Source organism: Hevea brasiliensis, chromosome 17, assembly GCF_030052815.1.
Source record: "Hevea brasiliensis isolate MT/VB/25A 57/8 chromosome 17, ASM3005281v1, whole genome shotgun sequence".
NCBI lineage: Eukaryota > Viridiplantae > Streptophyta > Magnoliopsida > Malpighiales > Euphorbiaceae > Hevea > Hevea brasiliensis.
Window position 1 is genome coordinate 3,632,045 of NC_079509.1, and position 241,557 is coordinate 3,873,601.

The 241,557-nt window shown below is 32.8% G+C and overlaps 30 protein-coding genes, 2 long non-coding RNA genes and 3 pseudogenes across 40 annotated transcripts; 13 read left to right on the plus strand and 22 right to left on the minus strand.

Moving 5' to 3' along the window:
* Positions 1-11,608: 11,608 nt before the first annotated feature.
* Positions 11,609-18,543, plus strand: LOC110658214 (uncharacterized). The gene is made up of 17 exons (XM_021815730.2): positions 11,609-11,830; positions 11,929-12,193; positions 13,171-13,292; positions 13,390-13,478; positions 13,554-13,589; positions 13,852-13,945; positions 14,215-14,257; positions 14,388-14,488; positions 14,793-14,857; positions 15,122-15,618; positions 15,729-15,816; positions 15,920-16,060; positions 16,147-16,715; positions 17,144-17,279; positions 17,381-17,449; positions 17,545-17,676; positions 17,918-18,543. Exons 2-17 carry the CDS (start codon positions 11,976-11,978, stop codon positions 18,029-18,031), a joined length of 2,514 nt encoding a protein of 837 aa, XP_021671422.2. The 5' UTR covers positions 11,609-11,830; positions 11,929-11,975; the 3' UTR covers positions 18,032-18,543.
* A 719-nt stretch (positions 18,544-19,262) lies between these two features.
* On the plus strand, positions 19,263-21,766 carry LOC110658213 (F-box protein At5g52880). Its single transcript, XM_021815728.2, has 6 exons — positions 19,263-19,509; positions 19,841-19,995; positions 20,093-20,186; positions 20,393-20,580; positions 21,001-21,146; positions 21,314-21,766. The coding sequence occupies exons 1-6, from the start codon at positions 19,325-19,327 to the stop codon at positions 21,443-21,445; spliced, it is 900 nt and encodes a 299-aa protein (XP_021671420.2). The 5' UTR covers positions 19,263-19,324; the 3' UTR covers positions 21,446-21,766.
* An 836-nt stretch (positions 21,767-22,602) lies between these two features.
* Positions 22,603-27,591, minus strand: LOC110658212 (reticulon-like protein B3). The gene is given in 8 exon segments (XM_058140178.1): positions 22,603-22,812; positions 25,242-25,330; positions 25,433-25,502; positions 25,785-25,926; positions 26,005-26,185; positions 27,097-27,305; positions 27,307-27,518; positions 27,520-27,591. Coding segments are annotated over 8 exon segments (1,059 nt in total). The 3' UTR covers positions 22,603-22,728.
* LOC131175557 (uncharacterized) lies at positions 23,003-24,756 on the minus strand. Its single transcript, XR_009145740.1, has 3 exons — positions 24,615-24,756; positions 23,836-23,892; positions 23,003-23,260 (listed from the first exon to the last, which is right to left on the minus strand). It is a non-coding gene; the product is annotated as an uncharacterized LOC131175557 (long non-coding RNA).
* Positions 27,592-32,353: 4,762 nt separating the features above from the next.
* Positions 32,354-34,455, plus strand: LOC110658211 (probable membrane-associated kinase regulator 2). The gene is made up of 2 exons (XM_058139862.1): positions 32,354-33,867; positions 34,021-34,455. Exons 1-2 carry the CDS (start codon positions 32,853-32,855, stop codon positions 34,113-34,115), a joined length of 1,110 nt encoding a protein of 369 aa, XP_057995845.1. The 5' UTR covers positions 32,354-32,852; the 3' UTR covers positions 34,116-34,455.
* Positions 34,456-41,327: 6,872 nt separating this feature from the next.
* On the minus strand, positions 41,328-42,155 carry LOC110658144 (uncharacterized). The gene has a single exon (XM_021815628.2). It carries the CDS (start codon positions 41,975-41,977, stop codon positions 41,441-41,443), a length of 537 nt encoding a protein of 178 aa, XP_021671320.2. The 5' UTR covers positions 41,978-42,155; the 3' UTR covers positions 41,328-41,440.
* A 2,091-nt stretch (positions 42,156-44,246) lies between these two features.
* On the plus strand, positions 44,247-46,168 carry LOC110658209 (ABC transporter G family member 4). Its single transcript, XM_021815724.2, has one exon. The coding sequence runs from the start codon at positions 44,307-44,309 to the stop codon at positions 46,128-46,130; it is 1,824 nt and encodes a 607-aa protein (XP_021671416.2). The 5' UTR covers positions 44,247-44,306; the 3' UTR covers positions 46,131-46,168.
* Positions 46,169-59,240: 13,072 nt separating this feature from the next.
* On the minus strand, positions 59,241-61,937 carry LOC131175368 (anthocyanidin 5,3-O-glucosyltransferase-like; annotated as a pseudogene).
* Positions 61,938-62,001: 64 nt separating this feature from the next.
* LOC110658208 (UDP-glycosyltransferase 88A1) lies at positions 62,002-63,752 on the minus strand. Its single transcript, XM_058139349.1, has one exon. It carries the CDS (start codon positions 63,651-63,653, stop codon positions 62,247-62,249), a length of 1,407 nt encoding a protein of 468 aa, XP_057995332.1. The 5' UTR covers positions 63,654-63,752; the 3' UTR covers positions 62,002-62,246.
* A 539-nt stretch (positions 63,753-64,291) lies between these two features.
* Positions 64,292-68,982, minus strand: LOC110658206 (uncharacterized). The gene is made up of 7 exons (XM_058139350.1): positions 68,741-68,982; positions 68,384-68,453; positions 67,428-67,518; positions 66,789-67,068; positions 66,351-66,459; positions 65,826-65,945; positions 64,292-64,675 (listed from the first exon to the last, which is right to left on the minus strand). Exons 2-7 carry the CDS (start codon positions 68,407-68,409, stop codon positions 64,624-64,626), a joined length of 678 nt encoding a protein of 225 aa, XP_057995333.1. The 5' UTR covers positions 68,410-68,453; positions 68,741-68,982; the 3' UTR covers positions 64,292-64,623.
* An 11,879-nt stretch (positions 68,983-80,861) lies between these two features.
* LOC110658204 (UDP-glycosyltransferase 88A1) lies at positions 80,862-82,436 on the minus strand. Its single transcript, XM_058139388.1, has one exon. It carries the CDS (start codon positions 82,421-82,423, stop codon positions 81,014-81,016), a length of 1,410 nt encoding a protein of 469 aa, XP_057995371.1. The 5' UTR covers positions 82,424-82,436; the 3' UTR covers positions 80,862-81,013.
* Positions 82,437-82,905: 469 nt separating this feature from the next.
* On the minus strand, positions 82,906-87,634 carry LOC131169097 (uncharacterized). Of its 2 annotated transcripts, XM_058139389.1 has the most exons (6): positions 87,334-87,634; positions 86,968-87,037; positions 86,031-86,117; positions 85,382-85,671; positions 84,953-85,067; positions 84,290-84,548 (listed from the first exon to the last, which is right to left on the minus strand). In XM_058139389.1, exons 4-6 carry the CDS (start codon positions 85,618-85,620, stop codon positions 84,426-84,428), a joined length of 477 nt encoding a protein of 158 aa, XP_057995372.1. In that variant the 5' UTR covers positions 85,621-85,671; positions 86,031-86,117; positions 86,968-87,037; positions 87,334-87,634; the 3' UTR covers positions 84,290-84,425. The 2 variants fall into 2 exon arrangements, 1 of the variants encoding a protein (XP_057995372.1); XR_009145496.1 differs by having other exon boundaries at positions 82,906-84,548; positions 85,337-85,671; positions 86,968-87,634.
* A 4,987-nt stretch (positions 87,635-92,621) lies between these two features.
* Positions 92,622-94,092, minus strand: LOC110658205 (UDP-glycosyltransferase 88B1-like; annotated as a pseudogene).
* A 159-nt stretch (positions 94,093-94,251) lies between these two features.
* LOC131175450 (UDP-glycosyltransferase 88A1-like) lies at positions 94,252-95,985 on the minus strand. The gene has a single exon (XM_058139814.1). It carries the CDS (start codon positions 95,896-95,898, stop codon positions 94,489-94,491), a length of 1,410 nt encoding a protein of 469 aa, XP_057995797.1. The 5' UTR covers positions 95,899-95,985; the 3' UTR covers positions 94,252-94,488.
* A 511-nt stretch (positions 95,986-96,496) lies between these two features.
* On the minus strand, positions 96,497-101,240 carry LOC110658207 (uncharacterized). Of its 2 annotated transcripts, none has more exons than XR_009145660.1 (6): positions 100,965-101,240; positions 99,658-99,748; positions 98,966-99,300; positions 98,582-98,696; positions 98,061-98,179; positions 96,497-96,915 (listed from the first exon to the last, which is right to left on the minus strand). XR_009145660.1 is itself a non-coding variant. In XM_058139816.1 (6 exons), the coding sequence occupies exons 3-6, from the start codon at positions 99,175-99,177 to the stop codon at positions 96,864-96,866; spliced, it is 453 nt and encodes a 150-aa protein (XP_057995799.1). In that variant the 5' UTR covers positions 99,178-99,300; positions 99,658-99,748; positions 100,965-101,232; the 3' UTR covers positions 96,497-96,863. The 2 variants fall into 2 exon arrangements, 1 of the variants encoding a protein (XP_057995799.1); XM_058139816.1 differs by having other exon boundaries at positions 99,011-99,300; positions 100,965-101,232.
* A 2,951-nt stretch (positions 101,241-104,191) lies between these two features.
* On the minus strand, positions 104,192-107,094 carry LOC110658203 (probable NADH dehydrogenase [ubiquinone] 1 alpha subcomplex subunit 5, mitochondrial). Its single transcript, XM_021815718.2, has 2 exons — positions 106,383-107,094; positions 104,192-104,617 (listed from the first exon to the last, which is right to left on the minus strand). The coding sequence occupies exons 1-2, from the start codon at positions 106,693-106,695 to the stop codon at positions 104,445-104,447; spliced, it is 486 nt and encodes a 161-aa protein (XP_021671410.2). The 5' UTR covers positions 106,696-107,094; the 3' UTR covers positions 104,192-104,444.
* A 3,786-nt stretch (positions 107,095-110,880) lies between these two features.
* LOC110658136 (probable WRKY transcription factor 27) lies at positions 110,881-112,903 on the minus strand. Its single transcript, XM_058139458.1, has 3 exons — positions 112,013-112,903; positions 111,823-111,936; positions 110,881-111,723 (listed from the first exon to the last, which is right to left on the minus strand). The coding sequence occupies exons 1-3, from the start codon at positions 112,666-112,668 to the stop codon at positions 111,213-111,215; spliced, it is 1,281 nt and encodes a 426-aa protein (XP_057995441.1). The 5' UTR covers positions 112,669-112,903; the 3' UTR covers positions 110,881-111,212.
* Positions 112,904-118,176: 5,273 nt separating this feature from the next.
* Positions 118,177-128,578, minus strand: LOC110658201 (uncharacterized; annotated as a pseudogene).
* An 8,583-nt stretch (positions 128,579-137,161) lies between these two features.
* On the plus strand, positions 137,162-142,238 carry LOC110658199 (dnaJ protein ERDJ2A). Its single transcript, XM_021815715.2, has 11 exons — positions 137,162-137,327; positions 137,910-138,104; positions 138,227-138,322; positions 138,506-138,626; positions 138,754-138,860; positions 138,967-139,184; positions 139,860-140,037; positions 140,140-140,259; positions 140,543-140,629; positions 140,790-140,900; positions 141,257-142,238. Exons 2-11 carry the CDS (start codon positions 137,919-137,921, stop codon positions 142,085-142,087), a joined length of 2,055 nt encoding a protein of 684 aa, XP_021671407.2. The 5' UTR covers positions 137,162-137,327; positions 137,910-137,918; the 3' UTR covers positions 142,088-142,238.
* A 552-nt stretch (positions 142,239-142,790) lies between these two features.
* Positions 142,791-145,603, minus strand: LOC110658200 (pentatricopeptide repeat-containing protein At4g21190). Of its 2 annotated transcripts, XM_021815716.2 has the most exons (6): positions 145,446-145,603; positions 145,166-145,250; positions 144,922-145,020; positions 144,551-144,694; positions 144,226-144,438; positions 142,791-143,398 (listed from the first exon to the last, which is right to left on the minus strand). In XM_021815716.2, the coding sequence occupies exons 2-6, from the start codon at positions 145,247-145,249 to the stop codon at positions 143,087-143,089; spliced, it is 852 nt and encodes a 283-aa protein (XP_021671408.2). In that variant the 5' UTR covers position 145,250; positions 145,446-145,603; the 3' UTR covers positions 142,791-143,086. The 2 variants fall into 2 exon arrangements, with proteins under 2 accessions (XP_021671408.2, XP_057995443.1); XM_058139460.1 differs by having other exon boundaries at positions 145,166-145,579.
* Positions 145,604-146,152: 549 nt separating this feature from the next.
* Positions 146,153-150,593, plus strand: LOC110658197 (uncharacterized protein At3g49140). 2 transcript variants are annotated; one of them, XM_021815713.2, is made up of 11 exons: positions 146,154-146,416; positions 146,597-146,687; positions 146,953-147,175; positions 147,328-147,430; positions 147,541-147,608; positions 147,948-148,109; positions 148,205-148,330; positions 148,579-148,917; positions 149,629-149,781; positions 150,138-150,233; positions 150,345-150,593. In XM_021815713.2, the coding sequence occupies exons 1-11, from the start codon at positions 146,341-146,343 to the stop codon at positions 150,447-150,449; spliced, it is 1,542 nt and encodes a 513-aa protein (XP_021671405.2). In that variant the 5' UTR covers positions 146,154-146,340; the 3' UTR covers positions 150,450-150,593. The 2 variants fall into 2 exon arrangements, with proteins under 2 accessions (XP_057995440.1, XP_021671405.2); XM_058139457.1 differs by lacking the exons at positions 147,328-147,430; positions 147,541-147,608 and having other exon boundaries at positions 146,153-146,416.
* A 200-nt stretch (positions 150,594-150,793) lies between these two features.
* On the minus strand, positions 150,794-152,069 carry LOC110658198 (protein SAR DEFICIENT 4). The gene has a single exon (XM_021815714.2). The coding sequence runs from the start codon at positions 151,955-151,957 to the stop codon at positions 150,944-150,946; it is 1,014 nt and encodes a 337-aa protein (XP_021671406.2). The 5' UTR covers positions 151,958-152,069; the 3' UTR covers positions 150,794-150,943.
* Positions 152,070-154,390: 2,321 nt separating this feature from the next.
* LOC110658195 (DUF21 domain-containing protein At5g52790-like) lies at positions 154,391-159,015 on the plus strand. Its single transcript, XM_058139456.1, has 13 exons — positions 154,391-154,861; positions 154,971-155,047; positions 155,130-155,213; positions 155,331-155,444; positions 155,541-155,627; positions 155,741-155,880; positions 155,965-156,052; positions 156,373-156,446; positions 156,551-156,732; positions 156,812-157,074; positions 157,554-157,600; positions 157,706-157,901; positions 158,750-159,015. Exons 1-13 carry the CDS (start codon positions 154,681-154,683, stop codon positions 158,765-158,767), a joined length of 1,551 nt encoding a protein of 516 aa, XP_057995439.1. The 5' UTR covers positions 154,391-154,680; the 3' UTR covers positions 158,768-159,015.
* A 1,300-nt stretch (positions 159,016-160,315) lies between these two features.
* On the minus strand, positions 160,316-165,418 carry LOC110658192 (origin of replication complex subunit 5). Its single transcript, XM_021815707.2, has 6 exons — positions 165,168-165,418; positions 163,761-164,623; positions 163,258-163,668; positions 162,781-163,093; positions 162,477-162,583; positions 160,316-160,683 (listed from the first exon to the last, which is right to left on the minus strand). Exons 2-5 carry the CDS (start codon positions 164,591-164,593, stop codon positions 162,533-162,535), a joined length of 1,608 nt encoding a protein of 535 aa, XP_021671399.2. The 5' UTR covers positions 164,594-164,623; positions 165,168-165,418; the 3' UTR covers positions 160,316-160,683; positions 162,477-162,532.
* On the plus strand, positions 160,509-161,218 carry LOC110658193 (uncharacterized protein PAM68-like). The gene has a single exon (XM_021815708.2). It carries the CDS (start codon positions 160,509-160,511, stop codon positions 161,052-161,054), a length of 546 nt encoding a protein of 181 aa, XP_021671400.2. The 3' UTR covers positions 161,055-161,218.
* Positions 165,419-168,244: 2,826 nt separating the features above from the next.
* On the plus strand, positions 168,245-170,454 carry LOC110658143 (probable polygalacturonase). The gene is made up of 6 exons (XM_021815627.2): positions 168,245-168,305; positions 168,612-168,953; positions 169,053-169,173; positions 169,272-169,446; positions 169,534-169,604; positions 169,691-170,454. The coding sequence occupies exons 1-6, from the start codon at positions 168,273-168,275 to the stop codon at positions 170,389-170,391; spliced, it is 1,443 nt and encodes a 480-aa protein (XP_021671319.1). The 5' UTR covers positions 168,245-168,272; the 3' UTR covers positions 170,392-170,454.
* A 925-nt stretch (positions 170,455-171,379) lies between these two features.
* LOC110658141 ((S)-8-oxocitronellyl enol synthase CYC2-like) lies at positions 171,380-172,673 on the minus strand. Its single transcript, XM_021815626.2, has 2 exons — positions 172,635-172,673; positions 171,380-172,519 (listed from the first exon to the last, which is right to left on the minus strand). Exons 1-2 carry the CDS (start codon positions 172,671-172,673, stop codon positions 171,380-171,382), a joined length of 1,179 nt encoding a protein of 392 aa, XP_021671318.2.
* Positions 172,674-177,412: 4,739 nt separating this feature from the next.
* On the minus strand, positions 177,413-178,691 carry LOC110658190 (heavy metal-associated isoprenylated plant protein 39). The gene is made up of 3 exons (XM_021815706.2): positions 178,466-178,691; positions 178,170-178,245; positions 177,413-177,969 (listed from the first exon to the last, which is right to left on the minus strand). The coding sequence occupies exons 1-3, from the start codon at positions 178,469-178,471 to the stop codon at positions 177,647-177,649; spliced, it is 405 nt and encodes a 134-aa protein (XP_021671398.1). The 5' UTR covers positions 178,472-178,691; the 3' UTR covers positions 177,413-177,646.
* A 1,073-nt stretch (positions 178,692-179,764) lies between these two features.
* Positions 179,765-180,706, minus strand: LOC110658191 (uncharacterized). The gene is made up of 3 exons (XR_009145512.1): positions 180,570-180,706; positions 180,283-180,358; positions 179,765-180,181 (listed from the first exon to the last, which is right to left on the minus strand). It is a non-coding gene; the product is annotated as an uncharacterized LOC110658191 (long non-coding RNA).
* Positions 180,707-183,794: 3,088 nt separating this feature from the next.
* On the plus strand, positions 183,795-192,089 carry LOC110658189 (protein REVEILLE 6). 2 transcript variants are annotated; one of them, XM_058139459.1, is made up of 8 exons: positions 183,795-184,098; positions 184,990-185,047; positions 185,534-185,624; positions 185,717-185,890; positions 185,992-186,090; positions 190,577-190,686; positions 190,839-190,898; positions 191,501-192,089. In XM_058139459.1, exons 1-8 carry the CDS (start codon positions 183,890-183,892, stop codon positions 191,621-191,623), a joined length of 924 nt encoding a protein of 307 aa, XP_057995442.1. In that variant the 5' UTR covers positions 183,795-183,889; the 3' UTR covers positions 191,624-192,089. The 2 variants fall into 2 exon arrangements, with proteins under 2 accessions (XP_057995442.1, XP_021671397.2); XM_021815705.2 differs by having other exon boundaries at positions 183,798-184,098; positions 185,501-185,624.
* A 2,353-nt stretch (positions 192,090-194,442) lies between these two features.
* Positions 194,443-197,489, plus strand: LOC110658187 (40S ribosomal protein S10-1). Its single transcript, XM_021815704.2, has 5 exons — positions 194,443-194,558; positions 194,660-194,708; positions 195,952-196,231; positions 196,341-196,470; positions 197,223-197,489. Exons 1-5 carry the CDS (start codon positions 194,556-194,558, stop codon positions 197,301-197,303), a joined length of 543 nt encoding a protein of 180 aa, XP_021671396.1. The 5' UTR covers positions 194,443-194,555; the 3' UTR covers positions 197,304-197,489.
* A 1,030-nt stretch (positions 197,490-198,519) lies between these two features.
* Positions 198,520-201,369, minus strand: LOC110658188 (uncharacterized). Its single transcript, XM_058139461.1, has 5 exons — positions 201,343-201,369; positions 201,017-201,158; positions 200,618-200,927; positions 200,019-200,112; positions 198,520-199,701 (listed from the first exon to the last, which is right to left on the minus strand). Exons 2-5 carry the CDS (start codon positions 201,156-201,158, stop codon positions 199,663-199,665), a joined length of 585 nt encoding a protein of 194 aa, XP_057995444.1. The 5' UTR covers positions 201,343-201,369; the 3' UTR covers positions 198,520-199,662.
* Positions 201,370-206,653: 5,284 nt separating this feature from the next.
* Positions 206,654-209,116, plus strand: LOC110658186 (40S ribosomal protein S10-1-like). Its single transcript, XM_021815702.2, has 5 exons — positions 206,654-206,785; positions 206,887-206,935; positions 207,605-207,884; positions 207,987-208,116; positions 208,864-209,116. Exons 3-5 carry the CDS (start codon positions 207,688-207,690, stop codon positions 208,942-208,944), a joined length of 408 nt encoding a protein of 135 aa, XP_021671394.2. The 5' UTR covers positions 206,654-206,785; positions 206,887-206,935; positions 207,605-207,687; the 3' UTR covers positions 208,945-209,116.
* A 798-nt stretch (positions 209,117-209,914) lies between these two features.
* Positions 209,915-213,150, minus strand: LOC110658185 (heat shock protein 83). The gene is made up of 4 exons (XM_058140283.1): positions 212,820-213,150; positions 212,558-212,699; positions 211,782-212,062; positions 209,915-211,683 (listed from the first exon to the last, which is right to left on the minus strand). Exons 1-4 carry the CDS (start codon positions 212,955-212,957, stop codon positions 210,133-210,135), a joined length of 2,112 nt encoding a protein of 703 aa, XP_057996266.1. The 5' UTR covers positions 212,958-213,150; the 3' UTR covers positions 209,915-210,132.
* Positions 213,151-230,715: 17,565 nt separating this feature from the next.
* LOC110658184 (glutaminyl-peptide cyclotransferase) lies at positions 230,716-235,713 on the plus strand. 4 transcript variants are annotated; one of them, XM_021815699.2, is made up of 11 exons: positions 230,716-231,152; positions 231,418-231,474; positions 231,633-231,668; positions 232,003-232,067; positions 232,929-232,992; positions 233,457-233,574; positions 233,913-234,010; positions 234,551-234,621; positions 234,761-234,788; positions 235,002-235,056; positions 235,469-235,713. In XM_021815699.2, exons 1-11 carry the CDS (start codon positions 230,883-230,885, stop codon positions 235,570-235,572), a joined length of 966 nt encoding a protein of 321 aa, XP_021671391.2. In that variant the 5' UTR covers positions 230,716-230,882; the 3' UTR covers positions 235,573-235,713. The 4 variants fall into 4 exon arrangements, with proteins under 4 accessions (XP_021671391.2, XP_057995394.1, XP_057995395.1 ...); XM_058139410.1 differs by having other exon boundaries at positions 230,717-231,152; positions 235,265-235,713; XM_058139411.1 differs by lacking the exon at positions 235,002-235,056 and having other exon boundaries at positions 235,265-235,713.
* Positions 235,714-241,557: the final 5,844 nt, after the last annotated feature.

Below are 241,557 nucleotides of genomic sequence, written 5' to 3' on the forward strand. Positions count from 1 at the left end.
AAATCATATATTAAATTAAAATCTATTCTATTGATAATTAAATCTAACCAAATTTGACACGCTAAATTATGTTAAGAGAATAAAATTAAGGTTTATAATTATTTATTATTTCAATAATAGTATATAAATTTCAATTAACTCATATTTTTATAAATTTTTATATTTAATGACTATAAATTATTACCAAAAATCAATACACATAATATTAGATAATTGTAAAAATAGAAAATTTTAATAATATTTTATAAATAAAATATATGTTTAACTTTCTTTTTACTTGATTTCTACACTTCATAGATTTAAAAACAATTTCAATACTATTTAACTAAGACTCATTGATATTACATGTTTCGTCCATGATTTTAATAAACTTAAACGTGTATGTTGTTGATATTTCATTTCCTTCCTCAAATAAATTTCTTATAAAAAATTTATTGAATTTAAAAATGACAAAAAAAAAATTAGAAAAAAAAATGATGTAAATGTTGAGAAAAGGCAAATAAATGAGTTGAGATATATATAATTCACGCAATAAAAATTTATAACATTACTAAAAATACCTACTTTAAAAAAAGAGAGTCATTTAGTGACTTCAAAAGTGGGCAACATAGAAGCCAAATTGACTTCACATGACCTCAAAGAGAGAGATGGTGTGGGAATGAGAAAGTACAAAAATGAAGAGAAAAAAAAAGAATGTATAAGAAATTACCTAAATGTGATAATAATGAGGCATATGAGCAGTACAAGATAGCAAAGAAATAAGCAAAAAGGATAGAGAGAGAAAGAAGAGAACACACATTTTTTTTTTTTTTTTGAGAAGCTTATGATAGTATTCCAGAGAGAGGTCTTATGAAAATGTGTAGAACAAAAGAGGGTATCTATTAGGTACATACAAGTATTGAAAGATATGTATGAAGGGAGTTTTGTGAAACATATACAAGAGAGTATTAGTATTCCTGCATGCATGATGTGGATGATATGTGTTTGATAGATGAGAGAGAAGGAGAGGAGATAGGGAGCTAGACTTTTGGAGAAGTACTCTAGAGTCAAAGGGTTTTAAGTTAAGGTAGGAGTAGTTTGAATGATGTGGTACTATCCCCAGTAAAATCTTTAAAAAATATCTAGGCTCCTTCAAGTGGATGGGGGGGGGAGGGAGGATGTTAGTCATAGGATTAAGGATGATGGTTGAAGTGGAGGGCGTGCACGGTTTTTTATGTGATCGTAAGATTCCCAATAAATTAAAAGGAAATGCTAAAGAGAGAGAAGAGAGAGATGATGAGTGTGGGTGTGTGACTAGACTAGACTAGATAAAGTCCAGTAAGAGAGAGAGAAAAGTAGAGAAAGTGCCAATTGAAGATAAGTTGAGAGAAAGGAGATTGAGGTGGTTTTGGGATAAAGGTTTAGTTGAGTTGAGTTGTGTATTCTCAGCAAAATGTTTTTTTATTTCATATTTTTTACTTTTATCATTTAAATTTTTATTAAAAGTAAAAATAATAAAGGGGAAAACTTCTTAATAATTAAGGAGGAAATTTTATTTTTTAAAATATTTTTTTGTGGCTTCACCACTGGCGCCTTGGCGCCCCATACCTATATCTATAGTGTGAATTCTCTGAAGTTCATGAAGATCTCGCTGCCCTTGAGAATAGCTAACAGAAAGAAGAAATCATGAAGAGTTTACCTTGGCGAACACTGAAAGCTTTTTCAGAGTTTGTGGGACTGTAAGTCTTCTTCTCTTCGACGGAGAGTGTATTTTCACATTGCATCTCCATGAGGTTCCCTCATGCTGTATTTTTCAATGGTGTTTCAGTTGCTTTGCTTACACAAACAGATCTATAAATGTAAAGATTTAATTAGCTGCTTCTTTTTAGCAAGTCTTCTTCACTGCGGTAAGAGTTGCCGGCTTAGAAGGACCAACTACCTTAGGCCAGATATAGAAATGGGGTCCCTTTACTCTTGAAGAAGAGAAACTTGTCATTCAGCTTCATGGTATTCTTGGAAACTAATAAGAGGTTTCTGTAAGATAAGAGTATAATTCGTGATCTTGTTGGATTATAGTCTCTTAATTGATTAATTAATTTTGCTTTTATATTAAGCATCATGGTACATTAATTAATTGTTCAAGGTATGGAATGCACGATATTAAGTTGTGGCATTTTGTGCTGCCCCTTTTCTAATCCTATGAATATTGCTCCAACAACACAAGTGGAATCTTACAATGGTAGGTCATTATCAGTCACTGTGATTTGTTTACTGCATTTGGTTTTGTGCTACTCTCTAATTGTTTGCTATCGATAATGGCGAACTACTTAGCAGGCTGCACAATGTTTATTAGTCATACCGTCGAACACTTTGTTTGCCATTACAATTGGCAAACAGGGGTTGAAAACCCTGATCCGAAAATTAAGTTTTTCCTTAACCTAATTTTACAAAAATTTTTTTCTTAATAGTATGATTTGAAAAATTTCTCCCATAAAAGCACCAGCATCCCCTGCTACTCGCCATTTGAAGATATGGAGTGCAAGAGCTGCAAATGTTATGCTGAAAATGTGAATGTTGAGTCTGACTTATCAAGCTCTATTGAGTTAGAAGATTTTTTTAGACTCAACACTACAACTTTTGTTGGATTTTCCCCATTAAAAATGGGATTTCCTCTGTGTCTTTAGGAGAGCATCCTGGAAGAAGGACATGATAGCCCTAATCCAATTTCTATGCCTGTGATTGTAGCAGCCATACAGTCACTATATCATACATTATAAGGGAAAAAATGACAAGAAAGAAAATACACTGATGGTCTGTTTCGAATTACTATAAGAATTATTATTGAAAAAATTATTTTTTTAAATATATTAATTAAATATATTAAAAATTAAATTTATATATTTTAATCGTAATTACAGTAAAATAATTAAAAAAAATTAACATAATTTAAAATAATTTTTTTCAAAATAAGATTTTTTTTTAAACCTTAAACTCAATGTTAAACAATGGCTTATGATAGTATAAAATGAATTTTCAAAAATAATAGCCTATTTAGTATTTGCCCCAAAAAAATATCCGTTACTTGTATAAAAAATAGTCAAAAAAATCTCAAATTTTATTAATTTTTATAATTGCATCTTAAATTGTTTTTTTTTAAACTTGCACCCTAAGTTAACAGTGCAATTACAGCCTGTCGTCAGGTATTTCATTAATTACTTAATAGAACTACATATTACCTCCTATTTATTTCAAATTAAGCCCTAATTAAATCTAATTAAGGGTTTTTTTTTATCCTTTTTTAGAACATATCTTTTTCAAAACATTTTTATTTTTTTAATCATTAATTATAATAAAATTTATACATAATCATTATAATTAATAATTTAAGTAAAATTATCATAATTTTTCTCATGAAGCATGCAAAGCACAGAGGTCAAGGGAAGAAAATTAACTTCTAAAGGGGTGCATTCCGTTCAAACTGAATCGAACAGAATCAAATCGAATTAAATCATAAAAATTGAATTATATATTTTAGAAATCGAACCAAATCAAAATGGATAAAAAATCAAATCCAACCGAACCACTCTATTTCAGTTCGGTTCAAATTGATCGATTTTGATTTTTTATCATTTTTTAATTTAGACTTAATTTTCAAGTTATTTAGTCTGATTTTGACTTTGATTTGAACCTAATAACTATTAATCAATGAAATTGAACAATTTATATATATAAAATTATATATAATTCATAAATTATCCATAAAAATAAATCAATTCAAAAATCAATAAACTATTTGATTTTGGTTCGGTTTAATCTATTTTTTTCTATTTAAAACCGAACCGAACTGAAATAATAGAAAATTTTATAATATAAAATTAAACCGAACCAAATTATCTTAAAAATCGAACTAAATTATCGAATTAAGACGATTCAGTTCGGTTTATTCCGTTGAAACCGAATAATGCTCACCCCCAACTACTAGAGTTGTAGAAAACTGAAGAATTAATCAAGTAAACAATTAAATATATCTTATTAATTAGGATTTTACTTAATGACATATTAGGATTTTACTTAATTAAGTAATCTGCATAATTATGCATGCAAATGTCTGGATTAATTAATGAAAAAGAAAGCATGAGAACCAAAAATAATAAATTAACTATTCATAGCCTTATCATTTATCAAACATGAAATCTCCACACGCTTTCTTTTCTTTGGGCAGATGAACATGTCTTCTTGACGCTATTTTAGGATTTATGAGAATGTTGCTTAATTATTGTGAAAAATAATTTTCTTAATTATTTTAATTAAAAATATTAAAAATGAATTTACAATTACGTTTAATATTTTCTAATTATAATAATTTTAAAATAATTAAAAAACTTTTGTAAACTGTTTTCTTAATAACATTTTTTTGAAGTATACATATATATATATATATATGTCTTGAAAATAGGGGTGGCATGGCTAATTGCGTCAGGGCAATAATGCTGTGGGTTTGGACTATGGACTGGAATTGGGCCAACAATGATACTGTTCACGCACTTATTATTTGTCCAGTGGCTACTTCTTGCTGGAGAGAACTTGGCACTGGAGTGGATCAAAACCATACCTGTCTTTTTAAAGATTGGATTATGCATTTATTTCAGACTAAAAGTTTTGATTTTAATTGCAAAATGGCAGCTATGGTCTAGAGTTTATGTTATAGCAGAAACAAGCTAATTTGGAATCACAAGCCTATATAGAGTCAGGAAGTATACTTTTGGAGAAACTCAATTCTTTAAGACTGGAATAACGCCAGAACACAGTATCAGCCCTCTGAAACTTTCATATTAGCAAGTGGGAGAAGCTCTCAATGGGTTCCCCCTCCTAGCAGTTATTTAAAATGCAATGTGGATAGTGCCATTTTTCAAGATCAAGCTAAAGTGGGATTCGGGTTCGTGGTTCGTGACTGCCAAGGCCATTTTATCGAAGCAGGGCCAGGTTGGAAGAAGGGTCTTTCTCCTCCTAAGGTGGTAGAAGCTTTTGGGCTTAGATCAATGTTGTCTTGGTTAAGCAGCAAGCACTTTTCATAATATTCAAGTGGAAGTAGATTCTAAAGAGCTGGTGTAGGGTATCTTTTATTGGAAAGAAAATTACTCGAATCGGGATCTTTTAGTTCGAGATTACAAGTAGATCATTCAGTAAGGAATCGATGTCTCTATAAATTGGGTCTCACGGCAGGCCAATCTTGCAGCTCATAAGCTAACTAGATCTTCTATTCATTTTGATCATATGGTTGTATGGGTAAAACTGTTTGAAGCTCTGCACCCTTGGCTAACTTTTGTTTTACAGTAATGAAATTCAGCTTATTTTTCAAAAATAAAAAATAAAAAAATAAAAAAAATTTCCTGATTCCCACCTTAAGCATCCATTTGGTGTCACTTCAATTTCAAGTTTTGACTCAAACCCACAAAGCCCGAAACTCCCTACCCACAAATGGGCTTATATTTTCTCTCCGACACATCGATGAACCATTTTGGCCCAATAAGTTCATCTGTTCGTGCCATCTCCCCATCTATGGGCCGCCCTCTTCTTGTGCTTCATCTTACAAACCTGGCTATTATTATTACACTCTGCAATTTTTAGGTTCTCTTAATTATATATAAATAAATAAAAGAAAAAAAATACTATGCGATCTCAATCATCCTTTTAATTCGTGTCTTTATAGAATTGACATTAACAAGACAAATCTATTATTAAAAATTTGAAAATTCTGTCAGATGTTTTTCAATAATTTTCATTTAGTAATGATGAAAATCCAACAGCAAATAAAGCATTGAATAATCCCATGGAAAAGGGCTTTGTTGAAAGAACCTTAATTAATAATGGTTACTTAATGTGCCTCTCTGAAAGCACAAGAGGACAACTTGGGTTGTTTAATTATGAGACAATTGGTTATGGGAAGGCTGCAGCACACGTATAAACAGATGGTGGATTTGAATAATTGGTGTTTGCATTGCAAGGTGTCTGCTCTTAGATGGAATGGGTTTTATCATGAATTGTGGAATAAAGAATAATGATATGCATAATTATAGAATATCTTACTATTACCATTAATTATATTGATAGAGACTTCTCTTTAGTCTTTTTACAGCCGCTGGATGCACACCCTTATCCTCCAATGCCTTCATGCACAGTTGCACACAAACAAACAAAGAAATTCACTGCCACTATTGCACTCTCAGCTGCATATGTATATATATATATAGTAAAAAAAAAGGGGGTGGAGTGAAGGCATTTTGATTGGAGAGAAATGAGTCTCATGTAGCTTTAGACTTTAGAGCTTTTCTTGGTCATCAATTTTGATAAAAATGATGAATAGAAAAAGTGGGTTTGGGTATGAGGGGGCTTTAAGGCTTTTAGGCCACACTGTTTTTTGTAAAGTGAAAATGATATCTTTCATTTTGACCAACTATTTGTGCAAGTAAAGCACCATGGCCACTGGCAACCAAAAAGCAAGTCGGCAAGACCTGGTTTGGCTTTTAGCGAGTCAGCAACTTGATTCTACAGCCTGTGGGTCGGATCATTTTCTTATTGGCTGCCTTTATTTATTTATTTATTTATTTCACATATACAACGCACGATTGCACTTGGGAAATAATGAGTTTGGTTTGGAAAATGAAATTTTTGAGAAAAAAAAAATGGAAAATTTGGGTAATGTGTTTCCCTATTTGTAGATCGACTGAAAAGCTGAGGATGCAGACCAAAAGCACTAATTGAAGAAAGTTGGTGTGATTTTGGCATCCATTGTTGAAGGCGGTCACAGCTCCAGACAAAATGATACGAACAATTAATGGAACTTTCACCTCATTTATAATTACATCACATGACCCAAATATCACAATGCCAAATTCTGCATTCTCTTACTCTTATCACTTGCATTTATGTGATTTTAAGTGATGATATGCAACTAGAAGTTGACACAGAAAAAAAAATAATAATAAAAGTAATGAATGAATCAGTTTAGTAGAATAACATCAACCCATTGAAGCTTTTAATAATTTAATCATTTTTTAGTCTACATCAAATGCTTCACCGGTGACCACCACCGATATGCAGGTATGGTCTTTTAGGGCTTGTTCATTTATTAATTAATTAATTTAATTGAGTGGAGAAGTCCTCATCGTCCTTGATACTTGGAAAATGACATTTTAATAAATTACCAAATGCTTTTCTTGTAAAAGAAGGGAAAGGGAGGGATCACAACGAAGGGCTAAGAAATGGCTGTGAAATGGTATTGGGTGTTGGTAGGGGATCTTGGTTTATGTCTATATCTCAAAGATTCAAAGTTTCTGGAAATGGAAAGTGTACCTACTAGTCAAAGACTCATTGGTAATTTAGTTGGCTTTTTAACCAAGTTTTTAACTTTTTTGCAACTATATTTACTTAGCCAAAACCAAACATGAAAGCTTGTTCCTTTGCTTTTCTTCACCTTTTCTAGGCTTTGTGACATTTGAACCATTAGTTATCTAATCTTAATAATAATAAAAGAATTTCTCCCTCATATAATTCATCACAATTATTGGGAAAAATTTGGAAAATTGAATGGCAAGACAAGACAAGTGATGAAGCAAATAAAGTATGGTCTGGTGACAACAGAGAAGAACACTGGTTCGTTGGATTCTTTCTGTTTATATTATTATATTATTTTCGCTCAACACTCTGTTTTGTTTGGTGGGTGAGTGGGGGATCTATTACCTGTGCAATTCCCCTGTACAACGATGGGAGATTTGTTGGGTCCATTATAAACAATGAAACGCAAATTACATTGAAAGTTGTGGTTGTGGCTTTTAGAATAGACGGCCTTCTATTGATTTACCAAAAGTTTATTGAAAACTTGAGCAGCGAGAGCTCTTATCAAGTTATCTAATAAGAGAGAGAATTTGTTGGGTAAAAATTTTTGTCACAAACAGAAAAGAAATATATATAGCGAGATTCCTTTGGGCATCCACGCATCTACCCTTGTGTTTGAGGCTCTTTTCCACCTCAGCAGCACATGCTTTGGCCTCGATATCTGTGGCTTACACGCAATGCCACTCCACTTTTAACTGCTTTTTGCTCAATCTTTTACCCACCATATCAAAAGCTTCTTTCTTAGCTCAAATGAAACGTATTCATACATAAAACCTTCGACACAAAGAAAATAAATTCACTTACTCCTAGAAATGAAAGATGGATCTTTCTTTTGTCCCTAATCATGCATGTCCATTTAATGGGTAAAATAATGCTTGGCCTACTTTAATTATTAGGGTATATTCTTGACTTATATTCCCTCCTTAACTGCATATTGCTGTAATTGATCTTTATCTGCTACTACCACGCGTGCCCCCAGTTAATAAATTTCAATCTGCAATATATGTATATATAAATATAAAAGGAGAGTGGCACTGGCAAATTAATAATGTGAAAAGGGTTGCAGGCAGCAGAGATAAGATTATTCAACTATTATTGTTATTATTATTGCAGCAAACTAGAAAATATATAGAATGAAACGTAAAAAGTTTGTGGATGGGCGATGGGGTCGCCATTGTTTTGTCTGATTGGACTTTTAAGTAGAGCTTTGGGGTAGGGATAGCCGCCTCTTCTATTCTTATGAATCAATGCATGTGGTGTTGAGTGCATATTGGCGTGGAAGACTCTCTTTACTTTTGACCTGTCCTTTGTCCAGCCACTGCCCTGTTTAATTTCCATTTGATTTCCTGTCATAATCAGTAATTTTAATTTGAAATTATAAATATTTTTAATTGAATTGCATATTAATTTAGAGATGGTTCAATATCAATTATTTTAATTAAATTTTCGATTTAGTTCAAACACAATTTCAATTCTAGTCTTGATTCCATTTTAATTTTGATGCAATTTTTTTTTTTTAAAGTTGGCTAAATTATTAGTTTGATGAACTTGCCTTCATAAGACATCAAACTCTAAATCAAAATGGATTAACAGTTTAAAGGCTTGAAAATTATTGACTGTTCCAATTTCATATATGATCCAGATGATTTCTGGCCTTGTCCTTGTGCTGCCCTGTAAATCAATGACCAAAACAGAAAAGAGAACTTATATTATATCAATTACTAATTAGGAGTTTATTTTATATTTAATTTGACCTTTCTAAGTCCCCCATATAACCCCTTTTCCAAGGGATGGATAATTAGGCACGTTTAGTTAAACCTTGTGTTCACTAACACTCTGTTTTAAAAATTTTTTAGGAGGAAAGGAAAATAAAAAATAAAAAATATTTTTCTTTTATTATTTTCTTTGTTTTTGTTTGGACAGAAAGGGAGAAAAATAAAGAGAGTAAATAAAAGTATAGTAAAATTATAATTTTATTCTATGTATTTTTCAAAAAAAAAAAAGAAAAGAGTAATTTTATATTTTTAACATATAATAAGTATACTTTTCTCCCTCACTTTTGTTATTTTCTCTCTAATTTTGAGAGAAAATATTGGAGGAAAATAAGATTTATTTTCTCTCCCTCCCTTATTTTCCCTTTCTCATCCAAATAAAAAAAAAATGTCTTTTCAAAGTTATTTTTCCCTATTTATTTTCCTTCCTCCCCTTTTCTACCCATCCAAACATAATGTAAAAGTTTCAAAATTTATGATGGATTTTATACTAAGTTTTTATGTGGACTAACTATAGATTTACAAGTTCACTCATTGGAGGGATCCATAAAACTTATATATTGACTAAACTATAATCGATGAATATCTTATCAGTTATTAGTTATATTTTTAAAAATTTACTAAACACTTTAATTTACTAATTTGAATATCTATATGTTATCATCTATATCTAAAAAGTGAACTAAATGCCCACTAAATAAATCTCTTTATTAGATTTTTCTTTTCTTAATTATGAGCCAAACCAAATGCTTCAAGAGTAATTAAGTAGTTATTAATTATGCATTCATGGGGTTAATGTTAAAGTTAATTCTAATATGCTAAAATACTATTATTATAATTTAATTAACATATTTAATTTTCTAATCTTTAAGTATGATTGAGTAAATAATTTATTTTTTTTAAATTTTTATAAATAAAAACATATTGAATTAAAGTATTTTTAAATATTTATTTTAAAATTTATGGGTTATGCAATTTAAAATTAAAAAAAAAATAATTCTCATTGTGTAATTTATTAATTACTCAATTCATTGTACATCTATTAAATAGAAAAGCTAGGATTGAACAAAAGGGCATTTATCACGTTGTTTCAAAATCAATCGAAATCAAACCAGTAGGTTCACATCAAAATTTTATTTATTTATTTTCAATTACATTTTTTAACCAGAACATCCCTATTCTCTTAAAAATTGCTTGTGATTTGGACCACCATAGACATCAAACTTAAGTCGGTCAACCCCTTCGAGATATATATAACACAAAATTTACATATTCAACGATAAAATCATTCACAAATAAAATATGAAAAATTTCGTTAAAATGAAAGATTAAATTATATATTTAAAATTAAAAAAATTATAAAAAAATAATTGCCTAAAGAGTTTGATAAAGTATTGAGAATTAAAAAAATTGTATATATAAAATTTGATATTTATATAAATGAATTAAGAGTAGGTAAAATATTTATAGAATATTTATTTTTTTTATTTAAATTATTAATTTAATTTAATTCGAAACTATTGGTTTAATTCGATTAAAATCTATTGTTCATAATTCATAAAAAATATCAATCTAAACCAAATGGTAAAAAAGCAACTTCAGTTTAATTCTAAATTAATTTTTATTTTAATCAGTTTTAATTTAATTTTAACCGTTTAGTTCTGATTTGAAGTTGAACAATGATCACTAAAATAAGAAATGTGACTCATAAAGTTATTAATTAGCAAGAGAGTGATAAATATAATTTATTATAAAAGAGAAGCAAAGAAATTAATAAAGCTGCGAAGTCATGGTAGAAAGTAGGCATTAATATTATTATATAATAAAAGCAAAAAAAAAAAAAAAAAAAGAGGGCTAAAACAAGAGGACGAAGAAACCCCACGAGACGGAAGAGCAGGGAAAATAAAAGAGGTGAAGATGCCGACCAAGAAAATAATTAAGAGAAAAAGGGAAAGGGAGAAAGAAAGAAAGAAAACCAAGATTAGGCAGAAAAGCAAAATGAAAAATTCAGTTTTTAATGCGGATCATTTTTTTTTAGTGAAAGAAGTAAGTCAAATAATAATGAAAATATATTGATGTAAAAAGAGGGAAAAATTGTAATTTTTAGAATATTTGGTTAAAATTGATTTTTGAGCAGTAAATTCGATGCTCTAATTGTGAAATTTTCTAGACAATAAGGTAAAAAGTTTTTTTTTTTTAATTAATTTTATTATCAAACAGTCCTAATTCACTTAGACTTCTAACAGCAATAAAAATTAGATTAAGAGTTTATTGTATTTTAATTTATCTAAATTTTTTATTTAATTTTATATTTCGGTTTAAGAATTTAAAAATACTATAAATACTGCAAAAAAAAATTTCTTTTTTTTTTTTTTTTTTACCATTATGTATTTCTATTTGCGCTGCTTTATGCTGAGTCAGTTTTTCCAGGCATGCTATAAGTAGTCGCAGAGGGCCAAACGATCTACACATAGCTCACAAGTCCTACCTGTCAAAAAGCATATGCACCAAACTTCTATTCTTACACCCATTTTATGCACATTTCCATATTTTTCTTGACCCCTCGATATTTGATTGGATTCTTTAAATTCTTGAATCACTTGATCCGTCTTTCGTTTTGCAAATCCTTCATAACCTTTGAATCTTGGGCTTGGCTCCTTTTTTTTTTTTTTTTAACTTAACAAGTAGGTTTACTAGTTTTGTGTGTGCTTAAAATTTTTCTTGATCATGCTTTCTGGTACAAACTTGAGGTTTTACTTATGGTTGTTCTTGACTTGACTAGGAAAAACAAATAGACACTCAAAGAGGAGAAGCAGAGAACAAAAACAGATGGAACATAAGCATTTCTTGTTGTCTGCGTTGAGTGTAGGAGTAGGAGTTGGGGTTGGGTTGGGATTGGCATCTGGGCAGAGCATGAGTAGATGGGTTGGTGGAAATGGTTCTCCAGATGATGTCTCAGCTGAGCAGATTGAGCAGGAGTTGATCAGACAGGTGCTTGATGGTAGAAACAGCAAGGTCACCTTTGATGAGTTTCCTTATTACCTCTGGTAAATCTGCAATTCCTCTTTGGTTAAAAAATCATCTATTACTTGATTGTGGTGTTTCTTTTTCTTTTTTTTTTCTTTTTTGGGTTATGTTCGTCTTAGAATTTAGAAGATCTTGAGATACACAGTTGTATTGTCATGTTATTCTCTGTTAACACATGAAGTTTTGGTATATTGCAATCACCTGCCAAATGCTCTGCCTTGGTTGTATTCTCTGCACATACTCATAATACTCCCGTCTCCTTTTTACCCCTTCCCTCAAACAGTTTGCTGTTTGGGTTTCAATTAAATTGGGGTTTCTCATATTTGTAGATTCTTCTTCCCTACATATAATATAATAAACATATGCACGATCTCTGCTTCTTATTTATCGAATTTTGTTTCCCTCTTTCTGTTTAGATTACCCTTTATTAGTTCAGTCTGTAAACAGGAACTTTACTCTACCATAGATGTCAGGCTGAGAAGTCAAGAATTTCTAATAATATATAATATTTATATTTTATGCTTGAAATTCAATAATGCTTTACTACAGCATGCCAACAACTTATTTAATATTCTAAGAACCTAACCTACCACCTTTTTTTTTAATTCCCCTTCCTTTAATTTATGATTTTTCAAGATTTTTGCTTCTTCTGTGATGTTATTTGGTATTTTCCGTTCTTGGTTATAATTGGATATCAATCTTCTTTGTGAATTACCCAACTCACTTGTAAAAGAAATTTTAGTCATTTTTATAGTTTGAATTATCTTATTTATCAGGAAAAAAAAATTTTTTTTGGTTGAACAGTTTGTACCTTTCCTGAATTGTTGGGGATGATGAAAGTTGAGTCTTGATTTATGCAAAATCAGTAATTTTAACCTTGCTATGAACCCTTACATGACATTGTTTTGAATAATGCCCACAAGTTACATACTATACTGCAGTTTTTCAGTTAATTTTCAATTTTTGATGTTCTGGTTCTGATCATGGGCAAGTGCAGTGATGTAACTCGAGTTTCATTGACGAGTGCTGCATATATCCATTTAAAGCACGCAGACATTTCCAAGCACACCCGGAATCTCTCACCTGCTAGTAGGGCTATTTTGCTTTCAGGACCTGCTGGTATGCAAGCGGAAATATGCCTTGTAATTTTTCATTCGAGTATTATCTTTCAAAGTTGATTTGTCACTTAATCTCTTTGCGATTTTATCTTCTGAAGAACTTTACCAGCAGATGCTCGCCAAGGCTTTAGCACATTACTTTGAATCGAAGTTGCTATTATTGGATGTTACTGACTTTTCCATAAAGGTGAGTGTGCAATATCTTCAAATATTCACTTGCCTTTGAGTTTTACTTACATTTTTAATGTTTTTCTTGCTACAGTTACAGAGCAAATATGGATTCGCTAAAAAAGAATCTGTAAGCATTCTCTGTCTTTTGCTGATAAGTGAGCATGTTTTAGCAGTTGTTAGTTGATTGTGAAATTTAGCATTTTCTTTTCATACTGAAAGTGAATCAGACCATGTAGTCCCATTGGATGCTGTGCATTCTAAATGTTTTTTTTTTCTACAATTAATCTGGATTTTGCCATTGGCCACATTTATCCTCAGTTTGAGAGGAACCAACAGTTTATAACTTCAAGTGGATTTCAATATTCTGATTTAGTTGCTTCTCCTTACAGTCTTTCAAGAGATCCATATCAGAGGCCACATTGGAACGAATGTCCAGTTTGTTTGGTTCTTTCTCAATCATTTCTCCAAGAGAAGAAGTAAAAGGTACAAAAGAACTTAAGTTCTATTATTCAAAGAAGTCGTACAGCCTTCTCAATGAATGCCTTTTGATGTTGTTCTGAATCTTATTCTGCTCTAGAGCCTGTTGAGATCTTTACATCCTCGGGATCGTGATCTATTTTAAGTCTTCTGTTATGCTAAAAAAATCATGTTAGTTTATAATTTTATTCTGTCTGTTCAGTTGTATTTGTTCATTCTGTTCACATCCACTAATTTTCTTGACAGTAACCCCCTAATCAAGAATTTTCTTGCAGGCACATTACGATGTCAAAGCAGTAATTTGGATATTAAATCAAGGTACCACCTAAACCTTTAAGTACTATCCCTACAGTAACGACATAAGGCTTGGCTGAGTATACTATAGTTGTGGGATTAATGTCATTAGATGTTGTTTAATAGTTCTGAACCTGTTCCTTTATAATTGCAGAAACATGGACGGTATGAATAATCATGCCAAACTTCCCAGAAATGCCTCTGCTGCCTCTGACATGAGTAGCATTGCCTCCCAATCTGCTTCCACAAATCCAGGTTACACATCCAAATGCATATTGTTTTGTATAATATGAAACCTTGGAATAACCTGATATATAAATACATCTAATGTCAGTGTGTGTCCACGAGTTAGTAATTTTATTTTATTTTATTGAAGACAGATTAGTTGTAAGTTGATTAGCACTTGATGACTTCCATGTTTGTCACATAATTAGTCTTCTGGGGTGTAATCAGAGGGACAGTAATATAGGAATGAAGCCTTTCATGTCATCTCTATCACTGCCTAATAATTTGCAGATAGTAGTAAATTGACCACTGAAGAGGATTCTTTTGTTTTCAGCTTCTCTCAAGCGAGCAAGTGGCTGGTGTTTTGATGAGAAACTCTTTCTGCAATCACTTTACAAGGTAATATCATCGGCATTAAGTTGCTTGTTTTAAAACTCAGTTTCTCATTATATTCAAGATCCCTTTGATAACTTTTATTAAATGGTGCTGTTCCAAGTTTTAAGCTTAGATTTTTACTTTTCCTCTTTTGATAACATGTACACTATACAGTGCTTAATCCTAGCTAGGTGGCAGTTTCTTCTGTTTATAAATTAATAGATAACTAGCGTCTAGCTTATTGGAGTTTCCTTATCATTAAGAGTTAGGATTTCTTTGTTCATACAGGTATTGATTTCAATATCAGAAAGAAGTTCTGTCATTTTATATCTTAGGGACGTTGAGAAGGTTCTTCTCCAATCAGAAAGGATGTACAACTTGTTCAGTAAATTCTTGAAGAAACTTTCGGGTTCAATTTTGATACTTGGTTCCCATATGGTGGAACAAGAAGATGATTGCAGAGAAGTAGATGAAAGACTCACCATGGTATTCCCATACAATATTGAGATCAAACCACCAGAAGATGAGACTCATCTTGTCAGCTGGAAAGCACAGCTGGAAGAAGACATGAAGATGATTCAGTTTCAAGATAACAAAAATCACATTGTTGAGGTACTTACAGCAAATGATATTGAATGTGATGATTTGGGTTCAATTTGTCACGCAGACACAATGGTTCTTAGCAATTACATAGAAGAAATTGTCGTATCAGCAATTTCATATCATCTGATGAATAATAAGGACCCAGAATACCGAAATGGAAAGCTTGTTATATCATCTAAGAGGTAGATGCCAAACATTTTGGTCCATGATCTAATTATTAGCTCTTTAATATATATATGTGTGTGTGTGTGTGTGTGTAAATATTTTAATTACTATTCCATCTCTTGACCAGCTTGTCCCACGGATTGAGTATATTCCAAGAAGGTAAAAGTGGTGGGAAAGATACTCTAAAACTGGAAACAAATGGTGAAGTTGGCAAGGTTTGTCCTATGCTATGATCCTTTTTTTAATGGTTTGAGCATAATAGAATTTGGTTGATGGCATTGATATTTCTAATCACATTCCCTTTTTCATCAATTGTAGGAAACTGAAGGGGAAGAGGCTGTTGGTGCAAAGACTGAATCAAAGTCTGAAACCCCAGCAACTGAAAATAAGGGTGAAATAGAGAAATCTGCTTCTGGAGTGAAGAAGGATGGGGAGAATCCACCTCCAGCTAAAGCCCCTGTAAGTCAAAGTCATATAGTTTAAAAAATGGAGGTCAATATGATTTTTAGTTGTCTTGCTAATAGCCTTATTGCTGCTTCTGACAGGAAGTTCCTCCTGACAATGAATTCGAGAAACGAATCAGGCCAGAGGTTATCCCTGCAAGCGAGATTGGAGTGACATTTGCAGATATTGGTGCCTTGGATGAAATTAAAGAATCACTTCAGGAGCTCGTCATGCTCCCTCTTCGAAGACCAGACCTCTTCAAAGGTGGGCTTCTTAAGCCTTGCAGAGGCATATTACTATTTGGGCCTCCAGGCACAGGAAAAACAATGCTAGCCAAGGCCATAGCAAATGAAGCTGGAGCAAGTTTCATTAATGTCTCAATGTCCACCATCACTTCAAAATGGTTTGGTGAAGATGAAAAGAATGTCCGAGCACTGTTTTCACTTGCTGCAAAGGTCTCCCCAACTATCATATTTGTTGATGAGGTTGATAGCATGCTTGGGCAGCGGACCAGAGTTGGTGAGCATGAGGCCATGCGGAAGATAAAAAATGAGTTCATGACACATTGGGATGGACTACTGACAAAACCTGGTGAGCGAATTCTTGTCCTTGCTGCTACCAACAGGCCATTTGACCTTGATGAAGCAATTATTAGGCGGTTTGAGCGCAGGTAAATATCTTCCTTTCTTTTTATCCTTGATCAGTATGTCTTGTCCTTTGGAAGAAGCCCTTTTTTTATCAGTATTGTATCTACATTTCTTAATGCAAGACTGTTGCTTAGGAATGCCTTAAGCATAACATAATGCCCCAAGTAAAGCACATCCTTTCATCTTCTGTCTTGACATCTTTGTGACAGTCTCATGAGCTTTAAAATGTTTCCTCTTCAACATGATTAGCTGCTGCTCTCTGGACTAATATGCTTGACCCTGTTTCCTAATGCAATTTTTTATGAATTAGTGTTAAGCTAGTCACAAGTCTTAAATGGTCTGAAATATGAAGACGAGCCTATTCAAGGAATTTACTATTTACCATACTTAAAAGTATTGCAGAAACTAATTCATGCTTGCTAATTACCTCAACTCCTTTTTTGTCAAGCAGAATTATGGTTGGTCTTCCATCCATTGATAGCAGAGAAATGATTTTGAGAACTCTTCTAGCAAAAGAGAAAACTGAGGATCTGGACTTCAAGGAGCTTGCAACCATGACAGAAGGATATAGTGGAAGTGATCTTAAGGTTTGTCCATTTGTTTCATGTTTCCCCACATATTCAGAATATTCATTTATCAAATCCTTAATTATTTGTAATCAGCTCATCACTTTACTACTGGTAAACAGAACTTGTGTGTGACAGCAGCTTATCGACCTGTTAGAGAGTTAATACAGCAGGAAAGATTGAAAGATAAAGTAATCTTCTCCCTTCTTGAATATTCCTTTTTGTATTGTCTTATTGACTAAATAATATTTTTATTTCTTTTGTTTCTTCAATGATCTCTCTTCAGGAAATAAAGCAGAAAGCTGAAGAAGGCACAAGCTCAGACGATGCTTCAGGTACAAAAGAAGAAGACAAAGAGGAAAGAGTAATTACTCTGAGGCCTTTAAACATGGAAGATATGAGGCAGGCTAAGAATCAGGTAATCTTTCTTGCAAATTCAAGTCTTTCGTTGTCAATAAACTCCAAATGTCATCATATGCATAAACGTGCTAATAGCTTTCTTGTGTCTGAAACCTCTCATCTCTAACTTCTGATTTTAGATGCCAATAGCTGGCACTAGATTTCACTCAAGATCCTCCAAATGGTATCACACTAGTTTCAGTTTCTGGAAGAGGTATTCCAGATATAGAACGTTTCTTAAAATGAATGCTGCGATGCAGGTTGCTGCAAGTTTCGCAGCTGAAGGATCAATAATGAGCGAGCTAAAGCAATGGAATGAATTGTATGGAGAAGGAGGTTCAAGGAAGAAGCAACAATTGACTTACTTCCTCTAGATTGTAGAAAGCTATCATTTTAGAGGCAACTCAGTAATAGAAAGGAGATCAAAGTTCAAGGAAAGCCAGCGCGCCGCAAGTGAAACCAGAAATGTGATTGTTCCAGGCATACAACTGTGCAGCAGTGAATAGAAAGCTGCAACACCAGTCAACAGAGTGAAATTCTAGCAACTCCAGCAGAGCTTGTGTCAGGGTGCTGTGTATTTTCTAAAATCATTGTCTGAAATTTGTGCTCCATGCAAACAAGAGAGGGTTCTATTGTTTGTTTAGGCCATCCTAAGAACATTGGAAACCACATTTGGTATTGTAATTATGTTGTGGAACTTGGAAATGCATACGGATTTGTGGAATTTAGGAGGAACCCTTTTATATTGGGTTTATATTTGCACCCTATAAACTATATTATCGTACAGTAGCATTTGTACATTGGTCTTGTATAAACTAGTATACTTCTTCATACTCTTGTAGAATTTAAATTACATGTGTGATTGAAGATTTGAGATTCAAATTAATTCATCAGCTACAATCAAAACACTAACTGCAGAACTTACATTATCGACTGCTAATTCCGGCTTCCCATTGTGAATTTCCTTCTACTAGGAATATTTACTCTTCATACTTGAAAAAAATTTTGAACGTAATTATTCTGTGGAAAATGAAATGCAACCTTTTTGAGAAAATTAAGGGTTTTATTATCATTATTGTTAAGGATAATTTACTATTTAGTCCTTAGATTTTATCATTATTAAATTTGGATCCTTGTATTTTAGAAATTAAATTATTTAATCTCCTAATTTTACTTCAGTCACACATTTAGGTCTTTTCCTCCATTTTGTCATTAGTATTTTAAGATAAATTATTATTTAATCTTTGAATATTACAATTATTTATACTTTCATCACTCAATTTTTAATTAGTTAAAATTTCATACCTGAATTTTTTCTATTAATCTCTCATCTCTTTGTATCTCTCTCTCTTGAGATAAATAAAAAGATAAAACTAAGGAATAAAATTATAAATAATTATAAATTAAAGGATAAAAATATAAATAATTTCACTATCTACGGATTAGTGAGACAGATAGAATGACCTAAATTTGTGACAGAAGCAAAAGCGAAAATAATAATTTAATTTTAGAAATAGAGAGAATCTAATGAGAAATTTAGGGACTAAATAGTACATTTTGCATGTTTTTATTTTATCCGCTAGGAATAGGATAGCTATTTAAGGCTCGTTTGATCAAGCTGTGAATTTATTGGGTGCCCCTTCTCCTTTTTTCATTGCTGTTCCAATATGTCAAATCCAATTGAAAGATATCAAAAGCTAGCGTTTAAGCACGCTTTCTCAAGAATTCACCATTACCCAGTAGCCTGCAAAGATCTAAGCTTGATTCTCAGAGAAGCTTATCACAAACTCCCCAAGAATCTTCAATCCGTCGTCTTCCAAGACACCCTCTCGGCCTTTCGGCTTCTTCCTGAGTAAGTCTGTATATCATGTGATTTACTTGTTATCTTCATCGCTTTCTTTGTTATTTTTCTGTACCCAATTCGTAATCAAGATGAATTCATTGAATACGACACCCGATTGTCTCTATCAAGTAATTGAATTTACGCTTCGAATTTGAATCCGAGTTCAATGATTTAGATATTGGAAATGATTTTCTTTTCCAGAAATTAATGGGATGCATTTTTTTTTAGCATTAATTGAGTGAAAATAATTGCCCATTTCACTCGTTTCGGTAAATTTAACTGGATGAAGCTTTTTTTCTTTAGGTTTATGTTCTAATTAAAGGCCTTTTTTTCCCTTTAGAATGCAGTCACGCAGCGCTGTCTCAGCAGCCCATCTTCTATTTCAGAGCGCAGAGGCTGTATTGCCCAAACAAAGGAAAAATTTGGCTGTTAAAGAATTTAAACATGCAAAGGTTGCTCATAAGAGGCGCTGTAAAGCTCATTCGGAGGAAGAAGGTAAAGATTAAGGTAGAAAACTTTTGTAATATTTTGATGAATCTCTGATTTCCCACATCCGCCATGATTGTTTTCCTTTCATACTTAATACTTTCAGCTTCAGATGCGGCCGAATTGCCACAAGATGTTCTAGTACACATCTTCAGCTTCCTGGACATCCAGTCTTTAGTTTCTGTTGGGCTAGTCTGCTGGTAATCGTTATTTCCTTGAATTCTAGCAACAATTTTTCTACCTGCTCCAGTGCAGCAAACAAATTAGAATAAAATCAAGAAGTCTATTGATTTCCTCTTTATTTACAAGTTACAGCTATAAGAATGTCAATGTCCCTATGCATTAAGTGTATAATGTACTTTGATTGCTCTGAGTATATGATGTTTTCTGGTTGCCTTATGTAAAGGTCATGGAATTTCGCAGCTAGTAATAACCAGCTGTGGCAATTGCACTATGCTATTTTTTTCGGTAGCAAGCATGACTCTTCACAGCAGAATGGCAGGCAGGGTGAAAATAAGGAGTTCACTTCACAGGACATCTCAAATGCTAGAACCAATATTAATTGGAGAGAGGCCTTTAAAAGAACATATAATGGTATGCTGCTCAGACATCTTGTATATCTAGGTGGCTAGGTTGCATTTGTATTTGACAACATGCTACTCTATATAAATGTGAGTAAATCAACTTGCCTGCAAAACTGCCTACGGAAAGAGGCAATACCTGCATTGTTAGCAATAACTCGAGTATGGCTTTGGTTTTGATAAAAATCTCTCATCACGGAAAGTTTTCTTTTTCTGCAATTCTGTTATGTGCATTAATTTTTATGTTGCATATGATGTGCAAATAGAGGTTTTCATCAACATCAAACTAGATGTGTCTCTCAGAACCTCTGCTCCGTTACTTTCTCTGGGGGATGTATGTGCTTAATAAAAAAGTACTGAATCATATTTTTATTTTTGTCAGTTGCCTCATACAACTTGTTTTATTATTTTGTTTATATTGTCTTGATTTCAGGCAAATCATCAAAGAGGTTAGCATCTGATAGGGGATATTGTAGTCAATGTGAAACAATAGTTTGGCTAGATAACATGAAATGCTGTAATGGAGACTGTGGACTGAAGTCTGGAAATTGGCAAATCATGCATGTATCATCTCACGAGGTATCCCATGCTGATGCTTGTTTTCTTCAGATTCTGTCTTTTAGATGTTTTTCCTTTCAATAAAAGATTAATACACTCATTATAATGCATTGCCAAATGTTGTTTTGTTGTATTTTCTGAAACCTGATTGCCGCATTCTTGTAATTTCATGTGTTCAATTGTCTCAGGTTGTTGAATATCTATTATATGGTTCATCATCAATAATATCTTCTTCAGAAAGTGACAGTGACTCAGACGAGGAGTTGATTACCAGATTATGGGCCTACCCCAGGGACATTGGTAGATACCAGTACAAGTGAAAAAAAAAAAAAAAAAGGGCCCCTCTTTTCAGTTGGGATCTTTCATATATTTGATGTCTTAAAATTGATGGAGGTGTCATGTGTGGTATTGATTAATTTTTACTAGTTCTTCAGTAGAGTCTGGAAATATGTTGCGTTCAGAACAGGAATAGGATGTTGTTTCGTTGTGCTACAGAGTTACTATGGTGGTTGAAGCTTGCTTGTCAGCATGCTTAAGTTCACCTACATTGATAATATTATATTAAATCCCCACATTACGTTAGGTGATTTGAACCCTCAAAGCTCCAATCTCGATGAATGAAGTTCTGAGTTAAACGAAAACATTGGCGGTTTGATTCTTGCGTGTTGCTTGATACCTTTTTAAATCGAAGGAGATTTATATTTAAGAAATCATTGCCCAGAGTAGTGCAATGTTTTTATTTGGTGTTAATAGGACAATTAATAGCTGATCAGTCTCGATTCTCCAATGGGAAAACGCTAATCCCACACGGCCGATCACAATTGATTAAAAAGGACCTGATTTCAATGGCCGGCGATCCAAATTCCACAAGCACCTCTCTGAAATTCTCCACTCACCCCATGGTTGCACAAATTCTTCGTTGTTACTTTTATAATTTGTCCTCGATTAAGGGAGTGTTAATCTAGTTTTTTGGCTTCATCTTGGAATTGTAATGTGTGCTGTGATTGTAAATTGAGCATGTATTCTTCTTACAATGAATATGTTTTTCATTATCCACTATAGTCGTAAAATCATTTATTTAATTTCTTATAATTAAAAAAATTATGATAATATTTATAATTTAAGAAATACTAATAAACTATAAAAACCCAAGCCATTTTTTCATTCCTTATCATAATTATAAAATTATTTTACTTAATTCCTTATAATAAAGAAAATTTATGACAATAATTATAATTTAATTAAAACTAGAAAAATTAAGAGTTATAATTATAAGTTATATAAATCAATATCACACATCCCTCATGTAAATAAAAAATATAATATCAGATAAGATTAATATCAATGAGATAATTTTCATCCTATAAAAATTCATTTATGTACATTTCTTTTTTATATTCATTTTTATTTTTTTATTTATATTTTTCAATTTTTTTATAGATATTTTTTAAAACATCTTAAATAAATTAAACATAAATAAAAAATTTAAATTTTTATATATTCATTTAATTAAATAATATATCAATAATAATTATATGGCGTGGGCAAAAATCTAATTTAACAGAATTACCGAGTAGCCTAGCTAACACAAAAACGGACGTCTTTAATCCTCCTTCTTTTCCTTCAATAGCCCTTTGGGAATGTTACTCAAAACCTTGGCATCAAACACCGTATACTGCTTCTTGATCTCTGTCACGACCCAACCTATGGGCCGGACTGGCACTAGGACCTGGGCCAGCTTAAAGCCCCCGAGGCCCGTAGTAAGCCTAACTATTCCTCAAATCCATAACCAGGCCCACAATTTAGGCCCAATATGCACATAAAATAATTTAAATTAAACTGTTAAAATTATATTTCGGGCCAACTTAGCCCATAAATTATCAAAAATAAAAATTAGGGGAGCCCAGCTCAACCATGTTACCTCATTTATAACCATTTAAAACTCATATAATTTTTCTTTTCATTTATTAATACAAAAACTTGAATTCATACAGTCCCCGACAGGCTTAATGCTACTACTAGCACATGCGGAGTCCTAAATTACAAATTTAGAGAATAATAATACAATTAAATAATCGACGTTAAACCTGCGAGGAAGAAAACAGGTTGCTCTGTAAAATAACTCCTCCTGTGGCCTGGAAAAATATTGAACAGGAGTGAGCGTTCAACTCAGAGAGTAAAATATCAATTTTAACCATAATCTCTATAACTATCTAAAACTAATGCACCATGTAGAGTGAAATGCAACACCAGCAATAATTTCACATCATAACATCAAAAAGGTAATTTGGAGCACTCACGCACCCAGTAATATCAATCATAATATATGGGAGCTGATCCCTATCTGACTCTCTTAAATCCAACTTTGGTGCGTGAAGAACTCAAGCCGGACTTTCGCTTAATAAACCAAATCGAGGGTCCCAGCGAAGAACTCAAGCCGTGACTACCCCCCGAAGGATCGGGTCCCAGCGAAGAACTTAAGCCGTGACTACCCGTCCTATCCATAGTCCACACCACATCACACGCACGCCAACGCACGCACACTGCTCCAAATTACCACAACAACATCCATGGCACTTTAACAGTTATGAATGCAACATAAATCGTGCCTAGAGTTTAACTACATAAATATATGCATATAAGTGATGCATGGGCATGCTTGAACATATAATAATATCGAAATTACAATTAAAATTAATATTTTACTCACAGTACACCGATGACTATTGTGGCTGCTGGATGCAGGAAAATAGCTGACCTCGATCACCTAATAATTAAATTATAAATTTATTAGTACTAAGTTAAGACAAAACTCTAAAGAGGCAATAGACAGACTAATTCATGCCGGAAATCCGGCAGAATTTCCCCTATACCTAGGACCTACCCAACACTTCTAAATTTTTAATTTCCACAATCACATCTCATCAATATCACATGGCCCCTCTTGGGCCCTCCAAATCAGACAATACTCAAAATCTTAAAAATTACGTTTTAGTCCCTATAATTGACATTTTTCAAAAATCCACTCAAACAAGCTCTAAAAATTCTAAAATTTTGCCCCGCGGTCCTTAATAATATTATAAGGCTATTGCAAAATGAATTGTAATTTTCTAATCACCCATGAATATTTTATTCAAGAATTTTACTCAATTTCCTAAGTTTTTAACAACTAACATATCCTTAATTCAACCCAATTTAATATTCACATATTTAAACCTCCATCCTCAAGCTTCAACCAATCATATAAAATTTAAACATCTTAATTTCAAATAATCTTATATGCCCATATGCTAAAAATCTAACTAAAATCCATCCATATTTCTCAAAAATATTCTATAATCACTCAAAAATTCAACTAACACCATAGAATATCTCCAAATAATTTTACTTTCATCATATATTTTTCTTAGAATTTTTCTCTAATTTTTCCTGTTTAAGAAACACTGTATTTATGCTCCACAGACAGCAAAATAATGTAAATAGTCTTACCCGAAGTTTATCTGTGTCTCAAAAATTCCAAAAATTTACGAGGAAGCCTCTGGAAGTTGAATCATCTCCATAGCCCACCGAAGCCACCGCCGGAACCACCGCGCACGGTGGCCGGCCGCCGGCGAAATTTGCCGGATCTGATCATACCACCGTGTTCCTCTCCTCTTCCTCAATCCATATGTGGTCTTGGATCGTCGATCCAACAGTCGGATTGTCATAGATCTGACGAAAAAGCTTGAAAAACCCGAAACTTCTCTCCTCCATATCTCACTCATCCGACCTCCATTTGCTTCAAAATTGATATCAAAAGAAAGCTCTCGGAACAAGCTTTCCAACGCCACCGGAATCGCCTCGATCGAACGTCGGATGAAGCCGGAATCGCGCCGGAAAGCCACTAACTACTGTGTGCGCGTTTTCTCTCTTTTCTCCCTCTCTTGCCGCCGTTTCTGGTGGTCTGGCCGTCGCAGGAGGGTCGCCGGCCGAGTGGGGAACTGCTTGGGACGTTGCCGGCCGGTCGCCGGAGAAAGAAAGAAGAAGAAGAGAGGGAAGGAGAGGGAAAGAAGAGAAATGGGGGGGGGGGGGAGAAGAGTCCTCCCGATTTTTTTTTTTTTTCCTCTGGGTTGTTACAATCTCAATCCATGCCTTCTCAGAAAATGAATCAACCTGGTCCTAATATTTCTCATACAATGCCGGCACAGAGTGCAGCACAACAGAGGCTGTTAAAAAGAAATATAAAGATGTCAAAAAGTAGCAACTAGCAAGTTCTTACGTCTAAATTTTTTAATTAATAATATAATTTTCCCCACATAATTCCATACCTATGGAGAACAAGGACAAGAAGTTGCACCAACTCCCAACAATCGAAAGAACCCACAAGCCAGCAATTACCTGACAAGTGACCACCATAAAAGCAATACCTCATAATTAGCAGCAAACATTTCTCAGCACACACTAAGATGTGCAAATACGACTATATGATCCATTTACAAAATCTGTAAATTGGTACACCAATCTGGCAAAATACTATTAACAGAAACTACTTGGAACGCATGCAAATGTTTAATGAAAGTACAATATCTGGCAAGTAACATATACGAACCCAATCTCCAACAAAGAAATGCCCCATTAGAAGGCGAAACCACATAACAAAAATGCAAGCAATCAACTTACTGTAAGGAACTTCTTCACATCTCTCCCGGATGCAATATCACGTAAGACAGCCAATGCTCTATTAATTTCAATTCTCAATGCAGAGGCAACTTCAAGGACGCATTTTTCAGGAAGCACAATTTCAGCGATTTCAGGTGGGGACCTAATTGAAGAACACAATAAAGTCAGGATCAGAAAAAATCACATTGCTGAAAAAAAAAAAAAAAAAAAAAAACCTTACTTGTTAATAAAGGTGGATGCATTAGACCACAGAAAAAGGATACCAAGAGAGAATATTGATATATGACAAAGTAGGGCGACTAAGTGATATTCAAGCAATTCAAAGAGAACCCAGACTATGGTTGTCCCACTGAGAATACCTGAAGAAATTTTCTTGTTCCTCCACAGAAGTACATCAGCAGCTATACCAAAAAAAAAAGTGATGAATAAGTGAAAGGTATACAGAGAAACAATTTAGATCATTAAATATCAATTTTTGCTGCCCTTTCCAATCAAAGATCAATACTACATAGCTAAGTTGCATGCCAAAAGCTATGCTGTTACAGTTATAAAATAACTTCTGTATTTCTCTAAGAATTAAGATCAGGGCAGAAATCAAGGGTTATTGTGTAAGATATAAATTACAAAAAGATCTTTAATGCTACATCCGATGGAATGATTTTGGACGAGGGATAATGATATAATTTTAAATTAAATTGATTGAATGAAAGTTAGCACATTTGTTAATAATTAAATTATGAAAATTATTAGATTCACGAATGTGTTTGAGAATTTATTTATATTGTATTAAAAATACATTGTCATATGTCATTCAATCTATACTCAAATAAAGCTTTTATCAATCACAGGAAATCTATGTATGAAATTGAAAAAATCATGATTTCAAATCTCTCCCTCCAAATGACCAATCTAGGATTGATCATTAAAGCCATCAGCATGATGTCGCAAACTAACAAATCATCACACAGTACTGATGACAAAACAATCACATGGCAAATGTAATTCCAATTCCAAATTACCTAATTGAATAAATGAACGAACCCAGTTCTACTCAAATGGACGTTCAAAACTTGGCGCTACTACACGCTTTAGCTTAAACAATTACGTAACCATTAAGAAAACAAAGCAGTAGCTACACTTTAAAAAAGAACAAAATAAAAGAGAATACCAGAGGCATATACAAAAAAGATTCCTTATTCTACATTCGCTCATCAATCAAACAGTCACAAAAGAAATAAATAAATTAATTAAAAAACACAGTCGCAAGTGTTTACAAAGAGAACGAGATAGCTAGAGAGAAGAGGAACGGTACGTTTTCCACAGCCCAAGACTCTGTGGACGGGTTTCTCTCTTCCAAAGAGACGAAATATCTTCGTTTTGACGGCATCGAACTTGTCATCATCGGAATCAGAGGAAGAGGAAGAAGAATCGTGACCGTGGATCTTCTCGGCAATCCTGTCCATCAGCGATTCAACTGCTGATTCGGGCTCCGCTGCATGGTCCGCTATATATATTCGCCGCGAAAAAAGAAGAGAAATTTGTGTGCCTATTGGATAGAGAAAGCTTTGCTGCGAGTGCCGAGCAATGCGAGGGGAATTCAATTTTAATGTTTTCTACTATACGAGGCTTTGACGAAGAGAGAGCACGAATGGCAATGGTACCTTCGCGAAATGAAATCTGAGCCGTTGAGAGCTTTACTGCTTGAGCCTTCTGGATATGTAAATAACGGAAAACAGAGGAAAGTGGCGGGTGTCTGGGGAACATCGCGAAAGAATATATACCCACCGACTGTCATGGCTGTGACCATCCCTTGCTAATGAAAGTTTAGGAACAAATATAAATGAGATTTAATTACACTGTAATATATAAAATTTAAAATTTAAAATTTAAACATCAATTGAAACTATATTAATAGAAAACTTTAAAATAAATAAATGCAAAAATTTATAATCTTCGTTTTATTATTTTATTAATTTTTAATCAAATTATAAGTTGAATTGATGTCCAGTGTGTTAAAATTATTTATTTAGGCTTTATTTATTTTATAAAAAATATTATATATAAAAAATATTTTTCATATTATTTAGTTATAATATTAAATTAATAATATATATTTAATTTATATATACACTTATATATATATATATATGAGTGTGATTTATTTTAATAAAATTATTAAATTTTAAAAAATAAAAAATAATTTTTTTAAAAAAATAAAAAAAATATTTTTCTTAATAATTAAATTTTTTTTTAACAAAAAAATATTTTTTTGTTAATAACTTTTTTAATACCTTAAATATTAAAAATATAAAAAAATATTTTTTAAAAAATATTTTTTATAAAATAATTGAAGTCTTTAATCATATTAGGAAAAGCACTCGGAATATTTAAAAGAAAATGAGAAATTTGGCTGTGATTTCTGTTTCATCCGCAAGCTGTCCCTCTAAAATGAAACCAGGATGGATCGTACTTTCCACTTGTCGAGAACAAACGGACGTTAAATTTTGATGGCGGACGTTTACTTGGTGCACGTAGCGATCTCGTTGCATGCAGCTGTGTTGTAAACATTTGCCAACGTGGCAGCAACCGAGTGGTGGAAAGGTTTTGACTTTAGAAGGATTGCACTATAAGCTGACACCCGGTCAATTAATGAGGTAAACTAGTTGGCCAACAACCGACTTGGCAAAAAAGAATTTTTACGGTGCCTAAAACGATCTTGATGTTAATAATAATAATTATTATTATTATTATTATTATATTTTTCAAAAAAAAAAAATCGTTGTTATTATTATATTCTAAATATTTTGGCCGAGGCGATTGGGCGAGTTTAGTTTAGGGATGTTTTGGGCCTGAGAGTGTTCGGCCATTTGTGAGAAGGAAGCCTTGTGATTTTCCACATTCAAATAAACAATTAAATTAATATAAGTAATTAGGAATTTGAGGGTATGGGATTTGGTGATGGCTGTTTAAGAGAGTAAAAACTTTAAATTTTTAATAGAGCAAAATAATAATATCATTAATGAATATAATACTGGAATCTTGCATTGAAGTATTAATGGGAGATAAATAAATAATGAAAAAAAAAACCATAATAGTTTAAGTTGCAATGTTCATAGATGTTTCTAGTGTAGCATTTGTTGTTTAATGTTTTATGAAGTGCTGCAAAATAGTCAATAAAATTTAATGTTAATTTTAATGTATATATATTTAAATTCAATAATGTCATTTTTAGCTCAAATTTAACATGGCCCTCATATCATATTAGTACTATATATGAAAAGTCAGGATATGTATTGAAGCAATATTTAAAATTATTTGATTTTAAGTTTGAATATCAATATAACTAATTATATATTAAAAAAACAAATAGAACATATCATTTATGTTTTAGTTATTATTATGGATTATAACGGTTAGAGTACTCTCACAAAAATTACCCATTGAAATTAAATCTAATTAATATTCTCAAAACTCGAATTCATTTTAAACCCGTTTAAAATTTATTATTAACTACTCAAATTCGTCTCAAATTAAATTAGTATTACTCGAAAAAAATACCGAATTTATTTAATTTTATATATTTTAATTAATAATTTACATAAAAATTAATTTTTTATTAATAATTTATATTTTAAAATTTTAATAATTTCATAAAATATTTAAATTTTATTTTATTTAAAATAAAAAAATATAAATATTTATAAATATTATCATAAAAAATATATATTTTTTATTTAATTAATTATTTATATAAACGAATTTGAGTAACAGATACTTAATATATAAAATTCAAATTCGATCTAAATTCGTTATGAGTATTATTTCAAAATTTGAATTCGTCTCAAACTCGAATTCGTTTCAAATTTAAATATATACAATCTAAAAACATCCTATTAAAATTTAGTCAAATTAAGTATCGTAAAATTTCTACCTGTTGCAATTCCTAGTTATTATATTTTACTAACCAATGGGCAATAGCCTACTTGGCTACTTCCATTCCTAAATGGTTGATTAATCTGTCCCTAAAACCTAAACTAGTGTAAGTTAAAATCTTTCTTAATCGTTAGTATGTTCCTACTGAACACAAAGACCCCACACAAATTGACAGAATTCTTTTGAGGAATAATAATTTGACAAAAACCCATCAAACCCTAACAAAAGTAGAAAAGGTCACATTATGCTATCGAGTAGAAAAGAATTTTACATGGGAACTATAGTATCATACACATAAATTAAACACAAAAAATGAAAAGATGAATGAAGATAGGCAACACCCTTTTCTCATGTAAAGAGAAAGCAAAAACAAAAGGAATACCAAAACAAAGTTATGATTTAGGGTGCAGAATCTTACGAGTTATGACCTGCTATGATGCCCACGATCACGTTATTTATTTGTTTTCGACACCAGAAAGAATGAACATGTTTTGAGTCAGCTCAATCAAAGACGTGCATACCACAAACAATGACATCACTGGAATTAATTGCTCAGGAATTATTTTTTATTATTCTGTGATTGTGAAATCCGAATTAACGACACTGTCCTCTTATTTCCTGTGGATCACGTTACATGTCCTGTTTTTATGGAAGTTGTGATGGCAATCAAAGTTTCCTGACATTGCAAAAAGTATCATGCAGAATTCACTGGGTGCAGGTAGTAATGACATATAGTTATCTATTGCGTACCCGGAATAGTTTGTGCCCTGTGGCAGAGATGCATATATGTGGGTGTGGCTCTAGAGCCTGAATAAGCAACTGGGCATTATGCTTGCCTATGAGTTCTTCCAAGGTTTTTAGACATGGATTTCATCTCTTTCTATTGGGCTATCTTTCTTTCTCTGCAGAATATAACAATTTTCCCAAAAAACGAGTGGTAAAGATCACCAAGGCAATGTTTACAAGTCAAAACTTTTATTTTGGCAAAGATTTGGTCCTCTCTAAGGCTATGGTCAAAAAAACTGCAGGGTTTAAAGGGTTTGGACTCTGGACTCCCTTTAAAGCTTGGGGTCCAAAAGCATGACATGCGCGCCCCAAGCTGCACCAATGGCTTTGCCTTGTAAAAGAACCCAATTTCAGACTCAGCAGGAGCTGATCTTTTGAGACCTCTCTGGAAAAGTTAAAGTTCCATCTCTCTCCGTGCACCAATGTAATGTTACTAGTGTGTAACATGACGTTACCTTTCCTATTTCTGTATGGAGTCTTTTCTTTTTGGCCTTTTCTCTTTCATTTTGCTTTCTCTTCTCTTTTTGGAAGTTTCCCATCACCCTCCTCATTACTTTCCAACCCATAAGCCTATAGAGATGCCCTTTCAATTTCACTTTAAAGCTCTGGACATAGGATTTTCAAGTTAATTTTGAAATCCAACAGCCTTCCTCTTAACAAACCACTTGATTTAAATAAATTGATTATTCAATTTGAAGGCAATTACTCGCTTATACATACTAAATTATTATAAAAATTATTATTATTCTTTAAAATTTAATGAAAGTTTGATAATTTGAAAATTAATTGTGAATTACACAGCAAAAAATTTGATCTCATCTCTATAAATTTTAAGTGGAGAATCTTAAACCGAAATTTTCTCATTTCCTTTACTTGGTCTACTTATAATTTGGTCTATAAATTTTAATTTATATTATACTTTAATCTCTAAATTTTAAAAAATTAATTATTTAATCCTTAAATTTTACATTATATTATGCCTTAACCCTTAAATTTTAAGAAATAAATTATTTAGTACCATTAAATTTAATATATATAATAATTTTGCCCTTATAATTTTAATATTTATAATAATTTCATTCATTGATAGAAAAATTAAGTTATTCTATATATTAAAATTATAAGAATTAAAATATAATATAATTTAAAATTTAGAAATTAAATAATTAATTTTTAAATAAAGTGTAACACAATATAAAATTCAGAAATTAAATTGTAAATTTCTCTTTATACTTTAAGTATAATTAAACTTTAATATCATAAAATTTCTCTTTATACTTTAAGTATTTTAAATAGCCTTATGTGTGCAATAATGTTTTTAATCAGGTTTGAATTGGACAATTTGTTTATTGGAATTATTAGAACATTAATTTAAGCTTAATCTTTGATTAGATTATTCATGTCTCCACGCTTAAATATAAACAAGTCAATCATTTTATGAAAAACAAAAGGGAGAGAGAATTGAAAAATTATAGAATATATTCAAAATATATGAAATAATGCATTGCAGAAGAACTTTTTATAGTAAATACTATATAAATTTAAGAGATAATAATTTCATATCAAAAGTCGCGTGAAAAATAATTTAAGATACATAAAATTTGTTTAATATTTTGGTTAAAATTATCATTAAGAAAATATATTTTTAAAAAGGTTAATTAAATAATACGAAAATTTAATTTAAATTAAAATTAATATATTATAATTATAAAAAAATATTAAAATAATTAGATAATTTTTTCATATATATATATTTTTAAAATTTTTCATCTCCCATGCTAGAAGGCGCTGCTACTTGTTGCAGCCGCAGGTGGTACTGCGCGTGGGGCTAATAAATTGTCAACTTCAAAAAGCTTTGTACTGTAAGGCTGTAACTGTGAATTCTGAAACTCTGACCTGGTAGTCCACAGCTGCTAATCTGTCTCTGTATTCGTGGTTGCTTTGTACTCTCAACCCCTCATAGAGCATGGCTTCCTCCATGGGTAGTCTGCTTATACTCGCTCTACTATGCTCAGACTGCCAAGCCTGCAAAACATTTGGGTACAAATAGAAAAGCAGACCTCTCTCTCTCTCTCTCTCTCTCTCTCTCTCTCTCTCTCCATTGCAAAAGCAGAAAAAAGCTTGCTTTACTCTCTCTGCTTACTTTCAAACGCCATTTTCAATGCTGCAACATTCACAATCACAAGCCTAATACGAAGTGCAAAAGCTGTATCTATCTCGTACACTCCACACGTTCCGTCTTTCTCTTTGCACCCACTATAAAAACCCTCCTTTCAAAGTCCTAAACAAGTCACTCACTCATTCACTTCCATTTCTCTCAAAGCCTCCTCTCTCTCTTTCTTTTTCGCCATGGAAGTTCTGTACTTCCTCAAGTTCTGGAGACCCATCACCACCCACAACAAAGATCATCGGCCCTCTAATGGAAATAGTGACACCACCGAGATTGCAACAACTGTGGTCGACACAGATGATGAGTTCAATGAAGATCAGGAAGACTCCTTCTTTGAATTGGAGCTTACTGTGCCTGATTTTGACAACAATAAATGCAAAAACAAAAATAGCATCCCACTAGACAACGATAGTAACACTTTTGACTCTAAGCAAGAAATTCTCCACAACTCGGCCAACAAAGCCGGCAATATCGAGCACAAATTTCCACCACCAACTGTTTCTCTGTCTCCTACTGATCTCCTCTCTAAAAGAAAGATCCTTCCTATTGAGCCCATCTCAAAACCTCAGTCTCCCATCTCCCCCCTCAAATCAGCTCCAAGATTTCGAGTCCTTATGTTCAAGAAATCAAAGTCAGTGGCAGAGCATGAAGCAGGAAAAACGGGGGAAGCAGAGTTGAAGGGCGTCTTTGTCGACACCCCAAAGAACCAAAAGCAAGAAAACAAGCTTGTCGCTGTTAAATTCAAGGTAAATGAAGCTGCAAACGTTCCTATGTTCACAAGGGAAAACAGTTCGAGAAAACAGATCTCGGACGATTCATTCTCTGTTGATTCGTCAAAGAGATTCTCTAAGGAAGTGATACAAAAGTACTTGAAGCTAATCAAGCCTTACATCAAAGTTTCCAAAAGGCAAAGCGACAAGCCGAAATTCTCAGGGGAGTTACAAGTGCCATCGCCGTCATCTTCTCCGGCGACGTTGCCTTCTGGTTCGCCGAAGAAGGAGAAACAGGGGAGTATTCCAGCAGGGATTCGAGTGGTCTGTAAGCATCTGGGAAAGAGCAAATCCGCATCGGCGGCGACCACGGTTCTCCCGTCAACGGTAACTAGGAGAGATGATTCGCTGCTTCTGCAGCATGACGGTATCCAAAGCGCCATCCTGCATTGCAAGAAATCTTTCAACTCTTCTAGTTCTAGAGGTACACTTGTTTGTACAAGTTTTCTTATCACTTGCATTTTTTAACTGAAACTTGAGCAATTTCATTGCCAAGGAAGGCCATAAAAAAAAACAATCTATGGGCTTAATTGTACATGAAAGTTCTAATCTTTTCTCAACTTGGAATTTGTTTCAGATTCTTCTCTCTTGTCGCAATTTGCTGGCGATCCTTTGCATGATAATTCTATGGCTTCACAGAGGATGTCCCATGAAGAGAAGGGAATCAATTAGCACTTTCAAGCTCTATTTCTCATGTCCCAGGGGAGAAAAAAGCGGGAAATATTCTGTTTTATGAAATTGAAAAGCAATACAAAGAAAAGAAATTGAATAGGGGACTCTGTTTTTGTTTTGTTGTAAAGGAAAGAGAAAATGGTTTAAAAAAAAAAAGAACAGAAAGAATCAAATGTGCTAGGCAGGGTAGATTAGGTTGTTTGATCCATAGCCATGGACATGATGGTAAGGACAAATGGACTCCCCGGTTGTTGTCTGTAAAGTTGATGGGTCATTATGAGAAACTTGAAAGGAAGTCTGATAATGGATTATTGGGATCTTTTCTCTTTTTGCATCAAAATACTATTCTTTGTGTGGTCTTGTGTTCCTGCAGTTTGACATCATGTTTCTTAGGTAAGTGGATTGAATTGTTCTTAATAAAGATTTGATTATTTCTTCATTTGAAAGCTGAAATGAAAATTACTTGACAAAATCAAGAGTGCTTATTCAAAATATGAAGACTGGTGTGTGATACAATTATTTATTTTTTTCTTATCTTTTGAGAGCCATGTGATACAATTATTAAAACTTGGAACGTGGAGAATTTTCTTCAAGTGAAATAGTTGTTGGTTATGATGATTATCTGCCAAAATGAAAATGCTTTTGAACTTGGAGGTCTCCAAACCAGAACAAGCCCATTGAGTAGATGGAATTTAAGTATGGGAAATTGGTAATGATGCGAAAGATTCTCCCAGCTTGTTGATTTCACAAGTACAATCAAACAAAGAGGGACCAAATCAAGGGAAATTACTGTATAGTCTCGGTGCATCAGGTCATGCATAATTTGGTGCATAGATCAAATAAATAATTACACGTTTAATTATAAAAAAATGGGTTAAAAATTTATAAAAAAATAAAATGATTTTTTATTAAATAATATATAATACATGCATTATATTATCTTTGATTAAGTATATCACATCAGCTGATGACATGATACACCAAACTATTTTTATAATTTTCCCAAATCAACTAGTTTAAGGTATCTAATAATTTCATCAAGGCAGCATCTATGCTCTTATAAAAGCACTGTGGAAAAGTAAGAAAGCATTTTATATTTTTTCTCCGAAAGATAAAAAGCAAATCTATGCCATGATATTGGTGCTTTGTAGCAGAGGCTCTCTGGAGGCCCCTTGGCCCTGGGCAGTGGGCACTAGTCAGCAATCCCATCAGATGACAATAAAAATACTTGATTCAAATTGTCTTGCATTGTGGCCTGCAAACGTAACATTAAAATGGTAGAGAATTGAGATTATATAGCAGATTTTTTTTTTATTAGGCTTCGATTAAAGTCTAAATAAATTTAAAATTTTAGAGATGATTCCAATATAATTGAAGTCAATACTATCCTTCCCTAGATTCTAAGCTTATTTGAAACATACTTTTTCTTCACAATAATAAGGCAAGGATTAGAGTTGTATTAGATCTGCTTCTCCAGTCTCTCCTCACCTTTATATATATTTTCATATGGGATGTTGGATGTCTCTTGAAGTATGTGATCTGTAATGTTTTGTGTAGTAATGAATTATTGTAGCCATTTGACGAAAAAAAAAACTACTAATTATTAAAACAACTTGAAAGGGATTGGATAGCTTGACAAAGAACTTCTGAGCAAAGAACTAGACATGAAAGGTATTTTAAATTGATGGGTTGTCTTTGACACTGGACAATATCATGCAACGTGTTGTGAAAACAACCAAAATAACCATCGTCAATGACAATTGCCCTTGCCATGTGCAAAAAGACAGAAGATAGATAAGCCCAAAATTCTATGGCATGAATTTTGAACAGTGCAAATTCAAAGGAGAAAGCAACGTAAATAATGGGCAATTGATGCTGTGGAGTGCCAAGAAAATTTCGAAGGAAAACAGAGGGAAAAATGAAATGGTTGTTTTGGGTGATGATAATAAATGAGATGACGACCAATGGGTCCAAGACCCTGCAATATGCACTGCAAGAGCAACCAGATTGCCAAAGCACCATCATAATGACAAGAAATGCCAAATGACCAGAAGACATAAACCCCACATCCCATTTCAACCTTTCAACCCGCACCAGCAAACACTATGGCCCCTCCTCATCACTGGCTCATGGGTTTAATCTTAAACTCGCAATCCGATTTCAAAATTGAAAGAGATATTTTATGGTTTGGTCCTGGGCTGGCCAGGTATGCTCTGAAGAAACCAAACCAACTAGCTAGCATTCCAAGAAGCACATAATACAAAGAAAATCATCGGTACTGCAACATGGACCCTCATAATTGGGTGGCAAACAAATGCTACTTTTCAGATGAACATGGGGCAGGAAATAATGTAACATATACTTGTTCCTAAGACGTAGCTTACTGCTTCCAAGTCAAATAACAATGGGTTAATTTACAACTCTTTTTCTTCAAGACAAGGATGCAACCATGTTTACACATGGTCCATTGCACTAGACCATTGGAGATGCTAAGTCTTGATTACAAGTGTCCAGGTTATGTATTGAATTACGTTGCACCATTATACAATATTCCAACAAAAGACCTGGCAATTCGGCACTGTATCTTCATCCAGTGATTGGAGATTTGCTTTGTTTCCTTTGGAAAACAAAAAGAAAAAGCCCTTGTGTTCTTAATGTAACCTTCGAATGAAAGATGATGTAGATAACTAGTTATATACTACATTAACATGTGAGCCCATCTTCCAACATTAGCTTTCTGCTTAGGGACATGATGGATAGTCCTTGGGAGTTAGGAACATAATTATCGATAATACAGTCGCTTTAGTTAATTGGATTTAAACTGGTTTGCTTTTATATTTATTAAGGTAAATAAAATGTATTATCAAAATTCATATTTAATTCTAACTTGATTTAATAATTAAAATCGTATCACTCATTTAATAGAGATACATTATAAAATAATCACATATAATATACATTACTTTTTATTGATAAATATACCTTATAAGGGATATTTTTTAGAATATGTTAAGAAATATGCTCATATCACTCCTCTCTATAAATAGAGCTAGGTAAGAATAAAAATGAGTTACTCTTTCATATCTTCTCTCTCTCTTTCCTTTCAAACTCTTCTCTATCTACTCTATCTGTACTATACTACTACCTCTTTTAACTTGAGCATCTTTTATTTGCTTTTATATTTATTAAGGTAAATAAAATTTATTATCATAATTCATATTTAAATATAACTTGACTTGATTTAATAATTAAAGTCATATCATTTATTTAATATTAATGCACCATAAAATAATAACATATAATACAAGTTACTTTTTATTGAGAAATATAACTTATAAGGAATATTCTCTAGAATATATTAAGAAATATGCTCCCATCACTCTCCACGTAAATAGGACAGGTAAAAATAAAAAAGAGTTCCTCTATCGAATCTTTTATCTCTCCTTTCTTTCAAACTCTTCTCTTTTCTTTATTTACTGTATCTCTACTATACTATTACTTCTTCTAACTTGAGTGTCTTTTGTTTATTTTTATATTTATTAAAGTAAATAAAATTTATAATCAAAATTCATATTTAAATATAACTTGACTTAATTTAATAATTAAAATCATATCACTCATTTAATAGTAATATACTAGAAAATAATTACATGTAATATATACTACTTTTTATTAAAAAATATATATTATAAAAATATTTTCTAAAATATATTAAAAAATGTGCTCCTATCACTCCTCCCTGTAAATAGATTTATAGAGCCATGTAACGATGAAAAAGGGTTCCTCTCTCAAATCTTCTCTCTCTCCTTCCTTTCAACCTCTTCTCTCTTCTCTATCTAGTATATCTTTATCATGCTACTACCTCCTATAACTCGAGTGACTTTTGTTTACAGATCATTTATAGCTGAGATGATAAAAGTAAGACTACTAATTTTAGACTTCATCAAATATAGTCAGCGTTCTCCCAATTATCTAAAAATTTTCATATTTAAACTCATAATTCAGTTCAATACCAAAATTAACTGAAATTATGTGATATTTCAATGAATTAACATTTCATTTTTTTAAATAATTCATTTATTTATTTCATAAACAGATTTATCTATTATTTCATTGATTATAATCCAACCGTCATTATTATTTATAATTTTTTTTTAATTTTGATGGATATGATTTACTGTAATTAAATAAATGAAATCAATTTAGTAATGATATAGAAAAAAAACTTGCAAATATTTCCTTATTACAATGAAAAGAATTTTGCTATTTTAATCATCAAAAGTTGACTTATTTTGACGTAATTGAGTGGATAATTCTATAAATATATGCATGAGTTCTAAAGTATTCGTTGAAATTCGATCATAGCACATCAAATAAAATAATATATAACAAACTATAAAATCATTTCCACTCTTTAAAAAACTTTTTTATATGTAAATTAAATAGGTGAAGGTTTATATTTAGCACTGCTAAATGAGTATATACACGTAAATTTGAAATATAATTTAAATTTTGAGCCGTACATGCATAGCGCCACATTTATCTTGCTTATATTAAATTTATATTTTTTAGATGTAAATCAAATCAATAAATTATAAAATTTTATATTTTTTATATTAACTTTTCCTCTTTATGTGATAATTTTTAAAAAACAAAAGAGTGAGGAATCTCACGTATGATTTTATTTAATTTTAAAAAATACATATACTATTATATTTTGCCTTTTCTAATATTAGAATTGTATTTTAACTAATTTTTAATGTTAGTAGACCATTATTATTTAATTTTATTTTTTTAAAAAAAGAGACTGTTAATTCCTAAGCTATACAACATAACTAAGTAATCCTGCGAATTTTAATATAAAATAATAAATAACAGAAATCCGAATAGATTTAAAAATGGAGTTATTGATTCCTAATTCAATACATATATATATATATATAGTATGAAAGTATTTAAAAAAAAAATATTATGTGACATTTTTTTTATAAAATTTATCATGTGTCATATTTCAAAAATAACTCTTTTTTATATTAATTATTATTTATTTTTTTATTTATTTTAATTATTATTATTATTTATAATACTATTTTAATATTTATGGTTTAAATTATTATTTTATTTATAATTTAATTTTTAAATATTAAAATATTTTATAATTAAATATAATATTTAAAAATTATTTATATTATTTTTTTTATAAATTTATTTATATAAAAATATTATTTATCATATTCACGCTTCATAATAATAATAATAATAATAATAATAATAATAATAATAGTTTTAAATAAAAAATATTTTAAAAGATACCAACAACAATAATAATAGTAATAAAAGATCACTAATTATCATTAATTTAATTAAAATTAGTCATTAATTTATGATATATTAATAAACTATTATATAATTTAATCAATATTAGATTATTTCATATCTTTAATAAATATTTTTATTATATTATTATATTTTTTATCATGAAATCTTTGTTAAAAAATTCTAAAGACAAAAAGTATAGTCTACTTAAAAAGTTATAAAAATAAAATATAAAAATTTAATTTATTTATAATTAGCGTATATTATTTTTTATGTTAATAATTTAATATTCTTTTTATTTCACTTTCCTAATATTAATTGATACTTATTATTATTATTATTATAGCTAATTTATGGTAATTAAATTGAAATGGTCAAACAAATAAAAAATATTTATTATTATAAAAATTAAATTTAATGTTTTTGCTATTGTTTTTTAATTAAATAATATTTAATTATAAAATTAAATTTTTATTTAAATTATTTTCATTTATTTGTCTATATATAGTTTATCATATGAGATATTTGATGCACATCAAGCATTTTTTTCTCACTATGTATTTTTTTTTCATCTAAGTACTCTCAAATTTTTTTCGATTTACTCTATTTTTTTATTATTTCTTTTAAAAGTTAATAATTATTATTCTAAAAATTTATTTATTTATTTAAATATATTTAATTAATATTTATTTAATTACTAATTCTTTTATAAAGTTTCTTATTTAATATTTCTTAAACTTTTTAATATTTTATTTCATTATAATTATATATCAAATACAATTATAATTAATATTTTAATTATTCATATTTTATTATTATTAATTTTCAACAGAATTATTTTTAAATTTTAATTAAATATCTAAATTTTAAAGATAAATTGTAAATGTGATTAAATAAAAAAATTCAGCTACAAGTAAAGATGATTAAAAAAATTAAAGTTACAGTATCAAAATTAGGAGATTTGTCTTTTAATATATTTAATTCATTATTAGTAATTTAATAAAATTTTTATTATATTAATAACAAAAAATATTATATATATATATATTAATATTATTTTCTTATTAATCTAATATATTTTTTTATAATTTATAAAAAAATAAATATTGATTTACATAAATTATGAGATAAAATATCAAAATTTCATGAAATTTAAATTATTTTTAAATAAAGTAATTTTATTATATTTTAAATAAAATAGTCATATAAATTTCTATTAATATATGTATAAAAAGAAATAAATAGGTATTTTAAATTAATTAAAAATTTATTATTATAATAAGTAAAAATTTATTTAAATTAAATTAAATAAAATAAAAAATTTAATTTAATAATAATAATAAATTATCTATAATATAATTAAAAATTAATTTAAAAAATAAAATTGATAAATTATCCATAGACAACATAGTTATTATGCTAGTTTAATAACGATAGTAATAATAACCAGAGATTAACATGTAATGGGCCTGTGCACAGACAATAATGGGCCAATATATGACGGGCCTATCAGCTCATTTCCTGTTTTCTCAAAAAAATTCAGAACAAAGCAAAATTCTTAAACACATTGTCCAGTACTAAATAGGATTTGACTTGCCTGTTTAATTTACTGTCAATAAATAATTAATAAATATGAGTGAGCATGTGATAATTGGAGGAAGCTTATTGTTTTTCTATTTATCCATTGATTTAATGTAATACTGTCAGTCCAAACAACTCAAATCCTAGAGCAAAATTAAGCACTTCCTAAGTATAACATTGCGATGCAACAAAGTTATTTGCAAAAATTATTTCAATATAAATATCACATAAAATACAAAGAATAGGCGTATTGGAGACTATATATGTTGCCCCATTTGTTGCACAAAAAAAAAAAAAAAAAAAAAAAAATCTTGCCTAGCAAATGTAAGCAGGTCACTTGCAGACGATGTCCTGAAGGGTTCTTGTTTGGATATCAACGTTCATTGTGCAATTCATTTGGGCACATTTCTTCTTCTTGATCAGTTTCATCAAGTGAAACTGGAAGAGCTAGTAAGTGGCACCTTCCCTGAACTGATGTCTCCACCTAGCTGCTCAAAACTTTCATCAGCCATACTATCCGTCTTCAACAACAACTTGGCATCGAATTTTCTAGTGGTTCTAGCCCTGGTTCGTGCCTTATCAACACTGACCATGCCAACAGCTGTGCCTCTATATTCAAATGTGACAGTGCTCATTTCATAATTAAAGTGGCCAAAGTCAGTGTTCTTGACCCCAAACTGAGTGTTCATCGTCAGGTTGAAGGAAGGAGCTGCATCCGATTCCATGCCAATTTGAAAGGTATCATTATCAAATGAGCCAGAACGTACGCTAAATTTAGGACTCTTGAATCGCAAAACTGTTAGTACAAATACCAAAATTACAACAGTTTGGAAGATAGTAAAAGCCACAAAAAATGCTATGCATTTCATGCGCTTCTTTTTCCTTAGCGCTCTCGAATTTTCGGTGACTAAACTTGACTCTTCGTTGGCTGCCATGGGATAGGGTGATTCCTCCTTCTCTGCCATTTTCTCTCTGGTTAAAGAGTCTTTAATTTCCAAGTCTTGGGGTTTTCACAAAGAGAAAAATGTGGTGATGCAAAAGGGGATCTACTGAGCAGCTATTTATGGATGAACGTCTACATGTTTACGTCACAATAAGAAAAATTGCGAGACTATATGTCGGGACATAGAATATCGCTTTCCTTTAAAGAGTACAAAGGAAGGGCATTTTCTCTTTTTTTTCTTTTTGGTTTTGTATGGTTATATATATCAGTCATCAGACGCGTTTGGTTACTTAATTTGATATTTGACTGAGAAAAATCAAGTTTTAATATGATTGTTGCAGTAGAACCTTCTTTTGTGGGATGATCCCATCACAAAACTATGTGATGCAACGAAATTAACAGACCAATTGCGTTGCAGAGTGAGGCTTGTAAACTTATTATAGTCTGCCTTCGGTATTACCTTGTTGAAAACTTGAAGTTTACTTTGTATCGTCCCTCCCATTTAATTCATATAGAATTAGCATTTGAATTATATCTAATCAAACTTCTAAATTATGGAATAACTCTGCATAAAATTATAAGTTTCGGCTCCTCTCTTTTGTTCTAAATCCCATTTATTGTTTGGCCATTTCCTTTGTGTCTACTGCTGATAATGACAACTTGACTATTTCCTTGTGTATACAACACATTTACTTTAGGCTAGTAAAGTCTATGTCATTGTATGATGCTATATGAGTGTATATGGTTAAATTGACTAGTTGTACTTTGTAGAATTTTTATTTAGTACAATCGTTGTATATATAACGATTTAATTATAATATTTGATTATGATAGGATTTATATGTGATCCATCACAATTAATAATTATAATAAAATTATTATATATACATCAGTTTTATTGTATAATTTTTTCTATAGTAGGATTATGGTGGAAAATGGATTAGTGGATTAGGTATAAGCCTTTTCGCAGCCACTCTTGATTTACAGCAACGAGCACATCTTTCTTGTAAGGTGGCTGCAACTTGCATATTGGAAATGGCCTATTGGGTTACCGTTTCTGGTCGCCTTAAGAATGACTAATTATTTCTATATCTATATATATATATATATTTTTTTTTTTTTTTTCCGCTTAAAAATTATACTAAATTTGAAGTTATTGGTGAGGCGAGAAAGAGCATCTTGGGTAGGTCCGCATCATGCTTTGTATCTCATCACAAGGCGGCGGTTATCCATCTAACAAAGGGAAGGTCCTTTCAAATTTTAATTATAAGATTTGTGTTGCAAAGTATGTGGGCCGAGGGATCACGGATTGAAAGCTATTTAATGCAATTCTCGTCGTCAAGTGTAGGGTAGGGCCACTGGCTGCCACCTGGTGCTTCCTTCAACGGCATGATGACGAGAGACAATTCAACACTGAACTCGTGAACCTACAAACAAATTAACCCACCCCCCTTTTCTGTGCAAGTAAGTTTTACTCTACTCATTCTCTCTTAATTTTTTAGATATTATTTTATTTTTATTTTTTAATTTTAATTAATTATAGTAAATTAAATCATTTGCATTTCAAAAAAAATCTTCTCTTACTTACAATCCACCACTGACATTTTTGTCATATTATTATCTTTTTTTTTCGGTGGACTCATATTATTATCTTTATAAAAGGCTGCAATTATTATTATTATTATTATTATTATTATTTGAGGTTCACCTCATTGATACGCCTTTCATCTATCTGATCAATTTTGATGTAACAGCCACTATCCGGTCTAAACTATGGGCATCTTAACGTTTCCATTGTCCCAGTTTCAATCTCTCTCCTAAACCCAAGATTTCATGTTTCCAGATCTGTCCGCGTTCGATCGCTGCTTTCCTTCTTTCTTACTATTTGGACATGCATTTGACTCGCCTTTTGACTCGGTTTTGCACATTATGATTTTTCTTCTCTACTTTGAGATAGAATTTTTTTTTTATTTGATAGAAATTTGACAAATTGAAAAATAATTAATAAGTTATAAAATAAAAAAGTAATTAATTTTCCTATTTATCACTATAATTATAATAAATCTCACAATTAATGGATTTTTTATTTTATTAAATTGATGTGGGTTTATTTTATTTATATTTTAATTATGTAAAAAAAATTAACGTAAATTTTCTAATTTAATACAACTGCTTGGGGGCAGGCCCAACTTTTTAATTCTCATATCTTCTTATCTACCACCACCTCAATTATACGTACTCAAAAACTCAATCTGTCAACCTCAATCTACTGTCCATATATATATATATATATATATCTTTCTTAAAGCCAAAAATATATCCTCTCATCTTCTCTGTCCTTCTGCTCCTCCATGGAACTCCAATCACCATCTTCATCACCACCGCCGCCGCTTCCGCCACCTGCCTCACTCAAGACTTATAAATTAACAGCCTCATCAATCTGCTATGTTAAATGTACTACCATAACTAATAGCATTGTACCATTCTTCCTCTTCAAACCCTGCACGACAGCCCCACCAACTTATATTCTCCAGGATGTGTCTTTCACAGCCTCTCCATCTCAAATCCTTGCCATTGTTGGCCCCAGTGGAGCTGGAAAATCCTCTCTCCTCGATATTTTAGCAGCTCGCACTTCCCCAACAACTGGTACTCTCCTCCTCAACTCCTCCCCTATCAACCCTTCCTCGTTTCGGAAGCTCTCAGCTTATGTCCCTCAGCACGATGCATGCCTTCCCTTGCTCACTGTATCTGAAACTTTTATCTTCGCTGCTCGACTCCTCCACCCAAAATCATCCGAAATAGCTAATATTGTGGACTCTCTTCTCAATGAGCTCAGCCTAACACACTTGGCTGACGCCCGGTTAGCTCATGGGTTATCAGGCGGCGAACGTAGACGTGTTTCAATAGGGCTGAGCCTCCTCCATGACCCTGCAGTTTTACTTCTCGATGAACCCACTTCGGGCCTTGATAGTAAATCAGCCCTTAATGTAATGCAAACCCTTAAGTCCATTGCTACTTCACGTCATCGCACAGTGATTTTGTCCATTCATCAACCAAGCTTCAAGATCCTTTCTACCATTGATAAATTACTTTTGTTATGTAAAGGAACTGTTGTTCACCATGGAACGCTTTCTTCCCTGGAATGTTTCTTGCTCTCTAACGGCTTTACTGTCCCTCCCCAGCTCAATGCCCTTGAATATGCAATGGAAATTTTAAATGAGATCCAGGATAGTAAAGCCTGTACACCACCATCCCTTCCAGCTGCATCCCCAGATAACAATGCCACAAGTCCTGATTCTGACAACAAAGCAAGACATATCAGTTATAGGAGCTCGAGACTCCATGAAATCCTTGTTCTTTATAATAGGTTTTGGATGATTATTTACAGAACAAGACAGCTTTTATTTACAAATACATCAGAAGCTCTTATTGTGGGTCTTGTTTTGGGAACCATCTACATCAACATTGGATTCGACAAGCAAGGTATCGAAAAGAGGTTTGGTCTCTTTGCCTTCACTCTCACATTTCTTCTCTCTTCCACTACTGAAACACTCCCAATCTTCATCAATGAAAGGCCAATTATACTAAGAGAAACTTCAAGCGGGGTTTATAGACTCTCATCTTATCTAGTAGCAAACACTCTTGTCTTCTTGCCATACTTGCTTGCAATCGCTATCATATACTCGGTCTCAGTTTATTTCTTAGTGGGTCTTTGCGCTTCCTGGCAAGCTCTTGCTTACTTTGTTTTGGTCATATGGGTCATCGTCTTGATGGCAAATTCATTTGTTATGTTCTTGAGCTCTCTTGCTCCAAATTATATAGCTGGAAGCTCGCTAGTGACGATACTTCTAGGCGCTTTCTTTCTCTTCTCCGGCTATTTCATTTCACAAGATAGCATGCCCAAGTACTGGCTCTTCATGCATTTTTTGTCCATGTACAAGTATGCTCTTGATGCTCTTCTCATCAATGAGTATTCTTGCCTTGTAAATAAGTGTTTTCTGTGGTATGAAGAGACAAATACGTGTATGGTGACCGGAGGTGATGTGTTGCAGAAGAGAGGGCTCCATGAGAGGCATAGGTGGAGTAACATCTACATTTTGATTGGATTCTTCGTCTTCTACCGTGTGCTTTGTTTGCTAGTCTTGATCAGAAGGGTTTCAAGATCCAAAAAATAAAAGAAAATTTGAATGTATAATGAATGCAATTTCGTCTATATGTTTTTTTTTTTTAAATAATGATTATATGTTCTTTTTTTGGTTCTTCGATTCTGTTTGTTGCAAATCGAAGCTCCTCTAATAGTTTCTTGTGCTTTATTAGTCTATTAAAAAATCGAAATAAAAACTCTTTTTTTAGAAAAGAAATAAAAGCAATTTAATTAGTTCAAGAATTCCCGTACTTTTTTTTTGTCCTCTCTTAAAATGAATAATTGCATGGACATGGCTACTTAATCATCTGTTGCCTTAGAATCTCACCAATATCATTATTTTTTTTGTATTAATAAACTTTTATTAATTATTTGAGATTTTTTTTTCAAATTAATTATATTATTTAAAAATTTTTTATTTAAATTTAATTTATTATAAATTTAAAATATAAATATATAAAATATATATATTTAACTGATAAATTTTACATATATTTTATATTTTAAATTTATAGTAAATTAAATATAAATTAAAAAATTTCATATTATTTCATGATAATTATTAGTCTTCCAAATGCCAATAAAGCCTTGTTTTAGTAGTAAAATTGAAACTCTAGATTGAATTAAGAGGTTTCATATTGAATTCTCATATTTATTAAATAATTAATTATATATATTAATTAGTCATTTATTATAATTTATATAAATGTATATATATTTGACATGGTAGTTATTTCTTGATAATTACGAATAATCTAAAAAAAAATAAATAATTGATGATATATATTTTCTTGTTAATTAGATCTCATGGAAACTATAATTAAATGGAAAATGGATCTAATTACTGATGTATATTGCTTAGTTTATTCAATTGATAATAAATATGTTCAAGCTGTTGTATTAATCTTTTCATATTAATTAATTAGTCACATGCAGAGAATTGAATGGATTGACATGCAACAGCTGGTGATCGGATATGAACACGAGGATCATATATTGGAATATAACAAAACTACTCTCCCAAAGAATATTATTATTATTATTATTATTATTATTATTATTATTATTATTAATAAGGTTACGTATAAGATATGAATACATTAGATTTGTAATTGTAATGAGTTGATTTGCATTAGCTAGATCGGACGTAATTATAAAATTATTAAGTCCAGATATATTCTGAGAAATAAAATATAATTGACGACATATATAAAAATAATTTTTATAATTATTAAATTAAATATTTATATTAAAATTTATATAAAATTAATTAAAATGAGTATAATGAATATATAAATTTAATTATAATTTTTAATTTTAAAATTATTACATTCATCCTCGCATTAAACCGAGCTAATAAAATAGTAGCGATATTCGATGTAGTTTTTGGAGAGGGGAGGGGTGTCTGTCTAAACCTTGTTTGGAGGAAAAGTCCAAGGCTGTCTTTGTCCGATTATTTCATTATCTATGCGTTTGTTCGCCATTGTCTCTCAGTGAACGTTCACGGGTCTTCTTTGCTTTCTGTCTTCTTGTCCCACGTGAAATTATCCTTGGCTTCTCTATTGTGCTCTCACGCGTACACACACACCACGAAGAACTACCAATTAAATTTACAGATAAATTATTATTTTATTAGTAAAATTTATCATTTTAGACACTTTTAATTTAGAAAATTTTTATTTTTATTAATTTACTAATAATTATTGATATTAATACGGTTTTATTATATCAATCAATGTTTTAAAAATATATTAAAATAATCATATTTTAAAAATATAAAAATAAAATTTATTTTTTTATGAGTAATAAAGTATATATACTGACTATATTTAATAATTTAGTGCGCATATATTGACAGTTTTTAATAATTTATTTTCAATTTTGAATATTTATAAATTGAATTAGAAATAAAATATTAAACCAATTTTCTTTAAAAAAATTAAATAATATTTTTATAAAAAATTGCATTAATATTTAATTTTTTTATGAAATTAATTGTAATTTATAAATATTTAAGTCATTATTAAAATTATAAACTTTCAAATTACAAAAAAAACCACATTCATTAATAAAGTATTCAAATAACGAAAGTGGGTTCAATGGGCAATTATGGAATTTAGATTGTGTTGACCCTGTATAGCTCAAAATGAGTATTGATTTTGATGATAACAAAACTCAAACAGAATCTATCTAATCCAACTTTAAAGTGATGTGTAGATTCCTTTTCTTATTCATAAAGAATTTTTAAAGTTGCATCGAAGGAGGAAGAATACTCAAAGGCATCTCAAGACAAATCCAAAATGAGAAAAGAACAAGATTATGAAAGCCAAGACTCAAAGTGAAGGTATGAAAGTCATAGAGTTAGAGATTAAGTCTTAGGTCTTATGTGAAAAGAATATATGAGAATTTAGTCGAATGGAGCTCAAAAATAAAACTTTATTTTCTTATTACTTTTTCTCATCATGACCTTGGATACTGCTATTGGAACTTATTTTTCTTTTAAGGTTTAAATCTTTGTTTTTAAATATTACAAGTTGAGTCATGCAGCTGTTAACTTAGTTTGCTAACTGCCAATGTGTTTGCTAAAACATTAGTTTACTAACTAGTTTACTGCTATTGCCAAAATTTCATTAATTTGCTAAATGATCAGAGCTGCTCAACTTCGCACAACAAGACAAAATAACGGTCATTTTGTCTTGAGCAGCGTGTATAACGTTTCAAAAAGATTTCAAAAGGTCTAAAATGATTTGGGACTATAAATACACCTTCATTACTTCATTTTATTTTTGATGAAAGCTTACATTTGAACTCCAACTTTGATTTTTCATTTATTGCTTTCATTCAAAAGCTTTAAAGTCTTTGAGCTACCATTGGCAAATCAACTCATCTCTTCTTTATAGTTTGATTTGTATTGAGTAAGAGTGAGTGTTAAAACATTAAGTTGCATTTAAGAGAGGTTGCACAAGCACCTATTGAAGCTTGAGAGAGAGTAAGTGCTTGTGATAACACTTATCAAAGGTTCAAGCTGCCTTGGTAAAAGTTTGGTGTTGAAAAAGTGTAAAGGGCTTTTGGTCTCTTGCCTTTAAAAGAGCAAATAGTGGAGAGAAGACTCAAAGAGGGTTCTTTGAGAGAGTGGATGTAAGCTAGTTAAGCCGAACCACTATAAAAATCATTGTGTTTGATCTCTCTAACCTTAACCTCTTTACTTTTGTGCAATTTAATTTTTACACATGACCTTGAATGTTGATTGAATATATTGAGTTCGTATATTTGAGAATTTATGAGTATGATGAGAAATTAGTTGAAAGTCTTGTGATGCATGTTTTGGTAGCTATAAATATTGATTAAAGCTTGACTTGCGACTTAGGGACACTTTATTGAAATATATATCACTGTCATTATATATTAAGAAGCACCTAGTTGAACAAAGTCACAATTTTTCATTAGGCTATAAGCAAGGGCCGAAAAATTATTAAAGTCCAATTCACCCCCCCTCTTGGACTATTTTGGGACAATAAATTGGTATCAGAGCCTGGTTCTCTCTTGCTTAGGGTGTAACAACCTTAGAGTGATCCATAATGGCTGGTTCATCTAGCAATACTGCCGGTATACCCACACCATTAGCTGAAGGCTACTCAATCACTAGACCACCACTCTTCAATGGCACTAATTATTCATTTTGGAAAGTAAGAATGAGAAATTTCATACAATCTGTAGATATTGATGCATGGAGAATTATTAAAAATGGTCCACATGTTTCTCAAAAGAATGGTCCAGGAACTACAAAAGTTCCAAAACATGAAGATGAATATGATGACAATGATTGGAAGAAAATTTCTATAAATGCTAAAGCTATTAATATTTTGCATTGCTTACTTGACCTCAATGAATACAATCGTGTTTCAGGATATCAATCTGCTAAGGAAATTTGGGATAAGCTTGAAGTCACTTATGAAGGAACTGATGTCGTCAAAGAGTCCAAAGCAAACCTTCTTATTTGAGATTATGACCTATTTGAAATGAAGCCAGGAGAATCAATTGCGGATATGAGTACAAGGTTTACTGATCTTGTAAATCTTCTAAAAGCACTTGGTAAAAAATTTGAGGAAGCCGAGCTTGTGAAGAAAATTCTTAGATCACTTCCAAAATCTTGGGAAGCAAAGACAACAGTTATCAAAGATACCAAGGATTTTAAAACATTCACTTATGATGAACTCATTGGATCTCTCATTGCACATGAGATGGTATATAAGAAAGATGAAGTTGAAAATGAGCAGAAAAAGAAGAAAAGTATTGCTCTTAAGTCAAGCAAAGATGAAGATAAGAAGAAAGGAATTGCATTCAAAGTTGACTCAAGTGACAACTCAAGTGCTTCAAGTGATGATGATGAAATGGCTATGCTTGCAAGAAAATTCAAAAGAGCTTTCAAGAAGGGAGGAAGCAAATACAAGAAATTCTTGAAAAAGTATACTCCCAAGGATAAACATTTCAGGGATTCAAAAGAAGAAATTGTATGTTATGAGTATCACAAACCTGGACATATCAAGCCCAAATGCCCATTACTCAAAAAGAAGAAAGGAAAAGAAGATAGGAGCAAGAAAGCTATGAAAGTAGTATGGAGCAACAGTGAAGAATCTTCAAATGATGAATCAAGTGACAAAGAGACTGCTCTTCTTTGTATGATGGCACTTGAAGAGAAAGTTGAGAGTTCACAAAAGGAAGAAGAAAGTGACAATGAGGTAAACTCTTATGAATCTTCTAATGTAGAAGAACTTGAGCTTGCATTTGCTAAAGTATATGATGAGTATAAAAATCACAAGAGAAAGTGCACTAAAATGAATTTAGAGATTGAATCATTGAGATCACAAAATATTGCAATGTCCAATGTGTATAAAGAAAATGAATTTTACAAAGGACAAATTACCTTGTTTAAAGAACTAGATTTAGAGTTGCAAATCTCAAAAGAAACTTGTGAAATGCTCATTGAGAAAAATAAAGTTCTTGAAGCTAAAGTAGAGTCTTTGACAAATGATTTGGCAAAATTTACAAAAAGGAAAAGAAACTCTAGATGTACTTCTTGGAAACCAAAGAATTTCAAATGAAAAGTATGGAATTGGTTTTGATGGTTTCATGAACTATGGTAAATATAAGAATCATTTCATTAAAGCATCTACATCCTTCTTGCCTAATGTTACATGTTATTATTGCAATAAAAGAGGTCATATGATTAGTTCTTGTGCACTTAGGAAAGGTCTTCTTAAGGTAAAGAAGGTATGGGTGCCAAAGGAAACCTTACCTAAGGTCACTAACCCCCAAGGACCCAAAGTTGCTTGGGTACCTAAAGCTTAATGATTAAATTTCAGGTGTGTTTCAAAGGGATGAAGGAAAGTGAAAAATGGTATATAGATAGTGGTTGTTCAAAGCACATGACGGGAGAAAATGATAAGTTTTTAAAAATCACAATGAAAGATGGAGGACATGTAAAATTTGGAGATAAAAGGAAAGGAAAAATAATTGAAAATGGCACAATTGGTACCAAACCTTGTATTGAAGATGTGTTGCTTGTTGAAGGATTGAAATACAACTTGCTAAGTGTAAGCCAACTTTGTGATAAAGGCTTTGAGGTAAAGTTCACTTCTTCTCTATGTAGAATCAATAACTTAGATAATGACACATTGTTCATTGCCAATAGATCCAATATTACTTGTTTGACATGAATAATTTTGAAACTAATCATGGTATATGTCTAGTATCTTTTGATAACTCTAGTTATTTGTGACATAGAAGACTGGGTCATGCAAGCATGCATACACTCTCAAAATTGTCTAAGAAAGAACTTGTTAATGGTCTTCCTAAGATTAACTATGAAAATGAATTTCAATATAGAGCATGTGCACTAGGAAAGCATACTAGAGCATCTTTTAAATCTAAAAATATTATGTCTACCACTAGGCCATTAGAATTGCTTCATCTTGATTTATTTGGACCCGTAACTCCTACTAGTCTTGGTGGGAAGTCATATGCTTTAGTTATTATTGATGACTATTCAAGATATACATAGACATCTTTCCTTGCTCACAAGGATGAGACTTTTGAAAAATTCACCTCTTTTAGTAAAATGGTTCAAAATGAAAAGGGTTTTTGCATCACATCTATAAGAAGTGACCATGGAACTGAATTTGAAAATCATTTATTTGAGAAATATTGTGATAAATATGGAATCAACCATAATTTTTCAACTCCTAGAACACCACAACAAAATGGGGTAGTAGAAAGGAAAAATAGGACTCTGCAAGAAATGACTAGAACTATGTTGAGTGAAAATAATTTGCCAAAGTACTTTTGGACTGAAGCTGTAAATACATCTTACTATGTGTTGAATAGAGTTGTGATTAGACCAATTTTGAAAAAGACCCCTATGAGCTGTGGAAAGGAAGAAAACCAAATATCTCATATTTCAAAGTATTTGGTTGTAAGTGCTATATTTTAAATAACAAGAAGGATAACTTAAAGAAATTTGATGCTAAATCCGATGAAGGAATCTTTCTTGGGTATTCAACAAAGAGTAAAGCCTATAGAGTGTTCAATAGAAGAACTTTAGTTATTGAGGAAACTATTCATATTTTTTTTTGATGAGACTAACCCTTCTATCAGAAGGAAAAATGTTTTTGATGATAATAATGAGCAGGTTTTTGAAAAAGAAAATATAATATCAAGTCAAGAAACGGAACAAATTGATGACAAAGATGAAGAAACTCAAGGAGAAACCACAATAGATGTCCATAATGCCAATGAAGATCAAATCAATGAAGAAATGCCAAATTTGGAAGAATTACAAGTAAATGAGCTCCAACATGAAGATTTACCTAAAGAATGGAGATTCCATAGAAAGCATCCCCAAGAAGACATTATTGATGATCCATCTCAGAGGATGATGACTAGAGCACAATTGAGAAGATATTTTGGTAATGTTGCTTTTGTTTCACAAATTGAACCTAAATATTTTGAAGATGCTCAAAATGATGAAAGTTGGATTCTTGCCATGCAAGAAGAACTAAATCAATTTGAGAGAAATAAAGTTTGGAATTTAGTGCCTAAACCAAAAGATCATTCAATTATTGGTACTAAATGGGTTTTTAGAAACAAAATGGATGAAAAAGGCAATGTTGTTAGAAACAAAGCCAGACTAGTGGCTCAAGGCTACAACCAAGAGGAAGGGATTGATTTTGATGAAACCTTTGCTCCGGTTGCTAGAATTGAAGCTATTAGAATATTGTGTGCCTTTGCATGTTACAAGGACTTTATGCTTTATCAAATGGATGTCAAGAGTGCATTTTTAAATGGTTTTATTGATGAGAAAGTGTATGTTGCACAACCTCCAGGCTTTGAAAATCATGAGCATCCAAATCATGTTTATAAACTTACTAAAGCTTTATATGGTTTAAAGCAAGCTCCTAGAGCATGGTATGAAAGGCTTAGTAAATTTCTTTTACAAAATGATTTCCAAAGAGGCAAAGTGGACACAACACTTTTTGTTAAGAAGCATCATAATGATATGCTCATTGTGCAAATTTATGTTGATGATATAATTTTTGGTGCTACTAAAGAATCTCTTTGCAAGAAATTTTCTAAGATTATTCAGAATGAATTTGAAATGAGCATGATGGGTGAGCTCACATTCTTCCTTGGACTTCAAATTAAGCAAATGAAAGATGGCATCTTCATAAATCAATCAAAGTACATCAAGGATATGCTAAAGAAATTTAAAATGGAAGATTTGAAGAGCATGGGCACTCCTATGAGTTTAACAATTAAAATGGACAATGATGAAAAAGGTAAAGAAGTGGATACCAAGCTTTATAGAGGTATGCTTGGCTGTCCAAAAGAATCCCATCTAAGTGCAGTTAAAAAGATCTTTAGATATCTCATTGGCACATACTCAATTGGTTTATGGTATCCTAAATGTGAATCATTTAATCTTGTTGGTTATAGTGATTCTGATTTTGCTGAAAGTAGATTGGATAGAAAAAGTACTTCAGGTACTTGTCAATTTCTTGGTCTTGCACTAGTTTCTTGGCACAGTAAGAAACAAACTTCAGTAGCTTTATCTACAGCTGAGGCAGAATATATAGCTGCTGGTAGTTGTGTTGCTCAAATTTTATGGATGAAACAACAATTGGAAGATTTAGGTTTAAAATATAATCTTGTTCCAATTAGATGTGACAACACAAGTGCCATAAACTTGATCAAAAATCCAATCCAACATTCAAGAACAAAACATATTGAGATCAGACATCATTTTATTAGAGATCATGTTCAAAATGGAAATATCAAAATAGAATTTGTTGTCTTTGAAGATCAACTTGCTGATATTTTTACAAAATCACTTAATGAGGAAACCTTTTGTAAAATTAGAAGGGAAATTGGTATGTGTGAACCACTAGCTTGAAATTTAAGTCATAGTAATATATCTGCATATTATCCAATGTGTGAGTGAATTGCAGTGATATAAGTTTGCTGAGAAAACTCTAAAGAACATTAGCTAACTTGTTTGCATACTCGAGAAATTAGTTTACTAAGTTGTATGCTAATGTTGCGTGACTAAAATTAGTTTGCTATATCGTGTACTGTTCAAATTTCAAACCAAAAAGTGATTGTGCTTGAAACTCTCTGCTTGTCCAGCAATGCACTTACCTATTCACATTTGGTATCACATTCTCAGAGCTGTGTCAGACATGTAGAAATATATATATGTGCATATAACGATAGATAGATATATTTGAAATTAAAAAAAAAAGTCCAAATAAAGTACACTAGAATAGAAAAGCGCGAGACTCAAGAAAACTTAAATCCTCTGCCACACGAAACCGTCACCCTCTCTCTCCTCTGCATTGGTTTAAAATTTTTTTTTTTGGCAAAACAAACCCATTCTCATCAGACCGCTCATCTCTCTTCTCTTCTTCATTCATCACTTACAAAAAGCCATTTTTAGATTTCACCATTTTTTCTTCATTTCCCATCGATGGCTCGCACTAAACGCAAAATCCCTGCTGATACTGCTGGTTCGTCATCCTCCTCGGCATCTGACGATATCCCTGTTGCCGCATTACGAAAGAAATTAAAAGAAAAGAAGAACTCACCTGAACCTGAATCAACTAGTGCATCCTCCGACCCATCCAAGATTGTTGAACCCACTGTATCGACACCAGAAAAGAAAAAGAGGAGAAAAATGCGTGGGATTGATACCCAACGCAAAAAGGGTGCTGCCCAATCTTCGGGTTCAGTGGATAAAGCGCTGCTTGATTGTAAATTCATCAAATGGGATTACTTTGGTCAGGTAAATTTTCAATTCAAAGAACTTTTTGAGTTTCAAGAATGGATGACTGTTTGTGAGTGTACCAATGCGTATTACCCTAGACTTGTTCAAGACTTTTATAGAACTTTAAGAACAGTTGATGATGAAGACAAATTCGAAGTTATTTTGAATGATAGTGCATATGTTGTTTCTGTTGAGATAATTGCTAAAGCTTTGAACTTGCCTAATGATGGAAATAAAATCTCCACTCATAGAGATGTTGCTAGGGTTCCAGGCTTTAATTTGGCTGAGTTTGAAAATGAAGTCTTCCCTGCCAACACTGCCAGAAATGAAAAGTCCACTAGCACAAAAGCTTTTCAACATATTAAAATCATTCACAGTATGGTGAACTACATTTTCTGTCCTAAGTCTGGCAGCTATGGTTATTTGAGTTACCTGGACATGTGTATCATGTGGCACATTGTTAACAAAGTAAGGATGAATTTGGCTTATTTGATTTTCAAGAACATGTGAAATGCTTATGGGATTGGAAAATTGCCTTATGCACATCTCTTGACTGCTGTGTTTAAAAAGCTAAATGTAAATGTCTCTAAGGAAAGTTCTAGGACTGATTTGATTGTGCTTAGAGAAATTCACTCTGACACTGATGGAAGAAAGAAAATGTTTGAAAAAGGTGGTTCTTCCTCAGCTAAGATTGGTTCAGATTCTACAAATGAGTTTATGAGTGAGCTTCAAGGGCTAAAAACTGCTATTAATGATCAATTTAGTTCAACCCATCAGTCCATTGAACTTCTGAGAAAATTTGTGGATGTGGTTGACTACAAGGTGAGTCACTTGCTTACTCAAAATGAGGAATTAAAGAAGCTAATTGTGGTTCTTCAGCAGGCCAAGGAAACTGGTTTCCCAACCAAAGTTGAGGCTACTACTCAAGTCTCTGCTTATAGTCCTGATAGGAGTGAAAGTAATAAGGTTGGTGAGTTTCCAGTTGCTGTGGCACATGAAAGTGAACAAGTGGTTGAATCTGAACTTGAACCTGCAGCTGAAGCTCCTGTTAAACATGCTAGTGAACAGGTTATTGAACCTGAAGTTGGTCCTACAACTGATGTCCCTATTGAGCATGGTAGTGAAAAGATTGTAAAACCCAAAAGTGAGCCACCTGTTGAACCTCCAAGTGCACCACCTGTTGAACCTGCAGCTGCCCCTACGCAGCAGAAGGAAGCCTCTCTAAAGGATTACCAAGAGAGTGCTTCATCTCAACTATCTGCAGCTGCTACCCCTGCAACCAAGAAAGGTAGAAAAAGATCTAAGTCGACTGTGTCAAATCCATACCAGTCCCTAGCTGCTGCTCTTCAACCACCATCTGATGAAGATGAGCCTAAGAAGCATGACCAGTTGGCTGACCAAAGTTCTCAACCACCTACTGCTAAACCCACTAGGAAGAAGATGGTGCCTTCCAAAGCCACTCGCAAGAGCAAAAGACTTAAATGATTAGCATCTAATCTGAATTTTTAGTTCCCTATTTGCATTTTTAGTTTACTAGTCTGTTTGCTACTATTGTTGACTGCCTTTTTAGTTTGCTACTGTTTAGCTTACTGCGTTTAACTTTGAGCTAACTTGATTCTTTTTGGGTTAATATCTCCTGTTTCCTTTTTGGATGATGACAAAAGGGGGAGAATAGGATGGATATGTGTTTACACTTTGACAAATGGAAGCATGTTTATGTGCATATTTTTTTGAGAATATTGTGAATATCTTGTGAACATGCCTTATAGCATAAACTCAGGGGGAGCTTTTGTATAGCTGAAAATTGTCTTAGAAATTATGTGCATATATTTAGGGGGAGCATTGTTCTGCATACTAACTTGCTTGGATATACATAATCTTACGCTCATTTTTATGATTATTGATTGATGATTCAATTGAGTTTTTTCATCATCAAAAAGGGGGAGATTGTTGACCCTGTATAGCTCAAAATGAGCATTGATTTTGATGATAACAAAACTCAAACAGAATCTATCTAATCCAACTTTAAAGTGATGTGTAGATTCCTTTTCTTATTCATAAAGAATTTTTGAAGTTGCATCTAAGGAGGAAGAATACTCAAAGGCATCTCAAGACAAGTCCAAAATGAGAAACGAACAAGATTATGAAAGCCAAGACTCAAAGTAAAGGTATGAAAGTCATAGAGTTAGAGATTGAGTCTTAGGTCTTATGTGAAAAGAATAGATGATAATTTAGTCGAATGGAGCTCAAAAATGAAACTTTATTTTCTGATTACTTTTTCTCATCATGATCTTGGATACTGCTATTGGAACTTATTTTTCTTTTAAGGTCTAAATCTTTATTTTTAAATATTACAAGTTGAGTCATGCAGCTGTTGACTTAATTTGCTAACTGCTTTACTAAAATATTAGTTTGCTAATGTATTTGCTAAAATATTAGTTTACTAACTAGTTTACTGCTGTTGCCAAAATTTCATTAGTTTGCTAAATGATCAGAGCTGCTCAACTTCGCACAATAAGACAAAATAATGGCCATTTTGTCTTGAGCAGTGTGTATAACATTCCAAAAAGGTTTCAAACGGTCTAAAATAATTTGGAACTATAAATACACCTTCATTACTTCATTTTATTTTTTATGAAAGCTTACATTTGAACTCCAACTTTAATTTTTCATTTATTGCTTTCATTCAAGAGCTTTAAAGTCTTTGAGCTACCATTGGCAAATCAACTCATCTCTTCTTTATAGTTTGATTTGTATTGAGTAAGAGTGAGTGTTAAAACATTAAGTTGCATTTAAGAGAGGTTGTACAAGCACCTATTGAAGCTTGAGAGAGAGTAAGTGCTTGTGATAGTACTTGTCAAAGGTTCAAGCTGCCTTGGTAAAAGTTTGGTGTTGAAAAAGTGCAAAGGGCTTTTGATCTCTTGCCTTTAAAAGAGCAAATAGTGGAGAGAAGACTCAAAGAGGGTTCTTTGAGAGAGTGGATGTAGGTTAGTTAAACCGAACCATTATAAAAATCATTGTGTTTGATCTCTCTAATATTAACCTCTTTACTTTTGTGCAATTTAATTTTTACACATGACCTTGAATGTTGATTGAATATATTGAGTTGGTATATTTGAGAATTTATGAGTATGATGAGAAATTAGTTGAAAGTCTTGTGATGCATGTTTTGGTAGCTATAAATATTAATTAAAGCTTGACTTGCAACTTAGGGACATTTTATTGAAATATATATCACTGTCATTATATATTAAGAAGCATCTAGTTAAATAAAGTCACAATTTTTCATTACGTTACAAGCAAGGGCCGAAAAATTATTAAAGTCCAATTTACCCTCCTCTTGGACTATTTTGGGACAACAAATTGAGTGCGACAAATTAGTGTTGGGTATACCAAACCCACACAATTTCTTAGGCTACTAAAAAACTGGAATAAAGTAATCAATAATTAAATTTATTAATAAATTTTAATTTAATAATATTAAAATCAATTTCAGAGTTATAAATAAAAACATTAAATTAAAATCTCAATTAAAACTAAATAAATTAAAAAAAAATTAAACTTTGAATCAAAATTTTATGATTTTGATCAGTGGTAAGAACATTTTTTTTTTTTTTTTTATGTTCACCCATTCAGTTGATGGAAAGAAACATCAAAATAAGACTGCTTGGAATAGACAAATTCTCAAGGACAATTTTGAAGATAATGAAATCTCCAACTTTCTTTCCATCCCAGTGTATTTGTTTCGGCAACAAGACAAATTAGTTTGGCACTATGATCGTTTTGGGCCTTATTCGGTTAAGTCTGGATACTGTATTGCACGAAAAATTCATCATGATAAGCTAGAGAACAAGAGAGGAGCTCCAAGTCCAAATGCCCATATTCATAATGTTGCTTTCTGGAAAAAAAATATATATATATATGAAGATTACCGATTCCAAGTAAATTATCTATATTTTTATAGAGTATTCTTTCGGAGAATATCCCAACTCGAGAACTTACTCAACAAAGAATTCCTCATGTTGACAGCTCTTGTAAGTTCTGTGGGCAAATAGAATCAACCCACCATGTTTTCTTTGGGTATCCAAAAGCTGCATCCGTCTGGATCCATTCTCCCCTGCGTCTTCGGTCAACTTTTATTCAGGGTAGCTCAATGGCCGATTGCTGGACTCGCCTTGAAGCTGATCTCTCAAATCATGCCCAAGGAAGAGAATTTCTGGTGCAAGTGTGTTTATCATGTGGCAGATTTGGAAGTGTCGAAATGAGTTGTTTCAATAATCAAAACAGAAGCTTCCAAGATGTTTTGAATATGGCAGACAAGCATTTCAATGAATTTAACAATTCTTCAGAGCACATTTTACATCACCCCAGTAGCACAACACCAGTGTGAGGACTCCTCCTGATGGAGTTATAAAAATTAATTTTGATGCAGGGGTAGATGCAAAGGCAAGGCAAGCCTCAATAGCAGCATTATGTCTAAATCACATTGGCAAAATTCTTGGTTGGAAAGCCAAAATTGTTACGAGGAATCTATTCTCCTTTGGTGTTGGAAGCATTAGCATGTAGAGAAGCTATTCTGTTAGCTAAATCAAATGGCTTCAACAATATCATTCTTGAAGCAGATTCAGATATTGTTATCAAGTCCTTCATGGAGGTCCTTGTCCCTAAGAAATTCATGGTACCGGTAACGATATCAAACGATTAGCAGATCGTTTCTCCCCTGTTAGTTTTTCTTTTGTCAAAAGGTTATGTAATATGGCTACTCATGGAATTACCTCTAATATGCTGCACAATCTCTCTTTTAAATACAATCCGTGACCCAATTTTCACATGTACTCTTCACTTTACCTACTTAATGTTAAATGAATTTTCTTCTTTCAAAAAAATAGATATATATATTTTGAATATTATTGATAAGAAATTTAAATAAAATTGAAAATAAGAAAAAAAATAAAAATTTAAGGCACGCTTAAATGAGTGAGCCAACTACACCAAGGCAGCGAGAGAAGGCCCACCCTCTTTTGATTGCGGCCCTTGCATTATCTGTCATCTTCATCACCCTCTCTCTAGTCTTCTTCCGTTCCTCGCAGAACATCAACTCAGTCACTCACTCCTTCAACTCGGCTGAACTCACATGTCCTTCTCTCGACTCGGCCAAGGGCAGACCGACCATTTCTTTAACCAGAAAAGCTCTATTCAGTTTTTGTTCGGCATACAGTGGCCAAGCCAGCACGGGCACTCCAGCACAAATGGCCTCTAGGATCGAATTCCACCCGCAATGAGTTACAAACCCGCCAATGAGTCATGACTCAGTAATTCAACCTGTGGCGCCCATGACTTTACAACGATCCCCCTATCTTTGGTCCTCTCCAAGAACCCTTCCGGCAGGAATGAATCCAAACTTGGCTCACCTGTTTGTAGGGAGCGCTGGGTCTGGCCATTCGGTGGCGTTTGTGGTGGCCGCACCACCCATAATAATCGAGCACCGTTTGTTTCCAACCCACTGGCCATTTCTTTCAACTGCTTGGCGCAGAATTTTCCCATGCTACCAAAACTCAAAAACACGACATTTCGACTTGGTTGCAGGTCCAGCCAACTAAGGCAAAATTGTTTATCTTCAACACCTTCACTTCCGTTGTTGCTCCGTGTCAGTGGCCCTAGGCACTATACAGGAGGCAAGGGCTCGCCTTGTGTGCATTGATTATCTAGTATTGCTTTGAGAGCCCTTTGCTCCAGGGATTCAAAAGTGTTGATGATGAGTCCTGCAGATTTTGGCATCTGGATGGCAGTATCTTTGAAATATTGATAAACTTTGCTATTTCGATCGAGCATGAGCATTGGCATGTTATAAGCTGGTAAGGATGGGAGCCCAGGGACATCAATAAGCAAATCAAGATCTTTCAAACTCTTTGTAGTGGTGTTATGAATGGTAGGCAAGTAAAGAAAAGCAGCAAGGCCACTGGCAGAACTGGGGAGGAAATAGTAGGTGGGGATGTTAAGGCTAGTGGAGACTTCAAAAGCGGCATTACAAAAGAAATCAAGAACAAAAGCTTTGATGAGCTTGGACTTTGAGAGGGAAAGTAGGGCTTGGTGCAGATTAGGATTACTGATGCGAGTGAACTCGAAGGTTAGGGAAGGGATGTCTAGGGAAGAGTCCAGAGGGAGCGAGATGGAGGGAAGATGGAGGAAGGTGATGGAAGGGTTGGCGGTGGAGACTGTATCTATGAACGGAGCAGTAGGGACAGCTAAAAATGGTGGGATGGAGATTACAATGGTGACAGAGAAGCAAGGGTGATTAGCCAGTATGAGTTTAGCCAATTCTATCATGGGAACTATATGGCCCCTTCCTGCTGATGGGTACAGAACTACAGTGTCTTCCATATTGTAAATCAATTTACACTCGATAAGAGAAGGAGATGATTGAAATAGAATTCCTTTGAGAAAGCCTTATAGCTGGTAGTTGAGTTTCACTCTAAGTTCCACCACTTGGTCGTTTTGAATTATTGGTGAGGGAGTCAATCATAGAGAGACTTTCAAATAAATTAATATTTAATAATCAAAACTTATAGTATTGATTTTGAGCTACAAATATCAGGTCATTTTCATACAGATACTGTAGCCATACATACAAATAGAACTAGTCAACTTTTAAAGTGCGATGCCCACATAGAGGAAGGATGAAAAGAACCTCTCCCTAGCTGGATGAGTTTTCTCTTCGTATTTTATTTATTACCCGCAAAAACACATCATCCAAGCAAGTAACATTTAAAAAAAAAAAAAAAAAATCAATTATGTACACAGTAAAGCGGAGCAGACGCACTTAACTCATTAACGTTTCCATGACTCCACCAGTGTGGACAATGCAACACGAGATGAACCACCCTCACTCACTGCTGCCCTGGCTCCGTTTTTCATGGCAATGGTTCGCTCCCTAGCTGAATTACCTGCCTCCGAGTCCATCAATTCACTGACTCGCTTCTCCACCTCTCTTGCAGTTACAAACCCGTTCTCTGATTCCTTCATTGACAAAGCAATTTTAATTTCCTCCACCAGCAACACCCTATTGAACCTTTGCTCTGCATACAGTGGCCATGCCACCATTGGCACTCCTGCACACACCGCCTCAAGCACTGAGTTCCACCCACAGTGAGTCACAAACCCCCCCACCGAGTTGTGATTCAATATTGCTACCTGTGGAGCCCATGACTTCACCACAAATCCTCTCTCCCTGGTACGATCCAAGAAACCATCAGGGAGCAATGATTCCAAATCTGGATCTGCCTCGGGTGAGATGGCTAAGCTGTGGTTATTAGATGGCGGATTACGCACCACCCACAAGAAACTCTGTCCACTTCTCTCCAACCCAATAGCTATTTCTCTTAATTGTTCCTTTGAGAACAACCCCAAGCTACCAAAACACAAAAAAACAACACTTCGACTTGGTTGAGAATCAAGCCAGGTTAAACACTCTGGCACACCATCATTTCTATTCTTGGTCACTATTAAGGGTCCGATACAGTAAACAAATGGTGTGGTACTATTGGGCACACATGATCCATCCGATATTGCCTTTACAGCTCTGACCTCAAGCAATTCAAAGGTGTTTACGATAATTCCCGCAGATTTGGGAAGGCAGGTAGTGAACTCTAAAAGGTATTCATAGGCCTTATCGTAGCGATCAAGCATTGGCTTTGGCATGTCAGTGGACAGTACTGGTGGAGCACCCGGAGCATGGAGAAAAGTGTCAAGATCTTTGAAACTTTTGGTAGTGTTGTCATGAATGGTCGGAAGATAAAGGAAAAGAGCAAGACACGCAGCACCGGAAGTAAAGAAGAAATAACCAGGGATGTTGAGTTCAGAGGCAACAGAGAGAGAAGCAGCACAGAAGAAATCCATAATTACGGCGTTAATGGAGTGGCTTTTGGAGATGGACAGAAGGGCTTGGCGGACATGAGGCTTGCTGAGCCGGAGGACCTCAAAGGTGAGCGTTTCATGATGAGTGATTGTCGTGGGAGGGAGGGTGATGGTGGGAAGATGGTGGAAGTAGATTGAAGGAATGGTGGCAGCCACTTCAGCAATATAAGGGGCAGTGGAGCCTGCACTGTAAGGTGCAGCGGTAATGAAGATGTGAATGGAAAGGGAAGGTCGGTAGGAGAGTATAAGCTTGCCTAACTCTACCATAGATATCAAGTGGCCGATAGCCGGTGATGGGTAGAGAACTACAACCTCATCCATGGCTATTGGTTGTGTTTCCTCAGTCTCTGCGAGAATGTGGGAGGGGCAGAGAGAGAGAGAGAGAGAGAGAGAGAGACTTTGAGAGGGTATGGGGTAAAGTGAAATTATGGGGAAAATGGCTAATGATGCTGGAGAATGCGTGATGATCCAACCAAAATTTATAATGATTTGCTCAGCGAACGCTGTCAAACATAGTTTTGTTTTCTGTCTTGTATTCTTCTCCATTTGTACTTGCTTAAATCACGACGTAGGCTTGCTTTAAAAGAAAAAAAAGGTTTTGCACTACGTTCAAAAAAAAAAGAATAAACCAACCACACTAAGGGCTAATCTTCCAGCAAAAAATAATAACAATGGCTAATTTTACAATAGAGTCCCATGTAGCTCTGAGAGAGACAGAATATTATTTTATGTGCTTGCAACACAAGGAAATTCAGGTCAATAATGACTCCTTTGTTATTATATTTCTACTTTGTAAATTATTTTATGCTATTATCAAAGCGAGGAAAGGAAACAAAATCTGCTTAAATTACAAAAGGCAATATAAATTTTTTTTTTTGGTATTACTTTCTTAAAAAGTAAAAAATTTGTGCAAAATATAATAATTGAAAAAAAAAAATTGGAGCCTCTGTATCTTATGGGGAGTTATAAGAAGAATGACTATAATGCGAACTCCATCATTTTTAGATACACAATCTTGTTTTCTTACAGAAATGGGATTTCTTAAATCCTAATGATGGAATATACAATAGAACCATACGTCTTCGAGTCCTCAAAAGAAAAGGATAGGCTGGCACAGCATATTGTTAAGTAGATCCATCGTTGCACAGAGGAAAAGGATTGACTATTGCAATTCCATAACATTTCAAAATTGTATCCGCGAAGTATGCAAGTCCACTGACCTTCAGGGTCAAATTTTCAGGCTTCGTTTGAGTGTATAGCCAGATTACAGCAACTGAATTCTACTCGCGAACTAGGCTATGCTCCTTATATATTGATCAAGAGAGGTATTGAACAACTCACACCTACACAAAGCAAATATAAGTGCATCCGGTAAAAAATTAGCTTACAGCTTGGGAATCTTAAACAAAGCCAGTGTCTGATGTAAGTAACAGCTTAATAAAAGATCAAAAGGAACTACAAGAAAAACAATTCCAATAAAATTTTCCCTATTCTACCATCTTACCACTTGAACAAGTGGCCAAGGGAACCCAGTCAAATTCCTTCTAAAGTATATGCATCTAATAAAGATGCATAACATCCAGCAGTAATACAATTTACAAACAATGGTTTTCACTTCACTTCAGATCCAACAAGCACTGGGAAAGAGAAAAGAAGCAAGGAAAGGCCCAAAAACTCACCCCACATGACGTTATTTACTAGCGACTACAACTAAATCTTATACATCAACATAAAGTCATAAACTACATGAACCAACCTTGAAATCATAAGATTCAGCATATTTTACCAGATCACATCCTACTCTTTGTCAAGCCCAGTTTTGTTTCTCAAGCCAGGAACAAATTTTTGCTGATTTCTTTATTATTTGATTAACAGAGTTGTAGTCAGATTCTGAGATTCACATTTTAAAAACTCATTATTCTGAGAAAATGACTAGTGTAGTTGATCCAGTATCATTAAATAGGGTGTACAAATAAATTATCATGGCACAAGCCATCAATGCCTGGTTAAACACCTCAACTCCTCAAGAGAACTAAAAGATTATTTAAGTCAACAGTTAATCTTGATATTAAGTAACAAAACATAGAAGCATCCAAATTTAGATCAATAACGTGTCTTTTCATAATTCACTTAACTGAACAAATCATAAGGTGTGCCTACATTGGTAGCCAGCAGGAGTGTTCATAAATTATTTCAGCACCAGCTTGAGCTTGAGCTTGAATAAAATATTCAAACCAAGCCCATGAAGATTGGTTTGAGAATAATCCAATCAGACTGAACCAAGGTTCGCAATAACGAAATCAAATTTAAAGTTATTTTTTCAGGTTTTTGGAGGAAAAGATCCATTCACAGGTTTTAGGATATAAAGACATTTTATAGTTACTGAGTTTAAGCCCCACCACAATGAGGTCTTAAGAGAAAAAAATACTAACATTTCTGCATGAAGTGGCTTCTATTATTTAGTTCAAAATGATAAAAAAATACATTTGTTACCTGATAGGAGTTCCAGGAGTATAGAGGGGGTTTTTGACAACATATTCAACATACAAGTTGTGAATGTACTTTGGGGATTCACGTAGATCACCGGTCCAGGGATGAGTAACCAAAATAATCAGCACACATGTTAAATAAACATATAAAACAACTCCACATAAAGCAATATATAGAGGCAAACTCACAATCAAATAGCAAATATATACAGAAAAGTTGCCCTCTACTGGTAGTAATTTGAAAATTTATAAGCACAAACTCAAGTATGCTTCAACAGTATTAGTTCTTGTACTATCAAACTGAAGGCCATTTTTCACCAAGTACTATAATGCTTGGCCATATGAATAAGGTCAAAAGAAGAGTATGCAACAAGGAGTCAAAGCCTCAAAAGGGATAAAACTGATAACAACCTTAAAAACTATGTGGTCATAATCCTTGATTTGTCCATTCTATATGACTCAGATCTGTATGCTCATTGCACTTCATGATTTCATTAACAACAAAGCATATCAAGAACACAAGCTAACGTTTATCCCACAAGGACTTTCCATGAAACTAAGTTTGTAAGTATTTGTACGAAAGCTGTGGAATGAACAACCTTGGCCAGGCAACTGAGGCATTCCAAGGTTTCCTTTCTCTGCAATGCACCCAAACAAGAACTCCAGATAAGTAAATTAAGACAAAATAAATGGTTCAAATAGCAGACCTAACTTGTGCACTACTGCCACTATGAAATGTCCCTAGCACAAAACTTGTTAATGGTTATAAGTCAATCTCAAATGTAGCAATTTGTTTCTTCAATCAAAATTAGGAAATTTAATCAGTAACCTAATTAGCAACGGAGCGCCAAGATCAGATACAATTAACATTCAATGACTCCAAAATCAAGCAGCAACCAAATCTACACAGACCTCCAAAAAAGAAAGCATCCAAGATATGAAATATGGTTGGATTACAAATAGAAACTAAGCCTCGTGGGATCCATCCTGGCAGTTAGCGACTTGAGAGAAAAAAGAAGACCAAACATAAGCTCATGGTCCTGCTGCGCATTGAGGGTATGAAGTGGGCGAATCCACTCCCTGTAAAGCAAGCACACCCCATTCCTATTGAACACATACATCATATGCGCATTGTTCCCTGACGCTGTTGGTGCTGGTGGCGATGGACTGATATCTGATCCTCCAAAAAATTGCATACTTTTATCTTCCCAGATGAAATAGACTTCAAAAAATGTATAGCCCAATCCCTAGACAATCAAAATTAGGATGAGAATCTAATCATTCATATAAGTACATATTAAATCTTAAATTCGATTGATTAAGACTAAAATCTGACTATAATTCAGTTCATAAAGGAGATGGAAATTACAGAGACCTGATACTAGAGTTGTGAGAGTTATATGATTAGAGATTACATCATAATGATCTGTTTGATTGGGAAAACGAAGGAAATGACAACCAAATCAAAGGCTTTGAGTCATCTAAATTTTCCGTTTTTTAAGATTTTGGCGGGTAAGGTTTAAGGAATTTCCTCAATTGAGATTTGTTGGTGGCAAAACTGAGGTTCGTAAACAAGAAAGAAAGCGTAGAGGATAGAAAGACATACCTGTGCGCCGGGGTAGCCACTAGCCAGGCGAGTGAGGAAGAGAGCACAAGCATAGAAGACGAAAGGAAAGGGAACGGAGCTGGCCCAAGTTCTGCATGAGAATAATGTAATACATGCATCAGCTAATACAAATATACAATTGAAACTAGAACTAAAATTAGAACTTGAAGTTATGAAGATATGCTAACAAAAACTCCAGGGCTCATTTATGAAACTCAGCTACCTAATCAACAAGATTTAGCATTTCATGCATGTTATACATCCAATCTAAAAAAATTTACAAGACGTCATTAAGGCAATTATTGGAGAAATGATAAAAGAAACTATGGCACTGAAGATATCAAAAGTGTGATAGGGATGGGCCTGGTGCACGTCACTATTGTTGTCATAGTGACCATATGATTAAGTTATATAGATTGTTGTGTTGACAGTGGTTGCCAGATTGATGCAAGGCCAATGGTAGAGGAGTGAAAATTGCATCAAAGTGGAGGTCATGATGGATAGAAAGGTGAAAATGAAATTTCTTATAGATGAGTATATACTATATAGGAAGAACCAGAAAAATTCTCAAAATATCCACTCTTGCAGCAAAGAATAACTCTCGTAACCCATTCATTCGTCATCATTGAACTAAAAGTAACAGAACCCTAATGCTGGAAAATAATAATAATAATAATAATAATAATAATAATAATCATTGAATAGAATTTGGGAGAGTGATACTGCAAACTGCACAAGGCACAACTTCGATTTATTTCAGAAATCATCAACCATGCAGTAGTTTAATTACGCAACCATACATCCCTAATAATTTAAACCAATTTAAAACAGAAATTGCATTCTACTCGCATATACAGTCAAGGGATTTTCCATTTATTTAATGAAAAATCTAAACAAACGTATTCTCTCTTAGAAAAACAAGAAACCAAATCTAATCAGTAGTCAAATGTACTAACCCTTTGCGTAAGTAAGCTTTAGCCATCGAAGGATCCCACTCAATTGCTCTGTTTGCATCAGCAACGGCCTCTAAATATCATAGGAAGAAATTAGACATCCTTTTTTCTTATCCGATCAGAACAATACAATAGCATAAGTTTTTCTATGCACAATTACAAAAACTGACTACATCCAATGTGAATTTCAAATGAAACAAGAATTGAAAATTGTCCCAAACAACGCCTAAGTACTCTTGAAGGATATCAATTTGACAAGTATCACAGTTAAGCAATTGAGTTCAATGCCAAAGTTTTCAAATCACCAAGAAAACAGTTGAATATAGTAACAAACACGAGGAAAAACAATAAAAAAAATACCGGTTAGATTGTTCAGTTTGATATTGGCCTGAGCACGATCAGCGTAGAGCCGGCGTTGCTGGGGTTAAGGGCGATGGCCTGCGTTAAGAGGTTGGCCGCCAGCTCGAAGTGATCGTCGACGAAAGCCTCCTTGGCCTTCATTCCGACATCGGACACCATTGGAGATACAGAGAAGGGAACAACTCTATAAACAAGAGAAGCTGTCGATAGTATAATCTGCGAGACAACGGGTAGTCTGTGCTGTGCCCCTTGCAGAAGGGATGTTTGGGTTGGCTTATGACCAGTTAAACCTGTAAACAGTCACAAGTGTTTAGTTTATAATTTAAAAGAATTACTTAAAATAAGTTAAAATATAACTTTTTTTTATAACTATACTTTTCTGGCATAAATTATCATAAATAGTTTCACAATCTAGAATACTTCATAATAAAAACATGGCTTATCCAGATCTCAAGTTATTTATATGAGATATAAATAAGATGAAATTGTGAGTCTCATGCCATAAAACAAACATGATAGACACTTAAACATGATAAGTAGGCCGAACCAGTGACACTTATGACAAGCACATAGAGTTTACTCTTGTCAATATATTATCAAAAATCATATAAGTGCATATAATCTTTAGACTTGAGATAGCACAATTATCTTGTATATAGGTGGTTTGAGTTTGATATTGCTTTCATACTTGTACTGTGTATGATATATGGGCATGTGTTGGCTCCTATTAGTTATATATGGAGGTAGGTGTTGATCAAGATGGAATCTGTTCCTCTAAGTAAATAGGAATAAAATCCTATATTCATTTAATTGTTCTTGATGTTTCAAGTTCCTGGTCAGGACAGATTGATTTAGTTAGAAAAGAGTTTCTGATGAGAAAATCTTTTAATCAAGAACTGGAATTAAAAGAGAACATAATATTCATAGCAAATGGAGTTTGACATAAACCATGACTCCAGCTTGAATTGAAATTTTGTAACAGAGAGATTCTAGTGCATGTTAACATATGATTATAGGTTCATTTAAGGTAAACCTTATTACTAATTGGGTGGCCATGGCATGCTATGCTAGGTGTTAACGATGGTCTATGAGGTGCATAAAATGATTTAGAGGAATTATTTATGGTAAGAAAGAGTTCTGATGATATTAAGAGTTGATATCATGTCTCATTGCCAATCAGTGATGAGTCTAGTGAGTCACACACATACATAAGTAATTATCAAATTAAATATGATTTAATTAATTAATTAAAGAGTTTAATTGATTAATTAAATACGTTTAGTTTGCAATTAGATTGCAAAATCTCTAGTATGGCTTGAAACTAAATCTAGATTATTTGATGTATAGTATAAGTTAAATTTATATTTAAAGTGTTTAAGTATGAATTTAATTAATGAGAAATTAATTAATAGAGATTAATTAATTAAATTATATTTGATATAAATTGATTAGAAGAAGAAAAATAATTATTTTGGGTTGAGAACTCAAAATTGAGACACATGAGCATTTTGGTCATTTCACAGAGTGACATGTGTCACCATCATAAGCTTGTCAAATGTCTTTTAATCATGTAAGATGATTAAAATTAAGATTAAATATAGGTTTGACACTTGGCACAATGTAATTGGGTCAATTAAACCTAGAACCAATTATATAAGTGTTGTTATGAAAAGAAAAAAAAAACAACTAGCAGCTGATATCCTTGGTGCCGCCACCCAAGAAGCTCTCCCTTCTCTTCTTCTTTATCTCTCACCTATTCCAAGAGATTAACAAACAATCTCTTGAATTAAAAATACTATAAATTGTTTCTAGTGTCTTATTTACATCTTTAATATCTTAAAAGGTAAAACTTAATTTTTCTAATTAATAGAAAAAGCTTTAGAAGCTGTTCAAGGGCTGCCATGGGTGAACTTGGTGTGAACAAGCTAGAGGGACAACATCTGGTGTCGTAAAGAAGCATTTCAAAAGTGTCAAACACACTGCAGTGCATTAAGAGGTTAGTGCACTTGTTCTTGATTTAATCTAGGGTTCTAAAATTAATCTGATTAATTCTAAAATCTTAAGTGGCAAATACAGATCTAAAAACATATTAAAAGAGTTTTAATATGTTATTTATCATTAAAAACAAATCTTGCATGATGCATGTGACCCTAGGTAAAAAATTTTGAATTCAATGGTATAAACTTGTGTTTTTCATGCTTCCGCTCCTTCGAAAGCCTCTCTTGGAATGACCTTGCAATCTTTGCATAGAGCTCTATTTGTCTTACTAGTTAAGAGGAAGTCGATTGGGCTTCTATGTTGCCCACTTTTGAAAGTCACTAAATGTGACTCTATTTTTATAAAATAGGTATTTGCTAGTATTAGGTCGTATGCCATAACAAAATCCATGATGCTTTTTCCCTCCTAATTTCGAGTGCCAAAACCAAAACCTCTATGAACATTCTCATAACCTTATCTATCACTTCCTACATGTCCATTCAAATCTCCACCAATGAAAACATTCTCTTCATTCGATATGCTTTGCATTAAATCATCTATATCTTCTCAAAACTTTTGTTTACTCTCACTGTCTAGTCCTATTTATGGGGCATAAGCACTAACTATATTTATTATTTCTCCTTCTAGTACTAGCTTTACTAATATAATTCTATTTCCTACCCTTTTCACAGCTATTATTGCGTCTTTCAATGTCTTGTATATGATTATGCCCATTCCATTCTTGTTTCTCTCCTTTCCGGTAGACCACAGTTTGTACCCTGAATTACCCACTTCCTTACTTTTCTCTCCTACCCATTTAGTCTCCTGAATGCAAGTAATATTCACCCTTCTCCTTTCCAAGGTATCCACAAGCTACATTAATTTTCCTGTAAGTGATCCAACATTCCAAGTACCAACCCTGATCCTCCTCCTATCCTGCTCCTTTCTAATTGGTCTCCTTCTATGATATTTTCTATTATTTTCTATGTCTATTTTGTGTTCTATTCCACCATCTGTTTTACTATCTGTTCTATGGACTAACTTCTTTATCCACACTCGTCCATGATGTAGGAACCGTTGCTCACTTAACACCACACCCGGGCGCTGGCATGGCGCATCGCTTTCGGTGAATGCCCTATACCCTTGCATATTTCTCACTACACCCGAGCTCCGATGTAGCGCGTCGTTAGTAGAGGATGCCCCAACGTTTATAACGCTGGTTGTCACCTACAGCAACCCTCCACCTTTATCCGGGCTTGGGACCGGCTAGACGCAAACTACTTAGGTGGAGTTCACATATACCGACTGTATTTTTAATAATTTAGTGCACATATATAGACAGTTTTTAATAATTTATTTCCAATTTTGAATATTTATAAATTGAATTGGAAATAAAATATTAAACCAATTTTCTGAAAAAAAAAATAAATAATATTTTTATAAAAAATTGCATTAATATTAATTTTTTTTAGGAAATTAATTATAATTTATAAATATTTAAGTCATTATTAAAATTATAAACTTTCAAATTACAAAAAAAAACCACATTCATTAATAAAGTATTCAAATAACGAAAGTAGGTTCAATGGGCAATTATGGAATTTAGATTGAGTGCGATAAATTAGTGTTGGGTATACCAAGATAAGCCGGGAGCCCTTACCACACATATAATGAACTCATGCTATGCCTCTTCCCTCTCCATAGGTACTCTCTGGCTGTGCCCTTTTGTTCATTACACATGTGATAACGGGACCGTCGCACCTTAATGTCAAAACAAAGATATTTCTGATACACAGGATCCTCTTAAAGAGGCAAGTGTAGAGCATACGTATCTCTGATTATAAGAGTATGATACACATTCAAAGGTTTTCGGAGAGAAGGAGAAGAGTTTAGAAAGCCATAGAAGAGAACTTCAGAGGATATTATTAAAAGGGAACTAAGTCTGATTACAACTGAAGAGAGCAACTCCTTATATAGGCGAGGAGGCTTTTGACATTACTGAGCAACGGTTAGAAAGCGCTCTGAAACACTCTTAAAGCAACATAAATAAAGACAAACACACATTATTACATTATTGACAAACTTTTGCTTTTATCAAGGAGTGGTGGGCCAGTTGAGGTGTCAAAGTCGAGTCATCAGTCGATTCCAAAAAGTCCTTTGGCCTTGTTGGTGAGCAGGAGATGGTGGGTCCGCTTCTGAATGGCATCTCGTGACTCTGTGTCCATTGGATCTGAGAATCTTGCCACATGGGATGGGTCAGTCAATAGGCTCATCGGTGAGGATCGGATGGGACCGAGTGATGTACAACTCACATGGGAGGCACTAGACAAAAGTAACTATTGATTTCACAAAGGTACTCGGCTAGTTGTCTTCTCAAGGGTCCCATGGCATCTTTGTCAATAATTGATCCTTCGTAGGTCCTCTATTCGTATTGATGTGCAGGTCGGAGGAGTCCATCGGGCCTTCTAGAGAAAGGCACGTGAAAAATGAACAAGGTCACGATGTTGAAATTTGAGTAGCGATGGGCCTATCTTCTATTCCATGGGTGTCTATGATGCGCTTGTTTGTAGCGCCATCTTTGAAATGGGCTTGAACCATTCTAGAAATGCAGACGGGAGAGTCACATTAGTATTGTTCATAACATGCGTCTGAGGCCATGAGGAATTCAGTCTGTGGAATAGAGTGTAACCATGCACGGAGGAGCCATAGTTCTTCTAGGATGAGTTCTGCCGGGTTGGATACTAAAGCGGTGAGAAAGGGTTATCGGGGATAAAGGCAGTCGAGGAGGAGTAATCCCCTTAGGGTGTTTCTTGCACTCGGGTAGTGAAATAGATGATCCCTTGCGAACTTAGCCATTTTGAGATAAATTTGGTTTGGTGAACATCCGGGAAAAGCATGCAGAGTAGGAACCAGAAGCGTGCATTGGAGCTGGAGTATGTGGAGGATGAGGATGATGCCATGAGGATCAAGGGAGTGAAGAGGAAGCTTGGATTAGGTGAAGGATTTTTGGTCTGGATAGGAGGTCAGGAACCAAGTTGTGCTTCCCTTTGATATGCTGGACTGTGAATTTATACTTGGCGAACCAGTCCTTAAGCCTCAGTAATTGTGGTTCGGGAAGAGACTTGTTTTGAAGTCTAGAACCTTTGGGAAGGATGAGTATCCATGACCACGATGAAGTGGTGGCCAATCGATGAAATTCGAATCTCTTTATCCCATTTTGTGACCAATATCTCTTTATAGGTGAATGATAATGTTTTTGAGGTTAGGAACTCTCCACTAGCATGTCATGAGATATGCTTTTCTCCTTGAATTTCTTCGATGAGGCTGCACTTGATGGGTGTCACTAGCATCGATCTGAAGGATCACGGCATCCAATCTTTGGGAATCTTTAGTGGTGGCGGGTTTAAGGCCACTTCTTTTAATTTTTATTGCACATGTCATTCTTCCCTCCATGGTGGGGATCCTTTTTAAGCATCTTTGTGGTGGCAAGTGTGGCGGCCACATGCGGGATAAACTTCTGATGTAATTGATAATACCAAGGCTGTTGTATTTGTTTCTTGTCAAGTCCTTATCGAAACTTGATAATTCTTACGCAATGTGAGGTCGGTTGGTATTTTCCATCCTTGAATTTCATTCCAAGGAAGTCGATGTCGATTTGGGCGATGAGCTCTTCTTTTACGATAGCATAATTCCATAGGAATCCACGATTGTTGGAATGTGGAGGAGTGTCCTATGGGCGTAACATCTTTGGAGAAGAGAAGGATATCGTCTATGTAGATAAAACCTTTGTGTAGTATGGGCTCAAATATCCTTGTCATGGCCTTTTGGAAAAGCGATGGGGCCGTCTTAAGGCGAATGGAAGGACGTCCATTGGTATTGGGCCGTAGGAATGCGATGCGATCTTGGGCCTATCGGAGGGTTAATACCCAATTGCCAAAAACCGACTTTGAGATCAAACTTTGAGAAGATATGGGCTTCATGCAGTTGAGTGAACAAGGCCTCAGGCTTTGGTAACGGGAATTTGTCATCTTGAAGGAAGTGGTTGAGGGGCTTGTAGTCAATGACAAGCCGTTTCTTTCCTCTTAATCGCTCAGATCTTTTTTCAACATAAAAGGCCTGGCAGGCCCACTGAGAAGATGTGGGTTCTATGAGACCTTCTTTGGAGGAGTGTTTGCACTCTTCTTGGGCTAGAGCCAAGTCTGTAGGGTTCATCCCCGGGTGTGATGCCTTTGTCGGATTGATATCTTCATTAAGCTTGAACGGAAGATTGACAAAGAAATCCGGATTCTGCCACAGGGGGTGGTGATGATGAAAATGTGCATGGGAATCAGCACAGGACCGCAAGAGCAGCTCCTTGTGTTCTTGGAACTCAGCTGAGGCATCGGCCAGAGAATATAACCTTGGGGCCAGTAAATGGTGAAAGCTCCTCTTATATTTCAATCTGTGGGAGGATCTTCAAATGCTTACTTTGTTGGTACAAGTCAAAGCCTATCAATAGATCCTTGTCGGGAAGATCAGGCAGATGACCCTAGTCCAAAGGATACAAGTGGGGAAGAAGCTGGATTCCAATTGGGTGCTTAGTGATAAGGCTAGTTTTGAAAACGTTTCCATCTGCTGACCTTAAAGTATTCTTCATGAGGACCCGGATTACGAGGGTAAGATGGTGGGTTCATCATGCTTTTGTGAGCCAGGTATCCAGAAGCCAATGACACTAATGGGCGTTCATACTTACTTGGAAGAATATGGATCGGGACTAAAGGAATTGGAATAGTGTCGGGCCATAGGTGGATTGGGAGGATTGGATATGTTGGGCGGGTAAGGCGGGTAATGGGCTTGATTATGCGAGCTGGATTCTTACGAAGTGAATGAGTAATCTTCTTACGATCCGATGTCTACTCAAGGGCAAAGAGCGTATCCTCATCGGGCTCATCTGTTGAGAGAACAGGATTCAACATCATCATGTTCGAGGATATGTGAGAAGCTGCTTTGTATGTGTTGTAATAGCTTAAGCGCCTTATTAGGGTTTCTTGGCGATTCTTGGCATAATGGCCTCGATTGCCACAGATATAACACCTTCGGACTTCTTTGTACCCGTTCTTTTCTTTGAAAGTATCGTGACCTTCTTCCTTTCTTTTGCTTGAAAGGGGGTTTGAATCCAGAAGGATGCTTCTTGTAATGTGCTTTCTTCTTTGTCTTGCATTCACAATTCTTCTCCTTGCATTTAATGGCAAGGTGAGACTTCTGGCATACATTCTTCAAAGCTTTACTGTTGTCAATGATATCTTTGAGCGGCTTACATTTGTTCGCACATTTTATCGGACAAGCGAGTCATTTGATGGATTTCTCCTATGGTGATAGCATTCATCGCTCTTACGGTAGCGACAATACTTCTATGGAGTTAGTTTGCAATGCTTACGGCGGGGAGGCAATATAGGTATCTTGGGAGGTTGACATCATTGTAACCATTAAGCGGATAATAACGTTGAGTCATGCGCGATAGTGTTTCTCAATGTCGATCTTTTCAAAGAACGGCGCATATCAAAGAACTCTTGTCTTAAGCGCTTCTTTGTATAAGGATGCATCTCCCAGAAACTCAGCAAAGAGAGCGTTGATTGCTTGTAAGGGAGTCAGGTGGCAAAATTGAGCTTTTTGATATTCTCCAATGGAGGAAAACCAGTCTTGTAGTGTGCCAACTGTTCGAGAGATGAATTCTCTGAGTATAGCATGGGAGTCAGCACCTTCCCGGAGCATTTGGACATCAAGCCAAGCTTTAAATTCTGCAAGACGGTCTCTCCATCTTGATGGGGGAACATCATCCAAGGTGAACCATGGGCTGGCTGGGCTGGCCTGTTGTGGAGCGCCTGGTAGCCCAAAGTCTAGAATTGGTTCATCATCAGGAATTTCAACATGGGGGTCTTGAGGAGGCCCTGTAGGGCCTGTAGTGCCACTGGTAGAATCTGTGGTTGGTGAAGGACCTGTTTGGGAGGCTGTTGGCTGAGGATCGACCATGGCGATGTCGTGATATCCATTCGTCCGTCCTCACTATCATCAGACGAGTCTTCAGAAGAATCTTCTTCTGGTTCTGGCTCAGAGGGTATAGACACCATATGCTGTGGAGGAGGATCATGATACATTTTGTCCTTCCCTTTATCAATCTTCCTTTTTGAAGGATGGGATTCTTCTGAGGAAGATGGACTCTTTTGCTCATACCTGGCAGGTGTTGGAGTAGGTTTGAACAAAGGAGATGGATGATATGTTGGAGGTGGTTCATATGAATAGTTAAAAGGTCCAAAAGGGGAGTAAGCAGGTTCAGGTGTAGGAAGGAAAGGGTTAGAAGTTGTTTGGGCAGAGAAAGGGCTGAATGGGCTGAAAGAAATGGAGCTTACGTGGGCTTGTGCAAGTCTGCTTCAACTTGGGCTAATTGTTTCTTGACCTTCTTATTTCTGTTCCTTTTGATTGAATTCTACACCAAATCTCCGTTCTTTGGATCAAAGCCTTGAGATCTCTATCAATTTGGGTAGTGCGCTTTGGAGATCCTTATACATGTTTTGGGCAAAAGCGGTGAAGGAGTCAATCTTTTGATCAACATCTTTGAGTCTGGTGAGGACTGGTCAATCTTGGAATCAATCTGTTTGTAGCGTCTTGTTACAGACAATGACATTCTTGGTTTGCGATTTAAAACTTCTTGACTTGAGTTATTGGGGGTGTTTGACCTACACTATCAATCTTAGTTGAGTGACTGAAAGGTCTGGTGGAGATCTTGGTTTCTTTGGTGGTCTATTGTGCTAATGGAGGAAAATGCGCTTCATAGGAGGCGGTGAGAACATCATACAAGGTTGTACTAGGGGAAGTGCAGGAGGAGGAGAAGAAACTGGTTTAAGAGGCGGTAGTTTCTTTCCTTCCTTTCTGATGATCTCAAGGGCAAGCTCATAGATAGGAAGAGGCTTCTTCTGTTTGGTTTCCTCATGGATACCAATCCATGGGCTACTATCTGGATAGTCTCTGCTGAGAACTTGTTGTGGCTTGCAAGAGGCTCTTCTTGTTTGTTTGGTGAGCTTCCTCCAATTTCTATCAGACAGGGGATGGTCATATTCATTTTCCCAGTAATTGTCTTGACAATCACAATCTTCATCGCATGCTCCAGAACCTGGGAGATCCCAGGGGCAGTGACCATCTATTTTCTGAGGATAGATGTAATGATTGTGCAGTTATTCTTGCTCCAATGGGATAATAGTCTTGCTCCTTTTCTAATGGCTGGACCATCATGAGTGCGGAATACAGCAAAGAGCACTGTAGAGTCCGAGGAGGTTGAAGCGTTAGTGCACTGTTCCATCGGGGTTTCTTACGAAGAGGACTCGATGTCTGGATTGGCTGAGAGGTTGAATGAAGCCTTTCGTAATTGGTTAACCAATCCTTTGGAATGAGATGTTCAAGCTCAATTCTAGTCAGTTGCCTAGGTATCTGAACAATTGTTTGGGTGGTTTGATGTCGCTAATACAAGCGAGCATCATTGGAGCAGATGGTGTGAAAGATCTCTGACATGATCTTGCAATCGTAGATAATTTGATGGTGTAAGGTGGCCATCATCGAAGAGGTCACTGGCGGCCTTGATGAGTTGAACACGAACTTTAAGAGGCGGTGCTAAGATGTGGATCTCTTAGAGAGAGATTATAGTTTGGGAAGAATGTCAACACCACGCTCCCAGCATGCAAAGTGGTGAGGCAGGTTCCTATAACCGCATGTTCATACTGCAAGAATCGTGTATCAAGGAGAGACACTCTAGCTGTAACTGGAAGACCTCGTCTCCCATGTAGACTGAGGATAAGTCGTACAGCTCCAAAGTGAAGATGAGAAAACCCTTCTTGTCTCCATCTGGGGATGAGCTGCGGAGGGATTTCTAGCGTCACATATTGTTCAGCAGATGAACTCTGGAGAGAGCATTGGTCCATTCTGGAGGCCTGAACATATTCTTTTGACAAAGATCTTCGAGATGAAATGAGAGATCTGATAGATCTGGTTAAAGATCCAGATCGTCTATAGATGTTGTATGGACTGAGAAGAGGAAGGAGGGATTCTCCAACCTGAGCATCTTCAGGTAAAGTGGATATTTCGTCGAAGTGGTGAAGAAAAAGAAAGAGAAGAAGTGAGGTTAACAATCTCTGAGGGAGAAGGGGTTTGGAGATGAGTTTCAGAAACAGGATTAGGTGTTTGACAAGCCATATTTGGTACGTGGCGTTGTGGCCAGAGATCGCTCTACCTTCTAAGAAGGAGTTAAGCGATTCTTGGTTTCAGTAGATATACCAAGGTAAAAGAAGATGGCGAAAGCGTGATCTGAAATTAAGAAATACAAGAGTTTGAAGATTTCTCCCCTACTTACCAATGAAGTATGTATAATACAATCATAACCAGGCTCTGATACCAAGATAAGCCGGGAGCCCTTACCACTAAAAAACTGGAATAAAGTAATCAATAATTAAATTTATTAATAAATTTTAATTTAATAATATTAAAATCAATTTCAGAGTTATAAATAAAAACATTAAATTCAAATCTCAATTAAAACTAAATAAATTAAAAAAAAAAAAAAACTTTGAATCAAAATTTTATGATTTGATCAGTGGTAAGAACATTGTTTTTTTTATGTTCACCCATTCAGTTGATGGAAAGAAACATCAAAATAAGACTGCTTGGAATAGACAAATTCTCAAGGACAATTTTGAAGATAATGAAATCTCCAACATTCTTTCCATCCCAGTGTATTTGTTTCGGCAACAAGACAAATTAGTTTGGCACTATGATCGTTTTGGGCCTTATTCGGTTAAGTCTGGATACTGTATTGCACGAAAAATTCATCATGATAAGCTAGAGAACAAGAGAGGAGCTCCAAGTCCAAATGCCAATATTCATAATGTTGCTTTCTGGAAAAAAAAAAAAAAAAAAAAAATATATATATATATATATATATATATATATATATATATATATATATATGAAGATTACCGATTCCAAGTAAATTATCTATATATTTATAGAGTATTCTTTCGGATAATATCCCAACTCGAGAACTTATTCAACAAAGAATTCCTCATGTTGACAGCTCTTGTAAGTTCTGCGGGCAAATAGAATCAACCCACCATGTTTTCTTTGGGTGTCCAAAAGCTGCATCCGTCTGGATCCATTCTCCCCTGCGTCTTCGGTCAACTTATATTCAGGGTAGCTCAATGGCCGATTGCTGGACTCGCCTTGAAGCTGATCTCTCAAATCATGCCCAAGGAAGAGAATTTCTGGTGCAAGTGTGTTTATCATGTGGCAGATTTGGAAGTGTCGAAATGAGTTGTTTCAATAATCAAAACAGAAGCTTCCAAGATGTTTTGAATATGGCAGACAAGCATTTCAATGAATTTAACAATTCTTCAGAGCACATTTTACATCACCCCAGTAGCACAACACCAGTGTGAGGACTCCTCCTGATGGAGTTATAAAAATTAATTTTGATGCAGGGGTAGATGCAAAGGCAAGGCAAGACTCAATAGCAGCATTATGTCTAAATCACATTGGCAAAATTCTTGGTTGGAAAGCCAAAATTGTTAGAGGAATCTATTCTCCTTTGGCGTTGGAAGCATTAGCATGTAGAGAAGCCATTCTGTTAGCTAAATCAAATGGCTTCAACAATATCATTCTTGAAGGAGATTCAGATATTGTTATCAAGTCCTTCATGGAGGTCCTTGTCCCTAAGAAATTCATGGTGCTGGTAACGATATCAAACGATTAGCAGATCGTTTCTCCTCTGTTAGTTTTTCTTTTGTCAAAAGGTTATGTAATATGGCTACTCATGAAATTACCTCTAATATGCTGCACAATATCTCTTTTAAATGCAATCCCTAACCCAATTTTCACATGTACTCTTCACTTTACCTACTTAATCTTAAATGAATTTTCTTCTTTCGCTCTAAGTTCCACCACTTGGTCGTTTTGAATTATTGGTGAGGGAGTCAATCATAGAGAGACTTTCAAATAAATTAATATTTAATAATCAAAACTTATAGTATGGATTTTGAGCTACAAACATCAGGTCATTTTCATACAGATACTGTAGCCATACATACAAACAGAACTAGTCAACTTTTAAAGTGCGATGCCCACATAGAGGAAGGATGAAAAGAACCTCTCCTTAGCTGGATGAGTTTTCTCTTCGTATTTTATTTATTACACGCAAAAACACACCATCCAAGCAAGCAACATTTAAAAAAAAAAAATCAATTATGTACACAGTAAAGCAGAGCAGACGCACTCAACTCATTTACGTTTCCATGACTCCACCAGTGTGGACAATGCAACACGAGATGAACCACCCTCGCTCACTGCTGCCCTGGCTCCTTTTTTCATGGCAATGGTTCGCTCCCTAACTGAATTACCTGCCTCCGAGTCCATCAATTCACTGACTCGCTTCTCCACCTCTATTGCAGTTACAAACCCGTTCTCTGATTCCTTCATTGGCAAAGCAATTTTAATTTCTTCCACCAGCAACACCCTATTGAACCTTTGCTCTGCATACAGCGGCCATGCCACCATTGGCACTCCTGCACACACCGCCTCAAGCACTGAGTTCCACCCACAGTGAGTCACAAACCCGCCCACCGAGTTGTGATTTAATATTGCTACCTGTGGAGCCCATGACTTCACCACAAATCCTCTCTCCCTGGTACGATCCAAGAAACCATCAGGGAGCAATGATTCCAAATCTGGATCTGCCTGGGGTGAGATCGCTAAGCTGTGGTTATTAGATGGCGGATTACGCACCACCCACAAGAACCTCTGTCCACTTCTCTCCAACCCAATAGCTATTTCTCTTAATTGTTCCTTTGAGAACAACCCCAAGCTACCAAAACACAAAAAAACAACACTTCGACTTGGTTGAGAATCAAGCCAGGTTAAACACTCTGGCACACCATCATTTCTATTCTTGGTCACTATTAAGGGTCCGATACAGTAAACAAATGGTGTGGTACTATTGGGCACACATGATCCATCCGATATTGCCTTTACAGCTCTGGCCTCAAGCAATTCAAAGGTGTTTACGATAATTCCCGCAGATTTGGGAAGGCAGGTAGTGAACTCTAAAAGGTATTCATAGGCCTTATCGTAGCGATCAAGCATTGGCTTTGGCATGTCAGTGGACAGTACTGGTGGAGCACCCGGAGCATGGAGAAAAGTGTCAAGATCTTTGAAACTTTTGGTAGTGTTGTCATGAATGGTCGGAAGATAAAGGAAAAGAGCAAGACACGCAGCACAGGAAGTACAGAAGAAATAACCAGGGATGTTGAGTTCAGAGGCAACAGAGAGAGAAGCAGCACAGAAGAAATCCATAATTACGGCGTTAATGGATTGGCTTTTGGAGATTGACAGAAGGGCTTGGCGGACATGAGGCTTGCTGAGCCGGAGGACCTCAAAGGTGAGCGTTTCATGATGAGTGATTGTCGTGGGAGGGAGGGTGATGGTGGGAAGATGGTGGAAGTAGATTGAAGGAATGGTGGCAGCCACTTCAGCAATATAAGGGGCAGTGGAGCCTGCACTGTAAGGTGCAGCGGTAATGAAGATGTGAATGGAAAGGGAAGGTTGGTAGGAGAGTATAAGCTTGCCTAACTCTACCATAGATATCAAGTGGCCTATAGCCGGTGAGGGGTAGAGAACTACAACCTCATCCATGGCTATCGGTTGTATTGCCCAGCGATCGCTATCAAACATAGTTTTGTTTTCTGTCTTGTATTCTTCTCCATTTGTACTTGCTTAAATCATGACGTAGCCTTGCTTTAAAAGAAAAAAAAGTTTTGCACTACGTTCAAAAAAAAAAGAAATAAACCAACCACACCAAGGGCTAATCTTCCAGCAAAAAATAATAACAATGGCTAATTTTACAATAGAGTCCCACGTAGCTCTGAGAGAGACAGAATATTATTTTATGTGCTTGTAACACAAGGAAATTCAGGTCAATAATGACTCCATTGTTATTATATTTCTACTTTGTAAATTATTTTATGCTATTTATCAAAGCGAGGAAAGGAAGAAAAATCTGCTTAAATTACAAAAGGCAATATAATTTTTTTTTTTTGGTATTTCTTTCTTAAAAAGTAAAAAATTTGTGCAAAATACTTAATAATAATTGAAAAAAAAATTGGAGCCTCTGTATCTTGTGGGGAGTTATAAGAAGAATGACTATAATGCGAACTCCAACATTTTTAGATACACAATCTCGTTTTCTTACAAAAATGGGATTTCTTAAATCCTAATGATGGAATATACAATAGAACCATACGTCTTCGAGTCCTCAAAAGAAAAGGATAGGCTGGCACAGCATATTGTTAAGTAAATCCATCGTTGCACAGAGGAAAAGGATTGACTATTGCAATTCCATAACATTTCAAAATTGTATCCGCAAAATATGCAAGTCCACTGACCTTCAGGGTCAAATTTTCACGTTTCGTTTGAGTGTATAGCCAGATTACAGCAACTGTATTCTACTTGCGAACTAGGCTATGCTCCTTATATATTGATCAAGAGAGGTATTGAACAACTCACACATACACAAAGCAAATACAAGTGCATCAGGTAAAAAATTAGCCTACAGCTTGGGAATCTTAAACAAAGCCAGTGTCTGATGTAAGTAACAGCTTAATAAAAGATCAAAAGGAACTACAAGAAAAAAAATGCCAATAAAATTTTCCCTATTCTACCATCTTACCACTTGAACAAGTGGCCAAGGGAACCCAGTCATATTCCTTCTAAAGTATATGCATCTAATAAAGATGCATAACATCCAGCAGTAATACAATTTACAAACAATGGTTTTCACTTCACTTCAGATCCAACAAGCACTGGGAAAGAGAAAAGAAGCAAGGAAAGGCCCAAAAACTCACCTCACATGACGTTATATTTTACATCAACATAAAGTCATAAACTACATGAACCAACCTTGAAATCATAAGATTCAGCATATTTTACCAGATCACATCCTACTCTTTGTCAAGCCCAGTTTTGTTTCTCAAGCCAGGAACAAATTTTTGCTGATTTCTTTATTATTTGATTAACAGAGTTGTAGTCAGATTCTGAGATTCACATTTTAAAAACTCATTATTCTGAGAAAATGACTAGTGTAGTTGATCCAGTATCATTAAATAGGGTGTACAAATAAATTATCATGGCACAAGCCATCAATGCCTGGTTAAACACCTCAACTCCTCAAGAGAACTAAAAGATTATTTAAGTCAACAGTTAATCTTGATATTAAGTAACAAAACATAGAAGCATCCAAATTTAGATCAATAATGTGTCTTTTCATAATTCACTTAACTGAACAAATCATAAGGTGTGCCTACATTGGTAGCCAGCAGGAGTGTTCATAAATTATTTCAGCACCAGCTTGAGCTTGAGCTTGAGCTTGAATAAAATATTCAAACCAAGCCCATGAAGATTGGATTGAGAATAATCCAATCAGACTGAACCAAGGTTCGCAATAACCAAATCAAATTTAAAGTTATTTTTTCAGGTTTTTGGAGGAAAAGATCCATTCACAGGTTTTAGGATATAAAGACATTTTATATTTACTGAGTTTAAGCCCCACCACAATGAGGTCTTAAGAGAAAAAAATACTAACATTTCTGCATGAAGCAGCTTCTATAATTTAGTTCAAAATGATAAAAAAATACATTTGTTACCTGATAGGAGCTCCAGGAGTATAGAGGGGGTTTTTGACAACATATTCAACATACAAGTTGTGAATGTACTTTAGGGATTCACGTAGATCACCGGTCCAGGGATGAGTAACCAAAATAATCTGCACACATGTTAAATAAACATATAAAACAACTCCACACAAAGCAATATATAGAGGCAAACTCACAATCAAATAGCAAATATATACAGAAAAGTTGCCCTCTACTGGTAGTAACTTGAAAATTTATAAGCACAAACTCAAGTATGCTTCAACAGTATTAGTTCATGTACTATCAAACTGAAGGCCATTTTTCACCAAGTACTATAATGCTTGGCCATATGAATAAGGTCAAAAGAAGAGTATGCAACAAGGAGTCAAAGCCTCAAAAGGGATAAAACTGATACAACCTTAAAAACTATGTGGTCATAATCCTTGGATTTTCCATTCTATATGACTCAGATCTGTATGCTCATTGCACTTCATGATTTCATTAACAACAAAGCATATCAAGAACACAAGCTAACCTTTATCCCACAAGGCCTTTCCATGAAACTATGTTTGTAAGTATTTGTACGAAAGCTGTGGAATGAACAACCTTGGCCAGGCAACTGAGGCATTCCAAGGTTTCCTTTCTCTGCACTGCACCCAAACAAGAACTCCAGATAAGTAAATTAAGACAAAATAAATGGTTCAAATAGCAGACCTAACTTGTGCACTACTGCCACTATGAAATGTCCCTAGCACAAAACTTGTTAATGGTTATAAGTCAATCTCAAATGTAGCAATTTGTTTCTTCAATCAAAATTAGGAAATTTAATCAGTAACCTAATTAGCAACGGAGCACCTAGATCAGATACAATTAACATTCAATGACTCCAAAATCAAGCAGCAACCAAATCTACACAGACCTCCAAAAAAGAAAGCATCCAAGATATGAAATATGGTTGGATTACAAATAGAAACTAAGCCTCGTGGGATCCATCCTGGCAGTTAGAGACTTGAGAGAAAAAAGAAGACCAAATATAAGCTCATGGTCCTGCTGCGCATTGAGGGTATGAAGTGGGCGAATCCACTCCCTGTAAAGCAAGCACACCCCATTCCTATTGAACACATACATCATGTGCGCATTGTTCCCTGACGCTGTTGTTGTTGGTGGCGATGGACTGATATCTGATCCTCCAAAAAATTGCATACTTTTATCTTCCCAGATGAAATAGACTTCAAAAAATGTATAGCCCAATCCCTAGACAATCAAAATTAGGATGAGAATCTAATCATTCATATAAGTACATAATAAATCTTAAATTCGATTGATTAAGACTAAAATCTGACTATAATTCAGTTCATAAAGGAGATGGAAATTACAGAGACCTGATGCTAGAGTTGTGAGAGTTATATGATTAGAGATTACATCATAATGATCCGTTTGATTGGGAAAACGAAGGAAATGACAACCAAATCAAAGGCTTTGAGTCATCTAAATTTTCCGTTTTTTAAGATTTTGGCGGGTAAGGTTTAAGGAATTTCCTCAATTGAGATTTGTTGGTGGCAAAACTGAGTTTCATAAATAAGAAAGAAAGCGTAGAGGATAGAAAGACATACCTGTGCGCCGGGGTAGCCACTAGCCAGGCGAGTAAGAGAGCACAAGCATAGAAGACGAAAGGAAAGGGAACGGAGCTGGCCCAAGTTCTGCATGAGAGTAATGTAATACATGCATCAGCTAATACAAATATACAATTGAAACTAGAACTAAAATTAGAACTTGAAGTTATGAAGATATGCTAACAAAAACTCCAGGGCTCATTTATGAAACTCAGCTACCTAATCAACAAGATTTAGCATTTCATGCATGTTATACATCCAATCTAAAAAAATTTACAAGATGTCATTAAGGCAATTATTGGAGAAATGATAAAAGAAACTATGGCACTGAAGATATCAAAAGTGTGATAGCGATGGGCCTGGTGCACATCACTATTGTTGTCATAGTGACCATATGATTAAGTTATATAGATTGTTGTGTTGACAGTGGTTGCCAGATTGATGCAAGGCCAATGGCAGAGGAGTGAAGATTGCATCAAAGTGGAGGTCATGATGGATAGAAAGGTAAAAATGAAATTTCTTATAGATGAGTATATACTATATAGGAAGAACCAGAAAAATTCTCAAAATATCCACTCTTGCAGCAAAGAATAACTCTCGTAACCCATTCATTCGTCATCATTGAACTAAAAGTAACAGAACCCTAATGCTGGAAAATAATAATAATAATAATAATCATTGAATAGAATTTGGGAGAGTGATACTGCAAACTGCACAAGGCACAACTTCTATTTATTTCAGAAATCATCAACCATGCAGTAGTTTAATTACGCAACCATACAGCCCTAATAATTTAAACCAATTTAAAACAGAAATTGCATTCTACTCGCATATACAGTCAAGGGATTTTCCATTTATTTAATGAAAAATCTAAACAAACGTATTCTCTCTTAGAAAAACAAGAAACCAAATCTAATCAGTAGTCAAATGTACTAACCCTTTGCGTAAGTAAGCTTTAGCCATCGAAGGATCCCACTCAATTGCTCTGTTTGCATCAGCAACGGCCTCTAAATATCATAGGAAGAAATTAGACATCCTTTTTTCTTATCCGATCAGAACAATACAATAGCACAAGTTTTTCTATGCATAATTACAAAAACTGACTACATCCAATGTGAATTTCAAACTGAAACAAGAATTGAAAATTCTCCCAAACAACGCCTAAGTACTCTTGAAGGATATCAATTTGACAAGTATCACAGTTAAGCAATTGAGTTCAATGCCAAAGTTTTCAAATCACCAAGAAAACAGTTGAATATAGTAACAAACACGAGGAAAAACAATAAAAAAAAAAAAAAAAAACCGGTTAGATTGTTCAGTTTGATATTGGCCTGAGCACGATCAGCGTAGAGCCGGCGTTGCTGGGGTTAAGGGCGATGGCCTGCGTTAAGAGGTTGGCCGCCAGCTCGAAGTGATCGTCGACGAAAGCCTCCTTGGCCTTCATTCCGAGATCGGACGCCATTGGAGATACAGAGAAGGGAACAACTCTATAAACAAGAGAAGCTGTCGATAGTATAATCTCTGAGACAACGGGTAGTCTGTACTGTGCCCGTCGCAGAAGGGATGTTTGGGTTGGCTTATGATCAGTTAAACCTGTAAACAGACACAAGTGTTTAGTTTATAATTTAAAAAGAATTACTTAAAATAAGTTAAAATATAACTTTTTTTTTATAGCTATACTTTTCGAGCACAAAGTATCATAAATAGGTTTACAATATATGACTTATTCAGAAAAATTATATTCATATTTATTCACAAGTTATTTATATGAGATGTAAATAAGATGGAATAGTGAGTCTCATGGCATATAACAAACATGATAGACACTTATACATGATAAGTAGGCCGAATCAGTGACGCTTATGACAAGCACATGGAGTTTACTCTTGTCAATTTATTGTCATAAATCATATCAGTGCATATAATCTTTAGACCTGAGATAACACAATTATCTTGTATATAGGTGGTTTGAGTTTGATACGGCTTTCATACTTGTACTATATATGGGTACATAGGTGTTGATCAAGATGGAATCTGTTCCTCTAAGTAAATAGGGATAAAATCCTATGTTCATTTAATTTTTCTTGATGTTTCAAGTTCCTGGTCATAACAGACAGATTTAATCAGAAAAGAATTTCTGATGATAAAATCTTTTAATCAAGAACTGGAATTAAAAGAGAACATAATATCCATAGCAAATGAAGTTTGACATAACCCATGACTCCAGCTTGAATTGGGATTTTATAACAGAGAGATTCTAGTGCATGGTAACATATGATTATAGGTTCATTTAAGGTAAACCTTATTATTAATTGGGTGGCCATGGCATGCTATGCTAGGTGTTAACCATGGTTTATGAGGTGCATAAAATGATTTAGAGAAATTATTTATAGTAAGAAATAGTTCTGATGATATTAAGAGTTGATATCATGTCTCATTGCCAATTAGTGATGAGCCTAGTAAGTCATACACATACATAAGTAATTACCAAATTAAATATGATTTAATTAATTAATTAAAGAGTTTAATTGATTAATTAAATAGGTTTAGTTTGCAATTAGATTGCAAAGTCTCTAGCATGGCTTGAAACCAAATCTAGATTATTTGATGTATAGTATAAGTTAAATTTATATTTAAAGTGTTTAAATATGAATTTAATTAATGAAAAATTAATTAATAGAGATTAATTAATTTATTTATATTTGATATAAATTGATTAGAAGAAGAGAAATAATTATTTTGGGTTGAGAACTCAAAATTGAGACACAGGGGTATTTTGGTCATTTCACAGAGTGATGGTGACACATGACATTACACATAAGCTTGTCAAATGTCTTTTAATCATATAAGATGATTAAAATTAATATTAAATATAGGTTTGACACTTGGCACAAATGTGATTGGGTCAATTAAACCTAGAACCAATCAGAGGGTGACATGTGGCAAGGGTTTTATGTGTTGACCTAGCTATATAAGTGTTGTTATGAAAAGAAAAAAAAAAACTACCAGCAGCTGATATCCTTGGTGCTGCCACCAAAGAAGCTCTCCCTTCTCTTCTTCTTCATCTCTCATCTATTCCAAGAGATTAGCAAACAATCTCTTGAATTAAAAATACTAGAAATCGTTTATAGTGTCTTGTTTACATCTTTAATATCTTAAAAGACAAAACTTGATTTTCTAATTAATAGAAAAAACTTTAGAAGCTGTTCAAGGGCTGCCATAGGTGAACTTGGTGTGGACAAGCTAGAGGGACAACATCTGGTGTCCTAAATACGCATCCCAAAAGTGTCAAACACACTGCAGTGCATCAAGAGGTTAGTGCACTTGTTCTTGATTTAATCTAGGGTTCTAAAATTAATCTGATTAATTCTAAAATCTTATATGGCAAATACAGATCCAAAAACATATTAAAAGAGTTTTTAATATGTTGTTTATCATTGAAATCAAATAGATAAAAATAAATATTGCATGATGCATGTGACCCTAGGTGAAAATTTTTTAATTCAATGGTATAAACTTGTGTTTTTTATGCTCCGCTCCTTCAAAAGTCTCTCCTGGAATGACCTTGCAATCCTTGCATAGAGCTCTATTCATCTTCCTGGTTAAGAGGAAGTTGATTTGGCTTCTATGTTGCCCACTTTTGAAAGTCACTAAATGTAACTCTCTTTTTATAAAGTAGGTATTTGCTAGTATTAAGTCGTATACCATAGCAAAATCCAGAATGCTTTTTCCCTCCTTATTTCGACTGCCAAAATCAAAACCTCCATAAACATTCTCATAACATTGTCTATCACTTCTTACATGTCCATTCAAATCTCCACCAATGAAAACATTCTCTTCATTCGATATGCTTTGCATTAAATTATCCATATCTTCCCAAAACTTTTGTTTACTCTCACTATCTAGTCCTATTTATGGGGCATAAGCACTAACTATATTTAATATTTCTCCTTCTAGTACTAGCTTTACTAATATAATTCTATCTCCTATTCTTTTCACAGCTATTACTGTATCTTTCAATGTATTGTCTATAATTATGTCCACTCCATTCTTGTTTCTCTCATTTCCGGTAAACTACAGTTTGTACAATGAATTACCCACTTCCTTACTTTCCTCTCCTACCCATTTAGTCTCCTGAATGCAAGCAATATTCACCCTTCTCCTTTCCAAGGTATCCACAAGCTCCATTAATTTTCCTGTGATCCAACATTCCAAGTACTAACCCTGATCCTCTTCCTATCCTGCTCCTTCCTAATTGGTCTCTTTCTATAATATCTTCTATTGTTTTCTATGTCTATCTTGTGTTCTGTTTCACTATCTGTTCTATGGACTAATTTCTTTACCCACACCCGTCCATGATGTAGGAACTTTTGCTCACTTAACACCACACCCGGGCGCCGGCATGGTGCATCGCTTTCGGTGAACGCCCTACACCCTTGCATATTTTTCACTACACCCGGGCTCCGATGTAGCGCGTCGTTAGTAGAAGACGCCCTAACGTTTCTATCATTTGAATTCATATCATAAGGTATGACGAAATTTTTACGCTGGTTGTCACCTACCGCAACCCTCCTCCTTTATCCGGGCTTGGGACTGGCTAAGCGCAAACTATTTAGGTGGAGTTCACATATACCGGCTGTATTTTTAATAATTTAGTGCACATATATAGACAATTTTTAATAATTTATTTTCAATTTTGAATATTTATAAATTGAATTGGAAATAAAATATTAAACCAATTTTCTTTAAAAAAATTAAATAATATTTTTATAAAAAATTGCATTAATATTAATTTTTTTTTATGAAATTAATTGTAATTTATAAATTTAAGTCATTATTAAAATTATAAACTTTCAAATTACAAAAAAAACCACATTCATTAATAAAGTATTCAAATAACGAAAGTAGGTTCAATGGGCAATTATGGAATTTAGATTGAGTGCGACAAATTAGTGTTGGGTATACCAAACCCACACAATTTCTTAGGCTACTAAAAAACTGGAATAAAGTAATCAATAATTAAATTTATTAATAAATTTTAATTTAATAATATTAAAATCAATTTCAGAGTTATAAATAAAAACATTAAATTAAAATCTCAATTAAAACTAAATAAATTAAAAAAAAAATTAAACTTTGAATCAAAATTTTATGATTTGATCAGTGGTAAGAACATTTTTTTTTTATGTTCACCCATTCAGTTGATGGAAAGAAACATCAAAATAAGACTGCTTGGAATAGACAAATTCTCAAGGACAATTTTGAAGATAATGAAATCTCCAACGTTCTTTCCATCCCTGTGCATTTGTTTGGGCAACGAGACAAATTAGTTTGGCACTATGATCGTTTTGGGCCTTATTCGGTTAAGTCTGGATACTGTATTGCACGAAAAATTCATCATGATAAGCTAGAGAACAAGAGAGGAGCTCCAAGTCCAAATGCCCATATTCATAATGTTGCTTTCTGAAAAAAAAAAAAAAAAAAAATATATATATATATATATATATATATATATATATATATATATATATATATATATATATATGAAGATTACCGATGCCAAGTAAATTATCTATATTTTTATAGAGTATTCTTTCGGAGAATATCCCAACTCGAGAACTTATTCAACAAAGAATTCCTCGTGTTGACAGCTCTTGTAAGTTCTGCGGGCAAATAGAATCAACCCACCATGTTTTCTTTGGGTGTCCAAAAGCTGCATCCGTCTGGATCCATTCTCCCCTGCGTCTTCGGTCAACTTATATTCAGGGTAGCTCAATGGCCGATTGCTGGACTCGCCTTGAAGCTGATCTCTCAAATCATGCCAAAGGAAGAGAATTTCTGGTGCAAGTGTGTTTATCATGTGGCAGATTTGGAAGTGTCGAAATGAGTTGTTTCAATAATCAAAACAGAAGCTTCCAAGATGTTTTGAATATGGCAGACAAGCATTTCAATGAATTTAACAATTCTTCAGAGCAGATTTTACATCACCCCAGTAGCACAACACCAGTGGAGGACTCCTCCTGATGGAGTTATAAAAATTAATTTTGATGCAGGGGTAGATGCAAAGGCAAGGCAAGACTCAATAGCAGCATTATGTCTAAATCACATTGGCAAAATTCTTGGTTGGAAAGCCAAAATTGTTAAGAGGAATCTATTCTCCTTTGGTGTTGGAAGCATTAGCATGTAGAGAAGCTATTCTGTTAGCTAAATCAAATGGCTTCAACAATATCATTCTTGAAGGAGATTCAGATATTGTTATCAAGTCCTTCATGGAGGTCCTTGTCCCTAAGAAATTCATGGTACTGGTAACGATATCAAACGATTAGCAGATCGTTTCTCCTCTGTTAGTTTTTCTTTTGTCAAAAGGTTATGTAATATGGCTACTCATGGAATTACCTCTAATATGCTGCATAATATCTCTTTTAAATGCAATCCCTGACCCAATTTTCACATGTACTCTTCACTTTACCTACTTGATGTTAAATGAATTTTCTTCTTTCAAAAAAATATATATATATATATATATTTGAATATTATTGATAAGAAATTTAAATAAAATTGAAAATAAGAAAAAAAAAAAATTTTAGGCATGCTTAAATGAGTGAGCCAACTACACCAAGGCAGCGAGAGGCGGCCCACCCTCTTTTGATTGCGGCCCTTGCATTATCTCTCATCTTCATCACCTTCTCTCTAGTCTTCTTCCGTTCCTCGCAGAACATCAACTCAGTTACTCGCTCCTTCAACTCGTTTGAACTCACATATCCTTCTCTCGACTCGGCCAAGGGCAGAGCGACCATTTCTTTAACCAGAAAAGCTCTATTCAGTTTTTGTTCCGCATTCAGTGGCCAATCCAGCATGGGCACTCCAGCACAAATGGCCTCTAGGATCGAATTCCACCCGCAAGGAGTTACAAACGCGCCTAATGAGTCATGACTCAGTACTTCAACCTGTGGTGCCCATGACTTTACAACGATCCCCCTATCTTTGGTCCTCTCCAAGAACCCTTCCGGCAGGAATGAATCCAAACTTGGCTCACCTGTTTGTAGGCAGCGCTGGGTCTGGCCATTCGGTGGCAGCTGTGGTGGCCGCACCACCCATAAGAATCGAGCACCGCTTGTTTCCAACCCACTGGCCATTTCTTTCAACTGCTTGGCTCAGAATTTTCCCATGCTACCAAAACTCAAAAACACGACACTTCGACTTGGTTGCAGGTCCAGCCAACTAAGGCAAAATTGTTTAACTAAGGCAAAAGTGTTTATCTTCAGCACCTTCACTTCCGTCGTTGCTCCGTGTTAGTGGCCCTAGGCAGTATACAGGAGGCAAGGGCTCGCCTTGTGTGCATTGATTATCTAGTATTGCTTTGAGAGCCCTTTGCTCCAGGGATTCAAAAGTGTTGATGATGAGTCCTGCAGATTTTGGCATCTGGATAGCAGTGTCTTTGAAATACAGATAAACTTTGCTATTTCGATCGAGCATTAGCATTGGCATGTTATAAGTTGGTAAGGATGGGAGCCCAGGGACATCAATAGCAAATCAAGATCTTTCAAACTCTTTGTAGTAGTGTTATGAATGGTAGGCAAGTAAAGAAGAGCAGCAAGGCCACTGGCAGACCAGGGGAGGAAATAGTAGGTGGGGATGTTAAGGCTAGTGGAGACTTCAAAAGCGGCGTTACAAAAGAAATCAAGAACAAAAGCTTTGATGAGCTTGGACTTTGAGAGGGAAAGTAGGGCTTGGTGCAGATTGGGATTATTGAAGCGAGTGAACTCGAAGGTTAGGGAAGGGATGTATAGGGAAGAGTCCAGAGGGAGAGAGATGGAGGGAAGGTGGAGGAAGGTGATGTAAGGGTTGGCGGTGGAGACTGTGTCTATGAACAAAGCAGTGGAGACAACTAAAAATGGTGGGATGGAGATTACAATGGTGACAGAGAAACAAGGGTGATGAGCCAGTATGAGTCTAGCCAATTCTATCATGGGAACTATATGGCCCCTTCCTGCTGATGGCTACAGAATTATAGTGTCTTCCATATTGTAAATCAATTTACAATCGATAAGAGAAGGAGATGATTGATAGAGAATTCCTTTGAGAAAGCCTTATTAACTGGCAGTTGAGTTTCACTATAAATTCCACCACTTTGTCGTTTTAAATTATTGGTGAGGGAGTCAATCATAGAGAGACTTTCAAATAAATTAATATTTAATAATCAAAACTTATAGTATGGATTTTGAGCTAAAAATATCAGGTCATTTTCATACATATACTGTAGCCATACATACAAATAGAACTAGTCAACTTTTCAAGTGCGATGCCCACATATAGGAAGGATGAAAAGAACCTCTCCTTTGCTGGATGAGTTTTCTCTTCTTATTCATTTATCACACGCAAAAACACACCATCCAAGCAAGTAACATTTTAAAAAAAAAAATTATGTACACAGTAAAGCAGAGCAGACGCACTCAACTCATTTACGTTTCCATGACTCCACCAGTTTGGACAATGCAACACGAGATGAACCACCCTCGCTCACTGCTGCCTTGGCTCCGTTTTTCATGGCAATGGTTCGCTCCCTAACTGAATTACCTGCCTCCGAGTCCATCAATTCACTGACTCGCTTCTCCACCTCTGTTGCAGTTACAAACCCGTTCTCTGATTCCTTCATTGGCAAAGCAATTTTAATTTCTTCCACCAGCAACACCCTATTGAACCTTTGCTCTGCATACAGCGGCCATGCCACCATTGGCACTCCTGCACACACCGCCTCAAGCACTGAGTTCCACCCACAGTGAGTCACAAACCCGCCCACCGAGTTGTGATTCAATATTGCTACCTGTGGAGCCCATGACTTCACCACAAATCCTCTCTCCCTGGTACGATCCAAGAAACCATCAGGGAGCAATGATTCCAAATCTGGATCTGCCTGGGGTGAGATGGCTAAGCTGTGGTTATTAGATGGCGGATTACGCACCACCCACAAGAACCTCTGTCCACTTCTCTCCAACCCAATAGCTATTTCTCTTAATTGTTCCTTTGAGAACAACCCCAAGCTACCAAAACACAAAAAAACAACACTTCGACTTAGTTGAGAATCAAGCCAGGTTAAACACTCTGGCACACTATCATTTCTATTCTTGGTCACTATTAAGGGTCCGATACAGTGAACAAATTGTGTGGTACTATTGGGCACACATGATCCATCCGATATTGCCTTTACAGCTCTGGCCTCAAGCAATTCAAAGGTGTTTACGATAATTCCCGCAGATTTGGGAAGGCAGGTAGTGAACTCTAAAAGGTATTCATAGGCCTTATCGTAGCGATCAAGCATTGGCTTTGGCATGTCAGTGGACAGTACTGGTGGAGCACCCGGAGCATGGAGAAAAGTGTCAAGATCTTTGAAACTTTTGGTAGTATTGTCATGAATGGTCGGAAGATAAAGGAAAAGAGCAAGACACGCAGCACCGGAAGTAAAGAAGAAATAACCAGGGACGTTGAGTTCAGAGGCAACAGAGAGAGAAGCAGCACAGAAGAAATCCATAATTACGGCGTTAATGGAGTGGCTTTTGGAGATGGACAGAAGGGCTTGGCGGACATGAGGCTTGCTGAGCCGGAGGACCTCAAAGGTGAGCGTTTCATGATGAGTGATTGTCGTGGGAGGGAGGGTGATGGTGGGAAGATGGTGGAAGTAGATTGAAGGAATGGTGGCAGCCACTTCAGCAATATAAGGGGCAGTGGAGCCTGCACTGTAAGGTGCAGCAGTAATGAAGATGTGAATGGAAAGGGAAGGTCGGTAGGAGAGTATAAGCTTGCCTAACTCTACCATAGATATCAAGTGGCCTATAGCCGGTGATGGGTAGAGAACTACAACCTCATCCATGGCTATTGGTTGTGTTTCCTCAGTCTCTGCGAGAATGTGGGAGGGGCAGAGAGAGAGAGAGAGAGAGAGACTTTGAGAGGGTATGGGGTAAAGTGAAATTATGGGGAAAATGGCTAATGATGCTGGAGAATGCGTGATGATCCAACCAAAATTTTTAATGATTTGCTCAGCGATCGCTATCAAACATAGTTTTGTTTTCTGTCTTGTATTCTTCTCCATTTGTACTTACTTAAATCACGACGTAGGCTTGCTTTAAAAGAAAAAAAAGGTTTTGCACTACGTTCAAAAAAAAAAAGAATAAACCAACCACGCTAAGGGCTAATCTTCCAGCAAAAAATAATAACAATGGCTAATTTTACAATAGAGTCCCATGTAGCTCTGAGAGAGACAGAATATTATTTTATGTGCTTGCAACACAAGGAAATTCAGGTCAATAATGACTCCTTTGTTATTATATTTCTACTTTGTAAATTATTTTATGCTATTTATCAAAGCGAGGAAAGGAAGCTAAATCTGCTTAAATTAGAAAAGGCTATAAATTTTTTTTTTTTTGGTATTTCTTTCTTAAAAAGTAAAAAATTTGTGCAAAATATAATAATTGAAAAAAAAAATTGGAGCCTCTGTATCTTATGGGGAGTTATAAGAAGAATGACTATAATGCGAACTCCATCATTTTTAGATACACAATCTTGTTTTCTTACAGAAATGGGATTTCTTAAATCCTAATGATGGAATATACAACAGAACCATACGTCTTCGAGTCCTCAAAAGAAAAGGATAGGCTGGCACAGCATATTGTTAAGTAGATCCATCGTTGCACAGAGGAAAAGGATTGACTATTGCAATTCCATAACATTTCAAAATTGTATCCGCGAAGTATGCAAGTCCACTGACCTTCAGGGTCAAATTTTCAGGCTTCGTTTGAGTGTATAGCCAGATTACAGCAACTGAATTCTACTCGCGAACTAGGCTATGCTCCTTATATATTGATCAAGAGAGGTATTGAACAACTCACACCTATACAAAGCAAATACAAGTGCATCCGGTAAAAAATTAGCTTACAGCTTGGGAATCTTAAACAAGGCCAGTGTCTGATGTAAGTAACAGCTTAATAAAAGATCAAAAGGAGCTACAAGAAAAAAAATTCCAATAAAATTTTCCCTATTCTACCATCTTACCACTTGAACAAGTGGCCAAGGGAACCCAGTCATATTCCTTCTAAAGTATATGCATCTAATAAAGATGCATAACATCCAGCAGTAATACAATTTACAAACAATGGTTTTCACTTCACTTCAGATCCAACAAGCACTGGGAAAGAGAAAAGAAGCAAGGAAAGGCCCAAAAACTCACCCCACATGACGTTATTTACTAGCAACTACAACTAAATCTTATACATCAACATAAAGTCATAAACTACATGAACCAACCTTGAAATCATAAGATTCAGCATATTTTACCAGATCACATCCTACTCTTTGTCAAGCCCAGTTTTGTTTCTCAAGCCAGGAACAAATTTTTGCTGATTTCTTTATTATTTGATTAACAGAGTTGTAGTCAGATTCTGAGATTCACATTTTAAAAACTCATTATTCTGAGAAAATGACTAGTGTAGTTGATCCAGTATCATTAAATAGGGTGTACAAATAAATTATCATGGCACAAGCCATCAATGCCTGGTTAAACACCTCAACTCCTCAAGATTATTTAAGTCAACAGTTAATCTTGATATTAAGTAACAAAACATAGAAGCATCCAAATTTAGATTAATAACGTGTCTTTTCATAATTCACTTAACTGAACAAATCATAAGGTGTGCCTATATTGGTAGCCAGCAGGAGTGTTCATAAATTATTTCAGCACCAGCTTGAGCTTGAGCTTGAGCTTGAATAAAATATTCAAACCAAGCCCATGAAGATTGGTTTGAGAATAATCCAATCAGACTGAACCAAGGTTCGCAATAACCAAATCAAATTTAAAGTTATTTTTTCAGGTTTTTGGAGGAAAAGATCCATTCACAGGTTTTAGGATATAAAGACATTTTATATTTACTGAGTTTAAGCCCCACCACAATGAGGTCTTAAGAGAAAAAAATACTAACATTTCTGCATGAAGTGGCTTCTATTATTTAGTTCAAAATGATAAAAAAATACATTTGTTACCTGATAGGAGTTCCAGGAGCATAGAGGGGGTTTTTGACAACATATTCAACATACAAGTTGTGAATGTACTTTAGGGATTCACGTAGATCACCGGTCCAGGGATGAGTAACCAAAATAATCTGCACACATGTTAAATAAACATATAAAACAACTCCACATAAAGCAATATATAGAGGCAAACTCACAATCAAATAGCAAATATATACAGAAAAGTTGCCCTCTACTGGTAGTAATTTGAAAATTTTTAAGCACAAACTCAAGTATGCTTCAACAGTATTAGTTCTTGTACTATCAAACTGAAGGCCATTTTTCACCAAGTACTATAATGCTTGGCCATATGAATAAGGTCAAAAGAAGAGTATGCAACAAGGAGTCAAAGCCTCAAAAGGGATAAAACTGATACAACCTTAAAAACTGTGGTCATAATCCTTGATTTGTCCATTCTATCTGACTCAGATCTGTATGCTCATTGCACTTCATGATTTCATTAACAACAAAGCATATCAAGAACACAAGCTAACCTTTATCCCACAAGGACTTTCCATGAAACTAAGTTTGTAAGTATTTGTGCGAAAGCTGTGGAATGAACGAACTTGGCCAGGCAACTGAGGCATTCCAAGGTTTCCTTTCTCTGCACTGCACCCAAACAAGAACTCCAGATAAGTGAATTAAGACAAAATAAATGGTTCAAATAGCAGACCTAACTTGTGCACTACTTCCACTATGAAATGTCCCTAGCACAAAACTTGTTAATGGTTATAAGTCAATCTCAAATGTAGCAATTTGTTTCTTCAATCAAAATTAGGAAATTTAATCAGTAACCTAATTAGCAACGGAGCACCAAGATCAGATACAATTAACATTCAATGACTCCAAAATCAAGCAGCAACCAAATCTACACAGACCTCCAAAAAAGAAAGCATCCAAGATATGAAATATGGTTGGATTACAAATAGAAACTAAGCCTCGTGGGATCCATCCTGGCAGTTAGCGACTTGCGAGAAAAAAGAAGACCAAACATAAGCTCATGGTCCTGCTGCGCATTGAGGGTATGAAGTGGGCGAATCCACTCCCTGTAAAGCAAGCACACCCCACTCCTATTGAACACATACATCATGTGCGCATTGTTCCCTGACGCTGTTGGTGCTGGTGGCAATGGACTGATATCTGATCCTCCAAAAAATTACATACTTTTATCTTCCCAGATGAAATAGACTTCAAAAAATGTATAGCCCAATCCCTAGGCAATCAAAATTAGGATGAATCTAATCATTCATATAAGTACATAATAAATCTTAAATTCAATTGATTAAGACTAAAATCTGACTATAATTCAGTTCATAAAGGAGATGGAAATTACAGAGACCTGATGCTAGAGTTGTGAGAGTTATATGATTAGAGATTACATCATAATGATCCGTTTGATTGGGAAAACGAAGGAAATGACAACCAAATCAAAGGCTTTGAGTCATCTAAATTTTCCGTTTTTTAAGATTTTGGCGGGTAAGGTTTAAGGAATTTCCTCAATTGAGATTTGTTGGTGGCAAAACTGAGGTTCGTAAACAAGAAAGAAAGCGTAGAGGATAGAAAGACATACCTGTGCGCCGGAGTAGCCACTAGCCAGGCGAGTGAGTAAGAGAGCACAAGCATAGAAGACGAAAGGAAAGGGAACGGAGCTGGCCCAAGTTCTGCATGAGAGTAATGTAATACATGCATCAGCTAATACAAATATACAATTGAAACTAGAACTAAAATTAGAACTTGAAGTTATGAAGATATGCTAACAAAAACTCCAGGGCTCATTTATGAAACTCAGCTACCTAATCAACAAGATTTAGCATTTCATGCATGTTATACATCCAATCTAAAAAAATTTACAAGATGTCATTAAGGCAATTATTGGAGAAATGATAAAAGAAACTATGGCACTTAAGATATCAAAAGTGTGATAGCGATGGGCCTGGTGCACGTCACTATTGTTGTCATAGTGACCATATGATTAAGTTATAGAGATTGTTGTGTTGACAGTGGTTGCCAGATTGATGCAAGGCCAATGGCAGAGGAGTGAAAATTGCATCAAAGTGGAGGTCATGATGAATAGAAAGGTGAAAATGAAATTTCTTATAGATGAGTATATACTATATAGGAAGAAACAGAAAAATTCTCAAAATATCCACTCTTGCAGCAAAGAATAATTCTCGTAACCCATTCATTCGTCATCATTGAACTAAAAGTAACATAACCCTAATGCTGGAAAATAATAATAATAATAATAATAATAATCATTGAATAGAATTTGGGAGAGTGATACTGCAAACTGCACAAGGCACAACTTCTATTCATTTCAGAAATCATCAACCATGCAGTAGTTTAATTACGCAACCATACAGCCCTAATAATTTAAACCAATTTAAAACAGAAATTGAATTCTACTCGCATATACAGTCAAGGGATTTTCCATTTATTTAATGAAAAATCTAAACAAACGTATTCTCTCTTAGAAAAACAAGAAACCAAATCTAATCAGTAGTCAAATGTACTAAGCCTTTGCGTAAGTAAGCTTTAGCCATTGAAGGATCCCACTCAATTGCTCTGTTTGCATCAGCAACGGCCTCTAAATATCATAGGAAGAAATTAGACATCCTTTTTTCTTATCCGATCAGAACAATACAATAGCACAAGTTTTTCTATGCATAATTACAAAAACTGACAACATCCAATGTGAATTTCAAACTGAAACAAGAATTGAAAATTGTCCCAAACAACGCCTAAGTACTCTTGAAGGATATCAATTTGACAAGTATCACAGTTAAGCAATTGAGTTCAATGCCAAAGTTTTCAAATCACCAAGAAAACAGTTGAATATAGTAACAAACACGAAGAAAAACAATAAAAAAAAAATACCGGTTAGATTGTTCAGTTTGATATTGGCCTGAGCACGATCAGCGTAGAGCCGGCGTTGCTGGGGTTAAGGGCGATGGCCTGCGTTAAGAGGTTGGCCGCCAGCTCGAAGTGATCGTCGACGAAAGCCTCCTTTTCCTTCATTCCGAGATCGGACGCCATTGGAGATACAGAGAAGGGAACAACTCTATAAACAAGAGAAGCTGTCGATAGTATAATCTGCGAGACAACGGGCAGTCTGTGCTGTGCCCGTCGCAGAAGGGATGTTTGGGTTGGCTTATGATCAGTTAAACCTGTAAACAGTCACAAGTGTTTAGTTTATAATTTAAAAAGAATTACTTAAAATAAGTTAAAATATAACTTTTTTTTTATAACTATACTTTTCTAAGTAAAAATGGTATATTATAAGTTATTTTTAAATATCTTTTAAGTAAATATTTAAAATTTAGAAAGTGTTTTGTTTCATTGATAAATTAATATTTAATTTAATTTATAAATTAAAAATTCCATTTTAAATAAGTTAAAAGTATAGTACGTATATTTATGATTTTTTTATTTATTTTAAAATTATTTTTAATAAAATTTTATATTATTTAATAATTTTTAATACTATTCTCATTTTAATAATTATAATACTCAATTATATATTTTTTTATTATTTTAATAAATTAAATTATTTTTCAATATATTTTAATTAAATATTTAAACTATTTAAAATTAATTTTAATTGTTTTTACTAAATAATTAATTAAATTATTTTTAAATTAACTTATAAATTAAAAAAAATATTTTAAGTTAAAAATAAATAATCAAGATAAACACCTCCTCATTTTTAATTAGTTTTATTAAACTCTTTAACTTATGAGTTGAGAAACATATTTTAAGTTAAAATTTAAAGGTAATCAGTTGAATCAAACACTTATTATTAAGTATGTTTCATTATCGCTTACTAAATTAGTATTTTAAATATATTTATAAGAGATTATTAATTATTTTTATATTTAATGAAACATATTTAATTTAAAAAATTTTAAATTAATTAAATATTTTAAAATATATTTTCATAATTTTTTTTAAAATAATAATTAATTTTAATGAATTCTTGATTATAAAAATTAAAAAGAAAAGCATTCAACAATTCAATATCAATAATTCTTACAATAAAAATGAAAACAATATTAATCATAAGCCAAAATCATCCCTTTTTTTCTTGTTAAAATGTCATTAAAATTTTGATTTGCATTATGAAATAATGATGTAATATTGAAGTTTAAATTCTTTTCTATTATATTTTATTTTATATGATTGTTAATGCAAAAAATATACAAGTGATTAAAAATAAATTGCGTGCATTAAAAAAAATAAATGTGTGATTAAATAAATATAATTTCATTTATTAATTCTTAAAATAAGAAAAAAGATGAGCTGGGGATCCATTCTTTGCTTGGATGGCAGTACAATTGGGAGATTCAAGCTCTTGATTAAGCCAAATAGAACATATGTTTCCTTTCATTTAATTTTTTTCCCTGTGTTTTGTGAATAAGAATCCCTGCCTGTTATTCTTATTCGTTCTTTTCAAGGAAGATGAAACCTATTGATCTCATTTCTTTGTCTAAGCAGACCACAGAAAATTTTCCAGGGTGCTATGGTGATGACCACTGCACCAATGGAAAATTCCATGATAATAACAATGATCCACAAAACAATTTCCTGCAAGGGTCGCCATTTCTGAAAAATCTAATCGTTAAGTGGACCCGTTTTCCATTTAAATGAGCATGCAGTTCATATTATATTGGAAACTTATTGGAGTCCTGCATACAACAATGTAATCAATTGACTGAAATAGATGTTTTATTTATCAAAAATTCTTACCTAACTCAGCGTATTTTTTAATTTATATATTTAATTAATAATAAATTAATATATCATATGTACGCCAATACTTTAGATAAAATGCCATATAGAGATATTATTTCATGGATTGAAATTTTCATTAATCTTATTTAAACCTGATAATTATAAATTTAAAATATAAAATATATAATAAAATTTACCTATTAAATATAAAAATCTAATATTAAAAAAACATATTTATGCTTCTTCAATGGTTCAAGTCTAACCAAATTTTGGGTAGCTCTTTGATTGATTTCGTTTGATTCTTCAGAGGCACGTAAACTTTTTAGCTACACGGATAAAGGTGATAGTGTTTTGGGACCCCGGTGATTTCTTCTTCTGTACAAAGCTGGGATGTGGAGTCGGGCTTTGCGGCTCTGCAAGGATATGATAGAATCTGATGTTTCTCCAAAGGACCAAAAAAAAAAAAAAAAAAAAAAAGAGTTTACTGTTGCAAAAGCTTCAGCGGCGTCTGTTCTCTTAGTTTGAACCAATTCCTCTTTTTCAGTAAAAGTGTGTATTCATGCTTATTTTTTGCGAAGTCATCATTCTTAAGAGCATCCCATGCACAATGTTGACCCTATGTTGCTGAAACAGCCCATCACAGTGGCATCATGTTATCTGAAACAAGAGTAGGGTTAAAGTAGTTTAGATGGTCACCAAGTTAAGACTTCAGGCTTCAAATCCCGGTAAGAGTTCTTGAAAAAGATACGAGGCCACTCTTCAGGCGTCAGCCCCTGGCTCTTTCGTTATACCAAAGCTCACGAGCTGTAGCCCCAATTAATTGTGCTTAGAGGCTATAGGCACCCCATCGCTTATGCGTTTCAATTCAAATTACTTGCGATAATTTATTTGCAGTAGTAAACTGGTCCACCACAGGTCTGATGTTTTTAATTTCTAGCTTGTAAAATCCACATCCTATATGCACTTCAGAATGCTTTCCAACAGTTTATATGTAAAACGTGGCCAAGGTGTGCCATATCCCCCTAGCCACGGCCAAAATTCCCAGATTTCAAGATTTCGCATTCCTGCAATGGAGCAATACAGGCTATACTGCCCAAATAGAACTCTCATTGCACCACGTTTCTCGTCTCATCCCACTGAAAAAATGTTTTCTTTAATGTTTTTCCGCATTTGTTATTCAGCTAAAGTTTTGAAAGAATATTTGAGAGGAACATCAATTGTTTCATTCCACTACAATAATCATTACCTTCCAATTCAAAGAATCAACATATTCTGAAGTTGACAAGTACCATAAAGTTGGCCCATTGAAGGAGCACCTGAGATCCTGCCACATGAAACACGGTTAGTTTTAAGAGGCACAACTGCACAAGAAATGCAAAACCGACTTCTTCTTTTTCTTCGCAAGTTATTTTAACAGGAAAGCAAGAATGAGATTTGATAAATAAACTTTCGGTAACATCTGCTCAAGTCAGGATTATTCACTGAATGGTTTTGGCTATTCAATCTGGTAAATAGGAATTACAAGTGAACAAAAACAATAAACCAAAAACAAAGAGATCGATGGAACTCTGAAACTCAATGTTCCTCAAATTGAGTGTACCCCAAGAGTTACTCCTTTAACTCTGACTAAACAGAGGTGACTGCAGGTGCGCCATTTTTGGACTGCACAGCCTCCAATGTCTTGTAGAACTCCTCAGGAACAGGACCAGGTCGATGCAAAGGAACATGCTTCGGAACTGGCGCATCATTTTCTATAACTTCGCACTCATAGTCATCAGGAACACCCCAAGGATCCCACTCTGCAACACAGCACAATTAAAAAGAATTCAGATATTTTCACAAATTAGTTGAAGATTAGCACCTGTGACACTTCAAACTCTCAATATTCTAAATGATCTGAAATTTAAGCTGGTGCCAAGAGAACTGCTGTGCAGATATTCTCGCCACATAATGACAGTGTAGAAAACAAATCAATTGATATTTGCCCCAATTGAGTTGAAAATTTAATATCACATCAAAGATTAAACAAAATTTCAATAATTAACTGAAACTTTATAATATCATAAACAGCACAAGTTAAAAATTAATGACCTTGCCCTCGCCAGTCCATTGTTCTTCACAATCAAACTTCATTCGGTGCTACCTCCCAATGCTAAGATAGAAAGAAATGAACAGAATTTTTCCAGCTAATTATTTGACCAAAAGATGGGTGGAACTCTCACCAACTGTTAACCAGCACAAAGTAAAAATGCAAGGAGACATGACAGGAAAATCACGATAGATTAAAGTATCATATTGATTATGCTTCCTCACAGACGAAATCAACTTAGAAATTCTCCCCTTATTCACAGAAGAAAGTGAGTCTAAACTAGGTGGCAAATGGCAATGTTATCCCCAGGCCTAGAAAACTGAAGTAATTTTTTTGAAAAAGTTTTCTAAGAAAAATGAAAAAAGAGTTATATGTATACCAGTTTTCTAAATAAAGAACTTAAAAACTAACTTTCCAGTTTTTCAAAAATATTTTTAAATTGTTTTCCACTATTTCTTTATAACAAAACAAGAAGTTATGTTTTCCAACCCTTTTCCAAACAATACTTTTCTATAATTAAAATTACACAATAATTTTTCATAATTAAAATTAAATAATCAATTTTAAAAATTTTATTTATAATTATCAAAATTAATTATATTATTATAAAATAAATGAATAACACATGCTAAAGTAATTATAATAATAAAATAAATTTTAAATATATTATCTAATAATTTGTTTCTTTTACTTAACAATTTTTAAATTTTTTAAATAAAAAATTATTTTTTATTATTTTTCATATTTTCTCTTGTTCTCCATGAAAAATAGAAACTAGAGTTTCTTAACTCCATATTTAGATTAAGTACAGCGTGATTTATTAACGTATCCTATCATATAGTATTATATTGTATGTTATGATTTTTATTGTTAATATATTTAAAAAGATAAAATGATACGTGATTATTTACTAAAATATCTTTATTATTATTTTAAATGTATCAATATTTAAAAATATTTAATTAAATAAAATATTAATTTATAAATAATATTATAATAATAATAATTAAAGATACATTTTATATTTTTAATTAATTATTAAATATATCTTATAAATTTACTTATAAGACTGAAACTATAAAATTAAAATTTTATAAATTGTGCAGGATAAAATGAAAAACAAAAATTCTAAACATGCAAAATGATTTTGAAAAGCTATGGTAATCCCTAAACCATAACATAACCAGTGTAAAAAAATGAAAAAGAGAAACAGAAAACTCATAAGGAAACAAGCCCTAAGCCTCCCTACTCATTTGGAAAGGGAAGAGCCTCATCAACTTAGAATAAGCTTAGCGCAATAGCAAAATTGCTAATTTCGATGATAGGAAGTCTTCTAATATTGGACCTTTCCTTGAAGAATGTGAGTTTTCTTTTCCCCCCTATAATTTCAAGCAGAAATTTACGCTATTTTCTCCAGCAGAGCAAAGAATCAATGACACACAAAGAAGGAGAATTAGAGTATAAGGTGTACGAACCGATCATTTTCTCGATGAGCTTGAGCTCGTCCTGGGCCTCCTCGATGAGCTCCTCGACCTGGCCGCAACCCATTTTTTTCTCGATCATTTCCCAATCCTCTTCCTCTTGGCATACCTTTAACCTATGCGTCGTGAAGCTCTCCACCGCCTTACGGTACCCTTCGTCCTCAGGGACCGCCTGAATCTCCTTTAGGGTTTTGGTGTACAGATTGATCAATACCTGCCTAGCGTTCGGGACCACATCAAGACCCACAATCCCCGTTGTCTGCTTCACCTTGGCCATCAATGGCCGTCCAATCACCCGAAGAAACATTGCTAAGGTGAATCTCTCTGTAGATCACTTCTTCTGAACTTTTTCGATCTTCTTCTCGGGGAGCTCTCTCGCTGCGTTCTTTCCAGTGTGGAGAGAAATGGGGAGTGATCGCTGATGGTTGGGTTGTTATTCCCTCGAATTACAATCAATATTGGCGAAATCTTAACCGTCTATCTCATCTGAACTTGTGATGTCTGCAATGGGACCTATAGATGGACGATCGAGATCTGCATGTTCAAGAATATGTGCATGTGCACGGCCTTTGTTGTACTAGCCATTGGGCTTTTGATCCGTAGGCTGAGGCTCACTGATCATATTAGTTATGGACCTGGTGTCGTATAATCTGTGGGTTCGGATTTCATTGTGGGATGGAGTGATCATTTAAGGCCATAATGGGATTTAGAGAGATTATTATATCAATTAATTTAGTTTCCAAATCAGTTATATATTCTAATTATGGATTTATGACATATTTTTATTTTATATTTATTTTTAATAATATTGTGACGCATTTGAGTTATATAATCTTTTTTTTTCTTTTAAATGTGAATCATATAATTATTTTTTCTTACTTAAGTTCAGTAATATTTTAGATCAAATTAAACACATTAAGCTTAATTTTTTAATGATTTTCAGCACAATATTTTTTACGTTAACTTAATTTATTTAGCACAACTAAATTTAAAATCACTGTGCTTTGTTTGCACGGGAAAAAGGATCTCATTACTGTGTTTAATAAGGGTAGAATTGTAAAATTCTAAATAAATAAATAAATAAATAACTCAATAAATAATAATTTTTTAAAAAATTTTAAAGTATGCTAAGTGCAGCGATATAGAATTTAAGTCTCTTTTTATTAATTACTAATTTTTAATTAAATATGCATTATACGTTTTCTATATTTATTGTATATATTTGTAATTTAATATTTTTACATATTTATCTTTTTATTAATTTTTTATATGATATAATATTATTATAATACATTAGTTATTATTATGATTATATAGTAATTTTTCACTTTTTGTGATATATATATATACTTCTTATTTTCATATTAAGTATATAAAAATGAAAGTATAACAATGAAAATAAAAATTATAATGACAAAATTTGTAATAAAAAATTTTATTATTATAATATAATTTTATAGTTATAAGGGATTTATAAATATATAAATTTAACTATTTATTATTTTATTAGTTCATGAGTGTTAAGTTTATCAATACTGAATAGTTTTTAACTATTTTATAATTTTTATGAAAAATTTTAAAATTTTTTCAACATAATGTAAGAGTTCATACACATAATAATAAAATAAATTCAATTTAATATAATTTCATATAATGTTAATTTTTTTATATCTAGTTATTTTCAATTTGATTTTTTAATTTTGTTTGATATAATTAATTACACACATCCATATCAATAATTACCAATATTATTAATTTTTATTTGATATATACTTAGTTTACATCAATTTTTTTTATGATATAGAGAAAAATTTTAAAAAATAAGATTGAAAATATATTAATACTAATAAATTAGTTATAAACAATAAATTAATAAGTGAAATATTATTTTTTATAAAAAAATAAAAAAAATCGACGCTAATAGAATAAAAAATACTAAAAAATACTGACATTAATATATTATTAATTTTAATTGAAATGATTATAATAAAAAATCATATAAATAATTATTTAATTTACTGTAAAATATTTTTTCAAATTAACTTATAACATATTTTTAAATTAATTTTTTATATTTATTTTTCTAGAAATAACCATTAAATTTTGATAAAAGAAGTTGTTGTATCCAAATAAATAAAAATTTTACTAAATAATATAATTCTTGTATTCATATGAAAATTGTGATTTTTTAAATTAAATTATTAATTTGTGTTTTAAATTAAAATAACAATTCTGTATTTAAACTATGTTTTTTAATTTTTTTTATACATATTCAATATTTAATAATATTATAGTATTAAAAAAATTAAAAAAAATATTATATTTTTTTATATGTACAAACATTAGCATTATAATGTATCATTTTAAAATAAAAAAATAATTATTATAAATTATAATCATCATATTAATTTTATAATTAAATTTAAACTTAACACATTAGGTTAATTATTAATTTTTTAAATAATATATGTTTATTTATTTAAATGTTTTTTCTCATATATATATATATATATATTACTTTGTATGTAATTATATATTATTTAAAAATTTTATATTCATATAATTTTAATATATATTACATATAATTAAATATTTTTTATAAATTAAAGAATATGATTTTTTTTGTTGTTGAATATATATATATATATATATATATATATATATATATATATATATATATATATATATATATATATATATATATAAAAGACTTATAAATTTAATTTTAATTATAACTAATTTAGTGTAATAATTATGAATTTTAGAATTATATCTATAATTAAAAGAAATATAAATTATTTTATATGAAATATTTTTAATGAACTTATAAGAAATTAAATTAAATAAAAATTTTAAAAAATTAATAAAAGAATTCATTTATTTGGCTAATAAAAATTAATTTATTTTCTTATTTTTATACGTAAATTTAAATATAATTGTATTAAAAAAAGTTTATATAAATAATTATAAGATAAAGATAAAAATTTATTAAGATTCATTAAAAAGTGATTCATATAAATAAAATATCTTTTTATTTTAATAAATAATATAAATCACGAATATATTTTTTATAAAACTTTTTTTAATATTATATTATGATAAAAGTTTAATTAAATAGAGTTTAAATAAAAGTAAGATTAAGAATTTTATATTTATATAAACTTTAAAATTATATAAATAATTAAAATTTAAATTATAATAATTTTAAATTTATATAAATTTTAAAATTAAATTAAATATTAAAAAATATAGATACAGATATTATAAAAAAATAGAGGATAATTTATTTAAAACTAATATTTCTACTTCACATATTTATATATTATATAAATTATAATTATTATATTACGAGTGTTTTAATATAAAATATTAAAAAAATAAAAAAGTATTACAGTTTTAAGATAAGATGGGGCATAATAACAACTTGCATCACTATTTTAACATCATGAGATTCCCAAATACCTCATCGATGACATGCAGTTGTGGGGGAGGACCCAATTTTATTATTCTCAACTTCTAATAATAAAATATATTTTTTTCAATAATATCTAAGAATAAAAAATAGTTGACCTTGCAGAGGTCCATGAAGGATCTTTTATTTGTCTTTCACGATGGAGAAATTATTTACTACCTATAAAGAATATATTCTTTCTCTTATATGAATGTATGATTTATTTTTTATATTTTAAATAATTAAAGTATTTTGTAAATTTCCCTTATAATATAACGTGAAACTAAATTAAAGTGGGTGTTACAATCTATTCGTTAGATTAACTATATAAAATTTTAATGCTGGAATTATTTTTTACCCTTTTGTAAATTTTCCAAAAAATGACATTCATGCACATTCATTTTGATAGTCAAGATGATTGCCTCTTTAATTTGAAGGGTATATATAGCCTTACCACTTAAAGCAGAAATATGCAGGCCTAACTATAACTCCACCAGCTCTTCCCTCCGCTAGCATCAACCTCCAAACAATCCCACAGTATGGTCAGCGTCTTTGGTTGATTGCCTCCTTTGCACTGGTCAGAGTCTCTTTGGGACAAAAAATGAGCAAAGTACAAATAATTATAACGCTTTTTGCAGCTGAAGCCACAGTATGACAAGGATTTGGAACATTGCCTTGAAACAAAAATCTATCTCGGGCTTTCTAGGGAGCCCAAGAAATAAGAGCCATCTTGCTCATCAGTGCAGACTTTATACGCTGAGGGAAGCGTCACGTGCGGAATATGCAACATTCAAGAGAATTCCTTACGTGAATACTTTTTCTTATATATAATTATTCACTTATTTTAAACAAAATATATTAAGATATAAGTCAAAGGGAGTATCCTTATCTAAATTTCAATTTATCATAAATTTAATATATAAAATATATATATTTAATAAATTAATTTTATCATATTTTAAATTTATAATAAATGAATATAAAAAAATTATAAGTATTTTTATTTAACATAAAGGGCAAAAAGGTAAAAGAAAAGTTAAAAGGACAAAAAGAACCATTACATTGTTTGGAGAAGGAAAAGGTTCTTTCCAACACTTTGTATTTGTACATTATCTATACCAGTCCAGAGAGTAAAGTTACACGAAACTCTATAGTTTCTATTCCTGTCTGTTGTCTTTACCTACAAACTTTCTTTCTTTCTTTTTTTTAAGATTAAAGGAAAGAAAATAAAAAAGGATTGAACTGCAATAACATTTTCCTTGAAAAAAAAAATAACAGCTTTCTCAGAGATTTATCAGTCAATGCCGATGGCGGTTGTGCTACCGACGAACTAAGAGGAGAAGTTGTCCGGATTATGACCTAAGCATCAACAATTACTTCTTCCAATTATCAAAAGCTCCTTCGCCTACAGTACCCAACTCTTGCAAATCCTTAAACATATCTTCATTAAAGGTCCTATTAGGAATCAGAATATCATCCTCGTCTTCATAATAGTCACCATCACCATTACTGTCGCTTTCCATTGCCTGGCTCTCCAAGTCAGCTCCATCCATATTTGCAGCCTGTGTAATTTTGATGTTCTCATTCGCTGTCTCGTGCTCGATGGGAGCTGACAGTGGGGTTGTTGGAGAGAGACTTGTCGCCGAAAGGGGAGACGAGCAGGGAGCCTTTCCAGCACTTGGCTCCTCCGATCTCTTGTTAGCAGGCTTTTGGTTGCTTAGGAATTTGTTTCTGGTACTCCCGGCGAGTGAGTTTCTATGTATGGGACGAGGGTGGGTGTGGTCACCGGTGTAGTTCACGATGAACATGTTTGGATCTGTATTGCTCCTCTCTACTTGCTTTCTCGCTGCGCACCCTTTGGAGCTGCTGCATCTATAGTAGTTCCTGTATAACCCAAAATTAAATTCTGATTTTTAGGCTTTATTAATAAAGCTAAAATCTTTCAAGAAAGAAGGCAAACTGAAAAATGGATAAAGGCGAAACCTTGGATATGGTGAGCCTTTGATGGGTTTTTGTCCATACTTACGCCAAGCCCACATATCGTTGCAGAGACTCTCAGCTGTTACTTGCATCGCCTGCCTCTTCAAATGTCTCTTTCTATAAAACAATAAAATCGAACAGACATTATGAGATATCTTTACATGAAAGCGAAACAAAAGATTAACGCACTTACTTCTTCCTTGATCTTGAGGCCGATGATTGAGTGGCTCGGGAAGGAAGGAGAGGAGCAATGATCTCAGGCCTTTGAGGACCCAGAGGGTGCAATTGTCGCCGTTGATTTTGCTGTTGCTGTGCATGTTGAGATTGTTGCTGGCTAAGATTGAAGTGGAGGCCAAAGGGTATATTAGTGAGAGGTGGGGTTGGGGATGGGGGTAGGGGTAGGGGTGGGGGTGGGGGTGGGGATGGGGGTGGTGGTGGCGGTGGTGGTGTTGGTGGTGGTGGAGGAGGTGGTGGAGGATGGTGTAGTTGCAGCTGTTGTTGTTGTGCAAATTGAGGCAGATTTTGGCAACTAAATCCTCCAAAATCAGAAACGAAAGAGGTAGGAATATTACTTTGAACACCGGTGGTGGTGGTAGGCACAAAGGGCTTGTAAGAATTTTGCAATTCTTGCCATCCATTGTATATAGGCTGTTCAAGATTGGGAAAAGAGAAAGGGTCTTCATCTTCGAAAGTCAAAGAGGCCAGACAATCCAAATCGTTCTCACCAACTTTGGCATTTTGACCGGCGCACGCATCGGTGTTTGAAGTGGCTGCTGCTGCTGCAGTGTTTGTGGCAGAGCTAGAGCTAGTGTAACTCTTAACTATGGCGTACAGATCCCAGTCAGCCATTGAGCAGCCAATCTACCTAGAAATTATAACCAATCTATCTATTTCTTACAGCTCTTTGAGCAAATGGGCTAAGGAAAAGATTGAACACAGAGGACGGCGCTGACTTTTGGGTGGTACAGAAAAATAGTACTAGCTAGTTAGTAGAGAGATGAAAAGATTGCATATAGAAACAGAAACAGGGCATAGGAGAGAGAGAGAGAGAGAGAGAGAGAGAGGAAATGATGGTGGAGCACTGGCTTGTTAATTGTTTAATTATTTATACAAGGAGAGAGGTGGAGAAGAGTGGTTTTCTTTTCAGAAGGAGACACACAGGAAAACTACCTTTGCTTTTTTTTTGACTTTGTAGGAATGTCAAAAGCGGTCCCTTGCCAGTGTAAGGAAGGAAATAGGGTTCCTATGCTTGCAGACTTGCGTACATGCTTCACTATATTCGTCTACCAATCGATGTTTGATTGGATGCTGTGTATTTGCTTTGGGTGAAATATGAACTCCCACGCGCTCTCCATTTTCCTTGACTCTAACACTCTGTTTGGAAAAGAAAATAAAGAGCGAAAATAAATTTTTTTTTTTTATTTTTTTTGCTCTAGTTCAAATAGAAAGAGAAAAAAAAAATTAATGAGAAGAAAAAAAATTATGATAAATTTATAAATTTATCTTATGTATTTAAAAAAAACTTTAAAAAGGATAATTTTATAATTTTAATATATAAATATATTTTTTTCTCATATTTTTATTATTTTTTCTCTAATTTTTTAGAGAAAATAATTAAAGAAAAATAAGATTTATTTTTCTCTTCTTTTTTATTTTCCTCTCTTATTCAAACAAAAAAAATATATTTTCAAAATTATTTTTTCTTATTTATTTTCCTTACTCCTTTTTCCACCCATCCAAACATAGTGTAACTGTCTCCCTCTTTTATACATTTGGATTGTGTTGCTAAGGCATGTCGTACAATTGGCTAATGTTTCATTTCAAAATACACTATCTACTATAGTGGGGCTATTACCACTTACCACTTACTACTTGATTGAGATCTTAACCCCACTCCATTGCTAGGATGGTGCAAAACCCCACCAAAACATGGAAAAATGTACCATTAATTGAATAAATTAACGGGTTTTTAATAAAATAAACTTATTTTTTTGATTTAAACGGATAAAAAATTTCAATTTTATATGATTTATACTATTTCTAGATGTATATTATTTTATCTTTTATCTTTGATAAACGTTTTAATAAAAATATTATTCTATCTTAAATCAAATTGGCAAGCGATTCTAATTTACAACTAATAAAATGGAAAAAAAATAATGTTTATTTTTTTATTATATTTATATTAAATATGAAAATATAAAAATAACCATAAGTTGGTGATTTATTGAGAATATTATATTCTAATAAGTTAAATATGTAGGTATACTAATAGAAGATCCCGAATCGAATAATTAGCTACTGGAATTAAACTCTCACTAAAAAACACATGACATAATCTCAACGTGGCAAATATGTGTTAAGTTAATATGACATCAAACCACTAAATTATTAATGTGATTCACCTGTATTTTAGGAGGTTTCGTCCATTCTGCTAAATTAACAATTAACGTAGAGCAATATTTGTAGTGAAGATGGGTAAACTAATATGACATTAAAGCACCACGTTGTTAATGTGATTCACTCGAGGTTTAACCCATTCTCTCAATTGACAGGTAACCAAGCACATTCCTTAATGAAAGAGCTACCAAAATGCATAGAAAAAATAAAAAAAGAAATCAATTAATCAATCAGCTCGTAACTCATATAAATTTATCACTATTAAATTTAAATATATAATATCAATCTAACTATTTCATATTAAGTTTATTAAAATAATAATTATTGATATTCGTAATCAATTAAAATGATCTCTTTTAATGTGTAAAAGAGTTACTAATTTAAAATTTCAATTAGGTATTTTTATCATTTTCAATAGTCTCACAATTTCAAAGTATTTTACCATGCAGAGAATTCACACATCCCCCTTTCAAGTAGTTCACATTTAGGGCATTTTCAGGTTGACAAATATGGCTTATTGCAATAATTAAATGAATGTATTTTAGGTGAGTCCTCCATAAACTTGGGCTGTGGCTTGCTTGCATAGCCATAATAATTATTCTATGCTACACACTCCGCAAACAGAAACATGTCCATTACGACAAGCAAAGTCGTAGAATGCACGCGTTGATATGGAGAGTGAACGAGTCTTTTCTCTCACTAAGGTCTAGCTTCAGGATAGGGGCGCGTGAGAAATGTTGGGTGGAAAGTAGATTTGGCCCACAGATCCATTAAAAAATCCTTTTGCTTCCTCCAAAATTAAATGCTGGAGATGCTGCTTGGCACGCTGCACCCACAGGGCATGGGGCTTCCTATGGTTAATCCCGCGTGGTCGCCAGACGATCTTGGCCGTTGGTTTACATCCACGTGCGAGAATATTGTGATCTTGGGACACATAAAAAGTAAAAAGAAAATGTACGGCTATTTACACGAATGTGTATTCTATAGTTATTTAATTTAAAATAAAACAAAATTATTTTATTATAAAAAATAAAATAATTTAATAAAATTTTATAATTTATTTTATTAAAATTTTTAAAATAATATTTTTATAAAATAATTGATTATAAAAAATTTATTAACTTAACAAAAGAATTTTTTTTTCACATCTTAAATTATATATCTTTATAATATTTTAAATTTTAATTAAAATAATAGGAATTAAATATAACATGCTAAATAAGTAAATTTTATTTAATTTTATTAAAAAATATTATGTATGTTATTTATGTAAAGAAATTTATTTTTTTTATTAAGTTAAAAATTTTTTTTAATCCATTAATTTGAGACAAAATATATTATTTTATTAAATTATTACTTTTATTTTTTAAAATTTATTAAACACTTTAATTTATTAATTTAAATATCTATTAACTATTAATTATATCTTATAAATGAATTAAACACTTTCTAAGAGAAGAGCATTAGTTTAGAAAAAAAAAGAAGAGAATATATGCTTCTAGAAACAGAGGCAGATATCCGTACACGTATGCCCATTTTTATTTTTTCCTCTTGGGAGGAAAAAAAAAGAAAAGGAAAGAAAAGGAAAGAAAAGAAAAGAAAATCTTTTATGGCAGAGGAAAAAAAAGAAAAGGAAAGAAAAGAAAAGAAAATCTTTTATGGCACGTGATGGGGAAGTTCTTGTAAACCCGAAAGTAAACACCGTAATTACAGAGAGGCCTTTAATTATTTATGGGTTAAAAATGGCGGAAAATTAACAATGAATAGCCATTTGGGAATTGACATTTGGATGATTGTATGTAATAAAGGATCGGTTGAGACTGCTTACGTTGTCGATGATGCTGGATATGAACAGAGTTTGTTCCTTCACATAAATTTTCCTTGTTTCTAAAATTTAAATTTAAAATTTATAATAATTTTAATTTCTTTAAATTAGAATTATTAATGCTAATTTATATTTTTAAAATTATAATTTCAGACCATCAATCCATGCTAATCTAATTCCTCTCATCTTTCCCTTTTTATGTTAATAATACAAAGTTGATTTGGATCTTATCAAGAGTTAGCTTAGTGCTTAAATTAATTTGAAATCATTCTTAATCAAACCCAAAATTGACTTTATCAACAATTTAAGGGCTTAAATCAGTCATGATTTATATAAATGGTAGGTTTCAATTCACCTACTTCTAACTTTGATTTATAAACTCAATTAAGTCTTCATCCCATATAGATCAAATAAAATTAAACCATTCAAAAATCAAAACTAAATTTAAAATTAAAATCACTATTAATTAAATTAAAACCGACTGAAATTATTTGTAACTTATTTGATTATGATTTATCTTCTTTCTTATCTCATAATTTTTTATTCTAACTCAAACCCAGCCCTAATAAGACTTGTGACCAGATCCAAGTATCGAGATATATGAGTTGTGCAAGTCTTAAGGGAATTATGAGATCATCCATCCATGCACAATTTTCTTTTCATGGCTTGGCTTGCTTTGCTCTGGCTCTTCTCTCTCACGTTTTCATAGAGACTCTTATCTTCTTTAGCTTGTGAGTCCCATTTGCAATTATAAGCTAGTTTATGCAATAATTTCTTCATTCGACCACACCAAACGTATCAATATCATAAATTGACTTAAAAGGCTTCTTATTCTGCATGTTTAATCATTTTGTTTTTGTTTTTGGGTGCATTTAATATAAAATCAAGCTCATATGAAAACGAATTTAATTATCCTTAGATTAAATATTTATATTAAGATATGTGTAGAATTAATTAAAGTGTATATAATAAAATGTACAAATTTATATATAAAAATTTAATATAACGATGAATACACTCATTTATAACTCTCCATAAATACAGCCATTATTTTTTTCTACAAAAAAGATAAACTTATTCATGCTGCATTAATTCCTGCATAGAACACGGTGATCCTATAAAATAATTGAATAGCATGATTGTGAAGGTTGACAATCGTAGAAATTATTTAATTCTAAAAATTAGCTTAATTGATAAATTTATTTTGTTGATATGAGTTTGAATCTTCCGATTAAACGATAAAAATGTGTTTTTCTTTTCTAGCGAATCTTCTAATTTGATTTCACTGGAGAAATAAAATTAATATGGTGTAAAAGCTAGCGTATTATATTTACCTTACCATAATATATATTTACATTTTCAAATTAAATCTTTTTTTTAATACATCAAAAAGAGTCAGATTAAAATTTAATGTTATATTCAACTGGAGTTTAATGGTATATGCAACTTGAATTTAAGAACATCACATCCTCTTTAGTTTGGGTTAATTCTCACTTAATGTTTCTCAATCTTAAAGTTGTTTTATCATCAGACTTCAACTCCAATTTGTATCACAAAAAATATTAAAATTTAAGTTTAACAAAACACAAAATCTCTCAAACAACTTTCCGATGTGTATTCTAGTTAGTTATTGACATTGATATACCAAAGTGGAATAAAAATTATATATAAAAAGAATTTCTTTTTGTTAATGATATTTTTGTGATACAAATTGAAATTAAAAGATAGTAATCCTCAAAATATAGAAATGATAAGTGAAATCTAACCCTTAGTTTGATTGTTTGCTTAAAATTGAAAAGCCAAATGAAATGATTGTTGAGAGAGGACTGATGGGAAGAGAAAGGGGGGGGAGGGGGTTTGTCCTTGGATCTGGCTTATAGTGAATAGCGAGGGAAAACTAGAGAATTATGTTAATCAGAATGCCAAAAACAAAAGAAAAAAGAAAAGCAAATGCATGAGCAATTTCATTCCACTACCATTTTTTACTTGTTTTGTTCAATCAAATTATTTTCCCCTTCATTCCACATTTGTTGTGTGCAAGATAGAGGGAGATGGGGGGGTCACCACCCACCACCACTTTGTAGCGTGGAGAGAGTAAAGTGCCGCATACTTTGAGCAACCAACAACTAACATTTTCCTCTTCTCAACGAGCTTCCACTAATTGATGGATACTTTCTCCAAGAAAAACACTAAAAGTTTTATATTTCTACTAGAAAGTTTCAGTTTCTGATCTCATCAGATACGATAAGGACTTGAGGAGATCACAAGAGCAGAGAAACATGAAAAAAGAAAAGTTACTAAATAATTATTATATCTTAATGATTTTCTAATCTTTGCATCAGCAGTGCTGGAGAACATGAGGACATTTTCAAACTTCATTGGCGCTTGTCCATTTATTATATGTCAGTGGAATTTCTTACCAAGAATGGAATTCTCTCGTTCTTCCATGGGATCATAAGGTACCTGTCTAGACAGTAGAAAACCAAGTGAATAATAATAACTGATCACTAAATATGCAATGATTAAAATACGTGGCATTCATTCATTTGCCAAATATAAAAAACTCAAAATACTAATACTCTTGTATGAAAACCAAGTCAAATTCAAATGATAATAAGCTACCCACCAAGCTTTTGCTCAAGCATAAACCCGCCTTCCAATAGCTTCACCCACGCTCAGTTAGCATTTATCGGTCCACCCATGTTTCTCAGGTCCTTTCCCCCCCTACATGTATCAATAAAAAATAAATTGGACTTTCTAGTGAAACTAACAACGTAAGAAGAAAAGAAGGGTGTAAATTAATTATTTGATCTAAACTTCAAGCCACATCAGCAACACTGGCTCAGCTAATAGATCATCTATAACAAAAATAAGTTACATTTTACAATACTGAGCATAATGCAAATGCACAACTATGCGTCCACAAAACTGACCTGCAAAAGATTGGTAACATATACAAGAACATATGACCTATTAACATTGCACTATCAACTTTATATTTTCCCTCTCTTTTGTTAAATAAAATTAGCTCATTCCTGAGAAGCTTTCTTTTCTTGAAGAAGCTTTTCTGTTGCTTCCACCACGAACCCATCGAGATGAACTTTTCCTTGACATACCAGAATGGCAATCACCTACATTTGCAACAAATAGTGGATCCCTATCTTCAATTTCTAACTCATTACTACTACCAGGGGCATTTTCTCGATCTGTCTGCTCCAATTCTCTTGTTAGGTCCTCCCTTGTCTTCTTTAAACTAGCTTTGCTCATTTGTCCTGCCTCTCCAGTTGAGGTACCAACCATTGTAATCTTTGGAAGAAAAGGATTGGGCTCTAACTTTTGCTTTGTGTATTCATTTGATGGGTTATGTGACCTACAAGAAAGGAGAAAGTGAGAAGAGACCGTAAGGAATTTATGTTTTAGTATGATCAGCAATTAATGGCACCTTATTTCTGATCTCTTTTCTGGTTTCCACTTTTGTTTCAACCATGGATGCCTAAACCAATCTCCAAATGGGAGCTGCAGATCTGTCTTTGTAACACCCCTATATTAAGTAGCCTATACATTCCACTGTTCCGGTGAATAATGTTTGTCCGGAAAATCAGGATGTGTAGAACCATATTTATGTCACCTAGAAAAGTTATAGATAAAAATTTATAGAAATTACATGAAGGTAAAATAGAAATGAAGAAAACAAAGCATAATGGGTTAAATGAGTCGAGGTCATAGCGATGGGTGACCGAATTAGGAAGCGACTGCGAGCTCAGTCGCTACCCTAATTTCGTGTGGAACCCTGTTGCACCCCAGGCCTAGAGATAATTGCGAAGCTAATGGTAATGTGAAAACCACAGAAAAGAATAGAGAACCAGTTCAAACAATTGAATCAGAGTTCTGAAAGTAACTCAGTATTACTAGAAAATTTGATCAGATCGATAAAGGGTAACATGGTCAATTCAACATTAGAGGTGACTATTGGCCTAAATGTCCATTAAAATATAAGAAATTAAAATTATGAAAAATTATATTAAAGGTGAAGAAGTGTATGGAAGAAATGAAAAAAAAAAAGAAAAATTCAAATTAAAGGGGTTATAACATCATCATAGTGATGTAAGCATGACCCAATTAATATTATAATTTTAAATTATGAAAAATTGGGGATAATTATCATTAAAATGAGACAAAATTAAAAAGAAAACAAATCATCTTCTTCAACCAAAAGTGGCCGGCCATCTCTCTCATCCCTCTCCCATTTTATTTCCTCTATGGATGAATGTTTTGGGCTCTAGAAACCCAAGTTTTACACCATAAAACCCATGACTTCCTTAACAAAAATTTGATACTCAAGCTAGACAAGAAGGTTGGGAGCAAGGAAGATTAAGAAGGAAGTGAAGAATTGAAGGGACAAGTTTGCTCAATTAAGGTTAAGGGTCCTATGAGCTTAAACTGAATATATATGTGTTGAATTGCTCTTAGAGTGTGGGAAAATTAACTTAAGAATTGAAAAATCATGCATGGGACTCAAGCTATGAATTTTGGTCAGCCATGAAACATTAGGGTTTTGAGGTGTTTCATTTAAATTGAGCTTGAATTCTACCTTAGTTAAGAATGTATATAAGATTTATAAGTTGAGATTTGTATGAATTTACATAAATTGTGAAATTGTGAAAATGAGGCTCCAGTTAGACAAGTTGAGCACATTAGGTTAGAGGATAGAAAGAAAAAAAGGGATGGACCTAAATTCACTTGGAGGAGAGTAGTACAATATGACCTAGAAGTATTACAAATTTCTGAGGATTTAACCCAAAATGTTTAGAGTAGAGAAAGCGAATCCATATAGCCGACCCGAAATTTTTTGGATAAAGGTTTAGTTGAGTTGAGTTGAGTTGTGAAATTGTGAAGATGGAATATTAGGGTTCTGGTGAGAATTTGGGGTTTTGATGAAATGTTGACCAATTAGTGTTATCATGCTTAATTATGGATATTTAGTGTGTTATGAGTTGAGAATTGATGAATGGAATTGAGAAAACTTATGGTGATTGAATTTTTGATTTTTGTACCTTTGAGTCCAGTATGCTTTTAAGGTTATAAGTAGAGTCAGGCAGCTCTAACTGGTGTGAGGCCAATTGGAGATGAAATTTAAGACCTAAAACTATATTTTTTATGAAGAAACTTTGTTCAAAAAGTGACCATAAGTTGATCTAAAATTTGGTTGAATCCGGATTAGGTACCCTGTTACTGGGCAGAATTAACTAAATGAACAGTACATGTTCAAATGGTCATAACTTTGTGTAGAAAGGTCCAAATGACCTGATTTTTGAACCATTAGAAAGCTTAGACATACTAGAACAACTTTCATGAAGAACAGAAACTCAAATTCTGACCATAACCTATTCAATGCCAACTAAAGTTAGGTTACCAAATCTGCTAGAACCAAAATTTGCCCAGAAAATCTGTAAATGACCAATCCAGCCAGTTATGGTAAAAATGCCATAACTTGAGCTACAAAACTCAAAATGGAGTGATTCAAAAAGAGAATTAAAGTACACACATTAAGGAACAACTTTGATGAAGAGAGTTTAGCCAAATTTTCACTGTAGATTGGTCCAATGTAACAATAAACATTGGTGATCAAATCTGAAATTTTGGGATTAATTGTAATAGGCTTTGAATTTCAATTAGAAATCAATACAAACAAAATTGTGAAAAAAAATGTGGTATAACCATGTATCTATAAATGGTATACCTATTAATTATGAAAAAGTCAACATTTTAAGTAAATAGTAATGTAAATAGTAACCACAAATACACCAAATACAAAGAATTCAACTCTTATAAGAATTTATAAGTAAAATTAAATATGCAAAGTTTAATTGTTGGATTAATTATTAAAAATGAATTGGATGGATATTGAAACACTTTATTTATATGTTTCAGTTAGTAAGGAACCATCCAAGGAAGGAGGAAAAGTTGGACAAAGTCAAGACTAGTTAAAGAGGTTTGTGCACAACAAGCCTATTTCTATGTTTTGAATCTATAATGGGTTTTGAATGAACTTGATAATTGTATTTTCTCGTGTACAAGAACTTTAATTCATTGAATGACTTTGTATGATTTAATTATGTTTTCTTCTATGCATTCAAAAATTTATTGCATGATTTTGAAAATTATAAATTGTGAATTTGATGTGTTGCCAACCCTGTGCATGAATTTACAATGATTAAATATGTTTAGTGATTTGTAAATACTTTTTGTGAATAGAAATTGTTTTGAATATGATTTAAAACCATAGTTGACATGGCAATATGCTTTGTGTTCTCATTAGCTTGTCTAGTGAGATGTCTCCTCCACTTGATGGGGTTGAGTTCCTCCCTCTCTGGCTTGCCAGTTGAGGTAGAGATTGGATGAGTACTCATATATGCTAGCTAGTCTTTGGTGCTTCCCTTTGGCTTCGGTTATTGAGGGGAGTTTACTTTACGTTATCGTGGTGTACAACACGGCAATGATTGAAAATTTTGTGTCATGGATCCAATTGTGTGAATTGTTTTCAACACCCTTAAATGGTGATTATATGATAAATGTTTTGTCAATGATTGTAATTTATTATGATGATTTTTTTTTGGAAATAGAAGGATTTAAATAACATGTGATTAAAAATAAAGAATTTGTTTTAATTGACAAATATTGGATTATTTTTGTGGATCAATAAAATGTGATTTGATATGTTTTGATAAATTATGCTTTATATTGAGTTTTAAATTATTAGTTTCGTATGCTGTCGCAGGTAAAAGAAAATATAAAGCAGCTGAGTAAAATCACTCGAAGTTGTGACTTGAAAACGTGTTGGGACTATCTTCGGGTATACGATAGGTATACCCTTGTACATTAAGGTTTAGTGCAATCATATAATTATATGTATGTAACCGCATTCGAGCAGTTGTACAGAAACACTTGTAATATTATTTTGGGATTGTAATAAAAAAAAAATTGTACTATTATTTAGGGACTTAATTATATATATTTCTTTTGAAATATAAATTTTGTTACCTCAATGAATGCAAGTATTTAAGTTTCTGATATGAACCTACCTAACTCTACCTTAAAAGCTAGCTCACAAGGGGAGGTTTGCAAACCCATATATATAACACCCAAGACCTCCCTGTAGAACCGATGTGAGACACATCATTCCCGATCCCTTTAGACTGAATGTCTTCGTGAAGCAATCGGGGTCATGACTCGTTCACTCCGACTTCTCCCGAAGAACGTCAGGGAACCTTTGTACATGGCCCACCGACCCATACAGAGTGAGGCTCTGATACCAAATGATATGAACTTGCCTAACTCCGCCTCAAAAGCTAGCTCACAAGGGGAGGTTTGCAAACCCATATATATAACACCCAAGACCTCCCTACAGAACCGATGTGGGACGCATCATTCCCGATCCCTTTAGACTGAATGTCCTCGTGAAGCAACCGGGGTCATGACTCGTTCACCACGACCTTTCCCAAAGAACATTAGGAAACCTTTGTACATGGCCCACCGACTCATACAGAGTGAGGCTCTGATACCAAATGATATGAACTTACCCAACTCCACCTCAAAAGCTAGCTCACAATGGGAGGTTTGCAAACCTATATATATAACACCCAAGACCTCCCTGCAGAACCGATGTAGGATGCATCACACATTGACCAGTTAATTCTCCACATTCCAATCATTTGTTTTGAAAATCTGTAGTTTTCAAGAGTAGGGAAATAGAGGTAAAAACACATCAGTGACCACACATTTAAAACAAACAAAAGATACTGAAAAGGCTATAGGCTATACCTTTTCTCAAACGAGTCGACCATATATGGAAACTTTGGTTGAATGCCAGTTGCTTTTCTCAACCATCTATTACCTAAGAGTACTCTGTCAACAGCATAAAGAAGCTGGATTTCAGCAGCCTTTGAAATGACGCTCAAAGGTATTCCAGGATGGCCCATCTAATCCAGCATGTCCTGAACCTGTCAGCAAAATACCTCTAACATCAACAAAATAACCACCCAGTTTCACCAGATAAGGGCACAAAACCTGCAGAATGCCCTCTAACATCTCTTAAATCCTTTAAATAATAATTATTTTTTGGTATTATCAAGTATGAATATAATTCAGTATAGAAAGCCAATATCGTATCAGATAATCTAAAAATCCGCAATCCAGTCTAAAAATAGCATGAGGTCTACGACCTTTTTTGGCCAGCCACAAAAAGCAAGAGACCCAAAAGTGCATACGATGGCCAGTACATTTCTCAAATCCCCACTTGAAAATTTGTCATCATCACAAGCCTTACAACTTCATATACCATGATAAGATGACCAATGCAATTTACCTCTGGAGGCTCCAACATGCTATCTCCCATTTATTCAATCACTTTTGCTGTCATGTTGTCATCTACCACATCATGTCGCCGCTGCATGTGCCGAGTTTGAATGAAAGAGTGAAAATGCTGATCAACAGATTCTTCAAGAATGTTATCTAGCATATTTTTATCGAAGAAGTAAGGAGTACACCTAATGAAGGAAAGCAGTGGTGTAAGCAATGTATACAGATATACCTTGCAAATAATGTTCTTTCAAGTACACGCCTACAAGGGAAATATCTGAAAACATAGAAATGATGATGCAACAAGGAAAACTGCCTTTAATAATGGGCAGCTTTCTTTTCCTTTCTTTTCTCTGTTTTCTTAAGCAATCCTTCATTAAAAAGGAGATGAACATCTTTTCATGTAACTCCTTATTTTAACAATTAGAAGGCGAACAAAAGTTGTAGATACAAGAAATGCAAATGAATCAGCATTGCGATTCTAAAAAATGAGGCACCAATATTATCTTGATATTGTGTATCTGATAGCGAAAATCATTAATTAGAAACCTAAATTCACATCTATTCAAACCTCACTGTTAATAGAAAATGAGTAGACTCTGTATGGAAAATATTATTTCAATTATGCACTGAAAACATTTGACGTAATATGTCATTGCAACAAACCTAATCCCATTTGCAGTAGCTACCACAATATCTGAATTTTGAGCAATGAAAACAGGAACCCCGTTTTTCTTTTCCTTTCTTTCCTCTGTTTTCTTAAGCAAGCCTTCATTAAAAAGGAGATGAACATCTTTTCATGTAACTCCTTATTTTAACAATTAGAAGATGAACAAAAGTTGCAGATACAAGAAATGCAAACGAATCAGCATTGCGATTCTAAAAAATGAGGCATCAACATTATCTTGATATTGTGTATATGATGGTGAAAATCATTAATTAGAAACCTAAATTCACATCTATTCAAACCTCACTATTAATAGAAAATGAGTAGCCTCTGTACAGAAAATATTATTTCAATTATGCACTGAAAACATTTGACATACTATGTCATTGCAACATACCATTTAATCCCATTTGCAGTAGCTGTCGCAATATCTAAATTTTGAGCAGTGAAAACAGGAACCCCATCAACCTTCCTCCTCCCATTACTCTTGAGGGATTGTCTTGAGAAGTTGGTTTGCTGCCTTGACCTATGAGAGCAGAAAAAGAATTATAAAGTATTAATATAATGCAGTAGTACAATAAAATTTCATAGCTTGTATAAATATTGCAACAACCTGATTATACGATACCTGTTTCTCATTTGGAACAAACTGAAATAGGTGAGGTTTCTCCTGCAGAATATAAACGAAAAAACAGTTGATATTCATTCAGATAGGCAGACAAAAAATAGAAATTCCCAAAAAGACAAAACAAAATTAAAAATTTTCCATGGCAATAGATATGCAAAAATCATGTGCATTATTTTGCTATGAAAACATTGATATGCATGTGACCTTTCAGAGAAAAAGTTAAATGAATCACAAAACCATATCCCAACAATTTTGTTCGGCTAATAATGTTTATATTCCACAATTTCACTCTCTTCGAAACCATATTATCTGTTACACAGCATCTTGAGATGTTGCCTTAGTCAACCTGCACTCTTAATGACATCCACTCTTAATTGTCTCCAATTCAAATCACCCAACTCGTGTTCATCTCCAAAACATTAAAAGTTAAATTCAATAATGTTCATTAACATATAGAATGATTGGTATTTTTAACATTAATTTGTTTTACTACTTCTTCAAGCTACCTCATGAAGGCAAAATGTTTAAATAATTTTGCTATCAGGATGGTTTCAAGCAGGTCACATTATCAGTTTTCCCCCATTTTAACTTTCCTTCTTTTTGGTTTTCCTCTCTGCTTGTGTAGACACACGATCCTTAACTGCAACTATATCACCTCAATTCTAATTTTGAAGAAAGTTATGACATAAAGTTCCAAAAGCCAATGCTGGTCTATTCCATGATCTGCAATACATCTCTCTTGCTCTCTTCCCCATGTCAATGGCTTTATGAGCACCTAGCTAAACACAAATCTAGAGCCTTCTGATTCAATGCATGCTAAAGAAGGATAAATCTGTAACTGGTCCACATCAGTTGGCAATAGAGTTAAACATCAGACTGAAACCCAAAAAGACACCCAGCAATGGATGGTTTGCATGTTCATCAATATGTATCAAGAAATTACTACAGATGGACAGTTTACTAACAACAAAAACTCAGAGAGCACGTGGAATCATATAACCCAGTGAAAATGGGCACAACAGTAAGATAGCTCCTTCATGACTGAAAGGTTATAGATTCAAGTCATGGTAACAGTGTCTCCAAAAAAAAAAAAAACAAGTGGGGGGGAGAAGGATGTATACATATAAGACCCCCAAACCTCACAAAGCAAGGAACCTTGGGATGTCCTATATACATACATACATACATACATAGAATGCATCACATTATATATTAGGTACCTCAAAAGCAACAAGTATGAATAGAATAGAGTAAGAGAAGACCAAAAAAAAAAAAAAAAGAGATGAACTCAAAAAATAGTATTGAATTCAATATTCCCACCTGGAAACACATACTATATAACATAAAGAATGAGCATGCATTCAAGTTAGAAACACCTTGAAATGTTCATATGCCAAATCAAGACGACAAGCGCCCACCACACCACTTGGAATATTTAGCCGTTTAACATATGCAACTAAAACATAATCAAATCAGAATTTAAGTTATTTCCTTTGATAAAAAGAAACATTACCAGAATAAAGAATATCAATTACAAGAAGAATAATTAAAGAAAAGGATGAGAGAACTTAAAATTAATAGATGATATTGGTCAAAACTCAAAAGGTACCTGCATCACCTAAATCCACGAAAAAACGAAACACAGGACCATTCCTCTCACTCTTGGTGGCTGTTGCAAATATCTTCTTAAGCCACTCAGGTGTTCTATAGATCAAAGGTTCTCATTAGTCAAATGCAAGCAAGGCTCGTCTGATTTCATTTAGAAATGGAAATGAAACACAATGCTTTAATAAGATTTCATTTTCTTGTTTTCACTCAAGTAATCCAAACTTCTTATGATTTTCTTATGTTTTGCTCACTTAAATTTAGGTGGAAATGAAATGTAGTTTTAAGAATCATCTTGACACTGACCATTAAGCCACATATCATTCAATAATAAAAAATTGAATAGGAATAGTATACCTAGATGATGTCCATTTCCATTTCCAGGATTAACCAAAAGCCCCCTACGCCTTTTGAGTTTTGACCACTCAATAAGAGTATTAAATCCACAATTTTTACTCAATTGGGAATGCATAATAACCACAAATAAATGCCAAAATTAGTGGTTCCATTTGTCAATAACTCAAAACACTTGCCCCCTTCTATTAAAGAAGAAAAAAAAAAAAAAGACAGAACCATGTTGAATCCTTGTGCAGAACAAATGAATTATCCTCGCTCTGTAAACTAATCAATTGATCAGTACAATAAAAAAAAAAAAAAAAGTTGATAGAACCTTGTTCAATTCTTATGCAGAACAATGGGTTCTTACAGCAGTTGGTGAAAATGAGAAACTTAGGTGGGAAACCTCTGATTGAACAATTAAAACCATATATCTGTTCAGAACACAACCTATACAGAGTCACCATTGAATAGGAAAATACGAATTATACTAAAATTTCAATAAATACCTTTTGGAAATAAAAGGAATATCAAAATGAGTAGAGACAGCCATGAGCCCAGTCCCTGAAAGGTCGCACATGCTGAAAACCTGACCCACGAAAGCAGGCCCACCATCCTTGCCATTTGAATTGAGGCCCGTAATCCTCACTGTTGATGGGAAGCCCGAGCTCGACTCGGTAGAGGACAAGCTCTTGACGGCGGCCCATTTTGGGGACACCAAGTCAGGCTGAGCAGACTCAAAGGGGGAGCTGGTGGATTGAGTGAATGGATAAGAGTAGGACGAGTCGGCAAATTGGAAAGGAATGCAAATTTTAGTTGGAGGTGACGTGGTTGGTGAAGACGGTGACGTTTTAGTGGTGGAGATAAGCGAGATAAGAGCGGTGGTGGCGGAGTGGAAAAGGCTAGAGTGTTGGTGGTGGTGACGGTGGTTAGGCGTGGGTTAGGTTGATGATGCCATGGTTTGAATTAGTAACAGCTGACGGCTTAGCTGAAGATGGATTTTAGTGTTGGGAACAGCCAAGCAAAGGAGAGAATCGAGGATTTCACTGACATCGGAAATTTCTGTTTGGCAAAAGCGAAGGGCTTATTTGCTCCAGAACAATTAAAGTGTTTATTTAATCTATTTTCAAAATTTAAAATAATTAATTTAAAAATTAAATCATAGGCAACCTCCTACCGGATAATAATTAAGAGTCTATTTGATATTATTAAAATTATTATTGAAAATTTTATTTTTTTTTAATATATTAATTAAAAAATAATTAAAAATTAAATTTAATTAATTTTAATTATAAAATAATAAAATAATTTTTTTTAATTATTTTTTTAATAACATCTAAAATAATATTTTTATTCAGAAAATTAATTTTAGACTCTGAAACTCAATACTAAACGGGGCTTAATTTAATAAGATAACCCAATGTAATGGCAGGCAACCGCGGGGCATCCAATAGTTCGTTAAATTCGGTGACTGGTCCCTTTCTTTGTACAGGATTGAGTTAAATTAGTGATCCAAGTCTTGATTCTAAGAGGATTATGACCGTTATATTCAGAGAGCTCTTATTTATTTAATAAAAAAATTAAATTAAAAATCAAACTTACTTATAAATAGAAAATTGTAAGCAGCTAAGCAATAGAGATAATCGGGATTTCATTGACATCGGAATATCTATTTGGCAAAAGCAAATGACTTGTTTTTCTAGAACAATAAAAGTATTTATTTAATCAATTTTTAAAATTTAAAAACTTAACTTTAAAATTGAAAGATCTAAAAAATATTTAATTTGACTTATAAATGGATCAAATCTATTTATAAATAGAAAATTATAAGTTTTTTTATTTAACTTGTAAATTAAAAAAATTACTCAAAATAAGTGATAAGTAATTATACTTTACTTATAATTTATTTACTTATTTTAAAATTATTATTTGATTAAATAAAAGACTATATTATCCTAATAATTTAAAAAAAAAAATCAACATTACTCTTATTTTAATAACTATAACACTTAGGTAATGTTTGATATAAATGAATTCTATACAATTTTGTAAAATTCATTTGTAAATATAAAATTCTGATATTTAGTTTAGATAAAAATTCATTTGAAATTCTTAATAATTAATTTCATGAAATTTATCATAACTAAACAAAATTCTATCAAAATAGAATTTGTAAATAAATTTTAAACTTAAAATCATATATATTTCAAGTTATAAATTTCAAGAGTTATTATTGAACTTTAAGGGTTATAACATAATCGTTTTAAATCTTAAAAATATTATATAAAACCCTATGAACTTTGAAATTTTGTATAATAAAATCCTTTTAATCCTTAATAATAAGTTTATGCAATCCAGCAAAATAATATTTCAAGCGATAAATTTCAAGAGTTATTATTGAACTTTAAAGGTTATAACATAATCGTTTTAAAACTTAAAAATATTACATAAAACCCCTCTGAACTTTGAAATTGTGTACAGTAAAATCCTTCTAATCTTTAATATTAAATTTATGCACTCCATAATAACAATAATATAAATAATTCTCTTTTCTCTATGTGATAGTGACAAAACCAGCTATGATTTTTTTTTTCACAAATTAATGATAAAAGAATTTCAGTCGTATAAAATAATGAAACAATAAATATATAACAGCTAATTAAAGGGACTCTGCCTTTAAAAAACAATAGCAATAGTTCACATTATTGCTACTTTGAATTTACTTTGGATTGTCTACATTAGCGTGTTATTTATAAACTGATTATCAAGAGTCAAAAGAATTTTATTGTATAAAATTTCAAAGTTTAAGGAGTTTTATGCTACATTTTTAAGATTATGGATGAACTTGTTACAACTCATAAAGTTAAAGGACAACTATTGAAATTTATCTTTTTATTATATATTATTTTTATTTTATTTTATTTTATTAATTCCAAACATAAAATTCATTTTATTTTAAATGAACTCCAAATTTAATATAAAATATATAAATTCTTTTGTAAATGAATTCTATTATAGAATTTATTTGTAAATGAAATAAATTTTACCATAAAATTAAATTAAATAAGGTCTTAATTACATATCTTTATGATAATTTCAATAAATTAAATTACTTAAAAATAGTGTTTAGTATAAATGAATTTCACAAAATTTTATAGAATTAATTTATAAATCTAATATTTAAATATTTTATTTAAATGAAAATTTATTTGAAATTTTTAATAATCAATTCCATGAAATCTATTATAACGAAACCAAATTTCATTAAAATTGATAAAATTTACAAATAAATTTTAAATTTAAAATTATATATATTTCAGGTAACAAACTTATCTTTTTATTATATATAATTTTATTTTATTTTATTTATTTCAAATATAAAATTTATTTCATTTGAAATAAATTTTACATTTAATATAAAATATATCAAACAAAGAAATTAATTTGTAAATAAATTCTATAATGAAATCCATTTACAAATAAAATAAATTTTACTATAGAATTAAATCAAATAAAATTTTAAGCACCTTTTAACTAAAACTTAAACTATTTAGAAGTTATTTTAAACATTTTTATTAAATAATTAAATATTTATTTTTAATTTAACTTATAAATTAAATAACTATATTTTAAATTAAAAATAAGCAGTCAAAACAGATATCTTTTAATTAAACTCAAAATACTTTATTTAATATAATTTTAAGGATCCAAATATGTCTTGCCATTTTTTTTATTTTGTTTTTTTTTTTGAAATTACAAAAATATACGCTGTGATCAAATACATTTTCAAGTAGAAATCTAAGGATAAGTCTGTTTTCCATTAGCAAATAGAGGAATTTACGCAAATGCCGTTTAGAAATGTTGACATTGAAAAAATAATTTAAAATGTTATTTTAATATTTATAAATTAAGAAAAAAAAGGAAAAATTTTTAATGTTATTCTTATGAGTTTAAAGGCGATGAAGAATTCCCCAAATGAGACTCTATGACAGTGGCGAGGCCGCTGTGTATTCTTGAGATTACTAAGATCGCAAATGGTGATTGGGTGTGTGGATAACATGGGAGAAATGGTGTGCAGTCAATGGAGATGGTTTAATGTAAAGTGCTGTGAGAGGAAATGGGTTTTGGGAGGAGTTCGTTTAGATGAGGCGATTGAATGAATTTGGGGAGTTGGTCTGTGCAAGTGAACGAGGGTGAGAGCCTGAGAGGGCTTAAAAGGGAATAGGTGGGAGGGAGTGAGGGAGCTGGCGAGTGAGGCGAAGGCTTTGTAAGTATTGGTTGTCCAGTAGCTCAGAGGGGCTTGAGTTTAGGGTCTGGTCTCCTGTGGAGGCGCCCTGCATGCACGAGGGAGGAAGAAAGTTGGATGTTTGTTGTGAGAGTGTGGGTTGAGGAAGAGCAGGATAGCTGAGTTTTTGTGGGTCTGGCATCGAGGCAAGGAAATTAATTGGATGGCTTGATTCATTTCTTTTCCTGTTGCCGCTCCATCAAATTACTAGTCGATTAGTTCAAATTTTTTAGTGATTTAGTCTAAATTTGAGTTTGTACGTCTCACATTTATGAACTCTTACTTTAGTTTATTCATTTGCGTTTCACTCAATTCAATTTCACTGATAGAAATATATTTAAAATAAATTTTAATTAATAAAAATATAAAATAATTATTTTAATATTGTAATTGCAATTATTATAAATACTTAATAACCGTTCAATTAAATTAAATATTTATATAAAAATTCGTGTATTTGTTATATGTATATAATTTTATATAAATCTTAATACAAACATTTAATTTAGCTATACTTTGAAAAGTAAAAAAAATTAAATATAATGTTAACTATATATATAATTTATTATTTTAATATTATATATGTGATCTATTTAGCTATATATATAAATAATTAATTATATTAAAATTATACGAAATAAACATATATAAATTTAATTTTATTTTTAACTCTTTTATTCAGTAGGATTTGGGCACAGTTTGTTACAATATGATTCCAAGTTTAATTGTTGATAAAAAATCATAATTTTATCAAAACAATAAAATAAATTTAATTTAGTATATTTTGGCTCTTATAATATCAATTCTTTAAACTCAAATTTTATCATTTTTTTTATTTATTTACAATAATAAATTTATGCAAAATATACAGTAAAATTTGAAATTTGTAATCATTTATAAATTAAATATTTTGATAAATTAATTTTAATTTAGGTGTAAGAATTAGACTTTTGTAAAATATATAGGAACATTAAAAATATAAATTATAAAAAGAATAAAAATTGTGAAAATATACTATTCTTGCAATCTTTTTTCCAATTCCATTAAAATTTATTTTTTTATTATTTAATTTATGCTAATAAATATCTTTTATTAATAATATCAATTTATAAAAATATTTTAATAGGTTTACAATGATCTTTAATATACATAAAACATAATTTTATTAGAATTTTATTTTAATATCTAATTTATATTAATTAATATTTATTATAAATAATATAAAATTATAAAAATATTTTAGTTTATTCACAATTATAATAATATAATATATTTTAAAACTTTTTTTTATGAAAACGTAAAGTAAAACTTGAAAATTGTAATTATTTATATATTAAATATAAATTTAATTTTAATTTAGGGTAGGAGTTAGACTTAAATATTAAGAAAATAAAATTATAACAAATACAAATTATGAAGAAATTTTTATTCTTATGATTTTTAACAATTTCATTAGAATTTTATTTTTTAATATGTAATTTATATGAATTAATATTTTTTTATAAATAATACAAATTTATAAAGGTATTTTAATTGACTTAAAATATCTACTTGGCAAGAAAATTTTAACATCTATAAAATGTCTTGAATATATATGAAAAATAATTTTATTAATATTTTTTTTAATATTTAATTTATATTAATTAATATTTATTATAAATATAAAATTATAATATATTTAGTCCGTTCAAAAATTTGACCCCTTATTCATATATTCATATATATTATAGATGTAAAAGATTATATATGAATTATACATAAATGATTATTAAATTTATTTTTATATAATATCGATAATAAATTAATGAGTATAATTATTATAAGTTAAATTTTTATATGAATAAATTTAATAAATGTTAAATTAAATATTTATATTTTAATTTTTATATTTATTATTTTAATTAATTTTTTTATAAATTAAAATATATATATATATATATATATTTATTTATTCTAATAAATTTTAAATTTATTCACATGCAAGTTAGAATTTATATAAGATGTAACCCATATTAAATAAACCCTTTATTTGAACCTTGATATTGAAGGCATTGATTTTTTTTTTAATAGATATATAAAATTTCATTGCGAGAATAAGAGCCTATACCCAGTACAAAGCAAGGATCTACTAAAGATTTTGAAAATACAGTATAATATTAGAAGCTGAACCCAAGGCTCACACAAGTTTAAACAACTTTGACTAAAAAGGCTCAATTGGCCAGCTCAAATAAGATTAGGAAAAATAAGGCCAAGGACCCAAAACCAAGAACCCTAAGTTTTGGACAACTCTGATCCATTGAGAAGGAAACGGGTAGGGAAGAGAAAATAGAGAAGAATTGCCGCCTTCCACCACCCATCACCTCGACAGCCTTAACGAGAGAGAATACAAGAAATCCATGCAGTTTCAGAGGGATCTAAATGGCTATCGCCTACTGACTAAGATCTCTTACTGAAAAGAAACTCTCCATAAAGGTGAGCAAACCGAAAAAGCCTAGAAACAAAAACCAATTGATCTCCAAGCTGAGTTGATGAACTGACAAATGAAACCAAAGAGGACCAATGGACGGCGGGTAGAGCTCCTTTAAGCCGTTTAAGGACTGGTTGCCTATATATGGCACCAGTAGCGTTCCTAGGAGGTACGTCGCCCCTAAAAACATCAATCCATTAGTCTCAAGAGACTTAATCGAAAAACAACCGAGTAACCCTCTCGCCTCAACCTAGGATCCAAAACTTGCATGCAAAGAAAACCCAGTAAACAATTGAAGGAGCGGAATCATGAAAATTGTTAGATTAGAACATTGAATTCAAAAAATTTCTTCTAGGGTTTCATGCATCATGCCATATCCATTGTGTACCTAATTGAGTTCAATGTTCAATTGCATATTAAAACTCTTTTAATATGTATTAGGATCTACATTTGCCATTTAATATTTTTGAATTAACAAATTAATTCATTAGAACCCTAGATTAATACAATAATATGTGCACTAGCCATTTGATGCATTGTAGATGCGATTGGTACATTTGGGAAGCACCTAGGACCCCAAATATTGTCCCTCTAGCTTGTCCACATCAAGATCACCAATGGCAGCCCTTAAACCAGCTTCTCAAGTCTTGCTAACCAATTAGAAATTAGGGATTTGCCTTTAGAGAGGTTGTAGATGTATATATGACATTAGAAACAATTTCTAGCAATTTTAATCTAAGAGAATATGGGCAATTCTCTTTGAATTGATGAGAGAAGAAGAATAATAGAGGAAGAGAGCATAGAGGTGGCGGCACCTTTTAGAGAAAAATCAGAATGTGTGTTTTATTTTTCATTATTTCCCTTTTATAATTAGGTCATCACTTAAAACCCTTGTCACATGTCATCACTTGATTGCATCTTAATTTTAATTGACCTAATCACATTAAGCCAAGTGTCAAAGCTAGACTTAATCTTTACTTTGATCATCTTTCATGATAGGAAGACAAATGATAAGCTTATATGGTGCCATGTGTCACCATCTCATAGTGCCACATGTTACCATCTCATGGTGCCACATGTTACCATGTGAAAATAACCAAATTACTCTTGTGTTTTAATTTTGAGTTATCAACAAAAAATAATTATTTTTCTTCTTCTAATCAATTTATATTAAATATAAATTAATTAATTAGTCTCTATTAATTAATTTCTCATAATTAAATTAATATTTAAATACTTTAAATATAAATTTAACTTATACTATACATCCAATAACCTAGATTTGGTTTCAAGCCATGCTAGGGACTTTGCAATCTTATTGCAAACCAAACCTATTTAATTAATCAATTAAACTCTTTAATTAATCAATTAAATCACATTTAACTTTGTGATTATCTTGTGTATGTGTGTAACTTACTAAGTTCATCACTAATTGACAATGAGATATGATATTAACTCTTAATATCATTAGAACTCTTTCTTACCATAAATGATTTCTCTAAATCATTTTAGGCATCTCATAGACTATGGTTGACACCAAGTATAGCATGTCACGGCTACCCAATCAATAACAAGGAATACATTTAAATGAACCTATAATCATATGTTATCATGCACTAGAATCTCTCTGTTACAAAATCTCAATTCGAGCTGGAGTCATGGTTTATGTCAAACCCATTTGCTATGAATATTATGTTCTCTTTTAATTCCAATTCTTGATTAAAAATATTTTCTTATCAGAAAATCTTTTCTGATTAAATCTGTCTATTATGGCCAGGAACTTGAAACATTAATAATAATTAAATGAACATATGATTTTATCCCTATTTACTTAGGGTAACAAACTCCATCTTGATAAACACCTATCTCCATATATAACTAGTAAGAGCCAACACATGCCCATATAGCCATACACAATACAGATTATATGCACTGATATGATTTATGACAATGTATTGACAATAGTAAACTCTCCGTGCTTGTCATAAGTGTTAGTGGTTCCGCCTATTTATCATACATAAGTGCCTATCATGTTTGTTATATGGTATGAGACTCACCATTCCATCTTATTTACCTCTCGTATAAATAAATTGGGAACAAACATGATTACAATCTTTCTGGATAAGTCATATCTTTATTGTGAACTAATTTAAGATACTTTGTGCTATAAATACTGTCACTCATATTCTTAACAACTTAAGAATAGAATTTATAATAAAATATCAATGAACCTTTTATATTACACATAAATATATTATATAAATAGAAAAGTAAAATTATTTTTTTATTAATAAAATATATATAAAATACATACTAAATTATATGTTATAGGACATACTACTAACAACAATAACACCAAATACAATAAACTTAGATCTCACAAAAGGACTCTCTCCAATGAAGCTCCGATCTGTTACAGTATCATTCAACAAAACATTAATTACACTCACTCGATTGTGGGGAGAGTCGACCCACCACCGGTCAGAGGGAGAAGCTCCCCTTGCCTCGTAAGGGCAGAAGATGCAGTAAGATCGGTACTGAAAAATGCCTAGATCACAAAGGAAGGAAGAAAAACCAGAAAAACTTTGAGGCCAATAAACTATATTTATTTCAACTAATAAATGCGGCCAAATTGAAGGCATTGATTTGTTTTTCTTTTTTCGGCTGTCTTCATATTTGGGTAATTAATAATACTAACAATTGTGGAATGACGAATCTAACCTCACGATATTAATTCTATGTAAGGCTATAATTATAAATTCACCGATAAAAATTGAAAACCTGCTTTCCAAATTTCTTTTGGATCTCAAGCCCAAAATCCAATAAATCTCCTCTTCTCAGCAGCCTTGCACTTTTCTCTTCCACTCCATATTCGCGCCATCGTTCGGACAAGCCTTAAGCCATTCCGATCCCGATCTCGATTTCCCATTTTTACCGGTAACCAAATTTCGTTCATACTTCTTATATGCTTGTGGATTAAGATTTTCGCTTCTTGTGTTTTTGATTGAGGCTTCTACGATCTAACTTCAGCTGGAATGCTTGTGTGAATTGCTGTTTTATTTTTTTCTTGTCGACTGGAATTCAATATGATATTATTGCTGGCTATTGGATTTTTAAGGGGTTTTGGATGCGATTCAATCCATGGTCCACTCTAATTTATTTATTCACAACTCTTGGTCATATTTAACTCGTTTAATTTCTCTATTCTAGATTAGGGTTGAGTAACTCAACGTCTCAAGCGATTTGGTTGGGCTTGTCTGATAAGTGCGCGGGAATAACTTGCCTCAGCTTTTTTTTTTTTTGATAAAAGGAGATATGTATATGAAATAAATTCATATCAGATTACAGTATTGTGGTACTGTTGTGTTTTAGTAGTTGATTTTTGTGGGTATTTATTTTTTGTATTCTTTCATTAATTTATTTTAGTTAGTTTCTGTGTAAGATATTTTTCTATACATGTGCCAGGGAATTTGAATTAGGAATTCTAACTGGTGTTGTGTATGGAAATCTTTTGGGTAGGATATCTCCATGGCTGCCTCTGAAGAAAATAGTGCTTTGTTCCCAATTTTCATTTTGACAATAATGGCACTGCCTTTAGTGCCTTACACAATAATGAAGTTATGCCGCGCTGCCTCAAAAAAAAGTAAGAGCATCAACTGCCGGTGCTCTGAATGCTTCCGATCAGGGAAGTATCACAAATCAATATTTAAGCGGGTGAGCTTTTCTATGGACCCTCAATCTAATCTTGTGCCACAATGAGTTACATTACTTTTTGGGATTATTCTGGTTGCTCTGCAATGCTATTAATTTTTTTTTCTCTATTTCAATTTTGGCAGATTTCAAACTTCTCCACGTGTAGTAACTTGACATTGATTCTTCTTTGGATCATCATGATATTCCTGGTTTATTACATAAAAAATATGAGTCGTGAGGTAAATATTCTGAACTTCTTGATATTGTTCATGTGAAATATTCAACATGATCACTAGGCCGTCATACTTCTATCATATTTTTCAATTTATATCAATATGATACTCTTTTAGTCTAATTAATTGGGACTTTTAAATTAGGTTCTACTAATGAATGATTTGTTTTTTGTTGGTTCTCTTAATCAGATTCAAGTTTTTGATCCTTATTCTATACTTGAATTGGAACCTGGAGCTTCAGAGTCGGAAATAAAAAAGCGTTACAGGAGACTGTCTATTCTGTACCATCCTGATAAAAATCCAGATCCAGGTTGAAGGTGTCTCATTGTTTTTTTTTTTTTTAACCTGTGTGAATTTTAAACTGGCAAGAACAATGTGCCATATGGTTAATGACTTGTGCCTACTAACACTTGCTTTCTGACTTTTTCTTTTTTTAGAGGCCCACAAATATTTTGTGGAGTCAATAACAAAGGCTTACCAGGCTCTAACAGACCCGATATCCCGTGAGAATTATGAAAAATATGGCCATCCAGATGGTAGACAGGTGATATGTCATTGTTAGCAATTTGCTTTTAATGCATATTTGCTTTACTTTGTCATCTGCAAATCAATCCTTTTTTGGAACTGAAGTTCACAGTGCAATTTTGCAGGGGTTTCAAATGGGCATAGCACTTCCCCAGTTTCTGCTAGACATTGATGGGGCATCTGGTGGAATACTTCTACTTTGGATAGTTGGTGTTTGCATTCTATTACCATTGGTAGTCGCTGTGATATATCTTTCAAGATCATCAAAATACACAGGAAATTATGTCATGCATCAAACTTTGTCTGCATACTATTACTTAATGAAACCATCTTTGGCCCCAAGGTGATTATTTTATTCCCATTATCTAGTAATTTCTTATGTTGTTCATAACATCAGTGGATACACCATCATGTCATCCCTCCCTCTTAAATGTTTGCTATCTAGGTTAGAACAGCATTTAGTGCTCTTGATATTAGTGCTTCGAGTTGGTCACAATCTTGAGATTGCTCAATTGATTTTTTATTGCACAAAAGTAAGAGTGTAGAACAGAAACTATTGTTTTATTGTGGCCACTTGACCAATGATGCTTTATAAAGTATGGGTTTACATCAGAGTTTATCCAACTCTGACTTTTAAGGTCTCCCCTTAAGTTTGAAATCCCTTGTTTCATGTTTTGTGTGCAAGTTTATGCATGTGCACTTGACATTTTTTTTTTTTTAATTTCATCAGGATTATCCTGGGATCTTTTCTTTATGAATGTACTATGTTTTGTTTATTTCCCATTTTTTGGAGAATGAAGCACTGGGCCCTTATTCATGAAAATCCAAGGGGAGAGGACTCTTGTCTATTGTGTGTGTTTGTGTGGTGATATATTTGTGATGCCCATCTTTAAAGAATGTACTTAATGAGGTTTAATATTCATGCATTGTTTTCTTTGCCAATGTCATCTCTCTCGAAGTCAATATGAGTGACCTTTTATATGATTGCTGTGTGAATTTGTGTACCTTGATTTTACAGCAAAGTTATGGAAGTCTTCACTAAGGCTGCTGAATATATGGAAATTCCAGTTCGTAGGACTGATGATGAACCTCTTCAGAAGCTGTTCATGTCAGTTAGAAGTGAGCTGAATCTGGACCTCAAGAACATTAAGCAAGAACAGGCTAAGTTTTGGAAGCAACATCCTGCTGTGGTTAAGGTGGTTTGTTTACCAATATGAAGTTATGTAGAACAATCAAAATATCCTGTTTTAATCTGTGATGAGGTTCATATGCTTACTTCTCTGCTATTTTCTCTTCAGACAGAGTTGTTAATTCAGGCTCAATTAACTCGTGAATCAGCAGCCTTATCACCGGCTTTGCTAGGTGATTTCAGACGTGTGCTAGAACTTGCACCTCGCCTTCTTGAAGAATTAATGAAGGTATTTGCATCTGCATTATATTCTTCAAGTGTACTTCTAGGATCAATTATTGTGGAGTAATTATCTTTTTGATCCCTTGATAAATTAATTCATGCCACACCTCACCTATGTGACTTTTATCCCTCTTCTTCTTCTTTGCATAAGATCAGAGGTAGTATTAGGAGGATCTTGGCACAATGGAAGCATAATTCTACCCTTGTGTTTTGGTCTGACCTTATTTAGTTGCTTTCATCTATCTATTGCTCTTTGAGCCAATTAATAGTGTTCTACTCTCTATTTACAGATGGCTGTCATACCACGCACTGCTCAGGGTCATGGATGGTTGCGACCTGCAATTGGGGTTGTTGAGCTCTCCCAATGTATTATTCAGGTGCTGATTTAGAAATGCTATTTTTAGTTGTATCAACTTTCCTAAGCATTACTTTTTATGTTAAACACGTTTGTTTATGGTTTTGTTATGCTTCCCCCTCTTCCACTAAAAATCAATGAAATGCTATGGTTCTTATTTCTGTTGATAAACTTTCATGCAGGCTGTTCCTCTTAGTGCAAGAAAAACTACTGGAGGTTCTGCAGAAGGGATTGCACCCTTTTTGCAGCTGCCCCATTTCAGTGAGTCTGTTGTCAAGAAGATAGCTCGGAAGGTAATTTGATAGAATCTTATGTTGGAGCATGTGATGCATGAACTTAGGTTTTAACATGCCTCTTGCTAGCATTAGATGGGCAAGTTACTTTTCTCTCTCTCCTGTTTTTCTTCTTGTCCATGAAGCTCCTTGAAAAAGTTCACTTACACAGAATGAGAAGATTCTATGCTGTGTTTGTCAATTTGTTGTTAAATGTCTGGTAGAAGTACAAATTCTGAGTTATTTTTTTTTTAAGAAACATGAGGGAATTCAGCATTTGAAGCATTTGGATAATTTGAACATGAATTTAATATATTTGGTTTATGCTTATGGTCCTTCCAATGTTACTATTAAAGAGTTTTTGTTGCTGAATGCAGAAAGTGAGATCTTTTCAGGATTTTTGTGATATGGCTCGTCAAGATCGTGCTGACCTCCTAGAGCAGGTTGCTGGATTCTCCTTACCTGAAGTACAAGATATTGAGATGGTACTGGAAATGATGCCTTCTGTAACCATTGAAGTTAGATGTGAGACTGAAGGTGAAGAAGGTATACAGGAGGGTGATATTGTCACCGTTCAAGCTTGGGTAACCATCAAACGTGCTAATGGCTTGGTTGGTGCACTCCACCATGCTCCCTACTTCCCATTTCACAAGGAAGAGAACTTCTGGTTTCTGCTTGCAGATCCCATCTCAAATAATGTGTGGTTTTCCCAGAAGGTAAATTTCATGGATGAAGCTGCAGCTATAACTACTGCTTCTAAGGCAATTGAGGAGACTATGGAGGGGTCTGGAGCAAGTGTTAAGGAGACAAGTACAGCAGTCAGAGAAGCAGTTGAGAAGGTACGAGGTGGCTCCAGACTGGTGATGGGCAAGTTCCCAGCACCTGCTGAGGGGAGCTACAACTTGACTTGTTTCTGCTTATGTGACTCTTGGATAGGTTGTGACAAAAGGACCAACTTGAAGGTTAAAATTCTGAAACGAACACGGGCTGGCACTCGGGGTGGTTCTGTCTCTGAAGAGGGGCCCATTGCAGAGGATGGGCTTGAAGAGGAAGAGGAGAATGAAGAAGAGGAATATGATGACTATGAAAGCGAGTACAGTGAAGATGAGGAAGATGAAAAAGATACAAAAAAGAAGGGCCCTGCTGCAAATGGCACTGTGCATAAAGGAGGCTCCAGCTCAGAAGGTTCAGGCACAGAAGAGGAATGAAAGACTATTTTATTTATCCATGGAAAACAATAAGCTTTTAATTTATTCGGTGGATGAACTTAACGATCATCTCAGTGATACTGATTTACTCTCCTCCCTCGTTGGTCAGAAGTTTCAATATTTTCGATGCCATGACTGGGTTCTCTACTAATTTTACCCCGTCTGTTTTCAGTTGAGATATTTTACCATGCTATTTTGTACTTTAACGAGTAGCTGCCGTCGCCACCACCACCTCCTTTTTCTATCGCTTTCTTTGGGTGAGCATGGTTTCATCGGTAAATATTATTGCATTCCGCTTAAGTCACCTCAGCAGGGTACTCATTCTTTTTCCACCGTTAGTAACTTCAGCCTTGACTCGAATTATCGAATTTTAGTTGGAAAATTTTCAATGGTAAAAAGGAATTATAACATGAATAGCTCTGAAACAGTGTCCGAACAGAGATCACGGAGAAGATACCGAGTGAATCCAACACGACGAGACATGCCTGCACTGCAAATAAAGCACGCTCTCATCTCTTTTGCTCAATGATTTGTCATTGTGAGATGTTTAAAAATTTTTCATTACAATAAATGACAGAAGTAGAAAAAATTGATCAAATTTGATAATTCATACAAAAGTGATTGTTTTCCCCCAGAAGATAATTAAAAAAGCCACGGGAGAGCAGCCATCGAATAAACACGAGCATCGGAAACCGTCAACCCCTTAAAATCAAAATTCATATTTTTATATGCAAATTAGATTTTTGTTTTTTTCAAAAAGGCAAATACAACTAAATTTCTCGTAGATAAAGGATGGAACGGCATAATTTAACTCCTCGCACTCGTTACAAAACATGTTTCTTTAGAGACCAGCGAGGGTTTACAATCTACTCATCTCACATTGAAAGAATATAAATGGAACTCTTTCGACCCTTGATGCCCGATTGTGTTCTCCGTAAATTTACCTAAATCCTGGTGGATAAGGAGGATGCAAATTAATAATGGCAAGCTTCTAACAGCTCAAGAACACGTAGCTTCAACATTAACTTCATGCACGCTTGTATCCACTTCTTCATCCGATTCATTTGAAATGGGGGAAATTTCCTTATCCCTGTTTACATCTTCATTAGCTGCATCCAATTCATCAACATTCTTTGCTCGAATCCTAACACGCTTTCCTTTGATGTACCGATATTCCCATTTCGGTGGTGGATATTTCTTCTTTAATTTGTCGTATTTGTCCAGCATACCCAGCTTCTTGAATGCACTTCCCATCATATTAACAATGGCAACATTTGGTTGGACACCGAGCTCCTCCATGTCAGCAAATATCTATGCAAGAGTAAACCACAAAGTTAGTTAACTGGAAACAGGGCAGGCTGCACCATGCAACCTGAACTAGAATCAGTTCAGAACACATAAATTTGATTTTAAATGAAAACAAGGATCAAAGAATTTGCATGACAGTTGAAGTTGAAAATCCAATCTTGGCGAGGAAAGAAAAAAAACTGAAAAAGTAATAAAACAGGGAAACATATAGCAAAGGAATAAAACGATATTTGAAAACATAGCAACTGTTTCATGAGAATTTGTAAGACGATGAATTCTCACGATTGGCTAATTCACACAGCAGCATTACCAAGATTTCACCAAAAGAATCCAACAAATTGCTTCGATAACCAGATAATCCTAGAATACATCTATTTTGAAACTGGGATGCCATTAAGTTCAATCATAAGTATAATTGCTTCTATAGCGTAGAACTTAACCAAGTGAGGTATCAGGAGTAGGGAGATAAGAATGCTATATAAAATTGGATCTTCTATCAAATTGTTAAAATTTCTCAATAGAAGTGATCATCAAAACCAATGTCAGCGGATCAACTCATCATAATCTGCAACAGATAGTCCAACTGTGCAATAGATGACACAAAATCATGAAGTGTCTGATGTAGTATCTATCTTCCAGACCTCAGCTCTAACAGAAAACTATAGCCACAAGTGTTTTGGTAAACAAAAATCATTATTCATCTTCCATGACTCGACTGCCACAGACAGACAGTTGCATACTTGCATTGTTGAAAAATTAACTAAAGAAGCAAAGGCTTCATTTACAGTTGAAAACAACAGAGCTTAGAAAGAGATGGCAGCTCCAAATACCTCGAACATCTTCTCATGCATATCCCTCTTGTAATAAATAGCAATCATTTTATTAAAGAAAATGCGCGGCATGCTTTCTAAGTTGTCTGAAAATAATTTTGTCCAAAGCTCTTCAGCTTCATCAAGCCTCCCATCCTCTGCTAAAGCATTGAGTAACGTGAAGTATGTTCCCATTGTCTGTCCTTGGCCTTTGCTCAGCATCCACTTTATTACCTATAATGCCATTTTTTTTTGCCAATTACTAACAAATCATTTCAGAACATAGCCAGAGAAGAAAAAAAAAAAAAAAGTGGGGGGGGCGCGGGCGCCCAAGGTTTCCTGGTACCTGAATTATCCTCTTCCATTCCTGTTCATTCTCAAGAGTCTTCAATGCTTTCTTAACAGCAACTAGAGGGAACTCCAATTCCCAAGCAACAAAGGAATCAAGTGCCCCATACACTTCCTCCTTGACATTTGACAACCCCTTTATCTACATAATCAAAGTCTGAAAATCTCATCTAAAGAATCCAAAAGTTAATCCAATTCTACTAGTTGATGTATTTTCAAAGGGAAAAAAAAAAAAACTACTGGGAAAATCAGCAGAAAATTTCTGCTATACACCTAAAGTGCAAGATTCAAATTTATAGGATTCTGTAATTGGTTACATAGAATCTATGGCCGACAAAAAAAGAATTACAAGATTAAAAGAAGACTTACGCAATCAACAAGCTTGGCTGATTTGGAGATTGTCCCAATTCTCTTTTTCGATTTCCATACCCGAGGATATCTTTGTCGTGGACCTTTTAAAGCGCATACCTGAACAGTAGCTAATAATTCTATAACAAGTGCCAGGAAATCTTAGTAGAAACAAAACCAAGAAGTCATCTCACTGCTCCACCATCAAACAGACCTTCATTCATGAACATTATATATAAAAAAATTATCGGTTAAATAAGCTTACCACCAGACTGCTAGTATCCTTGGAAAATTTTGTCACTTCCAATCTACTTGAGATGATTGGCAGAGGAGGTCTCAAACAAAGCATGCTGAAAAAGCATCAAAGAAGAACTTCATTAGCTCCGTCAAACAGCAGTTCCTTCGCCAAATCTCAACAAAGCCATTCTGCTTAGCATTTCAATGTAAACCTAATTCGCAAAAATGGCAATAAATTTCGCTCATAGCATCAATTAATAACCAAAGCCAAATATCTTTCTTCGTAATAAAGAGAGACGCTGAATTACAGGCAAGATCTTTGGAGCAGAGACGATGGATTGTTGAGACTTGAGACCCAACACTAGGTTTGTTTCTATGGAAGATTTTTCCTTTCTTTTTTCTTCACCTTTCCCTTCCCTCTTTATTTGCTCGCCTTTTGTTTTTCGCTCACATCCAAACAGAAGATATTTCTCAAAATTTTCGTGTCAAAACGGTGTGTTCGATTTCAGGGCGATGTCAAACTGATTTCAAATCAAACGGTGCGTTTCAATATCCAATTGTTATGTGCCTATGCGGCAAACAATTGCATCCAAACAGTACGTTTAGCAAGTATTGAGTACAACTTAATTTATAAATATATGTATCATATTATATGGTTTTATATGATATAATTTTTATTATTAATATATTTGAAAAGATTTTATGATATGATTTAATAATATTTTTTTATTTAATTAGATAATATAATATAATAAAGTATAATATAATAAATATAAAAATTATTAAAATATTTTTTATTATATTAAATATACCTTATAAAATATAAAATATAATTAAAATTTTATAAATAATATAAAAATAAAATAAAAAATAAATCTTTAATCGATCTTAACATTAAATTATTGATTTAAAAATTATGATAAATTAATATTATTTTAAATAGAAAATCATTAATTTTTTTTAAACAACAATCCTCTCAGTATAACAAGAAAAATATACTATCCATTATAAAATCATGATCCAATAGGGGTAAGTTATCTAAGCTATCCAGTTGCAGAAAACTAAATCTGTATGGTCGCATAGAATCGCATCCCAGACCTCATCCAGTCGAATCCTTCAACGAAGCAAAGCGCTTCACTTGCTTCACAGATAATAGATCTCGCACTTCTTTAATAATTTGGAGAGAGATATAGAGAAGAAAAAATGATGATGATTGATACAGCCACTGCCGTTCGATTTCCCGCCGGCGCAAATTTTTGCTCCTCCACTGCCATATCTCGTGACTCTCTCCCTCTGTTCCCGCTATACAATTTCTACATTTTTTGAATTTTTGTGTTCTTTCAGTTCATAAAGAGCTTTAGAACTTGGTTCAAAGGCTCAACCAAGCTTCGTTTGATAGTTTTACTGGAATTTCATGCATTTTCTCAACCAACAGAGAATAACACTTTTGTCGTTGTAGATTATCGCCATACGTGGAACTTGGAGGAAGTTAACGCCCTCCACATCAGTTCTCGCCCGCTTATTCGTTCTGGCAGCTTCACCGTACCTTGGTACTGATTGCTGAATTTACTTTTTAGTTTTTTTAATTGTAAATGCCAAGCTAAATTGAGAGTTTCAGCTTGGAATCTTCATTATCTACTAAAGAAATTGTGAAACATAGAGAAAATTTTCACTGCTGGTGTAGTGCTAGCACTTTTAATTAGTGTTGAAAGGTGAAGGATTTTAACGCGTTGAATCTTGTACTTTTAATCATCTTTGAAGACGTGAAAACCTAAACTTGAAAGATTAAACGAGTAGTTATGGAAACTAATACAGGAGTAAGTCTCGGAGATTAAATGGTGGTGCTTTTTTAAGGAGCAGTCTTTTAAAGAATAGGATTCGAGCATCTTCAGAGCATTTAGGCTCGGCCTCGGGTCCTTCAAAGCCGAAGGACGGCAGACAGCGATACCATCCCTTTGAGGAGATTGCAGAGTCAGCTTCAGAAAATAATGGAGATGCAATGCTCACACCTCAAGAGACTGCTAGGACCATTGTTGAGGTATCATTTTGGATTTATTAACCAAATATACTTTTCGTTTGAGATTAATCTGAGACCCATTAGAATGTTACTGGGATGATTCTGCTTATGTATTGGCTCATCCTTTGTGTCAGTTTGGATAGCTAATGTTGCCTGTAGAGTGTTACATTCAGGTCAACAGCAAAGCAATTCTAATGCTGACTGGTTTGATCAATGGTGATATTCATGAGAATATTGTTTGGCCAGACTTGCCTTATGTTACTGATGAACAAGGAAGTACGTCCAGTATTTGAAGTTCATTTTTCCCATCCTTATTTATTTTACTTTGGGAATCTAAGCCTTCATTTGTGCAATTGAAAGATTTAATCTTCTCTAATGTGTCGCAGACATATACTTTCAAGTGAAGAATGATGAAGACATTTTGCAAACCCTTACTTCAGAAAATAATTTTGTGGTATGAGATGTCTCTTCTCATGGCAGTGGGTTTGCATGCACTCACGCATGGGAATAAACATAAGCATGCACATATCATGTTGGTCTTTAAATTGTAAAGAAAACCTTCTTTTTTGGTTTTTGACGCAAGGTGGATGTATAATCAAATTTCATTGGGCCTTGAACCTTTTCATGAGACGATATAAAAATGAAAATGCATTTTATTTTGGGCTTAAAGAGGAGCAAAAATGGACAATTTTTTGGTAACTTGAACATGCTGTTATGTACAATGGTGGCATTTCAGTGTCCTTTATTTTCATGAGAGTTTCTTAAGATCTGTACACTTTTATGCTTGATGCAGCAAACCATTATAGGCTTTGATGCCATGGAAATGATCAGTGAGATGGAGTTAGTAGGTTCATCAGAAATTGATTTTGGAATTGAGGAAATTGAAGAAGAGGATGGTGATGTTGAAGATGATGAGGATGAAGATGAGGATGATGGAGATGAAGATTATGATGGGGTGTGATTTCCCTTTTCCTTGCAATCACTTCTTGTCATTGAATTTGGCTTCCAAATGCGTATATTTAACTGTGCATTTCTTTTTCTTGTTTATAGGACCTGGTAGCTGTTATTGAAGATGAAGATGAGGAAGATGATTCTGATGAGGCACTTGGTGACTGGGCAAAATTGGAGACTATGCGTTCTTCTCATCCAATGTATTTTGCAAAAAAGATTGCACAGGTAATTGTCCATTGTAAATGTTTGATGTTATGATGGATCAGTGTAAAAATACTTGGAGGAAGATGATGAAAGTTTTGTGTACTTTCCATGATAATTTTAAAATATGCTACAAGACTACCATTACTTTCATGTCTGAACTTAGTTCATTTCTTCATTTTGAATATGATAAAAACCCAGTGTTATGATTGTTGCTGGTCTTAGGTTAATTCTTCTTTTTTCCTTCATTATTTCTTATTTGTGTTGCATAGGTTGCACTAGATGATCCTATAGATTGGATGGAGCAGCCTCCAGCTGGTTTAGCTATCCAGGGCCTCATAAGACCTGCCTTCATTGAAGAACACCCTGACATCCAGAGGCATATGTCTGGCAACCAGTCACGTCATGCTGACATAAATGAGGTTGGGAAAAATTTAGATGACAGGCCAGATCTTGGTGGGATCAATGGTCACAAACATGAACCAGGATCATCTGAAGATAATTCGAACTGGGCAGAGGAATCGGAGAAGGATCATATCCCAAGGAATGGGACTTCATTTTACAAGATGGAGATGATTAAAATTCAATTAATTTCAGCTCATGGACATCATGTACGTTCTTTCCATCTGTTTATTTTTTTATTTTTTATTTTACCTGTGTTTGGAGATTGCCTCTCACTTATAACTTCATTTTTATATTGGCAAAACTTTTTAGGATTTTTTTATGCCTTGTGTTCTACTTGGCCATATTTCTCAGTCACTACAGTGGAGCTGCTGATTTTATAATTTTTGGAAACCCACATCCTTGTTGTCATCAGATATCTTGTTGTAAATACTGCACTTCTTCATGCACTTATCAAGGTCATTTGCCTTTTCTTTTGTTTAAGTGCATTACACGCTGCATTTATGCAACTGCAGTTCAAACATTTCAATGATCAAAGAGTTTTGACTGTTTAATTCAAGATCAAGTGCTGAAATGTTTTCTTCTATTTTCTTAGCAACACCTCAAATATGAACATTTGCAGTTATCGGTGGTGAACAATCATGTGCTTTGTTAGAGTCCCTACTCCCTACCAAACAGTTTTCTTGAGGAAATCAAGGTGCAACCATTGAAATTCAGTTTATAGTTGAGATGTGGTCTTGACATCTTTAATTTATATAGTTCCCCCCTTGCAGTCATTGGTGAATGTGAGATTACAATTTCCCAGAATATGCATGCTCATTTTTGTTTCACTGATTTGGTATTAAAGTACGCCCTTGGCCTTGTCTTGTCTGTAGATTTACATTACTAGAAATTAATTCTTCTGTGCTGTTTCTCTACAGACCGTGGTTGAAGTGGAAGACTTTAGAGAGGCTCAACCTGATGCTATTGCACATTCAGCAGGCAAAATTTTATCTCGTCTGAAGGCTGGCGGGGAAAAAATCTCACAGGCCTTGAAATCTCTGTGTTGGAAATGCAAGGGTATTCAAGTGGAGGTAACACAAATTTGATTCTGAATCCATTTGGGAATGTGCTAAATCTTCTTTGGATATGTTTTGCACTGTTTTTGAAATTATATTATGCCTGAATTACTTGCATTCTTACTGCTGCTGTGATTTTGGAATTTGGAAATTCATTTTTGAACATATCAGTGCTCCCTTTCTCTCTTGCTCCTTTTTCCTCCTCTGTGTAGACTTTTGATTTTCTTGAAAACACTATAGAGTTTTGGAAAAAGATTGTTTGTATTAAATGTTTCCCTTATGTCCAATTAAATTTTGTTCCAATCCTTTAGACATGGGATATATTTCAGTTGATGTTTTAGTTAATCGGTTCTTCTTGTCATTTTTCATAGGAGGCAGCGCTTATTGGTGTAGATTCCCTTGGTTTTGATTTGAGGGTTTGCTCTGGAACACAAATTCAAACGTTGCGGTTTGCATTTAATTCACGGGTATGTCACTTGGGTATTTTTAGTGGTATCTGAGCACCAATTGTTTCTGATTTGCAGAAACTCATCTCACAATGTTTTACTCCATCATCCTAACCAAAATTGTATTTGCAGGCGACTTCAGAATATAGTGCTGAGCGACAACTTAATGATTTACTATTCCCGAGGATTTCCCACAGGGTGCCCAAAAAGAAACAGACCCATCGAAAAGAACTTTAATATTGTCAAATACCATAGTCCAGTTTAAATTCTGGATGGATATCTAGGCCATGAACTGAACGGCAAGCGTCAAAGAATCCGTTGCAGCTTGTCATCTCATGTATTTGTTCGATGCCAGTAATGATTATTGAAATTCATTCTTCACCACTGTTCCAAGCTCTTTTACCAGGCCACTCGCTTGCATCCGTTTTGCTAAATATTCTTGCTCTGTTAGGCTATTTCACTCAAGATCCTGAAAAACCAAGTTTGAGCAACCTGTCTCAGCTGAATTCTGTAATAAGTTGATGGATAACTAATGCCAACAGAACTCGTGAATATAGAAAAGAAAAGATCAAACACATGGGAACCGATAATATTAAATTCATTTAGCACACAGCGCATTATCATTTATTCATTTATTATACATATCTGATAATTTTAAAACAGGGAACTTTAAATGAGATAGCACCAAAAAGATTCAAATTCTGAGGATATGACTCGAATCTCAGAATCACTCAACCCTTCATGTAATGCTCATAGACCAATTGCGCTGCAAGCATATCGACAATTGCAGAACCAACAGACTTAAACACAGTAATCTCTCGAGAATCCCTCCTTCCAGCTTCATCCCCTTTGATCAATTCCACCAAATAGCCAACATCTTTTTTATCAATCACTCCTCTCTCAAGAGCTCCGACGATCTCCCCTGCCTCCACCAATGCTGCCTCGTTATCCACAAACACTCTCCCTCTCCTTATTGCCTCATCATCACATTCCCTCATTGTCTCCTTGAAAGATCCTACCAGATCCAAATGGGCTCCTGGCTTCAGTTTCTCGCCCTTCACCAAAGGCCTATCAGCATTTGTAGCGCAACTCACAATATCACCCAATCCAATTATTTCCTCCAAATTATCATTACTCTCAAAACACACCTTTTCAGTGCATTCTACCCTTAGTTTCTCCACCAAATCAGCTGCTTTCTTCATCGTCCTGTTCCAAATTATCACTTTCGCCAAACTGGGTTTTGCAGCGAGATGGGCCTTGATCAAATGGGGTGCCAAAGCACCTGCACCAACCATCACCAGCACTTTGCTATCATCCCTAGCTAAGATTTTTGATGCCAAGCCAGACACACAAGCTGTTCTATAGAGGGTCAACACAGTGCCATCCATAGAGGCCAAAGTTTGCCCAGTTGTGGAGCTAAAGAGCACATAGCTTGCATGAATTCCGGGCAAGTTTAGCATGGAGTTACCAGGGAAATAGGTGATAAGCTTTATACCTATATAGGGAAGGAAGGGAGAGGAAGACCAAGAGGGCATAAGAAGGAGAGAGGATGATGGTGAAACGGCATAGCTTTGGCGAATCGGAGTATGGAGTGTGGGAGAGACGGTGGGTAGAGAGGTGTAGAAATGTTGAATTAAGGAGCGGTGTGAGAGAACGGAGTGTAGAAATTCGGTGGTGATGAAAATAGGGGATGTGACGGAGGTGTGATTAATGGGATTGTTGACTTGGCTAAGCGTGGAAGCCATCGATTATGGAGCTGTGGCCTGTGGATGCTTTGGCGTAGGTGAGGAAGAAGAAAGGAATTGAAACTTGAGTAAACCAACCCGAAGACTTGCTCTTTTCCCTGCTTTTGTTAGGATTTTGCCTGAAATTTTCTTGCGATGTCACGTGTCCCACGCAGTAGATACGAAACAATTCTTTTTATTTTTACTATTATTATTATTATTATTATTATTATTATTATTATTCGATTGAATTATTATTGTAGGGATGGAAAGGACGGATTGTAAGCGGTAGGGGTAAGCATCATTGGATTAAAGGATAAAATTGAATTGAATTGTTTTAATTTAATAATTTAATTTAATTTTTAATATAATTTAATTTAATTTTATATTATAAAAATTTTAATTATTTTAATTTGATTTGATTTTGAAGAGAAAAAATAGATTAAATTGAACTAAATATGTTTATTAATTTTTAAATTGATTTATTTTTATGGAGAATTTATAAATTATATGTAATTTTATATATATAAATTATTTAATTTTATTGATTAATGAATATTAAGTTTAAATCAAGGTCAAAATTAGATTAAATAACTTAAAAATTAAGTCTAAATTAAAAAAATCAATCAAAAATAAAAACTAATTGGGTTGAACAGAACTGAACCGAAATAGATGATTCGGTTCAATTCAATTTTTTATCAATTTTGGTTCGATTCAATTTCTAAAATATATTATTCGATTTTCATAATTCAATTTGGTTCGATTTGAATCAAATACTCACCCTTAGTAAGTAGGTTGTAGAATTCATCATTGAATCAAAATAATTGAAAATTAAATTAATAAATAATATTAGTTAAATCAAATTTAAGTAGAAATTAAATTGAATCTGATTGAATTGAATCTAATTGAAAATTTTTAATTTAATTTATTAGTTGTAGTTTATTTTGTTAAATATTTTTAATTTTCAAATTTATTATAAATTTTATAAATTAAATATTTTATTTTATAAAAGTCCATAAAATCAATAAAAATCAGTCATAATGGATTTAATTTTTCAGTTTTTATAAAAATAATTGAAATGGATTGCTTTTTTTTTTTGTTATAATTGATTTTTCTCACTCCTAATTGTAATAGTTTGCTTAGCATTTACTGTTGAAAAAAGCACTTATTTAAAAAAGTAATTAAAATGCATTAAAAATTAATTTGAAATTAAAAGATATATTTTAATTATAAAAATTTTAAAATATATAAAATTTTTAAATTATTTTTTAATAATATTTAAAATGATATTTAAAAAAAAAAGGTCCTTAAATAAAGCTTAGAAGTGGCAGCGTGAGATAAAGCCTCATTGACTCAAGCAGTCATGCTCAACCAACGCCTGATAATAAATTTTCATTGAGGCCAATGGAAATTTAGAGAAAAATGCTCTTAAATATATCATAATTTCCTCATCCCATTCACTGATCGAGTCCAAGGAGGTACAACCATTGTGATCATACACGTGTAACATAGCATGATACAAACATTCCAGTCGGGTTAAATATATAATGAAAGGTCCAATTGGATACTTATTATGGCTTAGATCCCTGCATTCAATCATCTGCAAACTCCAACAACTAATGCTGGATGACTCTCCGATGAATTCCCAGATTGCTCAAGCTGAGTTGCTTGTTGTTAAAAGTGCATCAGCTCAGCTTGGGATGCAGTCCTTTGTACAGCTATCCGCAGAAACTGCAATTGTGCTCTTAGCTGCATCTCTTATTAAGTTCTGATAAAGCCAATCTTGGCATTGGAAATGCATCAAAATCCAGTGAAAGTTTATCAATCAAGCTACTGAATCGAATTGCAAATGGAAAAGGAAATAAAAATCTACAAAATAAAACTATATAGAGTTCAGCATTGGGAACTTACGAGGGGGAGAGACGCCACATTTGAAGCATTCAAACAATCGATTCGCATCGTCCATCGTGTTCAATGACATTTTCCCTAATTCGCAATGAAGTTCTATAGCAATTAGCCAGCAATTACCTGGATTTTGAAAGTCGGCGCATGGAGATGATACGTGCCGCCCTATGATCTGTGGAAATGGCTATCACATATGATAATATTGATATGGTGAGTTGGTGATCCTGATTTGTTACTGTAGCTTTTGTTCTAGAAATTGAGGTATGCTACAGGTCAGTGCGCTTCATGTTCCAAGAATTCGGCCCAGTTCGTTAATCAATTACAGTTTTTAAATAAATTTCTGACAGAAAAATCCACGCGTGCTAATTACAACAAGTAATTTTCATTTTCATCAAATCCCCCAGTAAAATTTATCAATCAATGACCAATCTGGGGGAAGGTTGCCGCTATTATTGCTTGTTGAAGACGCAACAGTGTGCATATATATAATATATATTTTCACTTTGAACTCTTGCTTTTACCTTTCCTGGGCGTGCTGTCTATTGAAGATTTAATATTCTTGCTGACACGGAGTTTTAGTCGTTTTTTCTCAAATAAACTTGGATATTCCAACTTCACAGTTTATTCTCACAATCTACTTTCATTTGGAATCTCTAGACGCAGCAGCTACTTGGCAGTTTGGTCTAGGAATGAACACCTATGAGTAGCCTGTATTGTTGTTTCCACTTCTCTTTCTAATTATCTTCATCCACCATGTGTTAACTTCTGCACTGTGACTGTTTCGTAACCTGATCAATATAAAGACAACCCATTCATCAGCTGCTTATTGCATATTCATAATGAGAGATGATAGTGTGCCATGTTGCCAGCCCGAATTCTGGGCATATCTTGTCGCATGTTTCATCCTTGTGTCATTTGCTGGTATCACATCAGGCCTTGCCCTAGGCCTCTTGTCATTCAGCAAAGTTGATCTTGAGGTCCTTATCAAGGCTGGTCAGCCCCAAGACCGGAAAAATGCAGGTTAGTGATATTATAGTTGCTAGTTGCTTCTTGGGTTCTTGCTTGTAAGCTATTTATACTTCTCGTTTTCATTATATTACTTTATTTTTGTGATATCATTGTATTACAGCAAAGATTCTGCCAATTGTGAAGAACGAGCATTTACTGTTGTGTACCCTCCTTATAGTCAAATCACTGGCAATGGAGGTAGATGCATTTGGATGAATCTTTTATAATTCATATAAGTTGTGAAGTTCAAAATTTTTTACTAATGTTATGTTATTTTAAGGCACTACCCATTTTCTTGGACTCGATTCTCCCAGCCTGGGCAGCCATTCTCATGTCAGTCACTCTTGTAATTACATTTGCAGAGGTAATTAAATGTTGTACTATGAATTTATGTTCAAATGTATAGTAATTTCAATGTTAGTTTTTAGAGATAAAATAAGAGATCTCTGGTAATGATTTCCTGTTAACTTTTTTTTCCTAGATCATCCCTCAAGCTGTTTGTTCTCGACATGGACTAAGTCTTGGCGCAAATTTATCTCCCTTGGTTCGATTTCTTCTGCAGCTCTTCTATCCTGTAGCATACCCAATTAGCAAGGTAGCATTTAGGAGTAACTTAAAGAGGATTTATATACTGAATCACTTATGTGGCCCTTTTGTTTAGCTCAGCAATGAAAATTTTTTCTTGTGGCAGATGCTAGATTGGCTGCTGGGAAAGGCACATTCTGCACTTTTAAGACGAGCAGAACTAAAGACATATGTGGATTTGCATGCCAATGAGGTAGTTTCATACATTTAACATTTATATTCTGAGACGATAAAACTGAACATATCATTTCTCTTACTATACCTAAGAGTGTCATAGTTTTGATTATTGCTAATATGTAAGGTTAGGCAGGGAAAGGTGGAGAGTTGTCGCATCATGAAACTACTATTATTTCTGGTGCTTTGGATTTGACACAGAAGAGTGCTCAAGATGCTATGACACCAATATCTGAAATCTTTAGTCTAGATATAAATTCCAAACTTGACATGTATGACCTTTCTGCTCTTATCTTTATGTGTGGAGTTCCTATTTTCGCTTTATCATTCAAATCATGGTTTATCTTTATCCTTAGGCATACAATGGGCTTGATAATGAACAGAGGACACAGTCGTGTACCCATCTACTCAGGAAGTCCAAATAATCTTATCGGCATCATTCTGGTAAGAAATCAAAGAATTTGCAGGTTTCTATTGATTCTGACAAAAATCTGCATCTTTGAGCTAGATCACTTGAACTTGATTACACATGGTCAGTCCATGTAATTAATTATATGAAAAATTCTTGTTCATTCATAAGTTAATAAAGTTTTAACAGAGTTGAACTTGGGTACCATTTTCCTGGGGTAAAATAACTTGGTTATTTGCAAGTGAAAATGTAGGAAGGTAGTACTCGGACTGATGCATAGCAGGATGCGCATTGTATTAGGCAATAGTGTTATTTAGATTGCAACCATATATAATACCCTATCTTTTGGATTCAGGTTAAAAATCTGATCTTCTGCCATCCTGAAAATGAAACACCAATCAAACATATGAGTATTAGAAGAATTCCTCGGTATGTAATTGCTGTATCACATTTGACTGTTTTCAGGTTCAGCTCATAGTTTCATTACGTTAACAGCTTATAGATGATAATTCCCTTCATATCATCTGCTACAGGGTCTATGATGATTGGCCACTATATAATATACTGAGTCAATTCCAGAAGGGTCACAGCCACATGGCTTTTGTTGTGAAGAGAAACAAGGATGTGAAAATCACCGCCCATAATGTAGGCAAACCTATTGTGTTGACTATTGACTCTGGTTCAATTTCAAAACAAGCAAAAGAACAGAGGAAAGGTAAACAATATAAAGGTTCAGATTTTGAGACAGAGACTAATTGTCATAGAATTTAACATTCTGCTGTAAAATTTCGCAGAAAATAGTTCCCCATATGATCGGATTGCAAACATTATTATCTCCACAAATACTTCCCCTCTATATTCTACCGACTCGGAGTTCCAAAGTCCAACAATTAAGAGTGTAGTTGAACAGGACAAAGAATTGCATCCGCAAGGTAAAAACTGGGAGCGAGGGGTTGGAGATACTTCATATGAAGATTTAGAATCTCTTCCAAGTAATTTGGATGAGGAGATAATTGGAATTGTAACAATGGAGGATGTTATGGAGGAATTGCTACAGGTTAGTATTATGTTAGTTGTACTGCTTTCTCTACAATTTATTTTTTAACATGGCAGCATTGCATACACGTCTTTGTCTGCATACAATGTGTCTGATCTTTTTATCTAGTCACGCAGAACTGACAAAAAGAAACGAAACAAATTTACCGGAGTCTGCTTTTTATTTTAAACTTTTTCCAGCAAAATAGATGTAACTCATATCTTACTGATTTTGAACTTAACAAGACCCTGAATACACCATACGATTCTTATCAGGCGGTAATAGTCTTTCTGATGGGTTTTTTTTACCTCCAAGTTAATGAATCTCTCTCTGGATTGAAACCCTTGAATTTCTTATTCTGGGAGTTGGGATTCAAGGCCTTTTCTAGCAAATTACACTTGTAACTCCTATGTATATCTTTGTTATGATGTCAAGATGAGATTGTGCCTTCTCATTTTACATAATTGAAGAAGCCTAATATCTTTTGTACTGTTTTGAAGGGAGAAATATTGGATGAAACTGATGAATATGTAGCTGTCCACAACAAGTGAGTAATAGCTGCTTCTCTTATCCGCATGAACTATACCATGTCATGAGTTCCACTCATATTGCTGTTTCTGTGACATTGCTGTCTGTACTCTTTCTTTTTCAGAATCAGAATCAATCTGTTACGTTCAAGAACATCACCAGGATCTTCTGGAAGAGTTTCTGTATCTCATCTTGATTGGAAAACTCCGCAGCCATCTCCACTTTCTTCATACACTCCCATACTCCGTTCACCCATACCTCCATATATTCAGCCACCACTCGAAAGACCAACTTTATATGCTTCTCCAGGAAAACCTACGGTAAATTCTCCCGTCAGATTTGCTGGTCTTGCACATAGCTCACCATGCATCTTCTCATCAATCAAGCCAATACTTTATTTACCTATTTATTTTTAACAAGTGATCTTTGAACTTTTTGACGGCAGCTCTGGATTGTTTGTTAGCTATCTTCCAATTTATTTGATTATGTCATTCAACATGATTTTACAGCATATTCCTAAAATGTTCTTTGCGTCATTGACTTGATTCTGTTAATAGACAATGTTTTTTTTTTCTTTGTTTTCTCACAATATACATATTATGGAAAAATGGAAATGGATCCTTGAGTAGTCCATATTTGCTTCCTTCTTTATTGATGACTTTATTGATCAGTACCACATAACGATGTTCAAATAAAAGACATTACCACAAATATGATATTGTTTGATTTTGACTGAATCTGTAATTAATGGACATTGATTTTTTTTTTTAATTAATTAAGAACATTAGAGATATGGAAAGTGTACACCCTTTAATAAAATCATAATAATTTTATTAAAACATACTAAATCTTAAATACCAACCAACTCTTCTTCATAAGATAAAATAAGATGTTCCTTCTCATTTCTGAATCATTTCTTTTACCTTTTTCTATAATGTAAAAACTCAATTGTCTTATTGGTTTCTTATAGCCCAATCAACCAAAAAAAAAGAACATATGGAATATAGATTGCAAAAATTGGCATGTTACATTACCCCATAAGAAAAACAAGGGGAATATGTTCAAGGTTGAATGGGACATTTTTCTGTCTTAGAAATGCTAGAAGATCAGTATATAATTCTTCATTGTTTTATTTTATAGCTTAATCATGTCAATGTTTCCTTGTCAGGTCTCAAGGAAGCCGTAGCAAAGAGCCTAGTGGCTTTTGAAGCTCCTACCCGTTAATAATAGATTTATATATCGTCAGAACAAATCCTAATACCATCCTTGGTACATTACAATGCGCAAAATATATCTGAGTTTTTTTTTTTTCTTGGAACTAGTTCAATTATTCAGTATAGTATTTCCTCCATTTTTGTATTGGTTTGAAATTCAATTATTTTCTTGTCTTTCTTGCAAAATCCATCAACTGCACTTGCCCCATTATAACTTCAATGTCTTGCTCCTGAAAAGAAAATCTAATCCCCTTGTAGTTTATGTGGTTGTTTATTTATTTTGTCTGTGGAGTTATTCTTATTTAGACTAATGTATACATTCAACTAATCAATAATTATTATTTTGATTAAAATAATAATAAATCACCCGTAAAAATATGTATAGATAGTTTTTTATTGGCTAAGTGTTTATATGTGCTAGCGGAGGCAAGAAATTTCCTGGTCCGTGTTGTGTTGTCGTTGGAAAAGGATGCCATTTGCCCTGGGATAAATTTCAATAATTGTTCATAAATTTATATAGTTATAACACTACAGTTTTTTAATTTTAAAATGTAACATAAAACCCCCTAAACTTTCAAATTTTATACAGTAAAATCCCTTTGACTTTCAATTATTGATTTTTCAGTTAAAAACTGATGTGAATAACTTCCGCATGACGCTTAGTTAACATTTATCTCTCATTTCTTATGCAAAGTGCAAAATTATTCTCTTTATGCATGAAAAATTATTCTGTTTATAGAGAGAAAAATAATTCAATTTACACCTGATTTGAGAGAAAAAAGAGAAATATTAACTAAACTCTATGCTAAAACTATCCACGTTAACGTCTAACTGAAAAACTTCTAATTAGATATTAGAAGAATTTTACTGTGTAAAATTTAAAAGTTGATGGAATTTTATGTTATATTTTTAAGTTGAGGGGCTGTAATATTACAACTAGATAAATTCAGAGACAGTTGTCAAAATTTATTCTTTGCCTTGCGTGCTGTTATACAACATGACGCTTTGATGCTCAACAAAGGAATGTTTTCTCTCCATGTTGTCGAACTACATGCCGTTTCTTTAACGGACGTTGCGCCTCCCTTTGCTAAGCCCCCTTCCATTCAATAGTTATTGGACCCATTGAGGCCACTCTGGTTATTTTATTATTTGTTAAAGAGGTCCTAACCTTTTTTTATTTTTTAACACCAAGGGGTCCTTTTCAATCAGTTGAAAAATACTTCTTTTTTATGGATTAAAAAAACCGTTTTTTCCTCTAATTTGCCTAACCTACAATAATTTAATCATTTAAATTAAAAATAATCTTAATTCACAATTTAATGCTCTTCATATAATATTTTATTTATTTCTTATGAATTAAAAAATAAATATACGGATGTTTTCAAAAAAATAAAATAAATATACGGATTCTCAGTTCTTACCTATATTATGTATGAGTCTTATCCTATAATATATACGTTATGTATTAAATTCAAAAAATATTATATAATATCAAAAAAAAAAAAGAGACATCAAGAATCTTCCAAAAAAGAATATCATATCATAATAAGTAAACCAAGAAATATCTCAGGAAATTAACAGCACGCCAACCACCATACGTTTAGGTTCGGATAAGATAACCAGCCATGAGAAGTTAATAACAGACACATATGGGGCTGATGAAAAGCAAAATATAGCTTAAAAAACCATGAATGCTCGTTTTTTTTTACCAGTATGAATGCTCTTGTTTGTTCACACAGATCACCACTCTACCTCGCAAAACCTTCTCCATGGAACTCAAAAGCCCCTTCTCTCCTCCCCACAAGCTTGCAAAACCCAAACAGTAATCCATCAAGAACATGTCAACTGCAGGCAAATGCCAAAGGCTTCGGCGCCAGCAGCAAACCACCTGCCACAGAAGACAGGACCACCCACAACAACATTAAACAGAACAGCAATAGTGACGAAGATGAAGAAATACCAAACGAGGTTTTTAATAGGATCATAAAGAGAATCTTGGTCTCTGTGGGTGCACCTATGGCCCTTGGCTTGGCATTCTTGATGTTTTTTGGAGCGGCGAAAGAGCAAGGTATCTGGGATGTGCCTTTATGGATACCATTTACGACAACTTTCTTGACTTTTGGGACATCTGCGCTTGGGATTGCTTATGGGGCTTTATCTACAAGTTTGGATCCTAACAAGAGGGGTTCGTTACTCGGGCTTGAAGAGGCCCAGCAGAATTGGGTTGAGATGTGGAAAGAAGAAGATGAGAGCAAGTAGTGAGGAGGGCAATCAATGATTTCCACGTATCTCAATGGTGGGTTTTTTTTTTGTAAATTTTTAATCCTGTTATCTAGTATTATGACGGGTCAACTTTTTTATTTAATAATTATTAAATTTTAGATATGCATCACACCTAATACCGATTTAAAGTTTGTTGTTCAGTGGCATTTGTCAAATGAAAGATTTACAGTATGAATGTTAGTGGTTAACTATTTTAGTGGTATTTATTATCATTTTTTTTTAATAAGATTCCATGCAGCATATATAGGATAATTGAAAAGTTTACTAGATATAAATAATTTTATAAAATAAAAAGAAAATTCATTTAAATAATTGCTACTGTAGTTATAATTAATCGAAATAAAATGATTAAAAAACTGTCTTGCATTACAATTTCCTAACGTACTGGGAATATAGATTAATTATTTTAATTATTTAATTATTAAATTTGCATTAATTTTTACTTTCTTTTTAAACCAAATTTAATCACTTTATTTATGCATCAATATTATATTATCAAAATATCATATTTTCATCTCATTAAACGAAATGTATAACAATAAAAAATTGTTGATCTATTATAGAAATATTTCCTGCACCTTTTTTATTTTTATCTTTTGCTATAAACACTATTTTAAAATAGTAGTAGTAATAATAATAATAATAATAATAATAATAATAATTATTATTATTATTATTATTATTATTAAAACAAATATTAAAAAATAATATCTATAAAGTTTTTTTATAGTATATATTTAATGTCGTTAGTCTAGTAAATGTATAAATTTGATTTATAAGTAATAAATAAGTAAATTTCATTTGCTGTTAAATTATGATGTAATTTACAATATATTTAATTTTAATAATTAAACAATATTTTAAAACAAAGTGCATATACATTATTTTTATATATTAAACCTATTAATATAAGAATAGTGTTAGTTGCATCTAGAAGAGTTAATTAATTTTTTTTTTTACCTATTATTACTATTATCTTCTTTTATGATTAGACTATATAATTAAATTTTTTTATTCTAAAATTATATTTTATTTGATGCATCATAATAAATAAATAATAAATATTATATTATTAATATTAGTCTACCTTAAACTAAACCATATAAACATAACTAATATGTAATATAATGATTAATAAATGATTAAAATTTTATTACAATTGAATTGACTAATAATTTTAATAATTATTGATAGATAATAATTTCGTTTATAAAATATACGTATAATATTTTATATTATTGTAAAATAGAATTAAATATATTTTCAATGTGAATATTTTTTATTTATTAATTAAATTAACATGATAAATGGATTTTAGAGCTTGTTTCATAATCATGATGCTATGTTGATGAACTGAATATGCACAAATTACAGTCATAAAAAATGAGGCACCCTCACCTCTCAAGCTTCTGTATGTTTGATCTCTGAAGAATGCTTAATGACCACATTTGACATTATCTTCTGTACAAGTAGTTTGGCAGAGGGAACTTCAGGCTCCTAGCTACCTACAATCGATTTCAAAAAAGTAGTGAAATACATTAAATAAAAGAAGGGAACATCAGGCTCCTGCTATTTGCATACTAGTTAAAATATATATGTACAAGATAATCCAATCAGATAACAGGCTAAGGGAGGCGAAAATCGTGATGTTAGACCCTGAATAATATTATATAAAATTCAATGTGGAAACCAAAAATACTACCTTCAAAGCCATATCTTCAGTAATCGTAGACCGATACCGAGTTGAACCCTCCAAAGGGCAGCTTCCTCCTTTAATAATAAAATTAGCATTGCAGAGGCTGGACAATTGCATTAGAACATCAGACATGAACCCACTATCCCCACTTTCAAATCTTAGCACATCATTGTCATATTCTTCATCAAGTGGACCTTCAGCTACTGACGATATACATTGAAATATAGCTAATAACCTCTCCAATGGGAAAGTTCCAGGTCCTTTCACAAGTAATTCCTGTTCTGCAGCTTCCTTCTGCTCCATTGATTTTACAGAAGCCCTGTGCAGGAAAATTTCCAAACAAAATATAATCTTTACTAGGGTAGCAAGGTAAAATGAGCTACTAGCTATTTTTTGACATTTGACATGAACCTGATCTTACCATTAAAAAAGAAATAGAAAGCCACTTATATAAATAGTAACCAACATTGCTTTAGCACTTACTTTCTCTTACGTTTGTAACTATCTGAACCCACAGTTGAATCAAACAAAGATGCATCGAGAGTAGCTGGGTTTCTTGAAGCCAGGAATGCTGAAATAAGAAGATACTTTGCAGAAGTAGACATATGAAAATCTAACTCAGCAAAATATTCACTGCTTCTTATGCTACTTTTCCGCTTTTTCTCCTTGTTGGATTCAACTTCAAGGAGAGGCCAAGAGTGAACCTCGAATATCTCATTCAAAGAAAGGGCAATGTGTGGTTGAAAATGACTGAACAACCTTCTCTTCATCTCTTCATTGGGTACATGTTCCAAGTCATTCAAGGGTTCACAATATTTTCTAAACAATGATGAAAAGGTAGTAGATAAATCATCTACTCGTCTGGTAACTCTACAAAATGGTTTGAGGACAACACTGTTGAGAAAATGCAAGAATATTCAGTGATTGGTTAATATAAAGCAAAGATCAAAAGAAAGAACCAGACAGAAAGCAAATTGTGTTCTTACTCAAGAAAGGATGAGTAGAGCTTTTGATTTGCTTGGTTTCTCAAGAAAATTTGGCGAAGATCTTCTTCTGTGTATTCAGGAAAATAAACAGGAATGGGCTCCACATATCCCACATTGGAGTAATATGTATCAGGTGAAGTATTGCTAATATATATGAGTCCCACTTCAGGCATCTTCAAAATATCATAAAGGTTAAACATAAAAGGTAATATAGTAGAACTTTTATCCCAATCGCGAACAAGCTCCAAATTGTCAAGTATCAAGTAGACCATACTTCCATTGGGCTGCCCAGCCAACTTATTAGAGCTCAATTTCCTTGTGTTCACTTTGAGATCATTGATGACACTCAGCAAAGATTCATGGAGAAAATTAACAAAATCAGATGGCTTTTCACAGCGTTTTGAACTTGAATAGCCATTGACTGCATTCTTTTTATAAAGCAACAACTGATTTAAAATGGATTCAAAAAAGAGGCAAGGACTATAACAAGTCCGGTAGCTTGCATAAACGAAAGGGCGATTGAGATGTCTAAAAATTTGGAGAATAATACTGGTTTTTCCAGTTGAAGCACCTCCATAAATAAATATAGGAAGCATGGGGGCGTTCAAGGGACCCAAAAGATGTACTATCTGAGAAATCTGGACACCTCTAGTGGGAAAACTAGATAGCAGATCGTCATAGCTAAGGTGATCCCCTCCAAAAATGAGATCTTTGAGGTTGGGAGCGTACGATTCACTTATTTTTGTTTTCTCAGCCTCATTGCCTGTAGCAGCAGAGGAAGAAAAGGACCGAGTTGTTCTTCTTGTAATTTGTTGAATGTCCTCTTCACCCATTTCTTTAAAATTGAGCAGGAATCATATTTTCTGGGGAAATAAAACACTTTCATGAAGCACCAAATACTTATGGTAACAACATTTAACAGAATCAAATCTATAAACAGAAATTGAGATCAAAAGCAAATTACCAAATGCTTAAAAATAAAATAAGAAACAAAATTGCCTGATAGCGATTACGACTTTTTAGTTTTTTATTCTTCACATACTTGTTTTGCTTTTCAGTTGAATCTTCAGCTACAGTTTAGGTTCTATCATCAAAGATGAACAGCTTGAACATGTAGGAAATCAGAGAGGGACTATGTTCTGTTATTGTGGTTGCAAATTGTATTTATGGAAGAAAGTTGAAAGAACTTAAGGCAAGAAATGTTAAGCTACTGCAACATGGAGAAATCAAAGAGCCTAAAACAGTCATGGAAAGACAAATAGCATTTACAATAAAACAAAAGAGAAACATAATCGAAACGGGATTAGATGGAAAATACACACTGAAAGTATAGTTTTTGGGTTAATAAATGCTGAAATTTATAAATGGAATAGAAGCATTGTATAAAGGGAAGAAAAAGATAGATACCAGATGAAGAATTGGCAGAGGAAATTGCCTGAGAATAAAGACTGATGAAGAATTGGCAGAGGAAATTGCCTGAGAAGAGAGAAATAGCACTCCGTGGCAGCAATTATGGAATCAAAACCCTAATTTCGTAACTGAAGTGTTGGATAGACATTTGAGAAGAAATATAAGGAAAGCAAAATGTGATATAAATTTTTCCCGCCGATGGGCTCGAACCCATAAGGTCTACATTTGTCCACAACTTGGCTAGAAGCAAAATAAAATAATTTTTAAATTATAAATTTTTTTTTTTTTTTTAATACAGACAGTTCAAAGGGATCCCCTTCGAATCACCGAAATGAAAATAATTTCCAAAATAAAAATGATTTTTAACAAAGACGGCTCAAGGGGACCCCTTTAAACCATCAAAATGAAAATAATTTTTAAATATAAAAATAATTCTTAGCAGGGACCGCTCAAGATGCATTATTGCCAAAATTACTGTGATATATTATTCGAGATATAAATAACATGTGAAGATACACTTATTATTCAATTACTAAGGCTCTGTGATGAGTACTTGTATGGATTATATATAAATAATAATTATGTCAAAATTATTTTAATTTTAATAGTAGTTAATTTATTTATATTTTACCTTAATAAAAAAAGACTTTAAGCAGATTTTTAAAGTCATCGATGTGGTTGACATATAATTGAGGTTATATGTTGGGCATGTCTAATGAATTGACCTTTCGGGATAAAATTATAATTATTTAATATTGGTCAATGACTTAAATGTACATGTATTCTACCTCAAAAAAAAAAAGAAAAAAAATTAAGGCGAAATAAAATATTTTTGTATTTTCTAATATTTAGACATTAAGAAAAAATGAATCAATAAAAATAACTTTTTTATCAAAATAAAAATTAAATTATTTTTTATTTTTTAAATTTCAATAATTAATAATAGTAAATATTTTTTTAAAAAACATTTTCAAACAAACGAGCCTAAAAACCTAGACAAGTCCTTGTAATTCTATTCGCATAATACCTAATATAAAGTACTTCTTATAAAGAGATTATCAAAACTAAGAGATACTATTGAGAATGAAAATATAAGAAGTTCGTGATCTGAGTGTGGTAATTTGATGAAATTTTGGTACTTAATTATCACCAGTGTTAAAAATTTTGAAAGCTTCTATATTAACAAATTTTGAATTAATTAATAATGCTTTTTATTAATAGAAGTGCTCGAGACGCACTTCTAGAGCCTTTACGCCTGGAACTAAGTCTGACTGTTGATGAAGATAATGCGAAATGCGCAAGACTGAAGGAAGAGAGCATCTGGTGGTGCGTTGAAATGGAACGGGCAGATGAAGGGACGATTGAGAGAGTTGTAAAAGTGCTGGGTGATTCATGAGTTGCGAAGGGAGTGAAGGCTTGGCGCTCTGGGCAATGGCCGTACATGCAGAGGGATGTGATTTGTGTTTTTAGCTCGAGGGAATGCCCTCTTTGTTTTATGGGAAGAAGGCTTTTCTTTCTCTAATTTTTTTTAGCAGTTAAAAAACTTAATTATTTTGTTCGCAGGCTGTGTAAATTATTATTTTTTATTTAATAATATAATTTAATATATTTTTTTATATTTTATATTTTTATAATCATTTTATAAATATTAACGATAAAGTTCTTAATTAATTATAAATTTATTTTGAATATTAATAAACAAATAAATGGATTAATATATTATTTTTATTATTTTTAAACCATTTAACTTATACCAATAAAAAAATAAATAAAGTAAAAAATAATATGACGTGTAATAATTTTTTAAATATTTTTATTAAAAATATAAAATTTAAATATAATAAGAAATTTTTTAAAAAATAAATGTTTAAATTTTATAAATAATTTTTAGTGAATTAATTATTTTTAACTACATTTTTATTAACTTAAAAGAGAGTGAATTAGTTTTTTAAAAATTTATAAAAATACTGTTAAAATGATTATTCACTTTTAAATATGTAATGATTAGTAGAAATTTAAAAATTTTAAATTTTTTAAAAATATAATAAAAAAATTTAAATAACTGTTATTATTTTTGTATAAGATAAAATTTTAATAGTTGAAATTTGAAAATTTTTAAATAAAACATTAACATTTAATATGATAAGTTAATTATTATATAACAAACTATAAAAATAAAAATAAAAAATAAAAAATTGTGCCACATACCTTTTTTAGATTCCTTTATTTGAATAGAAGCTTCAATGTATATATGTAATTTAAAAAAAAAATAATTCACTCTATTTTTAATTTAATAAAATGCAATTAAAATTATTAATTTCTAAAAATATTATAATTAGTAGAAATTTAAAAATTTTAAATATTTTTAAAAATATAGTAAAAAAATTTAAATAATTAATATATTTTTGTATGAGATAAGATTTTAATAGTTTGAAATTCAAAAATTTTTAGATAAAAAATTTATTTTTAATGTGATAAGTTAATTATTATATAACAAAATATAAAAACAAAAATTGTGTCATATTTTATTTGTTTAGGTGACACATTGCTGTAAAGTCTTTTTAAAACTTGACTTTAATATATATATATAGAGTAATTTTATAGTATTAATATATGGAAAATAAATTATTTATAAAAATACTAAATCAATTATAATTCATAAAACAACAAGTCTACTAAAAATTACAAAACAATTTACAATTAAAAAAAAAACTATTTTTAAAATATCGATAAAAATAAATTTTTATGAAACTGTCGTTACTTATCATTTTATAATTGATATATCAATTTCATTGAAATATGTATATATACATAAAAGAGAAATTAGAATTACCATTCCATGATATAATCTCCGGATCTTTTGAGTTTAAACTCCATGAAGACGTGAGACCCGAAAATCATGCTAATTTGAGTTAACGGTGATCTTTAGCATTTTTCAGTTTTCAAGTCCAAAAATAAAGCTACCATAATTAGTTCATTTCCCATATTTATCCCATTACCTTTTTTTAAGGATTTCTCATTTTGGCTTGAGTTCTTCCCCAATTATTTAATAACCCAAATTAAAAAATAAAAAACTCCATCTGTTTCACCGTTCAGATAAAAATGTCTTTGTGCTCAAAATCCTTTCGGATCAATGTAGTTTCTTTTCTCTTTTCTTCTGTACTTTTTAAAAAAAATATTTTTTCGAGTATGATGTTCTTACTGTGTTTCCAATCACTGAAAGAAAATCGTTTTGCTAAAGAAAAAAAAAAACCCAATTTTTATTCACTTTTTTCTGTCTTTTTTTTTCCCCTTAAAAAAGGGTAAATTTTCTATTATATTGGCTTAACTTTTCATTTTGCACTTGTGCTAATTGAAAATTTGAAATATAGAAATGGAATTAAAATTGATGAAGGGACTAACTTGTCTCTTTTATTTACCTATTAATTTAATTTTGTACAGGTTTTTGAAATTTTCTCCATCATTGTCTTAGTGGGATCATTTAGTCTCAGAATTGGAGAGAGCAAAAATGTTCAAGTTCTAAAAAAGGATAGCAAAATCGACTACTCTGCTTTAAATTGTCGGAAGCACAGTGCATTGTTGACAGATTTTGGAGGAGTTGGCGATGGAAAAACATTGAACACAAAGGCATTTCAATCTGCCATTGCCAATCTAAGCCAATATGCTTCGGAAGGCGGAGCAGAGCTTATCGTACCACCAGGGAAATGGTTAACTGGAAGCTTCAATCTCACTAGCCATTTCACCCTTTTTCTCCACAAGGGTGCTGTTATTCTTGCTTCTCAGGTACTATTCCAGATTTACTTTTTGCCCTTCTTCTTGTGATTTAGGATTATTGTATGTAATAGGAACATATTTTATAAACTTGAAGGATCATATGTGCAGAATGAGTCAGACTGGCCTCTTATCGCTCCATTGCCTTCTTATGGGATAGATCAAAATCTAACTGATGGAAGATTCTCCAGCCTCATCTTTGGAATGAACCTCACTGATGTTGTTATTACTGGTAATAATCACACATTATGAATGTCATTTCTCCACAATTAACTTTGTGCCAAAGTTAATGCTATCCATTGGAATTCTATTTTTTTTTCTTGTCATCAGGTAACAATGGCACAATTGATGGGCAGGGTGCTCCATGGTGGGACAAGTTCAAGAACGGTCTATATAAGGCAACCCGACCATTTCTGATTGAGCTCATGTACACTAATGAACTCCAAATATCAAATATTACTTTAACCAATTCTCCATTTTGGCACGTCCATCCTGTGTATTGCAGGTTTGTTGATGTTTATTATGAGCAGATTATATAACAATTGCTGATTTCTTCATATGATGAGGTTCTGATGAAATTTGCAACATATAGTAATGTCGTGGTCCAAGGGGTGACGATTCTTGCACCAGTTGAAGTCCCCAATACAGATGGTATTAACCCAGGTTAGAATATATTTTCATTACCAGTTGGCTGCTATATGTTCTTTTGGACTTGTATATGGTTGCCAAATTACAATCCTGTTATTCAGATTCATGCACAAATGTTCGGATAGAAGATGTTTACATTGTCTCGGGAGATGACTGCATTGCAGTTAAAAGTGGGTGGGACCAGTATGGAATTAAAGTTGGAATGCCCACACAACACCTCATTATAAGAAGGCTAACCTGCATTTCCCCAGATAGCGCTACCATAGCTCTTGGAAGTGAGATGTCTGGAGGACTTCAAGATGTTAGAATAGAGGACATCACAGCCATCAATACCGAATCTGCTGTTAGAATCAAAACTGCACCTGGAAGAGGAGGCTATATTAAAGACATATTTGTGAGAAGGATGACCTTGAAGACTATGAAATATGTTTTCTGGGTTTCAGGTGCTTATAAAACACACCCAGATGACGGCTATGATCCAAACGCACTAGCTGAGATTAAAAATATAAACTACAGAGACATTGTAGCCGAGAATGTGACTATCCCAGGATCACTTACTGGATATGCTAATGATCCTTTTACTGGTTTCTGCATTTCTAATGTGACTATGACATTGAGTGAAGAAGCAGCAAAAGAGTTGTCATGGAACTGCACTGACATAAAGGGAGTTTCAAAGAATGTGACTCCTAAGCCATGCAATTTGTTGACTGAGCAAGCCACCGATTGCTCTTTCCCAGAGGATAAGCTGCCAATTGAAACCATTCAAATGAAAACTTGTTCTGCTAAGGAAGTTTTCCTGTAAGTGTACTCTAATTGAAATATAATATAATTATAAAAGAAATGATTGGTTGGTAGAGTTCAATACTCACTCATGTTGTAGGTATAAATGTATTTTATAAAATTTTATGAAATATATATATATATATATATATATTATAAAAAATATAAAAATTTAGAATTATAGATACACAGATCTCTTTAAGCAATGCCTATTTCTATTCCAATCCAAATTTAATAAGCGATGACCATTGCCAATAATAATTTTATTTTCTTCTCTCATCTTAACTTTCAATAAATTTTAATTAATATAGAAACGACATTAACATTTATATTCTTATTTAGCTAAAATAATTTAATTTTATTAAAGCATTATTAAAAATAAAATTAAAATGTTGGAACTTAAAACTCTCATAAGAGTATTTGGGAATTGTAGGACTTCGCCATAATAATTCGCATTATCACATATTTATTTTAGTAACATTATATTCCTATTGAATTAGGAATATGATTTTCTATTGCTCTAGGAATATATTAATAGTTATGAAATATTAATTTTCATTGATTTATTAATATATTAGGTGAATAGTTGTTATGAATTTATATTAACAAAGGAATAGTTAATAGAAATATAATTAATAAATAATATTAATCTTAATCAAATAAGGGTACTCTTCATAATTGATCTTAATTTCAACTAATAGGTGCAAGGTAAAAATATATGTACGAAACTCTTTGGTGAAAGCCACGCCTAGGCTTCAACAAGCATGTAAGACATCCAACTGTTTATTCATCATGAAAGAGTAGGTGATAGAGTAAAACTACAACCATTCCAGATACTGCTTATTTAAACAAGAAGCTGCCTATTCATAGTCCAAGTCCACATAAGACTTTATTACAATCTCTTCAATGCATTACGCTAATAACAACAATAGCACACTAGCCAAATGATACCAAATAGGAATGTGATTCATGATGCTTACAACAAGTAAGAAACTTCAAGCAATCATCAATCAAGGAACTATTTTGTAAGCTTTTATTTTATCAATCCAATGTACCAAAGACTTTTTCGAGTTTCTAAACCCTACAAATCCATGTTCTTTGCTCTTGTTCATAGTATCCAAGTGCGAAACTTCTAATTGGAAAACCACGTCCAGAAGCCACCAGGTTGCAACTTCCTCCAATCTTGTGGGGAATAACTGCTTCTCTTTCACAATCTCATCCCATATTGGCCCCATGTCTTTCATCATCTCAGCTAAGCTCAATCTCTTGTCACCCTCCTCTTCTATCCCATAATTCTCAATCTCAAACTGCTCTGCTAAGACATTCCACAAATGCTTCCACTTGAACACATCCCCATTACTGCAATTGAAAGCTTCATTCTTTGCATTAGGATCCACCGCTGCCCATATCTGATGCTCGGCAATCAAATCTGCATCTGATGCATCGCAATACCCATCCCACGCAACATGATTTCCAGGAAATATTAATGGAAGCCCTTGATGCTTACAAATTGCTGCATATACACATAAAGTCCCAAGTGTATTCATCAAGCTAAACGGTGAGAAACCAAATATCATTCCAGGTCTATGAATTGACCATGTCAAGCCTTCCTTCTTACGGACTTGATCAAACAACAGATCTTCCAGTGTATAATAAAAGTTGATAACATTAAGCCTTGGGAGATCCTCATGCAATGGATATTCATTAGGTGCAATATTGCCTATAGACTCGAAAGAACCCATATAATGCTTGCGTCCTGTTAGCAAGCAAATGTGTTGCAGGTTTCTTGCATTTAGAATCACTGCATTGAGAACATTTTGAAGCATGGAGCCATTCACTAAACAATTCTCGGCTTCTGCGGATTTTCTTGCCCAAGTAACATAAAAGATGTGGGTTACATCAGTAAGAATGGAAAGCTTTTCGTGTGTTTCTTGTTCATTAGAGATGTCGCATTGGATATATTCAATGAGATGATTGGCCTGCCAGATTGGCCGGGGGCGGCGAGCCACACCATAGACCTTCCAGGGGCCACCTGGAGTGTCTGCAAATGGCAAGATCTCGGCCAAACTGCTGCCAACGATACCAGTGACTCCAATAATAAGGGCCACACTCTGGTACTTGGGGGGTACATCATCTTGTTCGAATGTTTTCTATTACATAGAATGAATGATCAAAATGAAAGCAAAAATTATGACCATTAGAATATTGTGAATTGAACAAGAATTATGACTAAATTTTACAGAAAAGGAAAATTTTTTGACTTGCCTTTGTTGCTTCTACGGCTCTTGCCCACCACCAACTCATCGCTTAGGATGCAGAGCGGAGGAGATAACTGATGCAAAAAAGTGGTGGGGAAAGGCAAATTATATAATGCTCCGGTGCATTAAAAATCAATGTATTTAAGAAATAATTACTACTTAGCATATTAATCTCTTCTATAATAGAATTGCTAAAAAATAAAATTGATAAGAATGGTATTAATAAGTCTTTGTAAGGTAATAATAATTGCGTAGAAAGAATTATTATTTAATAAAAAGTAATTATTAATTAGCATATTAATTTTTTATGAATTTTATAAGTTAACGGAAAATAAAAGTTAATATAAGAATGGTGCTAATAATTCTTTACAAGGCAATAATAATTATATAAAGAATTATTATTTAATAAAAAATAATCATTAATTAGCATATTAATCTCTTCATTAATAGTAAATTATTAAAAAGAATGATATTAATAATGTTTTGCAAGTCAATAATAATTGTATATAGAATGAATTATTATTTAATAAGAAATAATCATTAATTAGTATTAATCTCTTCATTAATTACTTAGTAAAATAATAAAAAATGAAAGATGATAAGAATGGTATTAATAATGCTTTGAAAGGCAATATTAAATATATAGAAAGAGTTATTATAATAAGAAATAATTACTAATTAGTATATTAATTTTTTATTAATTAACAAATTACTCTTTTTATAGAAAGTTTCATGTGGCAATATTAGACTCTTTCTATAAAAGGATTAATTTACAAATTAATGAAAAATTAATACACTAATTAGTAATTGTTTATATATATATATATATATATATATATATATATATAATCACTTTAACAAAACAACCTTTTTGTTGGAAAAAAAATAACCACTAAAACTCCATATTTCATCATAAAAGATTTAGTGATGAAAAATAAAATTGCCACTAGTTCGCCATGAATATCATTTTACAACGCAGTATTCATGGTGAACTAGTGGCAATTTTATTTTTCATCACTAAACCTTTTATGATGAAATATGGAGTTTTAGTGGTTATTTTTTTTCCAACAAAAAGGTTGTTTTGTTAAAGTGATTGCACGTTATTTTATATATATATATATATATATATATATATATATATATATATATATATATATATTCGCGATTAAATTTTTTGTATATAATTTTTTGTTATTTTTTATAGATGATATAATATTATCATGATATTATAAATATTATATTTAATTATCTAAACTAAATTATTAATTTTAATATTATTTTAATTAATTATATAAATAAAATTTTTATTAATTTAAAATTGTTATATTTATTATTGAATCATATTTTTAGGAAAGTTTTGTGTTATATATTATAATAAAATAATTATAAATTTAATTATAATATAATAAAAAATGATATAATTATAAGTTTTAAAAGTATAAATGAGTGAAGTTGATTAAAAATTAAAATAAATTAATAAAAATTAAGTTAGTTTATTGAATTAAATTTATTCAAATTTTGTTGTTTTACTTTTTGTAAAAGAAAAGTTTGATTTGGTTATTATATATTTTTTATAATTTAAAATAATATTAATTTGCATAATGGGGTTTCATAACTAAATTAATATGAAAGAATTTTTTTTTATAAAATTAGAAAATAGGATAATTTTTAAAATGCATTTTATAGAGTAATTACTATTATAAAATTTTTATTTTTATTATATTGATATCTTTAAATTTATATTATCATATTGTTTAATACAAATAATTTTAAAATCTATTTAATATATTTAATAAATATTTTTATTTTTTAAATCATAGGTTATATTATATATGTTATAAATACATTATAAAATTATGTGTATATAAATTTAATCATACATTTTTAATTAATTCATATTAATTATATAATTAATATTTTGAGGTAGTTAAATTGTTTTTTTTTTCTTTTGGTGTCTTCCCCTCCGTTTTATTATTTTAAAAATCTAAACACATAACAATTTAAAAGTAATATATAAAATATAATTAGATTTTTTTATAATTCATGGTCAAAATTAACAATTTAACTAAGATTTGCTAATAAATTAAAAATAAAAAATATATCCATGCACATAAGGATATTAATATAGTATAATTAATCTATATTTAAATTAAATAGATCTAAAAAAAATTAAAGTCTCATATAATTATATGTAAAATGCACTTTTTATATAAAACTAATATTAATCATCCCAAATATCATACGATGGATCAATATTAAATATAAAAAAAAAAAATTAATTTATCTTAACTTATAATTTAATTAATTTAATTTTAATAATTATTATTTATTTTAGTAGAATTTTCTTTTGACTTAAATTTGTTGTAATTATTTTAAACTAATAATAATAATAATAATAAAAGAAGGTAACCATGGCCATTAATTTAAGACTATGGTTTTGAGATAATCACCAACAGAAGGGTCACGGCCATTAAATTGGACATTTGCCAAAAAATAATTATGACGCTGAAAGTATCTGTTTTCAAACTTAGCGGACAATTTTAATGGCATTTTCTTTTAATATATACCAAGCATTTTCTTTTTCTTAAGCATTCTTTTTTACAACTAAATGTTTTTAATTTTTTTTTTTTTATTTGCTCTGTTTAAGTAAAAGATAGTGACTTGTGGAAGAATTATCCTTAAAAGCAACCTCACCATGTCTTTTACTAATATTTTATTACCAATTTTATTATTATTTTCTAACATAATTTAGACTTGATTATCGCCAACTAATTATTAATTTGTGACTTAATTAATAAAATTACATTAATTAATTATTTTTATAAATAAAAATTATTTCCTTTAATTTTTTTTCTTTAAATCATTTAAGTTATATATTTATGATATTATTACTCCAGTATCACCTTATTTGATTTTATAAAATTTTCCCCTCTGTTTAATGCTAATTTCTTAAATTTAATACATATTATAATTTACATAATTAATTAATAAAGACAAAATAACTTTTTTTTTTCATAATATTAATTGCTGTTCAATTATCATAATTGTTATCATTTAAGATAAAAAAATAATTTATTTTAATATTATAATTATAATTCGAATTTACAAAAATATAACAATATTTTTTAATTAAATTTGAATATTTTTATTATTATTTATCTACTGATATCATGATGATGCTTTTATATTTTTTAAAATTTTTTATTTAATTATTTTTATAAGTGATGGTATATTTAGATTTTATAGAATAATTAATTTATTTTTTCACAAAAATAGATTATAAAAAGTGATAAAAAAATTGAAAATATAAATTAGATATATAAAGACTAAAAATAAAGTATTAAAACTATAAATTTAAATAATCAAACTATATAAAAAAATGTTAAAAATAACTTTGATAAAAATAAAATTTAAATTAAATATATAAAAATTAATTTCTATTAAATTTTTACATGTTACAATAATTTACCTAGCATAATATATCAACAGAAACCTGGTTGCTTAAACAAAGCAGAGAAATAGCGTCAGCGTCAAGACAGTATCTTAGAGTATATGTATGTATAGAGTGTATATATATGCTCATATCTCTACCTTACCACAAAAAGGAAGCAAACATATAAAAGAAAGCGAAATTGATGGAATCATGAGATGGACAATTGCATGACATTTTACAATTCGTCAGCAATGAAAAAATATCTCTGCATATTTGGTCCCGATATCTTCCATACGAAAATTTTCAAATTTAACGCTTTCATGGTTGCTTTTATTTTAAGTCGTATGGCTACTTTGCCACCACCTATCATATGATGTCAAATGTATGTACCCTTTCGTTTTGTGTTTTATTTTTCCTCCCTCTCCCAATGGTGATGGAGACCCTTATGTCTTCTAGTGAAGGAGGATTGATTAGAGTCTCTGTTTTGATGATTACTCTTATACCCATTAGAGGACTTTCATGCATATGGCCTTAAACTAAAATTTTATGCAGTTTCCTTCATTCCTTGGTATTTATTTTTGCCAAGTTGCTGGTAACTTGATATGGACCGCATAGTCGATAAGAAGTATGTTTGCTCTATCTTCACCGTCTAAAAATTTTGAACTTGAATTCTTTGAAAGAGACAAATTTCTTTTCCTAAATGACCATTATCATGCGTGAAGACATATAGGTATTTAAAAAAAAATTGGAAACTTGCACCGAGAGCCAACATATAATAGCGATAGAGGCAAGAGGCAGAGGAAATTTTGTTTGGTAGCTTTGCCCACGTTTCTCACCCTGGACATCAGTGCCGGCTAAGCCTGTTCATTTCACATCAGCACATAGAAAATGCCATTAATGATAACAACTTTCACAACCCATGGATAAATATCAGGCAAGAAAATGGGATTCGAATGTAATTGTGCGAGGGCCACACTTACATTGGAAGGCCTAATATCTGGGTAATGGCAGCATTTCACTTTAGTTGATGGTTGAATGAATCAGCAAAAACCAAGTTGGCAATAAAGTTGTATCCTTTAACAACTTTTAACAAAATGAGTAATGACCAAACCACTATCTCTCAAGTCTCAAATCCTAATGACATTTGCATTATACTTACTTGAAAACATTAACCCCACCATCACAAATCCCATGTTTAATTAGCATGGCATTACGTGTACTTTTCTTGTAATCATTTTCTTTAATACATTAGTCGTGGACAACCACATTCCTCATATACGCCAAATTTAGAGGTGACATGGCCCAATATTTGATCTGAATCTGATAACCTAAATATGTATCAAACAGCAGACTGGAAAACCTTAGAGAACACCCATTAATGAAAAATCACTTCCAAAATTTGATACATCGAAAGAAGAAAACCAGAAAACATAAAGTTGAAAATCCCAACATCACTCACTGTACAGATAGTACAATCATAGATACTAATTTGATCCAAATTATCACCAACCAATAAAGACATGCTTTTCTTTTGTTTTCTTTCCTTTTTCTAGATTATTTCCTCTGTAAGTTCTTGTAAGACCTACCTAGCAAATAACACACGCATTAGGATCTTCTTCAACACTTCTAGCATAATAGTAGGTTGTCATATGAGGATTATATGCCTTATAAGCCTTAACAAGCTCAGCCACATCGTCTTTCTCTTTGGTCTCTTTCTTGGGCTCTTCCTTCTTCTTTGGCTCCTGTTTCTTGGGCTCTTCCTTCTTCTTTTCAGGCTCTTTTGCTGGTCCTACAGAAACTATTTCTGTGTGGCAGAGCTTTCTCAGTTTGCCCACTATATGTACTGGATCAACGTCCCCAGTTACCGTCAATTTCTTGTCCTTCATGTCCAGGGAGATCGATTCGACTCCTACAAATTTGCAATACAAGCAAGAACCGCTCAGGTTTTTTTTTTTTAATCAAAATTTAGATACCCTTTAAGATCTGGATTTTCATTCTTTGATAAAGACAACGATGGAAAAGAAGGAAAATTTTAAAATTCCCCTCTTTCATTTTCTGAGATGACAAACAGAGGCTTTAGTTTAAAAGCAGAGGGATGAAATTCCATACCTGAAAGGCCAGAAACTTTCTTCATGGCTTTTTTCTTTTCTTTGTCATCGTGTAGCTCCAATTTCAACACTACTTTCTGCAACAAATTCCAAGATCATATATTACTTACAATAGATCGATTTCGAAATAATCAAATCACAATCTTTGAATATTACAGATGAAGTGAAAATAATGTAGATAAATAACCACGCACGCATATTTCCGATAGAAAATATCGCTAAATTATCTAAAAGGATTTCATATCAGGGAGAACGGAGATAACTAGCAAAGCAAAGATCCATAGATAAAACTCTGACCTTCATATTTATAAGTTAAGAAATCCGAACTTGAACTTGCAAAGAGAACTGCAGACCAAAGCCACAAAAGGCTGAGAGGCAGGAGACGAGATAAAAGGCAAAGAGAAATTAAAGGCCCGGCGGTGAACGAAGGTATGATAAAGGGGCATAAATTTAAAGGGGGAGAAACGATACTGTGCCTGCGGGAGTCGACCAAAAGGTCATTAGTCTACGGTCAATGCCCAATAAAAGAAGGACCAGCAAACGTATGCGAATCGTCTATTCCTTTATTGAAAAAACGACATCGTTCTCCATTATTGCACTTTTCAATAGTGCAGTGCTTTACCTTTCGTTTGGGTTTCCAGGAAACTACAGTACACATTGCGTGGCCTTCGCAAGTGGCTAGTAAAGGACAAAAGTACTGAAAATGAGAAATTTATTATGGCTAGATGCGTCAAGTTAATCATTATATACACGAAACTCCCTCTCCCTCTCCATCTAAGGGTTTTAATTTGGTCCCTCTCACTCACGTGGTGGGGGAAGATCCCGTCAATGCAAGAAATTTAAAAAAGGGCGTGCTTCCTCGTTGGTTCAACCGTCGAATTTTCAATCTCTGATCGCTGCTGCTGTGTAGTCCTTGTTTTCTTTCATTTTATATACCCCGTTCCCACGTGAGTTCTCCCCGTAGCTACTGCTAATTTGCTCCAGGCTCCATTTTTAAACAAAGCAATTCGTCTTCTGGAGCACTTTGTGACATGCTTGGTAACTGTTTAAAATTTTCTGGAAGGATTGTTAAGGCAATGTATGGCTAGGCAGCAGCAATTTTATTGGGAACTCAAAAAGTACGGGACTTAATTAGTAAGATTTCTTCTTGTTTTCGTCGATGTCCCTGCAATTCATTCATATGAGTCGTTACAATTTGAAAGTTCTAACCCAAGTGAATATTTTCACATGGTCGAAGAAGTTGATAACTGATAAATAAATTGCAAATTTTTTATATTTTTATATGATAGAATGCTAAAAATTAGAGAACTTGCCTATACTAACTATTTTTTCTTAACGATTTCAAAAACCTATCTTCAATGTGTATATTATTTATACATCAGCAATATTAAGATTAATTACTTAATCAATTATTAATTATTTAATCAATCCCTTCTTATTTATTATTATTATTTAGTATAAATCATTCGGTATTCAAAACTCACTGATCCGACTAATTTAGATTTGTGTCAATAAAATGCTCCTCTTAAATTTTAATTACTTGAGGCTATTTATTTTTTTAATAATAAAAAAATAACAAAATGTAACAAAATAAAATTTTAAAAAAAATATTATTATATTTTATTATGGTAACAGTGGCATACCAATCTACAATAAGGTCAGTCTCAAAAAGATTAATAAAAAAAAGTACATTAAGATAATGTCCAGCGAAGCCTTGCAAGATCCAAAATGAAGATGGCACAGAATATTAGAATATTCTTCTACTCCTTGATTGGAAGTAACACCGTAGGCTTTAAGAAGCCCATCTGTATCTCTTTTTGTTTTTTTTTTTTAACGTCTCTTTCTTTCTCTTCTTATTTCTTCTACTCTTCTGTTCAGGTTTTTTTGCTCATTCAACGGAGATTATCTTTGTGCAATGGCATTTCCTCAACTTTTTTACTACGATAATTGGATCAACGTCTCCGATTACTGTCAATTTTTTACCTTTTAAATCAGCGGAGATTGAATCAATACCTACAAATGAAGGGGTCAAATAGTTAATTTATTTAGTTCCTTGGTGCACAAATTAAATAAAGAAAAGATTAAAAAAAAAAGGTTTAGTTTAAATTGAATACCTGGAAGGCCACAAACTGTCTTCATGGCTTTTTGCCTATCATTCTCATCAAATGATTCCAATGCCAGCACTAGTTTCTGCCGCAAAATATTATTATATATCAGTACATAATTAAAATTAATAATTAAAGTCATTTCTAAAGCATAACCTTAATCAAAGTTTAATCAATCAAATAATAATTTACACCAGCGTTTTCAAAGAAAAAAAATTAAAATAAGTTGAAATTTAGAAGATGAAGAATCCCCAAAAGTGACAGGTAACAAATAGAATAAAATATATGACTGTCACCTTCATCTCTCTGAGCTCAGAAAATCTATGATAGAAAAACCAACTGACAAAAAACAATGCACTGATAGTAAAGGGGAGGAGAAGGCGAGTAAAAGAAACTAAAAACTTAGAAGTGATGATGAAAATTATTTGATGCTATTGATTATTGCATTGTATTTAAAGACTGATTGCATTTGCATCCGAGGAAGCATCCACCGAGTCGACCGAGTCAACCGAAATCAATTGACTAGAAAAAGTATTGTCTTGTGGGCTGTGGCCAATACGAGTCAATGTTTGCAAAGTTGTGGGACCCATAAGAAATGATACGCGGCCTATAATTAGCGGTTCTGTCCAGCGCATGAATCATATGATAAGTGGTTGGTGTAACAGTTTTTAATTTTAATCGACAAAATAAATTAAATTAATTAAATTTAATATTTTATTTAATTCATTTATATTACATTTAAATTATAGGATTTAAATTTAAAATTTAAATGTTTAAGATGAATTTAAAATAATAAGGTAAAATTAGCTATTTAAATCTTTTATACATGAGATTTGAATTAAATTGAAATTTATTTTTATCTAAGATTTCAAACTGGTTTGAAATTAAAATCTTTAATAACCAAGTTTTTTTATGAACTTTAAATTGTATTAGATCAAAATTGAAGATTTGTTTTTTTTTTTAAATTCGACTATTAAATTATTTTTTCGAATTAAATTCAAAATAAAATTATTGAAACGGTTTCAAACTGATCGGGCAATCCGATTCAGGATCTAGGCCACGAAGCGGACCGTGAAGTGAGGCTAGAGTCAACCCAAGTCATTCGCAACAAGAAATCTCGCGGTCAATGATTAAAAATTTGCGCGTTTGAAAAAAATAAAAAAATTGATTGATTCCAGGACCTCCATCTCAGCCATCACGATAGAACAATTGCCAAGATTCAAAAACCACCAACCTGTACACGAACTGATCAAACCTTAACATTTGCATTTTCAAAAATGTTGATTCATTACAATCACACCTATATATGCAATAAAAATAAATTCAATTTATGCACTTTAAAAAATTATTTATAAAAGATATGAAATATATTTATTCACGTATATAATATGTGGTTTTACAATTACCACAATAATTGAAAAATATTTTACTTTTAAACTTTTTATTTGTCATTAGCCTTTTAGAATAAAATAAAATTCCATTCTCAAATGGTTATATTGTCTGCATTAGTATTTTAATTCGGAGAATATTCATCCATGTTTTAGTTTTTCAACAACCACTAAATACAATATTTTCCCTTGAAATTAAAAAAAAAAATCTGAAATATAAGGGATTATTATTTGTTGTTTTAGCAAAAAAAATCATAATAATAATAATAATAATAATATATATGGATGATAATAATGATAATAAAGTAATGATCTCTATAAATAAAATTTTATGAAAAATCATTGAGAGTGAAGTACCTTATTATTTTTTAAAAAAATTTGATTTTAAATTCATACTTATTACAAAAATTTTATATTATAAATAAAAATATATCATTAAGAAAATGTAAAAATTAATTCAAATACATCATTATCAGTCATTATTCATAAAAATTTTCATTAAAATTTTAGAAAATAAATGAAATATAGTTGTTGGTGAATGATGCCTCTACAGTAGTAAAGAAAAATTAATGTTTTCTTATGATTACCTTGAATTCTCTTAAAGGAACTCAGTTGTTAATTATTGCTTTCTTAATTAATTATTTTGTTGGTAGAACAACAACACAATAAGAGGAATAGTTTATATATATATATATATATATATTTAATTGTGCTGTGGTGATATTATTTGCTATCATACATCTCTCAATTCCATTCCGATAAATATTATTATACATTTAATAATTATAATAAATATATCTCTTGAAATCACGAACATACTTAATTAAAAGAGTTTTGTTAACCAATGATAATTAGAAGCTCATAGTTGTACCAACACTGTGTTTGAATAACTTTTTAGGGAGAAAAGAAAATAAAGAGAGATAAATAAATAATATTTTTTTTATTATTTTTTTTATTTCTGTTTAGATGAAAAGAAAATAAAAAAAATAAAAAATAAAAATAAAATTATTTTCCATCGTTTGAAAGGGATTGAAAATAAGGAAAAAAAAGTTGTGATAAATTTATAATTTAAAGCCACATATTTTAAAAAGGGACTTAAATATGAAGAATAATTTTATAATTTTATTATAAAAATCTACTTTTTTTTATATTTTATTTTATATTTTTTTATAAATTGAAAAGAAAATAATAAAGAAATTATAATATTTTTTTTCTTTCTTTATTTTTTACTATTTTCCAAATAAAAAAAAATATCAATCTCTCCTTATTTTTTTAAAATTATTTTCTCTCTTCTTATTTTTCAGACATCCAAACAAGGAGTGAGTGTGCAATTTACGTGAAGATATAGTGGAGGGACGAAGTAATCGAGACTGATAGAAGAGAATAAGTGGTTTGATTGATAATTTATTGGAAGCCACTAAAAACCGAAATAGGAATGTTTTGTCAAAAAAAATTAAGAAAAAAAAAAAAAGGAAAATATCAAAGACAAAGCAACAAGAGGAGAGAGAGGGCAGGGCACTTTCAATGGTGCAATTTTAGTAGGACCCACCTTAAATATCTTACGTTATGTGCTCTTAGGGGTATTGACCTTCGTGTGGCCATTTTATTGGCCACTCGGAACCGAGAGATACATGGGTCATCCCTCCGGAGGATAGCTATCTCTTCTTGTTATTTTATTCTTTAAAGAACCGACTATACTATGCTCCTGGAGTGAAAATCAGGTGCCTCGCAGACCATGCCAAGGTAAATAGCCCTACACTACAAATCTTTTTATTTAGCAACATATGATTCCAGCGTATAATATGAAAAAAGATTCATGAATTATTTATAAAATTCATATAAAAAGTATACTAATGTTATTAGATTAGTAATTTAACAATTAATTAATTATTTAATAAGATAAAATTTGAAAATCAAATTTTAATTATTTTAGTCCCATTATATATATATATACACACACACGGGGATTTATTTGAGAGGTGTTGTTTTTGTTTTAGGAAAAAAAAAAAAAAACTCAAAAAGTAAGCTCACCAGGAAAGGATTAAAAAATTACTGTTGTGATACGTGGCATATTCTTATACGCCAATCGCCAACAATAAACGAAAAGTCGAAAAGCATCAGATTCTAGCTCGATGCTTGCTATAAGCACCCTTCGTGTCTCTGCAAAAGAGTTGTTTCTCCTTTAATATGATAATTCAAAGCTAAAACCCCAAATCTCAATATCTCATATGGTCTCAAAAAATCCGAACCTGCAAGACGGATTCTACTTGGAACCGAACGGAATGGCCCTACCCGGATTTGGACCCGTCGCCGCTGCATCCACTACATCTTCATCGGAGGATCCGTCTAAGAAGATCCGAAAACCCTACACCATCACCAAGTCCAGAGAAAGCTGGACCGAACCTGAGCACGACAAGTTCCTCGAAGCTCTTCAACTGTAATTTCCTCATCATTTCCTTGAATTTACTGAAATTGTTTAGCTTCTATTTCAATTTGGGTTTGCTTCACTATATGTGAATTTAGTATGTTTTAATTCAGTTAGGTAGCTAATTTTGTTCGGCCTGGCTTGAGATGTGCTTGAATTCTTATTTGGAGGACAAGAAAATTGAATTTAAGGAATACAGTTGGTTAAGGAGTTCTGAGATGGAGTATATATGTAGAGTGGGATTGTATTTCTTTTGCCAATTAAATAGTGTGTCAATGTTCTTTGTTTTGGATTTGAGTCTGTTGCAGTAAGTAGATATGGAATGCTTTTGAAAAGGTTCTAACTAATTGACGGTAATGTTTCCTCATAATTTTGCCAAAAGTAAAAAAACGACTGACTTATGAGCTGAACAATGCAATGGAAGCGTAGGTTTACGGAGGCGCCCTCCTGAAATCATTAATAAATATTTCAGTATTGAAAAATTACTTTAGCAAAACATCAGTAAAAAATGGGGAAGAAATGGTAATTATTAATCTAATGTTGGACATAAGCTATTCAAAGTATAGGTACAGTTGCCTCCCACCCCCCTTTTCACAATGCTGCAATTTAGTAATGTAGTGTACGTGATTTATTTCGTGTTTCATTTATAAACACAGAAAATGATGAGACCAGCAGACAGGATTGATGCCATATATCAATTTTCTATGTTGCAGAATTATTTCAGAAGAGGCGTCTCATTTTTGCAATAACAATCTCATGATTTTTGGGCTCAATTTTGTTGGAAACTTCTATCCAAAAATGAATTAACTATTCCTGACAATAGGGATTTCATGGTTGTTAAGTTCCTCTTTATCCTGTTTTCTTCATGCACACCCTTATCATGTTTACGTTAATCCTTTTCAGCTTTGATCGTGACTGGAAAAAGATTAAAGCATTTGTTGGGTCAAAATCAGTTATTCAGGTATCAAAGATAATTTTGTAGTTTAAATTGTCCTTAACGAAGTGTAATTGTTGTTCCCCCTTGTATTTTCATTCTCATTGTCAAAGATTCAATATTGCTGGTCCTCTCTCATGTTTTGGTAGCGTCTGTTGCATGATTGTTTGTATTTTCTGTTACTTATTTGATTTAAATGTTGGAGTAACCATGAATGTTACTCCAGCCATTTTGTGTCATTTGGTGAAGCAAGGATATTGTCATAAATAATTTACATCAACTAAAATAGACTGTACACTTTCTTACACGGATTTTTCACTGTAGTTATTGCAGCAATTTCTCAATGAATAGGAAGTATATGTTTAAATGACATAATTGGTATGGTTTCATCTAACCCACCCGGCAACCCTTTCACCCTTTTTTGTTCTTTTTTCAAAAGCACCAATACCTAAAAGAAAAATTGTAAGTGATATTATGCAGATACGTAGTCATGCACAGAAGTATTTTTTAAAGGTTCAGAAGAATGGAACCAATGAACACTTGCCTCCCCCTAGGCCTAAAAGGAAGGCTGCTTATCCATATCCACAGAAAGCCACAAAAAATGGTGAGAATGGTATATTTTTAAGCATATTTAGCTATTCCAATATGGAAATCAGAAAAGTCATTTAACTTTTTGTATTTCTCAATATTTGACAGCCCCAATGCTCTCACAGCCTCCTGGATCCTTTCAATCATCAACTGCTCTTATTGAACCTGGATTTGTTCAAAGGCCTGATTCCACTTCAATGCCTATGAACCCTACAACTAGTGCTGCTGCAGCTTCCTGGTCAAATAATTTGCCAGCGGTCAGTTTATCAAATCAAACAAAAGGTTTAAAACACTCTTCCTATTTCAAATGTCAATACATCTTTGCAAAATAATTCCCTGATCTCATTTGCTTCCAAATTATGTGTGCTTTATGCGGTTACTAGTGGCGGCAAATAATTGTTGCATTGGCACTGAGAGTGCTCCTAGAACAAAACAAATTGGGGAAACAGCTGAGCTAGAGAATCATGGCCATCCATTGAGAGGTAAGGTTTTCCTTTCATTCGTACATATTAATTGTAGTTGTTATGTGGATAATGATATCAAATGGTAAGAACATTTCAATATTGGTTTTAAATTATTCCGAACTAAAAGTAGATTTGGTTCATGGCCATGGGTGGGTCCAACTTAATAAAAGAGGGGTCAATTGACCCTTGTTTTTATTAAAATATTTCATATAAATAAATATAAAATTTTAAATTGACTCCTCACAAATTTAATTATTGAACCCTCTTTTTGATAAACATAAAAATAAATTGCTTATTTGTATGACTTGCTTGAATTTAGTAGCCTTTTTTTTCACATGAAAGTATTGGTTAGATTGACTTAGTTTTATCCTACTAAATTTTTAGATATTAAAGTTTTAATACTTGAAAATCAATTTGAAAACTTTATTTTTGATATGCAAATTTTTTATATGTTGACTGCAGAGAAAAATTTTTCTATATCCACCACTGTTCATGGCAAGTTTACAGAGTTAAATTAGAATGTAATTTGACAAATCTCTGAAGCCTACACATGCCACTCATGTTTGTATGTCAGCGTCCAGATGCACATGCGCATCTGCGATATCCTTGAGTGGATGTAGTTATCTGTCGTTGTTGATTTGATGCTAGCATCATCATTTAGTAATTCACATAACTAATTGATAAGGCTGCTTTACTTTAGTTGTAGAATGATGCTTACCAGCATTTGCCTTTTCTTCATTATAGTTAAGTTTGAAGAACCATAAGTGATTTACCTGAATGGTGGCAACTACTAGATTATTTAGACTCAACTCAACTCAACTCAACTAAGCCTTTATCCAAAAAATTTGAGGTATGTTATATGGATTCGTTTTCTCCACTCTAAACGATTTTGGGTTAAATCCTCAGAAATGTGTAATACTTCTAGGTTATGTTGTACTACTCTCCTCCAAGTCAATTTAGGTCTACCTCTTTTTTCTTTCTATCTTTTAACCTAATGTGCTCTACTTGTCTAACTGGAGCCTCCGTATGTCTACGCTTCACATGACTAAACCACCTCAATCTCACTTCTCTCAACTTATCCTCAATTGGCACCACTCCTACCTTTTCTCTAATACTCTCATTACGGACTTTATCTAGTCTAGTATGGCCACTCATCCACCTTAACATTCTCATCTCTGCAACTCTTATCTTAGACGCATACGACTCTTTCAATGCCCAACACTCACTACCATATAACATAGCCGGTCGTATGGCTGTACGGTAAAATTTTCCTTTCAACTTATTAGGAATCTTGTGATCACATAAAACTCTCGTGGCACGTCTCCACTTCAACCATCCGGCTTTAATCCTATGACTAACATCATCCTCACATCCCCTATCTACTTGAAGGACTGAGCCGAGATATTTAAAGTGATTACTTTGGGATAGTACCACTCCATCCAAACTAATTTCTTCCATATCACCAGTTTGGCCTTCACTGAACTTGCAATGCATGTAATCTGTCTACGTTCTACTTAACTTAAAGCCCTTTGACTCTAGAGTACTTTTTCAAAACTCTAGCTTTCTATTGACTCCTTCTCGCGTCTCATCTATCAGAACAATATCATCCGCAAACATCATGCATCAAGGAATACTCTCTTGTATATGTTTCGTCAATTCATTTAAAACTAGTGTAAAAAGGTAAGGGCTTATAGCTGATCTTTGGTGTAATCCAACTGAGATCGAAAAATCTCTTGTGTCCCTTCTCACTGTGCGCACAATAGTAGTTGCTCCTTCATACATATCTTTCAACACTTGTATGTACCTAATAAATACCTTCTTTTGTTCTAACACACTCCATAAAACATCTCTTGGAACACTATTATAAGCTTTCTCCAAATCAATAAAAACCATGTGTAGATCTTTCTTCACATCTCTATATTTCTCCATCAAGCTTCTAACGAGAAAGATTACTTCCATAGTTGAACGACCGGGCATGAAGTCAAATTAATTGAGAGAGATAGAAGTATCATGACGTAGTCGATGCTCCACAACTCTCTCACACAACTTCATAGTATGGCTCATTAGTTTAATTCCCCTATAATTCGATCAACTCTGTATGTCTTCCTTATTTTTAAAAAAAGGTACTAAAATACTCCTCCATTCATCAGGCATTTTCTTTGAGTTTAGAATCTTATTAAATAATTTAGTTAACCATGCCACTCCCATATCTCCCAAACACTTCCACACTTTAATTTGTATTCCATTGAGTCCACAGACTTTACCCACTTTCATTCTCTTAAGTGCTTCCTTTACTTCTAAAGATCTAATCTTTCTAGTATAATTCACATTCTTTTCTATTGTTCTATAGTCTATATTCACGCTATTACCATTTTGACCATTATTAAAGAGATCATTAAAATAATTTCTCCATTTTTCTTTAATGTCCTCATCTTTCACCAACACTTTTCGTTCTTTATCCTTAATGCACCTAACTTGATTGAGATCTTGACATTTGCTTTCTCTCATCCTTGCTAATCTATAAATATCTTTCTCCCCTTCTTTAGTTTCAAGTTTCTCATATAATTTTTTAAAGGCTTGTGCTCTTGCTTGACTAACTGCCTTTTTTGCCTCTTTCTTTGCTATCTTGTACTGTTCATATGCCTCATTATTATCACATTTAGGTAATTTCTTATACCATTCCCTTTTTCTCTTCACTGCATTTTGTACTTCCTCATTCCACCACTATCTCTCTTTTGAGGGTGGTCCATGTCCTTTAGACTCTCCAAGTACTTTGCTAGCTACTTCTCTAATCTTTGATGCCACCTGTATCCACATGCCATTGGCCTCCATATCCAGCTTCCATGCTTCGGACTCGAAAAGCTCATTTTTGAACTTCACTTGCTTTACTCCTTTGAACTCCCACCACTTTGTTCGAGCTACACTATTTCTTCTGACCTTACTTGAATTGTTCCTAAACTTGACATCCAAGACCACTAACCGATGTTGACTTGTTAAAGCCTCTCCTGGAATAATCTTGCAATCCTTGCATAGAGCTCTATTTGTCTTCCTGGTTAAGAGGAAGTTGATTTGGCTTCTATATTGTCCACTTTTGAAAGTCACTAAATGTAACTCTCTTTTTATAAAGTAGGTATTTGCTAGTATTAGGTTGTATGCCATAGCAAAATCTAGGATGCTTTTTCCCTCCTCATTTCGACTGTCAAAACCAAAATCTCCATGAATATTCTCATAACCTTGCCTATCACTTCCTACATATCTATTCAAATCTCCACCAATGAAAACATTCTCTTCATTCGGTATGTTTTGCATTAAATCATCCATATCTTCCCAAAACCTTTGTTTACTCTCACTATCTAGTCCTATTTGTGGGGCATAAGCACTAACTACATTTATTGTTTCTCCTTCTAGTACTAGCTTTACTAGTATAATTCTATCTCCTACTCTTTTCACAGCTATTACAGCGTCTTTCAATGTCCTGTCTATGATTATGCCCACTCCGTTCTTATTTCTCTCCTTTCCGGTAAACCACAGTTTGTACCCTGAATTACCCACTTCCTTGCTTTTCTCTCCTACCCATTTAGTCTCCTGAATGCAAGCAATATTCACCCTTCTCCTTTCCAAGGTATCCACAAGCTCCATTAATTTTCCTGTAAGTGATCCAACATTCCAAGTACCAACCCTGATACTCCTCCTATTCTGTTCCTTCCTAATTGGTCTCCTTCTATAATATCTTTTATTGTTTTCTATGTCTATCTTGTGTTCTGTTCCATTATCTGTTCTACTATCTGTCCTATGGACTAATTTCTTTACCCATACTCATCCATGATGTGGGAACTCTTGCTCACTTAACACCATACTCGGGTGCCGGCATGGCGCGTCACTTTCGGTGAATGCCTTGCACTCTTGCATATTTCTCACTACACCTGGGCTCCGATCTAGCGCGTCGTAAGTAGAGGACGCCCCAACGTTTATATCATTTGAATCCATATCATAAGATGTGACGAAATTTTTACGCTGGTTGTCACCTACCGCAACCATCCTCTTTTATCCGGGCTTTGGACCGACTAAGCGCAAACTACTAGATTATTTAGACGCATATCCTAATTTCTGGTAGTAGGTGTCTGTGAAAATTTGACTTCTTTCTCTGATATCAAATCTGTAACAAATTGGCACTTGTTTGGTGGTTGTCTACATTTTGCTTACCAAATAGAATTACCATAGATTTTAATGTATTCCGCATATTATATCATCAAATTGTAAGTTCAAGTAATCCATCATAATATTCAGACCTTCATATGTATTACTAAATTTGCTTGTTAGTGTATTTTGTTGTCCTATTTTCTCCCTTTTTAATCTTATGCTTAGCATATTGTTTTTACTTTTGGGTAGACATAGAGAGGCCTGAAAAACTATTGAATTATGTGAGTCGGAGATAATTATATTATAATTTGTATTTCATTATACTCGAGCACTTATTAGCATTCATACTGTCTCTTATTTGCAGTTCTGCCTGACTTTGCTCAAGTATACAGCTTTATTGGCAGTGTCTTTGATCCAAATGCTACCAATCATCTGTATAGACTTAAAAAAATGGACACTATAGATGTTGAGACGGTGTGTCTTCTTTTCAACTTGTATTTTTTTTTTCTTTGTAGGTGCTCTTATATATCAGTTTCTCATATAATTATATTAGCAAAGTTGGTTCTAGAGTAGTTGAGCACAGCTTTAACAATATAAGTATTTGTTTTTCTTTATTTCCTGTTCAGGTGCTGTTGTTGATGAGAAACCTCTCTATCAATCTGACCAGTCCTGATTTTGAAGATCATGTAAGTGGCATTTCTATAAAGAACACACTTTCTTTGTTGTTATTTATCAGCTTATGTTTTTTGACACTGCATTCTATTTGTAGCTATGCGTGCATATGTGATCTATCCACAGTTTCTGTTCTAAATTATGTCCATATAAACATCATTTTTCATTCAACTCAACTCAACTAAGTCTTGATCCTAAAAATTTATTAGGGTCGGCTATATGGATTCACTTTCTCCGCATTATTTTTCATTCAATAAGACAAAATTATTTCTTTATCTGTTACATATCAGATACTCTTTAGATGTACCCTTCTTGCCTTTGTGTCAGATAGCAAGCTGATTGGCTTTTCTTTATGTCATATCGGTTGAATCTAATAGAACCTGATAAAATATGTGTGAAACATGTCCAAAAATGAAAATGCTAGCACTAAGTGTCACTAGTGGGCCTCACCTATGCATTTGGTGCTCTCCTCATGCAACGGTTGTGGCCCCATCGCAGGTGGACTAATGACCAATTGACTTTTTCAAGTGCTTGAAATGTGTTACCATCACTTTTGTAGCAAGTAAATTCATTTTATTCACTTTGAATTTTGACATGCCTTCTGATATTGATACAGAGAAGGTTGCTCTCTTCTTATGAGATTGACACAGAAGCAATTGTTGCAAATGACACAGAAGCAATTGTTGCAAACAAAACCCTTAAAGACAATCTACCAAAGAACGTTGCTCAATTTGGGTGAGTAATGAGACCAAATGATGATGCTTCACCATTGTTGGATCTTGGATGTGCCTGAACTTCCATGCAGTTTTGCTACCCAATATTGAATCATCAAATGTGCCAGTGTGAAAGGCTACTGGTAGAAGTTTCAAGTGCCGTCTATTAATGGCATCTGCTACAATTTTTTTATTTGTCATTAGTTGCTCTCTGGGGATTATGCGTTCAGTTGTAGGTAACTTTCATTATTCCAGTATCATGTATATATTGGGGAAAAAAAACCTAAAAGAGTGTATAGTGATCCAAGTTTAGGTTTTCTTGTATAGTGCTGAATCACTTATGTATTCAAGTTTTGACTCGAATATTCCTATTCTAGGCTCCTGATTTTGTGCTTTTACCGTAGCCTATCCGGTCTGGAAACCCTGTAATTTTATTGGTTGTAGGACACTGAAAAATGCAAGAATGTATGGAATACGTGAATTGTCTTCAAATGCTGGATGTCAATGTTAAGATTTTGATTGATGAACGTCTACCATACGTGATCCTAGCAATCAGTCTCCACTAGGGGCACACATGGAATAAAATTTAACAACTGTCTTTAAACTTTTATGGTTGTAACAATATAGTTTTTTTAATTTTAGAATGTGATATAAAATTTCTTAAATTTTTAAATTTTATACAGTAAAATTTCTGTGACTTTCAATAATTGATTTTTTAGTTAGAAATTGATGTAAATAATTTTCATATAGTATTTTTATCAATAGTTCTCTTTCCTCTCTTATATAAAATATAAAATTATTTTCTCTGTATATGAAAAATTATTATATCTATAAAGAGGAGAATGATTCAATTTACATATGATTTAAGAGAGAAAAGAGAAATATTGATTAAGTTTCGTGTTGAGACTGTCCAGGTTAACGTTTAATTGAAAAATCGATAATTAGAAATTAAATGAATTTTACTATATAAAATATGAAAGTTGATAAAATTTTATGTTATATTTTTAAATTGATGGATTATAATAATATAATTAGATAAATTCAAAAATAATTATTAAAATTTATCCGGCACGTATGCGTTCCTTCCCTCGTTTTGCAAGATGGCAGGATCTTTTACTCTCAATTCCTGGAGAATGGGGGTGCGCATGTATCAAATGTAAGTCGCTTTATCGAGGATAATTTTAGATTAAACTTTAGATTTATTTATAGAAACTTAAATTGAGAAAAGTCATTTTATATTTGTCATAAGAGTTACATTCAAAGAAAGCACTATTTTTGGGATGGAATCAGTCTATACTGGATTACCGTTTTTCATGAAACCAGGCCAGCTTTGTTTTTTGATAAGCTAATATTGAAGCTTGTATTCACAACTTGAATATTTATTGCCTTCGTATAATTTTAATTAACTTTTTTTTTATTTAGATGATGTTTGAATATTTGTATGATATTTTGATATTTGATTATATTTGAATATTTGATTGAACTTTGAATAATTAAATACTTAGATGTCTGGATAATTTTTAAATATTTAAATGATGTTTTTATATTTTGTTGATATTGTTTATATTCTTTAAAATATTAAAATCAATTGCATAACTAGGAAGTCTTTTTAGATTAGAGAAGTATGATTTTCGGGTGAATATTTTTTTTTATATTTTTAAAAATTTTAAATATGAAAATAAACGTAATTTATGGAATTTGAAGAAAAATAAAAAGAAAGAAAGAAAATTAAATCAAATGGATAAGAAGAAAGGATGCCCATTCCAGCAGCCCATATCCAAATAGATTCCGGGTTGCACGCTCAACAGGCCCAGACGGTTCCATATATTATTATTATTATATACTAGTTTTCTAGTAATGTGTGTTGTACTCAACATATATATATATATATATATATATATATATATATAATTTTAAAAAATTTGTATGTTAATTACAAAATTAATATATTATATAATATGAAATATATATATTATCAATTTTAGATTGAAATTTCTCTGAATTTAAATAATGTATAAGATATGTGAATTTGACCTTAATTTTTTGCTTATTATATATATTCTACAAAATCACTCAATCTTAAAAGGAGTGGTAAATTATAAAAAAATAAACATGATTTAATTTAAAATTATAATTTATAAAAAATGTTTGTACATAGAATTTTATCTACGTTAAAACTCTTTTTTGTAAATGATAAAGTTATATAGTTAATTAATTTTGTTAGATTTTATTAAAAATTAAAAATATTTAAGTTTATAGTGGAGTTATATTTATATTTAATGTCTATATAGTGTGTAAGTTGCAATTTTAATTAAAAATATTTTAATAAAATAAAATTTAAATTAAAATAAAAATAAATAACAAATTAAACTAAAGTTTTTTTTAAAAAGAATAAATTAATTAAGTATTTTATTTTTTAAAAAATTATGAATTTTGTATTTTAATAAATTATTTTTTATTAAATTTATTTCGAATTAAAATTATATATAAATATAATTAAAATTTTAAATTTATATAAATTTTAATATATCTATTTTAAATAATAAAAAATTATAAATAATATAAAAAATAAAAAGTAAATCCGATATTTTTTTCTTATTTTGCACATTTATATATATTATAAATAATATAATATAATATACAGATAAAAATTATAAATATATGTAAATTATAAATTAATTATATTTTTTATTTTTATTTATTAATTTTTTATTATAATTAATTATTTATAAAATTAAAAATTTTAAATTTATATAAATATATTAAATTAATTTAAACAATAAAAATATAACAATAATTAATTTAAAAAATATGAGATTTTTGCAATATATATATATATATATATATATATATATATATAAGCCACAGGTTGTTCTAGGGTTTACGACTACCGAGCTACCTTGCATCGCTGCAGTTACTGCTGGAAAGGAGGGTTTGCTTCGTCGCCTGTTAACAATCATGGTAACTCATCTGTTTCTCTTGGTATCTTCCCCGTATATGCACACTCATACTTGTCTTGATGAAATGAACCATTTTCCTCCCCTTTTTGATACTATTTTCAGATTATTCCAGAGAAGAACAGGAGGGAGATCTCAAAATATCTCTTTCAAGGTTCAGATATATTTTCGACTTGCTTTTGTTCGTTTTTTGTTCTGATTTATTGATTATCTTTCACTTCAGATCCATTTGGTAACATAGGAAATTATTAAAGAAAAACAAACTTTAGATTTTATTCTTTGAGTTTGCTTTGTTGTGATTAAGGCTTTACATACATTTCGGAGCTTGCCTGGAAAAAATGAATTCCATAAAATTTTATATGATTTTAAATCAAATCAAATTGATAAGAGTTTTCTGAATGAATCAGAAAAGGAGTATAGAGTTTTCAAGATTTATATAATGTTCCATTATTTAAAATGAATTCTGTGTATTAATATGTAAGATATCAAAAATGAGCATTGATTTACAAATGATTTTTGCAATGAAATAATTTTATATTCTCTTGATTACAAACACAAGACCAAATTGGATATTGGGCGGTCTTGGGTGTTATATACATGGGTTTGCAAACCTCCCCTTATGAGTTAGCTTTTTGAGGTGGAGTTAAGCATATTCATATCATTTGGTATCAAAGCCTCACTCTGAATGGGTCAGTGGATCATGTACAAAGGTTCCCTAACGTTCTTCATGACCCCGGTTGCTTCACGAGGACGCTCAGTCTAAAGGGGTCGGAAATGATGCATCTCACGTCGATTCTGCAGAGAGATCTTGGGTGTTATATATATGGATTTGCAAACCTCCCCTTGTGAGCTAGCTTTTGCTCTAACAGCAAATGATATGAATCTGCCTAACTCTACCTTAAAAGCTAGCTCACAATAGAAGGTTTGCGAACCCATATATATGGCACCCAAGACCTCTCTGCAGAACCGATGTGGGACGCATCATGGTCAAAATTGTAACAGGCAATAGAATCTTCTTTCAATAATAATTGAACTACTGGATGTCATTAGTTACATTTTAGTGGAGTGGTGGTTAAATTAGTTTCAAGTGTTTTTTTTATATCTGCTTGTTTACTGGGAAATAAAGTTATCGGGAAAAGAGGAGGCAGGCTCTCTCAAATTTTTTTGTTTGGCTTTTAATTAGTAGGAGGGAAATGAAGCTAGACTGATAGGTGTTTTGAGTGAAGTTTCAATTGGAGAGCTTTCTTTGTTTGTTTGTTTTATTATTATTATTATTATTATTATTATTATTATTATTATTATTATTATTATTTTGGTATTGAATAATTTGAACACCAGAAATTTTCATGCATTTTATCATTAACTAATGGGATCTTAAATTTCTGTTGAATCTATAGAGGGAGTTTGCTATGCAAAGAAGGATTTCAACCTTGCAAAGCACCCAAATATAGATGTCCCAAATCTCCAGGTGATTAAGCTGATGCAGAGCTTCAAATCCAAGGAGTATGTTCGTGAGACATTTGCATGGATGCACTACTACTGGTACCTCACAAATGATGGGATTGAGTTTTTGAGGACTTACCTCAATCTTCCATCAGAAATTGTTCCTGCCACATTAAAGAAATCTGCAAGGCCCACTGGTCGGCCAATGGGTGGCCCACCTGGTGACCGCCCTCGGTAATTAAGTTTACTCTGTTTTTTAATGTTATGCAGCTAGACCTCCCCTCTTCTTTCTCTCTCTGTGGGTTAGACAGTGATAATATGTGTTGTGGATTTGAATCCCTAGAGGCCCACCACGCTTTGAAGGAGACCGTCCAAGATTTGGTGATCGTGATGGGTACCGAGGAGGTCCTCGAGGGGGTGATTTTGGTGGTGAAAAGGGAGGTGCTCCAGCAGATTTTCAGCCCTCATTTAGGGTAATTTCACTTTTATAAAGTTTCTATTCTGTTGCTGTTCTTACCTGTGGTTATATTAGAATTTACCTCTCTTGATTGTCAATAGGAATGCTTTGCATCTTTTCATCATTTCTTTGTGCATTAACTTTTAAGGTAGAGCAGTAGCAATAAGTTGAATTCAGTCATCTACTCCATGTGTTGTGTGAATGAAAATGAAGATCCATTATTGCTGATGTAAAAAGCTGTAGCATCTCCATTACAATAATGGCTGCACGTGTGTTTTTCTTTATGGTGTTGGAATGCTGAGCTTACTCATTAGTCTTTGTAGTTCTTGATATCATCAATCACAAAAGCATTGTAAAAACATGGGTTGCATTGATTCGGGGGATTGTCTTGAAGACCATTACTATTGACATGCAGTAGAAAAGGCTTAAGCTTGCATTTTCCTGGAATGTGATCATTGCTGGATGAAAAAATAGGGGAAATATTTATGCATCTGATTATCAATTGTCTCCTAGTTAGGCCATATAATGGTATACCTATGCCATATTTGCTTTGTAGATATTTCCATATCACCTTGTAGTGTTTCATAAACTGGTTATGCTGCTCTTTTGGTTTGGCCAAGAGCCTTCATTTGTTACTTATGCTGCTTTTATGTTTGTGGTTCTTTGAATTTGCATTAGCACTTTTTTAGTCCCTCTCATTGCATTGTAGTTGCTGCTGCATATTTGAATGATTGAATCTCATATTTCTCTAATTTGTTTTTCTAACAGGGCTCTGGTGGAAGGCCTGGCTTTGGTCGTGGAGGTGGAGGTTATGGTGCAGCACAATCCAGTTCTTCCGGCTTTGCTTGAAGGTCTTACTGCCATTTGGCTGTTCATGTTTTACGAATGTAGCAGTTCAAACCTAGTATTGTTTTGGTGCGCCTATCCAACTCCCCTATGATTTTGTAAGATCTAAATTACAATATTGAGCTTGATTTGGGATTTTTGAGATTCATATAAAAGAAAACTTCTTTTGAGGTTTTGTGGTTGATTAAATGGAACTTGCTCACTTGCCCGGCTGTATTACTATTTCAATAGCCAATTGGTGCTTGTTTCCACGGGAAATTTTGTAATACGCCCAGTGCAGTGCTCGCTAACAAATTAGCATTGCCAGATTGTGATCCAAGAAAGAATGTTAGTTCTTTTTCCATTGTGATCCAAGAAAGAATGGTAGTTCTTTTTCCGGCTTAACTCTTTGATAAGTTTCCATAATGCGCATTTTTATTAGGCTTCATGGCCGGAGCTATTCTTTCTTTTTCGTTTTTAACTGCAAAATAAAGTAAGCTTTGGAGTAAGCGTCAGAAATTGTTTTAAGAGGTTTGAATTCCCAATTAACAACGTCTATTAGGACTGCAACACCCTGCCACCGGCATGTATGAAATGAAGAGTCAATCCCCATAAGTCATATTTAGCAAGCCTAGCTGCAGAGCCTTTATGAGTAACCCATAATTCGGTTGATTGCAAATCTACAAGACCAGCTCCACTTACTGGATCACGAGCCATATTTCCTCCGAAGTTTTCAATAATTCTTGCATGGGAAGCATTTATTTCTGAAGGTGCTGCTGTTAGATCTATTGCATCTATATCCTTCTTTTTCACAGCAAGAAAGTGCTGAGATGCACCAGGATGACTATTATTTGATTGCTTTGTCCCTATATCATAAGATTGCACGCATTGATGCCGAGGCAAGTGAGTGTTACGATCTCTGACACACTTGATTGTTCAATCTCCTCATGCATAAGTACTGGAGGCATAATTGAAGTGCCAGAACTGAATAATTGCTCAGAGATTTTATCTATAGCTGAAGGAGAGGTAGATGGCATTGTCTCCATTGGAACTTCATTTCTTTGAGAAGAAAAAAATCGTGGAATCATGCTCATTTAGAATTTTCGGTAGATGCTAAATATATTTCAGATCTGTTTCTTCCAGAAGAAGAACTTTTTGACTTGTGCTTGTTAGCACTTTTGTTAGAAGATATATACATATGAGATTCACCATTCACATTGTCAACTAAAATGCAACCTGCTGGCTTTTTATCATTTTTTTTTTCAAAGATAATATTTCATTAAAATGGCCTTAAAAGGCCTAGAGAAAATGGTACAAAGTCTATGACCTGTTAACTCAGAAGAAGAATACAAGCTATTAAAAAAGCTACCATTGCAATAAGAAGCTCACTTTCAAGTCCAGCAGACCCAATACATTAATAGGTAACCCTAATTTAAAACAGGTCGGGACTCGAAGAAACTAAAGGAGACCCGATTCTTCATCAAAAAGCGTCGCTCACTTCAAATATCCGACCATGGAGCTTTTCCAAATCGTAGAAACTAGAGTCGTCTACCAAGGAGGGAGGCCTCAACCAACACAACCAGAAGCAGCTTAAGCTAGTAAACCCCTTTAGGACAACAAACAAGCCATGAAATTTAGAGTATTTCAGCATCGATCGACAACCATGGAGGGAGAAGCAGAGAGAAGAAGACAAGGCCCACATAAGAGGGCGGCGACCTACCATGGCCGACTCTTAGACACCCTCGGGGAGCCTCCTTCCCGTCCCTCCAAATAAAACCCATCGAACTTGCTGAATCCACCATCATAAGTGCACTAGATGTACCAGAGCATACATGCAGCTAGGGGGTGAGCAAATTTCGGTTCAAATTGAAAAATCGAATCGAATTAATTTGATTCAATCGGTTTGATTTTAAAATTCACTTGGTGCGATTAGGTTTTATATTATAAAAATTTTGATTATTTCGATTCGGTTCAGTTTTAAAGAAAAAAAATCGATTAAATCGAATAAAACCGAATAGTAATTTTATATATTCAAATCGAATAAATTAATTTTTAAATTGATTTATTTTTATGAAAAATTTATGAATTATATATATATATATATAAATTGTTTAATTTCATTGATTAATGGTTATTAGGTTCAAACCAAAGTCAAAATTAGATCAAATAACTTGAAAATCAAATCTAAATTAAAAAATCAATAAAAAATTAAAACCGATCGATTTGAACTGAATCGAACTGAAATATAGCGATTCAGTTCGATTCTATTTTTCATCTATTTCGGTTTGATTCAATTTCTAAAATATGTAATTCAGTTTAGTTTGGTTCAATTCGATTTGAATCGAATGCTCACCCCTACGTGCAGTTATTGATCAAGGCTGCTTCATTCAGAAAATGAAGCCCCTACCATTAGGCATATAACCTACAAAAAGGAAAAGCAAAAGGATACTCACAGTCCATCCACAGATGGAAGGGCAAGACCCACACCGAGCAGAGGAGGCCGAATACAACCAACAGGAAAAAGGACTAAACCCTAGGTTAGACTAGAGAGAAAAGCGAAAGGCAAAGAGAGCTCCTCGATTTATTTCTAGCCTACAAAATGGTTCCTGGCTTTTTCTCAATAGAAAATGGAAAGTTATAGGTTTAAATTCTCTGACAATTTTACTAACCAATTTAGAACCTTGATATATATATATATATATATATAAAGAGAGAGAGAGAGAGAGAGGGAGAGAGTACCTTCTTGAATAAACTTATCAACAAAGTTGGAAGAGGATAACATGGAGCTCTCATTCTGGTCCAATTTGACATCACAATGCTGCCCAGGCTAAAACTACAGGGTGTCAGACCAATATAGGTAATTATTTAAACAGAACTGGTCAAAACTATAAGTGTCGGTTTCAAGAAGTAAACTTATGACTAAGCTGGCAACATCACTTTCATTCAAGAAATGCAAAATCAGACAATGATTCTTCAAACACGAACTAACTTCACAAGGAAAAGTAATAGCACAAGAAGAGGTACTTGAATGAAAGAAGCTTACTACTTTCTCATATTTTTAGTTATCTGATATGTTCTCATTATTCATCAAATGTTAGCATCAAGGATAACGAATAAAAAACTACCAACTTGGAGAGTTAATGCATGTTGAGCTGAATTCCAGTAACTATTTATGGGCAATGACTCACATGATAAGAAGAAAGATTATCTGCCTTTACTTTTCTACTTGTGACGCTGATATGAGCCTGAACTAGTAAAAAAACAACAATGGCCCGACCATTCATTAGGGTAACTAGTCTAATTTATCTTTAAATATTAAAAAGAAAGAAGTGGCTCACATATGCGGAGTAACTTTGAATCTGTAATTCCACCAACAATAATGATATACGTCTTGCATGTGGAATGGTTTAAGGATCTTGTTTGAAAACACTTCTCCAGGGATCTGCTTGCACAAGCAGTGCACGATATTTCTCTGCATGCAGAAGCATGCACAGAAGAATAACAAGAAATTAGAAATCCTCTTATGATTTCTGGAATCCTCTGAATATTTAGCAATATCTGGGTCCAAATTTTCTTTATGTTCATCTGAAACATTCTTTTGCTTCTCATCAATAGCTTTATGCTCCTTCCTCACCAACTCAAATGAATCTAGCAAAGATTAGCTCATCTTAGCACTTACAAGACTTGATGCATCTACATGGACTGAAACCACAAAGATAAGATTCAACAACACAAACTTGCTACATAGCAATGCATGAGGTGGAGAATTTGCCTCTCTCTTTTTTCCACATCCCGTCTCTCCATAATTTGATGCTCAGAAGAACCAAATGTTTTACCAGCACATAAATCTTCACTCTCTCTTCTTGAATGAAGATTCATCTGAAAGATAAGGATACCATTCTTTTAACCTGGTATTGATACTACTTTTTCAATTTGTTACTTTTCTTTCAAGCCAAAGAATGTAATTCATAGAGTTGGCATTCAATAATAACAGAAATCTTGTGAAGCTATTGAAATTCTGCTACATCAACACCAAATTTATAAATCACCAGACGCGCCTTACAGAGGCGTGGCAGCCAATATGGTGTGACACTTCGTTTGAGTAGATGATAAAAGCTGCCTTGAACTATTGGAGAAGAAACCCCAACCAGGCATCCAGGCTCTCTTAGAAGAGCAGCCCTTCCCAAAAGTCCACATTCAGGATTCTGCTGCGTATGTTGAGATAGGTTGTCTGCATTCAATAAGACAGTTTAACATCACATATCCACAAGAGAAGCCAGATAAAACCTAGGAAATCCCATTTTCATTTCCATCAGTTTAGGATTAAGAGAGACCAATATTCCTCATCCAGTCCCCTTTGAACCATACTATGTCATTACTCTTAACTTGAAAAGACTTCATATTCGACTAAAACCATTTTTATTTTCTGATTGGACAGAACAAATTAAATGGCAAAAAAAGAAACTAACAGATCATTAATAATGGAAAAAGAAATAATTGACAGCAGAATATGTTAAATCTTTGAGAACAGACATGAATGACTAGAATACAGTGACACAATGGTAGAACCTTTGTTGAGTTCACCTCTGCTGAGTAGATGATAAATGCTACCTTGAAACTTTGGAGCAGAAAACCCAGCCACAAATCCAGGCACTCTTAGAAGAGCACACTCTCCCAAAACTCCATTTTCAGGATTCTGCCGCAAATGTCTGAATAGGTTGCTATCCCATCCGCCAGAATCTGCATCACAGTTATAAGATGGTTCAACATCACACAATTGAAGCATTTTTTGCTACATTAATTGGAGACCAACCAAAGGAATTGTTTTATATATAAGCTTCACCTCCAAAGAGGGTAGAGTTATTTCAAATCTTTCTACTCAACTAATGTACGTGTGTTTCTCCTAGGAAGTGAGAGCAGCAAATAAACAAATCTAATCAGACCATTATTATAATAAGTAGTAAACGCTTCTCTTTCAACTTAAATCATCTGGATTATTAGATATTAGCTACAATTGTAAAAAGATCTTATCATGTCAACAAGTTTCATATTTTTCAATTTGAAAGAAGAAATAAAAACAGAAATAATTTGCAATTACCTTTGATTACATAATTGAATCACTAGAGGACAGTGATGATGAACCGGTAGAAGCACCTTTGAGTTCACTGTTAGAAGTTTTAGAAAATAAAAACGATTAAGATAAAATAATGTTAAGTATAATAAAAAAATATTAAAATAAAAGAAAAATAAAAATAATGTATAAAAAAAGAACAATAAAATGCGAATTTAATATAACAAGAATTAAAGCTGAACAATTATGACAAATCTTTACCACAAATTTGACGAATCAAATCAGCTGGGTAACCTCTTACACCTCAGCCAAATATAAAGGAAATTCTCTCGTGTATGAAAATTTTAGCTTCCTGTACAATAAAACGACGATAAAAGCAATCATCAATTATATGAAATGCACAAACGATCTTCTGTTGGATTACCGAGAAAAAACAACAGAACACCTGATAAAACTCAGAAATTAGTCCATTTCCTCTTCTTTCCCTTCCATTTCCTAAGCAACCAAACATTGTTTAATAACTTGAAATTTTAATTAAAAGATACCCACAGGTTTGAAGATTGAAAATCTAAAATAAATTAAATAAAGTAACAGTAAAAGTACTTGTGGAATTCTTGAGCTTCAATATCATCTGATCTTGACTCCGGGAGTGAACATTGAACTTCACCTTCTGTACTCATTTTTCTACAAAAGAAAAGATAAACTTTCCCTTCAAGTCCAAAAATCCTACAATATTAACTTCTTCTCACACCAAAAAAAAAAATCAACCACATATCAAATAGCGTATATTACTGTGTATATCTGTGCCATTTAGCATCTAAAGTACAATAAAACCCTAAGGATCTAGGTATTTACACAATCACGCTGACACTGAATCATTTTCCTGATATGAAATCTAAATCCGTACTCTTTACAAGTAAGCTTTCTACATTTTCTACAAGAATTTTCTCAAGGAAGTTGCATGGGAAATTTTACATCAGCAATGTGTGTATAGAGGGAAGAATGAAGGTAAATAATAAGTGTGTGCACGAAGGGAGGTGAGGCCCGTAGTACAAGGACCTCCGCCTGTTTTTTGTGCGTCAACTGTCAAATGATTCTGGACGACGGAGATGAGATGGAGACGGGGACGGGGACATCGGACCGGGCCCGGTCTGGGTTGGATCTACAATTGGGCCAGAATCGGCCTGTTAAATTTAAGCCAGAAACCAGTCAATGATTTAAAGTGCCGAATCAAATTAAAATGAGAAATATTAAGACTTAAAAGTATGATTTTTTTAAGATTACAAATTAAATCGAATTGGTCTAAAAAAATATAGATCGAAATTCATAATTTAAATTAATTTTAAAAAATTTGATTATTAAATTGTGTTTAACTCTTTATATTTATATTTTATAAATGAAATTGAGTAGTTTTAATATATAAATAATACAATAACTAAATGATTCATTTCGTACCTTATTAAAAGTAAGTTAATTAATTTGATTAATCCGTTTAACAGTGTATCGGATCATTTTAAAAATTGCCAGCTTTAATAGCATGGAAGGTTTCACTAATATACAAATGTTTTACTCCAAGCATTTTGATATTGTCAATTTTTTTTTACGAGATGGGATTGATGTGGCACATTTTAATCGACGAAGATGTGCAGTAGATCTTATAATTAGCAAGCCCACTGAACGATAACTAAGAATATACGAAGTAAATTTAATTTTTAGGACGTAAATTACATGACTATAACATTGATATAATCCAAAAAAAAATTGATATTGCTCAGAAATGTAATTTTTATTATATTATACCATATCCTTTAGATTATAATTTTAAATGTTAGTCTAATTCAGATATTTATTATTTTAAATAGAATAATTTATTTTTTATTAATAGATTTTAATTTTAAAATATTAAAATTACTTATATAACTATGGAATTTTGAATATATATATAATTTTTTTTAAACGTGTGTTGCACATTTTTTTGTACTTTATATATGTGTTCATAATTTAATATTTTTATATATAATTTGTTTATTAATTTTTATATATAATATTATTATACTATATTAATTATTATTATTAATATATAATAATTTTTTATGCATACTTATTATTTTTACATTAAATTAATAAGAAAAAAAAGTGTATCATTCAAAATAAAAAATTATAGAGGTGAAATTTATTATGAAAATTTTATTGTTATAATATAATTTTATAATTGTAAGTGTTTTATAAATATATAAATTTAAATATTTATTATTTTATTTTTTTCATATATTTTTGTATTAAATATTTTCAATATAAAGTATTGAGTTTATTAAAATAAATTAATTTTTAATATTTTATAATTTTTATGAAGCATATATAATTAGTGTGACAAATTTTAAGATTTTATAATACTATTTAGAATTTTATATATATAATAATAAAATAAATTTAATTTGGTATAGTTTATCTTTTTTATTTCTAGTTATGTTTTATTTAATTTTTTTTAATTTTATTTGATAAAATAAGATGTGCCACCCCATATTAATAAATATCAATATTATTAATTTATATTTGATATATAATATTTTACATAATTTTATATTTTTTAGTGATATGAATAAAAAATTTAAAAATAATATTGACAAGTATATTAGTTAATAAATTATTTATAAATAATAAATTAATAACGAAATTTTTTTGTATAAAAAATAAAAAATAAATATTAATAAAATAAAAAACATTGATGTTAATGTATTATTATTTTTAATTACAATGATTATAATAAAAATGTATAAACAATTATTTAGTTTACAGTAGAACTCTTTGTCAAATTAATATATAACATATTTTTAAAATTTTTAAAATTATTTTCTAAAAACAAATATCTAATTTTAATTAAAAATATTATTAAATCTAAATAAATGGAAAATCTATTAATGATATAATACTTATATTCATATAAAGATTATACTCTTTTTAAATCAAAATATCACTTTGTGTTTATATTTAGATATAAATTTTTAAATTGAAATAATAAATTTTTAAATTAAAATAATAATTTTATATTCAAAGTATAATTATTAATTCTTTTTTTGTGTATTTACTATTTATCAAGTTAGGATAAGATTAAAAAATAAAAATTATTTTTTTTATATCTCCACATATTAGCATTTTTAAATTTTTTTAACGTATCATTTTAAAATAAAAAATAATATTATAAATTCTAATCATTCTATTAATTTTATAATTAATTTCAAACCTGTTATTAATATTTCGAGTATCATGTATTTATCTATTTAAATATTTTTCTCATTTATAATTTATTTTATGTGCTTTTTATGATAATTACATTTACACATTATTTAAAAATTTTATATTCATATAATGTTATTATATATTTCATACTAATTAAATATTTTTTTAAATTATCGAATATATATATAGACTTACAAATTTAATTTTAATTACAATAATTAAAAAATTTTGAAATACATATAATTAAAATATTTATTTTATGAAATATTTTTTAATGAACTTATAGGAAATTAAATTAAAAGAAAGTTTCAAAAAAATTAATTAAAAAAATAATATATTTAGTTGATAAAAATTAATTTTTTTCTTGTTATTTTACTTAAATTTAAATATATTTGTATTAAAATATTTTTATATAAATAATTATAAGGTAGAGATAGAAATCCATTATAATTATTAAAAAAATAATTCATATAAATAAAATTCTTATTTATTTTTATAAATAATATAAATCATGAAGTTATTTTTATAAAATTTTATTTTAATTATATTATATTAAAATTTTAATTAAGTAAAATTTAAATTTAAGTAAGATTAAAAATTTATATTTATATAAACTCTAAAAATTATATATATAATTAAATTTTAAATCTTAAGAATTTTAAATTTACATAGACTTTATAATTAAATTAAATAATAAAAAATATAATTATAAATATTATAAATAAAATTTTAAAATTAAATAAATAATAAAAAATTATAATTATAAATATTATAAATACTGAAGGGTAATTTGGATAAAGTAAATGTTTCCTTCTCCTTTCACGTGTGTGTGTATATATATTATTCATTAGGTTTCTGAAATTTTGAGTGAATTTTTTTTTATATAAAGGCATTGAAAATATCTAATAATTTATATGAGGTAATTTATGGAATTAGAAAAAAAAAAAAAAGGCGAAAGAAAGGAGGAAGGAAAATGAAATCAAATGAATAAGTTTAGGATGCCCATCCCAAAAACCCATATCCAAATAGATTCAGGGTTGCACATTTAGCAGGCCCAGACGGTTCCATATATATATATATATATACACACACACACACACACACACACACTTTCAAATAGAATACACATGGTGGTTCTTGCATCTCTGCAGCTACTGCTAGAAAGAAGGATTTGCTTCGTCGCCTGTTATCAATCATGGTAACTCATCTGTTTCTCTTGGTATCTTCCCCGTATATGCACACTCATACTTGTCTTGATGAAAGTGAACCATTTCCCTCCTCTTTTTGATGTATTTTCAGATTATTCCATAGAAGAACAGGAGGGAGATCTCAAAATATCTCTTTCAAGGTTCAGATATATTTTCGACTTGCTCTTGTTCGTTTTTTGTTTTGATTTATTGTTTGCCTTCACTCCAGATCCTTTTGGTAACCTAGGAAATTATTGAAGAAAAACAAACTTTAGATATTATTCTGTGAGTTTGCTTTGTTCTGTTTAAGGCTTTACATACATGATTTTCTGAATGAATCATTCAAGATTTTCATAATGTTTTCATTATTTAAAATGAATTCTATGTATTAATGTGTAAGATACCAAAAATGAGCATTGATTTACAAATGATTTTTGCAATGAAATAATTTTATATTCACTTGATTACAAACGCAATTTCAATAATAATTGAACTGCTGGATGACATCCAGATACATTTAGTGGAGTGGCGGTTAAATTAGTTTCAAGTTTTCTTTATATCTGCTTGTTTACTGGGGAATAAAGTTATAAGGAAAAGAAGAGGCAGGTTCTTTCAATTTTTTTTTTTGTTTGGCTTCTAATTAATAGGAAGGAAATGAAGCTAGAATGATAGGTGTTTTGAGTGAAGTTTCAATTGGAGTGCTTTATTTGTTTGTTTGTTTGTTTTATTACTATTATTATTATTTTTGGTATTAAATATTTTTAACACCAGAAATTTTCATGCGTTTTACCATTAGCTAATGGGATCTTAAACTTCTGTTGAATCTATAGAGGGAGTTTGTTATGCAAAGAAGGATTTCAACCTTGCAAAGCACCCAAGTATAGATGCCCCAAATCTGCAGGTGATTAAGCTGATGCAGAGCTTCAAATCCAAGGAGTATGTTCGTGAGACATTTGCATGGATGCACTATTACTGGTACCTCACAAATGATGGGATTGAGTTTTTGAGGACTTACCTCAATCTTCCATCTGAAATTGTTCCTGCCACATTGAAGAAATCTGCAAGGCCCACTGGTTGGCCAATGGGTGGTGCACCTGGTGACCGCCCCCGGTAATTTAAATTTGAACCCCCCTCTTCCTTCCCCCCTTCTCTCTTCTTTCCCTCTCTGTGGCTTGGACAGTAATAATATGTGTTGTGCATTTGAATCCCTAGAGGCCCACCACGCATTGAAGTCGACCGTCCAAGATTTGGTGATCGTGATGGGTACCGAGGAGGTCCTCGAGGGGGTGATTTTGGTGGTGAAAAGGGAGGTGCTCCAGCAGATTTCCAGCCCTCATTTAGGGTAATTTCACTTTTTTAAAGTTTCTATGCTGTTGTTCTTCATACCTGTGATTATATTAGAATTTACCTCTCTTGATTGTCAATAGGAAATGTTTTGCATCGTTTCATCATTTCCTTGTGCATTAACTTTTAAGGTAGAGCATTAGCGATAAGTTGAATTCAGTCATCTACTGCATGTATTGTGTATTTTTTTTAGGCCCTTGTATGTGCGAATGAAAATGAAGATCTATAAATGCTGATGTAGAAAGCTATAGCATCTCAAGAGCTTACTCAGTAGTTTTTGTAGTTCTTGATACCGTCTATCACCAAAGCATTGTAAAAACACGGGTTGCATTGATTTGGGGGATTGTCTTGAGTACCATTACTATTGACATGCAGTAGAAAAGGCTTAAACTTGCATTTTCCTGGAATGTGCATCATTGGTGGATGAAAAAATGGAGGAAATATTTATGCATCTGATTATCAATTGTCTCTTAGTTAGGCCATATAATGGTATAGCTATGCCATATTTGCTTTGTAGATGTACCGATATCATCTTGTAGTGTTTCATGAACTGGTTATGCTGCTTTTTTTGGTTTGGCCAAGAGCCTTCATTTGTTAGTTATGTTACTTTTCATTTGTTACTTATGTTGCTTTTATATTTGTGGTTCTTTGAACTTGCATCAGCACTTTTTTAGTCTCTTTCATTGCATTCTAATTTATGCTGCATATTTGAATCTCATATTTCTCTATTTTGTATTTCTAACAGGGCTCTGGTGGAAGGCCTGGCTTTGGTCGCGGAGGTGGAGGTTATGGTGCAGCACAATCCAGTTCTTCTGGCTTTGCTTGAAGGTCTTGCTGGCATTTGGCTGTTCATGTTTTAAGAATGTAGCAGTTCAAACCTAGTATTGTTTTGGTGCCCCTATCCAACTCCCCTAGGATTTTGTAAGATTTAAATTGCAATATTGAGCTTGATTTGGGATTTTTGAGATTTATATAAAAGAAAAGTTCTTTTGAGGTTCTGTCGTGAATAAATGGAATTTGCTTGGTTGCTCAGCTGTAATACTATTTCAATAGCCAATTGGTGCTCGTTTCCGCGGGAAATTTTGTAGTACACCCAGTGCGGTGCGAATGGTAATTCTGTTTCCGGCTTAACTCTTTTTTAAACTTCCATATTGCGCATTTTTATTAAGCTCCATGGCTGCAGCTATTACTTTTTCGTTTTTAACTGCAAACTAAAGTAGGCTTCGGAATTTGTTTTCATTTTTTTAAACTAAAACTCCAATTACCAACGTCTATTAGGACCAACAGTGCCTATTCAATGTCATAATGACGATAATATATAGTTCACATAAGGTTCTGGTAATGAGTAATTATGGTAAAATATTTGTGGTCTACTAATTAGAACCCATCATTTAAGGAAATGTTGCTATTGGGTGGACCACAAATCCCCACCTAAGCTTATTTCCCCTATTGAGGGAAGATGGTATTTATCCCTGTTAATGATGGATCTTCCATTTGGTCATCAAAGAAGAGGGGAAAAAACCCATTATCATGGCATATTATTCCTTGTGTAATTGTTACAGTACACATCAATGCCGGTGTAATAACTTGCTAGGCAACAAAACTTTCCGCCTCACCAGGTCAAGCTCTCGTTTCATCAAAGCCCAAAATCAGACGCAAAAGGTGAATTCCAAGAAAAAGCTCCCCTACTATATCCCGTCAAACATAGCTTATGTAACAATTGAGGGGGAGGGGGGGAGGAGGAGAAAAAAGGGAGAAAAGAAGGGAGAAAAATTGCTAGCTGGGAGTCATTCGAATGAGAAGAACCAAACTGGTAATCTGTATTCGATTTGGAACAAAAGCACAAAATATAGACTCTTCTCAGACGCACTAAGACACATCAAAACGGCATTACATTACAATACACTGAAGTGACGCTAAAGGCACCATTTTCCCCTCAATGACACAAAACCCTTCTGTCCACACGACAAGACCACAAGACCCTGAAACCGGGTAAGCTCCTGCCATTGAGACCTTAGTCTACTTCCTCCATCTTGCTCTCCTCAGCACCATCTTCCTCCAAAGCAGGCATCTCAGTATCATCACCAGCTGTCTCGTCCTCATCAATGCTCAAACCCAGTTTCAACATCCTGTGAATCCTAGCAGCGAAGGTGTTTGGATCATCCAGGCTGAAACCAGAGGTCAGAAGAGCGGTCTCAAACAGCAGTAGCACAAGGTCCTTGACAGATTTGTCATTCTTGTCAACCTCGGCTCTCTTCCTCAACTCCTCCATGATTCCATTGTCAGGATTGATCTCCATGGTCTTCTTGCTGGACATGTAAGAGCTCATGCTACTGTCTCTCAATGCCTGTGCCTTCATGATTCTCTCCATGTTAGCAGTCCAGCCATACTCTCCAGTTACCAAACAGCACGGAGAGTCCACGATCCTGTCAGATACCACCACTTTCTCGACCTTGTCTCCTAAAATGTCCTTAATTGTCTTGCAGAGGTTCTCAAAAGACTTCTTCTTCTCTTCTTTTTTCTTCTTCTCTTCCTCAGTCTCGTCATCAAGCTTCAATCCTTCTTTAGTAGCAGAAACCAGCTTCTTTCCATCATATTCCTTGAGCTGGCCAACAGCGTACTCGTCTATGGCATCCACCATGAAGAGAACCTCGTAGCCTTTTTTCTTGAGCCGCTCTAGAAATGGTGAATTCTCGACTGCTTTCTTGCTCTCCCCAGTAATATAATAGATATCCTTCTGGCCCTCCTTCATCCTGGTAACGTAGTCCTTCAAGCTTGTCACCTCGTCACCACTCTTGGTTGAGTGATATCGGAGCAGATCAGCCAATTTGGCCCTGTTCTGGCTGTCCTCATGAATACCCAATTTCAAATTCTTTGAGAAAGCCTCATAGAACTTGTTGTAGTCTTCCTTATTCTCAGCAATCTCATTGAACATCTCAATGCATTTCTTCACAAGATTCTTCCTTATAACCTTGAGGATTTTGTTCTGTTGGAGCATCTCACGAGAAATGTTAAGAGGCAAATCATCAGAATCAACAACACCCTTAACAAAGCCCAGGTACTCAGGAATTAGCTCCTCACAGTTGTCCATAATGAAGACCCTTCTAACATAAAGCTTTATATTGTTCATCTTCTTGCGGGTGTCAAAGAGATCAAATGGAGCCCTCTTTGGAACAAAGAGGATAGCCTTGAATTCAAGCTGACCCTCGACAGAGAAATGCTTGACAGCAAGGTGTTCCTCCCAATCGTTGGTCAAGCTCTTATAGAAAGACGCATATTCCTCCTTAGTGATCTCCTCTGGCTTGCGCAGCCAGATTGGCTTTTGCTTGTTGATGAGCTGCCACTCGTGAGAGACCTCCTTGATCTTCTTCTTCTTGGATTTTGTCTCCTTCTCCTCATCGACATCCTCAACATCTCCCTCCTCTTCCTTCTTGGGTTCGTCATCTTCATCATCACTGATCTCTTTTTCAGTTGTTTTCTCTGTCCACAGGTGGATGGGGTAGCTAATGAACTCAGAATGCTTCTTCACAAGGTCCTTTATCCTCCTCTCTTCCAAGTACTCGAGCTGCAAACGTAGTGATAACACAACACATCAGTACAAATCAGACATTATCCACTAACCACATCTTCAATAACAAGACAATAACAGCACCATGTCCATACCTGGTCTTCCTTGAGGAAGAGGGTAATCTTGGTGCCCCTGCCAAGTTGCTCCCCGTTGACATCCCTTGTGACGGTAAAAGAACCACCAGCTTGTGATTCCCATATGTACTGTTCATCGTCATTGTGTTTTGTAGTCACAATCACCTTCTCCGCTACAAGGTAAGCAGAGTAGAAACCGACACCAAATTGACCAATCATGCTCACATCCGCACCAGCCTGCAATGCCTCCATAAATTCCTTGGTGCCGGATCTTGCAATGGTACCCAAATTGTTCACCAAGTCTGTCCAGAAAAATTATCAATACCGTGAACCCAGCGCCCCACATCTACTCATTAAAGACCATAATAAACGACTAACCAAAGCAGTAAACAGTCAACAGCTGCTAAACCAAGTAAATTGACCTTTAATTCTACATTCAAAAAATTTTTCCACCAGTGGTTTAAAGGTAGGCAGCCCCAAGAAACAAAAATAAGCATCTCCTCCTAACTTCTCAACTTTTACCACCAGATGAAAGAGTCGAACCAGAAGGAAGCAATCTTGGTATGAGTGACAAACATCATCTCCTTTCGGTTTTCCAAGTAAAAAAAATAATAAAAAAATAAAAAAAATAAAAACATATATGGAGTTCTTTTCTTCTCTTGATACATAAGATTTTTTTTCCCCCCGTTAACTAACATTTTCCTTTGTTTCATTTTATAATATACAATTTTTTTAAAGAATAAACACAAAAGAAAGGAACCAGAGGGACTAGATTAAACGGTAATTGAATTCATTACCCGCCTTGGTCATGCCGATACCACTATCAATAATAGATAGGGTTTTATTGGCCTTGTCAGGAACAAGCCTAATGAAAAGCTCTGGTTGGGCATCAAGCTTACTCTTATCCGTCAAGCTTTCAAATCTTATCTTGTCCAATGCCTACACACCAAAAAGAAACCAGTGACCATCAGCCATATATTCGAATGAATGTAAAATTCCATGGATTGGAAACTAACGAATAGTAAAAAGGAAAGCGAGTGAAAAGAGGCAGGTCCTTACATCAGAAGCATTGCTAATAAGCTCACGAAGGAAAATCTCCTTGTTGCTGTAGAAGGTATTGATGATCAAGCTCAGAAGCTGGTTGATCTCAGCCTGGAAGGCAAAGGTCTCTGCATCAGCCATCTTCACATCCGCCATTCCTCCACACTACTTCACACACACCACACAAGCCTCGAAGCAAAGAGCGCGCGAATGCGAGAAGGAAAGAGAAAGAGCACAGGTAGAAAGAGCTAATCCGGACTTTGGTTAGATGATCACTAAAAACTTCTGGCTGATCACTCGCGTAATGCTTTAAGGGTATATATGCTGAAGATTGCAGGGGTTCTAGTCTCTTCTCTTCTCATGGGTCAGCGTGAGGGAGGGACAAGAGCGGGCTCTGGATTCTTCCATGAAACGAAGTCGTATTATTATAATATTTATTTGGTAATTTTCTGTTACGAACTCACGAAGGTTCGCCTAGTTCTGGAATGTTCTTTGTTTGCAACCGATTCCACGCGCTGTTAATAGTAAATGCACGAGTTCTAAGCGTAACCGTGTTCTGCAAAATAAATGGCCACAGGCCAATCGCCAGTTTTATTCCTCTTCAGGAAAGAAGAAAAGGTTTCTTAAAAGAAATACTATTTTAAATATTATTGTAAAAATAATTTTTTAAAAAATTAATAATAAATTTAATTTAAGAAAAATAATAATTTTAATAATAATAATTTTAAATAAATCCTAAAAACGTAATAATTACGATATAATGTCTATTTTTTTTTTATAACATTTATTTTTTATTTTATTCCAATTTTGAATACACTAAATTTGATGGCATGGATTAAAAATTTTTTTTAAGGATATGAAATTTTATATTTAAGTCTTAGAAAAATGTAATAAGCCTTTCTGTATTATTATTATCCACTGAACAAATAATGTAAATAAATCAATAATAAGATGAGGTATAAGCACAATTATATGAAAACATGTACTTAAAGATAAATTTTTTCGTTATAAAAAATTATATTATTATTATTATTATTATTATTATTATTATTATTATTATTATTATTATTTTTATTTTTGGGTAGAATTGGCTCTTAAATGGGCCTGTGGAAAAGGATATTATTTTTAGGGAATATTAGAAAATAGGAAAAAAAAAGAAATGGAAAAAAATAATAAAATATTACGATTTTTCTTTTTTGTTTTCTCCATTCTCACATTCTTTATATTTTCATTTTCATTTTTTTCTCTCCATTTTTTTTATCCAAACAAAGCCTTCAATGTAACATTAATTAAGTTTTAATATGTTTAATTCACATAAAATAATTGAGGTAGATAATTTAAAATGGGATGATTTAACTAGAAAGAAATAATAAAATAACCTTTTATTTAGATTAAGGAAGTAAATAAAAGTGAAAAAAGAAAAAAAAATTAAATTTCTATTATTTGAATATTAAATAGAGGGAAAAAAGGAGAGGAATAGAAAAAGATTTTTATTTCTAAATCCTCTTAATTGATTCAAAATATTTTCCTCTAAATTAGAGTAAAATAAAGAAAAATGTAAAATAAAAATGTTATTTATATTAAAGTTACTTAGATATCTTTAGAAATAAGGAAAAAAAAGATAATGATTATTTCTATTTTTTTTCTTTTAAGAGAAAAATTATATTTCTCTTATATTTTAATAATTTACTTAAACACTATAAGCTAAATTAAATTTTATTTTTTTAAGGGAAATTATTAAAAAAATATTGTATTTTTATAATTTTTATAATTATACTCATACTAAAAAAAATTGAATTAAACCTTATTTCTTTTAACTCTTACCAATTTTATTACACTGTCAATTAACTATTAATTTACTAATGAAAATGCCACATCATTTACCACATCATGCTAATGATAGGTATAATTAGGAAAAGTTGAAGAGTATAAGATTTAATTGATAATTTAATTAATATAATGTATAATTAAAAAAAAATTGAAACTACAGGGTATTTTGAAAATTTCTCCAAAAATTACTAAATTTTAAAATATAGATTATGAATTATAAATATATTATATACAGATTATTAATTAAAACACATAAATTTAAATAATTTAAATATTATTCAAATAATATAACTGAATTTAATTATTTAAAAAATTAATTGGATTCGAATTTACTTTATATATTACTATTGCTAGCATAATTTAAAGTCTAAAAGATAATTTTTTTTAAGTATTTACTATAAAACGATACATACACACACGTAACAATAATAATTAAATCTCTAAAATTAATTAACATTGGTTATATAGCATATTAAAAATTTATCAAAAAAAATTAGTTATATTAATCATTTGTAACACCCTTAATTTTTAAATCTATTATTTTATGGATAAATATTAATATTTTACTTTATTTAAATTTTAAGAAATTATTTGAAATTTTTCGGGTTTTAGAAATTGAGTTCGATTTTCTGAAAATATAAACTTTGATGATTTTTAAAAATTAATTTAAAGACCATGTGGCAAAACTAAAAATATATTTGGAGTCTACAAATTTTTTTGAGTTTTCTAAAATTTTTTCAGAATTTTTGGGTCTCGTTTTCGGTCCCTAGGCAGAGTAAAAATTCAAAAATTTGTATCTTGAATCGGATCGACCGAATCGAACCAGACCGGATCGGACAGATTGAATCGGATCGGCTTCTTCTTCCTTTTTCTTTCTCCCCGCGCGCGTCTCGACCTCTCCTTCTCTCTCTCCCGTTTTCTTTCTCCTCCCTCCTCCTCTCGCCGGCCAGCCGCCACCCAGCCCTCCCCACCTCGCCGGCGTGCCACCCCAGCCTCCCCCCAATCGCCAGCCGCCGCCTGGAAGAGCGCGAAGCCACGCGACGCGCAGCTCGCCGCTTCTTCTTCCAGGCCGAAATTGGGCCGGGTCTTGTGTCAAACACCATCTACACCTCGAGAGCTTTCCATGGACACTAAGAATACCAAAATCCATTGAGCGGCTTCTCCAATTTTTGTCCGGGATGTTTTAGCCCATTTTGACTTTTGGGCTAGATTTCTCGCAAACCGTGAACCCCACAAGAAAACCGAGAGTACCAGAGCGCTCCACTCGTCGAGAGCTTCGTGACAATATAAATTTCGAAATTTTTTGACATCGTTTTTCGATGGGTCCCATGGAACTTCGTAGTGTTTTTCTGAGCATTAAATGAGCTTAGAAAATTTCATAAAATTCATGTACTAACCCCCGTGTTGTGGGCTTCGTGTAGAAATCTTCAATTCGCGGAAATTAGACAGCTGTCCGAGTCTGTGAATTTCCGGCCAGACAGACTGGCTACCGAAAAAGTCTTGGAATCAGATCGAGATTTTGGCTACCCCACCGTTGTCAGATGTCCCGAGTGCGTCCCCGGATTCGGAATCGGCATAGGTAAACCCGAACCTTACTTTTTCGTAATTTTATAGTGCTTAAATGGGATTAAAAATGCATAAAATATTCATGGCAGCTCAGAAAATTATGATTTTTTTTGCATTAGCCTAGTAATATTGCTAAGGCCCGCGGGACAAAGTTTTAGAATTTTTAGAGTTTATTTGGGTGGTTTTTGCAAAAAGCGGTCAATTATAAGGACTAAACTGTAATTTTACATATTGTGATTGATGACTGTTTGGATGGGCCCAAGAGGGCTGTGTGATATGATTGATACGTCCGAGCACTTCACCCTGGGGTGCTCCTGTTCTATTTGTGAGAAAGAAGGATGGGTAATTGAGGTTGTGCATTGACTATAGACAGCTGAATAAGGTGACTGTGAAGAACAAGTATCCACTTCCTCGGATCAATGATCTGTTTGATCAGCTCCAAGGGGCTAGATTCTTTTCTAAGATAGACCTGCGATCAGGTTACCATCAATTGAGAATCAGGAATAAGGATGTGTCCAAAACAGACTTCATGACAAGATATGGTCATTATGAGTTCTTGGTGATGTCTTTTGGACTCACTAATGCACCAGCAGCCTTCGTGGACTTGATGAATAGGGTGTTCAGGCCATTCCTGGACCGTTTTATTATTGTATTCATGGATGACATTTTAGTATACTCTCGAATCGAGGAAGAACACGTGTGGCACTTGAGGATGCTGTTGCAGACTTTGAGGGAGCACCAGCTATATGCCAAATTTTCAAAATGTGAATTTTGGCTAGAAAGCATCTCATTCTTAGGACACGTGGTTTCTAGTGAAGGTATTCAAGTGGATCCCAAGAAAATTGAGGCTGTAACTGATTGGCTTAGGCCTACAACAGTCATTGAGGTGCGAAGTTTTCTGGGCCTAGCGGGCTACTATAGGCATTTTGTGCAGAATTTTTTCAGGATAGCAGCTCCCCTAACTAAGTTAACTCGGAAGAATGTTCCATTCATTTGGACAGATGATTCTGAGGAGAGTTTCCAGAAGCTTAAGGAGTGTCTAACCACCGCCCCTGTGTTGACACTACCGATGAGTGGTGAAGGATATACCGTGTACTGTGACGCCTCCAGAGTTAGCTTAGGGTGTGTTTTGATGCAGAATGGAAAATAGTGGCTTATGCTTCAAGCCAGATAAAGAGGCATGAGCAGAACTACCCCACTCATGATTTGGAAATGGCGGCTGTAGTCTTTGCACTAAAAATCTGGAGACAATACCTGTATGGTGAAGTGTGCGAGATATACATCGACCACAAGAGTTTGAAGTACATCTTCCAACAGAGGGATTTAAACTTGAGACAGAGAAGATGGATGGAGCTTCTGAATGACTATGATTGTACCATCCAGTACCACCCTGGGAAGGCCAATGTAGTAGCTGTTGCTTTGAGCAGAAAATCTTCTGGCAGCTTGGCACACATTTTAGCAGAGAAGAGACCGTTTATTCAGGAAGTACATGAGTTGATGGATCAAGGTTTAATCCTAGATCTTTCAGATGAGGGGGTATTGTTGGCTCATTTTTTAGTGAGAACAGAACTGCGAGACAGAGTTAGAGTTTTCCAGCACAGAGACCAATAATTGATGAATATCATAGAAAGAGTACAGCAGGGTAAAGGTGGTGAGTTTAGATTTGCCAATGATGGCGCCCTAGTGCAAGGTTCTAGGATATGTGTGCCCGATGTGGACAATCTCAGAAATGAAATCATGCGAGAGGCACACTATACACTGTACAATGTCCACCCAGGCTCCACTAAGATGTACCTTGATGTGAAAGATAGCTATTGGTGGAATGGCATGAAGAGAGACATAGCAGACTTTGTGTCTAAGTGCTTGACTTGTCAGAAGGTGAAGTTTGAACACCAAAGACCGTCAGGGAAGCTGCAAGAGCTCCCTATCCCGAAATGGAAGTGGGAAATGATTACCATGGATTTTGTGACTGGGTTACCTCATACCACGCGAGGATATGATTCGATATGGGTAATTATAGACCGCCAAACTAAATCAGCTCACTTCTTGCTTGCGAAGACTACATATTCTGTGGCATAGTACGCCCGACTCTACATTCGAGAAATAATCAAATTGCATGGAGTTCCTGCTTCCATAATATCTGACAGAGGGCCCTAGTTTACTTCTCGATTTTGGAGGAAGTTGCAGGAGGCACTTGGCACACAGTTGAGCTTTAGTACTGCTTTCCACCCTCAGACAGACGGACAGTCCGAAAGGATAATCCAAACACTAGAAGACATGCTTCGCATGAGTGTTTTGGATTTTGGAGGTCAATGGGATGATCAGCTAGCTTTGGTAGAGTTTGCCTACAACAACAGTTACCATTCCAGCATAGGGATGGCATCCTATGAGGCACTATATGGAAAAAAGTATAGGTCTCCTCTGTGTTGGACGAAAATGGGAGAAGCGAAGGTGCATGATGTAGACCTAGTGCAGTACACTTCAGAGATAGTTCCTTTAATCAGGGAACAATTGAAAACAGCTTCAGTAGGCAGAAGAGTTATGCAGACCCCAAAAGGAGGGATGTAGAGTTTGCAGTAGGCGACTATGTATTCCTGAAGGTTTCTCCGATGAAGAGAATCATGAGATTTGGAAAGAAGGGCAAGTTGGCACCTCGGTATAATGGACCTTTTGAGGTTACTGATAGAGTTGGAGCAGTTGCCTACCGGTTGGAGCTACCACCCAACCTTTCTCATGTTCATCCTGTATTCCACATCTCCATGCTCAGGAAATACATTCCTGATCCTTCTCATGTGTTACAGCCGGATGTAGTAGAGCTGAAAGAAAACTTGACATTTGAGGAGCAACCTATAGCCATAGTGGACTATCAAGTGAGGCAGTTAATGTCACGACCCAACCTATGGGCTGGACCGGCACTAGGACCTGGGCCAACCTAAAGCCCCCGAGGCCCGTAGTAAGCCTAACTATTCCTTAACCCAACTCTAAGGCCCATTTGGGCCCAATTTCAAGAAATCAACCGGACAGAGTCTGGCCATAAAATGGACCTTTCAACGGGGAGTTTTTGACCCACCCGACCTGTAAACACAATAAATAATCAATTGGGGAGCTCAGCTCACCCTCCACATACTCATATCAACATAAAAATAAATGGGAGCTCAGCTCCCTCATCCAGTCCATCAAACATGCATGTGATAATAATTTTACAGGTCCAAAATAACAATTTATATTACAGACCCACATCAATTAAATATTTCTAACACATGCGAAAATTCTAGAAGTTTATAGAATTACACAAACATGAATAAACGACCTGCGAGGGAGAAAAGCAGGTTAACCTCAAAAATATCCTCCTGTGGCCTGGAAAAATATTGAACAGGAGTGAGCGTTCGACTCAGAGAGTAAAATATCAATTTTAACCATAATCTCTATAACTATCTAAAGCTAATGCACCCTGTAGAGTGAAATGCAACATCAATAATAATTTCACATCATAGCATCAAAAAGGTAATTTGGAGCACTCACACACCTAATAATATCAATCATAATATATGGGAGCTGATCCCCTATACAGCTCTCTTAAATCCAACCTGTGCTAGCGAAGAACTCAGCTTGGACTTCCACTTAATAACCAAATCGGGGTCCCAGCAAAGAACTCAAGCTGTGTCTACCCCAAAGGACCGGGTCCCAGCGAAGATCTCAAGCTGTGTCTACCCGTCCTATCCATAGTCCACACCACATCACACGCACGCCAACGCACGCACACAACTCCAAATTACCACAACAACATCCATGGCACTTTAATAGTTATGAATGCAACATAAAACGTGCCTAGAGTTTAACTATATAGATATATACATATAAGTGATGCATGAGTATGTTTAAACATATAATAATATTGAAATTACAATTAAATTTAACATTTTACTCACAGACTTGACAGCAGTCACTGTGGCTGTTGGGCGGAGGAAGAAGGCTGTCCCAGCTCACCTGACAATTTTATTACAATCATTTAATAAGTTTGACTCAATACAAACTTAAGAAAAGACCAAACACGTCCTAAGTCGTGCCGAAAATCCGGCAGAGTCTCCCCTATACATAGGACCTACCCAACCTGCAAAAGGGCTCAAAACGCACTTCTATATTCACAATCCATATATCCACAACTCGATCACATCACACAGCCCCTCCTGGGCCCATCCAAACAGTCATCCATCACAATATGTAAAATTTCAATTTAGTCCTTATAATTGACTCTTTTTGCAAAAACTACCCAAATGAACTCTAAAAATTCTAAAACTTTGCCCTGCTGTCCTTAGCAATATTACTAGGCTAATGCAAAAAGAATCATAATTTTCTGAGCTACCACAAATATTTTACAGATTTTTAATCTCATTTAAGCACTAAAAAATTACGAAAAAGTAAGGTTCGGGTTTACCTATGTCGATTCCGACTTCGGGGACACGCTTGGGACTTTTGACAATGGTTGGGTAGCCAAAACCTCGATCCAATTCGAAGACTTTTCCGGTAATCAGTCTGTTTGGCCGGAAATTCACAGACCTGGACAACTGTCGAATTTCTGCGAATTGAAGATACCTACACGAAGCCCACAACACGAGGGTTAGTACATAAATTTATAGCGCTCCACTCGTCGAGAGTTTAGAACTAAGCAATATAAATTTCAAAATTTTTCGACACTATTTTTCGGTGGGTCTCACAGAACTTCGTAGTATTTTTTCGAGCATTAAATGAGCTTAGAAAATTTTGTAAAATTTATGTACTAACCCCCGCGTTGTGGGCTTCGTGTACGTATCTTCAATTCGTGGAAATTTGACAGTTGTCCTGGTCTGTAAATTTCCGGCCAGACAGACCGGCTACCGAAAAAGTCTTAGAATCAGATCGAGATTTTGGCTACCCCATCATTGTCAGACGTCTCGAGCGCGTCCCGGGATTCAGAATTGGCATAGGTAAACCCGAACCTTACTTTTTCGTAATTTTATAGTGCTTAAATGGGATTAAAAATCCATAAAATATTCGTGGTTGCTCAGAAAATTATAATTTTTTTTGCATTAGCCTAGTAATATTGCTAAGGCCCGCAGGGCAAAGTTTTAGAATTTTTAGAGTTTATTTGGGTGGTTTTTGCAAAAAGGGGTCAATTATAAGGACTAAACTGTAATTTTACATATTGTGATTGATGACTGTTTGGATGGGCCCAGGAGGGGCTGTGTGATATGATTGAGTTGTAGGTGTATGGTTGGTGGATATAGAAGTGTGTTTTAAACCCATTTGAAGGTTGGGTAGGTCCTAGGTATAAGGGAGATTCTACCAGATTTTTGACACGACTTAAGACGTATTTGGTCTTTTCTTGGGTTGTATTGAGTCAATTATATTAAACAATTGTAATAAAATTGTCAGGTGAGCCGGGACAGCCTTCTTCCTCCGCCCAGCCGCCACAGTGACTGCTGTCAAGTCTGTGAGTAAAATATTAATTTTAATTGTAATTTCGATATTATTATATGTTCAAGCATGCCCATGCATCACTTATATGTAAATATCTATGTAGTTAAACTCTAGGCACGTTTTATGTTGCATTCACAACTGTTAAAGTGCCATGGATGTTGTTGTGGTAATTTGGAGTAGTGTGCGTGCGTTGGCATGCCTGTGGTATAGTGTTGGCTATGGATAGGACGGGTAGACACGGCTTGAGATCTTCGCTGGGACCCGGTCCTTCGGGGTAGACACGGCTTGAGTTCTTCGCTGGGACCCCGATTTGGTTTATTAAGCGAAAGTCCAGCTTGAATTCTTCGCTGGCACAAGTTGGATTTAAGAGAGCTGTATAGGGGATCAGCTCCCATATATTATGATTGATATTACTGGGTGTGTGAGTGCTCCAAATTACCTTTTTGCTGTTATGATGTGAAAATATTGCTGATGTTGCATTTCACTCTACAGGATGCATTAGCTTTAGATAGTCATAGAGATTATAGTTAAAATTGATATTTTACTCTCTGAGTCGAATGCTCACTCCTGTTTAATATTTTTCCACACTACAGGAGGATATTGTTGAGGTTAACCTGCTTTTCTCCCTCACAGATCATTTATTAATATTTGTATAAACCTGTTAACTCTTAGAATTTCTGCATGTGTTAGAAATATTTATTTGATTTGGGTCTGTAATATAAATTGTTATTTTGGACCTGTAAACGTATTATTTTATGCATGTTTGATGGACTGGATGAGGGAGCTGAGCTCCCATTTATTTTTATGACATTTGAGTATGTGGAGTGTGAGCTGAGCTCCCCAATTGATTATATATTGTGTTTACAGGTTGGGTGAGTCAAAAACTCCCCGTTGAAAGGTCTATTTTATGGCCGGACTCTGTTCGGTTGAATTCTTGAAATTGGGCCCAAATGGGCCTTAGAGTTGGGTTAAGAATAGTTAGGCTTACTACGGGCCTTGGGGGCTTTAGGCTGGCCCAGGTCCTAGTGCCGGTCCGGCCCATAGATCGGATCGTGACATCATTTTTCGCCATACATTTATATTTGAAATCAATTCCTTCATTTCAAGTCATTTTGGTCTCACTTTTCATTTTTAATTTATTTTATCACTAATTTATTGTATTTTCATGCTAAATTATTTTAAAGTCAATTTGATTAATCAAAATTGATTTGTTAATTAACTCTTAATTTTAAAAATAATTTGAAAATTTATATAAACTAAAATAGATTATTAGTAATTTTAAGGTAAATTACTTAAAAAAACTGTGTACAATCAACTTTTTTTAATAATATTATATATTAAATAAATTAACAATTAATTTTTATACATTTTTAACTTTTTTTAATTATATCTTATTATGTCATTGTCATGGCATATCCATTAGTAAATTAATGGCCGCTCAATTGGTGGTAGAGTGAAATTTATATAAATTAAAAGTATATGATTTAATTCTCAATTTATTTAGTAATGTAACACTTCAAAAATTTTAAATTTTATTATTAATATTTTATTTTTTTTTTTTATTTTTATTTTAAATTTTAATTTTTTTTTTTTTTTTTTTTTAAAAAATGATTTTGTTTGTTTTTTTTAAAAATTTAATATTTTTAAATTTAAAAATTTAAAAAAAAAAAAAAAAAATAAAAAATATATTTTTTTTTTTTTTTTTTTTTTTTTTTTTTTTTTTTTTTTTTTTTTGATCTTTTTTTTACTCAAGGCAGAGTAAAAATTTAAAATTTTAGAATATTACAAGTAATGATTATCATTGTAAAAATTTTAAAAGTAGAAATTTTTTTTTTAACAATTTCCCTTTTTTTTATAATTAAAATCCTATCTGGATTCATCATGCGAGGAAGGAAAAATAATTGAAAGAAAATAAAAAAAATATATTTTTCATCATTTATTTTTTTTCATTATTTGGATAGATAAAAAATATTAAGAGAAAATGTGTTAATTAGAGTAATTATTATTAAAAGAAAATGTATTAATTAGGGTAAATTATTTTTGCTCCTTAATTTATGTCAAGATTAACACTTTTACTCTTATATTTTAAAAAATTAATGTTTTAGTCCATAAATTTTGTAACGTTCAAATTGCAGTCCCTCCATAAAAAATGCCGTCAGTGGAAAGGTGAGATGACCGGACTACCCTCTTATTCTTCTCCCTCAGTGCCTTCCCCTCTCATTTCTCTGTCCCTTCCACTTCTGCGAGTCTTCACATTGCAAACTCTTGCTATTCGTCAATGCATTCTTGTTCATCACTGCTCACCATATACTCACAACCAGGTCTACGCCCACTCACACCTGCAATTTCATTTTTCGCTCCTACCTTCCCTTCACATTGACATCAAATCTTTAGAACCACAGAACACCCTTAACCCAAGACCCATACACTAAAAATCCAACTCCTAGCTGCTTCGCATAAGATATGCCATTGGTGGCCAACGAGGTGGAGGTAGTAGAGGACGTGGTGGTTGTGGTAATGGCTTTGTCCATTTGGAAATGAATGGGATTTCAGCCCTAAGGAATCACTTCACTTTAGGTTGGGGATTTCGGCTTCATGGATTTGATAGGTATGTTGTAATCAATTTGGTGGTACTTGGGGATTGATATTCAGAGAGTTGGATAGGTGTGCAGATTGTAACGGTATCGTAGGATTTGAATCATTCAAATGTATTCAAATACAAACTCCACACTGTTTGTAACTTCCCATATTTTGTGCAACAAATGTAGATACTTGTACTTCCTAAGGTTGTATATTTAAACGCTTCAATCATAATGAAAACACAGCTTCTATGGAAAGGACAAATCCTTCCGCTACTTAATGGATATAATCTTGCCACACATATATCCACTTTTGCTACTGCCTCACCTACAACTCTTGATGACAGACAACCTAACCTAGATTTCCAACATTGGCACTGTCAAGATTAGTTTGTCCTAACCTGGTTGTATGCTTCCATCCCTGAGCAGCTGTTGTCACAAGTAATTGGATCTCCAACAGCGAGAGAGGCACGGGTTAAGATGGGAAACTATTTATGTGTCTAGCACAAGAACGCAAGTGATTCAACTGAGGAAGCAATTGAAGCACCTCAAGAAAGGAAATGAAAGTGTTGATTCCTATATGAGAAGGGCCAAGACAATTTTTGACCAGTTGGCCGCTTATCAAGCTCCTGTTCATTAATCAAAGATATATGAGATGGCTTGGGTATTGAATTTCGGCCATTTACTAGAACAATTGAGACCACCAGCGCCACGCTCAGTTTTGATGCACTTTATGCTTTGTTGCTCAATGAAGAAAGCAATTTAAAAAGGGAAACTGAATCTGTTTTATCTGCTATTCAATGAATCAGTTTACCTTCGCCACATCACGTTCTCAAAATAGCACATCTAATCCACATGGGCCCCAAAAATATTTTGCTGCAGCCCCAACTGAAAACACTTAACTATTGACTGTGGACTCAGGCGCTAATTACCATGTCATTGCATTTAATGAACATATCACACAGCCTGAACCATTCCCCGGTGGAAATACAGTAACAATTAGCAATGGTAAAAATCTTTCAATCACTAATTCTAGTCATTTTTTCATGTCAATTAATGGTACTCATTTTTAGTTTGATAATACTTTGCTTGCTCTTGAAATTCACAAAAATTTACTTTCTATTCATGCTCTGACGTCTAACAATAATGTTTTTGTTGAATTCTTTATTGATTATTTTCTGATAAAGAATTTCCATATGAGTCAAGTTCCATACTGAGGCCAGAGTAAAGATGGGCTATATTTTCTTCCGCTGCAGCTTATCTCTCCAATTTCTCCTCAAATTAATTCGGTGGAATTTCAAACCTAGCATGAACGCCTAGGTCACTTGAATAATAGTACTTTTTCTAGTGTTTTGTCTTGCAATAAATTGTCCTTTGCTAATGAAAGAAATAACAATTCATGTCATGCTTGCAATATAAACAAAGCACATGAACTGCCATTTTCTCAGTTTACATCTTTTATTTCACAATTAAAATAATTAATTTGTTATGATGTATGGGGATTCTCTTAAGTATCATCATTTGATGGATATTTATATTATGTCATCTTTTATGATCACTGCAGTCATTACATATTGATTTACTTTCTGAAAAATAAATCTTTGTCCACTTTCAAAAACCAGTGGAGAAATATTTTTCATTGCCAATTGAAAATTTTCAAGTAGACTGGAGAGGGGAATTCCAAGCTTTAAATAAATATTTACAAGACCATGTAATTTACCAACACGTTTCCTGTCCTTATACACCTGAACAAAATGGGTGTACCGAATGAAAACATCAACATATTATTGAAATCGGGAGGGCTCTTTTATATCATGCTAGTGTTCCACACTAGACCTATGCCTTTGACACAATCGTGTATGTTATAAACTGTGTCCCATCTGTTCACACAAAAACCAACACCACCTGATTACACAGCTTTACGTGTATTCGGCTCACTTTGTTACCCATGGTTGAAGCCTTATTCCAAAAATAAATTGGATGCTCCTTCATCACAATATGTATTTCTTGGCTATAGCAAGATTCAAAAAGGCTATTTATGTCTTGATTTTGTTACCTAAAAGAACTCCATCTCACGCCATGTGAATTTTTGTGAACAAGTATTTCCGCTAGTGACAAATCAAAAGTGCTAGAGTCCACAGTACCTTCATCAAGTCAAATTTTCAATTCTCCACCACCCATTATACCATCACATATAGCCGCTGGAGAAGGAATATTGGGTCCCAGGCCACAAAATTTGCCCATTCATAATTCATCACCTCGGCCCATTACTAATGATGAACATGTCTTCAATGTCTTCACGGGCCAACACCAATGTGCAAAACCCTAATGCGCCCTTTTTGTCCCCATAAATACAGCCTCTCAAACAGGCCCATCACCAAGAAATACCGAAATAACCTCCCCCATAATAAACCTTGATCCTTCACCTGATCCTCCACCACCACAAGGCCGAACTCATTCAATGACTACACGGGCTCAAACTGGCAGCTTAAATCCCAAAGCTTATATAGTGCAGTCTTAATTGTCCGCCATGCCAACTTGTTATTTAAAAGCCATTCTTCACAATGAATGGTGTCAAGCCATGGAAAATGAGATCAATGCCTAGATGAAGATGGGTAAATGGGATTTAGTGGCTCAGGATGATGCTCAAAATATCATAGTGTGCAAATGGATTTTCAAAGTCAAACAAAAAGCTGATAGATCACTAGATAGGTATAAAGCCCGTCTTATGGCTAAAGGGGACACTCAGCGTCCTGGAGTGGATTTCCACAAAACATTCTCACCTGTTGTTAAACCAGCAATAATTCAACTTATTTTGTCAATTACTGTTTCACACTCTTGGCCAATTCATCAATTAGACGTATCTAATGCATTTCTGCATGGCGATTTGGACACTACAATTTTTATGGAACAGCCTCCCAGCTTTGTTGATAAAGATCGGCCCAATTATGTTCGCAAATTGCAACATTCCCTATATGGCCTTTGCCAAGCACCCAGGCAGTGGTATAAGATGCTCATTTCTGTTCTGATGACTAGAGGTTTTAAAGTATCAGCCGCCGACTCTTCCTTATTGCATTATCATTCAAATGGCAATCGTATGTTTTATTTGGTCTATGTGGATGATCTCATCCTCACAGGCAATAATGAGAGTTGTTTAAGTCAATAAATTGCTTCCTTGGGTCAAAAACTCATGTTACGTGATCTGGGCAAACCTGATTATTTCTTGGGCCTAGAAGTTCAAGAAACCCATGATGGGCTTTATTTGTCATAAGGCGAGTATATTGGAGAATTACTTGAGAAGACTAACATGATATCATGCAATACTATTAGCACATCAATAGTACCACAAGAAAAGCTTCAATAGTGTGGCGGTGAAGCTTTTGCAAATCCATCTTTATACAGTGCATTGGTAGGTGGCTTACAATATTTAATGATTACCAGGCCGAACATCAGTTTCTCGGTGCATCAAGTTTCTTAGTTTCTTCATTCACCTACCACCATCCACTGGCAAGCTGTTAAAATGAATCTTGTGATATTTGAAACTCACACAGTCTCATGGTCTTACTCTTCGCCGATCACCAACTCAACAAATTCATATTTATTCGGTTGCTGATTGGGCATGTGATAAGGACGATCGCAAGTCCGTTACTGGTTTCGCTGTATTTTATGGCTATAATCTTATGTCTTGGGCATTGCGCAGGCAAATAACGGTGGCCCGAAGCTACACCGAAGCTGAGTAATGCTCCATCGGAGCTGCAGCAATAGAGGTAACATGATTAATTGCTTTTCTTCATGAAATTTCTATGGCTCCCTCTCACCCTCTGATACTCTGGTGTGATAGCGTGGGTGCCACCTACCTCACGGCCAACCTAGTTTTCTACAATAGCATGAAGCATATAGAGGTAGAGTTTCACTATGTCTGTGATATGGTCACTACAAGGCAGCTTGATGTGTGGTACATTTCCAGCAAAGGTTAGCTGGATGATGTTTTCACTAAAGGACTATCCAGACCTTGTCATCACTATATCATTGAGCATCTAACAATTCAACATCAAGTTTCTTAGTCTCTTAATGCAATGGTTTATTCATGTGTTAAAGTTGCAGCAGTAAGTTCTTTGTATGCAAAGTGTGGTGCTGATTCCAAGTGTAAATCTCGACAAATATCAAAATAGTGAAACCATAATAGAGAATTGCAATTTATGCAAACATAATAATTTGTGAATAGAAATAGGTACAGTTAAGTCATTTAAATCACATTTTTATATGTGATGTTGTATATTTGGTTATAAGATTAGGATGGGAAACATTTTTTTCTTTGTTAAACTTTTTGTATATTTTCAAAATTAATCACATCTGATGTTGGCTGGAGGGTTAAAAAACAATTATAAGCATTAGGGGCTTCCATTAATTTTTCCTGGGAATCGAGTATCATGGGAATGCTTCTCTATCAGTTCTGCTTTGGGTATTGGATGCATCAGATGCATATTTTGGAGATGTGGAGGTTGAGTGATGGTACGAGAGAGTGATCTGGAGCTAAGTGTGATGGGTTTTTTGGGATTGGGCATGCATTGATGAACGGGAATGCAAGATGAGATAAAAATTAGGGATGAGGGTATTTATGGTATTAAAATATATTCTCTCACTATTGAACATGGGATAAATTTTGACAATTGTGCATGAACTTATCTAGTTATAATATTACAGTCTCTAAATTTAAAAATGTAACATAAAATCTCATCAATTTTCAAATTTTACACTGTAAAATTCCTCTAACCTCCAATTATCAATTTTTCAATTAGATACTGACGTGACAGTTTCAGCATTAGGTTTAATCAGTATTTCTCTTTTATCTCTTGAGTGATATATAAATTAAATCTTTATTTTCTCTATAGATAGAATAATTTTTCATATGTAAAGAGAATAATTTTACACTTTGCATAAAAAATGAAAGAGAAATGTTTACGTCATGCGAGAGCTGTTTACGTCAGTTCTGTTCACGTCAGTTTCTAACTGAAAAATTGATAATTAAAAGTCAAAGAGATTTTACTGTGTAAAATTTAAAAGTTTAAGAAATTTTATATTATATTTTAAAATTAAAAGACTGTAGTGTTACAACTATATAAATTCAGGAATAATTATTAAAATTTATCCATTGAACATGTTTTACTCATTGACTTAATGGATTTTGTGGATGGAAGGAGATCACGTGAAATGGAATGAAAATACAGGGATAAAAGCGTGAACTTGTAAAAGTGCAATGTTTAAAGTGTTAATTATTAATTATGAGATGGTATAGGGACTAAAAAATAATTTACTATAATTAGTTCCTGCATTTTTTTTTTCTCTCTCTATGAGAGAAAATATCCACGTTTAATTTCATTTCTTATGCAAACAAGAAAAGCCTTCTTTTCAATATATACAAATAGGCAAGAATCCAAACAAAAATTAAAAAGATCCACAAAGCACGAAGGCTGCCGATCCCCTCTTTGAAAGATTGTCGACGGCAGACATGATAATGACCGCACTGATTCAAGTTCTATCTATTACAAATTGGAGAAATCAGTCAATTCGCTGACTGAACTAACCAACCAATATAGGCAATGACTTGGTTTTAGCATCGTACCGAATAAATTTTACTAATTTTTTCTGAAGTTATATGATTATAAATAATTATTTAATTTTAAAATGTAATATAAAATCTCTTCAATTCTTAAATTCGTTTAGGAAGTAAAAATTTTTTAACTTTTAATTATTTATTTTTTAATTATTTATTTTTCAATAAGATACTAACGCGAATAAATTCAGCATGAAACTTGTTTAGTATTTTTTTTTATATAAAGTATAAAATTATTTTTTCTATAGAATAATTCTAATATATGAAAAATTATTTTCTCTATAGAAAATAGAAAAATTCAATTTATACATGATTTGATAAAGAAAAAAAAATAATGACCAAGTATTATGTTAGAATTATTCAAATCAATACCTAACTAAAAAATAAGTAATTAGAGATTAAAATAATTTTATTATGTAAAATTTAAAAATTAAGAAAATTTTATGTCATATTTTTAAATTAAAATAATATAACATTACAACTGTATAAATTTATAGAAAGTTAGTTAAAATTTAACCGCATCCTCCCAGGAACAACCTTAGAAATAGGATTTAAGTCTCTAGGCACCTTCCTTGTAAAAATCGGATCGGTTTTGATTTTCAAGGTTGAGGTATATTTAGGCAGCCTATGAGTCTGTTTGGATTAACTGTTTAATACAGCTGATAGGTCTGTTTGGATTCTTCATTGAATCGATAATTGATAAATGCATATCGTTAATCGATAGTGATAATCGATAGGCTATTTTATATTAAGTATTTGATAAAATTATATTTAACTGTTGCTATTAATATGTGAAATATCCATCAACTATCAACTCTATTTTTTTAAATTTACCAAAAAAAATACAATTTACCCTGTTTGAGTGAGTGTAGGTAAACCAAACACCCCTATATCTCAAACTCAACCGTTGATGGTAGTCAACAGTTCATATCATCCTCGCTCTCGGTTACCCACTCCCCTGTTACCTTTCCTTTCAATCTCTCTTCTCAAATCTCTCTCTCTTCCGTTTCATTTTTGCCAACGATCCCTTCCATCATGGGGACTCAATCACTCAATAAGAGGTCCAGCAAGAGCAAGCGATCAACCTCCAAGCCAGACATTCTCATGCCGCCGTCTCAAACTTCTCATCTCACTTTCAAGAAAGTGCCCTTGTTTGTTTTATTAGTTATGGCCTTTGGTGGTTTCGCTCTGTTGGGCATTTCATCGATCATGTGGAGAGCTCCAACATCCACTGATCACTTCCCGAAATTCTATACAATTCAAGTGGTTAATGAGTTCCCTCACGACCCCAACGCCTTCACTCAGGTGACCCTCTTGTCTCGATCTTTATTTTGGTCTCCTTGAAATTCTAATCCATAATAATGTGGAATTTGTAGATTGGTCTTTTGCTAGTTTACTTTTCGATCGTAATCATTGTTCTTATGAGCTTGATTTACTCTGATTGGGATTTCTAAGTAGCGATTTGACCAAGGCGATTGCAAATTGTTCAACGAATTCTGTTACTTCCTTGTGCATGAATTGCCTATATTTTATTGTTTGGCGGTTAAAATGAATTCAAATTTGCTTTCAGGGTCTTCTTTATGCAGGAAATGATACAATATTCGAGTCAACGGGCCTTTATGGCGAGGTTGATTTGCTTTCTCTTTGAATACATAGCATTCTTCGGCTTTCTGAAGCGGGATATGTACTTTTTTTATAATGATGTCTTTTTTTTTTTTTTTTTTCTTGTAATCACATTTATTCTCCTGTAATTTATCACTTAATCTGGTACATGTGTTATTTCAGTCATCAGTTCGGAGGGTTGCTCTTCACTCTGGGAAGGTACATGTCTCTGGTATTCAAATTCTCATGAAATCTTTCCATGTGTTCTCCAATTCTCAATTCATTGTTCTGATACTTACCAATCGCGTTTGAGAAATATTTTTTCACTGTGAAATTCTAAATATATGCCTCAGTTGACAATATATTAGTTTGAAATAAGCTATGTGGTGTGCAGCCTTTTAAATTGACTGATTGTTTTTTTATAAGTATACTAACAGTTCTCTTGTAATAGATGGTTAGTGATTGGTTAATCTGTTTACAAGTTCATAAATTTTAACAGTTCAACAAGCCTACATATTTAATTCAAACCTTATGTTGTGTTTCACATCTACAGGTTGAGGTTATTCTGAAGATGGATAGATCTTATTTTGGGGAAGGTTTAACTCTTCTTGGTGAAAGGTTTGTGACTGGGTTGCATTTTGTTTATCGTTTTGATTCAGCAAAGTTAGGTTTACACTTTGATTTATTGAAGACTGGGCACTTTTCACATCCTTCAGCAGTTTCTTGAGATTTATCAATTTTAGTTGACTAGATTTTGCAATGATTGATTGCTTACATCCATATTAGTCTTTATATTTTAATAAGACTGAGACAAATATAATGCAAAATCATGGACAGAAATTCCTTGTTGCTTTCTTGGGTATCATTCCACTCAATCAAATAAGTGAACTGATTTTTCTTCCTATCTTTTCCATCCTATTTTCTCCATCCTCCCAACCGAAAACAGGGTTGGTGTCTTATTTCAGCACTCTACATGTGCCCAATATACTATTCCCGAGTCACAACTCACAAGTTTTGTATGTCTGTACTTGGTTTGGCTGTGAATGCATGCTTACTTACTTGGGAAGAATTACATTGTATAAGAAAGTAAAATCTAAAAAGGGTCAAATTAATACAGAAAAAGAGAAACATGAAAAATATAACTGATGATGTGCACCTTTTTTACTCATTACATTATTTTCTTTTGAATAATCACGTGATTTCATTTGTTTCTCTCTGCCCTGAAGATTAATTTGATATTTCTGAAAGTCCAAAGAATCTTATCAGAATAATGGATTTATTGAAGTTCTAATTTCAAATGGATTGCTGTGCATGTGCAAGGACTGACTAGTAGCATGCTTTGGATCCAATATAATCAAATTTATTTGCTTCAATTGCAGGCATATGGTTTCTTCAATTGTTTATTTTTTTTTATATGCAGCTTTGTAAGTATTTAAAAGAGTACTATGCTAATGTAGTGATTTTTATATTCTTTTGTAGGCTGTTCCAAGTAACTTGGTTGACAAAAACTGGTTTCATATATGACCGAAAAGATTTAAGCAAAGTTTGTGCTTTACCATTTTTCTTTTAAGTGTATGTATATGTATGCTTATACTATTATTATGTGAGGTTACTTCTGATCCAAGAATGTCATTTCTTAGATGTATCCCTGCTATTTCATTTGGTTTTTGTACCCTTCTTCCTCATGCTAACATTTTATAATAATCCCTCACTGTATGGTGTCTGAAAATTCTGCGCTTTTTTAACTCTTTCCAAAACGATTTGATTTTTGTGATACCTATCATATTGAGATAATGCTAGCTTTTACAATTGTACTCAGCTCCTATACGTAGAAGTCCAATCTTTTGCTTTTATTTACAGTAGCCTTTGCCATACTATAAGCTATTATTAAGATGTTTGTTTGCCTTGGTTTCCCATTTTTGATTGAGGCGCATCCTTTTCTTTGTGTGACTGAAAAGTTCTAGGTTCTGGATGTTCATTAATTTTATTTTCATTTACTTGGTGCAGATTGAGAAATTTACTCATCAGATGCGTGATGGATGGGGACTGGCAACTGATGGAAAGGTTTTGTTTGGCAGCGATGGAACTTCAACATTATATCAGCTTGACCCTCAAAAATTGAAAGGTTTTTCTTGCCAAAGTTTTCTCAATTTCATCTAAAACCCAGCTCCACTTTTCTTTGAGATTCTTATTCTTCTTTAAGCATTATTTTATATTTTTTGTGGTTTTTTCCCTGATGTTATTGATTTTTACTTAAACTGAAGTAGATGTAATCTTCAGTTTCTGTCAGTTTATGATTAAATATATATATATATATATTTCATCCATCTTTGGATTTGTCTTTAGTTTGTTGCCATTTCCTACTTAATATTGATGTATTATGTCTGTTGTTTGTGTTGATTTTAAACTTTTTCTTTAATTACTTTGCATGAATGCTGCTTCCTTTGCATTGTATTGATGCAGTAATTGCAAAACACGTTGTCAAATACAAAAATCATGAAGTACGCTACCTAAATGAACTAGAATTTGTAAATGGTGAAGTTTGGGCTAATGTTTGGCAGGTACGGTCTGATCTTGTTCGTATACTTTTTGATGAATTTCCAATGACAGTTACTTCTGTGCATTTCAGTAAGGGCATTGGCTTGTAGTTTTCTTCTGGAAAGAAGTATCATATCATGGAGAGAAACAATTTATGATTTTGAGGGATATCTTGTGCCTAGACCAGGGGCAGAACTAGTTTAGTGCTTGGGGAGCCATCCATCTGAAATTTGTGTTTTGACCCTCGAGTAATCGAGTAATTATGAAAATATAGTGCAGTTGGCCCTTGCAACATTTTATATATTTCCTCCATAAGCCTCATTAATCCAATGATATTTTGCCCTCAAATGTCCCCCCATTTATTTGGTTCCAGTTCTGTCACTGCCTAGACATCTGTCTGTCTGTCTGTCTCTCTCTCTCTTGCCCGCCCTCCATTAGACCTTCAAGCTTGGTGAAGGGAAGATTTAATCCTCAGTCTTTTCTATGAACGCAAATACTTTGCCAATATAGCTAGACACCTTGTACTCTAATATCTTTCTAAAGCTGGTGTTCTTGTTATGTAGACTGATTGCATTGCAAGAATCTCACGCAAAGATGGCACTGTACTTGGATGGATTCTTCTTGAAAATTTAAGGTGGTGTTTTTCATTTGCCTTCTCTCTATATTTTATCAGCTGATATTTATCTCTAATCTATTCACGAGATCAATAGTTATTTTTTCATGTTGCTTGAGTTCCATGGAGTGATCCTTTTTCTCATTTTTCTGTTTTACAGGAAGGGATTGGTAGCAGCTGGACAAACAGTAAGCATTTATTCACTAATAATTGTTTATAAATGCTGTTTTTAATTTAATTTATGGCATTTATAATTTGTTGTTAGATGAATGCTAAGCTAGAACTTTCTGGCATTTTTTAATTACCTTCCTTTCTCTTTTTCTTTTGTTTAGTGGACCACAGTGGTTATATGAATAGCATTATTTTACCTGACATAGTTTGAATTTTTCAATGCATTCTAGGGCATTGATGTTTTAAATGGTATTGCATGGGATAGCAATGACAACCGTCTTTTTGGTAAGATGCTACAGTTGTATCCATGTGCTTTATATGTGGCCTCTATATATGGTACACAGTACACACCCTTGAAATATGGTATTATAAGACCTGTGATGTTGTTAGTACTTTTTACTGAAAACATGCTCGTGTTTTTAGGCTAATCGTACATTCTGTATATGTTCTTGGGATTTTTATTTATGGGCGATCCTGTTACATATGTTTGCAGTTACTGGAAAATTATGGCCAAAGCTTTATGAAATCAAATTGCAACCCCTAAAGAAACATGTCAATAATGGAGTCATTAAGCAGCTTTGCTTACCGTAATCAGCTATGGCCCATGAAGATTTTGACGTGCTGACATTAATTCTGAGTTAAACAACTCGGATGGGGGCTTTTTACTTGCTCATATATGATAAACTTGCACTTGCAGAGTTGGTTTGCCACACAGGAAAGACAAATGGATTGAAGAATGGCAATTACTTGATTCTTTGGGAACTTGTAAGATTTTTGAGAAGTACCATTCGCTTGCTTTGAGGAGTTAATAGAGGGATGATGACAGAATTTATAGTGAGCCATCGGCAGTTCAGTTAAAATTCAAATGTGCTTGGAGATATCTGTAAAAACATCAACACACAAAACCCTGTCATGTCTGTCTCTATGGTACATGATGATACATGCTTGGGTTGAGCAACGCAAACAGCTAACCATGAGTGTGTTTTTTTTTTTTTCACGATATGTGAGTAGCGAACCCAAAATCTGGTACAAATTGATAATGTTGGAGATTTTCAATATATAAAAAATGTAATGAAATGAAACGAAATTGACGCCATAGTTGTGCACTGTATTACATGACTCTTTATGTCCAGTGCAACAGCACGTATTTCGGAATTTGCCAATTAGGTTTTGTTTCGCAAAACATTGGCGAGGCTGATAAAAAAAAATTCGTAACTATTATATTCATTCGAGGATATGATAAACTATGGCAAATTTGATAGCGTAGCGAAATTTGTGTCAAGTTTTGGCGATTTCTGCTCAGCCCGAGTGATCACGTATATCATTTCGTTGTAAATGGGTTGAAACAAGACTGGTATTAGAAAATCAACCAGTAAAGAGCCACTATTGAAATTATTATTAGAAAAATTATTTTTTTAAAATATATTAATTAAAAAATATTAAAATATAATTTAAAATTAAATTTAATAAATTTTATATGTAAAAATATTAAAATAATAAAATAATTTTTTAATTATTTTTTTTAATATTTAAAATAATATTTTTATTTAAAAAATTAATTCTTACTCTCTAACACAAAGATCCCAAAGATCATAATAGCTCTGCACTACAAATTGGGCCAGAAGCCCACAACTAAGCCCTTGAGCTATAGTGAAGAAGAAAGAGACGGTAGCTCCTCCACACTTCGCCTGGAAGAAGACGCTCAAGTTGTCGATCATACCTGACAAACAAGCTCAACCCTAAAGTTATCTTTCATGGAATAAGCAAGCCTCCCAAAAAAGCTAAGAACCATAAACTCTGACGATTTGTAGAGGAAGTCGATGGCCAGAGCTTCTACAACTTTTGCGCTTTCAAGGGTCAAGCGGCCAAATGTAGCAACCGGCTATGGAACGTCGTAGATTTCTGTTCTCATGGCAACTAAGCATCCTCCTGCAAACTAATCCAGAAACTAATGATCATACGAGGCTACTATGGGAGGCAAACAAACATCTCAAGTTGAAAAGAGGAAGCTCCCTCTCTAGTCAAGCACTACACCTTAATGCAATACCAAGAACCAACCGAAAAACTATATACAAACCCTGTCCAGAGATAAGGAGGGACAAATCACATCTAGGCATTGGGGGGAGGGGGAAAGAGAGCCATCGCCTGCTTAGAGGGATAGGGAATAATCGCAAAATTTAGTGGAAGATGATTTATTTGGCATCAAAACTAAGAAAGTTTTGAGAGAAAATTTCTCTCTAATAATTAGAGAGAGAAAAAGTATAAAATTTCAATTAATTTAAATTGTCACAACAAAATTCTATTAAAAAAAAAAGTGTAGTGAGTGCTTTTTAAGCAAAGTAAAGTCTCAACTAAACTGAGAGCTCTTTAAACTTTCTTTTTAATTACAGAAATCGACTCAGGTTTGAAACTTCATTATCATCGTCCATAATCTAATTTTCTCTATAACTTGGGGAGACAGTATAGAAAAAATTTCTCCATATGTTTTTCTTTTTTATTTTCTCTTGAAAATGAAAACTTAAGTCAGATCATAATTATATTATATTATTTATAAAACAACTTTCACCCCATTTCTTTTCCTCATATCAAAAACGACAAAAGAAAATGCTTCTACCTTCTTTGTTATCTTTCCCATCAATTGTTAACTTCTTTATTCTCATCCGTCAGGTGGCGACGATGGCCAAAAAGTAATCTAGTCCATTCCCTCACTTCACTCCCTTCTTTCCTTTTCAATTTCCTTCCTGCCAAACAGTACGCAGCTAGCCATGCGCCTATCACACAAATCTATCCCTCTTCCTCCTCAATGGAGGTCGGGGAAGAGATCAACCTCCACATTTCCATGGTCTCTTCTCTAACTTCTCATTTCACTTTCAAGAAAGTACCCTATAAATTTTTTTAGTTATGACCTTCGATGTGATCGCTCTTTTGCGCAATTGGACGTTAATCTGGTGCAGTTTTATGTCCATTGATCCCTACCCGAAAAATCTATGACATTGAAGTACTCAATGAGTTCCCTCACGATCCCAGCGCCTACACCCAAGTAACTCTCTCCCACTATTCTTTTTTTTTTTAAATGTGAGTATTTTCTATTTTGGTCTCCTTGTCTTCTGCTTGTTTCGTGTTTTTATTGTAGTTAGTGCTGTTTTGAGCTTGTGTTGCTCTCACTGCTTTGGGATCTCTAAGCAGCAATTGTGTGGGGATGGCATGGAATAGTTAATCGCGAAATTTCCTATACCTTTGCATTTGATTAATATTTTCAAAATTTATATTTATTTTAAATTTAATTAAAATTTATTCTAACTATTTAAATTTATTTTAAATTTAATTATTATTATTTAAAAAATTTTAAATTTAAATTTTTTTTATATATTTTAATTAATAATATACATGAAAAATTGTTTTGATTAATAATTTATATTTTAAAATTTAATAAATTTATAAAATATTTAAATTATATAAATAAAATATATAAAAATTTATAAATATTATTATAAAAAATATATATTTTATATTTAATTAAATATTTATATAAATAAATTTTAATAATAAATTTTTAATATATAAAATTTAAATTAGTCACTGATTTTATTTTTTAAATTTTGATTTATTTTAAACTCATTTATATATTATTAAACCTATCAAACCCATTCTACGAGTATTCGGTCGAACTGGAAACTCACAAAACCCGACCGGTTGCCTACTTGCTTGTGCATGAATTGTCTGTATATTTAATTATTTGGCGATTAACATCAATTTAATGAAATTTTCTTTCAGGCTCTTCTTTTGTTCTGGAAATGATACATTATTCGAGTCAACGGGCCTTTATGGCGAAGCGTGTTAGCTTTCTCTTTCTGAAGCGGAATACGTATTTTTACATGATGCCTTTGCTCTATTTTTGATATTTCAATCATCAGTTCGGAGGTTGCTCTTCAGTCTGGGAAGGTACACGTATGTAGCATTCAAATTCTGTTGAAGACTTCTCATTTTTTTTTTTCCGATTCTCAATCCATTGCTTTGATGTTCCCAATTATTTTAAGAACTTGTTTAGTTGAATTTCAAGCCACAAGTGAAATTCGATGTTTTGTGCTTAATTTAAAAAAAAAAAAAAAATCAATTATAGGAATTGATTATAACTAAAACTAATTTCTATCAAAATTATTGAAATTTTAAATGAATTTCATAAAATTTACGTAGCAACATTTTTTTAACTAAAATACCCTTATTAAAAAGAACTTTCTCCCACTTAAATTTTATTGGCTAAGAAAAAAAAATGAAAATTACAAATTATATAAGATATTTTATATTTTTTCTAACTTTTAATATATTATATATTTAATAATAATACTAATATAAATCTCTTTTATTATGAGATATGAGAATTTAGTTTATATTTATTATTATGGGGGTGTTTATTTAAATTTATTCTACATTTTAGAATTATGTCATATTTGAAATTCATTTTAAATAAATTTTAAAAAAATACAAATGATGATAAGCGATGATATGATACCCATCATCAATGGTGATAGCTGATCTGATTTTATTTTTTATTTTGACCATATTATCCTTTTTTATTTAACTTAAAAATTAATATTATTAATATTTTTATTTTTTTATTTATAATTTTAATATTTTAATTAATGTATTTCAACTTTGTTAAAATATTTTTTATTAATAACATAAAATATAAAATATTTATTTATATCCAAAAACTTAAAATTAATTATAAATTTTTCTATTAACAATAATAATTATTTTATCTATATTTTTAAAATTATTTAATTATCTTTAAAAAATAATTATTTTCTTATTTCAATAATAAAATAAATGATATAATATAAAAGATTAATAATTATATATTTATTTAAATAATATAATATATTAATTTAATAATTATATATTTAATTTAATAATAAAATAAATAATATAATGTAATAAATTTATAATTTTATATTTATTTAAATAATAAAATAAATTATATGATATATACCCTTATTAGTCATTTCACATATTAACAGCAACAGCTAAATATAATTTACCAAACACTTAATATAAAACAGCTATCATCAGCTATCAGTTATCAGCTATCATTATGATATGATTATCGATTAACTATCATTTGTATTCAACAGTTAATCCAAACAGGCCCTATATTGTTAATTGATTTATATGTTTGTTACTTATTATAAATTTATTCTACATTTTAAATTATGTCATATTTGAAATTCATTTTAAATAAATTTTAATTAAAATTTATTTCAAATGAATTTTAAAACTTGTAATAGATGATGTAAAGAGTTAGACCTCATTAAAAGGTACAGTGGGAATGTACAATTAGATTTTTTTTTAATTTTTTATAAATCATTAGAAAAGTTATAGGTGGAGGCAAAAAGTAAACTATTTTTTTTTATATATAAAAACACTTAAAAAGTTTTAAAAAAATTTAAAAAATTGTTTTCACTATATATATATATATATAACTGTGAAAAAAATTTTATATTTTTTAAAATTTTATAATTCTATCTTATATTATAAAAATTATCAATTAAATTTTAAATGTTTTAATTTTTATACAAATTTTACCCTACCATTAATAAAACTGTTATCTTACTATCGAAAACATCATGTCAAATGTCATGGAGACGTTAGGTTTCGTCATGGTAGAATACAATTCATAAGGGTTAAAAAGTTTAGTATTTAATTAATAATTTTTATAATACAGGGAAAAATTATAAAATTTTGAAAAATACAAAATTTTTTTTGGCAACTATCTCTAATTTTAAATTTTGTTTAACTGGGTTTTAACCTATCTGAGTGGACTAACCACTATGATTTAAGAAACTTTGATTAGTCATTACCTGTGCTCTTATGGAAAAATTATATAGTGAAGCAGTGATACCATGTCATCATTTTATATGAAATGATAAAGCAATAGGTGGATAATAAATATAATTATTGAAATTTAAAAAAAAAAAACAAAACTATTTGATGGTTACAATTTTTTGAGATCCAATATGTATACATGTTTGTTAATCGTTAGTTGTTATTTCATACAAGATAACCTTCATAGAATAATTGATATAGTATATAATTTCTCGCTCTTATAATCGTTGATTTTTTTTAAGTGGAAAATGGTTGATGATTTGATTGGTTAATGAGCTTGCCGTTGTTAAAAAAGGGCAATTTATATTTTAATCCTTAACGTTTCCCTTTAATTTTAAGTTGGGACAATTTTGAAAAATTACATTTTCCTCCTTCGTTATTTTATGACAAACTTGCCATCGCTAGACTACATATAATTTGAATTTATAATCTTGCATCCAAATAAAATATCATATTTTATCGAATACCAATAGTTTTGTTTCTGAGGAATTTTAGAAATATTTTAATTTTTACATGCATTTGGAATTAATTGTGATAAATGATGCAATTTGTCGTCAAGGGATGTAATTTTAATGAAATTTTGTCTTAACTTGTAATTACAACTAAACCTTAAAGACCCAAATGTGATTTACCCTGTGCAACAAGCTATGAGCGCAGCCTTTTAGCTTGTAGGAAAACCTTTTTAGCTCCGTGTACTGTTCATGATTGAAAACTTTCTTACTGTTTATATAGTTATATACACACAGACATTCAGTTGCACGCACACAACCCTGATTTATTTTAACTTGTGAATTGTGATGCTTTGGTGATACTTTTTATTGTGAACAAGCTCATGTTTTCTTTACAAGACTTGTGCTCTGTTTTTGGGATGTGACTTTGATTGTTTATTTATCTGTAATATTT

What these genes read in the sequence shown, in the direction of transcription:
- LOC110658214 (XM_021815730.2), top strand. Translation starts at nt 11,976, where the DNA reads ATGGAACATAAGCATTTCTTGTTGTCTGCGTTGAGTGTAGGAGTAGGA. An exon ending in ATCTGCTTCCACAAATCCAG is followed by an intron (nt 14,489 to 14,792) that starts GTTACACATCCA and finishes TTTTGTTTTCAG; the next exon opens with CTTCTCTCAAGCGAGCAAGT. An exon ending in CTTGTTATATCATCTAAGAG is followed by an intron (nt 15,619 to 15,728) that starts GTAGATGCCAAA and finishes TCTCTTGACCAG; the next exon opens with CTTGTCCCACGGATTGAGTA.
- LOC110658213 (XM_021815728.2), top strand. Translation starts at nt 19,325, where the DNA reads ATGTCAAATCCAATTGAAAGATATCAAAAGCTAGCGTTTAAGCACGCT. An exon ending in TCTGTTGGGCTAGTCTGCTG is followed by an intron (nt 20,187 to 20,392) that starts GTAATCGTTATT and finishes CCTTATGTAAAG; the next exon opens with GTCATGGAATTTCGCAGCTA. An exon ending in TGCATGTATCATCTCACGAG is followed by an intron (nt 21,147 to 21,313) that starts GTATCCCATGCT and finishes CAATTGTCTCAG; the next exon opens with GTTGTTGAATATCTATTATA.
- LOC110658211 (XM_058139862.1), top strand. Translation starts at nt 32,853, where the DNA reads ATGGAAGTTCTGTACTTCCTCAAGTTCTGGAGACCCATCACCACCCAC. An exon ending in CAACTCTTCTAGTTCTAGAG is followed by an intron (nt 33,868 to 34,020) that starts GTACACTTGTTT and finishes AATTTGTTTCAG; the next exon opens with ATTCTTCTCTCTTGTCGCAA.
- LOC110658144 (XM_021815628.2), bottom strand. Translation starts at nt 41,977, where the DNA reads ATGGCAGAGAAGGAGGAATCACCCTATCCCATGGCAGCCAACGAAGAG.
- LOC110658209 (XM_021815724.2), top strand. Translation starts at nt 44,307, where the DNA reads ATGGAACTCCAATCACCATCTTCATCACCACCGCCGCCGCTTCCGCCA.
- LOC110658208 (XM_058139349.1), bottom strand. Translation starts at nt 63,653, where the DNA reads ATGGATGAGGTTGTAGTTCTCTACCCATCACCGGCTATCGGCCACTTG.
- LOC110658206 (XM_058139350.1), bottom strand. Translation starts at nt 68,409, where the DNA reads ATGGCTAAAGCTTACTTACGCAAAGG. An exon ending in GTGGCTACCCCGGCGCACAG is followed by an intron (nt 67,069 to 67,427) that starts GTATGTCTTTCT and finishes TTGATTGTCTAG; the next exon opens with GGATTGGGCTATACATTTTT. An exon ending in GATGGATCCCACGAGGCTTA is followed by an intron (nt 66,460 to 66,788) that starts GTTTCTATTTGT and finishes GGTGCATTGCAG; the next exon opens with AGAAAGGAAACCTTGGAATG.
- LOC110658204 (XM_058139388.1), bottom strand. Translation starts at nt 82,423, where the DNA reads ATGGATGAGGTTGTAGTTCTCTACCCCTCACCGGCTATAGGCCACTTG.
- LOC131169097 (XM_058139389.1), bottom strand. Translation starts at nt 85,620, where the DNA reads ATGCAATTTTTTGGAGGATCAGATATCAGTCCATCGCCACCAACAACA. An exon ending in ACGAGGCTTAGTTTCTATTT is followed by an intron (nt 85,068 to 85,381) that starts GTAATCCAACCA and finishes GTTTGGGTGCAG; the next exon opens with TGCAGAGAAAGGAAACCTTG. An exon ending in AAAGGCCTTGTGGGATAAAG is followed by an intron (nt 84,549 to 84,952) that starts GTTAGCTTGTGT and finishes ACATGTGTGCAG; the next exon opens with ATTATTTTGGTTACTCATCC.
- LOC131175450 (XM_058139814.1), bottom strand. Translation starts at nt 95,898, where the DNA reads ATGGATGAGGTTGTAGTTCTCTACCCATCACCGGCTATAGGCCACTTG.
- LOC110658207 (XM_058139816.1), bottom strand. Translation starts at nt 99,177, where the DNA reads ATGATGTATGTGTTCAATAGGAGTGGGGTGTGCTTGCTTTACAGGGAG. An exon ending in ACGAGGCTTAGTTTCTATTT is followed by an intron (nt 98,697 to 99,010) that starts GTAATCCAACCA and finishes GTTTGGGTGCAG; the next exon opens with TGCAGAGAAAGGAAACCTTG. An exon ending in AAAGTCCTTGTGGGATAAAG is followed by an intron (nt 98,180 to 98,581) that starts GTTAGCTTGTGT and finishes ACATGTGTGCAG; the next exon opens with ATTATTTTGGTTACTCATCC.
- LOC110658203 (XM_021815718.2), bottom strand. Translation starts at nt 106,695, where the DNA reads ATGTTTCTTCGGGTGATTGGACGGCCATTGATGGCCAAGGTGAAGCAG. An exon ending in GCTCATCGAGAAAATGATCG is followed by an intron (nt 104,618 to 106,382) that starts GTTCGTACACCT and finishes GCTGTGTTGCAG; the next exon opens with AGTGGGATCCTTGGGGTGTT.
- LOC110658136 (XM_058139458.1), bottom strand. Translation starts at nt 112,668, where the DNA reads ATGGCTGACTGGGATCTGTACGCCATAGTTAAGAGTTACACTAGCTCT. An exon ending in GCCTCAAGATCAAGGAAGAA is followed by an intron (nt 111,937 to 112,012) that starts GTAAGTGCGTTA and finishes ATTGTTTTATAG; the next exon opens with AAAGAGACATTTGAAGAGGC. An exon ending in AAAGGCTCACCATATCCAAG is followed by an intron (nt 111,724 to 111,822) that starts GTTTCGCCTTTA and finishes TGGGTTATACAG; the next exon opens with GAACTACTATAGATGCAGCA.
- LOC110658199 (XM_021815715.2), top strand. Translation starts at nt 137,919, where the DNA reads ATGGCTGCCTCTGAAGAAAATAGTGCTTTGTTCCCAATTTTCATTTTG. An exon ending in TAAAAAATATGAGTCGTGAG is followed by an intron (nt 138,323 to 138,505) that starts GTAAATATTCTG and finishes TCTCTTAATCAG; the next exon opens with ATTCAAGTTTTTGATCCTTA. An exon ending in AACATCCTGCTGTGGTTAAG is followed by an intron (nt 140,038 to 140,139) that starts GTGGTTTGTTTA and finishes TTTTCTCTTCAG; the next exon opens with ACAGAGTTGTTAATTCAGGC.
- LOC110658200 (XM_021815716.2), bottom strand. Translation starts at nt 145,249, where the DNA reads ATGCTTTGTTTGAGACCTCCTCTGCCAATCATCTCAAGTAGATTGGAA. An exon ending in AATGGAAGAGGATAATTCAG is followed by an intron (nt 144,439 to 144,550) that starts GTACCAGGAAAC and finishes ATGGCATTATAG; the next exon opens with GTAATAAAGTGGATGCTGAG. An exon ending in TGCATGAGAAGATGTTCGAG is followed by an intron (nt 143,399 to 144,225) that starts GTATTTGGAGCT and finishes ACTCTTGCATAG; the next exon opens with ATATTTGCTGACATGGAGGA.
- LOC110658197 (XM_021815713.2), top strand. Translation starts at nt 146,341, where the DNA reads ATGATGATGATTGATACAGCCACTGCCGTTCGATTTCCCGCCGGCGCA. An exon ending in CTCCTCCACTGCCATATCTC is followed by an intron (nt 146,417 to 146,596) that starts GTGACTCTCTCC and finishes TTGTCGTTGTAG; the next exon opens with ATTATCGCCATACGTGGAAC. An exon ending in GAGATGAAGATTATGATGGG is followed by an intron (nt 148,110 to 148,204) that starts GTGTGATTTCCC and finishes TCTTGTTTATAG; the next exon opens with GACCTGGTAGCTGTTATTGA.
- LOC110658198 (XM_021815714.2), bottom strand. Translation starts at nt 151,957, where the DNA reads ATGGCTTCCACGCTTAGCCAAGTCAACAATCCCATTAATCACACCTCC.
- LOC110658195 (XM_058139456.1), top strand. Translation starts at nt 154,681, where the DNA reads ATGAGAGATGATAGTGTGCCATGTTGCCAGCCCGAATTCTGGGCATAT. An exon ending in TGGATTTGCATGCCAATGAG is followed by an intron (nt 155,628 to 155,740) that starts GTAGTTTCATAC and finishes ATGTAAGGTTAG; the next exon opens with GCAGGGAAAGGTGGAGAGTT. An exon ending in TATGTAGCTGTCCACAACAA is followed by an intron (nt 157,601 to 157,705) that starts GTGAGTAATAGC and finishes TTTCTTTTTCAG; the next exon opens with AATCAGAATCAATCTGTTAC.
- LOC110658193 (XM_021815708.2), top strand. Translation starts at nt 160,509, where the DNA reads ATGAATGCTCTTGTTTGTTCACACAGATCACCACTCTACCTCGCAAAA.
- LOC110658192 (XM_021815707.2), bottom strand. Translation starts at nt 164,593, where the DNA reads ATGGGTGAAGAGGACATTCAACAAATTACAAGAAGAACAACTCGGTCC. An exon ending in AGTTACAAACGTAAGAGAAA is followed by an intron (nt 163,094 to 163,257) that starts GTAAGTGCTAAA and finishes TTTCCTGCACAG; the next exon opens with GGCTTCTGTAAAATCAATGG. An exon ending in CTGAAGATATGGCTTTGAAG is followed by an intron (nt 162,584 to 162,780) that starts GTAGTATTTTTG and finishes AATCGATTGTAG; the next exon opens with GTAGCTAGGAGCCTGAAGTT.
- LOC110658143 (XM_021815627.2), top strand. Translation starts at nt 168,273, where the DNA reads ATGTCTTTGTGCTCAAAATCCTTTCGGATCAAT. An exon ending in CAAAATCCTTTCGGATCAAT is followed by an intron (nt 168,306 to 168,611) that starts GTAGTTTCTTTT and finishes AATTTTGTACAG; the next exon opens with GTTTTTGAAATTTTCTCCAT. An exon ending in GTCCATCCTGTGTATTGCAG is followed by an intron (nt 169,447 to 169,533) that starts GTTTGTTGATGT and finishes TGCAACATATAG; the next exon opens with TAATGTCGTGGTCCAAGGGG.
- LOC110658141 (XM_021815626.2), bottom strand. Translation starts at nt 172,673, where the DNA reads ATGAGTTGGTGGTGGGCAAGAGCCGTAGAAGCAACAAAG. An exon ending in GAGCCGTAGAAGCAACAAAG is followed by an intron (nt 172,520 to 172,634) that starts GCAAGTCAAAAA and finishes TCTATGTAATAG; the next exon opens with AAAACATTCGAACAAGATGA.
- LOC110658190 (XM_021815706.2), bottom strand. An exon ending in GAAAGTTTCTGGCCTTTCAG is followed by an intron (nt 177,970 to 178,169) that starts GTATGGAATTTC and finishes GCAAATTTGTAG; the next exon opens with GAGTCGAATCGATCTCCCTG.
- LOC110658189 (XM_021815705.2), top strand. Translation starts at nt 183,890, where the DNA reads ATGGTCTCAAAAAATCCGAACCTGCAAGACGGATTCTACTTGGAACCG. An exon ending in TTCCTCGAAGCTCTTCAACT is followed by an intron (nt 184,099 to 184,989) that starts GTAATTTCCTCA and finishes AATCCTTTTCAG; the next exon opens with CTTTGATCGTGACTGGAAAA. An exon ending in TCATGGCCATCCATTGAGAG is followed by an intron (nt 186,091 to 190,576) that starts GTAAGGTTTTCC and finishes TCTTATTTGCAG; the next exon opens with TTCTGCCTGACTTTGCTCAA.
- LOC110658187 (XM_021815704.2), top strand. An exon ending in CTCAAAATATCTCTTTCAAG is followed by an intron (nt 194,709 to 195,951) that starts GTTCAGATATAT and finishes TTGAATCTATAG; the next exon opens with AGGGAGTTTGCTATGCAAAG. An exon ending in ATTTTCAGCCCTCATTTAGG is followed by an intron (nt 196,471 to 197,222) that starts GTAATTTCACTT and finishes TTTTTCTAACAG; the next exon opens with GGCTCTGGTGGAAGGCCTGG.
- LOC110658188 (XM_058139461.1), bottom strand. Translation starts at nt 201,158, where the DNA reads ATGAATCTTCATTCAAGAAGAGAGAGTGAAGATTTATGTGCTGGTAAA. An exon ending in TTCAAAGTTACTCCGCATAT is followed by an intron (nt 200,113 to 200,617) that starts GTGAGCCACTTC and finishes GACACCCTGTAG; the next exon opens with TTTTAGCCTGGGCAGCATTG. An exon ending in TGATAAGTTTATTCAAGAAG is followed by an intron (nt 199,702 to 200,018) that starts GTACTCTCTCCC and finishes TCCTTTTTGTAG; the next exon opens with GTTATATGCCTAATGGTAGG.
- LOC110658186 (XM_021815702.2), top strand. Translation starts at nt 207,688, where the DNA reads ATGCAGAGCTTCAAATCCAAGGAGTATGTTCGTGAGACATTTGCATGG. An exon ending in GCACCTGGTGACCGCCCCCG is followed by an intron (nt 207,885 to 207,986) that starts GTAATTTAAATT and finishes TTGAATCCCTAG; the next exon opens with AGGCCCACCACGCATTGAAG. An exon ending in ATTTCCAGCCCTCATTTAGG is followed by an intron (nt 208,117 to 208,863) that starts GTAATTTCACTT and finishes TATTTCTAACAG; the next exon opens with GGCTCTGGTGGAAGGCCTGG.
- LOC110658185 (XM_058140283.1), bottom strand. Translation starts at nt 212,957, where the DNA reads ATGGCGGATGTGAAGATGGCTGATGCAGAGACCTTTGCCTTCCAGGCT. An exon ending in TATCGGCATGACCAAGGCGG is followed by an intron (nt 212,063 to 212,557) that starts GTAATGAATTCA and finishes TTTTCTGGACAG; the next exon opens with ACTTGGTGAACAATTTGGGT. An exon ending in TCTTCCTCAAGGAAGACCAG is followed by an intron (nt 211,684 to 211,781) that starts GTATGGACATGG and finishes CTACGTTTGCAG; the next exon opens with CTCGAGTACTTGGAAGAGAG.
- LOC110658184 (XM_021815699.2), top strand. Translation starts at nt 230,883, where the DNA reads ATGGGGACTCAATCACTCAATAAGAGGTCCAGCAAGAGCAAGCGATCA. An exon ending in TGACCCTCAAAAATTGAAAG is followed by an intron (nt 233,575 to 233,912) that starts GTTTTTCTTGCC and finishes GTATTGATGCAG; the next exon opens with TAATTGCAAAACACGTTGTC. An exon ending in TGGTAGCAGCTGGACAAACA is followed by an intron (nt 234,789 to 235,001) that starts GTAAGCATTTAT and finishes AATGCATTCTAG; the next exon opens with GGCATTGATGTTTTAAATGG.